Raw genomic sequence first — 266,168 nt, forward strand, 5'->3', positions numbered from 1 at the left:
CTGTGTCAAAGAAATCTTCTGTTCTCTTCACTGGTTCCCAGTAATGTCTTACAACTTTTTCATACCCATATATTGGCCTTAAAAGACCCTTAAAAGATTGCAACCACCTTCCTCCAGTGTGTGACATAAAACTTTTATAACAGCTTGCAATTTCCTGTGCCTGTGACATTTCACCCCTCTTCTCCTGTTTTCTTCCCGTTGATGAAAACACTAAAGTGGAAGTAGTACCAAGACATGAATCTAAAAAAGCTAACACAAACTCTGGTTTTGTTGAGGGATACCTTACATATGAAATGAATACATTTTTTAACACTGTTGTAGCAACATTTTGCGTTAGTGTTTGGACAACGTAGGGCCAGTTTATATTGCTTTACTGATAACTTAGCTACTGTGGTTTCCCAGCCAGTCTGGCTCTCTCCATTGGGTCACAAGTTAGACCTCAGGCGTCATGAGGAGATTTGTAAGGATTGAAAGGCAGAAAAACAAAGCCCTAATGTGCACATTAGTGTTACTTTTTTATGATGTATCCAACATATTTTGGCATAAAACTTTTTTTTTTTTTTTACTATGCAAGCTTAAGAGGGAAATGTTTCCTTTGTGGAACTGCAAACATCTCATAAAAAATAGAAAGGCAGCAGGAGACTTCAACTACATACTGCTTTCTACAAATGATCACAAGCCCAGAAATGTTTAGAAATACCACTTTTTTATTTGTGTTGCATATTAAGAGCAGATTATATGCTTTATTATCTGAAACAGTAGTAGCTACTCCTCTTCACAATCCATACAAGATACTTTAAGCCTTAAATATATTAAATATCAATATATTATATAATATAATGATCACACTGTGTCTGAAGTTATTTCCTCGGGCTATTGGAGTTTAATTGTGCCTTATTGTCACAGTATGATGTCGATGATAGGATGTCTATGGAACCTGCTGAACAGGGTGTTTTATTATTATAAACAATTATAAAGTTATCGCTCCTGCTGGCTGAGTTAAAATGGTTGCTGCTCACCCGTGGATCATATAGACAGCTGAGACAGAAACAGAGCCTATTTACAGTGGCAACTCAAGTGCTGCTGGTCAATCACTGAATCTGTCTGCGGCTCCTTTCCTATTAGCACTTTAAGGGGCACTGCAGCCTTTTTGTTTTCCCCAAATGGTGTGAGGTGGAAAACAGTACATATGTGGTTCCATCTAACTGCTGATTACAAACCTTTTCCATATGTGACTTTTGGAGCATATCTGCATTCAAAGAACAGGCTGTGTTCAGCTGTTTCCGTCACTGTATAATTGATATGCACTTGTGGGTCAAGCTGGAAACAGACAGGAAAGTGGGGATTATAAGGATCTAGTCTAAATCTGGTAAACAGCTACAGGCTTGAAAGTGATACTGTTGGTTTTCTGGAAACAGTGAGCTTCAGTACACTCCAAGATGAGTCTTCAGCACTTCCAGGAGCAGAGGCAACCACATTTCTCTGATAATAATAACAGTTTCTATGCAAGACGTTTAAATGTTTACTTTATGATATTTCATTTGAATTAATGGATGAATTCAATTCAGTTTAAAATCTACGTACAAATATTTTTGTGTGTGTATTTAATTAAATGTATGTCTGCATTTAGCTGTAAAGTTTAATTCATTTCCCCACCTTTAATGAATTTTACAATCAGTATATCAATTATATTAATTCTGTGGTAATCTCTGTATTCACTGTTTTGTTAATTTGCTATGAGACATACTGACATTTTTCTTTAAATGTTATTTGGAAGAACTGAGAAATTGATAACTAAAAGTATTGTTTGTGAAATGTAAAGCTGCAGAGTAGATTGAATGCATACAATAAAGTTATGCACTTTCTAAGTATCTAAATAGTCATTTTGGATAAAAGCATCTTCTAAATGCATAAACATAAACATAAACCTCAATATTTACGCATACATAATCTCACCCGGTGGTTGTTCTTCCGTGGAAAGTGTTTGTTTTGAAAAAGGAGGAATAAAATAACTGCTAACGGCGGCATAAGAAATCAAAAGCACACTGTGTCTCTCAGACATTATGATCAATGGTCTGTTCATGCAGGTGTAAAATGTCATTTAACACTTTGGCTTGATAGGGGGGAAATTATCTATTTTTTGTCCCTTTATTTTCTCACTGTAAAAGCAGGGAGTCTGTTTCTGGCTGTGGTTCATCAAAAAATATTAAAAACTGAAGCCTGCTCTGGAAAATAAACAGTTTCACTTTATGTGTGTGAACAGTAGTAATTGAGATAATCAAGTGTCTTTTAACAGGATGTGTGGTGTTTAACAATTAACACCTGGAACACAAGTCAGAAGGACTGTTTATTGCATTACAGTAATAAAGCCAAATCAGATCTAATTTTCTACATCAAATGGAAGCTATTATCCTTTTCAGAATAGAGTCACAAGCAGGTCGTAGCAGAACATTATAACTATTAGAATATGTTGACCTAGATGAACACTGTGTAAACGTACCACATGCAGACTGCTGCATCATTTGAAAGCTGAACTGGGCCACCAGGTGACCCTGTGCTTTTATATCCCCATAGATGATGACTATCCGCTTTTCCACAATTCTCAAATGTAGGCCATGACAGCATGTGAAAAATGTAGGCCTTTTATCTCACAATGTTCACAAAAGTCTCAAAAGGTTGGTTAGTTGAGTGTGTTGCTAAATGTGTTGGTGTGTAGTCTGATTAAACATTTGTGGAAACAGAAAATGCTGCTGTCCATAAAGCAATACAAGTTAGACAATGGATGTCTTTGGATGCGTTCTCTTTTGACATATCTGAACAGAATTGAACACATGCAATATCTAGTATCTAAAGTGTGTCAGTTTGAGTTGCATTTGAATGTAGACTTGTGGGAATAAACCGGCTGATTGATATTGTATATTTTAAAACATACAGATTGATGACTTTCTGAAAATTTAGGATGATGTTCTGACCTGTAATGATTTTAGATCTCTTGTTTTTTGTGCATTTACACGTAGGAGTTTAAAATTAAACAGAAAAAAAGCCTCATTACCAAAGTGTTGCTTTGTTATAATGTAGCAGACAAATTTACACCATCCACACCATTTTTCATTTTCTATATCAATGCCGCAAGCCGTGTTACTGAATGAAAACCCTTAAACTGACCTCCATCTAAACATGATCCCCAAATATCATTTGTATTCTTCAATGTAATGAGAGTGTGCATGAGTACATTTGTGCTCTTTGTGTGTTTAAAGTGCAGTCACAGGTACATCCTAGATTTAATTTCCTCCTTGTCAGATGACTGCCAAATACCTCAGATCGAGTTCTTCAGTCAGCACATGAGGGATGGCTGCTGTTATGATGACAAACACGCAGAAGAGCAGAACCAGAGACTGCTTTGCTATGGGATCACATCACTTATGATATGCATCAACATGCTAACGTCCAAACCCATGAATGAACATTAGTCATTGCTAGATATTAACATGAGAATTCAGTCATTTCAGTCTTCGTGTTGGCCTTAAAGTTTCTTCGATCTGTGTCTTGTGCAGCTGCATTATTATTGTGTTGATACTTCTGCACACAGACAGACATATACATACCTACCAAAGTACTCAAACCTGTCTTTGTGATATAGTTCCCAGTACAGCAGTCTCCAGAATCCCATTTTGCCATGATTACTGACACAGAGAGACTCACAAGATGAAAACAGAGCGAGCTACGGTATCTAGACTGGTGATAAGCTGTGGCTCTGCTGTCCCTGAGCAGCAGAATAATGATCATCACATAGCTGAAATTTAGAGAGATGTCACTTCCATGTGCATTCCCAGGAGGTGTGCATGTGCACTTACACACATTAACAGATGTGCGTTTGAATTTCTTACCAGAAATAAGACATCTGTGAGTATAACAGGAAATACAGTAAGCGTCACAGGATGAGCATTGACATTTTTAACGCCATCCACCTGGCAGGTAACACTCACACAGTTTTAATTGGTCTCCTAGAAATTTCAAGTGGGTTTTACCTCATGTGTTCTCTGTTTTTCTGTCTATGAAGCAGCACAACAAAAAGTTTTGGGAAACTGATTTGTATTCTGAGAAGGCTTTGCTGCTAAAACTTCATTCAGCAAACTAAAAACGTAACACTGTTTTCATCTGTTAACGTTGAACAGAACGTGACAAGCAGGGAATAATACTTGGAGTGTGAGCATGTGTGAATTACTTTATCAATTTACATTTTTAGCATATTTGATCATCATCAATTGCAGTTACCTTATTGGCATGGGTTTTATGCTGCTGTTTTTGCATGTTGGCCACTAACAGTGCTGCTTTCTTTGACTATCTGGGCATTTTTGACCAACAAAGGGTGTTATTATCTATGAGCCATGCTCTTAGCTACTATCAGCGAATATGCTTTCATATAGAATATGATGAGGTAATACAGGATGTAATATATTCTCTCTTACTGACTTAACTTGACAGAATTTCTGTCCTGTAGTCGATATCATGTCAGTAGCTGCCAAAAATATTAAAAGCCGTATTAGAAATTAACTCTGACTGTAAGTCAAAGGCACCTGTGTCAGCATATATATACTGAATGTGATTTTCTATGAGTGTGTTGGTGTGTCTGACCCGTAATGGCAAGGCTGAGTAAGGTACAGTAATAACGTGCTGAAAAACACGCATACACAGACACACACAGCAGCTCAACCAGCTTCAGTTTCCTCTGTGCATCCAGGTTTGCATGAAAGCCATGAATAAGTCAGCATTTCTGCATGATAGGTCTATAACTAGGAGTGACAGTTAGAGAGCATAGTCTTTAGAATCTCAGATGGGTTTCAGTGTGTGTGCGTGTTTGTGGATGGGTATGGGGCTGAGAGCGCGTGCATGTGTGTCTTGTGCTCCTCACTCCCCCATCCACCCCACAAATGGATGTCATGCTGCTGATGAGGCCTGAAAGTGAGGATGTTGACGTCAGCTGGAAATGGAGCTGTGAGACGAGGAACCACTGAGGGTTTAGGTAAATTAAATGGGTCATCGCAGAACCAATAATCAGTAATGATGAATATGTTTCTATTGAACTGCGATGAAATACTGGAAATGGTACATTTCTAAAGGGATTTTTTACTAACTTCAATCCATCAAGCCTTGAGCCTTAAAGTTCAAATACTCTGATTAAACTGATTAATCAGTCTTGAATCTTAACCTTTAGCTTTCTGAAATTGACATCCATCCATGACATCCATGTCCATCCATTTTTCATAACAATTCAGGGTCACGGGTGTGTGTGTGTAAGGTCTAGCCTATTGTTCTTCAGTTTATTTCTATGTTTTTTAAGAGCTCTTTATTTTATCCTTGTGTAGAGACATGGTTAAGGACAATAACCTGTCACCAGTCCATTCTATTTCAATATAAGCAAGTAGCATTCAGTGATGCTTTGAAGATGTGAATGATAGCAATTCATTTGAAAAACTCAATGATTGAATAGCTGTTTTAACGGGCTTACTAATTTCTTGGCCCTGCTCCTAAAGGCTCTGTTCCCACAATCAGGCCCAGCCCCGTCACGGCACTAAACAAGACAAACTGCAGAAAGAACAGGCCAAACAAGCCCTTGCTATTACCAGTCTGTGAATCCAGTTTCCTCTGTGGCCAGTAAGCTGCTCTTTTCCTACATTGCGATTCTTATCACACATCAGTGTATTAACTCAGTTAAGATTCAGCAGGTTTTTCTGGGTAGAAAACTAAAAAAAAAACTCTGGAGCAAACATTGATTTTACCACAGTGATATTATAAAAGGTTAATCGTTGCATACAAAGCTTTACCAAAAAACTATGATCTGACCTATCTTAGTTGCTGCTGGTCCTTCATGTGCATCTAAACAGCTTCAGAATATTAAGGCTTGAACCAAGACCTATGCAAGTAGCATGTGGTAGCAACCACCAAGATCTTGGCAACAGATTCTTCATTGATCAGATATGATCTGGTACATCCTGCAAGCCCTCATAGCAATTTTGGCCAGGTCCTTGCACCTGTGCATTTCTCCAACATCAAGGATGTTGATTACAAGAACAAACTGTACACATAACATCTGATATATTCCAGGTTTTGATACGATACACTGTTGTGAGATAATCAATATTAATCGCCTTATCTATTGAAGCTCATTTTGTTTTGGCAAGAAGCAGAGCTGACCTTTGTCTCCCTGCTCTGTCTACATAAGCAAGCAAGATATTTGTGTACAGCACAATGTACCTTGTTGCACCTGCGAAAGCATATCAGGTGTTGAATGAATTGATTTTATGAAAAAATAACGCTGCCACATGCAGCTTTGCTCTGAAGAAGTACAACGACTTACAAAGCGGAAGCAGATGCTCCCCTGACACTATATATTGTTATTTCTATCTTCATTCCAGCCCGTTGAGCCATATCTATCTCCAGATCCAGATTTAAATCGAATGTCTTACTTTTGTCCCTGAGCCCTAACCTGAACTTCACCTTGAGTATGGCAGCTGAGTTAATGACATGTGCACACAGCCCCTAATGAATAAGTCATTCAGCCTCTGCTTACACATCTTGGACCTCATCTATTTTTCAGTCCAGGGATTTTTTTGTTTGAAAGTCTCACTGCCTCCTTGTTTAGGTGTAAAAAATGTGTTTTGGAACAAAATCTGATTTTATCACTCTTGGTGTCATTCTTTTATCCTGTGAAGCCCTAATGGATTTCTTCTATTGAATTGTTATTGTTTGTGGCTGCTTGGGGTGAAGCGGCTTGGATCCATGTAACAGTAGGAGGGAAAAGAATGGAAATTGGACTTTGTTTAGAGAAACCACAGGAAGTGAATTTACTGCAGACCTCAGTAACAGCTGGATAACTCCCCTAATTAATGTTGACTGTAAAAACCGTTTAGTTTGCGTTTATCAACTCATGATGCATCAAAGCTTGACATTTTATCCACAGCAGTGCACCGAAAGCATGCACAGACACAAATTTTTGACAATTTTTTACAGTGTCATCTGAGAATTAAAGTCCCTATGATCAAACCCTCCGAGTTACTCCACAGACAGGCTTTAGCTTTGAACTGCTAAATGATTGATGTGTGAGATGAAAGTGAATGTAGGTCACTGTGGGTGAGGGTCGGCAGAAGCAGCATAAATCAGACAGGGATAATAAGCAGATATCATGGAGGATAATGGCCTAACCAGAGTGGCTACAGGTAAAGTCAACAGCTATAACTCAACAATTTGCCTTAGCCACTAAATACTGGATTGCACATTTTATTACTGCTGTAACAAATAATTTGATGTTGAGTTTAGTGGTTTTAAACATGGGATGATTTCTGAATTGAGGCCACTAGGAATGAAGTCGGTTTAACAAATAGCAGTTGCAAGTTCAATATCCACCTGAATTATGGATCCCTTAAGTGAAGTTGACAGAAAATGCTTTGAACTAGTTATACAAGTAATGATATTGGACATGAGTTGTTATCCCATACTGTTGAGCGAGATGAACTCGGGACGCGTGCTTCATGAGTTCTGCTTAAATCAAGTAAAAATACTCTTGTCTCCTTAACACATAAGTTCACTCTGCGTTTCCTCAGACAGGATGAGGCTGACAGAAAAAGAATGAAGCTACAGTATCAAATGATGAAGAGACTCAATAGCTCAAAGAAAGTCAGAACACATCTAAGCAAATGCAGCTCAAATACACAGAGTGGCTGAGTGTTGTACTGCTTACAAAGCAAAATCTACCGTTTAAAGATATGTACAACTTTGTGACCCTCAAAATCTTATAAGTAAGCAGCAGTTTCATGTCTTTGCAGGGATACCAACACATACAGCTTTTACCATAGTAATGATCCACCTTGCTATGATATTAAAGTGTTGTTAAAAAGTTAGTTGAGTTAATGATGCTCATTCTTTTTTTAAGCAGAATGTCTTTTTCTGAGAAGGAGAAAAGATTGCACCTCAAAACTGCATGACACAGAAAAGGAAGACATCAAACTATCACCTCTGTTTCTCATTTTAGTCAATACCCATACATTATTCTGTTACAGTGCATTGTTGTGTATCGTGAAATATTTATCATGACACAACATCTATATTGCATTACCACTTGCCCCAGATTTCGGCTGTATTTTTGACACACTTTAGGCTGCATTGGGCTCTCCGTACATGTCCTCTCTTGGTAAAAACTTGGCTGAGATTCTCCTCTGACAGAATTTGATTCAGTTTTAAGTCTGTCTCTGAAAGCACTGAGTATCTCTGATGCAATCTGGAGATCAGCAGCAGACTCAACAAAAAGTCACAGCAGGAGGGACCTCTCAGCTCTCTGTATATGTAGGAGAATATGAGAGAAGGAAATTGAGGCTGATGCAGGACTATCAAAAGAGCAAGAAGACACAAATAAAAGGCGAAGACAGGGAAGAATTGGGGAACAGATGGAGGGGGAAAATATGTGAAAATAATAGAGGCAGAGTCAGACAAGAAGAAAAGGGGTAGTGAGGGCCATAAAGAGCTAAAGCTGGTGTCAAGAGTGAAGTGTGAAGAGTACGAGAAAGTTCTGTTGTCAGCGCAGAGACGACGGCAGGTGATGGAAGGATAATGACAGAGGGAGGAGCTTGTCTGACCCTTCCTGACCTCCTCCTGGATCCAGCTGCTGGGAAGAGTTGAGGGAAACGGGTGCAGCAGCACTCCTAATGTGATGGGATATCCTGCCTCCTGCCTGCTAACCCCTCTTCCTCTGACGGTAATGTCTGTTCCCATCATTTCACAGTCACCTCTGCAGGATGACTGCACTCAAGAGCCGCACGAAACACGCGGGAGATACACTAATAGATACCTCATGCAATGACGCGCACACGCTCACACGCAAGTACACGCCCGCAGATGGAAAGACCACACACTAATATACGCAGGCCTTCACACATGCTGACTGCCAAAAACACAAACACACACACACTCACATAAACACACCTCCAGTTGACTCAACATTCACAGCCAAGGACGCCTTGACTCAGGTCACCGCATTACGCAGAAATGAAGGACAGTGAACACAGAAAGTCTGGCAGCGATGGCACAAACAGAAACAATATTATCTAGCCGTGCAGTGCTGTTGAGTTTACTGAGAACAAACAAAGCACATTATCCATTTCAGTGCAGTATTTTGCAGAAATAAATCCAAATGAAAGTTTGTTGATTTAAGAGGTTTTAAAGGATACACATAATCACTCTGAGCTGAGAGTAATTATTATTATTATTATTACTGAAGTCAAATGCTAAAAGCCAAGTTCTCCATGAAAGAGTAGATGTTTTATTTGCCATTACGCTTCATTGTGGTTGGTTAGTCATGTCCCTGTCTGCCAGCAGAGTTCAGCAACTTGTTGATATTTTCTCCCTTGGAAAAGCTGCCCAGCTTCACAATCTCAAATACCACCACCCCACCCCCCATTCTTGAAACATCAAAGCACGGCCACACTGAAAATTCAAGCCCATCTTGGCATTGGCCTCTTACCTCTGGATCCAGTAATTACAGCTTGTACAAGACATCAACAATATAAACCATCAAACCACAGTATAATAATACCACAGAGCACTTCAAAGGGACGACTCACATTTCAAGGGAGAAATAAAAACTCATGGATTTTGCATTCGGAAGGACTGATTCAACCTTTCACAGAAGCTGAGGCTCAGTTCATGTTAACTGGAGCAAGACCCAAAACTTGATAATCAAGATTTCTGTTGGCGTAATTGGGAAAAAAAAAAGTCCACGTTTGTTAAGACTGAGCAAGCCAGTGGTTTGGGGTGTTTTCACAAGCCTGTATTTTGCATTTAAAGTGAGGTGCCTACTTCTGTTGTATCGGTGGGATTATGGGGCAGTCAAGTGTGACGTTAGACAGTGAGGTTAAATTGCAGTCCCTTAACGGTTTGTAGTGTGGTACCAAAAGAGAACCAAAAGGGATTTTTTATGTGTTTCAATACTGCCCTCTTGTGTCTTGTATTCTATTTACATTAATTTCTTCCTTCCTCAGTTGGATCAAAGTTTAACTGAGCAGCACTCTCAAAGTCAAAGTTGTTTGAGCAAATGAAGATTAAGTAAAATGTGATTCTTGTTCAGCTATCCATCTTAAACAGAAACAATATAGATTAGATCACATATAAGCAGCATGCCATGCAACAAATAAAAGAACTCAAATATTTTATGTTTTGCAATGGCATTGACAAAAAGACACATCGAAAAGTTCAAAATAAATTGCTAATATAAACAGGTTATAGGAATTACAAGAAAAAACTGAACTAATGGAGTTGAGTTGTAGATTTAAGATTTAATGTAGTTAAATCTACGAATGTTGGCAGCTTGAAGAACAGCTTACACATCCACAGCAACCAAAGCCATGTGTATGCAAATTATTTAATGTTGCTACTGTTTGTGGTGGGCAGCAGAGATCAGAAAAATGGGTCCATTCAAACCAAAGCATAACAGTCACATAAAGTGTTAAGTAGATTCATCGATTCATCGCTTTTTAACCATAATTACAAAATAGCATTGCAGTGTAATTTTTTACAGATCAACCATCTTATGGACTTTGAGGGACGCTACCAAATAGCAACAATGAGACATCTTTAAGACTTCTGCTAGCTTGAAGCTCGTTGTCCGTATCACTGAATTAACAGCTTAGGGTAAGAGTACATGATAGTCACTCTAACTAAAATTATACCTTTCGTCAGTAATTCAGCATAAGCATCATGTTGTGGCTTTAACACAGAACCAATCCAAACTAATCTTCATCATTTCCAGTTTCAAAGAGGAGGCTGTAGAACACACAGTCTTCTTTGCTTTTTAGGTGTCTGCTTTAAGAAATTGCATCTGGCAAAGAAATCCCGCTTTCATAAACCAAACAGCAATATTCATCAGATAATGTGTCTTTGAAAGAAGTGTCATCTATTTTCTGTGTGAATATTGTACAAAGTCAAACCTACGGGAAGAGAACTTAGAGGGATAGACAAGATAGGACAACATTGTTACAACAAGATGGCTGGTGTGTGTGTTTCCGTATGTGTGCACATATGTGCAGTTGTGTTTAAGTCTTTGGACAAAAATATGTCAGTTTTTACACTTCTATCAAACAAACAGCCCATTTAAATAGTATTGATACAATGATAATCCACAAGATTTAAGAGCAATTTAAGATTTAGCACAGTTATGCTGTTCAGCTACATTTTTTAAAATGCCATGACCTACTTCCTAATGGATCACTAAATGTCACAAAGATTCCCTAATGTCACTAACATGTCAGCCATTTTAAATTAGTCATGAAGATGTCTGTCCTATTTATCTCAGCATGCCTTAATCAAACTTGAAGCCTCCAACCTCTCATTCACCTCCTCATTCTGCAGTCAGCACTGTTTTAACCATCACAGTTCAAGCAGAACATGTGTAAATACGAAGAGCAGTTACATATGTGACAATATCAAAAAATAACCTCAAGGCTTGTTTATTTAAGTTACCTTTAAAGTGTTGTCTCAGAGCCCTTTTCTTGTCAATCTAACAATATCATTCATGTTGCCGTTGTGCTGTTCTAAAATATTCATCTTTATCACTTCTGTGCTGTAATTTGGACAAATTAAACTGAAATGTGTCATAGTGAACAACAGTGACACTCTGTGGTTAATTGGGACAAGTGTGAAGACTTAAAACACAGCTCATCCCACACCTCAGAGAAATGCAAGAAATCTAAATACATTCAGGACATGAATGAGGATTGTCCACCCAGTTATTGTTGTCCACAGAAAACAGTAATAAAGAAAATAATTTTAGCTGTCTCTGAGCCATCTCTCTCTTCCTATAATCTCACACTATCTCTGTGATGTTGAGATCTTGGTTCTGTGGGAGGTACCTAATCTGTTGCAGTTGGCTGCAGATATTCTTTGTAGATTTGGCAGTTTTGGGTCATTGTCTTTAAGGAAAAATCATTTGGGAATGCAGAGATCATTTTGTCTGATGTGTAAGAATCTGCTTGTACTCCATTTTCAGAAATCATACTCCAAATCTGCGTGGAGCCTCTATCATATTTCACAACTGCTTCCCTTATAAAACCCTGCAGCCCTGTTAGATTATAGTAATTGAGATTTTTGACTCCTCAGTCCAGAGCATCGGCTGACACTTGTTTAAAAAAACACCACTTCTGCCAGATTTCAGTGTATTGTAGATAGGAGTTAAATGCCAGAGATGCTGCTGGACAGTTTGAATCTTGAGAGGGAAGTATTTCCCTCAAGGTGATTTGCACCTGTTTTGTGTAGTTGTTTTAGCATATCTTAAACTTTCTTTGAATATGCAAATGTGGTGTATAGATGCTTTTAACAGCACGACATACAAATATGTCACTAGTAATACTCCAGCATTTGCAAGTAATGTCTGGAATTTTATACTTTATAACAATCTAATGGAGAAGATGGAAAATTACACCATGCTTTTTTGGGGGGGAAACATCTAAAGTGAACACAGTTGTGTTCTCAAATAAACTTCTGTCGTTCAAAAATATATAAAATACCAAGACACTTTCCAACAGGGTACAAATTAGCCTTTTTCACAAAGTAATGTCTGATGCCAAACATAAAAAGCAAATTTTAGGGCACAACACCTGAAATATATTTATATATATATTCGATGGTTTAAACACTACTTTGGGCAAAGCATGACGGTGCAGCAACGTCCTGTTATGCGACATGTGATGTGCTGCGTTTAAAAACCTTGCGCTCTCGCGCTGCTTTTTAAATGGAACTACAAAGACCACAATGCATTGTAGTGACACAGTCTTTATCATGACACATCTTCAACATATAGAAAAGCTTCCTCTGTGGGAGCGTTTTATATGTTAACCTTGGGGAGAGGTTTACTTCTTTTTTCTTCTTCTTTTTTTTTTAGCATTTTGAGAAGTAAACAGTTCCTCGTCTTGACAAGGAAAGATTTCCGGCTACTAAATGTGTGCCACATATTATCCACAGCTAGCGGCTCAGGAGCTTGCTGAAAGAGAGCTTCAGGAGCTAGTGTCAGCTAACGAAGCTAGCTGAGGAGACAGAATCTGTACCGCTGGGGTCATATAGACAGCAGCTAATAGGAGTTACTATTGATGTCACATTTTCAGGATATGTCATAGAGTAGCAACACAAGGTAAGTAGCCAATTAGTTTGTCTATGATTGTCGTGTTATTGTGTGTCTTACAAGCAACGGATGGCTAGCTACAAGTTAGCCTCATAATTTGAAGAATTAAAACCATGTACTTTATGTGTGAAATATTCGCTCGAAACTTGAGTGACATTTTGCGTGTTTAGCGTTTTTGTTTTTTTTAAATAAGGAAATTGGTGACAGTATTTGCCGTTTATGTCGTCAATTGCTATGTTTTAATTTGCTGGCGTGTGAAACGTTATCACGTGAGTTGCCACAACACGGGAAACATAAATTGCCCTCATTTTCACAAACATTACTTTTTAAATCTCTAAACGCTTAATTTATGCTTCGTTCATGTTGAAGGCCCATGTTGACTTTGATGTACTTGTTTTCCCACTTTAAACTGTGTTGTATTATTAATACAACTAAATGACTCCAGTTCTTGCTAGCTTATAGCTAATTCATTTACATTGTGCCTTGCGCTCAAAGGTGTGCTATTGTATATTAGCCGTGTGATATGAATTTACGGCGTTTTATGTACATGTTACGTGTACATTTTATGTACACAGTTTCTTCGAGAGACCAACGCGACAGTTCCGTGGACAAACACTGTAACCAAGCAAAGTGGACTAACCGGGTTTGCAGTAATGAATACAGGTGTAACCTGCGCTGTTGTGACCAACCTTTTTCAGCTTTACCTACCTGCTCTTCACCCTTTCGATCGTAGCCTTTTTTTTAAATTTATTTTATTACTGTAAACGTTTATGTGCGGCCCTCTTACTGTAATATCACCCGCTGTTGTTACTTCATACTCTACAAAGAAGTATTTGCCTTCAAAGCTGCTTCAGTGTGTTTCCTCATGATAACAACAGTCACTTTGCTTTGCTCAAACGCCTGCGTGTTTTGAGGAGAACCTGCTCACAGTACCAACAGCTCTTGCCCTCTTACTTGCACAACATCAGCTAACAAAGCATAACCTTGCTTAGTCAAAATCTCCTCCTTACAGCACCCTGAGAGCCCTACTTTATTACCTTTGTAGTTTCTACTCATCCTTTTGATTGTTCATCATCCAGTCAATATGGGCCAGTTTGTCTGTAATCAAGCTGTCTGTATTTTAGGGAAAGGGCCTTTGATTGTAACCTCTAAAACAGATGATGCATAACAAAGGCATGCATTTTAAATGAAGAGGTAGGTCAATAAGATCAAACGAGCTGTGATGCAACTATGCCTTGTTCAGCTGAGTGTTTTCTTAAAGACTTGCTTATTTTTTTGTGGTTGATCTAATAGTAATTTTGAGTGTGTTTTAGGGCATCAACGTTCTATTAAAAGCTTTATTGAATTCGATTGAAGCACTTTCTGTATTGTTGCAGAATTAGTTTAACAACACTTTAAACCCTCTTTGTGCAATATGCTGCAACAAACAGTCCTCAGAACATTGGCTAATTCTTACTGGTTGGCACATTATGAGAAAATCTGAGAAAAGTTGAGATATGCAGTAACATTATTCATGATGAAAATGACCATATGACTTTTGAGAAATGAACAAATGTGTGCGTTCTTTTCTAAACCTCTTATTTGAATTTTTTTTGCATGCTTAATGTGAATACATGACAAATTTAGGTGAAAATAATTATCTTATTCATTGCAGCACAGACAGCCTTTAGTAACACCTTTTTCACATGTTCATATTATGGTGATGATCAACATGTGATTTATCGTTGAGCATTCATTTCCTACTTGAAACATTACAAGTGCTGAGTATTAGGGAAAAGTCAAGTTGATTCTTACAGAAACTCTCCACCCTGTCCTTGCATCTCTCCTTTCTCTTCCTAAGACTAAGTCTGCAGAGAAAGGGGCGTGAATTTACCAGCTACTAAGATGAACACATCCCTCTCATGGTTTTCCATGAATCTCACCTGGAGTTTGTGGGCTTTGTGAAAAGAGGAGCGAGGAGGAAGACACACTTGTAGTCATGAATCTCCATCAAGTCCTTACAGGGGCTGTCAACCCTGGGGACAACTGTTTCTCTGTTGGGAGCGTCAACAATGTGCCTTTCACGGTAAGATATTTCAAGCTCTGGAAATATTTCCCTCCCAGCAGTGTAGATGCTCTGATTCTTAGAGGGTGGCCAAACGGATTTGTCACAAAGCTGAATGGAGTTTTGTTCATTGTACTGCACTCGTGCAAACAAAACAAAAAGAAGTTTTAAAATCAGCATAGCAAATAAATCACAAGTTCCCTCTACTGCCTAAACCCTGACGTGATTCTTTGTGGGGGGGTTTAAGACTTTGTTTGCGTGTCTAAACAAAAGAACCATCACATCTCGATGCTTTTACACTGTCTGATCTTATATAAAACTCAATAAGAGGTACTCCTCCCTTGTGTTCTCTTGGTCCTCTTTTGAGTGAGGTTCAGTCACTGTGAATCACTGCTCATATGAGGATCTACTTTTGAGAACCACAGAAATAAAGTGGATAAATCTAATCTTGTCTGCTTTTACTCCAGAGCTGTCATATGCTGGTATGTGTGATGCATTGACAAGTGCAGGTCAAGTGACCCTTCATACAGTTCTCTGTGGATGAATCTAAGTGTCCTGTTTATCTCTGTCTTCTCACTATCTCTCCCTCTCATGATAGGCCTATGCATCAGGTTGTGACGTGGTGGTTTTGGGCAGTAATTTTGAGCGGCTGCAGATCATCCCAGGGGCCAAACATGGCAACATCCAGGTCGGCTGTGTTGACTGCTCACCTAAGTGTGGACAGGTAAGAATAATTGAATGCTGCTCCTTCCCATTGGGTCCCCAGGTTGCAGACTGTTGGGTTTTTGGTATAATATGCTACTTTTGTGCACTAACAACACCCAATGTACCCAATCATTTGTTGAATATTGATTGGGTGCATAAATAATGTAATATTATTCAGTATAGTATTCAATATGTAATATGATTCTTGAGACTTTGAATCCTGGATGATGATGCGTTTCCCTCTATTCTCTGTGAATTTGAAAAACAACACAGCATAATCAGTAAAGATAATGATGACCCTCCACTTTCATGTTGGAAAATACAAAACACTGATCTTGAATTTAATCTGAAATAGAAGGGGGCACAAAACTGGCACCATAAAACACACTTCTCCACTTAATTCACTTTATTGTGTTGGGCACTAAACTGGGACTGGTGGAATGTGTTTTTAACCAGTAAAAAAAAAAAGTTTAGTTTACAGTTTGTATTTGGTTAAAATCTCAAAAATTAGTTGGTTCTTATATAGATTAATTGGGACTGTTTTGCACAGCGCCTTAGAGACGAGCTCTGTTGCCCTCTGGAAGCGTTTGGTATCTTGTTTTTCTTTTTGTATTGGAATGTCATTTGTTGGCAACGTCAATAGGTGGTTTGATTGAACTTGAGTTTCTTGTCAGCAGCTCTGACGTGGCAAAAATTCACTCGGTAAATCCGGAAGCCGTATAACACACTTACTTGTTTGTCTAAGTGACAATTCCGTTTTCGGCGTTTGTATAAGCACAAGTTCCATTTGCTTAGAGGCAATAAAATGTTTCTCCTGTCTGCACTTTACATTTGCTGCAGGTAGAGTTTATTAAGTATTTCTGTAACAGCAACTTACTGCAAAGACACTGCTTTATGAACTCTGCATTAGTGTCTGCTCAGCTTTCACCTGTGCTGAGAGTATCAGTGTCTGAAACGCAAGCTTTGTCATTTCTAATGGACCTCAAAGGTTGTTTGGTTTTTTTTGCATCATGTTCTGTATCATATTTTTCTTTTCTTTTTTTTTTTTTTTAAGTTTGTGTCTAGAATTAGGTTCCTGTCCACTGTTAAAAGACACTGATGCAACAAGGCAGCCCTCATTTTCATTTTCTACGCTAATGAAAACGTGGTCATGAATGGCATTTTGCATTTTTGCCATCCTTTATATTAACGATTCCTGATTGTTACCCAGTTAAAAAGCTGTGGTTGGCTGCAGAGGACAATTTCAGGGCTGCCACATCTGCATAAGCCTAACAATAAAGCTTACACGTCTTTACAAGTATGCATGTTTGAACTGGGGAGAATAGTTGTATTAAACAGCAAACGGGCCCGATATAGTTTAAATGAACAAAAAAGGCTCACCCAGTGTTTTACTGCTCCCCTCGTGATGTTTAATCCAATTCTCTTTGGTCATAAGTACCCACCAATGCCTCCAGCATGGTCTAGCATCTGTTTAAGAATGCAGAGTTGGTATGCTTGCCATTTCCACTTTGTTACCCTTTGCTCACTGTGATATTTGCAATGCCATTAGTTCAAGTAGTACATCCTATTTGGTTCTTTAAGGGTTGTTGCACTATAGACACATTTGGCAAGCTTTAATGGCCCGCTGCTTTGAAACGTGTTTTCCAAATTCATTGTTTGGAAGGGATAATTGGTTATGATGAAAGAATAATGCTTTACTTTGAGACACTCCTGCAGGGGTTTGCATCAGGTCTCTCATCTCTTTGGAAATCAAAACAAATGCCAGTAATTGTTACCTCCCTGTGACATTAAACAGTTCCTGAACAAGTTGTCAGTCAAGCTTTAAGATATCTATTGTAACATTCCTGCAGCATAATACAATTGCAAAATTTGAAGAAATGTTGTTATATAATCACAGAGAAATAATGTTTTATGACTCAGTTTATTTCTGCTTGCTACTCAAAGAGCGGTCCAATATTTCTTCGATATTTTCGAAGACGTGCTTTATCTACAGTATAACTTCTTTTACAGACATGTGGCTTTCTGCTAGAATTTAGTTAAATGTGAAATGTGTTCGAATACAGACAGCTGACCTTCAAATGAATCATGCATTTCTCTATGTCTGAGCCTTTTGTCTAGAAGGATTTCATATGACTGCTGGTCTGTGTGTGCACAATTACACACATGCATGTGATTCACTCCTCTCTAGCAGTCGGCATGTTATCTACCCCATTAAAAACTGAGTTTTTATTTACCGTTGTAGATATTTCAACCATTTGCGCCATTTAACATTTTTAGCGTGGCTCTCTTTGAAAGCACTTGAAGCACGTAGCCCTGACTAATGCAGAGATGTAAACTCTGCATATGGTAGACAGAACAGTGATGACTCAACACTTGGTTTTTATGGGCTGAAAATCATTTTGTTTTGTTGTCACTGTGCACATTTACTACTGACACACGTCAAGTGAGTTGTTGGTTGGCACAAGAATAGTTCCTAAGCTACCAAAACAAAGACAAAAAACTTGATGTTTACGTTTTGAACTGTATTTTAACATATCTGTGACATTTGGTACAACTATATCTACAGTTTTATCTCTTTCCTTCTCTGTCAGAAAACCTGTCTCAACATTTACGACGTTTCTCTTTCTCTGCTGACAGATTGCAGCTTCCTATGGAAGCATTGTATGTGTGTTTGAGCCTGTTCAGCATCCAGATCAAAAAGACGCATCATTGTCCGTAAGTAGCACACATTATCTTCCAGTCGCTGTCTGGCCGTGCTTGTGCTCGGATCATCCACTTAACCAATCATTGTCTTTGTGGTAAAGCTCTCTGGTTGTTTGATATAGAGCAGAATTTTGGCCTCCGAAAACAAAGTGCTGCTTTGAAATTCACTGGGATGGCGCACATATTTCTCATCACACACACACACACAGGAAGTATAATTCTGGCAATTATTGTTATTATTCAATGCTTATTACTGCTCTATAGTGCGCAAAGATGTTTGCAAAGTCAGAGCTTAGCAGCTCTTGGTTATTAGAGAAATCAAAGTAACGACAGAGAGTTTTAAGAATTTCCACCGTCTTGAACGCAGCCGCTGCCTCTGTAAGTTTCGTATTATTGCACTGCTCTCCGTGTGTAACATGTGACTCGCATGAAAGCAGCTACTAGTTCTTGTTTTTGCAAATGTTGCCATTGGTATTGTACTTGAATATTCAACTAAAAGAAGTCATGAACGTGAAATGTCTGAGATTATTCAAATGTCAACATCTATGTTTTGTTTATGTGTTTTCTTATTTTGTGCAGAAATTGAGCTGCCAGTGGCAGAAGACTGGGCAGTTTGTGTTAGAGTCTATGGTACGCAACTTGGCCTGGCACCCCACAGGTACGTTGATGCATAGCTTTGTCTTAACACAAACTTGTCAACAGTTGCAGCAAGCATTTGATTCTTCATTAAATTATAGTTTGGAAATCTGTTTAGCAGTAAATAGACGGTTTATTGTGTGTACAGGCTGCACTCTCTTAACGGGCTCAAGTAGTCTCCAGTTGTGGTGTAATGAGGATGGTGGAAAAGATGACAGCGAGGAAAGTGGAAAGCGAGCAGAAATGACCATGCGAGACTCCAATTCTGCCTGGAGGTGCATCTGGAGGAGCAAGTAAGACGTACAAAACTCTTACACAATGGTACCTTTTTACTGTCATGTTATTATTGTGATATAGCTACTGTTAATGTCTTTTTTTTTTAAGTGTATCTCATTTTCATTGTCATTGCTATATAATATGCTTTTTTTTTTTTACTTATTCAGCTGAATGTATACTGCCAGCTTGAAAAATATTTCAGCATACTTTATTTATTCTTAATGGTTACCATGGTTTGTACATTTTTCTTCTGAGAGGTAAAAGCAAGCTTATTAAAACCGAGAGTTTCTTTCTTTCTTTGTTCTTTGTGTTAAGGACTGCCTCTCCGGTCAGTTTCATGAAGTTCTCTCCTGATGGCGAATTCTTTGCTACTGCTGGGCAGGTAAGAGGCTTCACCAGGAGGTGCTAAACCTGTTTGTAACTGGTGTGTAAGGCATGTTCAGTTTTCATTGTTTATTCAAACAATTACCTCAAGTGTAATTAGTAACTGATCTGTAACTGCTGACAGCTTTTAATTCTAAACACCCTATGGCTATAACTAATAATAGCAGATCCTGCATCACAGTAATTATGTTCCTTTTACTGTCTCTCCATCTCAGGATGATTGCCTGGTAAAGGTCTGGTACAGCACCAGTAAGTGGAAATCATCTGTTGCCAGACTCTTCGCACCTCCAGAGGCCAGCACTAGTGTTCAGGGAGGGCTGGTCTTTTCCTTTGTGTACCTTGCCCATCCCCGCTCTGTTACTGGTTTCTCTTGGAGGAAGACTAGCAAGTACATGCCACGGTAAGAACACTTTCATTGCTGCCTTTGTGCAACTGCACACAACAATAAGGAAAGCGCCAGTAAAGTAATGCCTTCTAATATTTCACCACATTCTTTGGGTGGCTCTTTATTTGTTTCGCTTGGTTTTAAAGCTCTTTGCAGGATTAAGAAGTAGTATCTCTTTTGCTGTTAACTGAAACACAAAATGTATTATTTGATTGTAGCTGGATAAACATGTAGCATGTTACAGCACTGCTAATCTGATATGACCTGTGTTTGTACTGTCTTGTATCAGATTTAACGTGTAGGCATTTAATACGGGAAATAACTACAAGGAGAATACATACTGGCTCAGAGAAATAAGACGGCTCGAAAATAACTGAGTTACTTACTTGCTGGCTTCTTTTATTAGTGGCTGTTATACTTTTGAAACTACTGGGAGTTGTAATTTGGCTTTTACTGCTGTCGAGGGTCATATAATAATCAGGTGCAATAGTACTACAACACTCGCACAGTAATCTTCTGACTTTTGACCTCCAAATAAGACGATATTCTGTGTACAAGAGTTGGTGATAGGATGTTGCACCCATATTCTTTTTGGCATCTTATAGAGCATAGTTCAATAATGACTGATGCCTGCATTGCTTGCCTCTTTGCCATTTTTATGTTTTTCCCTTATCAAAACCAAAGTTGCATCCACATCTGCCTAAACAAAACTTTGCTCCATTCCCTAGCCCTGTTCGCCCCCCTACCTGCCGTTGATTTTAGTACGAGCATTAATGATTATCATGGTTACTAAAAAGTTCTGTACTCTCCAGCAGACATCAGTGTCATCTCACGGCTGTTCCGTTCCTTCCTCTCCTCCTTTCTCCTAATAGAGGTGCAGTCTGCAATGTTCTGCTCACCTGCTGTAAGGACAGCGTCTGCCGGCTCTGGGCAGAAACCCTGTTGCCTGGTGACAGTCTCCTCTCTGGTCACCATAACAACCACACTTTTGGCCAAAACGGTGAAACAGCCAGACACGCTGCCTCCTCTTGGAAAAAAAACTGCAATGGGAAGACACAAGGAACGACACTGCAAGATGTAAGCAACTCTAAAATGTTTTTTGCCTAAAATGAAAGGTCGCCAACTAATGTAGGTACACTTAAAGTGAATACAGTCAAATACATTTTTTTCTTTCTAGATCTATAGGTTGTAGGTGATTGTCAAACCACTGTAGGCCTTTAAAACACTACCACCATAACCAAAGACAGTTTGGACACTTCATAGGGTTATGGGTCACATAAGCTCACAGAGCTCAGGCCACATGACATTAAAGGAAAAATAGTTATTTTATAAAATTTCTCTTTTGTGGCCAGAGGACAGTCTGGAAGAATATTTGTGGAATTATTTATTACGATTCTGAAACTTGGATTGAATTTTTTTGTAGATGTTCAAGTCTCGCGCTGTAAGTCTTTGAACGTTATACGTACAGAGCAGAACAAACTTGTGCTTTCATTGCTGGGAATATAAGCAAAGAGGTGCAGAGGAATGAGTATCTAGAGCCTGCAGCAGTCTGCTTGGGATGAGTAATGTTCAGCATTTTCTTGCTCCGCATGTTCGTTCAATGTCCTGTATGCCAAAAAAAAAAAAGAAATATGAAAAGTTGTTCATTTATATGAAGTGTTTCACTTTAAAGTCCGACAGGTGATAAAATGATAAAGTTGTCATTGTTTCACTCTGAAATGGGTAACAGGGTGAACTAAGGTGTCTTACTTACTTGCCTTATATCTTTTATAAAAGTCTTTAATTCTTTCAAAACCAGTGCAAGACTTGTAGGATATGAAATAAACAAACATACTCAAGACAGCAGAATGTATTCATTTGGCACGACAACTTTTGATAAAATGGTTCAAGTTGCAGGTTGGAATAATTCAACTTGATTTATATTGTATATATATATATATTTTTTTCTTCACAGTTCAATTTTCAAGAATCCTGGCATTCCTCCTTTTATCGGGATATTCCCCAGCCCTCCCTGACTGGCTGCCTGCCTCACCATCAGAATCGACACTCTAACCACAAGAGGAGCAGCAGTGGGATGCCCCACGCTAACGCCCTCTGTCACTTCCATATTGCTGCCAGCATCAACCCTGCCACAGGTTAGACTCACTTTTTATCAGTGTCTTACTTATTGCCAAATGTTTAACATTTTCTGAGGAATTTGAAACTAAGATTTTGCAAGTGGACGGATACAGTATATTATTTTATTCTGACCGTTTGAATGAAAAGGTCTGGAGGTCAGCGGGCTTCAATGCTGTTTTCTTGCTGCAAAAAAAAAAAACAGTTAATTTTTTAGACTGCCTGAGGTTGTTTATTTAACATCCCAGTAACCTTCTTCTACGCTCAGAGCTGCTCAGAGTAGCTGTGGGCATCTTGTTTTCTTTCTGCTTTTTTTGGGGCAGCTTAATTTGACCTGAATCTGGGCAAAATCTTGTGGGTTGTTTCTGCCTCGAGGGCGAGGAGTCCTGTAGGATTGTATTTGTATGCTTGAATGAAGTCAAACTGTAGAAAACTACAAATCATATTCACATTCATGAAAGTTGATTTGCTTGAACAGATGTTTTTTTTTATTCTGCATGTCTGCAGCTGTTCTTTGCTTTGTAATTTGTTTTTCATCTAATTACTTTTGAAAATTTTCACAGACATTCCTCTGCTGCCCTCCATTTCCTCTTTGAGTGCTGTGGATGATGAAGAACCTGGGGGTCCTTTTATTGTCCACTGGCTCAACAACAAAGAGCTTAATTTCACTTTGGCCATGGAAGTCTTCCTGCAGCAGTTTAGAGGCACTTTAGAGCAACAGAATGAATGCTCCAGTGGAGGTACAGAAAGTGGTTGGTATTGTCATGCATTAGCTTATCCTGTATATATGAAACTGAAACAACACTGTCAAAGCTAAACTGCAATTGGACTTCACATTTTGACATGCTGTTCGGTTACCATGGTTTGTAATTATTTTCCAGAGCCTGATGATGAAGATAACTTTGATGAAGACGATAACAGTAGCAGGCCAAGTGACCTCCAAAGGTTTGAAGGCATGGAGCTTTCTCTTGCTGCTGTGGAGCACCAGGTGGACGTTTTCTTAGAGGATTGGAATAAAGGGGCTGATATGCTGTTCAGTATACATCCCATGGACGGCTCATTGTTGGTGTGGAATGTGGACTGGTTAGATGAATACCACCCAGGCATGTTCAGGCAAGCTCAGGTACGTTACTGTTGGTGCAGTTTGTGTATACTGTGAAACATTGTTAATTAGCAGATTTATTTTAATGTTTTGTTAAAAGTGACAAATCATTAATAATGATGAATTGATTTATATTTTTTTCAGTACAAACATGAATGATTTTCTTCATATATTGCACCAGTGAAAACTTCTAAGACTCCTGCTCTTTCAAAATGAATGGAAAATGCTTCTGTTCAATTGTGTCTTCGTATTCAATCCAAGAGCAATTTTATTTATTTTTATTAGGAGTAAACTATCTGCATGGCAGTGTCGCGCATTTAGTTAAGCAAGGCACCTTAAAGGGTCTCCGGTTTCAATGTCATTCACATTGATAGTCCCAGGCTGCTTAGATTTGTTAGGCTCCACAGAATTGTGGCATTGCAAATAGCAGAAGTATCGACAAACATTTCTTCATATATGAAGTAACAAGTGAAGGATACTGCATCACTTGAGTTACAATTACTGTCCTTCTGTCCCAGTTTTACTTCAGTTTTGCATGCACGTTTTGATTGAAAATTTGAAGAATTTTGGCCTTTTTATTTTCAATTAACCATCCTGTGAAAGTTCATGATCTTCTGTGTTATTTGTGTTGTTGCGATATTTATACGGCAACTTAATGTTGCATGACTTGAGTTGTTCTTATGACTTCATCTGATTTGAGTCTTTGTTACTTTTGAATTAATTCCTATGACGTGTCCTTTTCTCTCTCAGGTGTCATTTGTGTCCCGTATCCCAGTAGCGTTCCCTACCGGTGATGCAATCTCCCTGAGCCACAGTGTGGTCATGTATGCCTGCAACAAGAACGTGGATTTAGCTATCCAACATGGCAGGCAGCGGCTGCCTGGAAGCTCGTTGTCCCAAACCAAATCTGCTCTAATAAGCTACGGAGGTCAAGGAAAAGCTGCCCCTGGCAGTAGTCTTCGACTCAGCATTTTTACCCCCAATGTACTTATGATCTCAAAACACGATGATGGCTCTCTAAATCAGTGGGGAGTCAGTTTTGCAGAGGACTCTGCTTTCTCCACTGTGCTCAGTGTTTCTCACAAATCACGCTACTGTGGCCATCGTTTCCACCTGAACGACTTGGCCTGTCACTCAGTACTCCCTCTCCTCCTCACCACCTCACACCACAATGCCTTGAGGACACCAGAGGCAGACAGCATCCTGGCTCCTCCGGAGGCCTTTTCCACTGGTGTCTCTTATTCCACATCTCTGCCTTGTGGATCACGGCCCAGCCGGGTGTCTTTGGGAGGTGTTTCTCAGGATCCCAATGCAATATACAGTGAGCTGATTTTATGGCGAGTGGATCCAGTTGGCCCACTGTCTCTGTCGGGCGGGGTCTCAGAGCTCGCCAGAATAAATTCTCTTCATGCATCAGCGTTTGCTAATGTGGCCTGGCTGCCCATGCTCATTCCCAGCAGCTGTCTTGGTGAGGAAAAGTTTTATTCTTGGGAGATTGCTGAGTCTTTTATCTTTGTTTTCTCTTTGTTTACACACTGGGCCATCTTTAGTAAGCACAGCTTGTTTTTCGTTTCTCTTTTGTTTCCCAAATTTACTTGGATTCACTAACAAGAGAATACAGTAAATGTTATTTGATTAATTTACCATGACCAAAACAGGCTAACCTTTGGAAATGAAATCCAGATGGATCACTTTTAGAACAGTTATTGATTCACTTTGATTCACACCAATTATAGTAAAAGTATCTAATTTCACCAAAATTTTATTATTTAGGGTAAAATTAGTATAAATATGTGCAAGTGGTATATGTAACTTTCTATCAGCATTCTTTGATGATTGCATACATTTTACTGAAGTGTTACTTAATTATATTGTATCTCAATATTTTGTATAGCGTATTTTCTTCTTTCTATCTTTAGGTGTGTACTGTAATTCCCCCAGCGCCTGCTTTGTGGCAAGTGATGGCCAATCCCTCAGACTCTATCAGGCTGTGATAGAGGCCAAGAAGCTCCTGAGTGAGCTCTCTAATCCTGAGATATCAGTGAGTAAAGTTAACATTGCACCACACCAGTGTCAGCTACAGTGTTTTGTTTTTTTAATTGCAAAGTGCAGTACAGTACGGATCGACTTGATCATAATGAGTGACCCTTATGGAGTCCAGCTCTGGTCAACAGAGAGACAAAAATCAATCTGTAAATCCATACTCAAAGATCTTCACACCAATGGCTATTGAGCTGCCATGCAAGGTGTTCACCTACCACCTAGAGCAACTGTGGTTTCACGGTTATGCTCATGAACATACTGACACATGGAAATGCTGAGGATCGATCCGCCAGCCTTCTTATTAATGGACAAAATGTTTTGTTACCCGATCCACAGCTGCCACGTACCTTACATTACATGTTACCTGCCTTTTAGCATACTGGTCTAACTTACACTAATTTGTAAATGTGTTCAGATGACACTTGTCTTTGTTGGTTTTCTTCACTTCAGAAATACGTTGGGGAAGTGTTCAACATTATCAGTCAGCAGTCCACTGCAAAACCAGGATGTATCATAGAGCTGGATGCCATCACTGACTTTGTAAGTATGCATGAACCCCAAGAAAACGGAACTGTAATGATGTACCAAAGTCTCTCACCTAACAATTCCTCTAATAGCAGAAAGATTCTGACGATTTCTCGTAGATTTTAAACTTAAAGTAAAAGTATTGCAGTCACATTTTAAAAGCCTTTGCTGACTTATTGACAATTCATAGCATGAAACATTCTGCGGTAGTCATGAGTGAAAGCTTAACCACGAATAAACGAAATCTGATGCCGAGCAAGCATTCTTTCATCCCTTGAGCAGTTGGTGTGTTGCATATATACTTGTGTATGTGAAATGAGCACAGCTTGTGTCTGCTTATTCTCACCACTGTAGATAAAATGTTAAGATGTGTGGTGTCTGCACCTGTTTTAGTTTAACACACTAGGCCGTTCTCTCCAGCAGGGAAAGGAGACCCAGCTCCTGCATGTCTTTGAGGAGGATCTCATCCTTGGCAACGTGAGAACAGAGGACGCACAGAAAACCTCCGATTCTTCTATCAATGGTATGGACACACTTTTTGACTTAAAAGTTTTGGTTTGAATAAACTTAAACTCCCACACTCTGTTGATATTCTGTTTTTGCGTGCGTTTTCCCCACAGCCTCTAGTGAGCCATCCTTCTCAGCACGTTTCTTTCTGGTGGTGGTAGAATTAACCCCAACGGGTCGCTCGCTACTCCACATGTGGCACCTCCATCTTGCTGCTCGACCTGTTACCATGGGTGGGTACTTTGGACAAGAAGTCCTTTGTTGCTGTAAAGTCCTCAAAATAAAAAAAGGATTCTATAATAATGTTTAATCTTTAGCTAGATTAATAAATTGCAGCATAAAAGAAAGTTTAGTAAGAAACTGTAGTTTGCGAGATTTAAGAGCAGTAACTCTTCTGTTAAATACTGAAATTTGTTGAACTGTATTGACCTAATTTTTAAATCCCTTTTGAAATCTAGAAGTCACTTCCATTTTGTAACTTTTTTTTTTTTACTCTTAGTGAGATGTTATGTTCTTAACATGATAGTTTAAATCTCTACTATTCTGCTTTTTTTCACTCATTAACAGCATCGATAACGATTGCAGGCCCCAAATATCATTAAATCTGCTTTATATGTTGGCAGATGGTGGTACAGCTATTAAAAAAAGTATCAAATATGTTGTCTGTCATAAAGTAGCATAGGAAAATTGTTGATGTGGTAAAGCTTGGACCAAAGCTTTGTCCAAGCCCTTCAAATGAACATTTGCTTTTGTCTTTATGCCCCCAGATGAGACTACAACACAGAAGGAAACCACCACAGCCTCTTCCATGAACAGCTCTCAGTTTATCTTTGACACACTCAGTTCCCCAGTTATTCAGCGGAGTAAAAACTGCACTTCAAATCTGCGGAGCGCCTGTCGCCTCAGCCTCACAACACAAAGGCTTTGCAGCCAAGAGATGGCTCTTCCGGCAGGAGTGGAAGCTATAAGTGTTACTCCCTCAGCAGGTTAGGGATAACGAGGACACACAATCGTGTACAAAACACTTTCTCTACTTGTTAATGAGACATTTATTGACATCCACATACACTAAGGTACCACTGTGTGTGGTACTTTGACCTAATGTCTAAACAGTTGGTGTTTCAGTTGGTGCAAGATTAAAGATGCTTAACTTAAAGTGCCTCCTCAAATCTGTTATGGCAGCTTCATTCAATTGTTCAGACATGGTCCCTTTTGCATTAATGTTCCTGAAAGCTTTATTCAGACTTACCCAAGAAAGAGCCTCAGTATTGATGCAATGTTTTTTTCTTTCTTGTGACACTAAATCATGTGTAGAACCAATCCCTTGGTTCTAAAATGCCTCGTGATTGGTTTGTTTCTTCTCTGGGTTTTGATAAAAGATCTGAACTTGATCTTGGTTTTACAAAGCACTCGGCCATGTGCTGGTCATTCACACAAACATTCATACAGTGCTGCTTATTATGACTTTGCACTATGAATGCAGGTCTTTATTCTCTATAATCACACAGTTTCCGACTCAAGAAAAATACAGTATTTTATTTCATCAGTGAGATGAACTTGTGCCATGCTGTCTGTTAATGTTACTGCATTTGTAGTCCTACATTTGTGCTTACTGTGAATTGATGTAGCCAAGTGTGGCCTGTTAAGAATGCCCCTGAAACTTTTTACTGAAAAGCTCTACCTTGCTCATTAAGACCTTACTCTGGCACGTTCATTCACTGATAGATAGTTTAGATAGTCTCCCGCGTATCTATTACATAAAACTCTTAAAACTGTCCAAAAACTGTCGATAATTTCAAAGAAAGTTTATCTACATTACTTTAACGAGGATACAAGTTTAAGGAAAACTTCCTTGCCTAATGCGTATTGTCGCATCTCTTTTCAGGTCACTTGAGTGCGTCATGTTCTCTACCAGCTGGCCGAGTGCCTTACCTCCTTGCTACTTCCTGTTCGGATGGAAAGGCGCGCTTCTGGAGGTGTAATGTGGTGACAACGGAACCTTCCAGTACGGATAACTTGGTTTACCAGTGGGAGGAGTGGCCTCTTCTGGTTGAAGAGAGACTCCCTAATAGCAGTGCTGTAAGTGTGCCTGGTCGCCCCATCAAGGTGAGCTGCTGTCACACGGGACGGATTGCTGTTGCCTACAGGCAGACACCAAGCTCACCTACGAACTCAACACCTCATCCGAACTCTCTTGGACTGCCAACTTCTCCTCCTACCTTTGCATCCTCCCCATATGTATACAACAACACCCACCTGACCCCCACCCTGACTGTGCATCCCAGTCCAAGTCAAAGTCCTAACCCAGCATACACAAGAGAAGCGCCGGTTCACATCGACATCTTCCAGTGTGAGTCTACAGGTGGTACACAGTGGATTCTGGAGCAAACTATAGTCTTGGACAACACAGATCCCACTGCTAACTCTGCTGCCAGAGCTGGAAGTGCCAATATTCCAAGTAATGTGGACTTCCCTGTACTTAACAAGAACTGTCTTGGGTCTCCGTGTAAGAGCGTGGTTCACTTGGACTGGGTTTCCCAAGAGGATGGATCACACATTTTAACTGTTGGTATTGGGACAAAGATTTACATGTATGGCCGTCTATCTGGGAAGCCTCCTGATTTGGTTCTGTCCTCTGATGCCAGTAGAGACCAAAGTTTGTCTCGTCTGGTTCTGCTTCGATCAGTCAATCTGGTCTCATCCGTGGAAGGCTCATTACCTATCCCAGTCTCTCTCTCCTGGGTCCGAGATGGAATCTTGGTTGTAGGAATGGACTGCGAGATGCATGTCTACTCCCAGTGGCAGCCCCCGGTGCCTCCCAGACCTAATGTCACAGTTGTCCAAGACACGGATATCAGCAGTAGCATGTCTTCCATAACCTCAGCCGTCAGACAGTGCCAGGAGGAGGGTCTCAGTTCTGGGGCGCCTACATCTTTACTGGCCCTCCCCAAAAGGGCCCTGACAAGATCAATGATGAGCCTGGCTCAGAAACTCAGTGGAAAAAAGACAGTTTATGACCTGCCTGTAGAGATGGAAGATTCTGGGCTCTTTGAAGCAGCTCACCAACTCTTTCCCACTCTACCCCAGTATCATCCTGTACAGTTACTGGAGCTCATGGACCTTGGGAAGGTAAATAAGAGATATTACTCCATCACAAACTACATCTGCAATGCTATTTTAACAACAATGTTATCTGGGTTATTTTCTGTTGTTAGAATATGGACTTCTCAAACTCCCCAAGGGCACTTTACAGCCAGACACTAGACTTTATCTACACAGGGAGTGAATGTCACGTCATTAGAGTTGTCACAGTGCTCACTTTACGCCCAGCGAGAGGCAAAAGGATTGGTTTATATTGTGAGCTGTGTAGCAGTGTTTCTAACGAGCTTAGACTATTACTAAGGCTGTGTATAACACCACCCAAGAGTTCTCATCAAAACTACCTCAAGCTCTCCATTGCATTTCTTAAGGCTCCTAGCAAAAGACCCGCTGAGTATGAAGTGAATAGATTGTGTAGTTGTCAAGAGAAGCAAGAGATTCCTCACTTTTTTACTGAAATACTTGGAAAGCAATTGAAGAAATTGAGCATTTTTAAGCTTCTTTATCAGTTGATATAGTTCAGTGGTATTTATTGTGGTTCTTTAACAAAACGAGCAGTATGAAATGACTTAGGTTTAAGAAGCCTGTGTGTAATCTAATTTGTTCATCTCAAAGGTTCATCGTGCTAAAGCCATCCTCTCCCACCTGGTGAAATGCATTGCTGGGGAAATTGTCACACTTAAAGACAGTAACACCAATCCAGAGAAACGTGTGCGCTCTCGCACCATCAGTGTTGGAGGCAGCACAGCCAGGGACCAGAAGATATTCAGCAAAGCAGAGAGCTCAAACCCAGACTACACAGAGATAAGCTCCGTCCCTCCACTGCCTTTGTACGCCCTCCTGGCAGCTGATGAGGATACACCACAACTTGGTGAGTATCCAACCTGTGTTTTTAAGTGGAGATATAGTTGGCAGATGATAAAACTGTATTAAAAAGATCATTGGTGCTTAATTAGTACTATTCATCTCATCTATTACCCTGCCTCTTACGCGATGGCAGTTTGGATGGGCTCTGCCCCCTCCCCATAAATATATCAGAACAATAAGTGTAATCCCAGTGTTTGGGAGTCAGGGTGAAACAAGGAAAGCAGACACATGTATACAATAATGTAGGCATTAGTAGGCTAAACGGTGTCCTTCAGTAATTAAATTTGTTTTCTCACCTGCATAAAGAAATTTGTCTTTAGGCTTTTTATGAAATACTTACAGGACAGAGAGAATTTACACAAGGTGTCTCCCTACAGATAAAGGGGCCAGTGTGAGTGGAGATAGTGGGCATGGTTCCAGTCAGACTGATGCCTATGATGAGCTTTTTCATACACCAAACATGGTGGATCTGAATCCTCTGGCCAACGATCAGGAGGAAATGGGGAATAAGGTCAGTTTCTTTCACCTTCATTCGATACAATAGTGGAAGCGTATGACAACACTTAAATCTCTTTTAGTATCTGGTGTTTAGCTCAGATGAGTATATTTGGGTCACTTATACATACTGTGTGTATTGTGTGTAGATAGATCTTTCAGACCTTTTATCACTCTAGCAAACACATTAAATACTAATTTAATATTTTCATCCAAATATTGTCTAAATCCCGCATATGTTTTGAGTTTGAGTCGTTGTTTCGCATCGGTCACTGCCTCTCTTTGTTGTTTTAACTGAATTCTAGTCTCTCTCCCCTTTTAAAGGTTATAGACTTGTCCCAGTACAGTCCTACATACTTTGGTCCAGAACATGCCCAGGTTCTATCCAGCCACCTCCTCCACTCCAGTTTGCCTGGATTGACTCGGATGGAGCAGATGTCTCTCATGGCGCTGGCCGACACGATTGCCACCACAAGCACAGACCTCAAGGATAACCAGAGCAAGAACCAAGGTAGTTTACAACAGAAAACTGACATTTATATGGACTCTTTAAATTGATAGACATTTTTCACATAAGCTTCTACAGCAAAGTATGATAATATGTGGGAAAGTGGTAAGAACTGGGTCTGATTCATTTAACAGGGGGAGAGACATTGGATGAGTGTGGTCTGAAGTTCTTGCTGGCTGTAAGACTCCATACCTTCCTCTCAACGTCCCTGCCTCCAGCACATAGAGCGCAGCTGCTACGGCAAGGTACAGCAGTGGTTTTTAATTTGTTTTTTTAACAGTGTATTTTCTGTTGTGCTGAGTTGTAACCACTAATTAATCAAAAGCCACTCCGTTCACACACTGAGCTCTTGGAATTGATATTGTAAGTTTCCACCCTGTTGCATAAAGTTCCATTTCCCTGTCCTCATTCAGACTCAGCTGTGGTGTTCATTGAGTCATCAGGGCAATAACTTTAAAGATCCCTAAAGCTAGAAAGAGAGGGAATTATTGATGGGCTCAATTGAGAGAACTTGACTGCAGGTCTCATTAAGTGAATTGAATAAGCCGCAGTCTATTCGTCATGTTTAACTACGGCAGTAAAGTTACCTTTGGGCAAACTTTGATGCCTCCAAGAAAAAGTCCAGCAGCATAACTATCAGAGGATACACACTACTTAACCCCTCTTAAACCTCTGTTTACCCAATTAAGCTAATGTTATATGTCCTTGTTTTATCTAGTTTAATCTGCTCTGTCATGGTTCAGCTATGAATTACAGAGACTTACTTTCTTTTACTTTAGTTTTTTTCTCTTCTCTCTGCAGGCCTGTCGACTTGTCATTACGCCTGGGCTTTCCACTCAGAAGCTGAGGAGGAGCTGCTGAACATGCTGCCTGCCCTGCAGAAGGGCGAGCCCACCTGGCCTGAGCTGCGCTCCATGGGTGTGGGCTGGTGGCTGCGCAGCACTGACAAGCTGCGCAGGTGTATCGAGAAGGTTAGGCAATTAATCAATTCGAGTTGGTTGTAACTAAATTAATTTGATATTGGTAAGTGTTTAATGGAAATTTAGAAAGACTAAATACCAAAGATCTTCCCTTAATTACCTCATATAATGATGTGACATTAATTTGAACTGGGGTTCTGACCAAGCTAAGCAAAGCAACACAGACGGGGTTTTCACCAGGATCGTCCAGTTTATCTTGAGACAAAACTGCTGCAAAATGATTTTGAAGATTACCTTTGAAGTTCTACAAATAAAGGCATTTTGTGTGTAAGTCCAGTGTGCTTGCACTGGTTGCTCAGGGTTTAGAAATAATCTTTTTAGGTGTTTGAAAGTACAGTTTTGCTGAGATTGCTCTAAAATGCCTCATGATAGCAGAGTGAACTACTCCCTGAAATGACCCATCCAGCTACAACTTGGTTTTTAGATAACATTGTAAAGGCTGATAATATCTACGTGTTGCTCGAATGTATTTTTCCTCTCTTTTCCACAGGTTGCCAAGGCTTCTTTTCAGAGAAACAATGATCCTCTGGATGCGGCTATATTTTACCTTGCTCTGAAAAAGAAGGCAGTGGTTTGGGGACTGTACAGGTTGGCAGAACTGACATGATTTTACACTTTTCCCATGTACAAACTTAGTCCTGTCAGGTTACTGAAGACCAGTGACTTTGATTCCGTTTGAATTTCTTCCTCTCTAGGTCTCAGAAGAATGCAAAAATGACGGACTTTTTCCGCAACAACTTCAGCGAGGACAGGTGGAGGAAAGCTGCGCTGAAAAATGCGTTCTCTCTTTTGGGAAAGCAGCGGTTCCAGCATTCTGCAGCCTTTTTTCTTCTAGCTGGCTCCCTTAAGGATGCTGTTGAGGTAAGTGGAAAATAGACTTGACAAAATGTTTCCCAGAAGGACTTGTTCTTTCCAGCTGCTGTGCCATTTCCCAGCCTGATAAAGTTGAGTTTGAAACCAGTGTGAGTGAAGTGCTGATGTATTCATTTACGTACCCTCGGTGACATTGTAATTTAGGTTGTTTTTTTTCTCCTCATCATTTTTTATTCAATGGTAGTGATTAATGGTGTGGTAGAAAGCATAGAAAATGTCTTCATAAATTCAGGCTGCATATCCAGTTATTTCTATTGGGTATGTGTGTTTTATTATTAAATCACCTCAGTATCTTCCCAAAGTGACTTCCTTCTCTCAAGTTTTTAGCAAAATGCACAAACGAATTGTTGATTTTAGCAGTTGCCACTTGGGTGTTGCTGACGTTCTTCGTGTGTGTTCATAAACCAGCTCGACCTCTTTCTTATCAAAGCTTTGAAAAAGAGATGCACTCAATACCTAGCAATTGATATTTGCGTAGTGTTTTCTGTACTCTATCCAAATAGTGCATGGCGGTTAGAAATGCCATCTATCGCTGACATCTCTCAGGGTTACGCTGGGCCACGAAAATGTGCGCTTATCAATATCAGCAGGGCTGGCAGAGAGGTCATCTTGATTGTTTAAGCTTTTATGTAGCAAGGTTATTTCTATGTAGACGGTCCCTTAAGCACTGAGTCATATTATTTCATCTGCATGAGTAATTGCAACCTCTCTAAGCATTTTATGGAAATGAGCGTCACCCAGACGAAGGACTATCATTGACTTTGCTCAGTGTCAGTGGCTGGGAGGTAGTCTCATTGAAATGCACCTCACACCCTCTTAGCTGAAGGCATCCACGACAACTTTCAACTATCCACCCACTGGTGCTGTGAGCACATGCTTTTATTTATTTATTTTTATGTTTTTGCCTCTCTTGCATTCGAACAGATAAGAAACAAAGGTTAGATTTGACCTTTTACTGGATCACTCTGCATCTGGAATATACGTTTAAATGTTCCTCTGAGCCCTGTGCTAAAAGCAGAAACCATTTTCAAATGATTACTGCTTGTGAATGCCCATTTTTTTCACCTCCAGGTGTGTTTAGAGAAAATGCAGGACCTGCAGCTGGCCCTGGTGATCTCTAGATTGTACGAGTCAGAGTTTGAGATAGCATCAACCTACAAAAAGATCCTCCAGAGACATCTTTTGGGTCAAGACAAACAGGTGAACAGTTTGATGCGTTTACATATACGTCATAGACACCAAATGTATCATTTGACTGCATAGCTTAGTTTCAATCCCTCATTTAATTAAAAGCAGTTTTTAAGTTAATTTTCTGTATATTTTAGATTCCGGCCCATCCAGATCCTTTCCTCCGAAGCATAGCTCACTGGGTGCTGGAAGATTACAGCAGAGCACTGGACACTCTTATCGAGCAGCCTGCTAACTGCAAAAGCTTGGGGTCTTCCAAGAGCAAGTATGGCACCGGTATGTGTCCTGCTCATTTGAAATGTTCTTTACGCTCTTTTTGGTTTGTTTTCTCTCCCACAAAGCATTGGTTATTTATTGTAAGTGTATTGATTAGATAGAATTCTGTTGCTCCTGAGTTCAAATTTCACATTTATTCCTAGTTTTAAGAGGCATTCTATATTCATTGTGTTACTTAAAATGGATTGGAGAAGCAGACATGAGTACTAGTGGGAAAGCTAAGGGATGTACAGTTATGTATCAGGACCAAAACATGTCAGGATCAATTTAGGTGCAAACTATATGTAGAACATATGTGAAATCATACTGACTCAAAGGGCCCTCTGATGAGGAGGTGAAACTTTATTTCCAGCTCTTTTCAAAGCCAGTAATTTTGCCTCAGATAACACATAAGTAGCTAGTTTAATCTTTTTTTGTTTATTTGAGTTATTGTGGGGATTCTTTTGACAAATGGATAACCCATCAGAGCAAAAAAAGACCTAAAATAGCAGTATAGTAGTTGACCAGCAATTACCATATTCTGTTAACAGAGTCCACTTGCTTCAAACCGCTTCAGTTCACTGTTGAAATGCTTGGTCTTACAGCAATAAAACCACACATTAAGAATTTACATTTACTTGTCCACAGCAGTACAGTGCTTGTCTTCTTTACTATTTCTCCTCTCTTGATTCTTCAAACTGGGGAGTTGCTGGATGCCATCTGTGTGTAATACACTGAAAATGGAATACCTTGTACAACCCTACTGGGGGAAAAAAATGATTCTTCAAGAATAAATGAAAGCCTGAACTTAATTTGAACCCTCATTTGACTTAAAGGTTAACCAGTCGCAGATAAACATCATTGTGCTACATGTATTTTATTAATGATGTTCTCAAATCACAGTTGGTATGCTTACAGAGGAAATAACGCTGACTTCTAGAAAGTTGAAGATCTCTCTAATACTTAAAAGATGGATGTTCTCTCCTTTCTGTACAAGCTGTCATGTCTTTTGACATATCTTTGCATGAAAAAAGTTATTTTAAGTGCATTTAAGTGACCACACAGTTCAGTTTGACAGAGCACCAGTGCTTTTGAAGCTCCATGCATGAAGTTACCTACACGTTAAACTTCTCCCTCTGTTCCTTATCCACTTATCAACTCTTGCTTTTTGGGTATTTTCCTCAAGTAAGAGCAGCAGGTTTTTTGCAACTGATACAGATAAGACATTTTTCTTCTTGCCTCTGTTACAGGTTCTTCTGCTGTGTCTTCGTGTAATCCTGAGGTTTTCAACTTTTACATCTACCTCCGTACACACCCACTTCTCCTCCGGCGCCATTTTGGCTCCTCAGACAAGGCTAAAGTTGGTCTGACTGCTGAAGGTCGCAGGGCCGACTCCATTAGCCTCATGGAGAGAAGGCTGTTTTTCACAGCTGCATATGCACACCTGCATGCTGGGTGCCCCATGCTAGCACTTGAAATCCTTTCCAAGATGCCCAAAGTCCACAAGCATTTAAAGCACTTTAACCAGGAGGATACTGGCATTTCAGCCGAACTTAGTGTTGGGAGTAGGAATGGACAAGCAACAGACTGGTCTCCACCAGCTCTGAACGGCTACGAGTCAGATAGGAACAGCTTATCAAACAGCCGATCAGATTCAGTGCTGAGTTTTGATTGGAGCCAGCCGTCAGTGACCCTTCCAGATGAGCCCTTGGAGCTGAATTGGGACAGTGACAAAGATTATGATAATGAAGAGGGTGAGGATAAAGCAGAAACTAAAGAAGGAAAAGCTGGTAGAAATGCGGACAACAGTGTGTTTCAGGAGACACAGGATACCCTGTCCACAGTGATGGAAACCGGGACAAATGAGGACAGTGAAGACAGCGATGATTTCATTGCACCATCCGATGACATTTTGGTGGCTCAGCTAAAATTCACTGCTTGCCTGAAGATTATGACCAATGAGCTCCGGACACTGTCAACCGGGTACGAACTGGACGGAGGGAAGCTGCGTTATCAGCTCTGCCAGTGGTTGGAAAAAGAGGTAGAAACATTGACATGTCTATAGACTTCTTGGCCACATTTTGCACTTATTTTTTTAATTCAAATTTTGTTTGAATATTCCTCAACATCTGAAATTAGTCGTGTTACAAACTCTGTGTCGGTCCACATAAAACTAGGGATTGTCTGTAAAACCATTACGAAACACTAAATACATTGAATTTGTAATCATGAACTCCCTTTTGATGAATTGAATTTAAGAAAAAAAGTTCTTCTTTTCTTTTGTTATTACCCAGGTGGTGGCTCTTCAGCATTGCTGCAGCTATACCCCTTGCCTGCCAGAGCTGTCTGTCCATGATGATGCGCCTGCTTCTGGATTGGTGGAAGAGGAACAGGTGGGTGTTACATTGCAGTCCCTTTTTAGAATACTTTTGCTGTGATTGTTGCGCGCTGGATAACACTGGCATAATAAGAGGAATGATTAAGATTTCTTCACAAAATGAATTAAGAAGAAAATGTTTTTCAGCCTGGAAGCCCCCGTGGTGACAGCCAGAGGAAGAGGAGACACTGGCTGCAGAGTAATCAGCCTTTACTGAGGATGTTTTTGAGCTATTGCAGCTTGCACGGCTCCCATGGCGGAGGTCTGGCTTCTGTACGCATGGAGCTCATATTGCTGCTTCAGGAGTCTCACCAGGTGAATAAAACATGCACAGATGCACACCAAAGGCCACTGGTAGGCAGAGCATGACAGTTTTTCAGAAGCACTCACATTACTCTGACATCTTATCTGTTCTCCCAGAAAAACTGATATTTCCAGGTTGGCTGTGGTGGTGATGATAGATTCATTAATTACATTTTCTTTGTTGCTTAGTACAATATGTTTTTATAAATGAGGAAAACTGTTGGTTATTATGAACTTGTTTGAGTTTTGAAATGAACAAATATCAGTGTGGTTATTTGTGATGCCAACACATTTTCTGTGAGTGGTTCTGAATATAACTTATGACCACAATTTAAAATGTACACCGATCACTCTGATTATCACTCATTTTGTAGATAAAGCCATCAAGAACAAGGTGCACATATCTTTGTGCACAAAAGGCAAGAGGATCATAACCATTAGCTGCCTACTCATGCACACCAATGGACAGAGCTCCTCAGTTAACCGATTACTACATATTCTCTTTGGAAGAAAAAAAGATACGGGGCAGATGATCAGCAAAGTATGCATGAAAGAAATGTAGAAAGCCTGAGTTAATAAAACACCTGACCACGTCCTACAGTGAGCGGACAGATATTGCTGAGTTCCCAAGTTCCTCAGCGAGGTCCTGCCTCAGGCTGAATACTGAAAAAGTTCAATTAAATTTTAGGCGGTAAACAACTCATTGAGTTGATGTGGTAGCTATGTTCTTAAATGTAAGCATGTCAACAGCAGCGGGAGTCCTTCCTACTGTCCTGCTTTGACTTGGAAATGTAATAAATTTCTTTTCCCCGAGGTTTGGTCCCACAGTTGTCGAACATCTTCATTGTTGTTGAAGAAATTGTTTATAGTTTTCCTTCGTGTTGACTTCAAAAAGTCTGAGGAGTTCCCGATAAGTAGGTTAGTGAAAACTTGGAATGATTCATCAAGGGTGTTGAAAATAACCCTGCGGTGTTCTTACACATGGAGACTGACGTTTAGGAATATAGTACAAACAAAACCTCGCATCTTTCCACTGCCAGTGTTTTCGGTTTTGCTCGTTAACTGTCAGCCACATGTACACTGGAAGAATCTTTGACATTTAAAGCAAGATTTTCATTCTTGATTATTTCATTCAGTTGAGTTTATTATGTTTCAAAAGTTCAAAGTGGCCCCTCTCAGTTCTTCTTTCTATTTGTGAGCTGTCTCCTTCACCCTCTATTAAAAGAAATGGGGAAAATGGAGTGAATATCCACCGTGCTCTAACTTTGCAGTGTAGCTGGGATTATGTAAACGTCCCAGTGTGCAGCTGCCAATGTTTATATTCAACCCCATTTCTTGAAAAGTTTTCCAAATTTCTAAAGACACTTAAATGTATACATTTTTTTTATTTTGCTGAAAGAAAACTAGTCCAAAAGAAAGTCTTTTCACTTTGTTCACTGGACAACTTTTATACTTAGAAAATCTAAACAGATTTAAAGAATAAATGTCAGCAACGCGCTCAAGTTGGAATAGAAGCATGTTTGACATTGTGTTACATCACCCTTACTTTTAATGACACGCCACAATCCTTTGGGAGCTACAGATATTAATTGTTGGGAGTTGTCCCAACTGGAATCGGTGTCCATTCTTGCCGATTACAAAATTTCTGTGGTTGACGTTTGTCTGATTCTGCTCCTTACGATGCTTCATACATTTTCAATGGGAGACAGATCTGGACGACAGCCCGGCCAGTCGAGCGTGCACAAAGTGTCCATGAATGCACGCTGTTTTATGTAAATCGTTCAGAATGAGGCTTGACATTGTTCTTTTATAATAACTACTTTTTGATAAGACATTTTAAGCAGACTAGGGCTACTTACAGACTTGAGTTAAAGTTGTTTTTCAGTGTAGCCCTGACCCCATTTGGCTGTGGTGATCACAATAACGTGACAGTTTGTCATGCAGTGCTGCCTGACTTTGTTAAGGTCACGACTATCCAGCAGTGGTTTTATACTCTGCCTTTACGCACCAAGATTTCCACCAGACTCCCTGAATATTGTGCACTGTAGATGCTGAAAGTTCTTTGCGATCTTGAATTGAGAAATATTTTATTAAACTTATTAATGATTTACTGAACAAGAGTTTCAAGCTACATTTACATTCTTGACTGGACAGCCTAATCCCTCTGGCCGATGCACCCAAACCCGTCGCCAACTGATCTGAATACCAGAACGGTGTCACTTGTGTGTTCTATTAACCTTTCTTTTTCTTTGAGTCACACCCAACTTGTTTTAAGTGGCACCGGATTCTTCATTTTGTTTATATTTTCCAAATGCAATCAAGTTGGTCAGTGAAATCTGTGAATATATTTTCTTTGGACGTGTCTGTTTAAAACGAGGTTCGTATGAGTCAACAAATTTAGGTTCTTTTTGCGTTTTAGAAAATGTTCCAACTCTTTTGGAAATGAGGTTTGTACCTGGATGCACCATCATTGTTTCATCAGTTTGACACATTCCCTTTTGGACCTCTGCCCTCAGGACGACTTCACCAAGTCAGTGGCACTGACACTGAGTTCCCAACCCACATCTATCCCTCTTCTCATGGCTTGTACGGTCAATGTAAAGACGGTGGTGGCCAACCCCACGGTCTACCTGACCAACCTGACTCATGACATCTTGCAGACCATCAATGCACTCGACTCTCCACCACAGCCTGATGTAGTTAACAGCGAGGTGAGGCATTTTCTTTCTCCATCATCCAAACAGAGAGACGTGGGTTGTATTGTTTTGCTGCTGAAAGGGTTAGAAATTTAAATTTTAATGAAACCAAGCTGCTCTTAGCGGACGTGCAATACATGCCTACAATTTTGAATGTCAGTGTTAAGTAGTGTTGTGGTCATGAATATTTCATTTTGTGAAATGTTTTGTTAAAGCCTGCATTACATTGAGGTGATTTTATGTTTAATTTTGCTGCACACAGTGGCCAATTTACCCATGATGATGATGATGATGGGCATTAGCATTTTGTCATCTTTTGTATTCTTCATTAACTTCTTAGGGAGGTGCTTTATTTAGTATTGTGAGTGAACAACAATGTGATGTGTTAAAATAGGCAAAATTCCCACTTGACACCTGAAGCAAACAGCTTGACCAATAAAGGAAAATAGTGTTTGTTAAACACTCACTCCTATGTTTTCCTCCATGTCAGATCTACGTGATGCACACCTTGGCTGCTTCCCTGTCTGCCTGTATATATCAGTGTCTTTGTGATGAACACACATACAGGTGAGTGTCACAGTAAACAAGTTTTTATTTTTTTAAATTTATTTATTTATTTATTTTTTAAATCTTTTCTTTTACTAGATACACTGACTTACTGTCGTTTTCTGCTGCCCCATTTTGAATATATAGGTTATAGATATGTCTGCATCCCCTTGAGAAATAGGACAGGGCTTGCAATATTCTCAGTGTCTCTACAGAAATCATCACCCTGTCATGGGAAACTTTTAGTTGGCTGATGTGGAGTTATTCTCTTTATATTGATAGACTGAGTCAGATTTACCAGGCTATCCAGCCCAGTGTCTCATTACCTCAGCCTGGCTTCATCCTCGGATGAAACTTTTTTTAAAAACTTTTCCTCCTGCTTTTTGCTCTCTGATCAACATCAAACCTCATCATTTGTTCTAAAGTTAACATAACTTAAGAAATAAATGAGCTAATAAAGCTTTACCAACACTTTGTTTAATGTTGGCATTGCTTCATTTTTTTTAATGAAATCAACAGTTAGAAGTTCCAATTTCCCATTTATCTTTGAATGCACCATCAGCACGGCAGGTAACTTGCATTTCAAACAAAAGCATTAGGGAAATATTGTCCATATAAACAGTTCTTAATGGTAGCCACTAAAACTTGAACAAAAAACACAGAACAATGGAGAGAGAAAGAGACACTGAATTCCAGAGTTGATGGACTCGATGCATGACGGGGGAATTATAGTGTGAATTAATTATCTTTTTAAAAAGAAATATGATTAGTTAGAAGAAAGGATTGTAGCTGGAGTGTCTCTTTGCCAAACTACTCTAGAGTCGTTTTCTAAGAAAAATCTTTGCAATATTGAACACGGCTCTTTAAGGCGTGTTCATGTAGTTTTCCTCTAGCAGAAAAAGTCTGTGAATGCTGGGATGAAACAGCCCTCTGTTTTATCTAAAAACATCTGACAAACCTGTATGCGCCACATACAATCATAAAAAAAAGCACAAAACTCACAGGCAGCAGTCAGGTTCTGGAACACTTGCTTCCCACAGGCGGGCTTTTTTCTCTTTGTTGTGATCATTTCTGTCTGATACATCATACGAGTACAGCTCAGGAGAGGCGAACATGGCCAGAACTTCCTGTCCTCCTATTTCTTAGTTACCATGGTGATGGTTCTGTCCATAACATTGATTTCCCTGAAAATGAGCCACGCAGATAACAAGCTTGTCTTCCTGAGAAGCTCATAGTTTTTCAGCCAGAAGCACCCGGAGCGCTCAAACTACAAAGGTAGGGGAAGTTCGATGAAGACAGACACTGGATGTGACACTTTATATCTAGATGGAACCACAGTCGCTTTCTCGTCAGCATGAACATTTTAAAAATGCAATATGTACACTGAGCCTTATTCCGCCGGGCTTTTAAAGGTTTTCGCACATGTAAGAATCCACAACCCAGCACGTGTCTTAATGAGAGGTTCACGCACACATGCAGTTGAAGCGGAACACCACGTATATAACTGAAGTGAAAAATGCCTTTCAAGATCGTGTTGGCATGTGCTTTATTCTGCTTTTGCAAAGTACTGCAGTGTGATTTAAGGCATTGAAAAAGACGTGCTGGAGGTTTAGTAATCAAGAGTATGACAGCCACTTGTCTGTTTTGATCATGTTGAATATGAATTATGAAAGCTGCAAGGATGCTGCTAGTCTTTCTTATTGTAAATGCTTAATTAGATTTTGGTTCTTACAGATAGGAGGAATATTGTTTATTTAAGACCGATGTACCATAACTTCCAGTCGCTTTGACAACAACACAGCAGGGTTTCAAACTTAAGATGGCTGAATGTGCGTGGGATTTTTTCTTTTTTTTTCTTTTTTAGAAATAACCCATTTGCCTTACAGCTGTGCTGCTTTTTGAGTCCCTGTCAGGGTACTGTCAGATTGCTCCATGATGTAGGGAATTGTTTGAACTAATGCTTCAACGAACTGGGACCTCCTTAAGCCACTGTGATGTTACTCCAGAAATAGAATTGCTTCTATCGGTTAAATTATGTAAAAATGGGTAAGGGTGTTTCTTTTTCCTTTAAGCTAAGAGAGACCTTATTTACTATTCTGTCAAAGTAAACTCTCTAACCTTGATATTCACACTTTAAAAGACTCTTAAGTGATGTGATTAAAAGAACAATCGTTTTTTGTGTCTTCTTATCCGATACACTTAGACATGCACACACACACACACACACACACACACAACACAGCCATCTGTCACTTACTGTTTAAACAGTCCCAACTAAATTAGCAAGGCTATTCCTAATTTAACACAGTCTTTGTTATGTTAATTGTGTTATAAGGTCTCCTGTTGTGTTGCTCCAGAGGTTTGATGAAACACTGTTTTGCTATATAGCGCTGTATACCCTTGTTTTTTTTTTTAAATCCACTCCAACTGTCCACACCTTTGGTGTGCATGTGTTGAAAAGCAGCTTTAGGGATAACTGGACTACTGATGTCAAATGAATGAGGAATCATCTTTACTCTGTAACTAAACAACACAGACAGGCAGCCAACCTGAGATGCGGCACAGTGGCATTTCATGTGTGGACAGAACACCGCTTGATGGTTTGCTTCTTTCATAGAAACAAGACCTGAGAAATAAAAATTAAGCTAGATCATTTCAAGTGAGGCATTTTCAAACTATAGGGTTGCACCACCTAACTTAACTTTTAAAATGCCACTTTTCAGCACAGCATATTATATTGAATAGAAATGTTGCTGCTCGTTTTCACTCTTTCTTCTGTTTCTCCCACAGCCATGTGAACCATTTCACAGGAACTGTGTATCAGAGTGTTTTGCTGTCTCAGAAGCAGCCAATCAAAACTGTCAGCATGGATGAATCTGTTCAACCCAACACTTCTCCTGCTCAGTGGCCAGGTAAGTCAGTCAAAACAAACCTTTTTGCTTGATTTAAATTAACAGAATTTTCTCGACGTCAAAATAAATGAATAGATAAATGAATGACAATGGCAGCCCAAAAATACTTTAGGCTATCTCAGCATCTCAGCACTTTCTTGTTTCCCAGATCGTTTGAAACTTTCATTCCTAAACTCAAATTCAGCTTTCTAAATTCAGCTTTCCTTACACCTCCACCTTCACCACATGTATATCTTCTGGAATAGGCACAATTAAATTTCGGAACCCCTTCCTACATACATGTGCTGTTTTAACAGGAAACTCTGATACTGTAGATATTTCTGTAACTCAGAAATGCACCAAGCTGACAAGTTCCAGCTGATGCCACACATGAGCCAGTGCATTAAATACAGGAAACCTATTGATCCTTTGGAAAACAAAACTCAAGGGCAGTGCACCCTCTCTGGACTATTTCATCTGCCGTGGAAACGACCGTGGCACCCCGATGACATTTGTCCAACTTTGTTCTCCAGTTTGCACACAAAGAGCATCTTTGCACTGCACGATGTTGCCTCTGCTTGTTGATCTCGTTGTAGAGAGGGAATGTTTCTGCGATGTATGCTGTTTTATTTTTTTTTTTAAAAACGAACATTGGTCAGCTGTTTGTACTCTGTAGAATTCAAGAATTATTTTATTGCCTGCAATTATACAAAATGCAAAAGCACTTATGACCTGTAGAGGGTGAATCCCCCCCCACCCTACCCACTCGCCCACTGGCAGCTGGGATAAGCTCCAGCACGCCGTGACCCTGAATTGGATTAAGCGGATTTATAGAAAAATGATTGGATGGATAAATGGAAGCACTTGTCCTCATGGTAACCAGCATACCTATGTGTGTTTCCGGGCCTCATTCTCACTCAGACTGTTGATGATCCTTTAAATGTGTAATGATTTTTTACATCCGAATATCCATCCGATATCCAACCATGATCAGGGTTGACTTTAATGTCATTATTTTACTAAATGAAAAGAATGAAACGCATTTTCAAAACTAAACAATCCTGCTGACAAACGTACATTTTGAGCATGCACAACATGGAGCTTCTCACTTTCATCATAGAGATCATGGCGGAACAGGAGGAGGTCCAAGTGCGTCTTTCTCCTTTTAAGATATTTAACTTTCATTAAATGTGGTTAATCGTGTGTTTGTCGTGGATCATTTTCATCTGAGCATTTCTGTTTGTTGGAACACAAACAAGAAATTGTTTGTGTTCATCATTATCCTAACGTGATGTTGGGGGTGATCTTAATCTGTTGAAGAATCATACAACTATGTGTTAGACTGTTAGGAAAAATATCAGTATCAGGCTTTGTGGTTGTCCTAAAAAGGCAAGCATCAGTTCATTGTCCTTGCTCTTTTCATGTTATAGGTTACCAAGAACAAAAACTTTACTCTCTGTTCATCCTTTACTCAGATCTTTGAATTTATTTCTAAAATTGGACTTGATGTATTCTGCTCTTTCTGCTCCTTTTTTTTTCATTTTCTGCTCTGTATTATGTTTTCTATGATTGGTATTTATCTACCAAGCTCAGTGTTTTTAGTCCAATTCTAAAAATGACTGTTTGCCTCTTCAAAAGCTGTTGTCTCTAGGTCTTCATTTCCTTCCTGCTCTGTGTTCATCCATCTCTCCAGGTATCGCCTCTCTTATTCGTCTGTTGAACTCAGCGGGTGATGAGAGCCAGCCAGGCTTAGCTGTGCTGCTATGCGAGATCCTGACTGCCGTCTTCCTCAGTCTGTTTGTTCATGGCATGGCAACTCACTCCAGCAATGAGCTGTTTCGCATTGTGACCCACCCTCTCAACAGCAAGCTTTGGGTGACAGTGTTTGGGGGAGGTGCCCGGATCCCTGTCAAAGAGAAACAGCCCAGCAGTCCCATAAGAACACCCCCACCTGGTGAGTTTTTTTGTTTTTCTTATTATTTCTGCACTCTGTAGGTCTCTGTCTCACCATAAGGTTTTGATTTGGAAGTGGCTCAGTTGCAAAACAAAATCTACTTTAATAAAATGAATTTGGTTCTCTGTGGGTCATAGTGGTGTGGTGTATGTTTCTGTTGAAATTGTGAAACTAATTCAGTTCTATTGCTTGTCTCCACAGACACACCAAATGGCTCAGACAGGAAGTCCAGACGATTCAGGCTTCTGTCATCTCGCAGCGGGTCCAAGGAAGAGTCTGGGATAGAGCGGGAGGGGCCAGCCAGTCCCAAGCACGGCCCTGTTGTGGAGCAGGAAGCTCCCTCCATCTTTAAAGAACAATTTGTCCCTCCAGAGCTCAGCATTTGGGACTACTTTATTGCCAAGGTATTCCATAATCCTATTAACAAGAAACAAAACTCACTACTAAACCTTATGTTACCTCTTTTATGAGCTTGGCTAAAGTACGATGGTTTTTGTTGGTACAGTTGTGAATACTCAGGTTGAAGAATGATGGAATAATTAAATTCGATTGCATTAAAATAAGAGCTGCCGTCTTTATTGTTGTTCTGTTCTTTCGCCTCTCAGCCTGTGCTGCCATCATCAGAAAACAGAGTCGATTATGACTCTGAGGAAAGCCAAACCAGTCAAGATGAGGACGAAGAAGATGATGAATGTGAAGATGTGTTTGACCCCCATTCTCCGCAGAGAGAACACTCAAACCACAATTCATATAGGTAATGACACAGAACTGAGTGGATATTGCTCCGCAGGGACTTATCTTCACGTCATAGCAAGATGCTTATATTAATCTGAATGTGTTTACAGTTTCTTGTGTCTTTCCTTTGAATAAGGAGCAGAATTTCAAGGCAGCACAAATGAATACAAATCAGTCTTTACACAACATGATGTCCCAAGCTTCTTTTTTTTTTTTCCTTTTTTTCGGAGGCAGCATCAAAACTCAAATCTGATTTGTAATGACTTCTTTTCCTCCAAGCTGGTGTTTGATGCGTCTGGCCATGGTTCAGCTGGTGTTGGTCAACCTCAAGTCCTTTTATCCAATGGCAGGATATGATCTATTAGGTAAACACTAAAATACACTACACACCCTCTAATGCACTAATATCCAGGATGGAGAAAAGTGCTGCCCTATATTCTCACTGGCTGTCACAGCTAATCTTATTGCCTCTTCGTTTGTGTGTGCGTCTGTTTTTTTTTTTTTTTCTTTTCTAACGCAGATTTGCCTGTGGCCTCGCCTCTGTGTCACGCTGTGCTGAAGACACTGCAGCGCTGGGAGCAGGTGCTGCAGAAAAGGCTGGAGCTCTTCGGGGGCCCTCCTTCCAAGTACATCTCCACTCACCTCCAGGATGAAGCTGCCACTCCTGGCCCCGCCCTGCTCAGACACAAAGCCCTGTTTGAACCGTCTAACACCCCATTCAGGTACCGTCCTAGTGTTTCTAGATTGATTTCATACTCGTCTACACCAGTTTATTTACACGAGTTTTAATTTTTTTGTGTGTGTTTTTGGATAGACGTAGCAGTCGAGTTACAATATCTAGAGTTGTCAAAGACAAAATCTATTGAAGGGACTGTAGATGGATCTTGTATCTGTTTATTCTGGTTGATTAAGTCTCTCCACAGTCTTTGAGCGAAATGCCTTTTGCACAAGCCACACACAACATCCTGACAGTAAATTAGTATTTTTCAGTTAAATGGATTAGGAGACAATAAAGTTGTTTTAAGCAACATAAATAACAAACAAATTTAGCCTAGATGCATGTGGATTTAAATGTTTGCTTATTGTCCCACTTGCCGCTGCCAATATAATCATGAATGACCCATCAGAGACGGTATATTAGTTTCGTGTTTACCACATGGCTGATTAGAATAGATGCCCTATCAAAGCCGTTTCTCATTTTCTGTTGCTACATTTTTGCATCCTCAACATAAGATTTAAGTCAATCAATGGGTGGCTTCATCGCTCCAGCCTATGCATTGTTAGCTTTTTGGGGCGCTGCACATCTGTCTGTCTGCATTGAAATAATGGGATCCTTTGCTCAGTGTGGCTCTTAGCACTCACAGGTGGGTGAGTGCTAAGTGAAAGTATGAAACAGCTCTTAGTCGTTTTGGACTAAAAAAAAAAAAAAAACATGAATGTCGTGTCATTTTATTAATTTTCAGAAGTAGCCACCATTCAGCTCTGCCAGTGAAGCGTTTATGGCAATATTTGGTAAAGCAAGAAGAAGTGCAGGAGACTTTCATCAGAAACATCTTCACCAAGAAGCCAGGTGCTAATCAGGTAAGTCTAATTTATAGCGTGCCAACCTGCTGCATGAGGCTCACTTCATTAACTGAAACTGAATAACACTTGTTACTGGTTTGCTATGATATAATCCACAACGCTTTTGTATGCCCCCCCCCCCAGTTAAATTGCATTATTATTGTTTTTCCATCCTTTTTGCACATTTATGCTTTTTTTTCCTTTTCTTCTGCATGCCAACCACATGCATTATTAATGCCTCTAGTGCATGTTGATGCTTTGATTTTTGCTCAGATAATTACAGCCGAATTAACATCCCCGTAATTCTCTGTGTGTTTGCATGGTTTATCAACGGTTGCTGTTGTGTGTTTTGTGTGTGTGGGTCTTCCCTGTGCTGCCTCCCCAATCACTAAAGTCGGTTGAGGACCAGACTGACAATATGAAATATTCAGGAATGGACGAGACAGGAAACAATCAGGTACTGCAACTCCAGATCAGTTGATGCTCATGGTGTTGGGGTGTGATGGGCTGGGTGTGAAACATCAGTATGTTTTGCAACACTTGACGGATTAAAATCAGTCCAAGAAATGAAGATTAAAGTCCTAAGTAGATTTGGTTTTTCAGCATTTCTACAACAATGCTTCAGTTTCTGACAAGTGGCACCGGCAGCGCAGTGACAGACGGAGAAAATAATACCGCTAGTTTAAAACGTGCCTTCAGTGAATGAGAAATTGCGAAACCTTGGACCGATTTTAATTGACGCAAATCGACTGGAACGATTCCTCCAGATGAATTGGGTCACAATTAACAAAAGGAAATGCAGTTGGACAGCATGTTTAATCGGTCCAACACTTTACTGGTCCAGTCTGTTATGGACTAGAGCATCACTTTAAAGATGCACACAAGATGAGCAACAAAATTCCTTTAGTGTTTGGAGCATGTTTTATTTTTTGTTTGTTTGTTTTTAAGTGTTTAAACACTATGGACCTTTTATAATAGGACAAGAACAATAAGTAAATGGCACTCTGCTGTTTACTTATTAGTCTGAGGTAACACCTTATGGGGCATGAATCACATAAACACACAACAGTTTGCAGGGTAGAAACCTGCATGTGGGAAGTATGCATGTCGTTTTCCATGTACTCACCATCTACAGTTAAGTAGTAAATGTTGCCTGTCCAATCAAATATTAACTGTTACAGTGCAGTTGTGATCTTAACAGATTTACAGAATATGTATTTTTAGGGCTATGAACTCTGAATGTTCCTGTCAGAGGCTGTTATTAATCTTACATTTACCGGTCTAAATATTCATGGTAACATGAGCCATAAATCTTACATTGAACTGTACACCGATGCTTGATAGACATTTGCTAATCATTTGCCTCCTGCAATGCAAGCTGCCACGTCATAGGTACTCCATTTGGCTCAATGTTAATTAACGCAGTCTCTCAGAGGACAAGCTATGAAGCCAAACAGCTTCACATTAATAGGCCCAACGCTGTCGCAATGAATCTGCATCCGACAGGGAATATTTGCTCAGTGAAAATGGCAAAACACCATAGTTAGATTTCTAGAAGTCAAGTTTTATTTAGTTTAATTCCATCTGACATAAAAAGACACAACCTTTTCCTCATGACTAAATGTAATGAAGAATTTAAGTCTGTCCCATCTTGAGTAACTTTGGCATCAAATTCTAAATTCTCTGTACAATATGTCGAGCTATAGCATAGCCTGCAGTGCTCTACTGTAAACATCCCACAGGATCTCTATGGTTCACTGTGTACGTTTATTATTGCTCTTGGGGTTTTGTGCTTATGCTGTCTATTGGCAGTAATCTGTTTATGTTGGCTGCAGTGGCCTCCTCTTCTACAAAAACATGAGAGACACAAACGCAGTGAAGAAAACGATTTATAGGATTAGCTTGACTCACAAATATCTTCTGCCGCAGAAAATTTGACAATTAATGTGTTTGGCTCTTTCCTCGCTGCTCTGTAGTGTAAAGGAAATTAAAAAGAAATTATTTGACTGTTATTTGTCTTCGGGGGAATGCCAGTGTTTCAGTTGTAATGATTAAGTCCGGATGATTTTGACATGGTGTTTGTTTGTTTGTACGCGTTTTCCTCACCACAGACTGAGTCAGATCTGGGCTCCCCTGGAGGAAAAGCACGTATCATCCACAAAGAATCTGACATCATCACAGCCTTTGCCATAAACAAGGTAAAATCCTTTTACATAGCTGCCGCTGAACAATACAATATATGATCAGAAAACAATGGTATTTCATTTGATTAGATTAAGGATTGTCTGACTATCTGGCCATGTGTGGTCATCAGTATGCTCATCTATGTAAGACTGTAGTAGTACCATAGAAGTTAGAAGAGAAATTACAGTGAAGATAACTACACTTTTTACTGTTAGTAGAAAGACAGAAATTGGTTCAGTGATTGTAGTGACAACCCTACAGAAGGTTATAGATGTGAATAGTTGGTGGAGACCTTAAAAAAAACTAAAAGGATGAATGTAGAACTAAAATATGACCAAAAACACAAAATAACTGTTTATGTTACTCTGAGCTTGCTTGTTTGAAAATGGCTGTGTTGTGTGTCTGCACAAAGAGCAGAAAAAGGAATTTAATGTTTTGGGTTTTTTTAAAGTCATAATGGCACATTTTTATTCAAGATTAATTATTTTCATTCCTACTTTGTTTTGTTTTTTTCATACATCGTGGTGGATTCAAACTTGATTTAAAAGATCTATCATTTCAAGTCTTGGCGTCACTTTGACTGATGAAGTTTCAAATTCAAGAAGAATATAGAAGTGCTTTGGCTGGTGGCACAATGCTTACATCATATTCTGGCTTTTTTGTTGCTGCTGAGCCGGTGTCGTCTTTGTTTGATGATAGGAAGAGGTTCAGACTCTGATAGGCGCAGTTGAGTGCAGCTCTTTATCTCGTGCTGCTGGCTTCTTCTCAACCATGATAAAAGAGAAGCGATCCTCAGGCCGTCATTAAAACCAAAAGGATGGATACTTTTGTGACTAAAAGCAAAGTGGGGTTTTTTTTTTTTTCCCTGGCTGTGTGGACTTTCAAATGTTCAATGTTTGCATACATCATACAAAGGTACAATTGAGCCTAAAGCCACTCATGGTAATGTGAACACCGCACGATTCCTGGTACATTAGGAGAAGGCAGATCTGCTGTTGGAAGACCTGAAGACTGGTCTCTACACCCAAAACAAATGCAGCAGTAACATGAAGTACATAGTAAAGTTGGCCATGGCACACATCGTTACAGTGTATATAAGTGGCATCTTGATAATGACGTTAAAGTACTTGGATACGTAACATTAATGTGAGCACTGGCCCAGACGGAGGAGTTGGAAGAGGGGGGGTCAGTCCTACTTTAGCACAGTACAGACTAATCATGTTTGATGTGAAGGCATCCTGAGACTTAGCCTATTTTCCTCACTGCTATCCCTGCTGTCCTCTGCCCCTCCTTTTTTCCACTTCTTGTCTTTGTCTGTCTCCCAGGCAAACCGTAATTGTTTAGTCATGGCCTCCACGCATGACATCCAGGAGCTGGATGTGTCATCCATCTTGGCCACACAGATCATGACATGGATCGATGATGATGACGCAGAAGCCAAAGGGTAAGGGAGCGTCCCGTGTGTTTGTTTCTGCAAATTCACACTGTACTTGTTGCTGCTGCACCTCTGAGTAAACCTGGAGTACTACAACTATATGGAGTGGGCATGGGACAACAGGATTGGTTATGACCGTGGTTTTACATGCATCTCCATCTCCAGCGTTCGTGTAAAGTGTAGCTCAGGCTCTCAGTGTTATTTTATTCGCTGCTGCCTTTGTGTGTGATATTATTACGATGTTTCACAACACACTCAAACTGTCACACAGCTCATTAATTTCACACAGCGCAAACAAAAAAGCCCTTGTCTTGCAATTGATAAACAATCTTTTAAAGAATACCGGTAATGTCTCAAATTTAACAGTTCGGGATCCATAAGAGCAATTTTTCTGAATTTTGCCAAGTATGTTCAGTAGTTTTGAGTACCCGCCACCGTTAACAGGTGACTTGACTCCACGCTGTTGAGATCAATGCTTTATGAAGTACTACTCCCCTACAGTATTTCTTTATTTGATGCTGGATTCCTGTTCCTGCAGTATGAATGTGGGACCTGTCAGACACTCCTCAATCATCTGATTATCTAAGTTGAAACATTTTTCTTTCTACAGTGTTTCTGATGACTTCCTGGTGGTCCATGCACGGGATGACTTTGCAGCGCTCCATGGCACCACACCGTACACCCACAGCAGCCCCGGCACACCAATCAGTGTGCCGTGGCTGGGAGGCATGCAGACAGGCAGGGGTGCATCTGTGGTAAGCTCCAAACCTGCTTTTTTTTTTTTTTTTTAAATTAAAATTTATGAGTCAGGCAAAGATTCCAATTATAGGTACCAAAAAGTCATTATAAAGCATGGTTGTAAGATACAATAATGAGAGAATTTCAGACATTTTGACCTTGCTGTAGCTTCATCAGGGAACCTTTCTTCATTATATAGCATGATGATGTTTGAGACATTTGTTCCTCACCCTTCTTATCACCAAATAAAATGAGCACAAACTAAACCACTCAAAATACTCATTTGGACCTGTTGAGATATTTTGGACATGCTCCAGCACACTTGAACTGAAAACAAATATTTTGTCACGAGTTTATACATTTCTAAACCAATCTGAAACTACTTTGTCACTTACCCAGCGGTGGAATGTGCTGCTCGAGCTGAAAAAATCTGCTCAGGTGCGTTTAACCTCTGCTTAAAAAGATATTATGATATCTGCGGGGGCTGATGGACTTGATGCCTCTGTCATAAAAAGCCTTAAGGTGAAACAGTAACACTCCGAAAGATTGAGTTTAGTTGTTTAAAACGTTCACTTCTGGCACCTGCATCACCAGGAGATGATGGAATAACAGGCAAAATCTAAGTAGCAGGTTACCTGAGTTTATTTATTCATTCTTTCACTCATTCATCCAGTAGAGCCTAAGTACTTTCTGGTCTGATGTGGTATTAAGATCATACATTTCGTAGCAGTATGGCCTGTCGACTTGCGTATAGTCACTGTGATGAAGATACCGTGGGTTTATGTAGATAATACTCCGCTGCTCTTCTGGAATTAATTGATGTTGTCTGTTGCTCTGAATCAGACTTTCTTTAAAATCAAAGCAGTTCAAATGACTTGCATTAATAATTCATCTTTTTCTGAGCCCAGTTGGCCAAAAGCATCGTGGCTGCTAACATTAGCTCCCCTCACTGACTTAAAAAGGAAATAAGATGTTGCTGCTTTCTTTGGAGACGCCGGGCCCAGATCTGTGGTATCTGCTGCTTTTATGCAGAAGTCTAATAAAGGTGTTTCAACTGCGTGATGCTTTCAGTGTGTGTGTTATGACATACTTTTTAAATATATTCAGAAGTATTTACAGTCCTATTTAAATTACACACCATTACGTCAGCAACATATTGCGCTTCATAATGCCTTCCTGTCGTATCCACGTCCTTATCCTCTATCATCTGCTGGGCTGCTGCACTCACTGAAGAGCCTGTGGTAAAGTACCCTGCAACTTCTATTTGGTGAAATTGCCTGCCTCACACACACAATAGCATGCGCTCTGCGGTGGGAACGAGCAGCCTGAACTTGCTATACTTGTTTTTTTGTTGTTGTTTTTTTTACTAGGTCCTCTCTTGAATAAAGTTGATTAAAGAGTCTGAAAAGGCTCAAACGCTTTAAGAAAAACATTCAGGTAGCAACAGTGTAGCTCCTACAAGCCTTGCTTCTCCGCGTATTGATTCTGTGTAACTGCACAGAGGGAAGGTGTGTTTATGTGGGCCACTCATGAAGGACAGAGAAAGAGGGGTTGAATGGATGCTGCGCACAGCTCTACTGTAAGAGAAGATTGTTGCTATTTGGAAAACTCAACAGTTCGGGAGGATAATGCGAGTTCGGTCTCATCTCCTCCTCTGCTTTTGTGCCTCTCGTCGGGTTCACTTATTCAGCCCCGTTTGGCTTTCAGTTCTTCTGGTAGCTCAAACAATGTTTTGTACTAATGAATGTTCATGTGTTTTGATTTTAACGACATTGACTGCTGTCGCACTGGTTTGTGTTGTGAGACAGGCCGTTTGCTCCATCAATGAATCGACTGAAAATGAGAAATCGCTCATCTCTGTTCACTTATTGCTCTTGTTATGCAGACTGGACAGTAAAAGCCACTCTGCGTTGTAATTATTTTGTCAACCAGTCGGGTAATTTGCTGAAAGTTGGAGAAGAAAACATTTTGAAACGATGATAAATAAAACCATGAGCAGACATTGGTGTTAATGTGGGACTCACTGAACTGCTATTTATTAAAGTGACTATAGCAGAGCCAAATGCTGATACTGCCCAGGAGCCCGGGAGGAGTTTGCTAAGCTGTGATGAGTTCTGTGATGTATGCTAAATATGATATAAGGGTGCTTTTGCTTTATGTTTACACTGGTTGAGGGTCAGTTTAAAAAAAATCATTCTTTTTGAATCTTTTCTTTGACTACTTTTGGTGTGTTGTTCAAATACTGATCAACCTATTCCAGAGTCACTACTACTCTACAACCACTGGGAAAAAATGTGGAATTAAGAATATAGCTTAATATAGTCCATGCTTCAAAGTATTCCAGCTGTCTAAATGAGGTGCAACAAAATGATAAAAAATAGTATTTTAAGTATAAAAAGGAGGGGTTTTTTCGCCACAAAACCACAGCTTTTAGCTGCCAAATGCAACAATTTAGTCCCACATCGGTCTGTTTTTCTCCTTCTACAAAATACGAAAGCTGAATTGTCTGAGAGCCAGACTTTGAAGCTTTATTGTTGTCCTGATAAAGAACCTTAAAGCTCATGTTGAGTGCGTTTAATAGGATTCCTCTGTGATTAACAGTCTGAATTGTCTTGTCTAGTGCTAAGGATAATAAGGTTTCCCCTCACCCCAAACAGTTGCCTCTGCATCATCACCCCTAGCTAGAAATACATTTAGTGCCACAAACTATCCTTTTTTTTTCTTTTTTAAACTATATATTTCCCTGATTTTTTTTATTTTATTTATTTATTTTTTTAAGGCTTATTGTTTATCACAAAGAAGTTTATCACAGAGAAGTTTTCTCACTTGGCCTCTCCTCCTACTCTTCACTTGCTTTCTCCCAGATGATCAAGAGAAACATCAACAATGTGAGAAGAATGACCTCCCATCCCACGCTGCCGTACTGTAAGTACAACTCTGAAGCCTGTCAGTAGATTGGAGGAGTATCCACCTCTTAAAAGTGCTTTCCAGACATCATATTATTGTGTTATAAACCACTCTTGGAAGAGATTACATCACCCAAAAAGTTTCTCTTCTGTAAATACCCTGGTTGATACAGAAAAAGGCTGCGTGAGCTCTCTTGCTGCAGTCTTATATTTTCCTCTAAAAGGTGGGGACGTATGTGTGGAGGTGTTTGGATATGATAAGTCTCAGCATGTCTTAAGCGTGTATAAATTAACAGTTTCCTTTATCACTTATGCAGTGGGTGATTTTTTTTGGGAATAAACTAATGCCAAAATATGATGTTGGGACCTGAGTGTTCACTGAGATGTACTGAAAAATGAGCCATGCCGTTGTCACAGGGAGCGTTTGTTTTCCTTGTTTTGCAGACCTGACAGGAGCTCAGGATGGTAGCGTGAGAATGTTCGAATGGGGTCACTCCCAGCAAATCACCTGCTTCAGGAGTCCAGGCAACTCCAGAGTCACCAGGATACGATTCAACCACCAAGGAAACAAGGTTACTGGGCCACACATGCACTGCATGCTGTCTGTTTCCGGGAGAGCGAACTATTGACTACCACCGTGCAGATGGCACGCTATTCTTAGCTTTGGAAAATGACTGTACGGTGATGCGAGACTGTCAGAGTCAGAAACATTTTCACACTTCGTCACAAATTTGCCATCCAGGCGCGCACCTCGCTCGGTCGGATGTCTCGAGCGCACGTTTCTGCTCGGCTGAGAAAAGCCGGCATTTTGAACTCGGGTTCTCACTTTAAGCTAGTAAGTTTCTCAGATGGTGCCTCTCATGTGCCACTACCATCTTATCTGCTTGTTTCAGGCACAAAGGAGTAAATATGCTGAGAAAAATGAATAAATAAACTGCACAGAGAGTACACCTAGAGCACTTGATTTGGTTATGTAAGTGAGCTCCTGGACTTCTGAGGCCACCAGCTTGTTTTGGAATATAATTTTAGCACAGTGCAGATCAACTGAGGGGACAACAAGTTCTTCTCTGTCAGTTGCAAAACAAAGGATATTTTTTACTCGATATACAGCAAAACTTTTGATCTTCTGTCTGTATGTTTTTGTAGTTTGGTGTTGTAGATGCTGATGGCGGTTTGAGTCTCTGGCAGACCAACACAAGTGGAAATACACCCAAACCGTACCTGGTAAGAGTTTCCTCTCTCTCTATCCTCTCGTTTTCTTGCTGTCATCTGCCATTGTTTAATTTTTCTTTTGCTTTCTGCGTTTTATTTCTGCTAGACTTTGCAGTGCCACAACAAGACGGCTCATGATTTTGTCTTTGTGGGTTCTTCGTCCCTCATTGCCACTGCAGGATTTTCAACAGATAACAGGTACTGGACACACGGAAGTCCTTTTTCCGAAAATGTCGCCTCGGCTGAATTCTGTACCGTGCCGTACAAGATGCAGAATCCTTTCCTTTCAGCTTTCACTCTAGTGCTGCAAAGATTACGAGCGAGTCCTTTGATTAGGAAATGGAAGGTCATTTGAATTATTTTTGACTCCACAGGAACGTGTGTCTGTGGGACACTCTCGTGACTCCTGCTAACAGCCTTGTTCATGGTAAGATGCAGCACGATTAAAGCATTTATTTATAGAACCACTTTTTGGTGGAATCTGTTGGTTTACGTAGTCTTTTTATTAATATGTTGTCGAGGCCTCTAAAATATCAGTGTTGTTTTCTCGCTCTGCTGTGAGGTTTCAAATGACTGCCCTCAGACAAAAGTTGATGACATTTTGACTTGTGATTAGCATTTTTTTTTCTTAATGACCAGAAATTTAGTGGAGACAATAAGTGACATATTATTTTTCCATCTCCGTTCTTAATTAAATGTCTCAATGATGTCCTCTTGCCCCTGTTTTTACTCCCTCGTCCTCTACAAAACACCGGGTTCTCTGTAGCTTTCTGCTGCCACGAGTCTGGCGCAACCGCGCTCTCAATGGCCCCCAGGCAGCAGCTGCTTATCACAGGCGGGAGGAAAGGCTGGATCAGCGTATTGGAGCTTCCACACAAGCACCAGCGGCAGAGCTTCCAGGCTCATGACTCACCGGTCAAAGCACTGGCTGTTGATCCAACAGAGGACTGCTTCATCAGTGGATCGGCTGAAGGGAACATCAAGGTATTTTGATCAGCTTTACTTTCATCAGCGTGATCAAATGCATTTCAGTGGGATAAATGTGTGATGCTCTGAGAGGTGTATTCAAGAAAGGGGGCAGAGAGGCTTAATCATTTTTGAATATATGAATATATTTTATCATTTCTTGATGCTTTCAGAGTTGGTTGAAAGTGAGAAGCTTGATCTATTGGAGAGTTTTAAGTAATAGAAGAAGGTCTTTGAATTTTTTTTAGAAAGTCATTAATTATACATGAGCGGTTCACAGCAATTCTAAAATTTTAACTCTGAATAAAGAAAGCACTTTTGATAATTTCTCCCGAACAAAGTAAACTCGTCGCTGACAGAACAGTCCTGCAGGGCGCTTGGCACCCAGGTGTGAATGTGTCTGGCTCTCCTCCACATGACAATCAGACGGGCTGTTGTGTTTGTCCATAGGGGTAGTGAGCCACATCAAAGTCAATAGAAATCAATGTAACTTGATGATTAACAACCTGCTCAGGACAACAGTGACTGATGGAGACTAATTTGTAAGGTGAAGTGGAAAAGGCGGAGGAAATTGTTTGAATGAACAGACAGGAGATGTCTTTGGCTAATGCATTTCCAGAGACAGCAGGTCTTTAATCTTTTTGACTTGAATACGGTGGAGCAGATCACACAGCTGTCACCCCAAGGATGAAGCTGTTGTGTCATGCAGATGTAGAGGGAATGGTGCGGCGCGCATCCACTTGAAATTCAAATGACTTTCATACTTGACGATTGCTCACAAAAACCCCAAAGCTCTGTGTGATGTTACTCTACTGAAGTCGTTAATTGTATATTGGCTGTCTAACATGATTATGCTGCACATTCAGGAGCTTTTAAGGGTTTGATGGGAGTCCAAGAACTGGAAGATTAGCTCATATATGTATATATATATATCAATGTGTGTGTGTGTGTGTTTGTGTGTGTGTGTACACACACACTTGATTCTATGCAATACCTTATCAAATAATGAAGCATTCACACTGGGAATACGAGTCCAGCAAAGCAAGTTGTGCGGAGTGGAAATTCTTCTCCTACTCACATTGCTTCCGTTTTTCCCTCAAGTTAAGGATTTTTGTCAGTTTCTTCTGATATGAACAGAGACACTCAAGACATGGGATGTTACAGACACTAAGAACTTGAACACTTTACAGTGTTTTGATGCTACTTTGGGGTACTCAGAAATGCGTGATGCAGTCCGATATATGTGCTGCTCTTGGTTGTGTTGATGATGTTGTTGGTCCTTTAGTTTTGTTCTGCTGTGTAAAAGTCAGTCACTCCCAGCTGAAGCTAACTTTCATTTCACCTACACATAGCATCATCTCAGAGGAGAACGTACTGTTAGCTTTTGGAGAATTGGAAACAAAGTTAATCCTTTTTTCTGCATGGGTTAAGATCAATGCAAATACCCATGTAATAAATGCAGTTACCGTATATGCTACCCTTAATGTAATGCCACTTGAGGCAAGTTTGTGATACTGTGCTGTAAAATAAAAGTGGCACGTCTCAAACATTACTTAATATGTTAGCATGCTAATATGTGCTAATTAGGACAAAACCTACCGGTAAGACTGAAAACAATTAATATGAAGACATTTTATCAGAAATATTTTGAAGAAATTTTGAACTGATGGCGGTTCCAGAGGATACAACAGTATTTCACTACAGGTATCCTTTGGGAGACCTGAATGTGATTTAATGGCTGCCAAAACAACAAATGTCTGTCCAGAATTTCATAGAAATCCGTCCTGTGGCTGTCAAGATATTTTAGTGTTGACCAGAGTGGTGGAACAAGTGACCTAAAAAACTCTTTGTCATGCTTTAAGCACAGCTGAAAATACCAGAGAGTTGTAACATGAGGCAAAAGTTAAACAAGCAGGATTTGTTAACTGCTTCAAGCCATAGATTCAGAGCAGAATGAATCTGCAGTTCCCATGTTGGATTTGAGGAAAGAATCAGGTTGGCTGTTCTTAGCTGCATCAATTTATTACCAGTTTATTGTCAATAAAAGGGAGGAACAAACCTCTTGGATCCTGCGCTACTTTAAAAGATAGCGGCATGGAAATCTTCCCCTCATAAGTGGTTTCTTTATATTTACATTGTTTTCTGGTCTTCTCGTCACTCCCCAGGTGTGGAGCCTGGCCACGCAGAGTCTTCTCTACAGCTTTCCAAACGAACATGCTCGCCAGTCGCTGTTCAGGAACCTCGGGACGGGTGTGATGCAGATCGAAGTGGGACCGATCAACCACATCTTCTCCTGCGGCGCCGATGGAACCATGAAGATGAGGATCCTTCCCAATCGCTTCAGCGTTGTGAACAACAACCACAGCGGCCTCAAGAACGACGTCAAATTCTTCATTTAGATGGGAGAATGTTGCATTTAGGCTGTTCAGCCGAAGAATGTGAAGCGCACTTAGTGATGGAGCAAAGCTCCCACCTCTGTTGTGGAGAATGGCGTCAGACTTGATCGGAAGAATGGCCGCAATAGCTTCACTTTGGGCGAATGATGCCGTGACAGAGCAGTGAAGTGAGCTTTGAGGAACGTCTTTAATGATGAAACGGGTGAAAGCTTGACAAAGTCAGAGCATGGCGCTAAGTGTGACAATACAGTCCAAAAGATCTGCTGTGATTTGTTTTTTTTTTTTTCTTTCTTATGAAATGTGAACCCAAATATGGCTTTCAAGGCAACCAAGCACAAGAGCTCCAACAAGAGTTTTAGATTGTAGCTAAAGTGCACACAGGATAACAACGGAGAGCAATCAGAAAAAAACAGCTGGAGATTGAAACTGCCATTTCAGTGTCCACTGAGCAGCACACTGAGAGCCTTTTTTGCACAGAGTGAAGCTGTAGAAGGATTGAGACTGAAGTCTAAAGCCGCAGCGTTGTTCTTCTAATTCAGTATCTCTTAGTTCAGCAAAGAAATGAGTTATTATATGAGTGGAAGTTCGTCTGGAGTTACTGCCAGAGTGTTGACCGTATGCAGGGACAATATGTGATTCCCTTTGGGGTTTCAAAGTCACCACGAGACTTTTCCACGCTGTTGAACCCCCTCAGTGCAAAGCAGCGAGGCCGGTGGACATCGAACAAAGCACACGACATCCGATGATGAGAATTCACAGAGCACTCTGGTGCTCTGTGTGCGCACATATGACACCAGCTGTGTTGAAGAGCAGATGACCAGGCGTTTGTCTCGATCAAACCACACATTAGAAATGAGCAATGTCATGTCTCTGTGATTTGTGTCACACTTTAATTTCAGAATCTTTGCTGGAGCTCCTCTCAAGCTGGACTCAAACACAAGAAATCAAATTTTCTTTTTCTTTTTTTTTTTAAATATATATTAAAGGTGGAAATAAACGCATATCTCTGATATTAAAATCAGCAGTTTGACATTTCAGGGAACGTGTGCACCCACTTTCCAGTGGAGTTCTTGCTTTAACACCAGTGCTGCTCTCACGCTAGCAGCTAGTTAGCTTAGCTCAAAGGTCGAAAAGCGGCCAACCTGGCTCCGTCCGGCAGAAACAAACCCGCCAGCACATCTGAAGTTCACATATTAGCAACTTATGTTTAATTCATACAAATTTAATGATACCAGCTCTTAGCTCTGCTGTGACCAAGCTGTGTGAGCGGGGAATAGCAGAGTAGTCGTGGATAAGATCTAACTTGCATGTTAATTGGAGCGAGCCAGGCTAGCTGCCGCCTCATTTAATCTTTTGAAAGCTAAGCTAAAAACCGCTGTTGTCATGTTTAACAGGAAGATATGAGAGTAGTGTCTCTCTCCTGATATTCTGAACACGTATCTCTTTCAAAAGACGCCTATTCCTTAACAGAGGTTGTAGAAATTTGTGACTCGAGCTAAATGTGTGCCCAAGTGCCCCAGCTCTTTCTGTATTTGCACATAAGCTAAATTAAGCTCCATTAGATGTAGTGTAATGAGTAGAACTACAAGTGGCAGGATGACAGTACCGCAGTCCAGGTGTTAGGCGATCATATGAAGTGCAATGTGTGTCGATCCCGGCCTAGATTTAACCAGTTGTATTGTTATTATTATCAAGTGTCCTTAATCTCTGAAACTACTTCTGCCAACCTGGCACAGTACCGGTACTGTTGATTCTGCTAATATTGACTAGTATTGATATTCAGTTGCACAAAGTAGCTTTAAGTTAAGAAAGCCCCCCCGCCGTATCTTTTCTGGCTGCGTTGTTTTGTTTTCTTGTGAAATATGAAGCTGAAGAACATGTAGCAGAAAACTTTGCTGTTGACAATGGAAAAGGTGTTGAGGTGGGAAGATGTGACCCGTTTTAATGGGAATCCTGTTTTATTCCAGTAACAGTGCGCCTCCCTTTCATCGACCCCCAGACTTTCGCTCTCCACATGGACTGTGATTGACAACTGCCTTGGAGACCATAGTGTTTGCCTTGTTGTTATTTTAATTATCACGCTGGCTTTAACATATTTTATCTTGCAGCTTTTTCTTTCTTTCTTCTCTATCATCCAAAGCAGCACATTGCCTTTAGCACAATCTAATATAATGTAGTCTGATGTATGATAGCGAGCGTCTTCCACTTCAATAAGGAAGGGGCTCGTGCAGACTGTCCGATAGTGGAATATAATCTATTAAGCTAACTAGCAGTAGAAGTTTGTGAGGACACAGATATACATTAGCTTTGATTTCAGGGTAGATGAGAAGAAGAAAAAAGAACTCCTCTTATGAAGGAGGTTTAATGCAGTTATGTATATACTTAAATCCATAAACTAAGCCTCTCGTACCTGCAGAATGCCAACAAGTAGATGAACAGTGGCCGATGCTAAAAGCCACCTAATGAAGAATATTATTCTGTACAGACAGGTATATTTATGTAATATGTTCACATTTAGGAGTGGAATAGAGGACCCCCCCCAACTTTTATCTACAAATAAAACCTTTATCTACAAATAAAAGTGGTCGGAAAGCCTTGTGTACACCCGCAGCGACTGGAGAGTAAAATAACTTTTATCAAATCTAAATGTTATGTAGAACTACAGACACTGGAGAATAAAATGATTTTTGATGATAAACTGCTTATTTCTTTAAAGATTTGCATCGCAAACACCTCGCCCACATCAGTGTTGCGCCACAAGATAAAACGTCTTTTTTTTTAAAGTCGCATTCCTCTTATTTTTTGTTTTTTTTTTCACCCGCTCTTCCTCAACCTCACAAATGTGAATTTAATCAAATGAGTCTAATTTTCTAATGTAAATCAACGCATTACTTACAGAAACTGTACTGATGCAATAAAGGAATTATGTCAAATGACAAGGTGTGTTTGTCATTTCCAAACCGGGTGAGCGACGCGCGTGTCCGACAAACTGGTTTACTTTTATTATATTAAGTTTCACACGTACAGACATGCTCGGCAGTCGTCATCTGCACATTACTTCTCATCTTCCTCATTTTATACATGCGGTTTATTTTGGGACATGACTAACGCTGCACTGCATTTATCTGGCAGTTAGTTACGCGATGAGCTTTTTTTATTCATGACAGCCCAGTTTTGCTACCATTTCTTTGAATTTGTAGTCGGTTGTAGTTCTATTCGGACAAAACACTTTGTGGAAGCGTCACTTTAGAGGTTTTGAGTTGTTGTGGCACTTGTTTTGGTCGTTCTTGAATTTTTACAAACCAAACCTTGAATGAAGGATATTAAACTACAAATTAAAAAAAAAAAAAAATGCGCTGAACTCCTTTTCAACTTCAGAGTCGTGACGTTTCGGTGCAATCTGTTGGTTTCCTTAGCTAGGAAATAGTTTTTGAGTTGGCTCTGTATGTCTGAATTATACTAATTCAGAATGTAATGAATCGGATTCAACTGGATTATGATTACATTGAGTTGGACTGCAGCCAATTACAGTGCCTTGAGCTGACATTTGTTGTGATTTGACGCTATATAAATAAACTGAATTGAATTAATGCCTTTCAGTAACTGGGTAACTAATACTTTAAGTAAAATATTCTTATTGTACTTGCATTTTGCCCTTTAACTGTGAGTTGTGAGTTCTTGAGCTACTTTAAGTAAAGGACTAACAGAGCCCCAACCAAGGCTAACAAGCAGGAATGTTCAAACCCAGAACCTACCTGCTGTGGAGCAATAAAATAACATAAAAAAAAGATTTATGCTACTACATTGTTCGTGTCCCTAAGCTCTAACATGGCTATGTGTTAAATGCAATCCATCATCTAGCTCTGCATTTAAAATCCTGCATTATTTACTCACTATAGGCCTTTTTTAAGGACATAGCTGCATTTCATTGCATGTTACTTCAGTGAGGACTTTTATGAAGGCTACAGCAGGAGCGTGAATCACATCTCCTGTATTCCCCTGTCAGAAAATAAATAGAAACCCAACCATGAAAACATTGTTTCGTGGCACTACTAATGGTCCAAAACTCCACAGGGTGCCATTAAAACTGCACAAAGCAGACAAAACGCAAACCTGTCCCCTCATTCGACCTGCTGTTGGAGCCTTTCTGTCATGCAGAGAGTAACTATCCAGGATCATTCTACAGAAAAAAGCTCATATGGAGCTAAAATGTTTGTCAGGCAATGGATTACTTTGACCGGTGCATTTCTGCCTCTCTTTCCACGTGATGTTTCCTCACATGCAACCAGTGCCCAAAACCTTTAAATGACCACTACTAGCTTCTCGTTTCTACAGATCGAGAATTCTCTTGTGCAAATATCTTGAGTTTTGGAGTTTTTTTTTAGGTTTTTGCCAACTTGAAGGGAAATGCCCGGTCTTTGGACAGTTTGCGAAGGTACAGGTTGTATTTGTGAGAGTTTCCTGCAGCGTGTTGTGGACAAAAACAACAAAGTGAACCAAAACTGTGAAGCCGAGGGTCGAGCAGCTAAACGATGAGTTCAAATCCACCATGAAGCTGTAAACAGCTCCAGATGATGCTCGGCAGGTTCATCCATACCAGTGACCTAGTTTACGACAACCTTTGCCGCACACATCAGGCTGCATCTGAATGGGTTCAAATGACAAACAACAAAAGCCTTTTTTCATTAGAGCAAACATTACATTTAATTACGGTTTACATTAAAAATCCAGCAAATTAGTATCGTCATGATTCGCAAAAGTCTGTATTGGTGTGGGTTGAGTTTGTATTGATTCCACCATCAGATACGTAGAACCGCTTCTGACTTTGAATTTGTCGTTATAACGATGAACCTCAGAGGAATCACGTCTTCAGTGAGGCTGATGAAAAACTGGTTGAGCTCACATCTGTCATCACCTCCATCCAGTTTTACAGTCATAGACAATATTTGATATCAAATCAAACGTTGAAAAATCTGTGTTTAATCAAGTATTTGGACTTTAACATCAGGCGAAAGGCGTGTTTATCGAGAACAGACTAACAGATGAAACGAAGCAGCTGCGCTGTGTTACAGTTTCTCCTGATGCCAACGTCTGCAAATATGGCATAAGAAATCTAAACGTCTCGACTGCAGCGAAAACGTATTTTCATTCAGAAGTATTGCTGAAGTATTGAGTTTCCATTGAGAGGCAACGCATACAAAGTGCGCACAGGGATTAGGAGGAGGAGGAGGAGAGAGTCGGTATGGCGGTTAGTTCCCGAAGACGTCTGATTGTCTGGCAGAGAAGCTCACAGCTTGGCATAATCCTTCAGGATGACCTCCAGCTTCTGACTCAGCATAACGTTCCCTTTCACTTTCAGCTTGCCTGCAAAGAACGCCTAAAAAAACCAAAACAGACACATTCTGTAAGCCTTTAAAGTTTTTTTTAATCATCATTCATTGTTATTAGAATATTCATCAGGTCCAGAGGTGCACGCGCAGCGGAGGAGTCAGTTTACTGGGTGATCTAAACCACCGATGATGTGCACTGCTTTCCTCGGTCATCACAAGACGAGGTTATGATGACCCTGGGTGACAGTTGACGGCGTCCCTTTTCATCTCCACCGACTAATCTTCCCCCAGCTGCTTCTTTCATCGTCATAGAGACTGGAAAAAGACCCAGCCTGAGGGATCTTCAGCACCTCTTTGTAAAGACTTGCGCACAAACACGGGCCTCGGATCGATAACAAGCGCTCCGAGAAGCATATAAATTCTGCAGTGACGGCAACTCCCGCTGACAGATGGGATACAACAGACATAACAAGTAGTGCCGATTGATTACCCACGCTGAGTGCTTTCTGGTCTACCTCTGAGAGATCATTGCTTCTTTTTCTTTTTTTTCAAAAATCGGATAAGAAGACGTCTTTACAGACTGAAGGGCGCTTTGAAGGTGCTCTCGCTGTAATCAAAATGTACGGGATATTTGTTTTGCATGAATTCAGTCAAAATGTTCCCCATCCCAGACGAAAGATCTTAAAAGACAGCAGCGCAAAGTGCATAAATGATTACTTGTGTGTTACCTTCTGAGGCATAAGTTTCCCCATCACCACATCCATGAAGTCTTGGTCTGACACAGTGAAGGTCACATCCACCTTTCCGCTGTACGGCCCTTTGTGCAAGGAGCCGCTGCCGTTCTTCAGATCAATGGCTGCAGGAAGGCAGCGGGAGACAAAAGCACAGGCGGCGGCAGAAGATGGAATTAATCAAAAGCACAAAAAGCTTCACTTTTCCCCTGCGCTGACTTTCTCTGTTCGGACTTTTTAAACTCAGTCATTCACGTAAATCAATTCCTGGTTTTTCTAGGTTAAAATGAACTTAAACTTTACTGCTCATTTCAAATTCATTTTTCCGCTTTGTTTTCTAGGAAAACGACCACGTCTAAAGATGCCACTAAAGGGGTAATACACAACTTTCCTGATTGGCTGCTTTTATCTAGTCACTTTGAGGAGGAAGAAGAAGCGTTTTTCATGTGCAGGGATCAGCATAACTTTTAGAAGAAGCTGCTCTCTGGACAACCTAATCTTCATCTTGTGTGTGTGATCTTACTGGGGCAGTTAGTCTTTATTGTGTTTTTCTTTGGACAGAGTATCCCACTACTACCTCACGGTCTTCAACCATCTTCACTGTTTTACTGTGAACAAATCTTTTCCTTTCGTGGCCGAGGAATGATCTGAACCGAGTCGTTCTCTTGCAGCGAGCGTTTGTCAAACATTCAGAGCACTCACTCCAGTGGGCCGCTTTCTTGCCGTCCTTCGTGATCTCCCAGCCGAACACAGCGTTCACCTTCTTGACCAACTCCGAGCCCAAGTCTTCGATACGCCGTCCGATCTCTGCGAACACAAGCTCGCTCTGAAGGTCTCCTCCCTGCACGGAGGGCAGAAATAAAAGAAACACTCGTCTCCACAGATGATGTGTCAAACGTACGCTCTCATTCTGTCTAATTCAAGGGTCCTCACAGTGTTGATGGCTGAGGGCCAATTTATGGAGCCGGCATCGAATGAAGGGCGACCACAGAAATGCACTCGTGAAACAACCTCCACAAACTCTCCATCGGTGAACGGCTCATTACACCTCGCAATTTTATGAGCCGTCACACAGCTCATCGGTGTTAGAGCTTCTCCTATCAGTGTTTAATCTTAAAAGCTTTGAGCACAGAAATCAGCTGACTGCAGATAACACAGATGACTCCATCCGTCTCATCATCAAAACACATGAAATCTCTTCTTTTGAAGCACGCGTTTTGGTTTTTTTTCTTCATCTGGCTTCCACAAAGCAACGCATGTAACCGAGAAAGAACGGGACTCCTACAACACATTAAAAAGGACACTCAAGCAAATAATGCATGTACAACCTGTAGCTATCAACAAGCTGTCGTCGCTAACCTGACAGAAGCTTGTTGTGACACAGCGCTTGAGTGGTGAATAAATGTAGCCCGTAGCCATGGCCTCATTTCCACACAAGCCTTACTCAGCAATGTGTTCAGTTTGCTGTTTAAAGTTTCACAAAGTGTTATTTTTAGTGTCCGAAGGTGGTTTATACTGCGCATTGTTCATTTTCATGCTCATTTTGAAGCATTAGTGAGGTAAGCCGCCAACAATTCGAGTAAAATACACATCTGCCCGCTGAGAACATCGTGAAACTATCTGATGAAAGGGAACAGAGGAGGATGCTGAAAGAAAGGAGGTCTTTCAGACTAAATGTACCTGCAGGGGACTTTGTGGAGAAGCTTCTGCCGTTTCATGTAAATCCACGTAGGCCCCAGCCAGCACAACAGCACCGGTCTCCTTCACCTGTGTGAAAGAGACGAGAGACGAGAGCTGGTCAGAAGGACCGAGGACAAACATCAGCTCCGACACGACGGGTCAGACTCATTCGTCACCCAATCTGCGATGAAGGCTGCCACAGAATTGATCAAATAACGCTCACTTTGCACTGCATGTGGATTCGGTTGCCCTCCTTCCACATTTCAGTTTGCAGAGACTGACCTGGAATCACCGGCTTTGCAAAGCGAACCTGAGAAAGAAAAGCAAGGATAGATCAGTTATTTACAACATTTAACCACGCATTTCTTTGCTTTCCATTCATTTTACTACTCTAAACCTCTCTGACTTTTCTTCTGCATGAGAAGTTCGGTTCATCGAATTTCCACGTAGATTTAATTTGCACGTTTTTGACCCGGTAAACGCCCAGTTAGTGTGTGCACACGTGTTTCTGTGATCTCATTTTCCAAATATTAAATTAAATGACCATTTTAGCCCAACTTTTGTATTATATTTGCTGTCAAGTTCAATTCTGACAAATGAGCGCATTAAAACATAACTAATTTAACGGTTTCAGCTTTGATACGTGAGCTGAAAAGCTGCCAAAGATGTCTCTTATTGCAGGAGAGCAATACTGTGACCGAGGGACGGAGGCGGTAACTAAATCAGTTCATGACTAAAATGTGAGGTGACCAAAGAGAAAATGCTGGTTGGCTGGATTGACCTAAACAAACAGGTAATTAGGAAAGCACTGCAGTGATTATTATGTTCCAGCTGGTCATGGTTATTAAGTCATTTAACCCAAACTAAGGTAGTGAGCAGCTTCTCATTCTTTACACGATCGTGTCAGAAGTCACGTCCTGTGGCTGTAGAAAACATGTTACTCTGTTTCAGAGGGATCAGGTTACCGTTCCGCATCAAGCAAACAAACCAAACACGGAGACTGCTAAAACCAATAGAATTTGGGGTAAGAACTCTCCAACACATTAAAACCTGGAAGGATAGTGGTGAACCATCATCTGTGAGGGAGAAATGTGGAGAAAATCTCGAGTGATCAAAGATCACTTAAATGTTTGGTGGAATCAGATAAAAGAGATTCAACAGCAGAACCCCCAGTGATGTTTCTAAGAGAAGAAGTAAGAGCTTTTCCATGCACGCAATGTCAGAGTGTGGGGACTAAACAGCTGTGTAGCCTGAAGAAAACCACTTATCAACAAGATTAATTGAAAGTCAGAAAGTCTTCAGGGGGCAAAAGAAGCTTCATGTGGTCTGATGGGTTCAGATTTAGTCTGTTCCACAATGATGAGAACATCCGGGTAAGAAGAGTGGAGGCGATGCTTTGATCAGCGGTTTCTTCAGTTGGTAAGGGTGAGGTTTACTAACGTTCTATGGCTAAAAAACTAAAGATCTTTAATTAAATTAAAGCTTAAATTAAAAAGGTAAAATATATTGAATATACTAAACGTATTTACCAGAAACAGATTATTTTCCCTGATGTCACAGGCATAATTCAAGATGACAACACCAGGATTCAGTCATTTTCACACGTGGACTGGCCACCACAGAGGCCAGATTGGGAGGCCAATGGGAATCTTTGGGATGTGCCGGAGAAGACTTAACGCAGCGGACAGACTCCAACATCGCTATTACAAGGTGGCGGTGAAAAATGGGTGCAACTCTGGATGGAAATGCATGTTGTAATATTATACAAGCTTACTGAAATGATGCCACGGTGAACGTGAGCTGTAATCAGAGCTAAAGATGGCCCAGCTAAATATTAGTGTGCAACTTGTCTTGGCCAAGATGAGTTTTTGAATATATTGCACTGTTGGGTAGAAAAGATCATAACCTGGACAGCAGGCTGTAGTCCATGTTATACGGCCATGCGCTTTTTTCCCCCCAACACATATTTCGTGTCAATTCTGCCTTCAAATGAATTCAGATGAAGGAAAAAGAATGCCAGTCAATCATTTTTTCTCCTCAGGAGAAAGTCAGACCATCTGTGCATGCCTTGAGCGACAGATCTGGATTGCTTTTGTCAGCAATAGAAAACTGATGAAAGCGACAAATTCGCTCAAGTGGTTACTGCGCGGGAACCAATGACTCATAAAATGTGTGACAGGGCTTAAATCACGGCTAATGCTCACCTTGATGGCTTTGAATCTGGAGGGGTCATTGTTGGCAAACTGCTTGAGGACGTGTCTCCCAGCAAAGCCGAATGAGCACAAACCATGCAGGATGGGAGACTTGAAGCCTGAGCAAAGAGCATTTGTAAGTACATCATGTTCAAGCATACATGAAATCAACACACAAAAGTTGCCTAAAAAGCCCTGGGCTGCGAACTATCTGACAACAAGCATCCCGCAATACATGTACAGTTTCTCACCTCCCAGGGCAGCAAAGCTGGGGTCGATATGAAGAGGGTTCCAGTCTCCACTCAGACGATACAAGGCCGCCTGCAACAGAAGGGAGACCAAACATCGTTAAGATCTATATCTAATTCATAAAGCCCTCCACCTCTCAAACACAAATGTGCACTGAAATTAAAGAGAGACACCTAAAATAAGACTGCCTTTGAAGTAATAACACTGCAGTTATTCAAAAGGCTTCAGGGAATTAGCCTCTTATTCCCCCTTCTGTTTTACTTTCTGCTGCATCATGCAGGCAGGATTCTATTTTCTCTCAGACAGAATGAAAAGCTTGTTAAACACGTCTGCCGCACATTTAGTCTCAAACTTTATGATTAATTCAGGTTGGGGGGGGGGGCGACAAAACAAAACAACAATGTGCTCTATTTTCACCCACATATCATCAATTCAGCTTATGTATTCTCGAATTCTCGACCAAAACCCACACAGACACACTCACTTGGTCTCTGGTGGTTGAATCAATCACAACAGCATCTGGTGCACGCTTAGGAGGAGGCAGAGGGGCCTGGAGGAAATTAAAAGGAAAAGAAAACAGTGAAGTACGCGGCAGTTTTTATAATCCTGTCTCTACAAAAAGCTGTGGCACAGCGTAAGATGTAAATAAAAACAGAGTCTGCCGACTGACATTTAAACTCACTTATCTAGTGTAATGTATCAAATGTTGTTGTTTACCACTGTTCTTTAACACGTCTTCTATGGACACGCATTTAGGAAGTGAGGATGCTGACTGCCGTAGTTTTGGCCAGTTCAGCCGCTGGACTCTTTTACTACCAATGCGGTTTGGTATTGTCTTGCAGAAATAAGCAAGACCTTCTCTAAGAAAGAAGGAAAGTTATCCGGATGAAAACATGTTGCCTGAAACACTTGAGTGTTAAATTAAACCAGTCGAGGTCAGTCAGCGTTAACGATTCCTTCACAGATTTAAAAAAAAAACAACAAAGGAAAAACAGCCCCTTTCAACCTTTGGAAGACAAAACGTGCGTGATTTCGATTCGTCAGATCACAGGTCAATTTTCCTTTTTAACTACGTGACTGAGATAGACGAGGATGTGCCCCGAGGAGCTGGCGATATTCCCAGAACTCGTTTTTGTACGTTTTTCTCTCTCTGCACAGCAATGACCGAGTTTGCCGACGATGTCTCTCCAGAGTGTTACCAAGCCCGTGCAGTTGTTTCTGTCACAGATTTAGTACAGAGGGGGTTTTTTTTCTTCTGTTTTTCCTGGATGAACGTTTTACTGAAATATTAAACGATAGATGATGAAATCCCTAAAATTCCTCACCATTTTGTGTTGAGAAACGTTAAGAAATTTTCTAGAACTTGCTGATGCTTTAAAGAGTTAGTGAGCCCTTCCACTTCTTTACCTCTCAAAAGCTCTCTAAAGTCTCTCATTTATTTATTTATTTTATTTCCCAGTTTTAACATTTGATCATCTTCATCCAACTTACTCTGTTTTTACTCATCTACAAAGTGTCACAACGTTCACGTTTGTGATATCATTTCAGTAAAGTAACACAAGCAAAAAATATATACTTTGGCTTTCTCTGAGCTTCTCCTCCCACCGAAGCCTCCAGCTCCGACCACAAACACTGAAAACTGGTTGTAGCACACCAGCTCGCCGCCACTGTACGTGTTCACTGTGAAACAAAGGAAATGTTGGAGTTTAAGGCTAGTTTCACGTGTGGAGCAAGTATTCAGATCCAGCTTTTACATAGCTAATCTTAACAATCAAGCATAGCGAGTTAAGTTTGAGTCAAATTAACAAAGTCTTACAGGTGTACTACTGAAACCAAGACTGAGGGTTGATTCATCTCTCAAAGTCTATCATATTCTATAAATGTGGTAAATCTTAAATTAGGTGGGCCTCGATAATTCTACTCAGAAGCTTAATTTTACGTGTTTTAGTTTTTAAAATATGATGGCATTTCTGTAAACAGCACATGTTCACATCTACATGCCGATTGTCAGAGAGCTGAAAAACTATTACCTGAATATAACGTGAATAATATATTCAAATGAACGGTCCCCAGTTTGCGGTTAGAGTTCGTCACGTTTAGCATACCAATGGCAGACAAGCACCAGTCAGACAAAAGTCTGAATCTGAACAGAAGCTCAAAAGAAACAATCATCAGCAGATGCACTTTAAAATAATTGCTCTGGCTGGTTAGTTTCATTAGGTCGATCTAAATAAAAGTGCCTACAGCCAAACAAGAGTGACGTGCAGTCTTACCCAGAAATAGCTTTATTTTCACACTAACAGAAGCTGACTGGTTTCATATGTAAAAGAAAAAAGAATTTCCTTCTGCAAACACGCAGGGAACCTCAGGTCCCCTGTTTTTATGGTTTAAGTTGGATTAATTATATATCTGAGTGGTTCTAATAACATGCATCTCTGTGGAATTGTCAAACTAAGACATGAGCCTTTCATGGTCCATTATTTCAGTCCCTGCAGACACAGACCGTAAATTAACTTTTTCTAATTGAGCCTGAGAGCCAACTCGAGGGAAAAGACACATTAAACTGATGAAAACAAATGAATATAAAATGAATACTATATAGGACTAAAGTTGCACCCCCACAAACTCACCATCCAAGAGGATGACAGCTCCAGATCCCTTGTCCAGCACGTCTGCTATGGCGGACTCAGACGTGAGCGTTCCTGAAAATGTTTTGTAACTATTTACTTTGGACTTAAAGCCACACACACACTTTATATTCTGAGCCAGTTGTGCCATTTTCAATCCATAAAGCACGTTTGACTGTTTAAAAGTAAGACACAAGGTGCCATTACACTCAATCCTCAAAGGGTTGCAGCATGTCTCTTTGCTTGGCTTTTGCAGGATTACTAAATCCATGATTATCAGAAATAAAAACCGTCAAGCTCATCATCCATTTTCGAGCAAACCCGGCAATAATTTGATGTTCCCATCTATTTCATGATGAGATTTTGACACTTTTTTTTAAATCTTGCTTCGTACTGAAAACTTTTTAAAATATTGAGACATGTCACTGTGAGGATAAAAAAAAAGCAGTTCCAGCAGGTTAAAAGCCTTGTATACTAGGTATAAATGGTTGCCGGAGCCTCTGAAAACTCCTGAAATAACATCAAAAACGGCACCGAGCGTTGTTAAACGACTTTCTGGGTTCCAGACAGACAGTCAGGGATTCATCTTTCAGAAAAACATCAAACTGAGCTGTGTGACTTGCATAAAATGGCAGTGCAAGGGGCACAGACTGGAAACATGTGGATCCATTTGTTGTCGTTTCCTCAGCATGGACATGCTACTGTATAGCAGAATATACATAGAATCATACAATTAAAACCTATCACGGCTATAAAATGTGAAGCTCACCACATCAGACATCCCATTTTTAAATGGGCTTGTAGAGGTGAACTAAGGGACTCAGTTTCTTGTTTTTAATAAATTGAGGTTGATCGTCCTGACATGATTTGATACATACAATAAACAAACAGGAGGAAATACCTGAAGTTGGCAGAGGTTTGTAAAGCTCCAGATACTGCTCTCCATGCAAAACCTGACACAAAACAAGGCATCAGCTGTGACATATATGTGCACCAGTCTCCTAACCTCACAGCATGAGTAATATACATACTATTGCTGTTTTCCTTGAACGCAAGATTGTGTGAAATATCCCATATGCATAAGCATATGTACATACAAAAAAGTCGCACACACAAGCACGATCACGCACGCGGACATTTAGGCACGATCGTGTATGTTTTCTAACCTGCGTGAAGTCTATGTTGAGCCCAGGGACAGAGCTCAGCCCGCCACCCATCATGGATGACTGCGAGGGGATGACCCCGAACGTGGGGAGGCAGCTGAAGTCTGGATGGCCCTCGTATAGGAACCTACATTAAAATGTAAGTGTTACTGGACTGTGAAAAAAGCACAGATGAAGCAGGATGAAGACATAAATAACAGCACAGATGGCCGCACAGGAGCGTGAGTCAGTGTTTGTTCCTCATGCAGGTCGATGTAAAAGTAATGACTGCATCAGTGATCATCGTCTAATTCCATTTAAATTCACGTAAGTTGCCTTTCCACAGGCTGCGGGGGAGATTGCTGCTAAGATGCATACTTAAGATGGTCTGGGTCCTTGGTGGACATGCCCACCCCCAGCGCGTAGAGGATACACTGGGTTTGGGTGAAGTTGAAGGAGGTTGATGGTAGTTTTTGTCCCACAGCCTCAGTCTGAAAGGAGAAAAGATAAGAAGTGGAAAAAATAAAATAAAAAATTCTACCATTTAAACACAAAAAGAAGAGTAAGAATGCAGTTTTTAGAGTGTGGAGAAGTTTAGCCCAAGTTTTAGCCTCTTGTTGGTTATGATTTGTTCTTCCTAAAAAAAGAAAGTATAAATAAAAAGAGTAAAAACCTTAGCTTTCCCAAGCATCGTTTCCTCCGTTACAAGTGATTTCTTAAGGGATTTCGTCTTAACGCACGTTCAGTGGCACACACTCACATACAACCCTCTTTTCTCACCAAAATGTGTTTAACTACAGATAATGAAAGTGCAGCCATCCAATTTAAACAAACTAAGTGGATGCCTTCAAAAGTTACTGTGTGTTGAGTGCTAAGTTCTTTCTTTTTCCATTACTATTCCACCAGTGCAGTTAAGCAGAGAGTAACTGTCTAGAGGATCATAAAGAGGGATTTCTGTGCTAAAAAGGCCATTACATAGGGAGATTTTCACCCACTTTGTGTAACTGTAAAGAATATGGGGCCAGTAGATTTAGTTCTCTCGCTTACATTGAAGCAGTTTTAATGTATGAGAAGAAAGAATGATGATAAAAACTGTTTTGGTGTTCATGTTGGCACTTAAATACGCTTTAAAAGGCACTCGATGAAAGCAATAAACGTTTGCTAGATATGAGAAACAACACCGACTACAACACTGGCCAGAATGTAAGAAATTCATCTTCAGGGGATGTAAAAAAGATTATGCAGTTGATTTCATCTGTGATCACCAGCAGCTCTTAGTTTGAGGACCCGAGGGGTCTGAAAGAGTTTGGAAAAAATCAGCAGTTCGGAAATGTGCTCCTGGGCCGGATCGGGCTGAGCTTTGTGAGTGATCAGCACAATTTCAAAACGGGTCTTGATTTTGACAGGTGGCCAGCGCAGAGACGCCAGGAGCCGAGCCGATGGTCGAGTTCTACTTGCACTTGTTTTAATTGGCAGCCTGAAAATGGGCACCAACTCTTGAGCAGAACAACGCAGTAATCAAGTGTTAATGACAGTAAGTCACAAATGTCTTTTAAAGATGGGTAAGGTGGAGCCCTTTGCTGTAGTGCAGATGTTTTAAAGCCAACATAAATCCCAGTCTCAGGTGGTCTGGCAGAGCTTTCAATTGATTCAAGACTAAAACTGATCATTAATTCAACTAGAGCTCCTATAGAAAATCTGCACCAACCAAATTAATTCAACTAATTATCACCATAATTATTATTTCATTCTTTACATTACATATTCTACACTTTATTTTTAGCAGTCTTTGAAGTCATTTAATTTGTCCTGGGCTTCTTTCCATTAAACAGTTTAAATATGTTCATACATACTGCATTTTTTCCACTTTTTCTATGATGTGGGAGATATGATGTAAAATGTATTTGTTGCATCATATTCAGGACATTACAAATATTTACCCCCCTGCCCCAGAAAAAAAAAAAGTATTTATCCGTTTTACAAAGACTTTCTGCACATTTCCTCAGGAAATCGCAAATATTCTAAACTATAAACTCAACACAAGAAACTAAACTCAAATCGCCATCAAGAAGTACTTGACTTACAATAAACAGCGGCCAACAGCCCCTACTTTTCCCTCTGGTCAACCTGGTGAGTGTGTGTTACCTACTCTGTGACTTCGTCCGCTGCCGACTCAGAGGAGCATCGACCTTTTTTCACGCTCTGCACCGTGCAAACGAAACGGCGATGCACAACGAAGCCGCCTCCGTCTTCAAAACACAGTAAAACACGAGCTCCTTCACACACAGCTCAAAGAGCAGGATGACTTTTGGTAGTCGGCTTGAGCACTTAAACACGAGCCCTTAGTGCTGTGTGAAAAGAGTCTCCTTAAAGCGGTGGTTTCACAGAGTGTATCGGAAACTTGATGTGACATTTAGAGGTAATAAGTTTGTGAAGTGTATGAGTAAAATAGAGCAGGAAAAAGGTGTTTTTTTTTTCTAAAAAAAGCAACAGTTCAGCTGGTTTCTTGTTGCCAACGAGTATGTTCGATCAGTTAAATTATTTATTAAAAGCTATCTGATGAATTACATCATTATTAGACCTCTGGCAATCACAGTACCATCATAGCAGTCCTGCAGATTTCAACTGCTTTATCATATTAACAACCCGGCAGCTGAGTTTTTGCTTGGTAGATTGCTGTGAGTCACACTCTTCCTAATATCGCCTCATATGTGGTCAAAAATCCCAACAAAGCCTGGCCTCTGGAGGCCTAATTTTAATTAAAACTGCATTAAAATGCAGATGTAGGAAATACCTCAGAACCATCCCCACATTCTTTGATTTCATACTATATGCACTCCTAAGATTAATGCCACAGTCTCTAGAGGGTATCAGGAAAAAAATGAAAGCAGTTTCCTTTTAGGGGGGATGCAGCCTGGTGGTCTGATGGCTTAATGTTACATCCCGACCATGTTACCACTGTGTCCAAGAATTAAATCTGTTTCTCTCCTATTATTCATGATAAAACTTTGTTGTAAAATGATGGCTGCCGATAACTATCATTTCACTATCTGGCCAATTATTTTCCAAGTCAACTTTACCTATGAATTGTCAGAAAATTAACTATAACTAAATCGTCCAAGTCATTACAGTAATTAGTGCTGATTTTGTTTAAAAAAAAATCTATTCTAGTTTATGTTTGGTTTTACATTTGTGCATCCGTGTTTTTGATATTTCCTGAATGTTAATCTATACGGACATAAATATACAGACATGAGCTGAAAAATTCAAAGAAAAAAAACCAAAACCAATAATCGAATTAAACCTGTTTGCACTCGGTCGCCAATTAAGGTTAATATGGTCCATTTCTAAACAGCTGTTATCATGGATAAAGATCAGACTGGCGTTTGTAGCGGTGTTCAGTTGCATAACTGCATTATACACGGAGTGATATTTTACTTGCTCCGCTGTAAAAGGAATGCCGAATCAACTCTCTGAATAATACAACAGTTCCACGTCACCTTTCATCCTCTTATTACCATGCAGCTTCACTAAAACAGTGCAACATTGATATATAATTTAATTTGCCTTCGGGGGTTAATAAAATAATATTGAATTAATCTATGCCACCTAAATCCTTGTTAAACATAAGGCACAGCACCATTCAGGACGAGCAGACAGCTGTGCAATGGATGGATGCATGATATAAAGTACAGCCTGGATTAACCTGCCACAGCTACACTACAAACCATAACAAGGACAAGGACACAAATGCAACAAGCAGAGTACGTATGGAACAACACAAACAAAATACACACACGCACACACACACACGCAGCCAAGTCCACTGAGGACACAATGGTGATATTTGTCTTGAGGCTACAGTGTGACTCTGTTCCAAATCCCAGGCAGGCAGCAGTAACACCCAAACACACAGCAGAGAGGACACCAATACCCGAGAGTCAGCGTACATCCTTTTAGGAACTGTATCACATCACTGAACAGGGCCAGTGAGCTCTGCTCATGTCTCACAGGAGGTAAAATAATATCCCTTTTTTTCCCTTCCTTTTCTTTTAATGCAGACATTAAAAAAAAAGCTTGTTTCATATTGTTATGGCTTTTTTCCTTCAACACAGCTCCAGTATTTCTGCAGTCTGCACTGAACAAAGCATTCGACCTGAGTGAGATTTCCCTCTTTACACTTTACAGACACTTTACAGTGTGACATGTTGGTGGTGATGAGGATTATTATACATCCCTTTACAAATTTCCAAATTCAAAATATTTGCAGAATTGACAAACACCAAGAAAGAGGTCAGTTATTTGCGTAACATTACCTGTGAATGCAAACTTACCTACTTGCCCACAACAAGAAGCTTCACAGAATGTGAGATGGCTGCTGTCCTTTTGTATAATCATTTCATGTGGTGTGATTTTACTTGTGGCTAAATGTTTAATTTAGGCGACCCAGCCATATGGGAGCAGTCATCCATTCCCTCTCTGTGATTCAGAAACGGTAAACCCAGTAAAGTGAAAGTGAAGGAGCACCTAGAGATGGAGTCTCTCTTGTGCCTCAGCATCTTTTGTGCGTTGCAGTTTAAAAGCTAATCTGCGCAGACCCTTGTTTGCTGTGTCAACTTTTCATATTTACAGGAGACGCCGGAGCACTTATGAATGTTGCAGGAGCTACGCTAAGAAGGTTATTATCGTCCCTGACTTAATACTGTGTGAGGTTATTAAAGAGTAATGAGTTGCCATGTTTGAAACAGCCAGAAAGTCCACAGCTGTGTACTTTCAGAAGTCATTATATGGCCTCACGTCAACAAAGCCATTTGCCAAATGTTGCAACCAAAAATGATCCTGAACGCAGGGATGTGAGAAGAAACAAGGAAAGTAAAGGCATAGGCCAGTGTCTCTGCAGTGTAATGCGCTGCCACACAATCATGAGACATGATTCAGAGGAACTAACGTTTTTACAAGTCTGTGCTGCTTTTTATCAACCTTCCACTTTGTCCGTCTTTGAAGAAAAAGGACGACAGAATATAGAAGACGGAGGAAAAATAAAGCTACGATTGTACTCACCGCGTTGGTCATTTTACGAGCAAATTGTGACATCAACACAGCGCCGTAATTGTTTACGCCGGCGCATCAGAAACCGCAGTTTTCCTCCTAAATAGTAGATGTTGCGCTCAGCAATTGCTGATTCTCAAATGCGTAAACCACACATTCTACACAGGTAGAAAACAGCCGTTTTCATGGTTTACAGTCAAAAGTTGGATGGACAAAACAACTGAATTGACCCGTGCGCTCGGACCCGTGTCCGTCATCAGCCTCGTGGATAACAGCTAAAAGAAAAGCCAGAACTGGACAGTAATGTGTACAGCAGGCTACAGGAGAAACAATGAGGAACATTTTTTCCAAGACTTTTCAAGACCTGCAAACAGCCTTTACCGTCAAAGTAAGAAGCAGCCAAAGCTGTGTCTCTACTCACGGGATTAATCCCTGCTCCTGGCGCCACAGAGGCTGCAGCTGCTGTTGGAATCGCACCCGCGTCACTCTCCGACTCCACTTGAGACAGCACACTCACAACTGACTGCAGAGACTCTGCACAAAGGTGAGAAGAGGAAATGAATAACAGCACATGAGGTGACCGATGAAAGTCATTCTGTATCCATCGTTACGCCTCAGGAATCTCTGAAGCCGCGGACCGTGCTGTAATGAGGACGTTACAGGATACTTCTTACCGACAATTCATCCTTCATACTGTACGCAATTTTACTTTCGCAGGTTAGCGCTCTGTTAGCCGGCTAAAACGATCATAATTATAATCATTCAACTGACATTGGCTGGCAGGGATCCTACATATTCTGTACAACAACTGTACATTATAACCTTCACCTGATCACACTGTTTTAATGGCCCCTTTTGTGAAAACAGAACTGAATAAATAAAATTCTAACATGAGATTAAAAAGCTTTTTTTTTTTTTAAATATGGGGAAGTGTATCTAAAGTTATCGTAACAAATTTGTAGTCCCACTGTATTCATGTGTGAGGTTCCCAGTGAAAAATAATAATCCATGATGGTGAAAATCACCAGAAACTTACATTTAAAAAAGGAATGAATTTAGGGATTCAAACAAAGTGAAATAACATCAAAAGAGACGTTGACACAAAATTAAATGGACAAATGTAAGATGCCAGCACATTAAAGGTAAATCCAACTGATTCTCGGCTCAAACATCAATTGCTCTCACCCACAATACTTTGACTTGTCACTTTGAGTCGTGTTATTACGAAAAAGCCATAGCGAGTCAGGCCATAAATATATTCATTCCATAAACTGAAGATCTGAATATCAATTCATATTCAGACAACATGAACAAAGAAAGCCAGCTGAGACAACAGAGGAAAAGAAGCCGAGTGAGACAGGGAATATCGCAGTCACTCATTACGTCACTTGGCAGCAGGCAGTTACCAAACACAGGCTGCAACAAGTCCCTGTAATAAGCTACAAATGAAGAGGCACAACAAAGTCATGCTAATGAGACGAGCTAGTACCCTGTGGGACCACCCCCGCTCAGTTAACATTAATGCCGCCACCCTCCCTTCAACTTACATTTGAAAATGCAGAGAGGGTGGAGGAGGCAGAGAGAGAGAGAATAATCAACATTCGCCACCCTCCTGTTTGCATCAGACCTTCTGGGAACACTGCAACCCTTGTTCATGCTCAACATCATATTCACTTTGGCTTTTTTTTTTTCCCCCAACCGCATTTGCTTGATCTTGAACTCCGCCTGGTTCTTGCCCTTCGTTGTTAACAAATTCACTGTAATAACTACAGGTGAGCTGATAGTAAAGGCCGCAATGAATGGACGGGATTTATTCGCTCTATTCGAAATGGCATTTCTGATTGAGCTCTCAAAAGGTGTCTCCACGCCAGAAAGGCTAGTGACGCATAAAGCTGCGAGTTTGTTGCAGCAGAAAAACTAAGAATGAATAAGTCCAGGATACATTTCATATATATAAAAAAAATCTGTATTTTTGAAGAAATGGATGTTATTTACAGTTGGTCAGAAATTGACGGAGACGTGTCCTTTTTTCACGAGCCGACATAATTTCCTGAGGTCTTAACTGAATGTCTGAGGCGTGCGTTGGTGAAAATAGCACAGAGACAGTACAGTAAACTTTATCTTCCATTCATTTACAGTTCAACTCAAGCAAATCATTTTGAGGGATGAGGATTGACCCTCTCAACTCCACTCGGCCCCTGTCCTCCCTAGGGTCGGCCTTGGACTATGTTATCACAGTATGATGGAGCATACAGTGAACAGCCTGAACAGCATACAGTGACCAGAGCTCAGGCCAAAGAAAGATAAATACCTGACTGGCTATTTTACTCTCAGATACTTCCATTTCCCATGTCTGCAGTTTGACCATGGACAGCTGGGAGGTTACCAGCCCTCTTTTAGGTACAATCGTGTCACAAGTCATGTATTAAACTGGCCCCAGTTGTTGTAACAGGCACCATATAAAAGAATGGCTGCTGGCTGGCGCATAACACCACTGAGAATAAGTAGGAATTCCTCCGTCACATCTCAGGTCCATGAACTATGGGTTGCACCATCACTCCATTGCACTGGGTTTTATTTAAGATTTTAGAAGCTAACGTTAAGTTGCTTTTGTGGGCAATATTTCAGCCATATTTGTTTTTGTCATATCAGTATTAAAGTGATACAACCTGGGGCTAGAGTCTTGTAGACAAGCTATAAGGCCCATGTTTCTCCAAGAGTCTTTAAAAAGTTTTCATCGTTTTATTACCTCTCAATCTTTTTCCTTATCCTTTATATTTGGTTCCTGGCTAGGCTGGCTTCTTCCTCCAAAACAGAAGGTTTACGTCAAGAGTCTTCATCAGGACTCAACAGGTGAAGCATTGTGGAGTTTAAAGTCTAATTTCCCCAATGGTACAATAAAGTAACTATCCATCCCAGTCAGACTTCTTTACAAGTGAATACAAGTGATTGTTTTTGAGGTGGCCGCGCCTCATATCTGGAGCATGGAGTTTCCTCCTCATATAAGAAGAGCTCAGTCTTCAGAAACCTCCCATTGGCATTCAATAGAAATAGAGCTGAAGCAAATCGATTAGTTTTTGTTCTAACTTTTCATTCCTATTGTTTCCTTTTGCATTTTTATGTAATGCCACAAATCTTTTGTTGTTTTTGTTCCTTTTTCCCTCATGGTATAGTCTTTTCATATCATGCTTCTATGGATTGATCGTCTAATTGCATGGCATGACATTTGTCTCTTTTCCAAACGTCCATTTAAGTGTTTACCGACGTTGATGTTCAGAGCTGAAGTGCTGAAAATCAATCACAGCTGAACCTGCTCACAAGAATGTTTGCCACCTGCAATTGGACCGAAAACCATTTTATATCAGACATGACTGTCTGCAGCAGGAATTTTATTGTTATCGCTTCTCTTTTTGGTTAAGTCTGACACAACACTATTAGCAGCTTTAAGGCTTCTTTTGAGAAAACTGCATTAAATGATAAAAACTGAAGGCAGCCTGTATAATCTAACTTTATACACACACACACACACACACACGTCTTCACTTAACACAGTTTGTTGGGTTAGCAAGCAGCAGGACACAAGTACTGTAAAAAAAAAAAAAGTTTGATATCTGCTCCACGGCTAAAACCCTCTCTTCAAACATAAAAGGTAATTCTTGCTTTATAGCACACAAGCGTTGATGCACTAAAAGGCCAAGAGGCAAACAGTGTAGTCATGCAATCATCTGTAATCTGAATCATTCTGACTCAACAAGGAATGAGTCAAACAAGTGTGAAAGTGTCATCTGCATGAAAACGGTTTTAGTAATATTTCATCTCTAGGCAGGAGTTGTATGGTTATGTTAGCAATAATGAAACAACCATTCAAGACAAACGGCATGAAATTAACTGTGCTTTACATTTTCGTGAATTCAAAAACCTTGAGACGCCATCGGCACACCCTTGAGTAAGAGTGTATACTCTCGATGCTCCCATAAATGTTTTTTTTTGCAGGTTTTATAGAGTGCGAGTTCATATCGGGCTCTATACAGTACTGACCTTGCACATTAGCGGGCTTGGTGGCATTTGTAAAATCACAGATTCTATCCCACTGGTCCCGCACGGCCTCAGGAGTCATGGGGTTATTCTTTTGTCTCACAGTCCGGCCCTGAGAACGCTCCCAGCGCACTGTGCACATAGTCATACATAAATGACAGAGGGTCACTGCACGGTGAAAATCCCACACATACAGTACAGGAGAACCAGGGGCTAATGAATATTACAAATGCATGCAGACATTTCCTCAGGAAAACTACACAGTACTCACATTTACCAATCCAGCCTGCACCAGCCTGAGAAGAGATGAAACATAAGATGAGCAAACACACTGATATTAAATAAATATTCAGTATCTCCTTCTTGCCTTGTGTTATGGCTACATTATTGTTCTCAATGACTAAAGGAGAAAAATGACAAAAAGCTCGAGCAGCACAGTGAGAAGAACCAGCAGAAAGGTGTTACTTTCCTGAATACCTCAAATAGTCCACCATTTTCTTGACATTGTTCATGACAGAGCCAGAGGACCAAAGGAGCAACATACTCAGGCTTCAAAGATGCCACGAGATCTAAATAAAACAAAACACACACATATATATACAGTAAAGAAGAGCTGCTTCTTTGCCTGTCCTTCAACAGTACAAACAGGCAAAGGAAGGCTTGGCTGTGTTGGTTTATTATGAAAATGACAAAATGTTTGCTTAATTTGCTCATGTTGAAAATACTGAGGAAACAAGATCTTACCGACCTCAAGCATTTGTGTCGAGCTCCAGAGCTGACAGACAAGATAACTATTCTTATTCTTAGAATATTCATTCTAAAAATCCATTTAAAGATGATTTGTAGGGAAAAAAATGGATTTTCTCTGTGCAGTACCTCACTTAAATTCACAATATATACAGATTTGCTGAACATGACACGAATCCAAAGTATATTTTATCGCCTCGCAGTCATATGATTACACAGTAAGACCAAACTTCTGCCCGTGTGCTTCATCCATCTGATCGGAACTTTTTAAAGCATGAGGTCTAAAAGTAGCGCAAATTATGTTTAGAAACAAAAAGAATCTCAGGGTATTTTACGATTAATATCCTCAAAAGCTGATAACAAATAGGAGGACCTTTCTAAACATGTTGTAATGAATCAGAAATATATCTTCACAAAAGCTTTCATTATAACAATTCAATATTTAAATCGAGATGCCATCTGTGCACTGAAAATATCTGTGAGCCTGTGGTAACACAGAAGCCATTCTGCTTTGCTGGCCTTGACGGTTTTTAGCACCATGAGTTCTGTTGTTTGTCTTTTAGAAAAATCTGAGTCAGTGAAAACCAACATATGGAACCAAGTCATTTACCAAGGTGAGGCCATCCTGTGACAGTTGGCACAGCACAGAGTGACAGATGCTCCTGGAGACCAGCACGGCAGGGCAACAAAACCGTGCCTCTACTTCGTCACTTAATACAACAGTCAACAGAGCAGAAGTCACAGAGCACGCGAAAATATACCCAGGAGGTGCAGACAAACACTGCTTTTGGTGGCTGTCCCAGTCTTTACGGGCTCATGAGATTAAAACAGTGACTCACTGATGAGTTATATCAAGTTTTTGTTGGATGCATCACATGTAACATACAGTACCCCATCTGTAGCTGTTCTGAGCTTCATTTCAAACATTTCGTCTGTAAATATTTCATTGGCATACTTAATATTTCTATGTATGTGTGCGAGTGCAGCCAGAAAGGCCGGGAAAACAAGGAGGCCGGAGCTGCCTGCTTCAATAAGGGGGCTGGCAAATTAAAACTTTTAAAGCACTCAGAGGGTGCAAGATTTCATCATGGTTGTTGACACAGTGAGGAAAACAAAGCTGTTGAATATTAGATGAACATTAGCATGTCAAATGCGAGTGCTGTCACCCCAAATTTCATGAATTTACATTAAGCTGGCATTTCATCTTGCAGCTGTTCAGGGGGATTAAGAAAAGATGTGGTAAAGATCCGCTTGACTGTTTTGGCCTGACCAAATAATGACCGTCTTTGCGAATAAATGAGCACCAACATAGTGAACAGAACACCACAGTGTGCATTATACAGACCAACTCTCTGCAATAATGGGCTGCGTTTAATGCTTACCTGGTGGCATGACAGTCTCTGTGAGGCGTGACCCAGCAACAGGGGCAATAGTGTTGCAGTAAATGTTGTACTTGCGTCCTTCAATTGCCAAGGTGTTAGCAAGCCCCAGCATGCCCAGCTTGGCAGCGCTGTAGTTGGCCTGGCCGAAGTTACCGTAGATGCCTGCAGCTGAGGCAGTCATGATGATTCTGACCACAAGAAAGAAAGAAAAAAAGAAAAAAATCCCAGAGGCAACAGGTCAGCGTTAATGCAAGGTGACAGGCATCGCTATGGAGTAATGGGAGTCTGTGATGGCCCACACACAATTGCACAAAGAATACACACGTCTTATGGACACATAAACACGTGCAAGTGTTCATAATAAGCATTTAGTCACATAATGAGAACACATGGACAGATGTCTCCTTTACCATAGGTACACAACGACAAACGCGACTTATTTACTTGATCGACTGTAGAAATAAAAGCATGTTTGCACATCAACCACACGGTCTGGCACTCGTGTACACATTCTCACGCAGAGTTCACCTCAGTCGAGCAGAAGTAATGAGGTTAAGCATCAATGCCACATTAACTGCAGGAGACATCTGCAACATGCCGCCTCACTGGTCTTAAGAAAGCAGCGATCCATATCAAAGCGCTCACACGTCGCACAACAAGAGAAATAACAGGAGAATGGCGACGACTAAGCATTTTTCACATCAATTACTTTTGCTTGTTAATAGTCACGGAGTCATTTACTGGAGGAAATGTTCAAACCAGCTAGTGTTGCGACACATATCTTTGAAGTCTTTTTTTTTTTTTTTTTTAACGGAACATCTCAATAAAACGTTGCTTTAGGGGCCTGGTGCAGAAGACAAATATGTTCGATGTGTTTGCTCCTCCGTGCTCTCATATAGTGAGAACAGGGGAGTCGGGTCATTGACATTTCTTCTTTCTCATTTCTTTCTGCAATGGGTTTTCCTTTGAATGCACCATAAATTTTTCTTTGGGGTGACTGCACACAAAGATTGAATTTCAGGACTGCGCACGAGCAATGCACTAAAAAAAAAAAAAAAAAAAAAAAAAAAAAAAAGGGAAATGATTATCCTCTTTGTCTCTATAAAGAATTTAAAGACTATATCTATATCAAATGTTTATTTAAAGCCAACACTGTTATTTTCAAGGGTTTTCTTCTCACTGATGAGCAACTGTCGAACTAAAGGCAAGTTGTTACTTGTTCCTTTGGAGCGCAGCAGCTTGTGTGCGTTTATGAAGGGCAACTGTTACCTACATTATCAAGGGAGCAAAGTAGGCCGTGTGACCTTCCCATGCTAATTATAACACAAAACACGCATATCTAAACAGGGCTCTCATTGCAGGGTACATTTTCACCTGTCAGGGAGAAGAACGGGGATAATTAAGAACAACATTAATGATTGTTGAGTTCCAGAAAGCAGCCGCTGTGATTTGCATCAGCATGACAGAAAGACCTGGTAGTAAACCAAGGTTAAATAAATAGCCCACTGTGCATTACATGTCTGTCTGCAGTGTCGATATATGCCAATATTTTAAAACATGTAGCCAGTGATGCTTGATATTGAGTCAGAATGCGTTGCTAATGTGATGCTATACATTAATTATTACCTACATATTTATGCATCTTTAGTCGCTTAGCTAACAACTGAATTAGTCCTTAGTCCCTCACAGCATTTTATTACACACTTATATCGTCTTAATCAAAGTCTAGGAATAATGCAAAGAAGTATTGGGGTTACTGAAGGTTTTTTTTTATTTTCCATTTCCAAAACAGAGACGTAATGTCAAGAATAAATTCCAACTTTAGGGTGACTGCATTCCACCCGCCCAAAAATGTACATTCACAGGATGTGGAAGTGAGTTTATGAAGTGGTGCATTTGTCAAGCGACCGTTTCACACAACACGGCAACCAAATCCACCTAGGAAACAATTGATAGCAATGCCACTTGGCTTCAGCTTATCGCAAGTATTCAAACGTCAAAGCATGTTTGGCCCTTCATTGTGGTCGCCTGAGCTTTACAACTGCAGGAACAAACAATTTGATCAACTGAGATGCAGCATATTCATTCATCCATTATCACCGGTTTCAGCTTGCTGGAATGCAGCCACATCTTTCAGGTTTCTGTGGGTTCACTTTCTCAACAAACTACATTTTTTTCTACTTTTTAGCATGCAGTGTTTATGCACAAAAAAAAGAAAGAATCATCTGATTACTAAAAACCTATTCTGAAGCACAGTGTCACCAGGCCATTTTGTCCACATTTCTCAACTCTATGCACCAGTGCTGGCTTGATTTAATCTCAATGTTCCAACTCTAATCTTAAAATGTCGGGTTTATTTTAGACTATTTCAACTTCAATCTATTAACTACAGAAAAAAACTTTCTTTTCGTTATTTCGACTTCATTTATAAAATATATATTTACCTGAATATGTTTTCCACACTTTTTTTCTTAGCAAGCTGATATTTATTTTCAAATTTGAGAAAAAAACTACACTCTTTCTTAATTCTATTTTTTCTTCCATGTAGCCCTGATAGTTTGTAACACAGAGTGTGTCTGCCGAGGACACTGCAACTTTGTTAGATCTAAAACAAAGAAAATCCCACTATTGTAATAGGGCAACGCAGCTGTTACTCCACATGAACGGTTGTTGCTAGCTGTGCTCCTTACCTGCCAAACTTTTGGTTTTTCATGTGGTTCCAGGCAGCTCGCGTCACCAAGAAAGAGCCTCTCAGGTGAATTCTTTGAATGAGGTCTGAAATGCAGAGTGGGTGCAATGTCACAGTAAACATATAACGTTAAACACTTGTGTCGTGCCGTGTGAATCTCAGAAGTAACCATAAGTATATTTTTAAACCTTCAACAAAGACAATTGCTTTTTATGAATAAAATAAGTATGGTGGTTAGACGAACAAAAGGAAATAAGGTGGTATTATGAGATCACCCCTTTATAGTATGAGCTGATGAGGCTGAAGTAAATGTAAAGATCAGAAAATTACCCCAATCCAAATCACTGGTCCTGGCAAATGATCGGTCACGAAGTATCCTTGGTAAAGAAGAGCATAAAAGAGTTTGTGTTTTCAGCGTGAGCAAAAACTTTAAATTACCATATATTAATATCCAATTAATATGATAACTGCAACTGAAAAGCCTTTCTAAGAGCAGATGAGGTAATTAAGGCAAAACATATTCTGAATATTATTGTGAAATGACTTACCCAGCATTGTTTACAACAATATCTGGAAGAAAAGAATATTACCTGATTAAACTAATTGTAGTAATAACGTCACTGACAGGCATCTAATCTGCACTTTACACATCACCACTGATGACTACAGGATTATCCTTCAAACATAATACAGACCTATTCTTCCAAAAGTATCCAAGGCTGTCTGGATCAGCTTTTCTCCATCTTCCACAGAATCTGTATGGACAAGAAAAGAAAATAGTACTTTCTTTCTTTCTTTCTTTCAGAGGATTGTATCATTGTGTGCTTCTTGTTGGTTTGGGTTCAATGAAAGAGCTGATTGTTGTGTGCGCTTCTAAAGAGAGAGTTACTGTTAGAAAATATATGGCAGACAAGGAGTGAGGTGCATAGGAAACTTGTACTATGTACAACAGAGCCTTGATAGCCCCTATCAGCTTCTCACTTTGTAGTGTGATGATGTGTGGCATGCCACCTTTATTGATCGCGAATCATGATTGTTTGCTGCAAAGCGGAAAACAAAAAAAAAGGAATCTGCCATGTACAAAATAACCTGTGAAACCCATTGATCAAAGTCTTGCTTTGTTCCTTAAAAGCATTTTTTCCCATGTGTGTGAGAAGCATAAAGATGAGAGAAATTATACAAGATACACAGCTTAATTGGAGAGCAAGAGAGACTGAGAGAAGTCAAAACCATTTTTACATACACTACACAGTACATGGAAAGCAAGGAGGAAAAAAAAAAAACACAGATGGGGGGTAGTCCATAGTTCTCACCATAGTTCGCCACTGCCTTGCCTCCCTTTGCTCTTATCTCCTCCACAACCTTATCAGCAGCTGCAGAACTCTTGCCACCCCCTTTTGTGTCAGCCCCAAGGTCATTCACTTTATTGCAAGAAGAAGAAAAGATTAGCAATAATGGGGTGAATTCTGCAATCCTCCATAAGTGAGTAGCTTAAGAGAGGACTGGAGTTAAACTGATTCTTTGTCGGAGCAGAGAGCTTGCTCAGTCCGGGCAGAAATAAAAGTCATTAAGGATGGCATTTCTTTATGCCATCATCAGTAACTATGTAGTAAAAAAAAAAAAAAAGTAGCGTTGTCTTGGTGGTCACTACAATGAAAAAATACCATGTGAAGTATTATATAGCAAGTGATATGAACCAACAGTAGAAATTCTTAACAGGCTATATGACTGATGAAACATGAAAGCAGCAAGCTTCGGCAAGATCATCCACTTTGATGTCAGACTAAAATAAATTTAAAAAAAGATAACTATACTAGATGTTACAAGGATTCGTGTGGAGAATCTAACATTAGTCAACATATTGTCCATACTTGTTCTCAAAACATCCATTATTACAGTTGTTTATTTACCAACTACTGAGGCTCCTCTTGCAGCAAAAGCCAGTGCATATTCTCTGCCAAGGCCTGCAGAAAGAAAGATGCAAGAATTAAAGAGCCTAAGCACACATTTTCAGAGTAAAACACCCCCATTTGCAGCCTTTGTTATGTTGTTGCATGTGCCCTTTCACACACTTTCATCTGAGCGATTGTAAGCCATGGCTCTAGTTGTACTTTGCTCCCCGTGTTCATCAAATTGACTTTTTTTTCTCCCCCATTCCTTTTCATTTTATTTTTATGCTAATTAAAAGAACATTAATCATTTGTATGTTTTTTCATAACACAGATGTCATTATCTACTGTGATAACTTTGAGACTTGCAGCTCTATTTCCAGCGTTGCCAAATCAGTGAAATACCCAGATAATCAGCAGGGCACCGTCGGCAGCACAGAGAAAGACAGCAGAGTCGTGGACTGGCTGTTTTCATAACTTTTCTCACATACTTCCCCACAACAACCTAACAACTAGCAAATTAGCATTCGAAGCTACCGTTATGAAAGCTACAGAGGCGTCGATACAACTGACAGCCTCGCAAACAGCGATTTTACCTCCTCCAGCGCCAGTTACAAGCACAACTCTTCCTTCGAATGACAAAGACATAGCGGTGAAGTACTCTATAACTGTCTGTTTCAGGGCAGCACTGACACAGTTGTTATACGAGCAGCACTAACTGAGGGTGAACTCCTACAAGTTCCACTTCCGCATTTACAAGAGGACGTTCTCGGCAATGGCCAATCAGAGTCCAGGATTTGATTGCGCCGCTAGGTTTAATGTACGCACTTTGATCCCGAGTTTTCAGCCCTGCTAGTCCCATTATCTTGACACGACCGTAACATTAGCGTTTCATAGCTGGCCATCTTTCCTTTTTATCACCATGTAAGAGGAACAGGATGATTATGCGATGACAATAACAATGACAAGCATATTTATTGATATTGTAAAGGGTAAGTATTTTTCTCTCTTGCCAGATGCTTGAAAAATGCAATCGCAAAATTCAAACATGGTGAGAAATTTGGTATTGCACGACTGGTTTAAGGAAAAACAATAATCAAAAACCCATTTTTCAAAAGCTGAAATTGTACAGTGTGTGTACAGGAATGTGAAATGCGACCTAATTATGACATTTGTAATTGTTTGGTGTTTCTATTGTTTTTTAAACTGCCCTCTTTTACATTTAAGACACCTTTATGTCCAAGTCCGGATTTTTTTTTTTTAGTTTTTCTGTATTCCTCCTGTTCCCTCCAGTGCTCAGATTTCCTCCTGCCAGGTTTTGACTTGTTTTTGGATACATTACCAGTTCTCTTCTCTGTTTTTTTCTCAGCTTTTAAATTTTGCATCTGAACTGGTCCTGCCATGCGACCCTTTTGGCCAGATCTTTATAATAGATCATTTCGCTCATTTTTATTTGCTTCCAGCTTGTATCTTTCAACGAGTTTTTTCAACTTTCAACCATTTTCTGCCATTCTACCCTCCTCAGCCCTGAAACGTGGTAGTTTCCTGGGTTGGGCCAATTTGTTTTCTCTCTATCTGGGACAATGTTGCTTTGTATTATTGTTCAAATCTATTCTGAAATATACCACCAAATGCTAAAGTTACAAGATATTCGCTCAAGCGCTGAATTTGAACAGTTAGTGGTTCATATAGTTATAAAACAATGTGCATACAAGCTGTTACAATAAAGAACGGTTTCAAAAATAACAAAGTTAACGTGGAGAGTCAAAGTCCTAACTTTAATATGACAGAACTGTTGTGAAAAGACCTTAAGCTGATAATATATCAGGTTGTATTTATGCGGAAACATAAAATTCTGTGGCGGTTCACAAACTTACAACCAATGTTATTCTTTACTACATTTTCTCGCGACAACATAGAATTTCCATCAGCATTTTTAACATTTTTCAAGCAAGAATCTCAATTGTGATGGGATATTTTATGTCCTAGCTTTAAATAGTTACGTGGATATAGTTACTTAATAACACCCCACCAATGCATTTTGTCGGTAGAATGGGTTCGATTTATCACAAGCTCGTTGGGGTGTAATTAAGTCATTTGAACAGCGTAAATACAGCCGTTCTCGCCATAATAACATCTGTCGGACATGACATGGGAACAAAACAAACTAACAATGTCAGAGGCAATCGGAGTAAAGCGCGCGAGGGAGGGAGAGAGAGAGAGAGCGCGCGAGGTTGCTCTGCGCCCGGACGTTGGCTGCTCTCCTCAGACTCTCCAAGGAGGCTGCGATGGAGACAGAATGAATCTGTCAGGGTATTCTTCAAAGGAAAGTGCCTCTGGGATGCCGTTACCCGGTGGTATCGCCACCAGAGCCGTATATTCTGGACAAGTAGGGGGAGTGAATGACCATTTTGTCGATGCCTGAGGAATATGGACCGTCACAACAACGACGGACCGTGTAACGGCTTGGATAGCTGCTTAGTTGTTCTTCTTTCTGTTCTTCTCCACTGTAGCTAACACATTTTTCTAGCGCATATTCGCGTTGGTCCTTTTCTCACCAGATGTTAAATGAAGCTTTCCATTGACGTGGAAGATGTACTTGGTGCGTCATTTTTTGTTTTTGTTGGACAAAGACTCGCATAGGCTCACAAACCTGTGGGCAGGTGCCGCTTCACAGACAGTATGAGACAATATTTTGATTTAACCCTTATTTTTTGGTGTTTCGCTCTATTGCGCATGCCTGGTGGTAGATGTACAATGCTGCCCAACGCCACTCCACTCCGTCCTGGCCGTGATGTAGGAGCAAAAGTAGAAGGAGCGGAGGACTAAATGAAAATGCGTTGGCAAAGTGTCATCGTGGCGACCAAAGGATTTGACTTGAGATCCTACGCGAAATAGATTGTGTCACAAACTAAAGTATGTCAGGGACACTAAATGCGGACGCTGAAGGAGTTGTCTCCAAAGTACAAGTGAAAAAGGAGATCAAGACTATCGTGGAGAATCTGGAAACCATCCTGGGAGACCTTAAGGATGTTGCCAAAGAGCTCAAAGAGGTAAATTAACGGGGGACACTTTGTGAAGACTATCTGCTTTGTTTTTTGTTTTTTTTCCCCCTATAGGCTCAGTTTGAGGGTGCTCTTCCTACGCACTGTTGTCTGAGAGAAGATGGGAGGCTGACATCCACCTCACTGGGGCCTGGAAATATCACACACTCACTCACTCACTCCTGCATACATAGACTGTGCTCCTCCCCCTGCCCACCAATGTATGTGATCACTATCTTCAACATGAAAGACATTTGGCTCAGGAAGGTGAGGGGTGTGAGATGACAAGACGGCTTCTTCACCCTGACTCATGAGCTTTGATGAAAGTGAGGAAAATGCAATCACAATTAATATTTAATCGACAAGTTGGTTCAACCACAAAGGCGCCTTTGCTTTGCATTTCATCATCTAAATGCAGGCTGTTGTTTGCTGCGAATGATCTCCTGCCAAATATTAGCGATGGAGTCTTTTCTTTTCACTTGTCACCGCTCTCGTGGTGCTCCTCCGATACCTGCCACGTCTTCTGCAAATCTTGCGCTTTTTTGTCTTCCCTCTAGTCCTTGTTGAAGATCAAAACTCAACATTTTAGAGGCACGGAGACAGGGGTGGTGACTACAGTAAGGTGTTCTCACAGAGTCCCACTGTGGCATATTTTCTTATAGACATAACCTCAAATCCGTGCTTCCTCTTGTACCAGTCACTGAATTCCATTCAGCCACCTCAGCTGAACTAACTTGCAGTCTTACTTATGTTTACATTCCTCTACTTGCTACACGCTCGGCATCCAGGCTGCAGTGCCAAACCTCTCACCCTAACATGACAAGCTGTCATTCTAATAAAATCTTATTGCATACAGCCTCTGCTTCCTACATTATGGATGGGTAGCCAACACAGCATCTGTCTCTTTCTGCCTCTGCTCCCTTCCCTCTTTCTCTTTCTTTTCTTCCTCTGCACTCAACTCAGCTTGAGACAACTTGCTTTGTCTTTTTTCAGAAGCAAACAGTCCGTCAGAGCAGGCATCAGAGTCAATTGAGAACAAAAGGTTGCTCTAATCTGACTATTTTGATCATTTTCTGATGTGCCCTCCTTCTTTTTTCTTTTCTTGCTTTCCTCGCAGGAAATTGTGTAGAGGATCAGTAATTCTGACACTGCTCACACATTAAACATATACCTCAAGGGGGTGTTACTATCAAAGCCAGCATTTGGGGCATAATCCATTTGAAATGCAGTTATCTGTTAGAACTCACAGACAGGGCCGGAGCCAAGCCTGGCTCTGAGGAAGGACCCTGCCCAGATGCTTGGCACAGCCGTTCAAGCTGCCTGGCCTACAGCAGGAGCTGCACACTGGGACACTGGTATTAGGTCTTGTGTGTGTCCCAACAAATTATCCTTTTAAAGACTGCGTGGAGAGTTTAGCTCCGTCTTTCCTGCACTAGCCCAATATGTCTCTCTCCAGTCACTTGCTCTCTTTCCTTTCTTTCTCTATTCATCACTTCCCTCTCAGCCTCTCTTTGAGCCACTGTTTGGACTTGCATTTCAAATACTGGGATGCAGCCGAGTTTTAAAGCGGCCAACTGGGCATTTTTTTACTGTGCTTCAAAACATTTTCATAAGCACATTGGCATTGTTGTCATTATGAATGTTGCAAGGGGAGATATACTAACTTTTCCCCATCTGGTGAGGTTTTCTGTCTGGTTATTGTAGGAGAACAGAGTTTCAACTATAAAACCTTGATCTTAGACATTCTCAGCTCAAGCTGAATTAGACTTTCTGAATCCTTAATAGTTACAGCCATGAATACAATGCCCAGCCATTCCATTCAGCCCATCAAAGGAGTAACGCTCCAACAAGAGAGGACAGTCAGTAAGGAACTCTCGTCCAATGGGAATATTATGGATAGACATCTGAAAAGGGCGGCGGATCACATGTATTATATCACCCAATTTAAGAATGAAATTCCCAAAAGAGCACCATTGTTACATTTAATCCACTGTGTTAATAGTTCCTTGGACATTTTTTATTCTTGTGTAAATGTTATTAAAAACCCACCCAGCCTCCAGCTATTGTCTGAGCTCTGCAGACATAAATGCTGGGCAGAGTAAGTGTGTCCTTTTCCAAAGTGCAGTGGACATGAGGTAATATGTTTAAGACAACACTGTATATTACTCTTTAGCAGTCTGGACAACTCCTTATAACTGTGTTCTGCAGTGCACTGTATGCATAAATCATATTACATTTCAAACTAACAGATTGATTTGCTCTGTTAATTACTTTCTGCTGGTTTTGCAACACACTGGCAGTCTTCTGGTTGTTCTTTTTTTTCCTTTGTGTTTGAGTCAGCCCCTTTTTTTACTGTTTTCTGGTAATGGTTCTATGTGGAAAAAGGTCATTTCTGTGTCTTGCCTGTACAGGACGTATATTTGACACTGCTAAAGACCCCCCAGTGGTGCATGAGATCGTTGCATGATATCATTTCAGTGAGAGTCTGGCAGTGTTGGTGGGCCTTCCCATGAACTGTAGGGATTTTTAATTTGTCTTGTGTGTGGTTGTTTATTGCGAGATCTTAAGTTTGAATCTTACTCATCTTAAATCAAAATGTGTCTCTTTGTATTTCATGAAAAAATATCAGTTTCTAAAGTGAGTGAAGTGTCATCGCCTGCCCTGTAGCCTTTTACCTCGATCATCATTCTTTTCCCACTTGCCAGCTTTTGTAGAAAAGATTGTCGTGGGTGATATTTCATCCTCTCGTGCCACTTTATAGCATAAGTTTAATAACCCGAGCCCCAGCTGTCACAGTGACATTTCCTCTGCTTGTCACCAGGTTGTTCATGACATTGACACCCTGACTTGTGACCTGCAATTGGAGGAGGACGGACTGACAGAGAGCTCTAAGACAGACACACTCAACTCCAGCTCCAGCTCCACCACTACAACTACGACTGCTTCCAGCCTGGAGAAGATGAAACTCTTCCCCGATGACTGCATCTTTAAAACACAGGTGCCCCTCAATCCGGCCCCTGCCAACCCTCCTACAGTCTTGACTGTACTCAAGAAACCGCACCCACCCCTGCCACCACCAAGACTTACCCCACCCAGAGCTGAGGATCACAACATTAGGAATCTGCCTCAACCAACATTAGTCTTATCAGGGAATATATCCAAGGCTAACGGGGCTTTGAGGAACGGTGGGGTTTTCCCACTGAAACCAAACAAGGATTTATTCTCCTCCACGCCGTGCTTCATTTCTGCTGAAAGTGGGATCTCCGAGTCAGGTCTTGTTCCTACATTGCCCAGGCCCATGCCACTCCTCCGCCATGAAAAGAACAAATGCCCCAAGGCCCCTGGCAGGGAGCCCCGTGAGAGAGAGCGCGTCCGTTTCAGTGAGAAAGTGCAGTATCACGGCTACTGTCCAGACTGTGACCTTCAATATGATGTTGATGACACAGAGTTACACTTACAGGCCGAGCTCAGTGACTTAAGGCTCAGCCCTGTGCATTGCTGCTCTTCCTCCCCACCTCCTTCTCATGCTCTTACTCGTGAGTTAATGTTGGAAAACGGAGGGCTCCCGATCAGCCACAGTTTCCCACCAACAACAAACACTCCTCCACCTTGCGTGCCTCCTCACACACCTTCCCTAAAGCCCCATAAAACAATCCTACGCAAATCAACCACCACAACGGTTTGACAGCAAACACCCTTGTTACGTCTTAACTTAAACATTCTTGAATCATTAATAGTGTTTTCTATTTTCTGAGCGCTTTCTACTCCAGTTGAACTTTGGATTATCCAGACAGACAGACAGAGGAGGTGTTGGGAAACAGAAAACAAAAGGAAGGATAAAGTGAGCGGAATGGAGAGAAAAGGCATCGCCACGGGCGCTGAGACGTAAACAGAGAGATCAGGAAGAGGCGGTGAGTGTTTGTGCATGTGTGATTGCGTTTGTCAGGAGGAGAGAAAAAATTGCATGTGCGCATTGATGCATATCTGCAAATATGTCTTCATGCAGTACATGTCCACGGATGCATACGTGTACATTTATAGGCAGTGATTGCTAACTGAAAAATGCAAGTGGAATATCTTTGTTTTTCTCTAAGATTTGGGCACTAACGAGTCTCAAACTCAAGGCAAGGCAAGGCGAGTTTATTTGTAGAGCACAATTCATACACAAGGCAATTCCAACCTCTGTTTTTGAGAAGAGATTGTGATTTATTCATGTCGTTCAGTATGAAACAAGAAACTCTGCCTCCCTCAGATTTCATCCAAAGCCTTAAAGATCTTCCAATAAACTGACACCTACATCTACACACATAGCCACGAATGAATGGAAACTCTTACGGAGTATCAATAGATCAGAGCTATTAGATACTGGATACAGGTAGAGGTCATTGCGTCTTTAAGCGCACCTGCCTAAATAAACGGTTTGGCACGAGGGAGGTCACACTCCCTCCTCCTTCATCGCCTTCCAATCGGTTGACATATAAGACTGTAGGACTGAAAGAACACTGAGATAATGAGAGGAGAGCGACACGATGGACTGAGGAGAGAGATGCGTTTGATGACACACTGCCTTCTGGATGTGTGCGTCTGCATGTCTTCACAGCAAATTCTAATTGAAAAATCCTATGATTTTCCTTTTCAAATCGGTGAAATACCATATAACTATTGTTCGCGTGGAACCCCACACTCCATATATCTGTGATATTATATCTGTGAGACTTAATGGGCATTAAGCTAATCAGTTCTGCTCCTGAGTAGAGATAATCCAGCACAAAAAAAAAAAATGCAGCACTTGATTTTCTCAAAGGAGCATAAATCAGCACTAATATCATACCATCGTGGCCTATATGAGCCATCATAGTCTCCACTTCATCAGCTTTTAAGGAAGCGTATTTGATCAAGCTTGCAAATCCTGTGTGTGTGAGCACAGATAATCATTTTTAAATCAAGTGTCAAGGTATCTTACCTGCATGTGTGTGTGTGTGAATGTAAATGTATTCATAAAAGGTGTTTGTAAAGGCACATGTCAGCTTGGCAGACTTGGGCAGACAGCATACCCCCTGAGTTAGAGGAGAATAGTTGCACCTTCCTCCCAGCAATGCCCTTAATTAGCTGGATTAGACCGCAGAAGATAACAGCGCAGCCTCGAAACAGCCTTTGTATCAACATTAGCCTTGACAAAGCTCAGAACTGCTGCTGCACATATTATTTATGATAAACAGAGAGGCAGAGCACGGGCAGAGAAAGCAACAAAGGAGGGAGGGAAAGGTACAGAAAGATAACAGTGCGTGTGTGGGGAAAGCAGTTATTTTATGAACGGTCCATTTAATATGCATATCACATGTTTGTGCCGGGGTTGTGGGTGTGAGAAGCTTGAAGGATGAGGCTGAGAAAAAACGAGCTATGAAATCGCACATACTGATGACTAAATCCAAAGCGTGACCTCGCTGGCCCTACAATCTAAAATCAGCATCTGGATTAGGGATCAGTGGATATGCAGCCATGAGAAAAATGAGTCTAAGTGGAAGTCGTGGCGGTCGGGGGGGTGGAAAGCGGGGGGCTGAGAGAAAGAGAGAAACAGAGCGGTAGAGAAGGAAAGAAACTGTGATGTGGCTAAGGGCGGTGCTGGTTTGGCTTCGTTGCGTTTGCTACCATGTGAACACATGCTGGCCCTCTTGATGATTTCTCAGTGTAAGACATTCACTCTATTTACCTTCTATCAGTGGATCCTAATAAGCCTGGAGGCAGCACCATGCACACGCATGCACACACATACACATTGGTACCGAGCAGGAAGGATTGCAGTCAGTATCATCAATAGATGCAGCTCATGAGGGCTTTTGCTACGATGGCACTTCCCTACTAGTTAATGCACTGTGCATTGATCTGAGGAAATTGACACGGTGGACTTGGAATTGTATGATTAGGAAAACACTTTGAAAACGTAAAAGCATCTGCACTTGTTTCTTTCATTCATTTTTTTTCTTCATTTTAGTCCGAGGCGTTGTGGAGTGCCTGAAAATAGTGAGGAATAAAGCAGGAACCTCTGCTTTTTTTTAAGCACATGGTGTCCTTTTCTCAAGCAAAGTGTTCTTTACTCTTTTTTTTTTCTTTTTTTTTTTGGCTGATTTGCCTGAGCTGCAACTCAGTGCTGACACACACAGCTGCAGTGGTGCCCAAACATTCCCTTTCCGACTTATAAAACCATTCTTATTGCCTTTGAGCACTGACAGTGGGAATTTGTGCATTTAAACGTTTGTGCAGAGTTCAGCTCAGCTGCAGTGTGTGCATTTTGCATGCAAATAGCTTGATAAAAGAAGCCAGAGTTTTCAAACGTTAAATATTGCCTAAAGACAAACGGCTGCATGAACTTTGAATGAACAAAAAGTTTAGAATTGGAGGATCATTTCCAGACCAGTCTGTTTCACTAGTGTGACATTGTTTTTTTCAGTATTGTGATTTGATACAGATAAACAATGGCTATAGCTGCATTTCTACTGTAGGTCATATGATGTCATTACCTTGACAACTCATGAGCGATGGAAATAGACTGCGTGTGCCGATCGGCAGACTCTGTTGACATTTGCTCTGGCACATCCAGCATTTATCAGAAAATAGTTTGGATACAGCAGACATTGTTGGGTACATCAGTGACTTACAATCAAATTGCTCCTGTGATACAGAAACCACTGCTCCTCTGACCATGTGTGTAGGAGATCTTCACCTGTTTTTTTTTTTGGTCACGGCTATCGGGGCTCCGTTGCTCCAGGCTTGAGGATGAAGTTGTAATGGGCAGGGAGGAGGTGGATCTTTGCCGCCTCCATCATGAGTCAGGACTGACTCAACTGCACTGACCTACTCCCTACAGCTCACCGTTCCAGTTCGTAGCCCAGCTCTGTTTCTCTCACCGTCTCGCTCCCTCCCACCATTTCTTCATCTTTTTCTTGCTTTCCCCCCTCTGCTGATGCTTCACTCCCACTCAGCAGCATCTGCATGCAGAACAATCACTTTGTGAACATGCATCTCTATATGCATGTGGGTGAGGTCACTATTATTAATAAGAAATAACACATGGCTTTGTTCAAAGAACACCACGGGGCAACATTTCAACATGTAGAGTGTGTTCAATCAAAAAGTCCTGAGATTTTATCCCTGCTGAGCTGCAGTGGCCTCTACAAGCTTCATTTCTTACGTTTGATTGCAAACAAACTTCCTGTATATGAGTGTACGAGTGAAAATATTTATTTCTGGCTGTTTGGCATCCGCTGATAGAAGCTATTATATGTGGGAGCTCGATTTTAAAGCTTGAGTTTTTCAGAGTTCGCACCAAAGTCCATCTCATTTTACCTCAAGTCACCTCATCTTCAGCAGGTGAAGTGAAGCTGCTGCTTCAATGATTTCTCTGACCATTTGTACAGATCTGGCAAGGTTGATTTATACAGTCCAGTCAGTACATATAGACCCATTACTCTCATTTACTTAGAACGCTATAGTCTGATGTGCGGTTCCAATGCTTCCGCCGTCTGTAGAGCAATGTATTGTCTCCATCGGCTTTTTCTCACCTGACAAGCGCACACCACGCAGTAAAACTCAATAAATGTGTCAGAGTGAGGAACACATTTTGCCAATGAATATTAATTAGCTGTTGTATCTCTGCCTGATTGTTGGTGGTGATAGTCTGCTAAGAGACACAGTGTGTCACAGTCTGTTTGCTCATCCTTGTTCTGCGTGCATCATTTACTTTGATTTGTCTTTTTTCCCTTGATAAGCTACATTTCATTATGATCACTGGAAATGAAAATGTTACGAGGAAGCATTAAAACAAATGAAAAAGATCATTCTGATGTGGCGTGCCAGCGGCATCGTATCAGTAATGAAGATACTGTAAGGTTAATTAGAACACAACGCAGACCTGACCTACATTCCCAAAACACCAGAGCCCTCAGAAGTAAATCTGGTGTACATAAGGAACGATTTCTGTCTGATTATGGTGCCCCCATCCATGACTCAGACAATGTCATGATGTGGGAAAGCGAGTGGGCATGTGTGTGTGTGTTGTCGAAACGTTTGCGCACACTTATATGCATGAATTGAAATGCTAAAGGGACACATGCATGTGTGTGAAGGTGTATGGATACCAAAAAAACCGTGTGTGTAAAAAGCAGTCCAGGACCATAAGATGGTTCAGTGCGACTTCATGTGGAGGTGAAGCAAACTTAATCTGAGGATTTCACCCCCCTTTTCCGCCCCTTTGGTGATTTTCAAAATTTAGAGGCATCAGCTGCACCGTACTCAAACAACATCTCAACAACTGGATTGGATTTTTGAAGGGCAGAGGCCCAGATGGGGTCTTCTGCTCATCGAGCCACGTCAGACTTGACTTAAGTAACGCTGGAAAAAAGATGACGGCAGTTTCAGTGACGTGAGGTGAGGCTGCTGACGTTTGGCGGGCCTTTTTAATCCAGAGAGGAAAACGTGCCAGACTGTTGAGTCCTATCAACTTTGTTGTCTTGTGGTGCGGCGTGCTTGTGTCAGCGAGATGATATCTTTCATTTTTTACCAGGAAAAGCAAGTGCTGGTGCTGTGACTGTCAAGTGGCTCTCCTCTGTGCGGTCACATTTTCACACTAATGTGTTTCCTCTTTCTCCTCAGCACGGCCCGTTGAGATACTTGAGCTGTGAGAGGAAGGGATGCTGGCTTCCTACGCTGATGGACCCTGGTTGATCAGGGAAGGAGGAGCCAGAGCCGAGCCCAAACACCTTCTTTCACATGAAGTGCTAATGGCTCTCAACCGACAGGAGACAATATCCTCGTGGACAGATTTGTACTGACTTTCGAACACTATACTATTTCCAGGCACAGCTTTGACTTTACTGTCAAAACAGGCGAAACAAGAAGGGCGGTCACTGTATGAAAGAACAAAAAGATGACTTGCATTGTGGTGGCAATATGTTTGTTCACATAAATGGGTGAATTAAAGATTAGAAAACGGCTGAAATCCTATTATCAGAAGTAACAAGGCGGTTTTGGATTAATTGGCGCAAGATGGGGTGAAATAACGTCAGCTAGCATTTGATTGATGTCTACACAGACTTTTGCTCTGTGCATACTCAGCTGGAAATCAATGGGTCCACTCAACCGATGGAATTTGCCTTTTAAGAACTGTAATTGTTTTGTGTGTGGAGAGCCCAGTGGGTCCGCCTTTGGGCAAAATGCTGCTCTGCTGAACTGCAGATAAAAGAGAAAAGAATATTATGTCAATACGTGCCATATCACAGCCACAAAGTGTTTTTGTAGAGACCAGAGGGTTTTTTTTTGTTTTTTTAAATGAATGACGGTGTGGTCACTGATCTGTGTCCAGACATTATGCTCATCGTTCATCTATTCGATCGACCGGTGCCATGCATCCACGATTATATCACAGTAACGGGAGGAGAGTCAAGGACAGAGTGGCATAGTTGCAGCTTTAAGGGATGACTGACAAATTAATAATTTGCATCAAATTTTATTTGTATACAAAGCTACATGTACATGTTTGATATCAATATATTTCAGGCATTTTTCTACAGAGACTTTTTAGACATTTTACGAGATGATATTTTTGATATTGTGTTGGATGACTGAGAGCCCCCCCCCCCCCTCTCTCTGTCTTTCTTTCTTTCTTTTTTTGACAAAAGCCAACATTCCCTAAAGGTACATGTTTTTCAGCAGGGCACAGGACAAAGTTATTTACCTATAAGGCTTAGTGTTTGTACGGATGAAAAAAAATCATCTGTGTTATCAGTGTGGAGCGGGCCGCTTCGTGAGAGAAAAGGAAGAACAGCGGCGTAAACCAAATAATAGTTGTGCTTTATCAAGAGGGGAGGCATGAGGCTTAATGAATGCTTGACTAACTCTTCACTTTGTCCTGTCATCACTGTGTTTTTCTATGCATTTGTGTGGAGAGGCTGTCTGAGGCGGGTGCTCTGCTCTCTAGTACAGAGTTAGAGATATTTCCTCTCTTATTTCCTCATGTGAGGTACAACAGTTTAATACTGCAGTCGGTCTAAATCTCGAAGATTTCCTGTTGCTTCTGGCAAGGAGTCATTGGTGATTAGAAAATAATAATGATAACAATTGGTGTTGTTGATAAAACACATAGAAAAGCAAATGAATATATTCTTTGGCCATTCTTGACATTTATGGGTCGGGGAATGTTTGCTGGCGAGCAGCATCTTTGAACACGCAGCCTCTCACCAGTTTCGAATGAGAGACGCCACACAAGTCCACCTCTTTGTTCTCATTGGACACAGAGACTGAATTCATGACCAAACTCTGGATCAATAAAGACCCAGCTCAAAAGACGATCGGAACACCTCGAAAGCTTGTCGGTGATACTCTGTTGTGTGTGTTCACGAACCGTTTGGAAAAAACTTGTGAGAAGTAAACACTTTGCACTCGATGTGGGTGTATGTGATTATTTTAAAGCGAGCAGTCGTTTCTGTGTCGTTTCTTAACGTCTGTACTCTCGATTGGAAACCGTGCTCCTGCAGACTGATCTTTTTACAGTGTCGTGACTCGGTGAGCTGAGAGCCACATGCAGGAAATTAAACCCACTGCAAGAGCATCGCGCTTAATCAAAGCCACCGAAAAGCAGTCCGAGCAAATGCCTCAAAAAAGAAAACTACAGCAAATGACATCAGCAGCTGCATCTGTTAGTTGAAGATTAGTGTGATGAGATAACAGGCCGGCTGTGCTCTGGGCCGTGAACTATCTGCAGAACATATTCGAATGAATTTATGCTGGCTTGTTCTGGTCCTTCAGATTAAAACACAGACAGCAGCCAGCTGCTCAGCACCACTATGATGTAGGACAGGATTGTGGGGACGGGGCAGTAATGGCCTAAAGAGCAAAAAGGGAGTTTTGTGGCTGGAATGTCTTGAGTTCAAATCCATGAACTGGAAAAATCAGTAAAATGTGCATCAGAAAATGACACGTTTGACTCACCGCCCAGGTACCCTCGAGCAAAAGTACAACTCGAAAGAAGACAGCGGTTGTGCATAGGTGCTTGTTGTGAATGGGAATCAAGTGGCTACTGAAAGAAAGAATATGTATGTACATACAAAAAAAAAAGTTTAGATCATAAAGTACCTCGTTGTCATTTCTGTGAATGTACGATTTGACCACAGTCGAATGGTCAGACCTTTAGCGGCGTATATAAGTCATTTAACAAATGCATTTGTTCAATGAAAATGCATCACTCATATTCAAAAACAAGAATAGACAAAGAGCAAATGGACAGAGAGTAAATTAGGAAATCCATGTCGCCCCCTAACAACTAACTACAAAACTCTTTGCTTGAGTATCTCAGTTATTTGCAGCTGTTATTTAGAAGACATTTAAAATAATATGCTAGGAGAGATCGGACTTCTTTAAACCAGTCTGTAAAGCAAATAAAGAACACATGTAGCTTTCTGTAAAAGCTGCACATTCGTATTTTGCTGACCTATAAATACATCAGAGATATTAGTCAAAACTTGTGGGAATTTTCAGGACAGCAGTCATTTGATTATTCAGATTTTTCTCAGTTGGTGCGCACAGCATCTAAAAATAGCTGAAGAAATTCACTGTCACATAACTGTAACCAGATTTTGCAATTAGTATTTCAGTGACAAAGACAGATACATGAAAAATATAGCTGACTAATTGTTTAGTTATTCAGTGTTAACACTGTCCTTCAAGTAAGATCTCACCGTGCTTCCCCATTCCGAGGTTTATTTTGGAATTCAAATGTAGAAATATATGAAAGAATAAAAGTTTAATGCAAATTTTAAAAGAAATATCACATGAATATGTTAATGGAATTAAAATTAACATGTGCTGTTGGTCTAACCATTGGGCACTCGTCTCATCGAGCAAAAAGAAAAAATCATAAATGTAAAAATATTATATTTCATCCAATCTTATCCAAATCGACCCAGACAATCTGAGACTGGGGAAAACCCCTGTTTCATACTCAGCAAGCCTTCCTGGTACTTTACATCCACGCAGGTGCAGCAACAGCAGACAGCTGCTCTCAGCACCACCTTTCCAAGGGCAAAGACGGGGTGCGCTTGTTTTTAGTCTCCGCGCATCCGGATGAGACACGCTACGCCACGATGGCAGCTGAATTCTCCGCACGACACCGCCCGGCCGAGCAGGTCGCCGACGAAACAACGTGTGCTCCTCCTGTTGGTCACGTGACGGAAGAAAGGAACGGAAAAAAGAAAGAAAGAAGCGAGGAGGAGATGAAAATAAAATAAAGAACGGTGAGGGTATCAGCTTGGCGGAAAGAAGCGTTTTTGTGCGCAGGTAACTAACAGTTACACTCAGCTTGTTATGGCGCGCCATTGTCATGAATAACTCGGGGGTCCAGCTGTTACTCGGTGAACTCTGGAACGCTGACTCTCGGTGCATATTTGCGATAGAAAAAAAAAAAGTGGCTAAAAGCATTGTAGCTAGTTGGCACAGACAGACGTGTTTTCACGGCGTGCCGTGCTCGTTCGTGGGTTTGTGTCCGCGTTAACGGAGGCGGTGTGATAGACCGAGATGAACTCCTGTAAAATGCTGATGTGTCAAAAGCTTGTGACACACCAGCCCACTCGACTCTGAATCATTCGCCCCAGACGGGATTAGCCCGCAGGGATGGGGGAGTAAAACACAGCTAATTCCACACGTACGAGCTTGGGCTGCTCGTACATGTAGCTGGCAGAGTTGACATATGTTTCTAACACTGGGAGCATTTTTTTCTCCCCCTTCTAGTCTTTGTTTGGGGAGAGAGAGAGACAGACAATCAGAAGAAGGTGGAGACCTTATATGCTGAGAGCTCCAGATGTGATGGGAGGACTGGGGTGGACATCAGCTGGATATGAGATAAACATGTAAGTACCAGCCTACTGTAAATGTGTACCTCACTCACAGCTTTTGGCCCAGTCAGACAGTAATATTGCACTTGAAGCAGCAAATGTTAAAACAAAGTTTTTCTGTATATGTTGCTAAACTGTCTTTTTCTGAAGCCCCTTAGCGCTGACCTATGAATCCTGAACGCTTTGTGTGGCGCCTTAACGGTGTGATGTAGAGGAAGAGGAGCGGTTCAAACCTCTGCACACTCCTGTTTTAGTAAAAAAGTTTGGTAGATGAAGATAAGTCTGTGTGACGGTGTTTCTTTATTGACCAAAGGAAACCGGATTAGCGGTTGTTTAAGTAGTGGGAAGGCCTGAGCTCCAGTTTACTGCTGAGCATGTGATTGTTGAGCCCAAACCACACCGAGCCTTTTATGTCGACCTGCTTTTTTTTTGTCTGGGACTGTGTCTACTGCCCTGGGGTGTGACTGGTAAAGTGAAAATAAAAGAAAAACAGCTGTGTGCACTGGCACCACCTCTCAGAGAGGGAAAGTCTTTTTGGCAAGCACCTGCCTAAGAATGTGACAGTGAATCAGCTTTGTTTTCTCATGAAAGTAATCTGGTTTTCTGGTGAAGAAAGCTTCACATTTAGAGCAAAGAGGCTAAAATATGACCTCGGTGACTTCTGTCCTTACAGTGTGTTTCTTTTTAGGTGAATAAAGAATCCACAGGGAAGAAGATGAAGCTGAATGAACGCAGCGTGGCGCACTACGCCACCTGCGACTCACCACCCGACAAGACGGGCTTCCTGTTTAAAAAGGGCGAGCGCAACACCGCTTATCACCGGCGCTGGTTTGTCCTAAAGGGCAACATGCTCTTCTACTTTGAGGAGCGCGACAGCCGAGAGCCCATCGGCGTCATCGTTCTCGAGGGATGCACCGTGGAGCTCTGCGAGTCCGCCGAGGAGTTCGCCTTCGCCATCAAGTTTGAGTGCGCCAAAGCGCGGGTGTACAAGATGGCTGCCGAAAACCAGCCAGCCATGGAGTCGTGGGTGAAAGCGCTGTCTAGGGCCAGCTTTGACTACATGAGGCTGGTTGTGAAGGAGCTGGAGAGGCAGCTGGAGGAGGTCCTGGAGTCCGCTGGGGGGGGTTGTGTTGGCGTTGGAGGCCAGCAGGGTAAGCCTAAATCATCCCGACGCAATCAGGTGGCGCGGTCCAAGTCTGGAGCGTCCACTTCTTCGTCTTCTTCATCTTCATTATCGTCGTCATCGAGTGCCCCTTCCATGATGGCCACCTCTGCCCAGAAGAACCTCCAGGATGAGGTGCAGCTTGTCTCCGGGTGCTCCAGGGAGAATGGAGTTGCCTGGAGTAAACCTCCAGCTGGTTTGGCTAATGGCTTCATCGAGGGAGCGTCCTCTTTTGCGGCCTGGGAAGGCTGCGCAGACCCTGGGAATGGGATCGGTTATGGGGCCCCACCGGTGCCACCCCGACGGAGAGGAGCATCACTGGAGAGCCCGGTCTCCCCTGGCACCGGCTGCTTCTCCAAACTCCATGACTGGTACGGGAAAGAGGTGGAGGAACTGAGGGTGCAGTGGCTGCAGAGCCAGTAAACTGACTTGAGGTGGATCGTCTCTTTTTCCACAGTGGAATCATTCCTTTCTGATCATTCTGCAGTGCGCCTCCCTTCTGAAATTTCCCAACAGAAAGGCGGGAACACTAAGACTTAATTGCAACTCGCAGTCTTTCCACAGATTTAGAAGAAAAATTGAGACTGATTCCAAATCTTGTCTGGCACAGGAGAATTAATCTGTCAATAACTTTAACGCCAACCTTTCTACAATCCAAGAAATACAAAAAATAGATATAATATTTTAAAATCACAAGAACGTAACCTTTTTGATTGTTTGTAGAAGTACCTGCTAAAAATAACTCCAGCCAAGTCATTTCTGATAGGGAGAGAAAGCCTGAGATTTTCTTTTAAGAGAGTTTATAATGCCAGAGGGCCACATGAATAATGCCTTGAAGATGCCGCACAACACAAATCCACAAATCCAAACGTTCCAGGTCGTTCGGAGACGTTAACCCTGTTTCGGTGCTGTCCGAGCTTCGCCATCTCGGTGACGAAACACTTCAAATCCCCTCCGAACTAAGTGCTTGAACCAGTGAATGATTTAAGCTCAGCATCAGCGGAGGAAAGGTTTCACAATCAGGGCGGTTGGCGTTCGTTTCCCCTGACTTGAAATCACCAAACTTTAGACCGGACTTGTCCAGTTTTCCTTCATTCTCCGGACGGGGCACTTCTACCCTGGAGGCCTTGCGGCTGCTTACCCCCTCCGCAGTCCTCGTGGATGATGGGAGCTGGATGTCAAGCTCAAAGCGACACACCCCTTTATTTTTAGCCCTTGTTAGCCAGCAGCCAGATGATGCAGTGTCACACGAGTGCTCGTCACTTAGCTCTCTTTTGAACCTTGAGCTCCACGAGAGGAGGTGGTTTATCCTTGAAATGACAGCACTCAGCTTGCTGTAATGCTGTGCTTGATTCATTTTTTTAAATTTTTTTTATTATATACGACCAAATTCTCCATTTAATAATTCCATTGGCTTGTTTCTGCAGTGATTACCTCAGTGTTGCTAAAGGAGTGAAGCGGTCATTCATCTGTACTGTGTGCGAACGTCTAACCTCTCGCTTTCTGTTCCGTTTAACACTAACGAAAAGGCCTTTTTAAGATGACTTCTCCCGCTCTGTGTCTGATCATAGAGCTGTTTTTTATATTTTCGTTTTGTATGAACCTCAAGAACTGCAGTTCGTGATGACACGACTGCAGTGACCACACACACACACACACACACACTATTTTCTTTTTCTTTCTTCTTTGCTGCCAAAGGCTCATCTTGGTGCAGAGTTTTTTGACAAGGGCTCAGTTACTTTAAGTCTGCATCGATGCACAGCGCTATCATAACTGTCGTACACGTCGGTTTGTGCAGAAAAGACGGAAGAAGTGTTACAATGTGGGTGGTTTCTTATTTTGTCTGTTTAAAGGCCACGACCTAGACGATTGACATAATCTCTGAAATTAGAGCTGCATTTAGTGCTAATTTTTCCAGACGTATGACACTGTAATCCCAGGACACAGAGACTTGTGAATGTCGTGCGTTTTTTTTTTTTTTTTTTTCAAGAGTGCCAAGTGAGTAATGCACAACAACACCTACGATTGTCTTATTTTTCTCATATATTTCTATTATTGTAGTAGCAAATGTAATTGTTGCAGCACACAGTTGGAGTATTATGTTGGGTAACTGATTATACAGTGTTCCACTATGATACCCTTCGAATATTTTGTGTTAACCCTTCAATAAACAGTGCTTCTAAATCAAAACCGAGTTTTTTTTTGTTGTGTAATTGCCGGCTTGAGGCGCAGTTTCCTACATTTCCAGAAATTCTGAGTGGTGGAGTAAGTTCGCAGTCATTCTGGTTTGTTCGGGGCCTTCCTCTTGTCACCATGTGAATTAGAGACAGCCCTCCATTCATGCCCGCTTTCCTGGTGCTCTGCAGTTTAACTCTCACCAGGTGTCACTGTGCTACAATTTTACATCCCAGGTCTTTTTACTTCTGGGCTATCAGCAGCTCACACCTGGTAGGGACAGGTGGAGGTAGCCTACTTAACCAATTGGCAAAAACAAAGATGGAAAGGTAAATGACTTTAGAGTTTTAAATAAAGATAATTTTTCCATTCTAGATCTGCATGAGCAATGTGTTGGTTTTTTTTTTGTTGTTTTTTTATCTTTATTTTTATGTTGTCAGGTCAGACTCACAGAGGATTAGTTTGACACTGAAGTCATCTCGCACGACATGACGATGGAGATGGATTCATACTGAAGAGACGCTACATAGCCAAGAGTTTTAAGTGCAGTGACGGGTTTGTTGTATTCGTCTCCCAGCTTCAGTTGAAGGAAATATTGTGGAATGGCTTTATTCCATCGAATAGGCATACAAACAATGTTATATCACTCTGTCATAAACAGCAGTTACCAGACTGAAAGAGCACATAATGTGAAGAGTATGAACAGTTTCTGCATCTTGCACATTCCGTACTAGTCCACGAGGCTCCTGGCTGCGGAGGAAACTTCCAACAGGGGAGCTGCTTCCTGTCCACTCATTTCAAGATAAAGGTATACTACTACTAATAATAATAATAATGATAAGTAGAAGAAGAAGAATTAGAAAAATAATAGAATGGAAAGTGCACTTTGTTTTATCTGAACTCTCACTACTTAGGACTACCTGGCCAAAGGTTATGAAACAATCCTGCCACTGAATCTGAATCTAATCAGAAGTTATGTGCCACTGAAGCACATAACTTCTGTTATTTTTTTTTTCTGTGGGAGTGTTTTTAGAAATTAATATGTTGGGTGAATGGATCAGTGGTGGAAAATGCAAAAGTACAATTGCGCCTGAAATACATAGGAGGCAAAGCTGGGCAAAGTGATGCCAGACTGTCTCAGTTTAACATGATCTAACTTGATATTTGCTTTCAAACATGCATGGTTTAACACAATTCTAAAGGCAGTTAAAAATGGGTGGATTTTTCATTGGTGCCTGTCTTTCTGAGCTGTGTCCTGTCAGTGCTTTAATGAGCATATTCCTAAGTCGTTTTGCACTGATTCACAAAGTCATACGCGGTGTACAATAGTTGAACAATTGTGAGGTAACAATCTAATGCTTTGCCGATCTTGCTCCACAGCATTTGCACATATTCCAGTGTTATGTTACTTTTTGCTCTCCTGTATTTTTCAGCTGCACTTTGCACATAAAGAATTTGAAAGATGATGTAAAATGTGATGCATAGTTGCAAAGTAAATTAAACCACTTCAAGAGGCTATACGTTAGGTAGATTTAGATGTACTGCAGCCAGATGAAGTGAAGCATGAAGTGTAACATTGATTGCATCCTTCATGAAAGTGTGCAATCGAATCCGTCATCCATTCGTGGCTATTAGGATCTAAATCTCCCTTTTCACCCTGAGGCTTGCTGGTGGGTCTCTGGTCCTTCTTGACCCGAGGCACTGAACAAGCGCAGATACAGTTCTCTTGTTTTGAAAAGATGTGGTCGGAAGTGGTATTTTGTATTTCCTCCATCTTGATGCAGCTGCTGCTCACCCGCTTGGACCGCGGCACTTTTTTTTTTTGACAGCGGAAATGAGCAGTAGCCTCTTTTTTTTCCGCGTTAAGTTCGTCGCTGAAAGTTTTCTTTCCCCTTTTTTGGCGGAGGACCGGTCGCATGCAGGCACCATGAGAGAGAAAGCGACGGGCTTTTTAACGAACAGCCTTTCCTCTGATGTCCCTTCTCTTCTGCTCCTAGCCGACGTCGCTTAGACTTACTTTTTATGCCTCTCAACACATTTCCGTTATGCGAAGTCCAACTTGGTGGTTAGACGTCGTGCTGCGGTGGGTGCCCGTCCGAGATAACGGAGAACGTGAGTATGCTGTGCTGCCTGAGACTGTCAACTTTCACTGCCTTTCTGTCTCAAAGTGCTTTTGAGTCACCAAATCTAATTATTATTTGAACCCCATGCGGATTAATCCCCTAAATCATGAACCAATGCAGTAATGTTGTCAAAGCTTCGGCCAGAATGAAAGTTTTCCTTATCAGTAGTCGTCTAAAATGTGTTAGCGTGAAGTTTAAAGGGTCTCCCTCTCTGTTTGGGCACTTGCGCAGATGTTTTTGCGCAAAAATGACTTTTTAAATTGACGTTGTCCTGTCACACACTTTCAGAGGTACTTTCTCGCGAGCTCAGTTGTCACTAAGTGTGTGCAGGGCACGTGCATTTTGGAGACAAGCAGTAACTTTAAAATGATCACGTTATTAATTAACGTGACATGTTAATAGATATTGGGCGCAAAAGTCTCTGTGGTCACCATGGTGATGACATTCAACCCATGGAAACATTGTGGTCATTTACTTAACTGATGAGCCACTTACCTGTGCACGTTCACGTGCAGTCCGTTATTATAAACAAAGTTTGATTGAGGTGTGCTGTAGTTTGTTACTCGAGCCAGTGTGCGCGTGCTCAAGTTACTCGTCACCCGTCATTACTGCAGGAAAGAGAACAGCAACATGTGGGGAGCAGCCTCTTGGTTTAAGTGTCCAGTGTTGTGTGTCAGGAAATCAAAGCAGTGTGTGTGTTGGAGGGGGGGCTCACTTCCATGTGTGGCTCCTTGCTGTGTTTATTTCTATCTTTGTCAGGACCTAGTTCAGCTTTAGACCTTGGGAGGTGAGGACATTATGGAAGGTGAGGACATTATGGCCAACCTGTTTGATGGTGGAGGTTTGGGTTCAGGTTGGGTTCTTCTCTTGTGATCAAAAGGGTTATGAACTGTGTTCTGCCAGTGTTGGTTCTCATAAAGTTATGGCACAAACACATGTTTGTGAACAGAGTTTCCCTCCATTTAACGGTCTTTTTTTATAGACTCTGAATCAACAGGTGTGTAGCTGTGCTTAGCTTATCTGCTGTAGGAAAACATTGTCCTTCACTACATTTATAAAACAAGCTCGCCTCTAGCAAATTCAGGTTTTATAGATACAATTGCAACCTTATCCAAACTTATGCAAAGTAATAAAAATGCATCGGTGCATCAATAATACCAGATCAACCATGAAATATAGCTGTGTTTACATAGACAAATGCTGCGTTACACTTATGGAAGTCATTCCTAATGATGATAATGGCTTTATTTGTCATTGCACAAATGCATTCAACTTCTTGTGATCAAAAAAACTATAATAGAGTGCAGGTAAAGACGAATGCAAGTTCACAACCCTCATAGTGTTTAGCAGCATAGACGAGTAAACACTGTTGTTATTGCTCTTTGGAGTTCTTTTAATGTACATGGTGTGATCTGCCAGCTGCACTTCTCCTGCCAAAGGACCTCTGCAGCTCAGCTCGAGTGCTATAAGTACAGTAAGTTTTTAGTGTGAGGTGGGCCAAATGATTTTAGGGGAGGCTCAATGAATGAAGGCAAGGAAATAACGCAGTAGTTATCAAAAGAATAACTTGGATGTTTGTGATGTGGTTGAAGAGCTGAGATTCATTAGTTCTGAGAGGGGGGCTGTTTGACTGTTTTTCACACTCCAGGCACTACAAAATGCTTAAGGACTCACCATTTATGTATTTGATGGAGAATGGATATTTCAAACAGCAATCTGTGGTTATTTTGGCACACATTCAAAGTGTTTTGCACGATTAAACAACAGAGCCATGATCCTGAAATTCTTGGCACATCACTCGTCCTTTTTGCAAAACTAAGCAAAAAGACTGTCTTTAAAGGCAGGCGTGCTATCTCAGACGTTGCTAACCCCTGGTAAATACAATGTGAAACTGTATCATCACGCAGCATGTTGGTGCACTTTCCACTGCCAAAGACCAGGAATGCGTGGATGAAATGTCTCAAGCAAAGACCGGCGGGAGAGAGTTCTCAGAAAGTTCTTGAAGGGAAGCAAAAGTTTCAAATGGGCAGTAATGGAAAGATACATAAACCCAGAATAGGTGACTGCCTTGTTTCTGTCCCTCCTTGAAACTTGACAGGTCATTAATGCAACTCTTAGATGAGTCAAACATGCCTAAAAAAACAACATGTTAATTCCAGTTAGCTAGGAAAATGCTCTCCTGTCTAAATGGATTTTTCTGGTCAGACATTTGACATCGTATGGACTGTTGCATTTCAAGGCCTTCTTCAAAAATGCGTATGATGCAAGATGTCTGGAAACAGTCAGGAGGGACGTGTTTACCTTCCGCAGTACTCCAAGCACCCAGTTGTGGTTTGCATTCCTTCATGATTCAGTCATTTAGATACAAAAGTTTTCACACCTTGAGTCATTGAAGCACCAAACACAGAAAGACACGCCTCCAGGGTAGGGAAGTAACTCCTGCTAACGTGCACTTAAAGGGTTTCACTGCAGCTCTGCCTCTGCTAACCTCTGGCAAAAGGCTGTCTGCAATCGTAAAGGGTTTCATCTCCTCCACATTCCTACTTGGCTCGTACAATAACAGGAGAATCTGATCATTTTCAGAAAAGTGTTTACTTCCGCGCAGACCTCCGTGGTTCCTGATGTGTGGATGTTTTGCTTCTGTCATCACTTTTCTCTTGCTCAGTGTTATGTCGACATTAGGATTCGCCGGTGACACCACCGTGTACTGCTGAATATACCATCCGACACCCCCCCCCCCCCCCCCCCCCCACAGTCGATAGACTTTATTTATGCAGGCTTATGTATATTTTGATATCGTGGCTTTGTGCATTTTCACAATCAGAAAGCATATTGGACTCTTCCCCCAGACAGCGGCATTACACATGTTCAGTGTGATCATAAGATTTTCTCCCAACTTGAAAAGATTGTAAGATGAGCGATTTGTGCTCTACTGGACATGGTTGTCCTGGAACATTTTTCTTAAAAAAAAAAAAAAGCATCTTCTTGGAATTCAGACTGACATTTTTCCTTTTTTCTATCTTTTCTTCCGCACGTTGTTGTGCAAGCATGCATGCAAACACAGCATGTGTTGCAGCCGCAGCAAAGATTTCAAACTGGTCAAATGAGTGAATGAGGATCAGACAGTGTCATGGCTCCCAGTTCTTAACTGTGCTGTGATCGGACATCAGTTCTTCCGTTTTCCCCCCAGGAGTTCGAAGGAATCCACTTATGAGACCACGAGAGAGGTCTGACCCATAGTGGATCTGTGGGGAGCGGAGAGGAGGGAGGCAAAGGAAAGAGAGGAGCCATGGGAGATGAATTAGCAGGGAGATGGGGGTCACATTCTGCCAAAAAAAGAAGAAGAGCAAATGGAGAAAGACAATATAGACATATCAGGGCAGAAAATGGTCTGAAGAGAAAGCTCTTTTCTGGTGACAGTTGGTACCCTCTGCAGCAACATTCGCGTTGTTGTGCAGTTGGGACGTGTTTATAGGCTCTGACTTGCCACCAAAGGCTAAAATCTCAGCTTTAACTGTTCTTTCTCACACAAACACGCACACACAAGACACAAGATGGGGTTAGGTGCAAGTGTTTGTAGGGGATATGCATGCGTCCTTTCCGTGTTTTTCCAAAGAAGTAATAATTAGAGACTGTGTGCATTTGCGTGTGTTTAACCCAGTGCGCCACTTTTCTCGTTGTTGAAAGAATGTTGATTATAGGCTCGATTTTTGGCTGCCGCATAACGAGGGTGTTGCTGAAAACGTGAATGTGTTTGTACGCTGCACTTCTTCCACAAGCTGAGCGAAACAGCTTATATACTGTAAGAAAGTCCCGCAAGATGTTTTGATAGTGTTTGATTGTGCCAGTCACTTTTCAACTGCCAGAAACCATTCGTGTTTAGTTTATAAGACGGTCGGCTAATCTCATTTTTTGACAGTTCTTTAAATGCTTCATTAACCAAACGTGTAGTTACACATTTGAGAAAATGATCCGGTTGTCCAATGAAAATGAAAATAATCATTTCCGCTCTGCATACACACTCATATGAAACGGCTTTTTGTTTGTTTGTTTAGCAGAAATGGGAGTCGTGTCTCAGCTGAAGTGAAAGTAGAATCACATTCGCATGCAGAAAAATACCCCGTTTGCATCACGCCACAAAAGGTTTATTTCCAACGCAAACACAGAACTTGCCATCGCTGCAGAAAACCAGGATTCTTGGGTAATGTTTGTGTGTCAGAAAGAGGTATTTTGTAAGAACTAACACTGAAGCTCAAATGGCTCCTCATTAGTCCCAATGTGGAAAAGTTTATAACTCCTGAAATAGCCTTCCAGGAAGTCAGATGGCTGCAGATGATTCACAGCAGATCAGAATAACTGAAGGAGTCAATTATCTCGCAGCCGAATCGCCTGAACAACCCCACACAGTTACATACACGCACAGCGTAGTATTGCACTGTTACCATGGATCATCAAAATTCACAATGAATTAGAAAGACGTCACAAGGGTGGATGAGTCATTCGTGAAGTGCTCGTGGATTTCAGACAGAGATGATTGTCACACTCTTTCTAGCTGAGTCTTGAATGCTTGAATTGGCTGAAGTGTATCGATTTGACTCAACCATTGCTTGTGAATGATGGATTGTTGCTGTTGGCTTCCCAGAAACTAAGCCCGTGTGTAAGGGTTCCAGTAAGAAGCTGAGGTCAGCCTTTGGTGGCTTTGTAGCTGTGAAACGTTCTGAAAGCGTTTAGCTGTTCACTGTGTACATATTTATTGTTCTGTAATATGTTCATCAGTCGGTGTTTGTTTTGCAGCGATTCAAAGTATGAAAGTTTCCATGAATGTCTGCGTTTGCTCTTTATTGTAATGGTTTGCACGATGAACTGTGACATGTAGTAGGTCAGACCGCTGCATGGTGAAGAAGCAGTTCCATTAGCACCTGAGCCTTTTAATCTACATGTTCAAGCATTTTGACCGGTTCAAAGTCAGGATTTAATGTTTTTATATTCCTGATTTTTTTTGTAAATGGAACATCTCTGGGTTGGACATCAGGTAGTTCTCTGGAAAAACTACAAAGCTTATTTTGTCACATTATATATTTGTAAAAGCCATGGATCCAGAGCGTGACCCGCATATGGTATGCAGTGACTATCGAGACGTAGTGACTTTGGCTTTGGCTTTATATTTAACTTGGGCTGGCTTCAGGGTTCACAGTTCTGTATGGTCATAAATCGCATCCACATTCTAGTAATCAACCATTTTACCACAGGGGATAAAACTTTTATATTCAAAATTCTATCATATCATTAGTGAGCTCTATACTAATTCCCTTGATGTACTCATTTGTCTGTACTGCTCAGTCGCCTAACATTAGCAGCAGGATGACAAACCAGTAGAAACTTGGCACGAAATGACAGATTCCTGTCCGTTTAAGTTTGTCTGACATGTGACCAGAGCTGGACATAGCCTGACTTTTCCCATCCCTGATTAAAAGGATAATGTGTTCAGCTTCTAATGATGATCTTCCTGTGAGGTGTAGTCAGTCACCTCTGGTGCCTGACCTGATTCCCTTCGTCCACGCTCCTCGCACTTCCCATCCATGCAGCTAAAGCCGAAACTAAACATCTCTGTTCAGTTTTTGCCTGTCATTAAGCGAGCCCTATACTTTAGTGTTTCCTTGCCAAGGTCTGTCTTTGCATGATAATGATAGACTGTACACAGACGTTTTGTATTACTCATTGGGAAGGTGCCAGGCAGCTCGAAGGATGCTTATTTTTCAGATTTCTACCGGTTTATTTGGAAATACTGTGCACATGATTAATATATAGATATATTCGGTTTCCTTTTGAGGTAAACCGCATGTTTGTTTTGCAATGGAGCATTAAAAGTGGACTTTATGCTCCAGTAGGCTATATGTTTTAAATTCTTGCAAGTGTTGTGCATTTTCTGTGTTATCATGACAGATCCAGACCTTTAAGTTGAGCTGCTCTCCCAACCTGCTTCCCTCTCTCCGTTCCCAGGCCACAGGAAATAGCCAGAAAGTGGCCGGGCTTTATTTCTGTGCGTCTTAAGAATAGCAGCATTGTGTTATTGTTGTGGGAATGCACGACTGAGCTAGAGAATATTCTAACCAAAACAAAAAGTCTGTGTGCTCAGAGGAGTTTTGTCTATACATATAACGAGAAACAACATGTGCACTGCAAAAGATAAGTGCTAACAAGTATTGCTGCCCTTTGTTTTCTTTCAGCAGAGGCTAGCTGCAGCATTAAGCCATTAGAAACAAAATGTCTGCAAGTTTTCTAATAGGATTTTGAAAGGGGGAAAAAAAAATCTGCTACAGTGTGAAGCTACTCACTGAGAAAACGGAGGATTGAAGATTGATCCCACCCCAAAGCTTTGTGTTGAATTGGTATTTGCTTTTAAAGAAAAAGATTTCCCGCTGATTATTCTCCTTTGTAAAAAAATAAATAGACAGAAGTACAAGTGCTATAGCTTTTAGACCTGGGTTTACACAAACAAACCTCTGTGTCTTTGTGATCTCATGCATCCTGAACAAACACTGCATCGTTTACTGATGATTTATATTTCAATAGACTCGAGCTGCACACTCCCCTCTGGAGTTTTAGCACGAATCAGCTGATGCTTGCCCTCAGGCTATGGGAAGTTCAGGCCAAACTTATCTCATGTTTCAGCGCTGCTTCCTCATCGACAATATGTTCTTCAATTATGTAAGCTGTGTGGGTCTCGCTTTCTGCTCTGTTTGTTATCAAAGCGCTTTCACATCTCACTTCACATGAGCAGGAACACTGAGCATCGGCCAATCCCAACCCTGCAACTGCGGGTATTTTTTTCACGCTGGCTTCCTTCTGTTATTCAGCTGATCAATCAGGCAATGATTTTCATAAGAAAGCCTTTACTCCATGTAGTAAATGTCAGGTTGTTCCACTTTGGCCTGGTGCACAGCAGCGTGTTGCACTGGAGTATAAAACATGAAGTGAAAGGGATGAGAAAAAGGTCACATGGTGTCAGTTCATGTTAACTGGTGTGTAGGCTACCAGTGGGGCAGGGCTGTTTCGCCTGACATAACAATACTGAATAGTGACTGTAGTGGAGGGGATTCTTGGCCTTTTTTACTCTTGAAAAAACACATGGATAATAGTGGCTCACGGCTTTGTAGTCACAGATGTCCGTCTTGCGTTCCGCTTGCCAAAATTTTTATTATTTGGTTGGATTGCATTTGGAATGAACGTTCTATCTGGTGACCTGGATCACCTCATTTTGATGTGAGGAACAAGAGGAGGCCAAGTATCGTGGCGCTTTTTTTTTTTCATAATTCTGAACGTTCAGATCTTACACTTTTGTGAATGTTGGACCTTTACGACAACAAAAAAAACAGCCGTCACAACCTGCTAACCATCACAAAATAAAGTCTCTATATGCAGATTTGATGATATGCTGATATAAACTTGATTTGCTCACCCTTTATTTTCTATGTACAGGTCAGGATGCCTGGCTCGGAACTGAATTTTCACAAGTTGGAAACATTTACTTTGTCTCCTTTTTTTTTGCTTCCTCAAAATGTTCCGTCACAAAAGCTGGGTTTCCATCACTGTTTTTGATGTGTATTTACACAACATGAATAGGTGAATGGAGAAATAGAAAACTTTATACTCTCAGTTGAAGAAGGCTCAATACGCTTTTGGGGGAATGGAAACAAGTTCACTAAACATGTCTGACTTATGAAAGATTAAAATGATGATGCTCACCAGCTGTTTCCGATATGAGCCGGCAGCAAAACATAAACTCATATGAGTTCTCATAACTCGGACATGATCAAATATTCCAGCTAAGTAATTTGTGAAGAAGTGCTCTCTCCTGTTTCCTCCTCTGGGTGTTCACTGCGGTTGTTTCTATTTTTTCCTCTTCAAGGTTGGTTTTTAGCCAGGATACCTACTTCTTCTACCGAATTAACACCACAAGCGTCGTAACCTCCAACACAACTTCGAGCTTTTAGGCTTTGAAATAGTGAATTGAAAAGTTTCTGATTCACATGTCTCTCTTGCTGCTTTTCAAAAGATCGTTTCAATTGGCTTTGATAGTGAATGGAAACCCAGCTACAATTTACACGCTGTGGCAAACCTATCAGTATAACTAGCTCCATATGTTGTTACCATCAAGCATTCCCAGTATCTGCATTTGCACTTTTGGAACTAGAGAAGAACAAGCACTCTCACAAATGCCCAACACTGGTTTTGGGCCTCAACGTGGCAGCACCAATTGGCTTTCATCTTCTTCCTTCACTGAACCGTCTGGTTGGGGCTCAGGTGGAAGAGGAGTTGTCTTCCAATCGATAGATCGGTGGTTTGGACCCCAGCGTGTCCATGTATCGTCCATGTATCGAAGCCCTGAACCCCACGTTACCCTTGTTATTCTCCACAGCCTGTGATTGTATCACTGTGTATCACTGCATATCTAGAGTGCAAATGTATAGCAAGAAGCGCTGTCGGAGTGTTTGTGTGATTGCAAAGGGTATTGTTGAAACCAGATCAAGTTAAAAGGCACTTTATACATATGCATTCGTAGACTGAATGACTAATTGTTCAACTGAAAGAAAAAAAACTGTTAGCAGTATCTCTGCTCACTTTATTGTGTTTACAGCCATTGTGCTGAGTTAAACTGTCTAACTCCAAACTCCTGCCGCTTATTAACGGCAAAGCCATTCACGAAACTTCCGGTCCAACAGAACTCCCCTGTGGTGAAGCTAGAAAGCGGACTTTGCAAAGTAACTTTAACTCTAGGAAGGCACCGCTGCTGCAGACGTGAGAACCTAGCAGCAGTCGCTTTATGGTGGCGTGGTTTAACAGAGGAAGAGTTAAACAAATTCTTCTACAGCTAAGCGATGTGAATATCCCAGACAGACTTTACGAGAGGAATTGTTTCATAGGCTGTTTTCATATGATAATCCTGCAACATTATCCCAAAGCGAACACGTGTAATAGGAGAAGTTTTCTCAGGCTTTTTTTTTTTTTTTTTTACTTGTAGCGTTCGGCACAAATGCTTAACTCCTTAACAGCTCTTGGTAGTCTAGTCCTGTTACCAGTCCTGATGTGAGTGTTTTTCTGGCCTACTGTGTGTCTGAGCTCTGTGTGTTTGCTCGTGAGCACTGGTCGCTGCTTGCCAGGGCAGGGCAGGGCTTCCTGTTGCAGTGATTGCTGCCCAGGCAGAGCAGAGCAGAGCAGAGATCCTTTGGTCTCTGTTCCACTCTTACTCTGCCACCTGGACTTTCACCCACAAGTCTGGCTCCAGGTCTTCTCCTCTGGCCTCCTCTTCTGCCTGTTATTCTCACTTCCTTTCTGCCCTCTCATTATCTTTTGTTGTCACTGTCCTTGTGATTCATGTCTCTCTGTCTCCTCCTCCTGCTTTTCTTGTTCGGTTTCCCTCGCTCCTTCCTGCCCTCCTCCTTTTCTCTTTCCTTTTATCCACTCCATCCTTATCTCCATGCTCTGTAAATGTGTCCATATCTCTGATTCTTTCAGGGATTCACAGAAATATAATTCATAGGTGGTAACACAGTCTGTTTTTCATCGCTGGCCCTGTGATGCACATGTTGCTGCTTTTGTAATTCATTTATTTTTTTCCACTCCAGTTTTTACGGGAAAAGCTGGAGTGTTTGATGTCTCACTGAGCCTTGATGCCATGCAGATTAATTGAGTCATACGTATTAGATTGGATCCGGCTGATCTCTACAAGTCCAGAACTATAAATAGGTCAAACGGATGTGGCTTGTTGCAAATTACATTTAACTAATGAGTAATCTATATTAGGAGCACATCCTATTTGAGTTGCTCACATCCAACTGTGCCTTTTATGTCGGCGTGTATGAGTGTGTGTCAGAGCTGGACAAAAAAAAGGGGTTTTATGTCATTACCTTACTGTGTGGGGTGTATGAATACTTCATGGTCTTACTCTCTGCCGGCATTATGCCGTGAACGTCCAAATTTGTCAGAATTTAATGTGAAAGCCAGAGGTAAAGGAATTTAGTATAAAAATAACTTAAAGTATATAAATAGCCAAAATTCTTCCACATTGGTAAATATAAAAGATGAACGTAAAGTGCATTAGGTGTACTGAGATTTTCAATTTAGTTCAGCTATGTTTTTAAAGCATGAAATGATAACATAAGTCTCAGGTCAAAACCCAACAATTTCCCTTTGAGGAAGCACCTGGTGACAGTTTGGATTTGGCGATGTCTGCCAACCTTGCATACGATGATGGCTACAGCGAAGCGGCGCAATCTGTGAATGGGGGGGATTTACCAGACAGCAGTAATACGTTTATAGTAAGCAGGCCGGTTTCTGAGATAGGAAAAACAGATTTCTAAAGGGCTGGTTTGCAAATTGCACACATGGATAAGCTGATTCTGTAGCAGGGCTTTCGTTGTGATGGAATTTATCCAGCTGTTATTCTGGGTGGCTCAACATGCTATATTTTTGTTAATGTGGTAGTTTCTGATGTTTAAAAAAATCAATAGATTCCCCATATTTTTCGAGGGGTTGTTGGAGGGTTATTTCTGTGTAAAATGTCCCTCACTAATGTCCGTAATGGTCCATGATAATAAAGATCTCCTCACCATTTGAGTAATTCAATTGGTTAATTGGAACACTGAGGATCTTTTACTTTGTTCCAGCCCCATGCTTCCACTGAAGAAGGAGAGAGGAGAGCCTGGGAGAAACCCCCCCTCTCACATTTCAAGGTTTAAAGGGGCAGGATATGGTCAGAGGACAGTCTATAGAACCTCTGGAACAGGGCTGTATACAGTAATTTACACCCACCAGTCAGCCCGAGACATATAGAGCCAGTCGCCTCCAAGAAGTCCAAGAAAAAAGTAGCTTCACTCACCACTTTACCAGTCAGGTACACTTGTCTCTTTAAAGTAAACATGAGAGCTTCCACCTCAGCTTCAGATCTTCACTGTAATCTACCAGCACAGAAAATACTGGAGCTTCGTAATATAACATCTTCTCTTTCTGAGTTTTACAGCAGTTGAGCTTTACGTGACAATGTAATGGTGCAGTTTTATTATTCCACCATGGACTACTATCATTAATTATCAATTAATGATAGTAGTAATGTTTTTGGTTGTTAAGAAACTTCTCCCAATGAGGCTCAGAGTCGCTGGAGTCAGTTAACACAAAGGTTTAATCTTGCAGCAGGGAGACGAGTCTGCGCAACATACCGCAAAGGTGACACAAGGTTGTCTGAGTTCTAAAATGACACTTCTGCTATTTATGCTTTCTACTACAAAATCATTAGCCACACGTGGTCATGAGACATTCCTTTATTTCACTCCTATCTATGTCACTATCTATGTTAGATGAGTGCAGTGAAGTAAATATCACAACGTCACATAAGACTTCTTTGTTCACAGAAGGTAGAACTAGCAAAAATAGGAGGCCTTCTTCAGCATCCAAGGTTAAACTAACAAGATAGGAGGAGGCCTCCCCTGGCATGCAGTGCCCTTTAATCTTCCAACACCTGAAAAAAACATTCTTGCAAAGAGTACTTCTTTTCCTATATTCTTATAGTATAACCTCATGATATTTTTCTAACATTGGTGCAACTTGATTTTGCTTCATGAACGCATCTTTGTAGAATTTCTGTGCATCCTAAAATTGAAAAAAATTCCCAAAGGGTCGAACAATTGACTCGAAGCATTTAAAACTACATTCAGCGTGATCATTTATCTTCCTTTTTTGCAGCATAGCGCTATTCTACATAGTAGGGACAAGAACTAATCAAAGAAATGACTGAATTTTCCAGGTAAAACTGAGTCATAGACAGTTGTAGAGGTACTGAAATGTTTTCTGCTGACAAAGGCCAAGTTATGACCTAGAAAATCAGTTGGCGCCCGTACAAGTTTTTATTAGGCTGCCGCTCTCAGCAAGTGCATTTTGGATTATCTACAGCCAAGAAGAAAATCCTGTGGTATGAAATCAGCAAAACATTTTAAACGGTTCACTTTGCTCTGAAAGAAAAGTTTTCTGGAGACTTGTGAATAGTTACTCACAAGATACAAGGGGAACACTTAATGAGCCCTCTGGCTTGAACAGGTGCACCTGAGAGGGTAAGTGCACAGTCCCTTGATTCAACATGTTGCATTGGTCGTATTTATGGTTGTTATTTCAAATTAGAGAAGTCCTCCATTAGTTCCAGTTCCTGAAAGAGAGTATGTCTTTGCACCCTGGGACTATCTGGTTATTGCTAATCTAACCTGAACCTCTCTTACAATAGAGTCACCTGTAATCAGGGTCGAAAGAATAGGTGGCTACAGAATTACCCCCCCCCCCCATCTGGTTGGCAAACAGGTCCCAGGACCTGCTAGATACTTATAATTTTACATTGGTTGATTGGACTTGTGTTTAGTTGGGCACAGTTTCCATAGAAACATCTCTCAGTCTGGGTTAGTGTTGAGCAACAAAACTGTGGGTTAAGGGAAACGTTAATATGCTATTCACTGTTTAATCCACGCAGCTGTTAGGTTGTGAGACAGCTCCTTCATCTTGTGAATTAACTTTCATTTAGAGCCATCGGTGATTAATTTTGCCAGTCAGTTTCTTGACAATTCATCAAAACAAATTGCGAATAGATGATCTGACACCGGAACGCAATCACCGTCGAGTTTTTGGCATTTAGGCTAAAAAGAATTAGATGACCGACTTTATAAAAAGCAGACTATGTTGTTTTTAGTCGACATATCATATAAAGAACTAATCATTTCAGTTTCAGCATTGGTGTGTAAATTATTGCTCCTTCACACTCATTATTTCCACCAGCCTGAATCTATTTAATAATGTCCAGCATCTAGTGGCCATTAGAGAAACTGCATCTTGAGCCACTCGGCATGTCACCACTGCAGTTGCTGCCTGCTATGAATACATGACCTCAAAACTCAGAGACCATGTGTGTTGCTGCGTGTCCATTGCATCAAACAAGCTGATCCCAACAGGGGACAACAAGGAGCGCACAGTGGTGTGTGAGAGCTGATACCAGGCTCTCGAGATATAAATAGGACCTTGCAGCAGTTGGGCTTCCACCAGCAGCACTGATAATTATCTATGTGTTGTATAAGCCCCAGTCTTTGTGGATTTAAATTTATTGGTTTTGCACTACAGTGCATGCCATCTTTCCTTTCCTTTTGAAGTCTTTATTTGCTCATTGCTAATGCCTAAATTGAGCAATGCTGGTTGTAAGGAAATTGCATTTGGCTTTGTGCCCAGTAGGCCGCAGCCAGGACGCTGCAGTCGTACCGCTAATGCTCCCGTTTTGGTGTCTGGGCATTCGGCAGGAATGACACACCACAGCACATCACGTGCTCGTTTCCCCAATATGTCCTGTGGTTGATCCAAGGTTATGTTCAAAGCCAACGCAGTGAGCTGACATGTGTCACGAGGTTACTCATGCTTAAATGATCAATTCACAGGGAAGGCAGGAGCAGCATCACTCTTTCTGGGGCTTTTGTGGCTGAGTAGCTCCTTGATATCTACCGGGGGAATCAAAATATTACATTTCTCAAATAATCATCAATATACACAATTCTGCATCTGACATTGCATCTTCAAATTGATTATTTTGCTTAAGCAACGACAAAATGTTAAAGTTACAATCAGAAAAAAAAAAATCAGAAAATCCAAATTGTTTCAGTACAGTCGTTAACTCATTTAGTTTTGGTAAACCTCATGTCAGGGGCTCATAAAACAGTGTACAGTGTTCCTCTAAATGTCACAAGCTGTTTTCCTGAAGGGCTTCTTTCTAGCCCTTGTTTGTCTAGTTAGGGCAAATCACCTCTGAGAGGTGTAGATGTCTCTGCGTGTTTTCTCTTTCAAACATCGGTGCTTAAGCTGCAGCATCAGTTGATTCTTCTTCCTACGAACGGTAGCATTTGTTTGGTCAGGATCCTTTTCTCCTTGTCTGAGGAGCTGCAGCTGTTTTCGACATTTGCCACTTTTTCCAAAGTTGCTCAGTGCAGCAGTTTCTCTGACTCCTCGTGGTGCGAGTGCTTCACAGGGAAGAATGTCGGTATTGTACAGAAAGAGGAGGTTAGGGAGGAAGAAAAGCAGGAGTGTAGGAGCGTTGACTCTGTGCTGGAGTGTTTTCCTTTTTCAGCTTTGTGCGTCTGAGCTTTTTTTTTCTTTCTCTGTCTCAGCTGAATGCTGTCTACCGAAACAATAATACAATAACAAAGCATTAAGTTGAGGTGAGAGGTCCTGAATAAGAGGAGAGAAAGGACACACAAAACTATGTTAGCCTTTTTTGTTTTCCCTGTGGCCCTCAGTTGAGGTAAAAGTAAAGTACACACATCTGGAGATCCTCATACAAGAGGACAGAGAGGATGAAAAGAAAAGGAAAACCCTGGGAACACTGACGGCCAAGCCCCCAGAGGGATACGGCCAGAGGAAGTGTGTGTCTGCATCTGTGTGTGCATGTTCTGTAGTAAGTCAATGCTGAGTCATTGCTGGGCTGGCCAGGCAGATAGAAACAGGCTTCTGGGGGGGCCAGCAGGAGGGGCACGAGGGGGCATGCAGTGAGCATGCTCTGAAAAGTACAGGAAGGGAATTAGTTGTTGTGACAGGACACATCCAGGAACCGTAGTGACGCAATATTTAATGATGCCAAGTTTTCACAGCCTCATTGACGTACGTGTCCCCGGGTACGCTTGACGACGCGGGAGAAAAATGTGCAGGTTTACTGAGAGACTTGTTCCCAAGATTTCACGGCTTTTCATCTCTGAATCTTGTCGCTCAGGACACGGAGATAGATGTTAGCCATGAGATAACGGGACACGCTGCTCCATGTTTTGCCCGACCACAACAACCCCTCCCCTCCCGTTTCTTGTGGTTTTCTGTGATCTGTTGGACCACAGTGTTCGACTCCCCCCCCCCCCCCCCCCCCCCCACACACACACACACACACACACACACCAACCCACACACCCGTATGCACACACACGTTAATACTTCCTGTATTTAGAATAGACCCTTCTCTGCTGCACTGGAGGAAGTTGGTATGTACTCTAATCACAAAATGAAGTTTAGGAATGATAAATCCTTGTTAATAGTACTACAATTTAACAGTGAGGTTATTCATATGTTCAGCTTCTCATTATTTGGGGCATGCATTCAGCAGTAGGGTAGTAGTTGTTACATAATGTGTTTTTAGAACAGGCTCTTTAGACATACCCGTCTTTCTCCTACTAAGTCTTCATGATGAGAAAGTCCACCCGTTTTCTCTGCTTTTCGAAAAATGTGAACCATTTGTCATCTGATGCAGCCAGTGCAATTGCAAAAACTCAGCAGTTTCTAATCAGATAACTTCAAATTATGAAACATTCTGATCAAGCTCCATCTATGTGCATTTAAAGGTCAGGGGCCAGTTGCACAAAACACCTCATGTTAAGATTATTTTTGTACTTTTGAGTTAAGGTTTCCTCGAAATAAAAAAAAAAGAGTAATTAAGAAAACAAAATAGAGTTGCACAAAGACCTGTTTTTTTTTTTTTAAAGATTTCTTTAAATATTCATTCCAGTATTTCAGGTTTTCTCCATACTCCAAACATTTGCACAAAAGACCTTAGCGACGAACTTAAGGGGAAAAAAATACCTCTAACTGTGTCTTAGCTGCAGGATGGCAAAATATGATGATAAAAAGCAAATGAATTTATCCAGAGAATTGTGTTCCATCAGTCCTTTTAACATTGTGCAATTGATTTTGCACCATAGATTTGGCGGTTAGTGATTTTTCCGACCGTTTCCAGTTGGATATACCTTGTGCTGCTGTGCTCTTTCTGATTACTCTATGGTTTCCTACTAGGGAATCTTTACACTCCGTTATTGGGAAGAAGTTTTAATGTTCACAAGTCAGCGGTGTGCCACATCATTCGCTAAGTCTCAGCCGTTCCATTGCTAAGCAACGTAAAGAAGTTCCCGTCTATACAAGCGGAGGTGAAGTGAGCGAACATCTCTACAGCTTGCCTAAAGGATGCGGTGGGATTGATGGGACGTCAGACGATAACAGTTAAAGCAATATTAGTTGTGAGTGCGTGGAACTAAACGGTCTCCATATTAGGTATCGCCATAAACAACGGCTATGTTGCAGGAAAGAAGTTTTCCTTTTCTTGGCCCACCTGCAAGAGATCTTTGCCCCACCTTTAAGTGAGTCTCTAAGCTGAGATGAAGTTAAACCTAAAGAGTCAAACTTGTGTGGAAAATGTTTGTGTTCAACCGACTGCAGACCGAGTGGTGCATCACAGTGATTTGAACATTTAGCAGCTCTGCATGTGATGACGTGTTTTTCGGTGCCTCATTTTCTGTCCGGTTGGCTTTTTTGGTGGTCATCTTTAAAGATTGTCAGATTCGTAGACTGCACCTCTCTCTTTTTTAACTGCAGTTGTAACTGTTTGAGTTAAAGTGCTGGTTACATTAGAAGACTTATTAAATGTCCTTGTTATTATCGACACATAATGAATCACATTGGATTTAAAAAATTTTTCATTTGTTTAAGTTATTTTGGATTATTTTTAGGTGATGCATTAAAAAGATTTGAACTTAAGACTCAGCCTAACTAAAGGGCCTGCCTCTGTGTCACTATGCATCAGCAGAAGCAGGGAAGTGAAACAACGCATAGGAAAACAAGCCTTCTTGCGTGGCAACCTGCCCAAGCACCACGGCCTTGATACATGCGAGGAAAATCACACCCAGCATCCACCAAAAAATATATATAGAGATATACTAGATACTGTTAAAGGAAAAGAATAAATCATATGATTGGTTTACGTTTATATGTAATGTTTTCTGAAAAGAAAAAAAGGAGAAGGAACATTGAAATGTCACATTTAAATCCACAAACTCACAGATGGTCGCGTATGCAATGTGGTTGATTGAGAAATTTTCTAACCGTACTTCCCCAGTCAGGGCCTCATTTACTGTCTGACTGGTTCCCGTTCCCATTTGTTTCAAATTCTTCAGTCTCAGTACGAGTGCAGTTTGGAACTGATTTGATAATCTCTTCACTGTATTAACCTCAACTGTATGACAGCATTTTGGGAAAAATCCCTAAATGTATCCAAGTGCAGTGTTTTTGCTGGATTCAGTCTGCAGGTTTCTCGCCACCGACTGGTTACCCTTCCCGTTTTGTATAAGTTGCGGTTGTCCTCGTCTGTCGGGTTCTCTCGGAGAGGTTGATTGCCAGAGATTTTTTTGCAGATATCTAATTTCTCCCATTAATGATTGAGCACTGATTTGTATGTAATTTTCATGTAGCTGCAAAAAAATGCTATGACAGTTTCGCGTGGCCATTAGCGCTGCTCTGGTTATTTTTTGCACAACACCAGATCTACTCCCTTATTTTTCCAAACAGTTTAACCCTGCTGTCTTGTCTCATAATTGATCCCCAACTACTCTTTAATAATCCATTTTTCTTTCCCTTTTCCATGTCTTGCGGCAGTGATTCTCAACCAGTCTGGTTACTGCAATGAATGGTAACACTATCCATCCAGCCAACACCACTTCAGCAGGAGGAGGTCCAAGTGTAGCAGCGCCCCCAAGAGGCTGGAGGGAGTTCTGTGAGCTGCATGCCATCGCCACAGCCCGGCAGCTGGCCGGACATTACCAGAGCTTTGCCAGAGAGCGTCCACAACATGACGTGGTCGCACCGGAAGCCTTTTCCAAACAATTCTCCGACCTCTTCAGGCAGCACTTTTGCTGTGAGGTCGACAAAGATGGCGCTCCTCTCAGCCAGAACACAGGCTCTGCCGCTTCCGGAAGTGCGTCTTCCTCATCTCCACTGGCCTCACCTGTGCCGTCGCATGCTGTGATCAGTCGATCACGGATCGCATCTTTGTCTGGGGCGCAGGACTATCGGGAGGCGGGCAGGCCGAGCGGAGGGGCTGCACTGTTATCTGTGGGATCAAAAGTGGAGTCGGTGGTGGTGAGCCGGGAGCAGGAGCAGCCGTTGAGATGTGCTGCGGGAAACTCCTTTTCGGGATCTCGTAGTATCATCGGCGTGTCGCCACTGATTCATAGCCATAGCAATGAGGAGGTCTCCGGCGCTGATCATCATCAGGTGTCTGAGCGATACTCTTCTGACTCCTTGGCCTGTAGCCCTGGACACGCTGATGTTACGCATTTCTCTGTCAGCCAGATCCAGCAGACGGTAAGGCGGCTTTTAAAGAAACGGCCCCTCTCCAGCCCCCGATCATCCCAGGACCTGTCTCCTAGCAACCCTAACCCCACCAGCAACAATCCCGCAAACAATTGTGACAGAGTAGGTGGGATTTCCTCCACCAATGGGGAAGGGTCATCCTCGTCCTCTTCCTCCCACACTTCCTCTTGTCAGAGCTCTGAAACCACACCCCTAGCCGCTTCACATCGTGGAGTGGTCTCTCACATTCTTCATAGTTTCCGTTGGTTACGCAGCAGAAGCATGAGGCAGAGGAGATCAGAGGGGAGCGGCTGCTGTAAAGAGGGCCAACTCAAGTACTTGCTGGTGGATGACACCATCTCAGACTCTCAGCCCCACTGGCAACGCTGCCGCCTGCTGGTCAGGAGGATTAGAGACGCTCAAAGTGGTGGAGGAATAGGAGGAGGCGAGAGGTACCAGCTGGAGCTCTACGATCCCCCAAAGGTAAAAATTCATACTCGTATACATGATTATGTAGCCACTTCTTATAGTCAAAAAGTTAATCTTTTGATGCTGGTTCAAACTCAGCCTAACTTTTAGTTACATTTTCCGAATATACGCTATACTGCAAAAAGTGTTCACTCACCCATCTAAATCGTTAAATTCAGGTGTTCCAATCACTTTCATGGCCGCAGGTGTATAAATTCAAGCACCTCGGCATGCAGACTGCTTCTACAAACATTTGTGGAAGAATGGGTCACTCTCTGGAGCTCAGTGGATTCCAGCTTGGTACCGTGATTGGATGCCACCTGTGCAACAAGTCCAGTCCAATTTCCTCGCTACTAAATATTCCACAGTCAACTGTCATTGGTATTATAACAAAATGGAAGCAAAATGTAAAATGATAGAGCAGGGTCTGTGGATGCTGAGGCTCATAGTTCGCAGAGGTCGCCAACTTTCTGTAGAGCCAATCGCTACAGACCTCCAAACTTCATGTGGCCTTCAAATGCCATAAAGCACGCCGCCACTGAACTCTAGAGCAGTGGAGACGCGTTCTCTGGAGTGACAAATCACGCTTCTCCATCTGGCAAGCTGATGGACGAGTCTGGGTTTGGCGGTTGCCAGGTGAACAGTTCTTGTCTGACTGCATTGTGCCAAGTGTAAAGTTTGGTGGAGGGGGGATTATGGTGTGGGGTTGTTGTTCAGGAGCTGGGCTTGGCCCCTTAGTCCCAGTGAAAGGAACTCTGAATGCTTCAGCATACCAAGAGATTTTGGACAATTTCATGCTCCCAACTTTGTGGAAACAGTTTAGAGATGGCCCCTTCCTGTGGTCAAAAATAATAAATCCTGTGGATAAAGAATGGGATGTCACTTAAGTTTATATGCGTGTAAAAGCAGATAAACTAATACTTTTGACAATATAGTGTCCAGTGTTTAATTTCAGGTGTAAATTGTGCATACTTGTAGGTTTCTTACCATCATTCCTTAATACAAAATATTTGGAAGTATAATGAATGAATGGAGGGTGTGTCTTGGCATGGCAGTGGCAAAATAAAAGTCACTCTAATTTTCTGTTGGACCACTTTTAGCTTTGACTGCAGCAGGCATTGGTGGAGGCATTGTTTTGATAAGCCAATGCAATGCCACAACATTAATTTCCACCCAGAGTTGGATTGATTTTTTAGCCAAGATCTTGTGTTAATGATGGGGGAGTCAGACCACTGCATAAAGTCCTCTCCAGATGTCTCATGCTCCCTAAACCACTCTAACTGTTTGAACCTGATGACTCTCTGTGTCATCTTCTTCTTCTTTTAGTATATTCAGGTAGTTAACTAACTTTTAAATTTTTTTTGGGACACCTAATTTTGCAAAATCTAAATCCAGGTAATCACAGTTTTTCCACCAGGCTGAGCACAAGATGATGTTGGAAATTATAGGAAAAGTTGAACATTATTTGAAATTTAGAGGACTGACATCATGTGATCTCAGCTGTGCACCTTTAAACTTTTTTGCCAGTAACTCAACTTCTTAGAATCACGAGTTGTGTTTCAGTCAGCCCGAATATTGAACTTTTTAAGCTGTGATTGTGCATCACTTTTCTTCCTTTCCATCTTTTACACGAACCAGGTAATTGTTTTTGTTTGTTGTGTTCTGTGATGTTTTGTTCCATGTTAGCAACCATGGCTTTGTTTACAAAGTCTGACGCCAGCTAACCTCCGCAAGGGTTTTGGGTAATCTGCTCTTGATGCTGTGCAGATAGGCTACACCAAAGAGTAAAGCAAATAAATGCATTTGTGCACTGGTTTGTTAGGCAGATGTTCAACAGCACCGCACCACACTTAGTTTCATAATCAATATCTGTCAGCTTTCTCTGTCACTGCTGTTCTTAGTACAGATGTTACCTGATTTCACAGGACTTTGCTTCATAGGATTCTGTGTGCAGTTCTCAAAATGCTTCTTTTACTTCTCAGAACTGCACATGCCACTGAGCCATTTAACATCTGGCAGGTTCCTCATCTTGTGTTTCATATTTGTTAAGAGATAAGTCTGCAGATCTGTTTGTATCAATAAGATGGAAACCCACAGAAACCTTTAAAGGGTTCGTTATTGTGAGTTTGCCGTGCAATGCAACATTCTCTAAATTAACTTGGGCACAAGCAAACACATAAAGACTCAAAAGTCATTTCCTGTTTCTAGCTGTCTCAGTTGCAGGGGTTTCCCCCTCTCCTCTTTCAAATGGTCTCTTTTCTCTGCCAGTGTTTGTTTTGTTTTCGTACTTTGCTCCATCTTAGTGGCTCCTTTAGGTGCCCTGTTTGCCACATGACAAAACATCACGGAAGCTATGGTGACATTTAGCTTCTCCTCTGAAAACTTCTCACGTTTTAGCTGGTTTTCATCGCACCTTTATTCTTCGGTGAACGATGGATTTTTTTCTGGACTGCAGCAACGGTGTGTCCTGCGATCGAGTCAAATCACAGTTTGGTGCGATCAGAGCTGAGTGAAGAGTAGCTGTGTGACTGTTAAAATTCCACTGTTTGTACAATACTGATCACCTTCTAAGATAGGGTAAGAGATGGTTAGCTTCAGGCAGGTGAATCGGATTTGATCAGCCCCTACCCCAATTACTTATTACTTAGTGATGCACATTTCTTTATGATGCTCAATGTTTTATTTATTTTTGCAGAATTACATTTTTCTTTTCAAATACGTAAAAAAAAAAAACGTAAAAAAACAACCTGCAGCATTCATGCCTTGTTTTACCCTTTGGTGTGTCGATCTACCTCCCACACTATTTCCTGTTTGTTTGGGGTTTGCTTCAGCCAGTCACAACTTCTCTACTTTTTATCTAATTAATACAGGCACTGAGCAGTCATTAAATATAACATGATCACATTTTAGAAAATCACTGTTTGAGTAACTTGCTTATTTTTTTTTATTTTTATTTTTTTTAAGTTAGGATCAAGCTTCTGACTTTGCTTGCTGATGTCCCATCACAGTGCAGAAGGATGTTTTTTCTTCTTCTTTCAGTAAATGCACGCCTGGTGTTAAACCTTGCAGTATTTCCAGATGGGGCCAGCTGCAAGGCTGCATGTTGCTTGCACACCCAGACCCCCAATATCCCCCAAACCAGTAATCAGAGCGGCTAGTTTGAATGCTCTGTCGTGAGCAGATCCTAATCTCCTCATGATGTGTGTCAGAAGAGGTCCATGAAAACGACATTGCATGCATGTGTGTGCTTTTGATTATTTTATATTTAGTCGCCCTCAACTCCTCAGGCAGCTGCAGCCTTAAATATGTATGTGAGGCAGTTCACATAAAGCCTGAGTTTTGCGTATTTGTGTGTTTACATGGATGCTGTTTTGTACTGAGTAGGACGCCATTGGCAGGATTTGCCCAGCTAATTAAATGCTGCTTTAGTTAGCCAACTGCATTAATGTTTTGAGTGCTCTCCCTCTCTTTTGTGAGCGTGTGTGTGTGTTTAATCTTGGCAGGACAGACAGATAAGGTCTGGAGAATGGCCTTAAAAGGAAGGAGAGCAGTGGTGCTGCATGCTCATGTTTTAACATACACAAGAAATAGCATATGCATTCTCACCCTGAAATAAGTTATTTATACACCAGCTCTTTAAAAGTTGTTGCCGTGTTATATTTTGTGTTGCTAAACTAGTTTTTTTGTGAATGTGAAATGGGGTTTCACAAGCACGAGGGCTATTTGTTTGTCAGTGTATGAACGTGCACGCTCACGCCTTGTACATATCTCAGCTGGACAGAAAAAAAAGGAACCCGTGGTTAGTGTTCATGAGTGTATTTTTTATTTTTATTTCTTAATGTGTGAGTCTATGCGTGAGAAGTAATATCAAAGAGCTCATTAAGCACAAAAGAGCAAGCTGCCTGGAAACTGATAATGCCTTTGCGTGAGAAAGCAGCAGTCAAGGCGCAGCTGTAGGTTCCTTGCTGTAGCCCAGCAAGATAATCTCCCGTCAGATTTAAGCAAGACCCTACATTATCGTCGCCTATTTTCTTATCTGGTAGACTTGAAACCTTAAAAAAATAAAAATAAAATAAAAAAAATGTCATGGCAATGGTAAACATTGTGTCATCTATGTGTCATCCCCTCCTAGGAAAGTCTTGTCAAGTGTCTGTTTTTGTCTTGTAATTTTACTAAGAAATGAGGGCAGTTTTCTTTCTGCAAAATCCCACACACATTTAGACCTAAAATAGGGTCGCTTTTAAACGAAAAGAAAAAGAACAGAGGTTGGCGAAGATGAAATATGATCCAGGCAATTTGGTTTTGGGTGACTGAACTTTAAATTAAGGGTTTATCAGACGTCCTCACTCTTCAAAGCAATTAGTAACTCAGGATTTTTCATGTGGGCATCATGGCAGCGGCCAAATCATCTGTGGCCCCTTTGCAAAGTATAAAGAGCTTTGACAGTACAAAACATCCTCACTAATGTGTATGCGCCCAACTGACATCCTACTTGACAATTAAAGAGAAGATTTGAATGCGGTTGAAATGTCGGTCTAAATGCATATTTGAGCTGCTCAATTGAGATAAAATGGGGAGATGAAAACGTATCAGTGATCCAAACCATTCCAATAACTATCAACTTCCTATATTCAAAGAGAAGAGAAGTGAAAATACATTTACAGAAAACATCTGTCAGATCTTACTGTCAATTACGCAATATATATTTTTTTGCTTGTGTTTTCATAACCAAACTACAAACAATAAAACCTGTGACGGTGTTGCTCAAATCTAAAATTCCACTCTTGTTTTGCAGATGAATTGACTAAATGCAGCTCTTATTTTCTGACAGAAGTGAATCCTGTCTTGTCAGCTGAAAAGAGCAGAAGTGTCCACAATGTCCTCAGTGTTGTCTGACACTTAATCTTGACATTTTCCAGTCCTGTCTCAGTCTTTTGCACCTTGACGCATTAACGTCTCTGATCTTGGTGTGAGGTTAATTCAGCATTTTAATGGAATTTCTGGGTCTATTGCTCATTTTCTGGTCATTTGATGTGCAGTTCTCTTCATGTCTTGGGATTGGTGTCTTTTCCTCGACTGGTCTTAAACACAGAGAAGCTGTTTCTTCAACAGTGAGTCCTACTTTTCCTTTCATCTGACGTCCAGTAGTCAAGGTTACAGACAAGGTTAGCGCTTTGCCAGGAAAATCGTTTTCCGTCTTCCAGAGTGAGTTCCCACAGACTGCTAGAGTCTGATATGCTTCCTCAGACCTCCTGCAGCCTTCATGTTAATCATACCCCTCTCATCTCGTTTGAGCTGTGTGTGCGTGAGTGTTTGTGCTTCTGCATGTGTTTGTTCCAGCTCTTCAAGCCTTAATCTTTCCCACATGGTTTCATTTCATGCCTGTGTGTGCATGTGCCTACACTGTGTGTCATGTTGCTTTTGGAGTTTGTCCTTCACTGTCTGAATGTGTCTGTGCTTCTGCTGTAGATTCTGACATATTTTGTCACGTATGACACGACAAAAGCTTTGTTCCCTCCACCCCATTCAGGGCCCTGCGTAATTTATCTATCAAAGAAGATGCAAGAACGTACAGAAACAGGCTCCCTCAGAAAATCAAGTATGAAGTTGTGCCGCATTAAACAAACAGATTTGGGGTTATAAATAAGTCAGTGCATTTATATCTGTGTTAAATGTTTACACATCTATGCTGTGTTTTGTCTTTCACTGTGGGCTGAAGAAGTTTTATTTTTCATGATTTGCTCTCTCGGTTACAGTAAAAGGCGTGTGCAGCATCAGTGGAAAATAATTTTCAAACAACCAGACCCTGGCGTCCATCTGTTCTGTGTTACTTGTTGTACTTCAGGCTCTCATATGGCAACACACAGTGTTAATTTGGCTCGCGCTGCATACCACAACTAAAGCTCCGAACACATGGGCCCCAGTCATCTGAACAAGAAACGATATGAAATCAAACGTGAGACATGGGAAACGACAGGAGAAAACAAGTGAAATGTGCCTACAGCAGTAGAGCCAAGACAAAAAAGACGACAGGTGGAGCTCAAGGTGTCCTACAAACTCCTAAAAAGCATGAGCGAGTTCGTCAAAGTATTTCTTCTTTGTGGAAATCCTCCCTGGTTGCTCAAATACAGATATAGTAGTCATGCAAACTCACTTTATCTAAATCAAATCAATTAAAATATGTATTTTGTCACATCGAGCCATGCTAATTTTGAAAGATCGCTACGGTGGAGCCAGCATGATTGAGATGAATCAATTTAGATCTAGACTACTGGAAGATCCGAAAAATTACATTATCAGGTCTAAATGTCAGTGGGTCTTTTCACAAATGTCCCAGTTCATCAGAGTAATGTGCACTGTGGAAAGTTTTACTGCAATTATCTCTCTCCACATATCCTTTACTAACATGCTTAAATGCTGTTATTAGCGTATTACTTGCATTGAATTGCATTTGCTTCAGCACCTAAACAGTCATACATCATATGAAGGACATAACTTTAAGTGACCCACTGAAGGTCTGTCACAGCTGAATTTGAACCAGCCTTTGGTGAAATGTATAGATGTTTCTTCAGTGTTAAAATGAACACAACCCTTTCTGGGGTTTCGCATTGTTGGTTGGACGAAAATCGACATTTTAAGCGATTTTTTTCAAAGATTACGATTTTTGTTCTGCCATCGGCAGATTATTGCTTTTGTTGCTTCTGGTTGATACTTTGTTTCGGTCTCTTTGATGTCTAAAAATGTTTGCTTCGAACAGTTTGATGAGTTGGAACAGATGAACAACCAAACATCATGGTGGTGATTAATTTCTATGCCCCTGTTGAACAGCGAGATGGTCGTTTTGGCTCTGCTGACAGCAGCATTCAGAGTGACGATGGTGTCTTCAGGGACAGTTTCATTTCAAATCACATCACTCGTCATATCTCACCCACAAGCTAAATCTTTTCCTCTTTCCAGGGATTGAGTTTCACGACACCTAGAAATGCTGCCTTGTAATGACTAAGTCATGTAGTGTGTGTGGGTGGACAGGCATACTTTAGCACTGTGTTCACTGAGTGTGTGTTCACCACGGGTGTGTGTGCACATCATACAACAGACTCCTTGGCTTTGGCCAGACAGATGAGGCATAAGACTAGTTGTGCTGAAGTTTGACTTCTTTGGCTCATCTGGATTACTCGCTTTGGTCTTCTTTGCCACAGAGGTTTCGCATTTCCATTTCTCTCAGCTAATCCGTCCAAACTTGCCCAACTCAGTGGACAAGTTGCCCCTGCGATCCGGCAGAAAACAGATGAAGAATAGGGAGTCCTCAGGAAACAAAATAACTGGACCGCCACCCAGTTGGCTTTGAGTTTTAAAATCCCCATTCAAACTTAATCTTTGATTGGTCGGCGTAATGGCGGCCGTTTTTAAAAAAAAAAAAAACAGTATCTCCGTACCCCGACTTCAAGGTTGCGTGAGATTCTTGATTTCTTTTTCCGACAGTCATGTGTGGCAGCCATAAAGGTCATTTGGATGTTGGTCAACAGAGATTATTAGACAAAAAGCTACAGCCTGTTACAGTCTGCAGCTCTTGTCATCGCTGCTGTGACTTTAGCAACAGGCACAGAAGCTGAGGTTTAAGTTCACGCATTTAGAAACAAATATCCAAACAGTGGAACCGTCAAGTCCAGCCTTATTTATTTCATGGGGATTATGGTCGGTATATTCAAATCAGCAGGAGTACCCCAAATTACTTGCAGGACAGTTTGACAGACTGCAGACTCCAAAATGTTGAAAGTCCAGCACATCTAACGCAGTTAGAAAAAACTGAAAATTACAACCTCAGTGAAGCTATAATTGACAGCAGGTCTGACTGAACAAATTAGTTTCAGTTAACTGTCTAATTCACAAAGCACCTAGTGTTTACATTTAACTGCTAACCACTATTGATGTAAACCCCTGCTGAAAATGCTGGTTTCAGTCCACAGCAGATGCATTAAAAACAGCTGACTCAGGCTGGAGTTACAGGTTGCATGGCTCATTTATTACATGCCTTCACCTGGAAGTCATGTTTTGTACTTTGAGAAATCAGTTTCAGAGCTCAGAGGATTTATAACAGAAAGGACTGCGCGCAGAACTAAGGATGCCAGGGCGAGGTGTTCAGTTACGGCTGAGTTCACCAGTGATGGAAATACTTACAGTCATGGGAAAGTACTGTGTAGCTTTTGGAGAAAAGCAGGCACAAGTTTTCCCGCACAAGTGGGCAGAAAGGGATACTTTTTAAATAACCGAAAACACTACGAAAGCACGAAAGAATATTAAAAAAAATCACTGAGAAAACTCTATAGATACCTCAAATGTATGCAGATCACTCAGTTTCTGAGGGATTGAGACTGATTAGAGAGCCAGTGTTGAATAACAGTCGGCAGTTATGACTCTTATCAGGACAGACTGCTGTGACTCACAAGAAAGATCCTCCCCATTTAAAACCCACAGACTTCCAGGGGAAAAAAATTTGGTGTAACAATATTAAAAGCTTCAAAGAACCAAAACCTCTCAGATGTTGTCAGCTACTTAAAGATCAATTGTTTACTGACTGCGTTTCAACTTGTCTCAGCTGTTGTGAGTACGGGCCGACAGCATGGGCAGTATTAAGAGTTGGTTGGTTGACTGCGGGTTGCTCTGATTTGCCAGCTGGACGTGGTTGAGTCCCTGCAGAGGATGATGGAGCAACAAGATAACCTATTATTAAACTGAATTATTAGAATATAAGACAAATAAATGCAATGAGTAAGACATGATGGGAATCTTATGGTCTTTAACCAAAGAGCACTGATATTTCTTTCCTACTGCTGATTTTCATCTCCTCAGTAAAAGCGTGGACATTCAGGGGGGGACTTTGAAGTATTTGATGCACAAGTTGAATATACCCAACAGGTCGATGGAAACCTATCTAGATCGAGGAACTAAAGCGTGACCCATGAGAAAACTTTTATCTCCAAATAATCTGTGGGAATGTGTTCCTTTTGAGTTTTAGATGATCAAAGTTGGTCACACTTTTGGTTTAATATTTGCTTAGAGAGATCACACTGAAGCTTTATGTATGTCACAACTCACGTGGTGTTTACATTTACCTATCAACCACAACCAATAGAAATCCTTGGTGAATGTGCCAGCTAGTGTCCAAGTCATATGCATTGAAAACAGCTGGTTCGTTGCCAGGCGATGTACTGAAACTCGCCAAACTGAACTTCTTTGTAAGCGTTAGCAAGTCCACTGCTTGTCTTGACTGAATAGGAACAAAAATACTGCCATGGTTATAAACCTGACCGATCGAATGAGCTGAAAGCTTCTGATCATGTTGTTTTCTCTCTTCACTCGGGGACACCTGAGTAGATTCAGATTTAGTAAAAGCAGTCCTGATATTGTTCCTTTTGTTGAGTCGTCACACTGTGTCTTTTATTTATCTATTTTCTTTGCTTTTCCAAAATTCCTATTCCAGTCCTATTCACACTGGGAGGCTTGACAATGGATGGTACAGTTTGAGCTCAGGATTGTTCCTTTGCTCTTTTAAAAAAAAATTTTTTATTTATTCCACTTTTTCGTCCAGTTGTGACGAACTCTGGCGGAGAAAAGTTTGAGAAATTGTCGGGATAAGAGCCAGCACCTTCGAGCCGGGGTCCATTCTGCCAAAGTGGCTCCCTTTTAAGTCAGAAGTGCTGTTATTATGAATAAAATCAGAGGAAGGAAAAATTTCCGGAGCAACATTTACAAGCAGGTGCATGCAGCTTTGTGCTTGTGTTGCAGAACTGAGCTTACTCTTCAGTGTGTTTTCAGAACCCAGAGCCCAGAGAGACATTTTTATGACGTAGTTAAGGTGTCTTATTTGATTTGATTTGAGAAAACATACAGTTAGTAGTGCAATATCAGCATCTCATAGGTTTGACAGTTTGACTTGAAATAGGACAAACAAAGGTGTATTAATAAGGGCTGCGTTTTCGCATGTTCTTCAACTAACCAGCATGCTCCAGGGCTCTTATTAATACATTTGAGATTAGCATCATGTATTGAGGGATTTGTTTATACATCATAAGTCACACCATCAGTGATATTCAACCATGGCATATTGCATGTGTTCAACATGGGAACAACTTCAAAATCCCGAAGAGGTTGTTGAGAAATCCTTGCATAGCTTGCTGGCTTTGCATTGAGGCAGTATAGAGAAACGGGGGGCTGATAGAAGGGATTAAAGATGCCACGTTTTAGTGGCTATAACAACAAGATTTTGTGTCGTTACCTTTTATACAAAGGTTTTCAAAACCGTGGTGTCAAACGAGGCAAAAATATTTGCTCATTCCAAAAAGAGACTTGGCTGAAAAAGCAAAGGAAGTTGAGCTAAGCTGCAGCCGAGAACATTAGGGGATGGAAGGTTTACTGCAGCTTTGCGCAACATTTGTCACATTTGTCCGTATTTGTTTGGATTATGTGTCAAGGAAACCGAAGACTTTCTCAGACTTTCTCAGATGGAAAACTTATCTCACATGGTTGAAAATGCATGTGCGTTTGCTCGTGAGCGTTTCAGTGTGACAAAAATCTAGAGAAACATCTAAAGGAAGTAGTGGTTAGAGTCATGTGGTCAAGATGTTTGTCAGATCTCCTGCACCGTCTCTTTCTAGTTCAGTGTTGTCTTCTGCAGAAGAGGTTGACATGCTCCGCGCTTCTCCGCCGACACTAATGAAAATCGGATGTTGGTCATCACGCGGCTTCACAGCTTCCCTTTTGGCGATTACTAATGTTCAAATTTTCATGCATTTGAATGTGTTCTTTTATCACTGTCATCATCTCTTGCTGTCATGCTGGCCTGTATTATGTGTGTGTGTGTGTGTGTGTGTGTGTGTGTGTGTTCGTGCAACCTACAACCACAATGCCAATACACATGACCTTGCTGAGTAGTGTGTGGAAAGCCCCCAGGCTGTGCAACACCCTTGCCCAACAGTTTTCTCTTGGCCTCTTTTCTTCTTATTCATCAGCACTCAGGCTGTCAGACCAACACACACACACACACACACACACACACCTGCAAACATTGTCTTACCACGCAGCATTATGTCATGGTTTTAGTAAGCACAACTGCAGCGAGTCTAAATGTTTGTATCATCAAAGGATACCACGTAAGTACGTGCAGCACTTGTAGTTTTGATGGTGGTGCTTTTGAATGATGGCGCATGGTCAGACTGAGATGAAAGCACAGAAATGCAGATAATCTCCTGTTTATTTGTGGCGAAATGTGTTCAAATATTGGAAGCACAAGCTACACCCTTCAGCTTGGCCAGACTTTTTTTTTTTACCAACATCCAAAAGACTTCCAGGTAATAAACCTGTTTATATTGTTCTGACACCAAAAGTAGTGAGCTTAAAGTGTTTTTTAAACCCGCTAAAACGAAAAAAGGAAAGCCTCTCCCACTGCATGGAGTAGCGTGTTTAACATTTATACTCCAAAGGTTACAATTTACCGGTCCAGTATTCTTCAAACTGGGCCGGCTGCACGGAGCTTTAGCTTCTGTGTATGCAGGGCCAGAAGAGAGACCCAGGGCCCCAGTCTCGTCTCTTTTTGCTGCTGTCAGTTTCAGAGGCTAATTTAAGACTTTTGCTTCTTTTTAAAATTTTTTTTATCAATTTCTTTTTCTTTTTTTTTTTTTTTTTGCCACGCAAACGTAAGGTGAATCTAAAGTCTTCGAATGGGAGCCATGATGACTGGACTGTGTTTTAAAGAAAAACCTTTTACATTCTGGGAAAGAATACGACGACACACAACACACCCTTAACTGACCATCACACATCCAAACACACCCGTAACCGACAAACACACACACACGGTGTCACGATTGTGTGCAGATTTTCTCTCACGCTTCTTTGACAGATTCCAGCTGATGAAAGACGTACTTCTAAATCATGATGCACCAAAAAACAGCTGCAGTTTACGAGAGACAAGAGAGATGGATGGCATCTTTCGACCGTGTCACTATACTACGAACTATATTTAGTCTACATTGAGATGCATCACTAATTACCAAGAAGCCAAAAAAATGTCTCTTGTAGTCCCTAAGAACATCATCAACAGCAGAACTGAATCTGTTTAGGTGCTCTGGGGTTTGCTGCTGCAGTATACGTGTGCACACTTTCACGCTCTGCTCACCACACGCTCATGTCTCCTGTGCTTCTCGGTAAGTTTCTGCAGGTTGTTCTCAGCACCGTGTATTTGAGCAGCAGAGTGAGATGTTCACTCGTCACAAATCCCAGCGAAATGTTTTGTTCGTCGTCTCTCATATTGGCAGACAGGAAACGCAAAGCGATATTTTCACTTGTGACCGTTCTTGGGGTTATTTTGGTCCCTTGACTTGATGAGCTTAGACGTGACTGGAAACGAGAGGGGAGAGAGGACGGCCTGAGTCGGACTCTATTCGGCGACGTCGTGACCACGTAGTCAACACCTCCGACAGCAAGGCCACCAAGGCAGCGTGAAAATGATCAATTATGCTGTCAAGCAGGGACCATCGTGCACAGTTAGACTTAGGGCCACAAAGCAGCTCACTAATATGCATAACACACAAAATATGGATTATTCCCCAATCTACTGACAGCGATGGTAGAAATCTTGAGTTCTTTATATATTTGCAAGCCTGATATGTAACAGTATAATTGCTGTGATGCTCTCTTTCTTCTAGTTATTCTCGCAGACTTGTCGAGTGTTGGTGAACATTCAAACACATCGTCATGACAAAAAAAACCTTCCTACTTTCAGCTGCAACAATGTTGGTTAGAAGTAGGCTGTGTTCGCTGTATTTATGTTATATTAGACTGAATCCTCTGTCTTTACATAGCTTATAGCTTGGTTTCGTTTTATATAATCCTATAAATAAAGAGTCCTTTTCTTTTTTTTTTTGTTTTTTTAAAACCTTTTCTCTTTGTCAGGTTTGCTAATTGGTCCTCTTATGTGCACATCATCTAATTAGTTTACGAGGAACTGCACCTAGTTCTGTGAATCTCATGTCTGCTGTGTTAACTTCTTCATATTTGGCTTATATATCAGTATTTCTGAGAAGTATGGAAGGAGGGCAGTGCAACAAGTGACACATTTATTCATGACAGAAGGCTTCGTCTCTGACAGCTTCTGACAGGTTTCCAAGAACACTGTCATCTCTATCAGTGTTAGTAACCCGCGCATGTGTATGTGTGTGTGTGTGTTTGTGTGTGTTCGTTTCCCACATCCTCTATGATGCCACAGATAGAGCTTATTTTGAATGTGATCAGCTATAGTGATCTCCTGGCTGCATACGCTCCACCTAAAAAACGCATACCATAAACTAGTGTGAGTAAAGGTGGCTTTCAGAGTTTTTCTCAGTGGAGGCTTTAGTTTGGCTGTAAAAGAGCTGATCTGAAAGACCAAAATGCACAAACCTGTTGCTGAAGGCAACGAGAGGTACTGTTTTACTCATAAAAACACCAGCCAGTCCTCATCATCATGTTTCCACTTTCATGCATTTTTTATTTTTTCTGTTGCGTCCACAGCTGTTGTTTGTGGACATGCTCATCGGCTGTTTCTTTTTGCTCTTATCACGTCTCAGATCTTCTTTCTGAATCAAACTCTAGGAGGGAGCTGGGAGCAAAGAGTTTGTTTCTGCTCCACGGCTATGAAGCAGGACCTCAGGAGTGTTTATCTGCATGACAGAAGCAACAGGTGGTTGGAGAGTTGAAAGGTGAAAACAACGGCGGCGGCTTCTGCAGATCATTGCTATCAGCTGCAGTTATGCTGCATGTTAAAGGGGGAAAAAAAAAACCTCCCTTTTTCTTTCTCTACAAACGTACAAAGAATTTGAGCTCGGAAGCCACAATTTTGTCAGAACTTTACGCAGATCGGTGAAAACGATCCTGCAACATGTTCACGTGGAGCAGTGATTTCTATGAATCTAACAGGCTTTCTTGTTTAGTTGTCATCAACACATTTTATTAATACCAAAACCAACAGTGTGTTTGATTTAAACACTTTGTGTTTTCTTTTTTAAACGTTGTCTTCAAACAGCAGTAAACTGTGGTTTCTACCAAATAACTCTCGAGTTGTAGGAAATGAAAACTCTTGATATCATTTTAACCACTTTTGTGCTTTTCGAGACAATTTCTTTGGCTGTGATTTGCAGTTTGTGCCTACAAAAGTGAGCAGAAATGCAGGAAGTGGGGGAAAATAGTCCAAGTGTTGCGACCAAAAGCTTTTGCACTCTGCTGATGTTGAAAAAGCTTTGTGTTTGCAGTGGAAAAAATGCAACATAATGAAGACGTAAACAGCCTTGACAAATAAATCACCATGTATCTGAAGCAGATGAGATTGTCGTGCACTACTTCTTCAAACACTTTAGTTCAACAAATGTCCCATTTTCACACTGTTTCCATTTATCTAGCCCCTCAAACTCCAACACCGTGGTGCTTGTTTTTCCTGAGCAGCAGCTTAGTAGAAAATGAGCCGTTCCACCTGAGTGTGAAGGGAGTTCATTTACTTATTCTTTGGTTAATTGGTTTTGGAAGTTTTTTTGAATGGACGCTTGGCTGGTGTTGTTTATTGGTGAATTGCAGTAGTTTTGGTGCAATAATGGGACTGTTGGCATTGGATTTGAATATTTCCAGGCCTATCCTTTAAGTACGCTGCAAAAAAAAAAAAAAAAAAAGACAAAGAAATGCATCAATGATCCCAACCTGAAACAGGGGAAGTACAGACAGATGTGTTGGTTGCTGTGATCGAGGTCATGGCCTCCTCTCATGGGTGGTGCTCTTAAGTCTTTAAATGGTCTGTGTGTGTGTTTGTGTGGGATAACTACATACACACTTTCCAAAATCCTGCAGAGTCAAATGTCAGTCCAGCACACACACACACACACACACACACACACACACACACACACACACACACACACACACACACACACACACACATAGATGCGTGCATGCACCCCGGACAGCGCTGGCTTCGATGACCCTCAGAGGGATAGAGGAATGTTGAGTGTCAGTCAGTTGCCGTGGCGACGGCCTTGAGAAAGGGACCCTGGGAAGATTGTTTTAGACTCCAAACATCCTGTGTGTCACCCGTGTGTGGGTGTGTGCTCTCAAACTGTAGTTGTGTTTATGATTGTGTGGGTGAGAGGTTGCATGGTTGCATCTGTGGACGTGTCTCTGTAAGTTTGTGCGCTGTCGTCACAAAGCGTTTACGTCTGCTGCCGCCTTGTGTGTAAACCTGAGTAAAGTTGCTGCCTACAGCACTGCTTTAGCTTTATTTCATTTGTGCGTTTGTCAGGGATAATATTCATTTATCTGCTCTATGTTAAGACTGTTAGTTGCCAGCAAAACAAGTGATTGTTTTGCTCATATAAAAATCTTCAATATTCTGATTTTTTTTTTTTTTTCCCTCACAGAAAAAGCTGAACCTGCAAAATTTTGTTTGAAAATGCAGTGAAAGTTTCAGATTTACTATAGCTGACCTGAATTGTGTTCCAAATTATATATCTGATGAAATAATCCAAAATTAGGAACAAGCCAGCTCAGCTGGAACCAGCCTAAAAGGTTAATTTCTCTATCTGAGTATCTTAGTGTGAGTATAATATGCCAAGAACAGTGGAGGATGATTACAATCCAAAAGCATGTTTGGAAATAAATGTGCGTGTGTGTGTGTGGGGGGGGGGACAAAAAAGCTACTTACCCTAAAATTTGGGTTCTCTAAGATGTGGGTTGCGTTGACATTGTTGCATATCTGTGTTTCACATTGATGATATTAGTCTGTGTCTCTGTTTGAAGATGAGACGCAGTAGTGAAAGTTGAGTCAATCTGAGACGACATTGGAATGAAAACTGAGAAGTCAATTCGGGTTCATATTGTTGCTGGAACAGCTCACCCGCCTTCGTGTTTCGTGCTAATCTGTTGTAAGCTGTCCTGCAACTGACTATTGTTATGATGATCAAACTATCTGTTATTTGCAATCTGTTGAGTCCCAGTAACGCGTTGCTACCGTTTTAGATCAAAACTCAGTTTGATTCGATGCAACCGTGCCTGCGAGTCAAAGCGGGGCGGTGAGGAACCAGCGTTGATGCGAGCTGCTGGGACTGAGATGAGCGTTTATTATTAAGTGATGAATTAAAAGCTTTCCCGAGGGCTTTAACTGTACGTTTCCAGACTTATTGTGCTCGCACTTTACGGTTCAGTAAACCTGGGTCTGTGTGTGTCTCTGTGCATTAAGAGGATGTTGATGGTGTTTAGTTTGTGGCTGTCGCTACAGTAAGAGATCAGGCTGTGTGGTAACAGTTCAGTTTGTGTTAAGACTTATTTAAAAAGCTCTGGTTCTTGGCAAAAATAAATAGAATAATCATTTTCAAGGGGTTACACAATTTGTTGGGTGCTTTACATGTACGCTGTACTCCATTTTAGTTATCTTTCTACTAAATTATATCAACTTATTGCTGATATTTGTAGCTGGTTATGAATAGATAGTGAACGAGGGGGTGGGGGGCTTGATACAGGTCTTGAAACTCTTTCAGATAGTTTGTTTGCGTCTCAACAACAAAACCCACAACAAAAATGCAGACTTTGATTGTTGGCCCTTTGATATTTAATCAAAGCTTCTAAACACATAAAAGCCTGTATGATTTTTCTATCTCGCTCACTGCTTTTGTAACCAGTAATAAAGTGATAATATCTGTTGATAACTGATAACTTGAAGCAGCTCCATTCAGATAAAGAAATAAAGTGCAGAGGCCTGTTTAGTGCCTGTGCGTCTTTTGGAGGGAGTATTGAGGAGTCCAGATCGCAGTAGGACTGCGAAATGTGCTGTGAGCTTCAGTTTAATCCCCCGACGAAGTTGATTCACAGAAATCAGTCCCGTTGTGTTGTTGCTCAATGAGTCTGACATCTGTTACATTCTCTCTCCTTTGTTTTTTTTCCCTTCCACTGACTCAAATGGTTTCTCAAAGATGCTCTTACCAGTCAGAAACTCATTCACATTTTCACAAGAAATCCCTCTCAATGAGTCATTCAGCTCGAACGCTCACCAGTGTACAGGCAGAGCGAGAGAGGAGCTGATCTCATTAGTTGTCACACATCCGTTATGAGCAGTTGTGACATTGAAGCTTTAACTCAGATCTTTAAACTGGACAGCAACTGGGATTTATCCGCTGCTTGTTGTCGGGCTTAACCCCCCTCCCCAAAATCTTTTGGCCTATAAAATGCTTCAAAACACTAAAAAAATCGTCCCTCCACTTTGACATCTTATAAAGTCTGGTTTTATCGGGCCGCTGTGGGTTGCTGTCCAAATATTTTCTGTGTAAAACTAAATGATTGTTGATAGATTGTGGCACAGATGCGTCATCCAGCCCTAACTTGCGTTACATCTTCTTCAGAGAGCAAAGGAAAAAGCCAGAGACGTACTTTTTGTATCTGGGCGGAGTGAGGTGCAAACAAGACAAGTCAAACCAAAATGGGGCAGACTGAGCCACATTTCGTCTGACTGTTTCTGAGGAGAGCAGCCGGTGTCGTTGGGCCTCTGGTGTAGCCAGCAGAGACGCGGCACTGACAGGACCTTGTATGTGTCTTTGGTTTTCCTGCAAGCGTGCGTCTTCTTTCTTAGAATTTGTAGTTGATCGGATCTCTCGATTGCTTATCTTTCTGCAAAGTCATTAGAAAGTCTTTATCCTCAATCTAAAGAAGCAAACGCACATTTTTCTGAACATCCTGGACTAAATTCATCTGTCTCTGCAATTTGGTGCAAGTTCGGTTGTCGTCGGTTTCTCATTCACTGACTCAGACGTCTCTGAATGAGTCACATCCCTCTTCTTTCTGCGTCATTGTGTCTCTATTGATAATATTAAAGACTGCGGTTGAAACACGGAGTTAAAAGGGGACACGTAAATCTTTTTTTGCCTTTTTTTTTGAGGATGTGTGCGCGTTGAAGTGCGTCCGTTTTTATGAGTGTGTGTAGGATTAACATAGACATTCCTCAGGCTCACACACTGTCACATAAACTCAAACTCATCCGGTGCACAAAGCCCTGGAATCTGTCCTCCCTGCTCTCCATCCCTCCTTCTCTCCCACCCAACACCGTGTCTTTCACTGTCTCGTCTGTTTCCTTTCGCTGCTGTGCTGCCGCTGCTCCGTCAGGCTGCCCGCCCCCTCCTCTTGTTTTTTTTTTTCTTTTTCTTTTACTCCTCAGCCGTTCTGCTCTCTTGCATGTGTTTGACCCAAAGGATTTGATCTTGTCAGCTTCCACGGTGTGCTGTGTTTGTTTAGAAAGTTAGCGCGAGTCACATCGCGATCACTCAAAGGTTAGGTGTGGAGTCATGTTATGAGACTCCAAATTCTGCGCTGAATGATGCTGAAATAGGGGTCATTCTCACCGTTTATCCTTTAGATCCTACGTGTAGTTTTTGGGGAATGCTTCTCAGTTGATTTTGAATTAATTTCAAGAGCTGCATCCACTGATGAAGAAAATGCGCGGCTGTTTCCTGTAAGATGAATATTTTTGTTCTCCGGACTGTTGAGCTGTAGGAAACTTTCATATTATATCATGTTCTCATGCACAGCTCAGTTTACAAAAGATGTTGAGATGCTGTGCAAAACGATGCACACACACACACCCCCGTACCGTCATCATGCTGGCTTTTTGATCTATATGATGATAAAAGGCTGGGTGGTCTCTCTCCTCCCTGGTCCATGATATCCAAACAGAATTTTTATTTTTGACACCACGGGCCAGGTTTCCGCTTGCCTCAGTCTGTCCTGTAGGAGATCAGACTGTGACTCCGTGACGAGGAGAGACTCTTTGTCTAGTTTCCTCTCAACAGCGGAGGAATGAATGAATGTTCAGTAGTGCTGCCTGCTGATGAGCTATGAGCTTTGAGAAACTGTGCAGTATCTCTGTCAAAACCCCACATTTGCACGCTGCACCCTGACCATGCATGCAAGTCGTTATCAGAAAACATTGTGAAATGGACTTATATTACATTCTGGTTCAGGCCAAACTGAGCGAGCGTGCAGCTATAACACTGTGTACACACATATATCTGACACATATCATGCAAACACACTTGTTCTTAAACTCTCGTAGCTGTAATGGTTGCCGACTCTCTTTGTCTCAACATGTTTCTATCAGCTGTCGCCCAGCCTTCGTTTCAGAGGAGACTTCTGACCCAGCATGCCACAGGCCTTTGCACACGGCTTACCGAGTCATCCATCCGTGTGTGACGGTCTGTGTGTGTCTATGCTGGAGGCTCTTTTAGCGCTCGCATGTATGTGTTTTTTTTTTTGGAGGCTCTTCATGGCTGTATTGGTGATTAGGTTCAGTACATGTGTTTGTCATTCCGTCCAGCTGGGTTTCAGGTTGAGGACTTTAAAAAGTGGCCTCAGATTTGTGGAGACGATCCCCACACGCATGCTTATTCTCATAATGTCCATTTCATTGTTGTGTAAAGGACAGGGTCACTTGTGATTTTGTTGATGTTTGGCACAATGTCACAGCATCGGAACTTCGTGCTTTGTGCTTCAGGTCAAACAGCCACCAGGACGCCCCTCATCTCTCGTCTAACTTTATTCAAATAAACAGCTTGTCCTGGCAGGGTGGAGCTTGGAGCTCCGCCACCAGTGCTCCAATCATGCTTCCCACGACTCACAACATTTTCTTTCACTCAGGGAGGCTTCAGAGGATTCACACTCATGCACTCAGTCTGAAATCACACACATACGCTTCAATAGAAACTGCCTCTGCTTTCCAGGCTCAACGAGCACCATCTGGTTCTCATTAATTATGTGTAAAGACCATGAACAGTGTCTGCTCTGCACACATGGATAAACTGTGTCCTGTGGTATCTGCAGCTTAATTCATCAACCTTTGAGTCATATAGATCACAGCAGCGCAGCATGCAGAAGTCTGCACATCTCGCTGCAGTCAGCAGTTTGCACGAGCCACAAAGGGATTTGGCTGGAGGTAGAAAGAAGGAGACGTGACAGATTTCATAAGATGTTTGGGGACATCGCTCAATCCTCATCTACACATATAAATCTACAAATACTGTGGAGGTTTAGTTGAGTAGATGCAGCTGAGCTAAAGCAGAAGTTGTCGCATAGTTTTACCAAGAGGTTGTGAGGATCCAGTCTGAAGGATGCAGTGACATCTGGCTGCACAAACTGCAAACTGCTACCAATTGAATGCCTCCCATCTCATCACAAACGACCAGTGAAATTCAAAGGAAACACATTTGTGTTTGATTTGTTTTCTACAGAACTGATAGGCGTCACTGTGTAAGTTTTTCAAAAATAACATCCCGATTTCTCAGAATGATACTGCACAGCTCTTTTCTTTGTTTCAGGTCCTACTTTCTGATCTCTGTTTCTGTGCCTATGTGCGTAACACTCGAGTAGAGCCATGCTTTTGCTTTCCCCCGAAGGACCGAAGTGATGTCGTTGTTGTGTGTTTCAGGCCTTCGGTCCCAAACTGATGACTAACTGCTCAGATATCAAAGAAGTCCGTCGCTGCAACCGACTGGAGATGCCCGACAACTTAAACACATTTGTTTTAAAGGTATGTGCTCTGCTGGGGCTTCGACTAAATATAAGTTAAATCAAAATGATAAATATTGTGTCACTGAAAGGGCCGGTCAGTTCACTCTATCAACCACTTTTTCACTGTGTTGCACAGTTCACCATCTATGCAGTGTGTACATGAAAGCGTCTTTGTCTCCACAGGTTAATCGAGGTAGTCTGATATTTGAGACAGACAACGACCAGCAGGTCAGCTCCTGGACCACAGAGCTAAAAGAGTGGATCAGCAACAGGTGAGAAACACCTGAACGCAACACAAAGACACACACATCTGACCTGAGAATGTCTAGTCGTCATGGAGATATGTATCCCTCACAGGAGCAGCTTTTTACTTTGGAGTCTGTTCATATTTTTCTTCATATTTCACTGAAAATACTTCTGTGTTTGACGTTGAGTTGGTTTTTAAATGCAGGCTATTTTTCCTACCAACACTCCTTTCTGCCTTCTTCGTGCTGCTTTTTCCCTCTGAGTGGAAATATTTCACTCTTGGCTCAGTGTTTGTGGGTGTGCTTGATGTTTACTTGTGCTAAGGTATGCGTTTGCAAATGCAAGTGAGAGGGTTTAAGGTGTGTGTGTATATATACAACAAGTGCATGTGTGTGCTTGCTTGTCGGCTACAGTTGGCGTTTGCTCTTGTGTAAGTTTGTCCGTGCATTTGGTTTGTTTTTACGGCTCCGCGAAATAGAGCAAGTTTAAACTTTGGTGCATTTGCAATATTCCTGGAGACTCCTCAGTCAACTTAGTATTTACACTAAACCTTCGAGAGGTAACTTCTCTTTTGTTGGGCGTGGGCTGTTGGGGCAGAAAACAGTGCTGCTAACAGAGTTAGAGCAGCGTGGGAGTCGAGGACAACTCATGCTTATTGTGATCATAGCGTTCGTGGTTCGACTCTTGCTGAAAATCTGTCCTGTGGGCCCCCTTTGTTTAGTAAAGGATGGATTTTTTTTTTTTTTAAAACCTGAAACGTTGTAATTCTCATGGTCCACAGAATCAATATTATGTTATTTGGTTAGCTGACACCTGTTGACCCGGAGTTAAAGGCATAAAACCAAATCAACTATTGGAAATGCAGGTTTAGTGTTTCTATCTGCATGTGACTGAATGTACTCGTGTTGTAGTAAATATGTGTGTTATAAATAAGTTTTCCGTCAAGTTCAAGCGTGTGTATTTGTGCGAGCGCATGAAAGGAAGTGTGGGGGAGGTCTGAGACTCGCAGAATCTCTGGACATTTCTCATTTCTGCGGATGTCTGGAAATACAAACACACTCAAGCTTTGGTGGTTGGTATTTGAGCGCCATTTCGTTTTGTCTAAATTCTGCACAAACCTCTCCATAACTGAAATATTAGCATCACTACGTGCTGTTTACTGATGCAGAGGTTTAGTGCCTCGGGATGCTTCAAAGAAAGAACAGATAAACAGATTGTTCAGGGCGGTGCTCAGACCAGCAGCTACCTTGAAAAAAACCCAGCAAATAGCATCAATGCAGGTCGTGTGTTGTTTCAAAGCTCTGCTCTCTAACATTGTGGCACGATCCGTGAGGAGAAATGCAACATAAAACACTAAATTCCTTTTCATGGATGTAGATTCACATGTCAAACTAATTAAAAGCAAGTTTAAGAGTTGTTGTGTTGCCCAGAACAAGCTGTTTATGTCCTCTTCAGAGTACGCCGTGTTTCTCCAGCAGACCAGAATGAACGGATTAAGACAGGGCTCTTACGGAGGGCCCTCTGTATTTCTCTTTCGTTGGTTTGTTTTTAGCGGCCACTGTAGTTTCTCCTAAATGCTTGCAGGGGGAAGGGTGAGGCAGGAAGATGGGATTCAGTTGGTGGCAGTCTGCAACTTCGCCACTAGATGTCACTGGATCCCTGCATGGAGCAGCACTTTTCAGACATCGGTTCATTTTTGTAGCTTTTACGAGACAAACCTCAACAATCTCAGCCGAGACTGGATGTATAAATCATAAATTCTGTCCGGAGAGGCAGCTTTGGGAGCTCATGCCTGCTGAGTGGCTGTCACTTCAAAGGACAGAGTCACTGTTATCCAGTTATCAGTCACAGCTGCTCTTCTCCTTCTGTGGCAAGCGAAGGGCTCATAGTTGGAATGTTGTAGCGTTACATGTAGTTTGCTGCAACAGTCCACGCTCCATAAAAGAAATGTCACTTCCTGAAGGTTTAATACAAATGCTAAACCGACAAAAGTCTGAAGCTCAAATGATTCATCATGTCAAGGCTATTGGAGCCAAAGGAAGGCACAGATCTTCTGGGAGGATGGAGACTGCAGGGAGAGTCTGCGATGGGTGTTTTAGATGTGTCTGATATTTTAGGTGTAGTACGCTGCCTCTAATCTTTGCAGCTTAGCTGAATGGCTCAAATGTTCCCACCAAGTGAGGACAAACTGCTCAACGATTGTCACAAAAACAAGAACAAAAGCGCACACAGCGAGGTGAAAGAAGACTTGTCTTCCTGTTATTCAGAGCGCCGCAAAGTCAAGTCAGCATTTAAGCAGGATTTTCTTCAACTTCCCTCTTTAACCTTCCCGTTCTCTTCTGTGTAATTACACGCACATGCCGCCTTACATCCGTGTGTTTGTGTGTGTGTGAGCAGTGAAACAAGAACAGTCTTATTTCAAATCTGAACTGGTGAACTGGACTCACTTCCTGTCTGCGCTCCCTCAGCCTGCTGTTTCCTCCACGCTCTCTCGACTCGCTCCACCAACACACACGTCTATGTCTGTCGCTGTGAGGACACTCCTTGGCAGAACGTGTCCCCTGCAGCGGTGGTAAAACAAAACTTCTTTTGGCCATTTCCAAAGCAACGGACATCCCAGAGCAGAGCGTTATGAGCCGTAGTGTGAAGCCACAAACCAAAACAAAGGCAGAGAACGCTGGCATTGCTATCAACACAAAAACGGTCAGCCTTACCGACCGTTTTGGACGTGTTGCGAAGAAAATGCAACCGTCCTTTATACATCACATTGCACGTTCCCTGTGGTCCAAGATGTCCGCCTCAGCCATAATCTGTGTTAGTCCTTTATTGATAAGTGCTAAAAACAATTAAAAAAACTGGCTGCAGGTATGACCCGTCTGCTGACCTCTGCCCTCAGCCTAACCTTCACCCTAAAGCCACATCAAAACCCGCAAACAGAGAGGAGCCTCCATAAGTCACACAGATCCTCACAAAACATCCATTCAGCAAAGCACACACACACTGTTGCTTTTCTGAACCCCTCCTGCTCATGACAAAATTTCCAGCAACAATAAATAAAAAAAAGAGTTGTTTTTGGATAAAGAAAAAATAAGAAAGTGTGACGAATGTCTGTAAACGAAGCAGCTCTCAGAGCTTCTCAGCAACGAGCACAAGCCGAGCTGAATTAGAATAACAGATGGTGAAAAAAAAGTCATGAATCATCTTCTCATCCCTCAGGTCGGGCAGCGTGGATCTGGAGCTCCCCCTCTCCCCAGCTGACAGCTCTGTTCCAGCCAATCACAGAAGGAGCTCCGAATCAGGAAGTCAGAGTGAGTAGCGGGATGACGGGAAGTTACGCCCTCCGACAGGCAGGGTGTAAACCAGAGAGCTGTAACCTCAGAGTTTACAACCTCTGTAAAAGTTGGCTGCAGGGTGTCCACAGGGCAGCTTCTCTGCCACTTTTTGTAGTCCTTTACTCCAAATTTTTTATCACTATTCTGACTATTGTAGCATAAAGAGTATTCATTTAAAAACCATTAACCAAACTGATGGATGCTCACATTAATCTGAACTATAGCAAACTTTAAATATTTTATGTGCAAATGCAGTTAATAGCTGATAAGTTGCACATGTTGCTTTTCTTTCACACTCTCTCCAGCTGCAGAATGCTCCTCCATCTCCTTCAGACTTGCCATAAACATATTGATTAGTTCAGCGATGAATATACTTCCAGGATGTTTACAGCGTGTTGTTCCTCTGTTCGTCTCCCCAGGTCCCGTCACCTTCTCCCTGCCAGAGCAGGTCATCCAGAAGACAGACCACTACCTGTTCTCCTATCCCTGGTTCCACGGGCCCATCTCTCGCGTGAAGGCTGCCTACTTGGTCCAGAGCTCTGGACCGGAGGGTCATGGGGTGTTTCTGGTCCGACAGAGTGAGACGCGAAGGGGAGACTACGTCCTCACCTTTAACTACCAGGGAAAAGCAAAGGTACACGTTAAGATCTGCACTTTCACACTGGGAGCTCAGTTCGGGTGCAGATGTGCGCACAGATGTGCTTTTTCTAAAAACGTGTGTGTGGTAAACCTTTAGAAGAGGAGGCTTTACACCGAAGTCAACTGAAGTCTCACCTTCTCTCTCGTCTTTTTCTCCGCAGCACCTGCGCCTCTCTCTGACAGAGTGGGGTCAGTGCAGGGTGCAGCACCTGCGCTTCCCCTCTGTCATGGACATGCTCAGTCATTTCCGCCTCTTCCCCATCCCGCTGGAGTGCGGAGCCGCCGGTGCAGTCACGCTGTCCAGCTTCGTAGTGGCGGGCTCCAGCCCCCCATCACAGGGTGAGACTCCCATTCAACCCTCAAGACTTGGATCTTATTTTTATTTCCACCGTTGTTTTTATTGGCTCTGGGAGTCCAAATACAGCAAGAAGCACAAGAGGCTGAACATTTTCTAACTTCTCCCTGATGCTTGTCTTTTTCTCTCGTAAGACACTCAATCATTTCAAAATTGTTTGGAAAAGTTATGAAGAAAGAGTGAGTGTTTGTTGTGGGTAGAAAGCTGTGGACACAGAGGTTACATTGCGGCGGGTTAAGTCAATATTCCAGAAATATCTTTCACGTTCATCACACAAGCACCAAATCTGACACGATTAATGCCTTGGAACTAAGCTCTGTAGCCACCTGATAATACAACATGCCGTTCATTTGTCATGACAGCCGTGGCATCAAATGCAGAAAGTGAAAATTTAACGGCTGGACATATTTTAATGCGTTAGGAGTGAAAATGTAAGTTTGCGGACCTGAAAATTCAGTATAGCCGCTGGTGTTTTATGGTGGGGGGAGTCATTTTTCAACTTAAATCAACATTTTCTATCACAGTTTGATCAGATATGAAGTTTAATTTGAACATTATTTTCACTCCTTAAAATGTTGAATCATATACTTCTGTCATAATACCACATAGTCAGATATCATGTCAAATTCAGTACCAAAAGGCTATTTTGGCCAATAATTAGCTTCTATCCTCACAGTTTACCAGCACTGTAATGTGGAATTAGTCTATTCACATACAGAACACCGTCTTTTGATGCTATGATTATCAAAACTGGATTATCGGATCTTAATCCAGGCCAGAAATTTTTTTTTAAATGGTTTTCAAGGCAACCACAGTTTTTTACTGTTTTATAGCTCCTGCCTGGCTTTTTATTAAAGAAAAAAAGTCTGTTCATATGAACATTTGTAGAAGTGGTATTTTGTTTCAGTGAACTCGATGAATCCGTCTTACTCCCCGTACAAAACAAAGCATCAATGTGTTCCTTTGCTGCTGTGCAGGTGTGATGCAGACTTGTAAAGAGTGTTGGTTTAAAGTTGTCGCGGCGACTAATGTCCACTCTTTGCTCCTCAGGTCAGCTCTCGGGCGCTCTCCTCGTCCCGTTCTCCCTCCATCGGTGGAGCTCAGAGCCCAGTCTGGCTCACTGCAGCCTGGCTCGCAGCTCCATCCAGCTCCCCTCCTTCCGCTCCACCACCACCACCACCACCACTTCCACCCATAGCTCCGCCTCCCAACCAGGGAACCACCAGTTCGCTCGCACCGCCCCCACGCCTGAACCCACATCGTCGGCGCCGCCTCCTCTGCGACGGAGTGAATCTGTGGGGAGGAGGCCCCTGCAACGGAACCCCAACCCTCACACTCCCATCATTCCTCAGCGGGACTCAGACTATGAGCTGGAGCCCGACCGAGGCCGCAAGCGGGCGATAGACAACCAGTACATGCTGACTCACTGAGTCAAAACCTCCGTCACCTGTGAAGCCAGCACGCTCACACACACACACACACACACACACACTCCTGTGATCAAAAGGTAACCTGATCACAGCAGCAGACTCATGAACTTGTGAGAAAAGTCTTTGTCTGATGAATGCATAGAACTGTGTATGTCGAAGTCAACACACACGTGCGGTGTGTGTGTGTCACACCCTCACAGGCTCCGCCCCGAGTGTCCACAGTGAATGTATTTTTGCAGTTTTATACCAGTGTTAACTATGATGACTAATCTTGTTTTTATTGATGTTCAGGCTCTGAGCGAGAGTCACACGAGCAGTTGTCCTCCAGACCTGGCAAAAAGATGTTTGTTTGTTTGTTGTTGTTGTTTTTTAGATATATATATATATATATATTTCCACTCCAGTGATTTTCATAGAGGCCCACTCGATGGAAATTCTTTGGCACTTAACCTGAACTGATGGGAAAGTGCTTCTTCGGGAAAAGAAAAAAGACCCCAGTGTGGAGCGTCCTCCACCTTTTCTACACAAACAAACAGCACTCTTTTCCGGGTGTGATTTCGTAATGTTTCTCCTCTTTGTGCATTATTAGATACCCAGGTGCACGTTGCTTTCAGTGCACTTTGTAAACATTGTGTATTTTTTCTATACACGGAATCTTTTGTAGAAAAATGTTAGTTAAAAAAAAAAAAAGGAAAAAAATAAGAAGAATGATAATAAAGTAAGAAGGAGAAAAGTTTGGTCCAGTCAGTTGGGAAGCTTCTCTAGAAACAGACGCCGCACCTCTTCCACCCCTTCAAAGTTCAAAGAATCCCAGACAGGTGTCTTCTTCGTTACTGCTGTCGCTTAAGGCTGAGTCGGCGGTGTGTTGTCAGTCCTGTGTGTGTATGTGAGACGAGAGAAAGTATCCAGCTTGTGTGAACTAATCCCCAAACTTCAAGCTTCCTGAAAATGCATGGAAATGTGCCCCAAAATCACGTCGCACCAAAGACCAAAATGAGCTGAACCAAAGGAAATGCCACAAAGTCAAAGAAAATGGAGTGATGTGACAATAATGATAACATGTCTGCCACCCTGACCTGCAGCCCTGGAGGGTGATGCAGGATATGGAAGGACCGCACTCATTGGAAGGCAACGCTAACAGTATGATTTTTTCTGAATCCTGACCAATCAGGTGCCTCAACTGAACCGACAGCAGGTCAGAATGACACGTAACTTCCATTGGCCCACTATGTTTTCGTCTTCTTCTTCTGCGTTTACCTCCGGAAGTGTCAGAGTAAGAAGACGTCTTTCCCAAATGACTGATAATCTGTGAATGATCATGATAATAATAGCTGAACTCCATTTTATTGATTATGTGGCATTTGAATGTTTAAAGGCTGTGTGTTATTTTATTTAAGTACACATCCGGTAGGAGACTAGAAAACTTGAAAGGCTTCAGTCCAAAGAGCACAAGAGGAGGAAATGCTCCACATACAGACCAAAACAAAGATGGGCATTCGACAGTTTGTAAGATTTGTCTTTTCAGCTGCGTGGACCCTCAGCAGAGCTCGAGACTCGATCCCCTTTCGTAAAAGCTTTTGGGTTTCTAATGCATGCATTTTCTTCCAACTTCGCACAGCTCTTCGTTGTCTTTGTTGTTCTAGCTTCACGTTTCACACCCAGCATCCATTATTATATCTCATTTGAGTATTCTCTGACTTCAGCGCAGCAGCTAAAACAACGGAGGGCTGTAAAGATAATGTTTGTACACTAGAAGTCATCTTTAATTGAACTCATTTTTAACAAAAGTGTTTGGGAGGAATGGTTTTTTAGTTTAAAAGAAAAAAAAAAAGGGGGCTTTATAAGTGTCACGAGATGTTACACACTCCAGCTGCGTGTTATGTGGAAATTGCCTACAACAGAAGGTGCCTTTCAAAGGTTTAAAGCTGCACTGACTACAGCGACTCAGGTGTGCATTTTTATTGCTAAAAGCTAAGTGTCTAATGGAGCACATGCAACAAAACCAAAAAACAACTTTACCAAAGCCTAAAGCTTTAATCCAGGGACACGTTTGTCTGTCTCATCCAAAAGCATCTGAAGAGCTTTTTCTTTTTAATTTAAATTGTTCAAATCAGGATGAGTGCGTGTCCACGTGGGAAAACTGCAGCCCCACTTCCACCGGCAGTGGGATGCCTGTTTGTCTGTTTTCTAACTTTGCTTTAACACTAACTTTAGTGGATGATTTTTTTTTTTTTTACCAAGTTGACCGTCTGTGAACTTGTGCTTATTGTAGGACTCAAACCTGATTCTGTCTTTTTTCTTTTCTTTGTTTTTTTTAGGGGGGGGGGGGGTTGCAAAGAGAAATGCAAAACTGCCGCTTGTCTTCCCTCCTGAACACGACCTGCTGCAAACCGCTTCTCTCGCCACCAAAGTAACCTTTTAACAATGGTTGTTGTTGTCCTCTTTGAGTGTACCATCACGATCTTTTAAAGGGGAAACAAAAAAACAACTGTTTTTGGCCAAAAGTACGGTTGGTCTTCCCGCCTTGAACCGATCCCTCATCACCGCTGTTTCATTTCTGCTAAAGCAGATTAACGGTAACTGCGCATCCGTCTCCTCTCTTTGCGGGAGAATAGCTGCGCCTCTGCCAGAAAGCTGCTGTTGCTCCCCCCTCCTCCATACCTTCCCTTTCTTTTTTCGAAAGCTCAGGGTGCGATTGTGTCGTGCAATAAATGAGAGACACCCAGAGCTTCACACCTATCTGTCGTATGTAAGGATGAATTCAGTGTTCACACCAGCTCTTAGACTAGAAACTGCGCCGTGTTTAGAACCAGGGCTTTTATATATATATATACACTCGAGTTACTGCTAGAGAAGATCCCCGTGTACCTCAGGTGTTTTTGATCCCCGACATCTGTTCCAGAAACTCTTTTTAGCGCCCCACCACCACCCACCATGTGTTTATTTGAAAATGTCCAGTAGATTAATCTAATGTGTTCTCAATACTGTTCATCCTGTTTGTTAACTTCGCACTGTAAACATTTCAGTTCAGCCCAACGTCCCTTCTACTGCCAAACGTCAACAATCATTGGGTCTGCATTTATTCACTTACAAGCAACTAAGTTATATTGAATATATATCAACTGTATATTCGACTTTTTTTTTTTTTTTTTTTTTATAAATAAACCTAACCAAAAGATGACGTAATACCTGTGTTGTGTTTGGTTTATGAATGATGATTTTCTTATTTGTAACCAACATAAAACCATGGCCTAAAGCACTAAACAGAAGCGTTTCCATAGTTGGGAGCAGGGTTTGAAGAGACAACACACAGTTGGAAAACTGAGAAATGATGCCGTTCTTTGAAAACTATAAATATTTATAGAAGATTTGATGGTAGCAACATTTCAGAGGTGACGTAGTTTAACATTTAAAGCAAGTGTGGGGAAAACTCCACTCTGACAAGACTACAGAGGCAAATGATTCAGCGTCTCTTTTGTTAAAAAGATTGTAAAGAATTTTGGAGTTTTTGTCATTGTTTGTCACCTCTTTCCAGGAGACAAAACTGCAGACTAGAACCCAGTGGTTGTAACCGTCCTCAGCCCTGCGTTTTAAACGGACGAGATTGGTTGGTGGCTATCGGTGCACAGGTCTGAGGGACCCTTCTGCACAACTTGGATCCATTTAAGATGGACTGAGGTAAAGAAGAGAAGTGCTTCCTGTGGAAGTGATGGACTCCTGCGCCCTCCTGGCCAAAGAGCAGAGGGAACCATCCCTGCCTGCTGTAGCATCACCATCTGCTGATTTCAGCAGGACAAACACCCAACCACTGAGTCATGTGACAGTCCAGGAGTAGAAGTGACCTACCAGCCTGCAGCCCATACCCGACACCCACTGACAAGAAACCGGTGCCAAAACATTTATCCATAATTTGATGTCATCGATGGGCAGTTATTTAACCTGAATTAACTTTAGGTTTCTGGAAAATGACTTGCTGTGTCCACTGAACATGATCCATTGGAGGAAAAAGGAAAAAAAAAAAAAAAAAACACCATGAAGCTCCTTTAGTAAAGTTTTGAGTTTCCACGTGCCACTGTCGCCGCTTCAGTGATCCACAGCGTTGATTCTGTCATTGATCTACTCTGTAAGTCCCCCCTAAGAGGATTTGAGAGGGTTCAGGCTGTGATAAAGAATAGCAGCTTAAACTCTGTGCTTCTCTTCACGGACTTCCACACATGCCTCAATAAATCACTGTATTCATGTCCTGTTGTCCTGGCAACAGAAGTTGGTGAGGGGAGAACAACTCTGTGTGCGAATGATGAAAAAACAACTAAATTAACTGCAGGAGCAGCACGTGGAGCCACTGCCGACGGTAAATAAGAGCCCACAAAAACGTGCATCCATCCAGTTTTTAAAACTTTTTTATTGTTTTTAAATTTTTTTTGCTCATTTTTTAAATTATTTATATTATCTACAAAGTAAAAGTTTTAACTTAAAAGTTACATAAGGGTCAGGTGAGAAGTGGGATCTGATCACCTCAGCCATTATAATTTCATAAATAACATTTTCTCCTGTCCTCGTGGCTGCCCAAAACCCGTTTATTTCACAGGAAGTTTCTGGCCGTGTTCTGTTGTTTTTAGTTTGGTTAGAAACTTGTAGTCTGGAAACAAACGCAGCACATAGCAGCAGCAATAAACAGTAAGATTAATACTGTCTAAAAGTCGGAAGATTTCTTTTTTTTTTTTGTTCTCTTTCCTCATAACAAGGTGCTGACAAAGCACAAGTTCCAGTTGAAACTTCTTCACTGTCACTGATTAGTTTCTCTCTTTCACATCTTACTTGGCAAGCTGATTTAAACTGCAATCTGGGACCCCTGTAGGTGTGTAGGTGTGTGTATGTGTGTGTGTGTGTGAGTGGGGTCTGAACGGAAGCAGTCTTGTCCGTAAAAACTCTTATCTTGTTAAAACATGTCACTGCATCAACCTGTTAACATTCTCTTATTGCCTAGTCTGGGAGGGAAGAAGGGAGGATAGAGAAAAGCTGATGTGAAGCATGTCTGGTGAGGATGAGGAAAGAGAGGAGAGGGAGGGGCTCTCGTTCTCTTCATCGCCTGGTTATGAAGGCTCTGGTTGAGAAGCGTGATGCAGAGCGGGTCCCTCGGCTCGCTGGCGCCCTCTATCTACAGCTGCTGCTGGTGATGAGGTTGCACTGCAGGGACGAGACAAAAATGACGCAATGTGAGGATGAAAGGCCTCAATCTGCCACGATTATAGTGATCAGAGTTAGATACGAGTGGTGAGGCCCCGTGTCTTATTGCAGGTGGAAATTTTACACTGATTTAACATCGCTGCTTTTTTTTTTTTCTTCAATATCTCCCTTTCAAAACAATTCAGTTGAATACATTGAAATCAAAAGTTTTGAAGTTCCCCATTTTCTTTAAATCAGTGCAACGAAACAAAGTGAGGCAGGAACGTTTGCTCGACTAAATCAGCTGTGCAACAACCTGATGCCTTTCTGGGTTCATTTCAGCCCAACGGCATAGTTACAGGGTGAACTCATAACATGTTAAGGTTTTTAAAGACACTACATGTCAACACTGGATGTCTCACAAGAGCAGCTTGTCTACAGACTACAGCACCGGCAGAGGCCCGGTCAGTGCGATCGATTATGTATCAACCTGCATAGAGTTAAATGAAATTCAGCTTGTTTTTCCTCACTGTGTGACGAACTGAATGCAACCCATTCCCCTCGATTTCACCAGCGGAAATCTGAAGATTCATGGGCACCTCTGGCAGACAGCAGTCGCTAGAACTTTGGACAAAGACTGAACACGTGAAACCAACATACATGCATACATTTAAATAGTTCTTATGAGAAGTTAATCATCCGAACAGACACTGGTATAAACAAGTGGGAGTGTACATGGCTAATCACGTCCAGATCATCATAAATACAGATGTGCGATTGTTAAGAAACGTACCTTGTGGATGTGCCAGGTAGGAGAAATGTGTTGTGGAGGAAACGGGGATGGGGTTGAGGGCAGTCTGAGGCATTGGTGGCTGTGGGCCCCCTGGACCCTGGGTGGCCATCAGCATCATCGGGGGGTGGGTTTGCGCCGGGTGGTGAGACTGCACTATACCGGACTGCATATGGGCCTGGGGGTGACAGGAAAATATGAAGCGTAAGCAAGTGTGTGACTCTGAGAAGAAGCATGAAAGAAAGTGAGAGCCGAGCAGAGGACAAGAGATGAGTCGCTGAAAAAGATGAACGAGACTCGAGAGTCACAACATTGACACGTCCTGCCTGTCTAACGGGGGAGGCATGGGGCTGCAGCTGTGAGGTGTGAAGAAGAAATGCGATTCAAAATCAATTATGGTTAGAGTACTGGCTGGTAAGATGAGATAATTCAATTAGATCCAACTGGGCTCACGCTGTGGATTGGTGACACCACTGAAAACCTCGGTTTAAAGTCGTGTTTTGTTGTGCCTCTTTTACACTCTCGAGCCTCCTCTGCTCTCTGTGTTGCTTCCAGCTTACACTGAATTCAATGAGAAGAACAAAAGAAGTGTTCTCCCAAAGGTCACTTGTCCACTCTTCACCCACAAGACCAGACAAGCACCTGCACGGACTTATCAGGCTTACTCGAGAATCCCACCTGGTGAGGCTAAGCAACATCCAAACTACACCAGACTCAGTTTCTAAGTGCAGCGGGAAAAGGTTTCTAAGAAGCTTATCAAACTCACCACATCTGGTGGAATGACCAGATATGACCGCTATGATGGCTCTTATAAAAGCCAGAGGAGGTGCAAATAAGCTTCTTTTTTTTTTTTTGTTCTGATTTAACTGTTTGATCTGAAAAATAAAATAAAAAAATCACAGCAGTTTTACTACATGTTAGGTTTATGTTACAAAGCAAGAATGTTCAGCTACTTAAGAGGTTAAGAGAAAACAGAGCAGCGCCAAATGGCAAAGAGGGCGACCTGCAGCATCACTGGGTATAAATAATTTATTATGAAGTGATGAAAACACTACACGAATAATAATAAAAAATAGTTATGAATGCTATATTCCATCGGTTTTACTCTGGATGCTGAAATGTATTAAATTCCTCTGAACTAAAGCTATTTGCAACAATAATGGGATAATATGAGATCCACATGCTATTTTTTTTATCTTGGTCACAGCCAAAGAAATCAGGGACAGCGGGTTGTGGCCTACCTGCTGCACATGTGCCATGTGGTTGGGGTTGTAGCCGTGCTGCACCTGCTGTGGGTGGATATAGACAGCCTGCTGAGCAGAGGGGAATGATGCCTGTGGAGACTGTGGGTTGGGCCCCGGTGTCATGGAGGGGGGCGTAGGGGCCAAGGCCGAGTACATCTGCTGCTGTGGGGGCTGGTTGGCCATGTGGAGGGCCTGGGCTGCGGCTGCTGCTGCTACAACACACAGGTACACATGACCACAATGCCCAGTTTGAACATGTCAAGCTTCACGAGGAAAGTAACCATGGCAACATTAGGAAGGAGACAATTACCTGCTGCTGCTTGTTGGTGCTGAGAGTGCTGGACTGGGCTGGCAGCAGGGTGGCTGGGAGGACCTCCATGTTGTGGAGGACCACCCTGCTGGCCTTGGCCTGTAGGAGTGGCAGAGGGCTGGGGGTGTTGTGGGTGATGGTGTAGGGTTGCACTGGGGTGGGGATACTGCTGAGGCATTGGCCCTTGAGACACTGTGGCACAAATCAGTGTTTGTATAAATAAGAGTTCTGAATCCACACGCGTAGCATTAACATTGTAGGCCGTTACTTGCTCATATCTACAGTCACAGCAGACCGGCTGACGTACCATACATGGTGTGTGTCTGCTCTGGGTACTGTGTAGTTGAGGAAGATACGAGGCTGGGTTGGCCGTGTGTGGGAGGCGCCATCATCCTGCCACTACCCTGCATCACTGGACTGAACACATGCTGTGCCTGTAGGACACGAAACAGCACAAAGAAGACCGACAACATCAGCTTTACAGTGGCCATCTAAAGTTTTGTACGACTAACACTTCAGGTGATGGAGGACTCAGCTCCACAAGTCAGAAAAGATAAAACACTGGCATCACACTGGCTTCTCCTCATGCTGCTGAACCACAGGCATCTGTCAGACAAATCTCTGACTAGTGAACAGCTGGGAGAGAAGAGGCCTGGCAGTACAAATTAAATCTGCCAGAGTAAGTGTGTAGCCTCCCAAGCCGAAACGTGCTCTATAAGCTGTAGGGGGTTGCATTTTTCTGCTGGCGACTACACATCTTACCTGCGACTGGTAGTGTGGCATCTGCTGGACGAGCTGCTGACTGGTGAACTGCTGCGGGCTGCAGGTGAAGTACTGCGCAGAGTAGGCAGGGCTCTGTGCTACAATAGGGGGTCCTGCTGCTGTTGCTGGGTGCATCATGGTGGGCGTGCCAGACGGGTGGTGCTGGTCTGACCTCTGCTGGGGCATGTTGGGGACTAAAGATTCATGCAGGGACATTAATGGGGAAGAAAATGATCATCCTGTAAAATCAGAACCTAACAGCTGATGAGGGGCTTCCTAACCCAAGTTGATTATAATCGCCGTTTTTTTTAAATGATCCACCTATTCCAACACCTGTCCTTGGATAATAACTTTCATAAGGAAGACGTGACCTGATCTGACCCGACAGGAAACTGATTTCCGAGGCTACCGGCCCTTTAACAGAAAATAATTTGCAGCATTTCTTGTATCAAACACTCAAGACTAGGGTTGAATACCACTTACTGTTATTCTTCTTTCCTGATTCCTGTGTCCTACAATACTATATAAAGTATCACTGGGAGTTATTGCTGCTTATATGCATGAATCTGAAGTTTAATTCACAGATCAGGGATAAGATGATTTACTAGGGCTGTCGCGGTAACCGCAAAAAATTAAATATGGCGATATTAAGAAGCCCACCGCGCGCTGCCCAGGGCCACCGCTATCACCGCCGCCATCGCCGCACGTGACCTGATCTCGCCATAACACACGCTGAGAAGGAGACAACGGCAGTCGCGGAGCAGCTCGTGTCGGTGCCAGCAGACAGCTTTGAGTCGGCAAGTACAGCAGAAACAGTGAGACATAAACGCCTCACAGTAAAATAAAAAGTGTTATAAATTGCTATGTCTTTTTTTTTTTTTAATAACCTGTTTTTAAATGTGTAAGCGCCATGTTTCAGAGGAAATAGTTTCCTCTGAGTTTAGTATTTTAGTAAATAAAAAACAAATTTGCTAGACAGATTTAAAAAAAAAAAAAAGAAAAGATGGTGCAATAATATCACATATCACAATATTGAGCCGCCCTGACTCACCACAGGGGGAATTCCTCAACCGCGAGAGCCCTATGATTTACTCGAGCCATTAGAAAATCCATTTAGATTAAAAAGCTGGTCTTCGGAGCTTTAGGACCCCTTTACTCCAAAACATACAACAAACTTAACAGGACGGCGATAATATAGACAAAAGAGTTTGGCTTTGAAAATGCGACATCGTGAATTTCGTGATCGTTCCTGAATACAGATGGAACTTTTCAACTTTTTAATCATTTTAGAGAGCGGAAAGGAGACACGAGTGGAAGGGAATTGAGAGAGAAAGCATCAGTTATTCTCACCTTTACCTGGTCTGAAGGGTTTAGACTGGCTGACCGTCATATGAGGCATCTGAACCTGGTACATTGCTGGAGACTAGAGTCAATAGGGAGGGGGTGGGGGGAGAACAGTAGATTATAAAAAATATTTTTTTCTCAATATCCTTAGAGAGCCTATGCCACAACCATCAAATTTGTGTCTAGCTGCATTGGCAACTATACAGCTTTTAAATGTTGCTTTAGCAGCAAACCTGTCACCTGCATAATATCAAAAACACTTGTGGGAGTCATCTTACCGGGGGACACATGCATTTTCTACCTATCATTAGGTAAAAAAAAAAAGATCTCTAACAAAGGTGATAACAACTCGAGCACTGCTCGGTGCTTCCGTTACTTATTTAATCATAATATTATACACCATGCATTTCTATCACAAAAAGTACTGCGGCAAAATCAGAAAGGTTTAAACTGCTCTTAGCTCTCAGCCATTGGTCTGGTAAACAGAAGAAGCCAACAGAAGTAACATGAGGTTAGAATTTCACCTGTGATGGCAGTTTGAAATGCTTTGCAATAAGAAGTTGGCAAACCAACATCTGATGGCATTAATTCAACAAGCAAGCAAAATATCTAAGTACTGATTGGGATTAAAAAAAATAAAAAAATAATAATAATAAAAGAAAAGATTGAAAAATAGAAATCTTAGAAAATCCACAAACCTTCCATATTATGCTTTTCTAATGGAGCAAGAGAGAAAGGAGGAGGGGGAGACAAGGGAAAAAGAACCACTCTTTAGTTGTTATCGTTTGTACGTGTCTGATGTTGGATCACCAAGTTTTTCTTAAAGCAACACAGGAAATAACGTCTTACATCCACAAAGTGAAACAGCTTTCATTAAAACCATGCTACGTGTTATAAAACAGGATTTTGATAACGGTGAAAAGTGTTACGCCTTAATTCAGAAAATGTCTTTAGTACGTTTCTAGGTGAGAAAAAGAGATGGCAAAAAGATGAGCTTTTACATTAAACTGCACACTGAAAACGAGGAAAAGCTGAGATGTGTCCTAAAGAAAACAAAGGACAAGGAGAAACTAATGATCACGTGCATTACAGATAAATCAAAGACAGAAAGGAAAGAACAAAAACTCAAGCCGACACACAGGAAGACCTTGAGGTGACACTTGGGGATTAGTAATCATTAAAACTGCACTTCATGCTGACACAACGTTAAACACATGGTGATCTGCGTTCAGTAGAAGTAAATAAAACTCTCCCAATGCGTCACGTTTCAGCATGGAGGACTGTGTCTCACCTGCACTCCGGGGCTGACTGGTGTGAGGGGATACATCTGGGGGAAGCAGACTGTCTGCCCGTATACAGTCGGAGGCTGCTGGACAACGATGGAGGGGCTGGGCTGCCCCTGAGGACGGGGGGGTGTTGGGGTGTTGGCAGGTTTAGGCTGAACAGGGAGGATTACAAAGACAGGATGAGAGAGAAAAATGATATAAAACCATGTCAGTTTATGGTATATATCTCGTGAAGCTTGCAGCATTGGGGCTTACTTACCTGTGCGTTAAACCTGGGTTTGAACTCATTAGCATTTGGGTTCAAAGTTGATTTTCTTACTTGACTGCAGAAAGAGAACAAACAATGAGGGAAGTTAACAGCTTACGGATAAGTGTGAAACCATCATATTCTCCTACAAACTTCAACAATTAAAAAGAACAGCTGAGCAATGCAGTTTCTGTCTGTAGAAAATATTACTCAAACTCTTACGAAATGTTTTATATTGTTAAATACAACAGTGGATCCAGTGGATTTAGTTTATTCCTGCAGAGAGGAATAAACTAAATCAGTGCGACCACTCATTAAAATCCAGTCTGGCCTCCACTCACTCTTGCACTGCCTCTTTTTTCTCCTCCTTCTCTTCATGCTTGGGCCCACTGAATGTAGACGTGGCTGTCGTTTGAACTCCTTGTGATGTCACATCCAGTCCCGCCCTCTTCTGGTCCGGTGCTGAAGGAGACGGAGACAGCGCGGCGGGGCTGCCAGGCTTACTGCTGTTTGTGGTGGTCATGGATGGACCAGAGGAGGCTCCAGGAGTGCCGGCGGCAATCACTACAACACTATCTTCAGCAGCGTCCCGTCCCGCTGCGGAAGCTTTGTCCAGAGGCAGGTCTTTAGGCTTTTCTGCTGGATCTCTGACAGGCTTGGTCATCATCTGGTCAAAGGCGGGCTCTGAATTTGAACTAGACTGCAACTACAAGAGATACAAATTTAGAGATTAGTTGAAAAGACACGTTAAATCTTTCATTTTCCCTACAATATGACTGGGATACTTACTCTAAAATCTACACTAAATTTCTTCAAATTATCTATTTGTTTTCTGTGGTCTGGTGCCATAGAAGGAGGTCCTGCAAGCAAAAACAGAGATGGAGTCTTAATGATCAAGCTTGACAGCACTCTGAAGCTTTCAAAATGATTTTTAAAACAAACGCTGATGTTCAGTCTGTACTGTACCTTTACAGACTGGTCTGGTAATACTAGGAGAGCTATCCACAGGCTTTACGTTCTCCTTGTTTGCTGTGGGGGATGTCTGCCTGGTCTCCTGGATACGGCACTCCTTCGCTATATATAAAAATATACATATATTTATATACATATAAAGCAGAGCAAGGACTGTAAAGAGCTCATCCGATGGACAGAATCAACAATAAATCATCAAATTCTAAAATAAATACGGCCCTTCATACCATTTGTATTCCTTGTGCTCTCAGTCAATTTAAGCGGAATCATCTATCAACTTTGAGCTTACCATCTCCTGGAGGAGAAGCAACCATATTGGAGATGGGGCTAGCAGCAGTCGGAGAGGAAGCTGATGCCAGCGGTGCAACAGTTTCCACAGGAGCTGTTCCTGTCTGGGGTGAAGGGAGAGAGGTGCCACCAGAGGATGAGCCACCGATACTATTCTGTCGGGGGGAACGAGGTCTGTGAGCTGAGGAGAGGAGGAAAAGATTTTAGTAGTCACATAATGTGATCAAAGGATCGAAGTTTCATGCAAACCCCTTCAAAACATGGCATCCAAACGAGAAAGAAAGGGAGACATCACTAACCTCCACTGACAACTGAGGACCAGGTCCCTCCAGAGGAGCTATTCCTGGTTGGTGGAGTCGTTTGAACTTCTCCGGGTGCATTGTGGGAAATCAAGTCAACTCCGGGGGGGACGCCACTGATTCGAGAGGGAGGCACTCTGTGAGCACGAGGCGTCCGCTGGGATTTTGGAGACATCCTGGGAGGACCTGTGGATGGACAGACTCCATAAACTGACAAGTCTCCTGACATCCAGCTGTGAAGGCTTCTTTTTCTTATTTCTGTTTCAAAACGGAAAGTGGGAACAAGCCCCATTGCAGTGACTACATCCTAAATTCAGGTTTAAAAAAAAAAAGGAAATCTCATCAAAAAGCTGTGCCATGCATGTTAGTGGAGAAACGGCAATGATCCTGGAAAGCGTCAAACATCACACGGCACTTTTCACACCAAAACCAAGTAAAGTGAGAGACGAGAAATGAGGAAAAAAGTGAGACGAAAAAGAAAAAAAATGCATTTAACAAGTCTGCTGTTGAGCTAAACTTGTGCAGTGAACAGAGTCTGGCAGCCCAGAGCAAGACTGGTTGTTTGACTTTCTTTATTTTACAGTAAAAACGTTTGAAAAGCAAAAAAAAGTTTGCTCGTATTCAAACCTCAGTAATTACTTATTTTCAGTTCGCAACATTTAACTTCAACCAAGAACCAACAGCTCATTTAAAGTTATTTGAATGTAAAACAAGAGCAAAAATCTGTCAGTGGGATGATACTTGAAAATATCACCTTTAATACAAAAGTAACTCGTTCTGTTCTTGTTATCATCCTCCGGTGTTTGACTGTCCTCACAGTTACAACAGACTGAATAATGAATTGGTTTCAAAATGTTCCTGACACATGAAACTGAGCTGTCCCGTGTAAAATAATGATGCAAAAACAGTGAAATAAAGCTAAGAGTTGGTATTTTCATCTCCACTGATGCAGTGCACTCAAAAAAAAAAAAAAAAAGAAAAAAAACAGTGCTCACAATAAAAAACTGAATATGAGATCCAAAAAATGTGGTTTGGTGCTAGAGCCCCCTAGTTAGAAAGAAAGCACAGCATATAAACCTCAGTCCACCCACATGCTGTAGTGAAAGCTGCCTAATGCACTGACAGAAGGGTCAGTCTTGTGCACACAATTTCCACTGAGTGGAAATCCCAAAAAGAAGCAGTTTCACCCATTACTGTCGTTCCACACTTGACCTGGGCAAATTAAACTTTGAAAGCAGTTTTCCTATTTCAGCTAGCTCTCACAATTTGATTGGGAATTTAGTTTAAATACGGAGTTTAATCAATCCACCCTCAACTCATGCCTTTGCCCAGGTCAGCTCCACAGTGATGTGGATACCTTCTGAAGACATGCGTTTGGGAAGAGTGGAGGCTGGCGACGTGGCCCCATGGTGAGAAAAGGAGGATGAGGAGGAGGAATAGGAGGGATGGGATGAATGAGAGGGAGGCCTGGAGGGTCGAGAGGGGGGTCTGGAAGGTGGCCTGGTGGGCGTGGTTGCCCGAGGAGGCAGGGAGGAGGGGCCAGACTGGTAACGAGAGGGGGGACGAGAGGAAGGAGATGGACAGGGTGAGGGCCAATGGGATGAACCTAAAAAGAGGCAAGGACAAATGATCAAGGATGATAAACCAGTTCAAGTGGGAGAAAACAAAGAAACAGCAGAAACAGAAAGGCAGGGGTTAATTCATATGAGAGAGAAGGGCAAAAAAAAACATAGGAGCAAGAAATGCAGAAAATAAAATCAATGGGGATAGCAAATATAAACATCCAAGACCCCATCTTGGAGAAAAATAGCCGTTTTCCAGGCAAAGTAGAGTCACTGTACAGACAAACTTGCCCAGGAAGAGATTCAGATGTGTTGCCCATATAGTATGCAGAAAGTAACACAATATATTAGACGCACCTCCATTGACCACCCTCTGGTCGGCCCCAGAGCTCGGACTGTAGTCATGAGGTCCCGGTCGAGGTGTTGAGGGTCCTGCTGAGCTCTGACCCAGACGAGGTGAGTTCTGACGTCCCGGCCCCCATGACATCCCTTCCCTGTTCCTCTGACCTGGAGGAATGTATTTGTTCTCTCTACTCAGACACACAAAAAAAAACAGATGGTTCATTAAAACATGGCAATAATCAAGATGAGGAATTCATTTTACACCATATCAAATATCCAAGTACCCCAGATTAGCTTCTTTTTTTTTTCAAAAATCATTTTAAAAAGTATTTGTTCTGCCAAACAAATGCTGTTGACTTCATGAATTTGTCTTACTTTTACCTTCCCCGGGGGCCTAAATATGCCTCTCAGCGCTGTGCTGCAGGCGTTCAACTGTCTGGAAACATTACATGAATATGAGCGTGCAAAACTCGAGTAGCTTACTTTTCAAGCTCATTCTTTTTTAAACTGTGTAGTTTTCATGTCTGTTTGCACAGCTGAGTGTTTATATGGTGTCACTTAACTTTGGTAAATGAACTCTGAATTATTTAGAAATAACTGTTTCCATGCCTTTTTTTTTTTTTTTTAGAACATGCACTAATAATGAGCACTTCACAGTGAAAAACCTTTTAAATACATTTAAATATAATTAAATGTCAAGTTTCTTTTTTAAAAAGAAACCGTGAATGATGCATCCTTCAACAAATCTACTAGTGATTAGGAATAAATAAGATGATTAATTTCATTGAACAGACCAGCCCTATGCCTATATACCTATACATTTTACCAATAATGACAACAAACTCAAAAGATTTATATAAATGTTGCATTTTTGAGCTTTTGTGTTATCAAGGAGCTGGCATTGCAGATCATATCAAAATCCACTGACCAACGAAAGGAAATAAATAAAAAAAACCTGAACATGCTGTATAAAAGACTTGCAAACTACAAGGTGTGTACAAACGGACTCACAACAGTAAGTATACACAGGCCGACATACGTGGCATGTGCCCTGGTCTGACCTGTTAAGCGTGTGAGTCTCCCTCTCCCCTCGCGCCACAGCAGTGTATTTCTCCTCCTCGCTGCGCTCATCGTTCTCCAGGGCCACACGGGCCTTGTACGTGGCACTGGCCTCAATCTCCTCTGCCAGCTGGGCAGCACGAGCCTCTCTCTTCAGGAACTCTTCCGAGTTGTCACGCTCTAAAGGGACCCTGGGAAACAAACTCCGGTCAGACGACTAGTGTAACGGAAGACCTGATTTCAGGATTTCATTTTCGTGTGATAACACAATTACAAGCTTGAAAAAATTATTAGAAAACCACTTAATGGTCTGAGATATTTAAACATATACCTCCAATGTATCTATCCCTTGTGTTCAGCATTTAGATTAAGTAGTAAAGACTTTGGACAAAGAGTCACATAGAGAAACAGGAGTGGAAAACACGTTTGGGCTTACGTATATGTGGACAGACTGCTGTCATATGTAGACAAGACTCCATACTTCTCCTCGTTGTACTTGAACATGTCGTTGGGATCCCATCCATTTGACTGATATGAAAAAAAGAAAGTAGCAGAGAACAGTTGGGACTAAATGTACCCAGATATATTCTTAATCTTTAATCCCTTTACTGCATCATATAAATCACAGGGGCGTGTCTGGGTTCTTTATCTCACCACATCTGTATCCAGAGACTCGAGGCTGTCAGAGTTGTGGGTCTCTCCTCCGTCCCAGGGCTCCAGATCTTTCTCTTTGTGCTCCCCATTGATCCGACCGCTCACTGCTGCATCTGTGAAGTTGTCTGTCATAAAAAAAAGGGGGACAAAAAAAAAAAAAAAGGAACGAATACAAGAGAATATATGTAACACACACCATCACTTATAAACTCTTGACAGTATACAATCACATGGCTGCACGCTCACCATTTTTCTTACGAGCACATGCCTAAACAGCCTCTGCCATAAGCTCTCACAGCAAAGGCATACATGGGGGTGTTGGTGGTTAAAAAGGCACACCCTCTCACATCCAGACATGGGTCCAAATGAATTGTAATAAATATCCTTTCAAAAACATTTGATTTATCTCCTGAGTTTGCTTTGGAAAGGCTGGCAATGCATAAGTGTTCTTACAGTGAAATCCAAGATACAGCACAGAATCTAACTGAGTAAAGAAAAGAGGAGAAATCCCGTTTTAGTTTGTTTGAATATGTGCTCATTACATAAAGAATTACCAAGCTATAATTTGGGGCTTGCATTTCACATAAATTAAAATTCATGTGTCATGATGTCTGCAATGCCTGACTTTTTCCATCACTTAATTTGTACAGCATCACCATGGCAACAACTTGAGGAGCAGCATTCACATAATTAAAATTCCTATGTCCAGTCTACAGCTCATCGTCTCAGGATATTCACTACATATAAATAAACGCACAAAATACGTTGGCTCAACAAAGTGAATCATCGCAGCTGTGCTCAAAAAGAACCACCAATTATATTTGAAAGGAAATCTAATCGCATGTTAGACAAAGTCTGCACTCACAGTCTCATGTCTGGCACCAATGAATGTGTGCTGAAAGCAGACCAGCCAACAGAGATCCGCAACCAGACACACTAACTCTACCCACGTTACAAAGTGCTTTAAAAACTTCTGACAAAGAGCAAATATAGGAAGAGCGGACTGGCACCATACACACATTGGGCTACAAAGCCTGGTTTATAATTTTAGAGGTTGTTGGCATGCTTTGTACATATCGCCCATAAAGGGAATTGTACACGTAGGTTTAATATGTAGAAATTGCACAATCGTCTCAATTTTTTTTAATCGACGACGGGGCGAGGGCGGGGTGAGGCAACATGCATTCAAACTGCAGTCAATCAGGGTAAAAACAAATAAAGCATTCCAACAGGACTCCATTTTTCAATAAAATGTGCAAAAAGCAAATGTGGTGCTGAACATGAGTTTGTAACTTGTTATGTTATTCTTTTGTTGCTTTCAATGGAATCACACTCGTGACGAATCATTTCCATCAAACCCTTTTCAGCCAGAGCTCTGGACAAGTTAGGCTTGAATGAGGTGCTGCAGAAGAGCCCCATCTTCAATATTAGTCACGTTCTGAAGGACGTGAAAACAAAAATAACCGCGTCCACAACACAGTTAACCAAAATTTAAAACCAATTAAGAATATGCATTAGTACAAATGCATTACTGTGAAAGTGCAGTTGTACACAACGGATGCACCAGTATATCACACACATCATTAGATTTGAGACGAGTGAAACCAAAATACACAAGAAAATGTAGCAACTGCTAAACAGGGTACAATAATCAAGCAGCATTTTTTTTTTCCACTGAAAGCAAAATCCCGTCCAAAGATAGCAGAGGATGTGATGAAAAGATGGAGCAAGACTAATTGGCATATGCAATTCTTATAATTATCCTCAGATATTATTATGAAATTGACATCAAACTGCTGCTATAATTGGTAACATATCAAGCCTATACTGTTCATTTCATTTCATACTTTCAAAGACTAATAATATCATGTTTGAGTGTATACAGATATGTGTGGGAGGAGAAAACAGTCATTTATTACCTGTGTCAGAGGAGACTAGACCATTGGAAAGAAGAGACACACAGATGACAAGAGTCAGAAGATGGACTGACAGACAGAATGACAGATGAACACACTAATAGTGGACAACCAAATCAACATGTATAGTATTCATCAACTAGGTTCAAGGTGTCCTAGGTTCAAGTTTAAGTCACTTGTTACAATTTGATTTCACAAGTGGCACCAGTGCAGTGCCACCTGTCAAACTTTTTTACTTGTTCATTTACAAACATTAAAACTAAAAGACATTAAACACAAAGTCTATAGTTTTTCTTTGAAAAGACAGATTACGTGTAACAGACTCACTCAACCCTTATTGAGTGTCGTCGCTGCGCTGGGGCAACCTTCAGACCAATCAATATGTCAAATGAGTGCTGAATGACCACTCAGAGCAGACACACAAGATCTAAGTCATGGCAAAGCCTCTGTGACACCAGGGCAGCCAAGACAGAAAACAATCAATACATATTGTGTGTCTGCACTGAACGGGCAATCACTTGGCATGGGTTTATTTTTTTGTGCATGTGTATAAATATAAAGTGATAAACTAACAAAGTTTTGTATTGCACTGTTAATATTTAGAATCTGCCAATACAAATTGGCTCAGTACCTTTCCTGGCAAAATTCAGGTCCACATCTTTAAAGGTCGCCACTACAACATTGGAAGCCTTGAAAATGACGCTTTCTACAATATCTTCTTTCCTGGGGCCTTTGCTCGGTTCTGGGCTCTTTATGTGGGCTGCATCCAACACCAACTCAAACTGGGGGACACAGTCAAAGTAGAACTGGGTTAAAAGGACATCTGAAACACAGGAAAAGTCTCAACCATCCACACAAGACATGAGAAACATTGTACAAATCATATTCCACAGTCACTGGACATAGTAGCTGACCAGTTAATACATTTATTCTGAAGGAACAATGTTAAGCTAAAATACTAATTCTGTGTCCAGCCTCTCAGGGAAGATGTACTTTTATATAGTTATAAGTTAAAGATCTATTCACTATCAACTGTCCAAGTATGTAACCTGAGGAGGTCGGTTGTGGTGCCCCGTTAAGTATTATGCCCATTTTCTGTGGGTGTAATCATCAATTAATCCAAAAAAAAGAAAAACAACTGATATATCAACAGATAATGCAATTAACCCAGATGAGGAAATCACATGATATATTTAACTGGAATTAAATACTACAGTCTTTCATTTATTTGCTTCCTCATCAGCTGGATGAGCTTAAGAGATGCCGTGAGAGCTGACAGGACCACAAATTCCCCCAAAACACAAAGTTATCCCACAACTTGTGTAATTCCATGTAAGAAAATTGAAATCACAAGCCCTGCATACAAAACACTACAGTGTTGACTTGTACAAAGTCGGAGACTTGGTGTACAAAAAGGCAGTGGAAACAGCAACATGTAAACACTTCAGCATAATTGATTGTCTAACTTCTGTTGTAATAAAACCCAAATGTGAAATGTGTTTATATTTCAAACCAAAGTAGCATTTGCTACTGCAAGTACATCACATTCAAGTTCTTTTTGGTCCCGTGCAAGCTTTTTAAAAGATATTTCAGACATGCAACCTTACAAAAGAGAGGAGATATAAGACATAGAAATACAAAATGGTGACAACACAACATCTGTTCCTGGCATTCCAGCAACAACTGAAGTTAAAGGAACGCTCTGACAAATGGGCATAGAATGATCTTCCACACAGACGACAGGCTGGGGAATACTTCACCCTAAAAGGGAAGATGAAAGGCCACATACCTCACTGCCATAAAAGGTAAGGTGGAAAGAGTGATCCTTACCTAAACCACTGCCACTGAGTGCTGGCAGGATGCTATCACGGTTAAAATTAATCATTTAATCAATAGAACACTTACTAAAACCGTCCATATTGGCATCTCTTAGAAATAAAAAAAGACATTTTAAATCCAACTCTGCATTTTTTTCCTTACCTCTGGACTATATGTCTTAAATACTCCTTCATATACCTCTCCGCTTTTCACTTTGAGCTCGCACTTGGTCCCCTGTGAACAAACAAGCCCGTCGTTATTCACAGTGTGCAGCATTCATTCAATAAACTGCCAGCATCACTTCACACATTCAGAAAACAAGTTCAGATAACCCATCTGCTATGAAGCTGAGAAATGATTGATCAATCTTTGCTTTGTTTATGCAACCAGCTGTCCCTTCGAACAAGCTTTGTTTACTGCAGTGTAGACATTCTGAAGACAGTATGTGCTGAGACTAACTGTAGTACTGTTATCACTCGCTCATTTACAGTAAACATGAATCATGTGGCTATCTCACCAAAGCAATTTTGCTTGTATGCTTTCTGTGTTCCAAACAGCTACAAATGAGGCAAAAAAAAATTTAACTTGGGGGCATCTCAAAAACTTGCATGACACAAAGTAGACGTACCACTACTGAAGTCAAAACGTGGACCATCCTCACATTTGCATATACGCCACTGCAAAAGACCTAAAGAAAAAATACAATTAAGTGTTGGTGTTCAGAATTTGCAGGGAAAAGACTGTGTTGAGTAGCATCTCACAGCTGCCCAACACCTTCTGGACATTTATACCTTTCACAATTATTTTAAGAGACAGAAATCCAAACATCGCACTTGAAATGTCTTTGTCATTCTTTAATTCAAAATGTGAGTCTTCTTAACCTATGAATAACTTCAGATGATACAGGCCTACGTGACTATTTGAAACTGGCTTGTGAGAGTTAGCGGGTTACTTACAGCAGGAGGACTTTTACCACTGTGTCTTCCCCTGAAAGAAAGAAAAAACAAATCATGGCACTGTTGTCAAACTCTCCATCATTAGCTATGAAGTTCTTCAAAGAACACTGAAACACAAAGCTCTCTGATGGAGTCAAATAGAGGACAGAAATCCAAGCGATGGAGCTGTAGGTCTCAAAGATGAAATGAATGAAAAAATTTTTAAATCATCCACACCGCCCGCCCCGGTTTAATCAAAACCCATATTAAAACTTATCGGTTATTGTGTGCTCATGTAGCCCCTCAAAGTAAGAGCCAACGTTTTGGGGTTTCTGGTGTAACCAGCTGATATTTGGATGACGGACCCCTCTGTCAAGACTTCCAATTCCTCTTTGTTTGAATGCAGACACATTCGAGAGCTAAAGACACGCTCAACCATTGTTAGACTGCTGATGGCTTCAGGACTGTGTTTCAGAAAACACGCTCGGCCTCTTTTGCTGTTCACATGAGTCGTTCACCTGCTTGTGACCAAAGCCTCGTCGGGATAATGCTGCGCCAAGAACAGACTGAAAACCAGAAGACTCCAGTGCCAAAAGTCTTATTGACAGATTCTGTATATTTGTATTAGGATATTTCTTAAAAATTAGCTTGTTAAAAGCAAACAGACATGCAAGAAGGAGTTCAATAAATGAGAGTGCAATGTGAACACAATCATTTCCAACAGAATCCAAAAACATTTTGCTGGATAGAATATTTACCAACACTTTATTGCCAACACTCCCCACCCTCCAACATTGTCCTTGTTCAGCAGCTGGCATAAAGCCAGGCATTTACAACCGGTTCAGTGTGAGCAGCGACCATTTATCCCTACAACACAATTAATAACTGGTTCAATGAAACGCACATTGGCCTCAAATACACCGGTTCAATATGCGTGAGTCCCGCTGGCCAATCTTAATATACGGTATCTTTGCTCGGCCTTGGCCGATAAAACCTGCGCAATTAATGGGGGCTGTGCTAGTGATCGGCGAGGAGCCATCGGCTCAAATTTGGGGAGGAAAAAAAAAACACATAAAAAGCATGCAATTTTCTTTTTGCCCAACAGTGAGTGTCGGCTTCATCTTTTGGCGACATGTGCAAAAGTAAGTCATGCTTCAAGGACACCATTTCACACGAGAAGCAACGACAACGTCAAGGTTGAAAGCCGGTCAGTATGTAATTCCCCTTCTTCTCCTCGCCGCTGCCTCACACCCTCCCTGTTCTCTCGTGCGCCCACACGCTATATATAAATTTTTTTTTTTTTTTTTTTTTTTTTGCAATCCCATTTTGCAGCAATGTTGCGGTAACGTGTCATGCCACACGGGAGAGAAATTAACAAGTAACGCAGTTGTTCTGAAAAGTCGTCAGACTGCGTCCCGTTAGCCAGCCGTGCCGATACGGCAAGCGCCCTGGATTACAAGCATGGGCTGTCAAACGGCTAATTAACTCAAGCCAAATTGACTCCAGGCTGACACTAACTGATATCAGGAACTTGGCAAACCACAGTCATTTCAAACCACATGTGCGAAAAGATATTTCTCCGTCCACACTATTTACATGCGTGGTCAACCACCAGAAAATATCCTTTACTTCACGTGCAAAAGGAGATGAATGTTACATTCAAGTTGCAACAATATTGGACCAAGCACATAGGCCTCGCTAGCTAAACTGCATAACGTTTCACTGGATGACCAACATGTCGTAAGGCCCGCATCATGTTCTCAAACACGTACTGATTTTGGAGCACTTCAAATTGATGACATCTCTCCAGACTGCTAGTGTTATAAGGGAATGTGCCAAAATGTTCAATTCAGGCCACATTATCTCTTGCTGCTGCGTTTTTACTTCGCTAAGTTTTAATTTCACAGACCTGCCCATATTCTGTCTTCCCCCGCCGCTTCCTCCGGCACCGGAGGCGGCCGCACCAGCGGTGTTGCCACCGCCAGGCTTGCTGCGATTTCCACCGGCCTTCATTGACATGGTGATCCCATAAAAGACAGCGTCCTAAAACAACCAATTTCAGACCGCAATTTCTTGACAATAAGACGGCGTGTGGTTGTGTGACAGCTCGCTAATGTGCTCGCAGGCTAATGTCAACGTGACTCTTGGGGAGGATGCTATGCTAAGCAGCTAGCTTGCTGGTTAACAGTCGCTAGCTAAATTAGCAATCTGTACAATTCTTATTAAAACCGGAAATAATAATATTTAAAAAAAGACAGCACGCTTTAGGTACTCTTCCAAAATAAACATCTGCGTTAGACCTCTTGTCAATTTGCTCTGTAATCCTAACAAAAAAAATTCGATTATTTCAAAATAGGGTTTACAGCTAGCTCGGGTTCTTTCCGTTGCTAACAGCGAAAAGACCAAAACAGTCTGAAAGGGGACAAAAAACCGCGGAGGGATATATGAAAGGCGTAACGTCTCATAACACATAACTCAATAACCATACGCCGACTTATTTGACAGCGTTCAGTCTGCTAAACAGACACATAAGGTCATATTTAGTCAAGACTTTTAGCATGGATATATAAATACTTATTCGTTTGAAGGATTATACATACACCTTGGCACTATTTTCAGGAAGTCCATGAATCTTAAACGGCTGTTCAGTGACATCCACGTGAGCCGGCGAACACACTACACACAGGGGCGTACAAACGCAGTATTTACACGCCCCCAGTGTCTGCATTGATAGCAACATACTATTACAACATAACAGATAACTGTTGGCATGTCTACGATCAATCAGCATTCAGATCTAATGCAAATGACACACTGATCGAGATAAGCTGTCAAAATCAAAATACTGCATCTTATGCAAAAATGTATTTCTTGATACACATTTCAAATCATTCTAAATTCTCACAAATTTTCCACGCTCTGAATTTGTGAATCACTATGATCAAATCACTATTACAAAAACTGGCCGGTATAAACGTCGAATTTGTCTGTTTTTTTCTTCTTTTTTCTGTCGTTTTTCTTCTTCTTTTTCTGTCTTAATTTTTTATTTCCATATTCGAAAGATGTATCAAAGATAATGTGAGAATTTCTACTATGATTTAATTAGCAGCCCAAAGGAAATCTGGGCTGATTATAATCACACATTTTTGTAATATAATTATGTTATCACATTCTAAAAAGCCTAAATCAATCATTTGTTTGAATCTTTGTTCATTTGACACAACCATAGATGAAAAGATACTTGGTGTCTTCAATGACCAACTTTATTGTGTTCATGAACAAGTTCATATTTCATGCTTGCAAAAGAGTGAAAAACTGTCCGAGAAGCAAGAAGGGCAGAGAGGGTGTATACAACGAAAAATGTTCGGGAAAATGTTAAAATCAGCATATATATTGGTGACAAGTGGGGGTGTCAGGACTGAGTACAAAAGGAGCATCCACCAAAAGCTTAGTCTTTCTAAGGAAGAATATATTGTGGCTTACCATAGTGTGCCAAACCCTATCGAGAATCATAGCAGCAAAGGAAAGAACTTTGATCTTTCAAACATTGTTTAATACTTATAGAAACATCCAGGGAGTCTGGGGTAAATTCGGTGCATAAAGGCTAAAGATGAAATCACTGTTGGTTGGTTCAAGCCCTCAGGCAGCACTGCATGAGAGACTATCATACTGTGATCAATATTGTCACAGTATGATAAAAAGCAAATTGGAAAACCATTTTCACATTACATAGACCACCATGTATCTAGAATAGTCACCTGTATTAGGCAAGGCTGAAGGTATATCTCTACTTTCCACTCGGGCTGCCACAATAAACTTATTATAAAGATTATTTGAGTTAATTGTGATCATGGTTATATATATCAAGCATAATTATCTTTGTATAGTTTTTTGACAAAAACATCTTAATTGCACTTTTTTTTTTATATAATTTAAGAGACTGAAAGACGCATAAAGTTGACACTGTTAATCATAGCACCTTGCATGTCTGTCCTATTTGATCGGTGGAAATGGCATATCTGCCACATGCAATTCTTATTCAAAAAGCATTTTTAAAAACAGCCATAAAATTCACAATTTTATTCATGTTCTCGCATTCACATCCAGTAAAAGCCTGTTTTTTCTACAACTTTTAATTATTGAATCAATCAGGTTGTTTTCACTGTAAAGTGAAAAAGCCAACACATGTGGGGGTATGGAGGTGCAATAATGCCCAGACATGGGTGACTTTTTAATGTCTGAGGGTACAATAGATGCTGGTATTTTGAAGAAACCTCACATGATACTAAATGTGAGGTTTCCAAGTTAATTAATCTAGTTTTTGAAATTGTTCTAGAAAAAGAAGAAAATTTCAGTTTGAAAAAAAATTATATTGACCAGAGAGTAAACTGTTAACTAAACTAGATTACTGCTAAACCTTAATTTCACCCTTGCTATTTACTGAAAACTGGGCCTTTATGAAGGACCCGCCATAGATTGTCCATTCAAAAAATATTAAGTAAAAAAAGCCGACACGTTTCTGTTTGAAAACCCTTAGACTAGAATACGTTTATGTGACTAAAAAATCCTGTTTATTGACCGTTTCAAACTGTGTATTTACATCATGCGCTAATTTATAAAAAAAGTGGTAATAATTCTCATCAGGCATTCTACACGGACTGCTATTGCGTCGGGCCGACTACGGTTGTGTATTCTTATGACGATCAGCGATGGGATTAGCAAAACTGTCTAGAGATGCGGGTATCTCCTTGGTCACCAGTGAAAACATTCTTCGTTAACTCCTACCATCGCTAAGATATTTAATTTGGGCCATACGAGCTTTGATAATTAACTCCACTGCTTTAATGAAGAAGGTTTATATACGTGGCTTTGAGCGGGGTTAAAAACTAACTTGTCTGAGCTAGCACGCTAGCGCGTAAACCCGGACGACATAATAAGCTGCTGAGAACGCGGTGTGCTCGTTGTGTCAGATCAGCCCAGCTCTTTCTCGAGGCTTGTGGTTTTCAGATACCATCATCCGTCACATTAATATTTAACAACTACCCTTGTGGCGTAATCAACTGTCATGACCGTAACACGGAGAGGCACCAGTTTATCTGTTAGCAAGCGAGCTAAGAGCGACTGAGTCAATCTCCAGTGGCTTCGCAGCATTTCGCTGGCTAAAAATACCACTTTTACCCCCATGGTCAGTGCGCCTCCAAAAGTGGTGGTCAAGTAGATGTTGGATTTGTCCTCGGCTTTTCTGGTAACCTTACTTAGAGTTTGGCACTCTACATGGTCACTACAGTGAATTTGAGACGACTGGAAGAGCGAGTCGGACCCCGAGGTTATGAGCCGAGCTGGCCTGATCTAACATTTCATCATACCGGCTGCTGGGCTTCCGATCTCCAGAGGGACCGCATTCGGCTTTGGCTGATCGGTGGCCGAGTATCTTTTTGCTGTAATGGCCTTGCCTTGTCATCAGTAGTAATATAACAAACCTTGGTTCAGCTAAGGTTCCCAAAGCCGGAAGTTTGTAAAAGTCTGAGGGAAACTTTGTTACCACTGTCTGAAGCTGGCGACAGGTTTAATCTGTCTGGAGCAGAGCACCATGTCAGAGGATACCAACGCTGACAAGTTCATCAAGGTCAGGACTATACAGATGTTATCTTCTAATTGCTGATATTGGTCATTACTAACAGTTGGTTGTCTCTCAGCTGCTAGATGTGTATTAAGTTTCCAACATTGTTTTTACAGTCGCTTCTGATGATCTTTGTTGTTTGACAAATTTGAAGCACATTTATTCATTAAAGAGACAGTCAAGGGTTGAATCTTCCTCTTTCCTTGTGAGACATGACTTAAAACTAGTTGGGGAGAGTGGGTCTTAACCAGAAACATTTTCATTCTATCTGGTTCTGGGATTTGCTCTTGGCCTGCTTCCTTCACGTGTCACTGCCAAGGCATCTATGTCAGCAATAAAATGTGATCTCCTGGAGATGACATTTGTCCCCTGCTTTAACATACAGGGGAGAATAAACAGTTGAAGAGTAGAGTACATACTGTGTGTGCTCTGGGGCTGTTGTTTTGAAGAGAGTTTAGTGGGTCAGCTGGCAAACATGTGGCTTAACCCAGACTCTGTTATCAACAACACAAATTCATGGTGGTAACTGACTGTATGCGGCTGAACTAACTTGTCCCAGAACAGAATAGGCTGTATTGACCTCAAGTGTGTGTGTACTTTTTGCCTAACCTTCAGTTGTGTCTTGATATGTTGTGTTCCCAGTGAGTTTGGTGAATATTCATGTATTTAGACCTCTGTATTTGCTTATTAGCTCCTGAACTCCAGAGGACCAGTTTGTTTTTAGATTCATTGTCCAGGACTGTCATTGTTGCATGAGTAAACCAGGTTATGTCACTCTTTGTTTACACAAAACAGATTGAACTTGTCAGGGCAGTGGCACAAAACAGTATTGTGGTGACCAAGACTGAAAATAACTTTCTGATCGTGAGTTTGGGGTTTGGTAACTTGTTATAGGCGGACAGTGGAGTTTTAATTGAGTTGATCACATTAGTTGTCCACCTTCATCCAGGATAACATCCCAATCCTCTGTATTGGCAGCAGTGACTACTCTTTCCCAGATGTGCATGTGTTTTACAGAAGCCAGGTTGTCTTTGTGATTTTTGATGAGGATGACACTGCTGTGAAGCTAGACAACTGATGATGAATACATGCCTAATGCACAGTGTGGTGCTAACCCAGCCGGAGAAAGCACACTCTTACTCAGAATCTCAGTAATGTGTGCCAAACTCTTGTGAATATATGTTGTGAATGTGAAAAGCCTGAATTACGATGAACAGACGTTTCAGGTCATGTTCTGGGTACTGGGAATCCTTTTCTGGGAATGGTAATAATCAGTATTGCAATTTCTTTTTGCCATTTTCTACTTCTTCCTGGACTTTTTGTCTTTCTTGTACTCAGTGATATAAACTACAGTTACGGTAATGGAAAGTAAAGCAGATCTGTCAACTTTTTATTTAAAAAAAAACCCCCATCAGTATAGCACAAAACCATGCCTGACATTCTTCCATTTCGATTATCTGATGCATTGTCTGGTCCGGTTTGCGTTTTTGACCAGGAGACATCCATTCTGGATGAATACAACATAAACTGGACACAGAAGTTGGGAGCTGGAATCAGTGGACCTGTCAGGTAAGTGAAGAAGTTTCTTAATCTTCATTCTGTATAAATCTGATATTTTCAACTGATTATGGGTGTGCTGCATCGGGTTGGACACAAATCTGAGATGATTTAATTGAACTACAACCACAACAAACAGCCCTTAAAGAACCAGAAGAAATCATCATCATCTGTTTCGATTGAGAAATCGCAGATGAATGATGTCATTGGATTGTTTTTTGTTTTTTTTTCACTGCCATTGCTTATATTGCTGAATCAGTCTGGGACAAATCTGACATCCAAGAATGCAGAAGGGCACGGTGGTCATCAGCTGCTGTCACTGACCAGGTAGTGTGCGGTGGTGTCACAACTGAAAGGCTTTTGGGGACGTTTGGACTTTGTTTCTGCTCAGCTGGCCAAGACATAGCCAAAACTTTTATCTCTTAGAGCCTTCGGTCTAAATATCTACAGCTAAAAGTTCGAGTTCTTAGTACTTCTTCTTCTGCTGTGGCTAGACGGTCCATGTTAGTGCTCAAGGAATCACTGGATGAAGCTCGAGAGGTTTCTTTATCCGTGCTTTTTTTTTGTCCCTGCAGTCACATTAGCAGACCGCTGTTGAGAGGAATTTCACATTTATTTGTAGGAATTTGATCTCTGATTAAAACCTGTAGCTGCCGCTCTCTGGCAATTCATCAGCATTTTACCATGATGTTTGTTACCTTGAACGTAATTGTTAGAGTTCAGCAGCATTCCCACACGTCTTCATGCCACGTGCAGTTTCACTTCTGTCGGTCTGTCTGTTCTGCTGAATCCAGCTCGTCAGAGGCGGTGATCTATCAATGTGTGCTACCAATTCCTCCTGCTCATTTGACACTTTGAAGCTATCATCAGGAGAGAGCAAGCCAAATGTGTGTAGTTTTAGCCTCAAGTGACAAGAATACTGGGAAATCGACTCATCGCAAACACACCCTGTGATTCATGTTGAATTGTTTCTTTCTCATCCTGTCTTTCATTTGTCAGTATTCTGCTCTGACATTTCTGAAGATTTTTGCCATTGCCTTACTCACCCCCTGCTCACTTCTTTCTGTCTCCCAACACTTGTAGCCCCCCCCCCCCCCCCGTCTAACTCAGTGATTCATTAGGTAGTTAATTCTTTCCAGTGAAGTGACCTTTGGCCGAGGTAGAGTGTTTCTTTTGGTAATGCTTTAATTGTGTAAACCAGGTTCAGGGGTCAGAGGTTGCTTTTTAAGGGTATTATGTGGATTTTTTGCAAATTAGAGAAGGGGAGGAAAAAAAAAAAAGTTTCACAGAAAATGAAATGTATCCAATGTCAACACTGTCTGGTCTTCAATCTCTTTTCCTTTGTGATCCTAAAATTTAGATTAAAACCGATGTGAGGAGTTCTTTTGAACCACGTGACAATGGAAAATGTCACCTCAACAGATGGCTTTCTCTTTGGATTAGCTCCCTAGTTTCAAAGTTGTAGATGAGATTCCCATTTCCCATAATAAACAGGGATGTTGACCAAATACAGTTCATACTTGCAGCTTATCAGCTTCCGTCTTGCCTTTGTGCTTCTATCAGGTTAAATTTGATACTCCAGTATGTGTTACCCAGACTATAAAATGCGTAAGAATGTGCACCAGTTGTAGAACAATATTAAAACACACAGGAAACTATCAATGAAGATCAAAGCCGTTTACTTGGGCATGAAGTGAACTCACTTGTGCGTCACAAACCCTTAATTGCAGAGGCTCTGTTCGGATCCTGTGCTAACATTTACACTCGACCGGATCACAAATGGACGCTCGGATCCAGCTGGTCCGGCCACATTAGAGCTGGTGTTTGATATCTATGGCCTGTATATTATAATGATGTGAATGTAAATGCTTCCTGGGTTACTGAATGACAACTTTCTCACCTAATCTGACTCCACACAAGCAGCAGAATTTCCACTGCGATCTTTCCCTAATCTCCCAGTTTCCAGGAAAAATGCCTTTTGTAAAAGTTAGTGTTCAAACTCACAGGATGTAATGTTTGCAGAAGCCCCCCCCCTTGCTTGTCATTTGTGACAGCAAACAAAGCAGCTGTGTGCGCAGCACCAGAGAACCGGATCTGTCTCATCAGTCCTGGGAGGATACCATTTAAATAGGCCATATCCTAAATATTTAGAGCGAAGCTGTGTATATTTCTGCACATCACAACTGATGTTTCCTTCTTTCATATCACACCTGTTATATGACCAAACTTATTAAATTTAATGAAACTACAATAATTGATCTATGCATGTATTTATTTATTTATTTTTTTACATAAACCTCTAATCTGCTGATGGTCTGCTGACTGTTTGACATAAGCTGGGTATTTATTTGCATATTTACTGCACAAGAGGTCACAGGCTCATGGCAATATGCATTGTAATGCCTGATGTGAACACGTGTCCTTACAGCTGTCCACTTGTGATCACTTCACCCAGGACATATGACTCAGACCAGGACTGAACAACCTCTAAATGTTATGTTGATTGCTCACCCTGGCACTGAGGGTGTGTACTAACTTACCAATGAAACGCTCATACAGAAGCTTCATCTGTCCACGAGCTGAACAATATGATTCTGTGACTGGTAGTCGAATCGTCAGATTTGGACAATTCCTGCCCGGCAACAGAAGCTGCCTCACTGATTCTGCAAACGACCACATGGCTGAAACATTTGGGTTGTTTGGCTGCATGACATGCTTGTTGACTCTTGTTTTCTTCCAATCCAGAGTTTGTGTAAAGAAGTCAACTCAGGAACGCCTGGCCCTGAAAATCCTTATTGATCGCCCCAAGGCCAGAAATGAGGTTAGAAGGAATACTGTCATGGTTGTGATTAATCCCTGTTGTTTCTTGTCTGTTGCTGTATCAATTTACTTGGTTCTGTCTGCTTGTTTGTTCTCAGTCTTCATTAATTCCTGTTTTTCTTTCCATGTCAGTCCGCCTCCTGCTCTTCTGTCTGTTTGTACGGGCTTCTTTGTCTATAACATTCTCGCTCTGACTAGTTTGTCTAGCAGCCTCTTTATGTCATTATGTTTTGATCGAGCGCCTTACAAAGTAGTCAAAACAGGCAACGCAGACTTGCTTCACAGACTCCCGCTGCTGAAGGGTGGAACATTGGAACATGATGCTGACAAGCAAATATACACAGATTTATACCACTGAGCAACCTGTCTTTTGGGCTCTTCTGTCTTCTGAAACGATGATGTGTTAGAGGATGGGGGTGGGGGGGCTTAAAGTGATGACGGTGGTACAGTTGGCATGTTTTTGTATTATGAAGGTAATGCTCTCTACACAATCTGTCATTGTTGTCTGCACAGGTGCGTCTCCATATGATGTGTGCCAACCACCCAAACATCGTGCAAATCCTGGAGGTTTATGCCAACAGCGTCCAGTTTCCTCATGAGTCCAGTCCAAGGTAAAAAGCTCAGTTTTTTGCATTTTCTTTCTCTCGCTTTATGTTTATTCTTTTTTTTTTTTTCTTTTTTTTTTACAGGGCGAGGCTCCTGATTGTTATGGAGATGATGGAGGGTGGTGAGCTCTTCCACAGAATCAGTCAGCACAGGCACTTTACTGAAAAAATGGCCAGTCAGGTCACCAAACAGGTAGGTGAAGACTACAGGCTTTAGTCTTTGTCTTAACGTCTATCTTCGTTCTTTTCCTGAGAAACATTTCTGTGTATAGCAGCATTTCTGACAGCCGTGTCCCCGACTTTGATCAAGCTGCTCACACTGTATTTAGGCAGTGAGACAAAAGCTCAGCTCAGTTGTTGTCTCTTTCCCCCGGCAGATTAGCCAAGCCTTGGAGCACTGTCACTCTCTAAATATTGCACATCGGGACCTGAAGCCAGAGAACCTGCTCTTCAAGGATAACTCTCTGGTAAGCTGCCGGAGTGCATTGTGTTGCACATGCAGACCAACGTGGTGCAGTTTTCAAAGTCTACCAGCACAGGGTTAACTCTGGATACAACACACAGCTGGGTGCTACAAAGGGACGGCAAATCAAGACTGCAGGGAGAACATTTGACCCCTTTGGAAATGGAAAAATTCTTTGGCTTCACTTGGTAGATTTTGGTCACGATGATGTTTAAATGTTGAGTCTGAACATGCCGTGGCGCCAATATTTGTGACATCAGTCAAACTTCTGAAATATGGATGAAGTGCAATCTTATATAGGAAGCTGCTGAAATATATCTCAGGGGTCGCTCCCCGTTTCACTTTCTTATTCTTTTCTCATGTTTCTGCAGGACGCACCTGTGAAGTTGTGTGATTTTGGCTTTGCCAAAATTGATCAAGGAGACTTGATGACCCCTCAGTTCACCCCTTACTACGTAGCACCTCAGGTACGGAAACACAGATAATAACACATAAAACTAAAAAAAAAACTTTCTCAGGATCTATGCATCATTAATCTCACGATCTTGGTTCAGGTACTTGAGGCTCAAAGAAGACACCAGAAGGAAAAGTCTGGAATCATACCTACCTCACCAACTCCGTACACATATAACAAGGCGAGACTTTCAGCATTCAGCTCTACTGTTTGATCGGAGGTGCCTTTTGCCAGATTCGGTGTTGAGATACTTGTTGATTGTCTCTCTGCAGAGCTGTGACTTGTGGTCTCTTGGTGTGATTATCTACATAATGCTGTGCGGCTATCCTCCGTTCTACTCGAAGCACCACAGTCGCACCATCCCAAAGGACATGAGGAAGAAGATTATGACGGGCAGCTTTGACTTTCCTGAAGATGAATGGAGCCAGATCTCTGAGATGGCCAAGGACATAGTTCGCAAGTATGTCTTTGTGTCTTCTTTGCAACTTTTCTCAAATTCAAAATCTCACTTGTACACCTGGATTATGAGTCGTATGTGTTTGTTTTCAAATGTTTTGCCTTTTAATGGTTTATTCTTCTCCTCTATCTGTTTCTTTCACCCGGTCATCTGCTCCCTGCAGGCTGCTGAAGGTAAAGCCGGAGGAGAGGCTGACTATTGAGGGAGTCTTGGCTCACCCGTGGCTCAACTGCACCGAGGCCCTCGACAACGTGCTGCCGTCCGCACAGATGATGATGGACAAGGTCCGTATGTGACCTACACTAACCCTGATTAGTTAAGTTCTCTCATTTGCCTGCATTAGAGGGTGAACGGCAAAAAAGTAGTCTCACAGGAGCTGCATTGCAGTGACCGTTTTATGTTATTTTGCAGTGTTTTGTAAGTGAAGATGAGACGAATGAAAAGAGTGGATAAGCAGCAGGTTTGCAGTCATCTTAGATTTGTGTGCCTGCCGTTGTTGTCTTCACTCTGAACCAACTCTACTGGAATCAGAAATATGGCAGGGGAGAACTCCAACAGTCACGACAATGTAGCACTATGTTGCAGTCGGTCTTCTCAGGAGGTGCACGTCAGCTGTGACCTCAGTCCTGAATCTGCGCTCTGTCTTCCAGGCGGTGGTCGCAGGTATTCAGCAGGCCCACGCGGAGCAGCTCGCCAACATGAGGATTCAGGATCTGAACGTCAGCCTGAAGCCTCTGAACTCTGTCAACAACCCAATCCTCAGGAAGCGGAAACTGCTGGGGTACAACCTCTTATGTTAAGGGTTATGTTAACCTTTTTTTTCCTGTGTTTGAGGTGTTATTGCACTGCCAACGTAGCTGAGTGAGGGTGAAGTGGAAATGTTTTCTGATGCTTCTTTCTCCCTTCCTAATGTACTGTTGTGTCTCTCCATTTAATCTTTACCACGATGTACGCTGCAGCCCCAAGCCGAGTGACAGTTTATTCATTCACGACCCAGAAAACGGAGGAGAAGACTCCAACGTAGCGCTGGAAAAATTACGAGATGTCATTGCACAATGTATACTACCACAAGCTGGTCAGTTGACCCACATTGATCATCATCTGGGATTTTTCTTAAGAAGCAGCTGCAAATCCACTTTGTTTGCACACTGTTTATATTGATAGACTGTTGGAATTTTCTGCAACAGTGTGTTGCTGAGAGAAATGAGAGATTTTTCTACACAGATTTATATAAAACTTCATAGATTTGTAATTTCTGTTTAACCGAGAAGAACTATGAAAATAAATAAACTGCCAAGTGTTCAGGGGAAACGGATAATGTCCTTTATCACTGCTAACTTTGGCTCTGTAAGACATTAAAAATGCAGACGGTCAGACGTGTTACGATAAAATAAGTGAAATATTGCTGGATTTAACTTGTATGAGCGTATACATTAAAGCTTACATGGGAGACTTTTTGTATCGGGAAGTCAGCAAATTCCCAAATAGGCCTGAGAGAGGGAGACGGAGTCGCTTCCTCACTGAATATTTCTTTGTCCAGGAGAGAACGAGGATGAGAAGCTGAATGAGGTGATGTATGAAGCCTGGAGGTTCAACAGAGACTGTAAGCTGCTGAGAGACGGCCTGCAGGGGCTCAGCTGGGATGGTTGGTACCTTTTTGTTTTTTTTTTAATCATTTTTTATTATCATATCAAGATGGCCTCTTGATTTGATCCAACCAGTAAAGGCAAAGCAGCTGTCTTTCATGGCTGACTGCTATACTTTTATCTGGGCATTTCTACACCAGCTTGGTAAATGTTTCAGTTTAAAACCTGACAGTTGTGTAATCAAACATATGAGGAAATTACTTTAGTTTTCAGGCAAATCAAGTGAATGAATTGTATTGATTAAATGTTCTCGCAGATTTATTTCCAATAGACTTATATATTTTCTAATCTGGGCTGCTCTGCTGCTATAACACCAGTGTAAAACGTTATGCATATCCAGTCAGGAACAGGGATAAAAACATATTTATATGTTCTGTGCTTCACCGGCTGATAGTCCGTATCTTTAAAAGGGAATAGAAAGTATTTAGTATAAGGAAGCAAAAACCACCTGGATGATATTGCAAAATCCAACTTTAGGCTCGACATACCTTGCTAACAGATTCATCCATCAGACTTGCACTGTGGTTCAGCAAACATGAGCAGAAAACAGTGAATATATTCAGCTCAGTGATAATCCCCATAGTTAAAGCTGAATAAACAGCAGCATAACTGAGAAAGACCAGTGCTGGCTGGTGGCTTTGTTAGGCTATCAGCGCTTTAACGGCCAAACTGTTAATTATTTTTCCCAATTCAGAGTGGATTCCAGTTGTTTTTCAGAGTCTCTAACCGCCAGCGTTTCCATTGCAGGTCGAGCCTTCTCCGATAAAGTCGACCGCTTGAAGTTGGCCGAAATAGTGAAACAGGCCATTGAAGAGAAGACCAATCTCACAGAGTCTCATTAGCAAACGCTGTCTTTCTATCCTCTTTTTATATTGTTTATTATGACCCTTTTAAACCCATATCTGTAAAAAGGCTTTTTTTTTTTTTCTTTTTATGTCAAATGATTTTATTTTTTTTTTTCATAAATTCACTTGCAAGACCTGTTATTGAGCTATTGCAAGAGCTATTGTACATCTGTAGATATATTTCAGAGAACTCATTGGTACTATAATTTTTTTTTAATGGACAGTTGCAAAGAACATGGAAAAAAAATATATTTTCATTTTTGCAAAAAAAAAAAGACGAAAAAACGGCAAAAAAAACAAATACTAAAGGAAATCTGTGAAATAAACTATTTTTCGGGAGGGAATTTTTATTAGCTGCTTGTATAAGATGTTGTGTTTTATCCCATCTGTTTTGTTTTACTCTCTTTTATTTTAACCACGCAAAGACTTTTATTTATTTGAAAAAGAAAATTCCAATATTTTATACCTACCTTGTAGCTTGATAGTGGGCTCTAAAGTTTAGAGAAGCTGTCTACGATGTGACTTTGTTCTTCCACACTCTGCCTGCAGGCAAATATATCATTGTGCAACTTTCCCTTGGCGTTTTTTTTTTTTTTAACTCAAAGGTCAAGGAGGAAAGGGAAGACTCACAGGAAAGCGTCATGAAGCAGAAAAATGCTTCCTCCTCTTGCTCGAACCCCTCGCTTAAACCGTTCAGACTTGATCTGCAATTACAAAAAAAGTCTCGAAACAAAGGCCATTATGAAAACGACCTCCAAAAAAATCTGTCAGAATTTGTCACTATCCACTAAAAGCCCTTTATTTCTCAGCCTCTGAAGGAACTCGATATGAAATTCAAGCTTTTTCCTTATAAATCACAGCCATTGAGCTCATCAGTACTAGGAAAAAAAATGATGTGTTGCTACAGGCTTGAAAGATAAAAACATGCAAATGTTGCTCAGAGTAAGATGGGAAGAGTTGTTGCATCAGGTCTTGATGGGTTAAACTAAACTAATCAAAGCAGACCCTATGTGGATAATCATCATAAGAACTTATTTTTTATTTTTAAGCCATTCAGCTCTCTCAGCCTTTTGTAGAAGATGTGGTTAAATCACCAGTGAAGGCTTAATTCTCAAAGCTTCTTGAGTTAGTGTCTGGCAAGTGAAATGGATTATTTCCTTTGTCCTGCAGCGTCTATTCAGATTTATCGCAGGAGTCAGAAAGGTCCTAATTCCAAGTCTTTGTTTAACGTAGCTGATCTGCGAAACTGATGCAATCTGAGTTGCTTTGACGTAGAGTCGCATCAGCTGGAATTCAGACCTCCTTGGTTAATGTTTGAACTCTCCTTTTTTTTTTTTCAGAGCGAGAGCAGTTGTTACCTGAGCAAATAGAAACACGAAACCGGCTGGCTTTTTCAGGGCAACGCAGTCGCTGTCTTCACGACTGTAAAGATTCGTAGGGAGGCCCGGTAGGGTTTCAGTCTCATGAATAATTTGTGAACGAGCCACACATCTGTCAGTATTATTGTCTAACAGACATCCCCTACTTCATTTCTGCGATGTGAATGCAAGCCAACTCTCCCTTCCGTCCCACATCTTTATCACATCATATCATAAAAACGGCCAGAATGAAATCTTCACTACACCTTTCACTCCAGTTTTACATCCGGTAGTCATATCTGATTTTTAAGGGGCAAAGAGGGGTTGAAAGAATGGACTTGTGTTCAGCTGTTTTAAATTAAGGCTGTGTCGAATAGCACTTTGAGAGCTATAAATCATGTGTTCTTCTTCAGTTCAGGTATATTTTGAATCTGTCATTGAAGTATTTTGTTGTATTTTTTTTTCTTTTTCTTTACAGAAGTATTTCTGCATTAACCATGTTTTTGAGCTAAATGAAATGGTGTGTTCCTTCTGACTAATTTGCAAACACTTGTGTTAAAGATCATTTCTTGTCCAGTATAATGAGTGCAATGTATCTGTCACGTTTGGCATTTTTCCGATGAATTGAAGGATTACGTCTCCACCTTATTTTTTCAACTACTTAAATCATTTGAAAGGGTCGGTTCTTGTCTGAAAAATTGTCCCCACCCCCCCATCACATAAGCAAGTTGTTACTAACACAATTCTGAGAGCTCGTGATGACTGTTGTGTCCCTTAAAGACTCAATTACAGCCACAGCTCGTGTGTTTAAAAAGGCCTTATGATGTCATGGCTAAGTTGTATGCTCCAATGTGCCTTGTCAAAAGGGTGCCATTTTTTTCAATCACAGAAAGAAAGTGCGATTCAGTTAGTCGTGACAAGACATTTGCTTGTTTTCATGCGAAGGTTCTCATTCCACAGTGTTGGCGCATTGACTTTGAAATGTTTGTTGTTAAACTAACATCATATTTTGAGAGGGTAATCTCCAGATTTATTTTTTTTTTAATTATTATTTTAAGATGTGTATATTTAAAATGTTTCATTCCTCAACTGAGCTATTAGAGAAGCAATGTAACGCTTTAGGAAATCACCCACAGGTTTCAAGGCTGTCCATTAAATCCGTAGCTATAGTGAGCACCCAGTTAAAAGACTGGAATCTGGGGAAATAATGGCCTGGATTTATTCAACTGCTGCTGCAACAACAACAACAAAAAAAATCTGCCTTTTGTCACCCATAAATCTAACTAATCAGAATTTATTTATTTATTTACGTTATCAAAAAAAGTTTAGCTGAGAGAGTTATTTCCCGGACCGGAAGAGCTTATTGTTTAATTGTATAACAGCTGTCGCCGCTGGTTGCCTAGTAACGGCGCCAGCTTTAGCGGACATTGAAGCAGTTTTTGGTCAACCCGTTGTTGAGGAGTTCCTCAAAATCAGAGAATATATCCAGATGTTTTGGAATGATTGTCTGTGCAGATCTATGAAACTGATTAATAGACTGGTTGTATGTGTGTGGTTCAGAATGCAGAATGTCCTTGTACTCTTGTGGCATTTGGAGCTTCTTAAATCGCTGTTTCATGAGAGCATTATTACAAAAGTGCAGCATATTTATTAGTGTTTTACACTTAGGAGTTAAGGCATGTATCCTGATATTTATAGTGTCCGCAGTGAAAACCCCGATGGAAACATGCGGTCCTGCTGAGACATTAGTTACCAGCTGTTTGCTGCTCAATCTGACTCAGTGTTACCTGTGGAGGGCAGGTGTGTCTGAAGAGCCTCCCTCTGTCCTGCATCATTCTGACAAGTTGCCCCAGCAGGTTTCCTTCAGAGTTCTATATATTTTCACAAATATTTCTAGTAATGACATCTGCCCATTCGAGACCATATTTATGAGATTTCTTATTTGTCCGACAGTGCTATTTTGAAAGAATATCTGCACCTCTTTCAAATAGTAGCTCATTAGAAAATGACCTTGAAGGCAGAATTGCTTTCAGTTGCTTCCTTTTCCTCTGCTGTAGAAGCGCTCATAGCAGAGGTATTCAAGTTTCGAGAAGTGCTTTGTTCTTTGGGTTTGGCATCTAATTGATGAAAATAATTTTTTTTTCTGAAGGTGTTCCTGTTTGTCCGTTTGTCAATAGGAAATGTTTAGGCGGTGAAATCATTTCAAAGCTCGGAGCCTTTGCCTCACTCTTTTCTTTTCCTCTGGTGTGGCGGTAATGTAGCATGATTCCCACAAAGACTTGCTGTTTTTTCCTGTCTATACACATGGTTGTGTTCCGTCTGCCTTCTTGGAATGTCATCAACATGCTGACTTTGTCATAAATAAAAAAATACAGCGAATTTTCAAATGTTTTGTCATTTCAAAGTTGGTTATTAATCTATGACAACATAGTTCACACAGGTAAAAGTTAATGTGTACACCCTTGGTAGCAAACGTTTGGATGCTAGTAGGTAGTGTTGCTTCAGTCATATTTTTCTCAGACATATTTGATTTACAATGTCACATTAATAGCTTTTTTTTAAGTCTTTATTGCAGACTGAAGAGTGCAGACAGGCAAAACCATAAAGAAATTGACAACCTCAAGACAAAGCATGCTCACAGTGATACACAACCAAAGTCTCATGCTCTGCTGTACAATATTTAAGGCACTTATTTTAAGTTTATTGGTAATCAGCAATAAAACCTGAAATTTGCTCCCAGTATGGAAATTGAACCATCAAAAGCAAAAGAGAATATAGAGTAATTCAAAGCCTGTATCATGGGGTCCTTTAGTTACACCTTTTTTGTTTTATTATTTCTTTGGTGAACTGAAAGCAGGTCTTGGATGTCAGTGGAAATGTTGCAACAGACCGAAAATACAAGAAGTAACAGGTGCGTTACAAGAGATCCCCATCATGCAAGACTTATTACAAACAATTTACCACATTAAGCCCAAATATCCATAAGTGACACCTTTAATTTCAGTTTTAAGAATGTAACACAGGAATACATTTCACCTTCAAATCCCATTTAAAGGGGGAACGTTACAGTAAAAAAAACAAAAAAAACACCTTTCATTGCCTCCCCAATAGACACAGGTGTGATAGAGCTGCAAGAGATGATGTGTTTCCAGTTTCATTTGGTCAGGATTGTAGCTTGGTGATTGAAGTGCAGCTTGAAAACTTAACGCAGACCATATCAATCGCCTAATCTGCACAGGCACTTTAATTCTCATCTTATTAGGTTAAATGTAATCCGCATGTGTGGAATGTCTCTCTTAAGAGCTCTGGTCCCTTTTACTGTACAAGTGTGCTCTTGATGCTCTCCGTGACAAATTCCCTACACGTGGAAAAGCACTTCGCAAAGCAGGAGAACTGTAAATCTGATTAATTCAGTGTTTTAAAATTCACACTGACGAGATGCAGAGGGCCTAGAACTGAAGCGTTTCAACAAAACTGATCGAACTAAAATGGAGTTACGGTTACAGATAAATCCATTTTAGTCCAGCAATAAAACTCTTAAGTTCCCACGACCCTCACAAAACCGATGGAAGACAGACAATGTGTTAGCAGGGCTGGCTCAGTCCGAGTCCTCGTCATCCAAATACTCTTCAGCATTGCTGTGTGTGCGGGTCAAGTCTGAAACGAGAGAAATTAACAGTTAATGCAAAATATGTCCTCTGCAAAATCTCTGCGACATAAAATAAGTATTGGATCTGTTCTTCAGTACATGGAGTTTTAAAGTAGTTTGTAATAAATATCCTGTGACATGAGCCGAACATTTCGGGTGTGATGAACACACAGCAGCTAAGCAGCCGTGTGGTTTTCTACAACAGCGAATCAATTCAAAGTCAAAAAGTAACTCGACCTATCGTGAAGGATCCTTGAGTTTAACATCGCTCTCATCTCTTCACCTTAAGTGCTTAAACCTGCATGTCATCATGATCGTACAAAATGACTGAAACGGTCAACAAGCAGTAGCCAAGCTCCACGATTTTGCAATGATTGTTCTGTGTATTATGAATCATTCCACGAGGCATTCTGAGAATAGAAATGTAAATCGCACATTTAACAGCCATTTCTTCTGGCAAGTCATCTTGCAAAGACGGCAGCTCTGTGCAGAAGCTCAGCTGAATTTGAAGATTTCTCAAACATACCATCTCTATTCCGTGAGCCTTGTTTCTTATCTCTTTGGCACTGTATGCGAGTGCTGTGAGGCTACTCCCTACTGAACTTACTGCTTCCCTGTTTCCTTTTGAGAAGCGAAGCACACTGGGCATTGGTGGCCATCTCCAGAGCAAGTTTATTCTCATTGTTTCTGACGTCTGTCCTCGCATCTGAAACAAACATTTTCACACTGAATAAGGCTACAGAAATTAATAGAAATAAATAAAATGACAAGATTCAACTTGATGCATCTGAGAACAACCAAAATGCTAACAGTTTATATCATATTCTCATATTAGGATTTAATAAACCTTAGTAAAGCTTCCTTCCTCTCTTTTATTTGTTCAGTTTCAACATACATCAAAATAAAAATAATGACCCACAAACTTACTCTTGTTAAGGAGCATTTCCACAATGTCAGAATAACCCTTCCAGGCGGCAGCGTGAAGCGGAGTGTCCCCAAGTTTGTTCTACAAACAAAACATCATCATTACTGATAGACACCTTGACAAGCTAGACCTAAACACTGAATCTTAAGCATGATTCTAACTAGTCGCATTTAAATGTACTTTGTTAGATTTATTTATATATGATTTGGTTAGAACGGTCAGAGGCACACTGTTTTCAGTTGGAAGAGCAAATCTGAGTTTAGTTCCTGTAACTTCAGCTTTCAGAAATAGTTTGTTTTTCCATTTGTCCATTTTGCTATACCAATACCATCACACACTCCAGTGCTGTCAGTATCTGCACACAGTTTTGTTGGATATAAGTTTGCACCCTATATTTTACCAGCTGAAAAAACTTGAACTAAAACTCTTCAAATTCTCTGTTCCACTGGCTATATAATGATTTGTGATGACTCATAATACAGATATCTTATTATTATCATGTCCTCTGACCTATATTTCAATCACTTCATGTGCAATTGGACTATAAAACCACTTGGCCATTAAAAGTCCCGAAGGCTTCTTTCAAAGAACTACATTTTTTATTTCAGCCTTTGGTCTTCTGCATTTTCACTGAAATTTAAGTTACAGGGTGGGTTAAGTCTGAAAAAGCACACATCTCCTCACTTCTGTGTCAGCTCTACACAGACGTACAGAGTACTCATACAAAGAGAAGCCTTTCAGCAGCATTCACAGAAAAGTTCACAACGCTTTTGTCTACTAGCCGCTCCGCTCCAACCACAGCAGCTCGCGATGTGTGCTGCGACTCCCCAGCAGTCTTTACACCCAGTAACAGTCATTTCTGTGGTGCAAAATACAGTTAAATAATATTACGAGCTGCCGGGGGGGAAAGAGATGAATGAAACAGAGAGGGGAATAGAATGCTGTGAGTATTCAACTCATAAATTCTTAGTGCTGCAGGGCCCACCCTGAGACTATACCGTGTAATTTAAAAAGGACTACCTCCCTATCTATGTCTATGGCCGCGTACATGAATGAACAATGTGTTGCTTATCTTCTCATACCTTGTCAAACTAATTTGTTTACATATAAGAAAATGTGCTACATAAATAAAACTGCCACCGCCAATACAAAGCCTCATCAATGAGGTCTTTCACAGCTTTTACACATGACTGTGACACACATCTATGGTTATTTATAGCTCCACAATTGATTGAGAATGTATTATGCAACTAAAACAAAATCAGGGCCTGTGAAATTGTTTTATTCAAATTACCTATTTTTCCCACCATTTCCCCCTCACATCAGGATTTGGTTGCTCTATGAAAGGCATGTTCTGAAGAGTGTGTGAGGCCTGTGCTTTTTTTTTTTTTTGTGTATACACATCAATTATGCGTCTGGCACTTGGTCAAGTACCGCAGTCCAGTGGTTTTTCACCCATAAGTCTCACCTGCTGGTTGAGCTCCACATTTGGCTGGCTTAGCAACAACTCCACCACATCTGATACAGAGACGGATAAAGAAAAAGAAAAAGAAAAAGAAAAAAAAAAGCACATTTAAGGTTACATATTAATAACAACCGCACAGGAACAATGGAAGGCTAAGACCAACTTCCTGTTTTTGAGTACCTCACTTCTCAGGCAAAGCAGTTCAGCTCCGGTGTCACAATTTGAGATTCATGAAATCATATTTACTTGCTGCCAGCTGGTGGCCTCTTTACTGTTACCTTTATGTCCCCCATGGCATCCCCAGTAGAGGGCAGTGTTTCCCGCCTTATCCAGCCCATTGATTCCAACCTTGTTCTCCACACATTCCCTCAGCCAGCTCAGATTGCCTGTTTAAATATGCAAACGTGTGCACAAACACACAACTGACATTAAGTTTGAGATTAAATCAAATGGAGCATCAGACATTAAAGGAACAGAAAAGTCACATTATAAGGTTAAGTCAGCTTTTATCATTTCAAAATACAGAAAAGACCCATCTCGGAGAGAGGGGAAATAAAAAGATGAATAAATAAAATGTACGGGAATGTTTAAATATTTGGATAGCCATACCTCGTTTGGCTGCTTCATGCATTGGATTATCAATCGACTCAGCCTGCTCGGCCACTAAAAATCAAAAGCATCAGTCAATTCTTTAACGTTTATCCCGCGGCACTTAATGTATTTCATAATTTTTTTCCCCCAACCCAGCATATGAGAATGTTGTTACTCACCATAGTTACTTGGAATTAGTCCCGTCCTTCCCCTACATGTCCCCTTCCACCAATTAGTGTCACTCTGAGAATAACAGTAATGCAGAAATATTTGTTTTCTACCCCCCCAAAATCAAGGGTAAATTAATAGAATGAGGAAATAAAGTCAAACAGAAACGTCTGACTAAAGAATGGACCATGGATAAACAATACCATATAAGGGAGACACAAAAAGCAAAGAGTGAAATGTTACAAAGAAAGAGGAAGAAGAACTGCAGATTCAAAGATTCAGCAGCAAACAGAGGTTTACAGAGGAAGGCAGCAGTGAAATCTGAGGTTTTACTTACCGTGTCAGAGATGTATAAAATGTCTCCCTCCTCAAAATACAACTCATCAGGCTGAAAAACAGACATAAGAAGCGTTTACTCTGGGAAATGCAGCTCTTTTGGGTATACTAACCTCAACACTTTTCAGTTACATGTTTTTTCAATTAAATTCAATTTATTTCGAACATATAAACAATGTACAGAAAGATAAAGTAAGGGACATCTAAAAGAAAAAAGAAAAGTAAAGCAAAATACACTACAATAAAGCTCCACCTTTGTTGATTTGTTTACATTTCAACCACATTCTTCCCTTTTCTCCAACTCAAATTAAAATGATTATGATATCTTAACATAGTGTTTTGTTGTCCTATTTCATAGACATCTAAAAGTGTTTGCTTTCTAAAATGTCAAGCGATTAATTGTTTAATTTAAGATTGAAAGGAATATACCGTATAAAATAAAATGTACAACAATCAGCAGGACTCTTAAAACCAGTCCAGAACAGATGGGATATAATCACTCTACACAGCTGTGACAGAAAGCATAGATTATGAATCAAATGAAAAACTTTAACATGAGTTGATAATGAGTGTAAATAAGAAAAAGGAATAAGTGAATGGTCAACAGCAATCACAGGATAGTTCAAAGCAAATCTCTTACTGTTCTGGGGTCGAAGGTGAACAACGCTCTGAACACCTTGACTTGGCCTAGTAAAGACAGAACACATGAGTAGTGAGTTAGGTGAAGCATCTGTGTACCATTTGCATTCATTTGTGCATGCAAGAGGAGCAGTGAACAGAAAATACACAAAGAGGGGGGAGTGCCCACACGTGCTGCCACACAGTCCTACAGAACAATCCAGTTTAGTCTCACTCCTGCAGAGGACCACCGTGCAGCTTTAATGTGGGAAAACACTCACATCAGTGTGATAACTCACAGGAGTGAATCCTCTGTTAGGCACTGACAAGCTTTAAGATATTAGCAGTGAGATGATTATTTCTTGAACTAAACAAAACCTTCAGTTGCAAGATGTGTGCTGTGTGGTATATTTACATTATAAATACAAAGTTTACCAAACAGATTAACCGGCCGGTTACACAAAAACATCAAGTTTTGTTGTTGTTCGACAGGACTGAATCAGACTCTGAACTACCGTAATATAAAAGGTAACACCTCCTGATCTGGATCTGCGTTGTAGATCCCTCACTGCTTTATTCTGACTTCCTTTTCAAAGTTGGGTCACACCCAGTCAACAACAGGCTCTAAAACTGCACGCAAATCATCCTCATCCTGTGATTTTTATTAATGGTTATCCGATGCCTTTATGCAGGCCGTCTTTGTGGTTTTATCTTGTAAAGAAACAACTATGAAACTGTGATGTTTATCAATACTGTTCATATTACATAAACACCCCCAAAAAATATTCAAAAATTGCTTATCTTTACAAGCAAGAAAGGGCTCACCGTGTAAAAGAAATGCTGACGATTCATAAATAAAAAGCTTACACTGATTCATTTATGTTTGTCACATGGGGTGGCTGAGAGTCTTCTTCTGTTTCCTCTATGATTTACCTCACTGGCCTAAAGTTGAACGGTTGTGACTCCCTTCTGCCGTTGCTCGACTTTCTGTTTTGTTAACACACAGCCTCAGTGTGTCAGAATGAGAGGGGCTGAGCCGCTGCACAAGACCAGCTCTGTTCAACGCAGCAAACATGTCTCCTCTGCAGGCCTGGTCACGCAGCTTCAAACACTCAAGAGCCTGTGCAGACTAGACCCTGTTCTCACTGCATTTCAAACCCTCAGGCATGTATGAGGAGAAGCTGAAGATATGAGATATGGGGCTAAAACAAAAAAAGCTTGTGGTTTTATGATTTATTTCCACTTGTATTATTTCATTGCATCAGCTTATATCAGGTCTGCCATAACCAAAAACATGTCTGATCTCGGTCGCTATTTTATTCTTCGGTTAAGCCCTTCACATAACAACATAACCATCTACGCTTCTAATCTTTTCAAAGACAGATTGCACACGTCTCTTATTGGGGAAATCCGTGGTCAGAGACACTGAATCTTAAGCTTGCTGTAAAATAACTCAGAAATAACTTGCACAGCTCGACTCGTTTATTCTGAATGCAATGCTGGTGATGTATGAGGCCATTTACAGATGTCCTAGCATGCGTGATGTGTAATGCCAAATGTTTTGAATTGATCTTTAACAAAGAAACTGTACTTTTAACCCAACACACGTGTGCCAAAGGGAGCAGTGAACAACAATCCTTTATAAACGAGATGAGTGACGAAATATGGAATCTGCCCCACCACATGCAGCATAAAGAAATGCAGGTGGTTAATCCTCAGTCATTCAGCTGCCTGTAGGCCTATCGTGATTTATAATTCCTCTACTGATCGCAATTAGTTGTGGTGATTGTTGTCATGGTTGCATAATCACCACAATCATCTTCACTTGCTTTTTGATCACAGACAAAGAAGATGTTGTTTTCCCCACATTGTTTTTCACCATTTAATAGAGCTGGCTGACTGAATTGACACCATTTTCAGCTCTTTCCATGCCTGTCGTCTGCTGTGGACACAGCACATCCGCCATGTGCAATTCTAACCCTTTTCATTCATGTATCACTGAATTAATTAACTCATTAGATGAAGCTTGGCCAAAATTCGACTAAAAGCTTTTGCAAAGAATACCAACAAGCCATCTGTCGCAATCAGGTGATATGTCAGGAAGGCAACTCATTAATAACCATGAGGAGTAGGAAAGATACCGTTTGAAGCAGCAGGCAGGCAAGTGTATGCGTTTCTGTTAAGATGCGTTGTTCTTCGTCCTCGGTGTGACTTCGAACTGCAAATTCATATGTGAAGATTGAGCCGTTTTTATTTTGAATTCTATCTCAACACCCGCAAACATCTTGAAGCACACAATGTGCATCTCCCTGAACCCAATACGATGCAACACTCCTTGTAAAGTCCCAAATGTTACACTTTTGTCTGCGTGCCTATATACAGCTGTGGCAGAATTATTACAAAGCTTAACTGAAATAATCTTTATATCAATAAAATACCTTTTTCCTGCCACCCTCTTTATCGTTTGTTTCGTTCCAGCAGAAAACACATTTCAGACCCAAACTAATTCAATTCAGAGTGTGCACAATAACCTAGACAAGACAGAAGTGTGTGTGTGTGTGTGTGTTTGTTTTGCATATAAAACATCTAATCAATTGACAACTAAGTCCTTAGTTTACTGCATTTGTTTTTAAACTCCTGCAGCATAAACATATTGGAAACTTGTCTGTACATGCATGAAAACCAACGACGTGCTTAAAAAAGCATGTGCTCTGGATTAATCAGTGTTTCTAAATTTATTCTACGCATTTTCTATGCATTTAGAGGAGGGTTATCAGACTAGATGGCTCATTTAGGAAATGATAGCGACATCTCCAATCCATCATTACCTATTCACTTAAAGTAGCAGTGAATGTCATCACTCTTCGTGTGCTGCATGAATGATGGAAATAGGGAAGTGACAGAGGCCTGCAACTCTAAACTGAATGTCCCGGTAAACCAGCTGTAAAGGTAAGACAGCACGTTTAACACGTCCATCTTCGTCTTGACACAGGCATTAAGAACGGATGTGGCCACGAATCAGAGTTTAAGACCTTTATTTCCTTCGGTTTATAAACGTTTTGCAGGCAAACGACAGACGTCAATAGTTCCTGTGAAGTGCTCAACGACAGCCCAATTAGCCTACATCGCCAAAAAGGTGCGCTGTCCTCGTAACAATACACCAAAAGTTTGTAAGTTCTGACGAAAATTGAACAACGAACAACGTAGCGTCAGCCCTACCTGGCTTGGCCGGTTTGGGAGGGGGCTTCGACATCTGTGAGGCTCAAAGATAAAGTGAGGAGAAGGGCGGTGTGAAGCTTCAACCAGAACCGTCGCGGGACCGTGGGGCTGTTAATAGCTAATACTCCCAACGAGGAAGTTCGCTTACGCGGAAAAGTTGTTGTGCGCATGTGTAACACCTCTAACCGTTCCACCATATAGAAATAGGTACATGACAGATAACTTTGTTACATTTTCGTTTATTTTCTTTTTATTATTATTTATTTGTATCGAATCACATTTTTAAAAAAACTATTTACTTAACACGATCACCAAGAATTCTTTATTATGTCGTATTTTTTAAATAGTCATATTTCAATTCCCTATTTATAATTTCTTTCTTTGTTATTGCTAAACATAATTTCCTTTAGAGATGTGTCAACTTTTTTTTTTATTCGTGAACATTGGAACTAGTATACAATCATTTTAGCTCTGTTTAAAGTTACTGCTCATTATTTTTACCTCTGCATTTAGTTACGTCTCCGCTGCCTTCCAGTGAATATGAATTTTTCCTTTTTTTCTCAATGGGCATGTCGATAGTGACGTAGCACTTATTTTAGCGAATCGCGAGCGTCCCCCAGCGGAAAAACATGACAGAGAGCAGGGTATGTCCAGAGCATGTCTAACCATTAGTAATATGCCTGTTTCGAAGTAAAACGCGATCTGGTGATTTTTTTTAATTATTATTTTTATTTTTGCTTGAAACACGTGCACACATCAGCAACTTTGCAGTGAGCATTCGCAGCGAATTGAAATGAAGACACTGATTGTTGGAGTTGGTGGGTAAGTAAGTCTGTAAATCTGGAAAGCTGTAAACATCAGTTGAATTTGATGATCTCCATGCATTTGGGCTCCAGATAGCCTGTCGGACATCAGATAGCCTGTCCGACACCAGATAAGCAGGCAAGCTCGCTCCTCTTTCTGAAATGCCTTTTGTTTGTTGTGTAGCTGAGAAATGCAGGCAGAGGAACCAACAGGTCACATGGAGGCACTCAATTTGTGTTAGTTTAATGGCGCTAAATTGCACGTTACTGGCAAAAATGCTTGCAATGGGAGCAGTAGGGGCACTCAGCAACGCAACATGGGATAACTATGTGGCGACAAAGGCCGATAAGACTTGTTTACTCTTTAGAGGAAAAAGTCACGGTCGCTCCAGACCTCTGACAAACAAAGTCAAAAATTGTGAAAGAGAATGGCTGGTTGAAAATGAAAACTGGCCTATAATTGTTAATATCTGATAAAATCCAGAAAACAGTTTAAAAGCAACTATTTTAAACATTCCATGGATATCTGAACCAACTCTGTTTCTGTAGTTTCCTTTTCTGTTGTCTTTTTATGCAGCTTTAAGATTTCTTGATAAGTGATGTGTACTGTTTTTACTTCAGTATGACCAATGGAGGAAAATCGACTCTTTCCAAGAGTCTTCATCGGAAAATCCCCAACAGCTGCGTCATAGCGCAGGATTCCTACTTTAAGGTAGACCGAAAGGCCTCTTTACATCCGATTGCTTTTCTATTATAATTTACTTCTATTACAGAAGAGTTTTGACAGTTTTGAGTTTTGGATTATCATAGGTGTCTTTTTCTTCAGGATGATTCTGTGGTACCAGTGGACAGCAATGGTTTCAAGCAGTATGATGGTCAGAACACTGAATTTGTTTTTCAACTTGATTTAAGCAAGTTTTAGACTCATTTTTGATTAAAATTAGTCTTGAATCAATCGTTTCTGCCCAACATCCTTTATAAAGAAAAAGAAAAGGCTTTCCTGCACAGTAATATTATTTGACCTGTTTTTTAAAAAGCCAAATACACATTTAGTACATTACAGGGCAGAAACAGTCCACAAAATGTAATGTTTAATGTTCTCTGAAACCCGAAAGAAAAATGATGTTTACTGTGTTCTGTTGAAGTGCTCGATGCTTTGCACATGGACAAGATGATGAGCGATGTTGACTCATGGCGAGCAGATCCTGATTCGTTCCTGAGGCAGCGAGGCCTGAACCCCCAGCCTTCATCCACCGATAAGGTGTGCGTTCTGATAGTGGAGGGTTTCCTCATTTTCAACTACAGGTAAATGGCGCAGTTGAAAATATGTATTCTTGCTGTTTAGACCTTTAAGCTAACTAAGTAGTTTGGGGGAACGGGCTGATAGATGCGTTTTGTGTCGTGTGTACTAATGCATTGAAGTTCAGCCTCTAAAATATCAAAATTGGTTCCAAAGTTTCTTTCTTTTCTTTCTTTTTCAATCTGAGATGCTAATAAAAACCTATGCAACTTTCCACAGAAAATTCTGTTGGTATGATTTTGTGCTCACATTTAAGTGATTGTTGGTAGTTGTTAAGCGTACAATCAGTATACGGCATCGAGCATATGGTCAACATAGAATAAACAACAAATTCCACACACTCTTTTAAGATTAAACTTAATAAAAACTATGAATAAGATGCAATAACTAATCAGTTTAAACAGGCAACCGATGGACACACTAAGAAGCCCATTCATCTGTAGTTTGTTTTTGATCATAAACGTGTCTTAGATTTAAATTTTAGTATGAAAACTGCTGATAATCTCTTAATGATATGTTTTTCCATGTTTCTCCTTCACAGACCTCTGAATGACCTATTTGACAAAAGATATTCTTTGGAAATACCTTACGATGTCTGTAAGAGGAGACGAAGGTGCATAGTTTGGTTACTTATTTACATACTAAGTTTAATTTTCTAACAATTTTTATGTTCGAGCAGCTGCAATGGGAAACTTTACCTTTGTGTTGCTGTGTTTAATGGACAGTTCCAGGGTGTACACACCTCCTGATCCGCCTGGCTACTTCGATGGATACGTGTGGCCAATGTACCTGAAAAACCGCCAAGAGTTGGGGAGCATCACGTCAGAAATCTGTAAGAGAACTGTCAAAGATGCTGTATATACTGTATGTGGAATTGTTGTTGGATGACAGTAATGGTGATACTGTTGATGAGATAAATGTATGCTTCATTTATCAACTTGGCTACAAATAAATACAATAAAACTGATATTATCATTGCAGAAGCTGGACTATTTGTTGAATAGCCAAATAAATTACGTTTATTGCATATATAATCTGTTTTCCCAGTTTTTCTGGATGGTCTGAAGCCAAAAGAAGAAGTGCTGACTGCTGTGTATAAAGATATTTGTCAAGAAATAGATAGACTCCAGGGTAAGATGTTTATGAACATAAAGCCTTTTAAAGTATTTGGAAAAATCTGAGCTTCTGCATGTGACTTGTACAGGACAAAATGGACAAAATGGCGGTGAAATGAAGCTGTAAGATACAAACAGTCTAAAACCATAAAAAAAATTTAGGTTGTTTAATTCGTCCATTTTTCCTTTCATACCCAGATGTATAAATGTTGAATGTTTATGTAAATATCTCCTCTTCTTATGTTGTGTTTCCTGTACAGAGGAAGACTGAGACGATGGTGTTCCCCATTTGAAGATGGAGACACCAGCTCTTTGCTCTTAGACAGCTCCTCCTTTGGACTAATGTGCGACTGAAAGGACCAAATAATATTCTGCATTTGTGCTGTGGGAATATTTTTGATATGAATGTGATTTCTTTTCTACACCGGTCAGCCTTCCCTTTTAAACTGCCTGTTTTTTTGTTTTTTTTTGCTGTGTGGTCACCCAACAGCAGTGATCCATTGAGGCATGGGCATGTGACCCCTGTGAATGTCCTGTGGCATCTGGTGGTGGATCTTTTGGATTCTTTGGGTTTTAAAGTGGGGCCTCCTTTGATCGGGCTTGTTCCAACACACCCTGCAGATGTTTGATCAGATGCTCCGGTCATTGCCTTTGCATTCTTTTTCTTTCTCCTTAACCTCTTCCTAATTAGTTTTCGCTGTGTGACGGGCTGCACTGTAGTGGTGGAGAAGGGCTCTTGATTTGTAACAATGTAGGCTGTCTAAGGAACATCACCATGAAGGTCAGGATCCAAGGTTTCCCAGCAGAACATTTCAACTAGATGAACAGTGATATTCAGTGTCAGTGGTTCCAATGTTGTGTATGATGGCTGTAATAATGATACAAAAAGAAAATGCGGTGGAGCAAACTGATCCCATGTCATCTTGAAATGTTGCAGCTGAAGACTAAACCTGAATTTATTATAACTTATTTATTAACTTCGATCACTGAATCCTGCTCAAACTCTACTGTTTTAGTGACATGATCTATAGAAGGGCACGTTGTCAGGATGGACAAGGTTGAGTTTGCATGTTCTCCCCGTATATGCATGGGTTCTCTCCAGGTACTCTGGCTTCCTCCCACCATCCAAAAACATGCATGTTAGGTTAATTGGTGTCTATAAAATTGTCCCTAGGAGTGAGTGTGAGCGTGTGTGGTCGTTTGTCTTGTTTGTCTCTGTGTGGCCCTGTGATGGACTGACGACCTGTCCAGGGTGTGCCCCGCCTCTCGCCCAATGACCGCCGGGATAGGCCCACAACCCTGTTGGATTAAGCAGGTATAGAAAATGGATGGCTCTGTAGAAGGAAATAGCTCAGTCCACTAACACTGCAGCAGCTCAGCAACACAAAAGATGAATGACTGAATTCCATTTATGGAAATTTGTCTACACCTGGTGGCTCAATCTGATACTTTACTCTTTGGTTTGACCTGAATACAAAGACCAATTAGAAGGCCTTTGCTGATTTACATCAGTCTCTCATCAGCTGATACTGAAAGGATAAATAAAAAATTAAAGTAGTTTGTAAGTGAAGCAATTATGTATTGTTTATTTGTCTTTAAATCTTACATAGTCATGCTTTATGTTTGAGTAATGAATTAGCCAACTCGTCCACTCCTGCCTTTATCATCTAGGAAATTATCTGAGATTCAACAGTTTTAAGTCTAGAAGGATATAGTTATCTTACATCCTATTGTCTCCTCATGACTACCGTATTCAGTTTTTAACCAAAATCAAGCAACAGACTGGCTGCAGATCTGTTTTTTTTTTTGTAAATGTTGTTAAAGTCACATTGCTCACTGTTGCTTTTCGCAAGACAAAACTTGCCCACAGGTTCCAGGCGTAACACTGTTGGAGATCACATGTGCTGTGAGGAAGCCCAAACTCTGGGACAGTCATCATGTCAAGCTCAAACTCATCATTGTCCTGTAATAAGAGCAGTGGTTCTCAAACAATCCCACCAAACAATTTTTTTTATTCGTCATTAAGCACCATACACACAAAACAGGGTTTAAGTTGTATTTTTGTGAAATAAAGTTTAACAAGATGGCATTAGTAATCTCTGGATTGCTTTGCACAATAAACCTAATTCAGATTAGTTTGCATATTTTTCTGTGTTTTAACTTTTGATTGTAAAACAGACACCAGAAAATCTCATTGAATTTGATTTTTAATGAACTCCCCAACAGAAAGTGGTGTAAAGAGTTGCTTCATTAACAATTTTAATACCAAAGATACCTCATTAAATCAGGTAAAAAAAACATAAAGGTAAGAGGTGTGAGCCCCTGTTGACTTTCATCAACTCTTAGTTTATTGCAGGTATTTAATAACATTTTAAAAACATCCACCATATAAACACAAGATGTGGTCCAAAGATCAGCTAAAATGCACCAAGTTTGGCTGACATTTAACTTTGGGCGCTCAGATTCCTCTCACATAATGAAAAGGTCTTCTAAAAGACTCTTCACACTTTCAAATTTTCAGACAAATAAGATGAATGAATTTAAAGTGTCTTTGTGTAGCTTATAGTTTAGTGAGGGGCTCACACACTGAAGTATTGTTATTGACTCCTTTAATATAAACCTGATCTTGATTTATTCAATTTATCCAGATAATCTTTGTTTCATTTACATGAGCTAAGCTGTTTTAAAAACACTTGAACAAGAAATGTATAGATAATTTACCTTAAAACCTATAGAAACTCACAAAACTTACCAAACTTTCCAACCATACAAAATGATGCCAACTTATGGACGAGTGTCTTCATCACTCAGTGAAGGTTCTCTTTTCCTTTAAGACATTACCTCCTTTTGTTGTGTAATCTGAGAAGGAACTTGAGCTGTTTCAGAATATGTTGCTTTCAACCACAGTTTTTTTTTCTTTTTTTGGTGTCAATGGGTCATAGTTCTGGAAATGTACACGAGGCTGTCCAGCAAAAAAGCAGATTTTCAAAACTGCTTACAAAGCTTTGTTAGCAAATGCTTGGACTTATAACCCCCTTGTAATAACAGCCAGTAAAACAGAGATAGCATGTGCATGCCTCTGCTATAAGCTTACTGAACACATTGCTTTCATTTTCACACACAAACTTGTCTGACAGCACTTCTGTATCGACAGCCACTCTCTTGCAATACTCTCATGTAATCTCTGTGACCCTCTTTCCAAAACCCAACCGGAACATGTGAAGCTGTATCATTTCCCTCACATCAAATGAGCAGAATTTTACCAAAAAGTCCATGCTATCAGCAGAATATTTGTGTTTACCTCAGCAATCATCATGCCTGTCCGGTGAGTACAATAAAGCTGTCGTCACACGTAAATCTGGGCTTTCCTCACTTCCCTGTACTGATTGTATAATCTTACAGCAGGATATATTTAAGTCTGCAGCGTCTTTTTCCATAAACTGACATATCTGGTTGCTTTCTAGGACTGATCTGCCGATTTTACATTGAAGAACATGTCCAACACTGGATTTCCAACATATCTGTGCTTGTTTTTGGCCTGTAGCTTCTGCTGCAGCAAAGCTATGCCAACTAACGTCATGCAGGAGGTTGTAAATGACAGACCTGTGATTGGTAAGTAAAATGTACTGCCAGGACATAATGTTTGGTATTACAGTCTGCCTCTCTGTAGCTGTGTCACAGCTGACTTTTTCACTCAAGGCCTCGGTGTTTTTGTACCCACAGGTGTTTTGACTCAGATAGTTTCAGATGAGATCATGAAACCATTCGGGAGCACTTACATACCAGCCTCCTATGTGAAATATATAGAGTCTGGAGGCAGCAGGGTGATGCCGATCAGGTGGGCTGAGTTGTGGTTTTTATAACTGTTGATAATGGTTTGGATAGCTACTGTTGAACAGCAGATCAACAGGGCAGCTTAGCCCTTTTTTTAAAAAAAGAAAAATGCATACAGGGTTTCTTTCGACAGTAACATCAGATAAATGTTGAGTTAATTGAAGACGATGGCTTTAGCTGGATTTTGCTTATCTTTACTCTCCTTTTAATTCATATTTTAGTAAATAGTGTTTGAGAATTAAGCATTAATGGTGTTGTTTCCCTGCACAGACTGACTCTTACTACTGCTGAGTATGAAAACATCTTCAAGAAGATAAACGGGTGAGCTAAATTATATGTGATTATTAAAATGCTGGAAACTTAACATCTATATCTTTAATAAATACAATAACCGTGCTTTCTGCGTGATGTCTGTTTAGCCTGTTTTTCATCGGAGGAGCTGCGGATTTGGAGACTTCTGACATTGCCAGGGTGGCGAAGATTTTTTACAAACTTGCGGTGGAGGTTTGTACCACAAAGCGTTTTGTTCAGCTTTAACCACCCGTTTCAGTCTACTTTTGTGCCTGTCCTGTCTAACAATCAGTGCAAAATAGGCTCATAAAATATACATAAATTTGCAGTTTGTGGAACAACTAACCAGTTCCTACCTTGAACTGAGTTATTTATTATCCAAAACAGAAAATAGCTGTGCACTGGGGATTTTATTTGTCATTAAAGTGCACATACAGTTGTGAAGCTTGAAGAAGTTTTGTATTGTTTTCAATCACTTTGTCGTCACTTTGCCTCTTTATAGTTGTTTTTGTCCCATTTTGTTTCTCTTTAGCTCATTTTAACCCCCTCTTGCGCATTTTTTATACTTAATTTCTGTAATTATGGTACTATTTGTACATATTCTTTATCTCTGTGCATATTCAAAAACATATTATATTTGTCTTCTGTCTTGTTCTGGGCCAAATATATTTATATAAATATAAATGCATTTTCTTTTGGTTGTCTTTTATCTTTCCGTCTTTAGTATTTTAATATCTTATCTTAGTCATATTGGATCTCTTTGTAGCAATTCTATGTCTCTTTGTGGCGATTTTGTGCCTTTTTTATGGTTGTGTGGTGGTCTTTTTTGTAGCTCTTTGAGCTCTTTGAGGTAATTTGCTTTTAAATTCTCCTTTTGATCTATTACATCTCATTTTTCTTTTTTTTGCAATAGTTTAAGGTCTCCCCATTTTGGTTGTGTTTATATTTTTATATATTATGTTCATTATTTTGGCCTCCCCCACTATTTTGGCCCCTGGGGCTGTGTTGAACATTTACCTAATCTGCTTTATTGCTCCAGAAACAAACAGTAACCTGTCTGACTTGGTATGTTGCAGGCTAATGATGCCGGGGACTTCTTCCCCATTTGGGGCACATGCATGGGCATGCAGCTACTCACCGTACTGGTGGCCGATGAAAATCTGCTGACAAAAACCACAGCTGAGAATGTGGCTTTGCCCCTCAACTTAAGCACAGGTGACAGCTTTCTACAGCATTGTTGGTGTCTTTAAAGTTAAAAACATCCTCTAATTTCTCACTCAATTTCAGGAAATGCATGTTTAATTAGGTATATAGTTGATTGTTTAATTGTTTAGCTACATTTTGAGGAGAACTGCATGCGCTGAGTCACAACACTAGGTGTCCCTAAAGGGAAGTTAAAAAGCAGAGAGTGATTTTTTCTTTGCCACCATCACCAAACCAAATCTTGAAATAATTGGTATAAAGCTGTTTTTATTAATGTCACTAAATCCCTCCCTTATCCCTGCAGAGGCCCACTCCAGTAGAATGTTTCAAGGCTTCCCTGAAGAGCTGCTCAAGGCTGTGACACAAGAACCTCTGACTGGGAACTTTCATCATTATGGACTTGCAGTAAAGGTATTCAAAGGGTTTTGAATAGACATTGGACAGAGAAGTAAAATCAGTCAAAAAGTAAATCATTTGTATATAAAGTGATGTGGTTCCCAGGTCTACGGCTTGGACACCTCTCACTCAACAGAATTTTAACAGATAAATATGTAAATTTACAGACATGCTGCACAACTTTTTCTATCATGGAAACTTATTTATTTAAAGAAATCATGGTTAATTAAGGTGATAACAATCATCTATTCAGCTATAACATACATAATGTGTATAATAAAAAAAAAATCAAGGGCCGAATATTATTCAAGTGAACTATTGAAACACATAGATGATAAGTGCTGCGTGTGACATGACTGAGCGAACAGGACAAGTCAGTTTTAACCGTTTAACTGTGTGAGAGGAATTTGCTCCTCCAAAGTCAAATCTCAGCCAAACCACTGGAGCCTTTCAGCTTGACCGCATCTTGAGTTTACATGTTGCAGATTTCTGAATTGTTATGAAATGACCAAAATGGTAATATGATAAAAGTTTTTTTGATTTTTTTTTTTATAGACTTTCAAGGAAAATGAGAAGCTGCACAGTTTCTTCTCCCTTCTATCTACGAACATTGCTGAGAACGGAGTTCAATTTGTCTCCACCATAGAAGGTTACACAGTCATTTGTGTGTGAACTGGACAAAATTTATCGTTTTTGTTGAACAAAGTTGTGATAACACGCATTGTTTTTCCGTCCTGTCAGGTAAAAGGTATCCCTTCTATGGTGTGCAGTGGCACCCAGAGGTGAATCGTTTTCAGTGGTACAGAAAACTAAACTTTCCTCATTCCTTTCACGCTGTTCAGTTATCGTCGCTGCTGTCTGAGTTCTTCGCCAACGAAGGTAACATAACACACGTTATCAACAATAATAATCACTGATTGGATCGTTAGATGCTATTTATGTGGTCCTAGAATATGTTTATATACATTAAAAGAGTAGTTTTTTTCTTCAGAGTAAGTGTTGCTTTTAGTTTAATATGTTTCATATTTTTTTTTCATTTTGTTTAACAGTTTTTAAAAAACTTTTATGAATTTTTGAACATAGAAAAGGATTACAGTCGATACAGTTGTTCAAAGCTGAGGATTTTATCCATGCTTGTACTAATTATGTTTGTTTAATTGGCCACTTTATGCAGATTTAGTCCTTTTGCCCATGTTACTCGTGGCAGCAAAAACTGCATTGTTTCAAGGCTGATTGTTTATTGGTTAATGATGAGACATCTGTTGACTGCCATAAGGGTTTTTGGACTCTAATACAAACCCAATCGTCAATTTTGGCTTTTCAGATATATCTTTGGTAGTGCTGTTGGAGTGCAATGCTTTAGTGTGAATACATCATTTGTATGTAATTATTGCATCAGTTGGAAAGAGTTTCTCAGTTAATTAAGCAGAATATTTTTCATGTCGTATACAGTAGAAAAAGTACATAACCACAATTATAAACATGACCATATCCATGTGGAACACTTAAAAGCCCCAAGAAACTAGTTAAACCATCGTAAACAGCTGAAATGAACAGGATTGACCAAAGAGAAGAAAAAGATCAACAATTGAAAGACTCTTTTCATGTCAAATCCAATTATTCTGAAAATATTTAAATATTTAACTTCTTTATGTACTGATTAAACCAAACTCCTCTTATTCAAGCTTGAATGGCAGTCTGTTGTAACTTGTATTTGACTTTCATTATCTCTGCTTTGTTCAGGAAGGAGAAGTTTACATAAGTTTGACAATCTCGAGGAAGAGGCCTCTTCTCTGATTTACACCCATACGCCAGTCTACGCTGCCAACTTCTCAGCATACGAGCAGATTTATTTCTTCTGAGATCATACAACAGATGATTGTATGAGCAACACAACACCCTGCATTCAAAATTTCCTGCTTTTAATCACAGATATGCCTCTGAACAGAGGGCTAACTCAGCTATGTGTGTGCTGATTTAGTAGTTTCTGCGTTTTTTTTGTTTTTACTGGCATAAAAGAATGACTTGTTTTCATTAATGTGTTCTTATTGTCATTAACTTGCTTGTCTGCAGAAACAAAATCACTTTTGTCTGTGTTTGGATGGAAACTGGAGTTTAACATCTGGAGTTATTTTAAGGGAAATTAGGTAATGTTCTCTGAGGAAATTTAATCAGCTCTGTTTGCGCATGATTATCAAACAAATGAAGAAATAAAGAATTTGTAAGAGTGTGACTTCAAGTGACAAACCTCTCTCTCAGCAGATCATGTTTGCCATGAAAATTTACATGTTGAATCTCTATTTGTCTGAACATTTTTGCTGTCTTTAGATTTCATAAGTGAGACTGAAGTCTTTGTTAAACAATCTCACAATTGTGTCCATTCAGTATGTCCAAGGTCAAGGATGAACCTTCATTCTCAAATAAAGGATTCATTCATTCAATGGACTGGCGACCTGTCCAGGGTGTACACTTCCTCTCGCCCAATGACAGCTGGGATAGCCCCCCCCCCTCGCGACCCTAAATTGTATTAAGCGGGTATAGAAAATAGATGGATGGATTAATTTATTCTTTTCCCAACAAGAGTTTTATCTGTGGCTGTATGAAGCCTTCGTGTGGGGGAAGGGATACATTTCCTATCAACCTTAGAACCATCTGGAGCCCCGACTGTTAGGGGTTTAAGAGGGCTGCCAGTTTATTTGTGGATCAGTTAGACAATGGTAATCTGATAATACATTTATTTATACTGTACGCTACACTAAGGTGTAAAGGTTATGTTTGCTGACATTTACCGAAGATTACATTTCCAATTTTAGTCAGATGGCTGACATCCTTTTACCTGCATTTCATAGTCTTCATCATGGCTGCATGAACTAAAAGGATTTGCTCTTAATCCAGATTATTAAACATAGTTAATAATTTCTTTTGGTGCTTCATGCTGTCTTCAGGTTAAACAGTAAACTTCCCAAAATGTTGAGATTGCTACCACATAGTCTTATAGACAAGGGTTCAAAAGGCCTCAGTTTTGTTCATTAGTTATAGTATTTAGCCTGTAAAACATACAGTAATTAATAAAAGAGAGATGATGTTTAGTGGGAGGAAAAGCACTCAGTCTGCATGGATAAATTACCGAGAAGGCACACTGAGCACAAACTCCACATCGTGAGGGGGCTCCTGGTCTTATCCCAGAAATATGTAATGTATTCCTGCAAAAAAACCCCACAAAACAATCAAAATTAGATTTTAAAAAAATGATCAAAAAGGAATATACCATAATCAATCAACTACAACCTCAAAGAGACACAAAATGACCAACATGAGACATCAAACAACCTCAAAATGGTGTCACAAAAAACCACACAGAGATGCAAAAATGTCTACAGACGATGAAAATGAGATCCCAACTAATTTCAAGCTTATGTTAAAAAACAACAACAAAAATCAGTGATCATAGAACATGAAACAAAAATACAAAGTTTGCAAAATGTTCTTAAACAGACACAAAATGAAACCAAACATACTAAACATAACCACAATAATATCCCAAATTACAAAAAAGTCAGACAGAATGGCCACTCACAGACATAAAACAACCAATACGGTGTGCCAAACACCACTAAAACATGCAAAAAAAAAACTACAATGAGAAAAATCAACACAGTAAGTAACAGTGAAAACAATATTGTTTTCAACAACAACAAAGCGCATCTACATGGTCTGTGGTCACATGACTGCTCTTGTCGGAATGTTGTAGTCGTTGATAGGACTCTATCAATTTTTTTTAACTTTTACTCATCTCTGCCCCGGGGCTCATAGTTTAGTAATTTGTCCATGACCGTCAGTTCAGCCAGGTCGTCACAACTAGACGCACCAACACGCAGGCTGTTGATTGGTCTTTCCGCGCGTCAGTAACATCTGCTGGGGCGGGAGCAGGAAAATCGAGCCATTGCTCTAGTTTCCCCTCTCACACAGATGCTGCTGCTGCTGCTGCTACTGGGTCAGTGTCATGCCGTCTATTAATAAAAACAGTCACAACAGCCACGGCGAGAGAAAGCGAGAGAAAATCCGCACCATCGTCCCTGCGTTTTGAGTCTGGGGAGATGATCCAGCGCGCAAAATAACATGACACAACAAAGCTTCAACTTCCGATAAAAGACACCCCCTTTCTACACCTTTTTGTTCGCCTTCTGCGACCTCCTTACAGGTGCTATTGTCTGGCTCACCTTTTACCCAGCTGGAACACACTTATTGACTCCGCTTGTGCACTTTATTGCGGTCACGCATCTGCACTGGCGGCTGCAGCTTGCTGGTAAACTCGAATTGGATCCCGGCGACAAGGACTCCCTCTGGTGCATTGATGCACCCGTTTCAGTGGTGTAACGGTGAGCAGTCATTTTATATGATTAGATCTGTGTTTGTTAGGCCTATAGCCTGTTCTTTCATTTGAGTAACAGACGGTGGAAAAAGGCCGAATCACAATAGTTATTTCTAATATTTTTTGCATCTCCTATCAAAGGAAAACAAAATTGCCTCTATTATTATTATTATTATTGTTGTTATTATTGTTATTATGTGTATGTGTGTGCGTGTGTGTGGAGCTACATCTGTCTTTACTACTGAGTTTAAAGTGCCCTACTGGTTAAATTGTTATCTAAGCCTTTATAAATGCTTTATAAGCAGCATGTACCATTTAATAAACGGTTCAAATGACACATCAGTGAAGCTGTGTAATATGCAAATATCTGTGTTTTAGAACCTATGAATATATTTTCCGACAACATTACTTCCAATTTTGAGCACACATAAGTCCAAAGGACATTTAATTAAGGGCATGTTGGACACTCTTACAAGAGGGTCAAAAATGAGCTTGTATCTGAAGTTATAATTGTTGACAGAAACTGCACTTTTATAAATAATAAGACGTGGACATATATCTGATTACAGCTACTGCATTAAAGGAGAAATGTCGGTTGTTGGAAAAATGAATGAATTCTAATAAGAAATCTATTTTTTTCAAGCCAGAATGCTGCACATTCCCACGATTTCATTTTTTCATATGTAAGAACACAAAGCTTTTATGTCTCAGATTACATTGCACCATTTACCAAATAACACAGGATATTTGAATAGATCATCCATGACAGTGGGACACTTGTTAAAAATATCTGACATTTTGTGGATACAGCAATCAGTGAAGAGCATAACTGATCGTGTAATAACTGGCTTTAGCCCTGTATGCTACAGTGTGTTATGAACCATGTGTGATATTTTTTTAGTATTCTCCTTGTTAACACTAATTAGAGTTATTATTTTGAGCTGCTACTCACTTGTTAATTGTATATTAGGTTAAAACTGCTTTTGTCTAAATGTTAGTCAATGATCGAATTGATTTGCAGAATAAAGGACTCCTTAATCAAGAGGGTCCTTTATCTTAATCTCAAGTAATTCCAAAAGAGAGCCACACAAGGCCAGTCATTGTGCTTTCTGTGTAACATTTCGGCTCTCTCGGTAACCTTGTTTACACTGACTGACTCTATCTACAATCTATCTCTTTCACCTCTTGGCTTTGGACAGTTTATCAATCTGTAAACGACAAAATAAGTTTGAACAACTTTTCAGGCCTATTTGCCTCAGCAGCAGTTGTACTTACTCAAAACAAGCCCTTCATCTCGATGTAATGGTGTTGGTGCCTTACTGTGGCGGAGAGAGTTTGTGCAAATGATGGATTGGTCTTTTTCCTTCAACTTTGCATGTATGAATGCAGCAGCCTCCTCTGTGGACTGTTAAGACATTAACAATTACTCCCTTTGTGCGGCTCAACTCCCCTGCTATTCATAGTACACACTCAGAGCAGCACACAGTGACACACTACTGGAAAAATGAAGCAGCCACAACTCGCCGTCCGCTCAGCGTGTCAGTTTATCTGTGATTATTTGCTCCAGTGTTCATGCATGTCACATGAAGTGCTTTCATGCATGTGCAGTAATGTTTTTGGCCCAACCTAATTTCTTCTTTAGGGCAGCAGCAGCCATGCAGGCAGGCTTGAGTGTTCCCTCTCATGTGAACTCCTGAATATTTGATGTCAAGTTCTGTCTTTAGTGCAAGCAGCAGCAGAGGCAGTTTTGTGTGAAATCAGCGTAAATAGAACAAAACCCCAGTAGGCATCCCGTCTCAGGGAAACATCCACGGTTGAGGTGTTTTACAGCACTGTCAAATCACAGAGGGACTTTCCCTGCCTTGTTGAACGACAGCACAAGAATCTGTCTGACACAGATTTTCTTTGTCTTAAAAATGAGAACTTTCGCTTGCAAACCTTCATCCTTTCTCTGTATCTACTCTTGGCACCATGGCAACTGGACGCCTCATGAGACCCCCAATATATAGGTCAGTGGTCATGCAAGGCTCCACCTAAAGCAAAATATCACATATAGCTGTCTGATTTCCACACATGCAAAGGTGGAGAGGAAAAACACGAAAGTCCACCCAAACAGACAGTGACACGGTGAACACAAAAAGACTTGAATTGATATGACCCAGATTTGGTTTGTTGGTCTGCTGCAGCCTCACAGGTGATTTGTGCCATCAGCTGTGCAGTGACATGAATACAGGAACAGCTATGAACCTCCCCCCACTCACTGTTAGTGTTTCTTTGTCTTCAGATGATCTTTGTAAGGCAGACTGTTTGACTCAGGCAACAATGATGGAGAAAATGAGGTCACCGTGTCCGTTTTGTTTGCATGTTCGCATCCTCACATGTGGTCATTTCCTCTGAGATATTTTGGGATATAGGCAGTTTTAAGAAGCTGACATCTGATGATGAGGCGTGTGCTAATCGTGATGTTTTTACTCTGATTCAACCATTATGAGAGAGTCTACAGAGACCAAAATGTCAATAAAGCTTTATTGAAAAATATGCCAGAATAGAATCCTTACTTAAAAAATCAATTTAAATATAAATGCAGAAGAATCATCAGGAAGCTGCATTGTAAAAAAAATAATTCTTTAAAAATAGGGTCTTTTGTGCCTTTGTGCATAAATAGATTTTTAGTGCTTCTGCATTCATGCATGTGCAACATTTTAAAGTTGTGCAGTTAAAAAAATATTATGCTTAATAAAAATTTTAAGCATAACATTTTGTCACATAGTAAAATAAATTCCTCCTGGACATGGCTCATTCAGGCAAATAATAGATTGAAACAGTAAACTTAAAATAGAAGTGAAATGTGCCAACGTCAAGTTTGTAGATGTCAATGTCTGGGTGTAGTGTGACTAATGTAGGATATTTATGACTGGGAGGATGAAGGACATACTCTATTAAAGGTGGCCTGTGCTACATTATATTTACAGCCTGCATGAAACAACTGGAGGTGGTGAAAGGGGTTCTTACAGATACATTTGGGGGTTAGGTGCAGCTCATTCATATTTGAGCTGGTAAATGAAGAGTCCAGCATTGTAATTATTTTTCCACTGTAAAGTATGCTGCTCGGTTTACCCTTGTCAAATATATACAAAAAAGAATCAAATAAAAACAAAAGGAAGGGAATGTTGTAAAAAATGTAAAAAAATGTTCATTTGTGTCTGAAAATCAGGACTGTCCTGAGGTTTCAGATTTGTCCACTGGAAATTGCCCACATTAGCTGTGTTCAACATGAGTGACAAATGGGCATCTTATCTGGGGTCACTTAGGAACCCATTCAGGCTCTTTGTGTTGATTGTAGCTCAATACTTGTTTGATATGTCCATGTGTACAAACCAGTTTGGATTTTGCAGGCATGCAAGCAGCCCTTTACATGCTACCTTTTTGGGTCGACTGTGCTGAAGCTTACCATGCAAGGGCATGCTATTAGTTTACAGTACGCTGTAGAAGTGTGTATAGCAGTGATTCTCCTGCTGAGTCTCTCATCAAACCAAGTGTTGATGATGTTCTTCTGCTCCTTGTCTTCTTTGTCTGGTATTGTTTTACTCAGCGGTGATTGATCAGTAGTGTATTCAGTGTGCTCAGTTCACACTGTTACAAAGATTGGAGATGTACGTGAACAGCCGGGACTCAGTAGACATCGCAACACGAAGGCAGTGACTGAGCAGTCACAGAAACCGTGAATTACATTCAATGAAAAATGTGTGCTTGTGTTTGAAACTGACAACAAATAAATGTAAAAACATATGTGCTATGCACTTACTATAATCCTACAAGAAACCCACATGAGTAATTAACAACGTGCTTATATGGAGCCCATGGAGAATCCCATATGGGGACTATTTTTCACCCCATTTATTACTCGCATATGCTCCACATCCAAATGTTGGAAGGATACTGGTCTCAAGAACATTTGTGCTTTAGTTTCCAACCTAGCAGTCATGACCCTCTAGAGGGTCGCAAATGTGACCTGAAAGCTGTTCTGTTCAAACCCACAGTGCAGAAAATGTGGTGTCCCCCATGAATTGAAAGGATGGCAAAAAAAAAACCAAAAAACCATCCAGCTGTACAAGAGATTGATTTTAAACTTTTAGATGGTCAGGATTTAGTGGTGACACGCATTAAGGAAGGGAATAGGATAGGACCCTCCAGAGTCCTGATACTGGCTTTAGATGGGCAGAGTTCGGAGGTGGCAGATACTTATGATGAGATTCTTTATTTATCAGTAAGTGGCGGAGATTGAGAGGAGGTGGGTTGTGCAAAGTCAGCTTATAGGAAAAATGACTGAATGAATTTGAAAAAGCAGGGATCAGATTGATTGGCTCAAAAGGAGCAGGCAAGAACACCAATTATAGAGTTATGATGAAAGGTCTAAGAATTAGGTGAGTTTGACAGTGTTGGAAATCAGAAGTAATGAAGCGTAACAGATGAAAAGCCCAAACAGCAGGGAATGAAGGCACATGTGAGGGAACAGATCTTCCTTATTGAACTTATACAAAAGCCTAATTCCCAAAAACACAAACAAGAAAAACCTCACCAATGGTAATCAATGATTGTCCCCATCATCAATCGCTTTGTCTTCTCAGACTGGAATATTTCCTCTGAGTGCTGAGTTTCTCTCTCTTCTGGAGGAGCAGTTTCTGTCCTCATCAGCTCTGTCAAATGTAAAATGGATCCCTACTGGGGTATTAATTTATGTTTAAACCGGTCATCCTTGCATTGTCATTAGTGGTATTTAAGAAGCAAAAGAAGCAGCACTGTGGAAAAGACACAATATTCAAACGATGCTGTTGGGATAGATGTGGGTGCTTTTTTCTCAGGGGTTGTAAGAATTTTGATCCAGTGTTTGTGAACTCCTGCCGTCAGCTCTGCTCATGTGCTTTTATCAGAGTTTCATTTATGGGACTGATTAAAGACCACCTTTGATGTCTCTGCTAACAAACACCTCTCGCTGACTGAAACGAGGGAACTTGAACGTGCAGCCGTCAACACATCTCGAGTAATGGAGATTTTCTGCTCATTCAGACTGAGTGGAACCAAGAGGCGGGTAGTATTGATCCTCTCATTCTGCAGTTTCTACTCTGAGGTGGGAGAGGTGTCAGATAGAAATGTCAGTGTGTTACTTTGCCAGCTGGAGTGAGCGGAAATACCAGGATTGATTAAAAAACAGCGCCGCAAGAAAACAAAAGTCATCCCGGGGAAATGAAACCAGTAAAGGTCTTCATCAATCTGCCCATCCATTTGGTCATCTTCTCATCAATCCAGACATCCATCTTTGTGTCTATCTGTACATCTGTACATCCCGCTGGCTGTATCCTGTAGCATTCATTCGTCTATCCATACAGCCACCTTACTATGCCGTCATCCAACTGACATGCCAACCATTTAATCATCCTTTTATCCATCATCAGTCCAATAGACAATTTGTTCACATCATCCCTTAGTCCATGTATCTATTCTCCCTTCTGTACTTTGTATATGTGTCTAAAACACAGTGGATCATTCTGCGGTATCATTCTGCGGTAATTCTGGTGATCATTCTGGTGAAAACATAAACTATATAGGTTCAAAATAAAGCTGAGTTTTAGTTTGTGACATAACCGTCATTTTGATGCTTGACTGGTATGTAAGTATGAGAGATGCTTAAGTGTGCTGCTTAACTTCATGCATTACTCCATGGAGTAATAACAAAGTCTTTCCACAAAGGCCAATGCTGTATTTTTGCAGATTTATTAAAAGCGGTCCTGATTTAAATTAAAAAGCTTTTCCTTTCATCGCGTTCTAACCGTCGGCCAACTTTCATAAAATTAGGCTTTGTTTTCTTTTTAGTTTTCTTGTGAATAAACAGACAAATGACATTGCTCCTGTATGGCTCTTCCACTCTGGCTCTCACCATGGCAGAGGGAACACAAACATACGTGCACATACACACACTGTCATCACCTTCTTCTTGTTTTTATCTGTTTATCTCTGGATCTGATCTATAGTTGTAATCACTGAGGTAGCACTGACTGGGCATAAAATGGCACATTTAGTGCATTTATGTTTCTTTGTGGAGTATTTTTCAGTGTTTTTCAGTGTGGATTAATTTAATCTGCAGTAACTCACAGCTCGCTGCATTTTCTCAGCTCTCACTCAACACTTATCTATCCATCATGCATCATGTCCATCTAATGATTTTCTTGTCCAGCCATCTATCCAAATGCCAGTTTCTTCCACCTATCCATCTCTATATATTGCCAATCCATCCATCTATATAACCTAAAGGCTGCCTTGTTCTTTCATCTTGCATACAGTGGACGGACTTCTGGTCCATTTAAGCAGAAGTAAATGTAGGCAACTCATTCACACCTACAGACAGTTCAGAGGAGAAGGAGTGGGAGATGTCTATGATTCAAAGCTCTTAACTGCTCTTATAACACAGTTTGCTGCTATGTGTCTTTAAAGACCAAGACTGGCGCACAAACAATAGACAATCTGACTTCACTGATTAGCACCTTGTCTCTGGGTAAAGGTGTGCTAATCACAGACGTCATCTGCTGTAGTTCTCATGAAAATGAAAACCTACTCACGGTTTCAGCCTTCAGACTTGTTCCCATCGTAATCAGAAGAAGCTTGTATCAGCAGACTGCTGTGCATCCTGCATTTGCTCCAATTCACTATCAGTCTCTGAGTTAGCGTGACCCTGATCTCACAAAGCCCCCTCTCACATGTAGATAGTGACTTGTCATTACTCACACGAACAGGAAAAACACAAGTGTGCTCTCTGTATCTGTCTAAGTCACTGCTGCTTCTGTGCATTTGTTTTTCCTCTAATTCTTATGCTCGTCATATGGGAATTGAAGGTTCATTGTAGGACCCACTGTATGTTCAATGATTTTTAATGATTAACAACACTAAAGACCAAGTTCCTCTCTGGTCTTCTCTCTTTTGATTTGCACCAGTGGCTCAAAATCAAACTACCATCTTGGAGGGGGTTACACAAAATGCCTAAATTTGCATGTTTTGAATGTAAAATATATAACCCCTGGCAAAAATTAGGCAAAGGTTAAAGATCTAAATCCATGACAAGGCTCCGCTCTTGAGAGATGAACAAGAAAGTTGGAACCTAATTGATGAAAACTATGATTTTTCATTAATGAAGCTGTAAAATTCAATCTGTAATAGAAGCCAGACGAGCTTAAACAAAGTACCAGCAATTTTGGTTCATTTTTTGATAATTTCTTTCATCTACTTGATCTGGCTAAAAAAATAAAAAAAGAGTTTTTGTGGGGTTTTTTTATGTATATTTTATGAAGCCAAAGTGTTTAGCTGTTAAGGTATATTGGTTTGTGTCATATCTGTGATTATATTTCACACAGAACTTATGAGATTCCTCCATATTTCTTTAATTTCTGTGTAGCTCAGCTCACTGCTCCTTTCTGGTCTTCTCTCTTTTCCCAAGTGGCTCAAAATCAAACTACCACCTATACAGCTACTAAAAGTGTTGATGTCTTTATTTAATTAATTTAATCCATCAGAGTCCGGAGTATTCAGATGCTGTGTGAAGATAATAAACACAATGTATCAAATACAGTAAGCCTCCCTCTTATTGTAACCTATCCATTGTCATTCAACATTTGTTCTTCCACCTCTCCCCCTCTGACCTTGGCTGCAGACGTCAACACTCCGGTGATTATGTATTTCATGGTGAAACAAACACACACAGGAGCATAGCCGGGCACCTCAATGGGAATATCATCTTTTTTGAATTGGAGTTTTCTGCAGTGTCCCTTCATGGCAGGAAAACCAAGTGTTGCATTTGTGCAGTGGGAGTGAATCTGTGTACAGAAATTTTTGTGTAGCTATTTTAATCAAAATACATTTACCATTTTTCAGAGTGTGAGAACTTTAAGTCTTAAAACTGACGAACTAGATTCCATCAATGTCTTCAACATTTTTAATCTAATGTCCATAATAAATAACTGAGCAAATACAATAATTTTATCTTTAGCTGTTACTTTTGTCTACCTGTCTGAGTGTCCTGAAATTACACTAACAAAGGTGTTGTAGGAAGACTCAATCCTGTTGCTTGGATACCGTATAAAAAGAACATTTTGCTTGATCTTATGACAGACTAGATGACTACCAAAGGTGAAGAACTTTATGACAATATTTACTGCTGCAATTCAGACTGCAAGTTAATATTACGACCTAAAAAGGAAATATGTGTAGAGTGTGTTTGTGTTTAGATAGATTCTGAGGCGTATTACTGTGTAAAGCCGTCATTCTTTTTTTCTATGCAACTTTTCTCTTCCTCTGAATATGTCTTGAAATCTCGTGTCCTGCTTTGTTTAGGGTGCTTCTGTGGTCTGGGACTGGTTTACTCCAACAAGTCGTGCACCATGCCGCCCATCACCTTCCAGGACCTGCCTCTCAACATCTACATGGTCATCTTCGGGACAGGCATCTTTGTCTTCATTCTGAGCCTCATCTTCTGCTGTTATTTCATCAGGTTAGGGACAAAACTAACATCAATGTGAGATTCAAAGGGGATATTTTACACCCTTTTTTCACAAGTTGACACTCAAGTCTTATAAAATGTCTGTGACATTATTCGGTCAGACAGTGCAACAGCTCCTTTAAACACTGTACTCTTTTTAATTTGACCAGTTTAAGACCATGGAGTTAGACACTCTACTACGCCCCTATCTTCCTCAGGGTCCAGTAACGCCTTTAAACATGTTATTACTATTTGACAGAGCATACAGTAAATGCATTGAGAGCCCACACTAGCACACACAGCAAACAAAGCTCAGAGTAGCACACTGACCTGATGAAAAAAACTGAGAGTTTTGTTTTTAAGTACTTGCATTTCCCTGATTGGCTGGTACTGATCCAACCTCTAGGCACAATCTCGTTACCTGCCCAGGTTGTGAAAATACCCCACCACAGAACATAATACATAATACGGAGCATGATATATTAATTAATTAATCAATCAGAAATCTCATAGTAATTCCTCAGTCACACTGTTGCTTCATTTTTCTGAGTTTTGTCTAAATTTTAGAGACTAATATTTTGCATATATGCTCTTCACCAAAGTTGACAAGTTTATGTTAGTAATTACAGGGCTGCTGATGGTGTATTTAGTGACAAATGGGAAGTAAGGATTTTTAACTTCTGACTGGGAATAAAGATAAAGTTCACCTGTTAGAAGTGAGATTTCCCTGCCGGGTCATAAAACATGAAATAAACACCTAGTATTATTATCAATACTATTACTATTACTATCACTATTACAGCATTATTATTACTTGTTTTTCTTAAGTTAAGTGAACTGTAGAACTGCTGATGAGAATTTGCTGTGAAAGTGCTAAAAGGTTTTGGCTTCCCACTTCCAATGTTTAACAACATCTGATCTTGAGGTTGGATTGAGATAAAGATTTAGAGGCTGACTATTTCTACTCTGAGCTGGGAGTATGATGTAGAAATCCACTGCAACTCTGACTCTGACTCTTTAAGTGAGATATTTTCAGACCTTCAGGGCTCCGAAGTGCTAAAATTGTGTTTTTTAGCCGGTAATAACCTCAGAAACCTCAGAGGGATTTTCATTACGTTTACTGAATCTTCCACACAAGTCATTATTGTATCATGAATTCACTCCTTCTGATCAGTGTTTTTGTTTCTTTTGAAAATAGTTCTATGATTAGGTTGATGTTAGGCTGCAAAGAGATATCACAAACATCATTTTCAAGCTTCACCCTTCTGTCTAAATACGGTCATTTCTGGCTCAGAAATATTAAAAATGGCCCAAATCCAAAACTCTTAGCTTGAAAATAGTTTGAATATACAAAAACGTGTCAACTGAATATATTCCATTGTTAAAAAGCTTGTTGTGGAATATCTTCTGCGTCTTTTAGATGCACACGAATGCCATTTTTTGACCTGTTGAGCAACATGGGTCACAGAGCTACTTTGTCCGCAACACCATCATGGGTTGGATGGTTCAAACCAAGCTGTAGCTATGTCCGAAACAGGTGCCAAACTGTATGTCCTTAAATTCTGAATGTTTTTTTTATTTAGACTGGCAAGTTAAATAACTTTGCTCTAAGCAACCAGGGCCAAAGCAGAGGTCTTTTGTTTTTGTTTTTTTTTGGACAAAAACGTCTTCAGTGACAGAATTTCCATAGTATTTTTATTCTGAAGTCAAATTAGGTCTACAACAAACTCTACAAACTTAGCTGCACTCTCAAGTTTAAGATGGTTAATAAAAAGTATTAAGATGTAATAAGTTAGGCTATCCATTTTTCACAAGACAACTTGTAATCTGTGGCATTTCAAAAGCCTGCTTTGACCTGCTTTGGGTGTACAATGTCTCAAACACTTCTTCACAACTGTTAATTCTGCCGAGATAAAAAGGGCACTGCAGCACATCATCAATATGAGATACGCATTTACAAACATTTTGACCTTTGAGTGTGTTAGTCTCTTTTCATTGTGGCTTCATATTGACCTGCACATAGTTTTTGGGAATATAATAACACCCTTTCCAATGTTAGCACTCTGAGTCAGATTTGTCCTTCATAAAGTTCAATGAAAAGTTAATGGCTCAAGTCATTAAATTTCCTCCTCTGAGAATCATAAGCTTATGTAACTAATTTGATGGTAATCCATCTAATGGTTGGTGAGATATTCAGGTGCAGCTAAAGGGAGGGATTCAACAGACTCCTAAAAAGCCAAATTGTGTTTGTGTGTATGCAAGAAATACAGTAAGGGAGGGAAGGATGTAAAAAAATAGAGGAACATCGTGACCTATCCTGCTGTTGTCTGTGAACTCCCTGATGAGCTGCGGGCTACGTATGTGTTTGAAAGATGGGATGTGAGGCAACAGGAAGCCGCCCGTCACAATGTGTGAGGACAGGAGTGAGCTCAGAATAAATACGGCCTGAATAGCGCACAGTGGGAGCACACAAAACCATCACACATGAAGGTCTGTAGTGTACAAAAGCTCACCAGGAAACACCAGCACCTTGCTTGCTTTGGATGACTCAGCATCTTTATGTGGCCAAACTGCCCACCATTTCCTAATATGCCGTGCTATTTTTACACTTTGATTTCAAACTGCTGTTACAGATGGCGACATGTTATTTAAATGCCACTCTTATTTGTGCATGTACTTTCTTTTGTTCATGCAACTCAATATATCTTGTGAAGTGTCATTTGTTCACAAACAGTAGAAAGCTATCCTTGTGAGGGAGCATTTCTACATGTGCTCGATCCTCCCTCAGTTTGCAACTTGTCAACACAGACTCGCTCGCCAAGATGATGTTTGAGACCGTGGAGGCAGGAACAGTGACGGATGTGCCCTCAACAGGTGCTGCACAATATGCCCCTTATTTAATACATTCAGTGGTTATTAATGAGCAAAAACGTTTGATTTTTGACACCAATCATCATTTTGTTATTGGCTGACACAGACATTATGTATGAAACTCGCTTGTCAGGTGTTGTTTTCAAAATTTGAAATGAACTTTAGTTTGAAGATTAACTTGGTTAATTTATTTAATCTTCAAACTAACCAGCACAAAAATAGGATAGTGCTCCTGAAATCAAAATAAATGAATTAATGAAGTATCATCTTTAAATGGATGGTCAGATTATCATGAAAAATCTGTTCTGAATGTTTTAAAAGACAATAAAAGGGCACCAGTTTAAATAGTTTGTTTTACAAACATCATCGGAAATGATTTTTTTTAACTTAGTATGAATTATTGTTAGGGGCATGCTTAAATCAAATAAGCAGAACATTTGTCAGTTTTGATTAGTTGTTGAATGGTTTGTTTGACTGGGCATTTGACCATGAGCTCTGTCAGAAAAAGCTCACATCCCTCCTGATTCTGTTGAAACACTCGCCTATGAATCACAACCACTGAGTCACTTCCTGTGGCTCCATTAACAGGCTGAAGGTAGTCTTGGTTAGGAGTGAGATTGTGAATTAATTTATTGAGAGGGTGATTCATCAGACTGAATGGTGAGTAATGATTCTCTGTGAGGGGCAGGTTTCCAGTCAGACTCTCTCTCAGTCCTTTCTATGTTTGTGATGTTCAGCTTCAAAATTACAGTGAGATGGTTGAGAAGTCTGACCCTGTTTATCCGCATGTGTTAGCATTACATTTTTTTTCATTTCCTCTAAAATGCCTTCTTGTATTCAAGGTTTTTTTTAAGGCCAGCTCTCTCATTTAAACAGGTCCTTGTGCTGGCACAAAGATGAAATGAACATAGCAACGTACAACGCGTTCTTGTAAATCACAAACTAAATTCAATTTGAAATAGCACACAAAGATAACATATTAGATGTTGGAACAGAAACTTAAGGACACGCAAGACAGGTTTAGTTTTTCAGGGGTAAGATGAGGAGGAATCACCTGTGAAGCTTAGTTTATGGTTGCCATTATCAACCTATGTGAATGGCCAAAGGCCAGAATTGACATCACAATAACTGGTATTCTGATTAATATGAATAGGAGAGCTGGTGGGAAGAGTATGCCACCTTCTTTTTGTCTTTACAGCCTGTCATTATTGCAAACAATACAGAAACATCATATTCCTCTCTACTATTTAGATAAAACAAACAAAGTAAACTTAGTAGTTAAGTTTGTGTTTGACTGATGTACTTCTGTGTGACTCCTTTAAGTGATATTCCTGCAGTCTAAAGATGCTCAGTGGCAACACCTATTGTCTAGGATCAAATGGTACCTGTGGATATAAACAGCAACGTCACTGCAGCAGTTTAGACTGAAACTGAAACTTCGTACAAGCCACGGCAAAATGTATGGAATCAATACACCTGAATGATGTTCATTCAGCTTTTTTGTTTGGTAAAAAATAATTAAATTAAAAAAAAAATTAAACTTTTGCCCATTTTATTCACACAAAATAGAAGAGAAAATGGTGGAAACCCCCATTTCGTGAGGAAATATTTTGGAATCACATCATAATTTGCATTTATGAAACAAATATGTACCGAAGTCTAAATATACAAATGGTTGCTCCCGGCTGATTGGCAGAAACACGGCCCAAATTAGGGAGTTATCACTGGAAACTATGGAAATGATTAGAAAACTCTTTCAAGAAAGGTAATTCAACTAATAGTATGGTAAACAATGTTGGTTCTTCCCAATCAGCTGTGTCTAAAATTTGGAGCGAGTACAAGCAAAATGAGAAGATTGTATAAGGGAGATATACAGTTTGAAGTGATGCCAAAAAAACTCAAACCAGCCAATAGAAAATGCACATCAAGAAAAATGGAAAAACAATTGGGCAGAAACAGAAACATGGTGCTCATATCAAAGTCAAAATGAGCTGATATTTCCTTAAAAAAAACAATAATATCTCTCAGAATCAACAGCTTTACGTTTAGTCTTTGTACTACTGCTGATTAAATATAGAGTAATAATTATTCGTAAGTCATAGTGTTCTGTTTTGACTTATTTTTGGGAGAGACGGTTGTGCAAGGCTGAAAATATATCAGTGCCCCACCTCCATCTGAAACAACAACAGATGATTTATATTAGATAACAAAGCAGCTATTCAGAGAGATTTCACAGTTCATACAGGGACAACCTGATGTTGTTTTTATCCGTTTTTGTCCGTTTTGTATTGTTTTACAAAACAATGACTTAAAGTAGAGATATTAATCTACCTGACTGGTTCTCCCTAGCACATTTTCTGACGCATTTAATTCACATTCAGAGAAGCATAAGAGTTCCCCCAAAGCACCAAACAACAACAGCAACATTTAAAAACAGGAAATATGACTGGTTTCTAGGATACTGCACAGTTTTACATCCTTTCAATGTTTAGAAACTGTTCCTCAAATGTCCTGTTGCGTCACAGCTTCAGATTTTGTTGGACTTGCAGAAAGTTAAGTTAGCAAAAACTCAGTTTGGAAAATACAGTGAAACTTATAAACATTTTTCAGCAGAAGAAAGAGCAGACTGGAGGTCATCTGGTGACACATGTAAACAGAAATACAGTCAGCAGGAAATCAGAATGGGCGACGATTAAAACTATGAAGCAAGGTTGTGTGGATGTAAACAGTTTATACAAACACGATAAATGTAAGTGATATGGCAGGCTGGAATTTCCTTTTGAAATTATCTGTGTTTAACTGTAAAGAACAGCCCTTTACATTCTGAAAGACAAGATGGGTGCCAGGGTTGAGGAGCGAGGCCAGTTTGAAGTGAGGTCATAGAGGTCCGAGGTGTGCAGGGTTCACAGAGCAGGGAAGCACAGAGCTGAGCTGAAGTGGGCAAAACTGTAATGAGGATTAATCAAGGAAAAACAACCTACACAGACTGAACGCTAAAGAGCAAAAAGTGATGAATAATTTGTCTCAAAGTGTTGTTAGAAGCAGAGGCTTGGATCTGTGAGTGCATGAGGAAGTGGCAGGACTGAATATTATATTTGTAGAGGTCTTGATTATGGAACTGGCTCAGGCTGATGGAGCTATTTTCAGACTCCAGCACACCTGACTGCACTCCTCCAATCAAAGACACACAATGAGAGAGAGGCTCAGGGAGAGGTAACAGGTTGTACAGGTGTTAAAGTGTTGTGCTTCAGCGAGTAAGTCTTTTGGGGTCTGTGTGATGTAAATGTCATTATTGAAGGGTGTGCAGAAGGCTTTCTGTGGAGGACCACTGAATGTTCTCATACTGTGTAGAAAAGCTCTTTGTGCTGAGCAGATCTGCTGCTTTTTTGATGTTTGCAATTGTTTAATTTAATCTGACACTCAGGGAAGCACAGGACGGGATGCAGAGTGGAGGTCTGCATTGGGATTGGGACTCCACTGGTCCAATGAAATTGAGAAAGTGGTCCTGCACAGGGCTCCATGGGAACAAACCACATCCCTTGAACACCCCACAAAGACAACTTCCAACTGCTAGCCTGGATATACAAACTACACATGTACATGACATAGTTTGATACATATGTTATACTGTAAGGAGAACCGGAAGAACATAGCAGTGTGTGCTTTGTATTCTCGTTTATTGTCATAAGCTGGTTTCTTCTGTTGGTCTTCAGTTTCTTCGCTCCACATAGCCATGTTTTGAAAAGTGTTGCTTGTTTTGGAGAAAGATAGACAACAAATGAGAAGAGATTGCATGTGACATGTGTTTTTGACTATGTATCTCACAGTGACTGCATAAATATTTTTTTAAAATGTGGATGGAGAGAGATCCTCCAAACAACTAATAGTTCTTTGGCTTCGGAGATTATGCTACATGTTGGTTGAAAGCTGATTAGTTCAAAGATAGCTTGAGCCAGAAGGAGCTGACAACAACCGATTTCATGACATGGAGGACAAAGTGCCAAAAACGATAAATTGTAAAGAAGCACATTTCAAAAGCACAGACAGCAGCAACACTGGTCAATCTTCATAATTTAACATTCAGTTTCACTCCATTACAAAGCAGATCTTTGTCCAATTTGACTTCAGTCTGTGCCACAGCACAGACCTAAAGGTATCAGCAACAGCACCAACACAACTAAGAGCAGGTTAAACCTGGGATTGTTCCACATATTTGTGAGACGGCTTACAAGTGGCAGCAAAATGCTACAACATGTAGGCTTGCCTGTGTGATGCCTCAATGCAGAGAGCAAAGCTTTTGTTGATGGTTTCTGTTGTCACTGGCGCTTTGCTCCTTGTTCACTCCTTTGTAATGCTGAACAGGCAAGCAATCCAAGTTCTCACCCGCAAACCCAACACTGACTCAATATGTTGAATTGACAAAAAAAAAATGTAATGCATTAGGCACAATATACACCTCAAATGCAAGAGAGACAAATATTCACTGACATGCCCAATGACTGACTGTCAACTTGTTGTAGAAGAGCCAGAATGGAGAGGCATTGTGTCACTATGTCAGTCTGATTGAATTTTTATCAAATGAACTGCAACATTTAACATGATGATATATAAACAAAATAGTACATCTAAACCCAACCTAGTTCAACGTTTTATAGCCCTTCTCAAACACAAGTGCACCCAAAGTGCTTAACACAGAAATTAAGTAAAACAAAAATATAAATCAAAAGGATGGGCTGCACTGGGGGGCAAGAGGGTTCCAGGTTGAGTCCCAACTGGGGCCTTTCTGTGTGCAGTTTACATGTTGTCCCCGTGTGGGTTCTCTCCGGGTAATCCGGCTTCCTCCCACCGCCCAAAAATATGCATGTCAGGTTAATTGGTGACTCTAAATTGTCCCTATGAGTGAGTGTGAGCATGGATGGTTGTGTGTCTCGTTTGTCTCGCTGTGGCCCTGTGAGGAACTGGCAACCTGTCCAGGGTGTATCCTGACTTTTGCCCAGTGACAATTCAGGTATCTGAAAACTACAAGCTCTGCTTTAAAGAACCTTTGGACTTTCCTGATTAAGTTACTTTAATGATCTTCCTATTGTCTTTTTCTACTTTTAAACATAAAATGATCAAACTACAATTTTGATACAACTTTTTATTAATTAATAGTTATAATTAGAAATGGCAATTATCTCTTGTTATTGTTGACAGGTCAGTACATCCTCGGATGTTGTTTGCCCGCACCCTAACTGCTCAGAGCTCTTTCAGCGGCATGTATTATTGCTCACAATGCTATGGCTGATTGATGTAAATGTGGATATGAATATGAACCTAAATTTGAGCTTGTGTTTAACACTGAATAAAGTAGGATTGTAGAGGATTCGTGAAAAGGTTTGAAATTAGATTAGAATTTTTTTTTTCCTGTTCTTGTGGACCAGTTCTCACCAAGGAGTTGAAGAAAAACACAGAAATCTCCATCATGCCTCCTCTCTCACCCGCTTCACATCATCTCCCAGCCATGGGAAAGCTCAACACATGTAAAACGTGTATCCTCACATTGTTCACATGGAACACTGTTTGCAGCAATCAGTGTAAACAATAAACCAAATCACAAAAACAATGAATAACGGACGTTTCCCTTCTCTCATTTTCTTCACTTTATATATTTTTATATTTTTTCTTTATTTTGGGAAACCTCATCACATCTCAGATGCAGTCTCTGCCTTTAGTTTCAGGCCCAAACTGCAGACGGTGACAGACATTTGAGTCTAACTTTAGTTGTGTAAAAACAGGAGACCAAAAATAACTGCCTGAGCAGACATAGCTCGCCAAGTGATAAAGATCTCCTCCCCATTGTTTCTTTTTGTGGGGGCGAGGGGGGTTTGTGCAGAGATTCAAAGAGGAAACATACTCATTAGCTGTGTTTGTGTATGTGTGTGTTTGCATTGTTCATGTAATTACATGACTGCTTAAGTGTGTGAACACATGTGTGTGGTTGTTGAGGATTTGTCTATAAATGTGTGGCCACCATAGCAGTTTGAGATGACAGTTTATTGTCAGAGAAAACGCAGCAGTTAAACAGATTTAGTAACACAGAGTCCCATAATTAGAACACACAGACTTAAATCTTACAGAGTCAAATTACCTGCTGTTAAAGTGAGACTGGAATTAAGACAAACATCTTTATCTCTTAATAATCGAGAAGAAGTGTAACGCAAGTGTAACGTACACTGAAACAAACATTTCTCAATCTCATTCTCACACTCATTCTAAGAGAGTTTTGAGGTAATTGTTGCAGTTTAAGACACTATATTTCTCTGTCAGCTATTGTTGCAGCTGGCTTTGCAGATTACAAAAATATATTGTGATCAATTTATAGAAAATATGATTAAGTTTACAATTTAAGTCCATTTCAACTTTTAGAATTATGCTGCATCAGTAATGATTTGAATCTGATCATGTAAACAACGTTGGGAAACGTATCAGCACTATAATGAGTAATATTGAATATTAGGATGTGATTATGCTTTGTTTGTTTGAATATTTTGTAACATTATAATTATGTTACATTATATTATATGACAAACATATCACCTGCACTTATCACCCAGTAATAAATGGTGAAGAGGAAGCTGAGCCAGAGGGTGAAGCTTTCAATTTATTGATCCATATTTGTTCCAACCATCACCTATGATAACGAGATCTGAGTAGTAACTGAAAGAATGAGTTTGTGGATAGCGGCTGAAATGGGCTTCCTTCAGATGGTGGCTGGGCTCACCCTTAGAGATAGGGTGAGGAGCTCTGCCATCCACAGGGAACTTGGAGTAGAGCCGCTGCTCCTGCACATCATAAGGAGTCAGTTGAGGTGGTTCAGGCATCTTGTTAGGATGCCTCTTGGTGGCCTCCCTTTGGAAGTTTTTCAGGCATGTCTGGGAGGAGGCCCCAGGGCAGACCCAGAACCTTCTGACCTGGGAACGCCTCGGGATCCCCCAGGAGGAGCTGGAGAGCGTCGCTGGGGAGAGAGACGTCTGCCCTCCTGAACCTGTTGCCTCCGCAACCCAACCTCAAATAAGCAGAAGATAATGAAGTAGAGCAGTGGAGTAGAGTAGAGTAGAACATGGCAAGAACAGAACTAAACTTGGCTTTAGAAATGACAACAAAGATGACAATCTAGAAGAGAATAAATGAAACCATTAAGTATGTATACATTGGGAGCTAATGACAAACAAGGTCAGATGTGCTAAGTAAGCTAAATGTAACCTGTGGAATTCAAACTAAGGTACAAATCTGGTGGAGTTGTGGCAGTGAAAGTCTTGCTTGTATGACGTGTCCTCCAGCTCAGACTATAAACACAAAAAAGAGAAAGATGTGCATGGAAGGAAATAAAGGAGGAATTATAACTTCTGAGCAAGCAGCAGTGAATATACTAATACACTAATGTAAATAAGTAATTTTTCGGTCCTTCAACTCAAAAAACTTAATGTCACTGTAACACCGAGCATCTGTGGTGCTCTTTACAGCCGCAACCTTCTAAAATTCAGTTGGTATCATCATTGTACAGTCTACACACATCAAATGATAAATGTATACTTAGAGTGTAGCTTGCAGTGAACTTATACAATGTCTGCAATCGCACTACAGAACATGGCAACAAAATCAAATAAAACAAAAAAGATTAACTGAACAAAGCGTTACACAGAATCCATATGAAGCATGGAAATAACAAGACAACACAATAACAAACCCATAGACCGTGACAGTTTACACAAATTTAAAGCCCATATAATACTCTATAAGTATAGTTGTACATGCTGTCATTTTCTAAAACTTGTTGTCTTCTCTTCTAAATATCTTGTTTTTCCTGTAGTCCCTTTAAAGCTCCCCTTCTAAATGGCTGCTCTGATTGGTTAACTGATGGGTCAATTTTTATAGCAGTGAGAAGCAGCTGCTTATTGTGCTTGATCATGCAAAAATGCTTCATAGTGACTTCACTGTGTAAGAAAATCTCAGACTACAAACAAGTGGTTTCGGGGTTTTCTATGAGAGAGAATAACTGTTTGGTGAGGAATTAAGGCGAAAGCAAAAAAATAGAAATATTTAGAGAAAATACCTCAAAATGTACTCTACCTCAGCTTTTGACTAAATGTACTTCCCACCCTTGAAATTCTTGTAAATACAACTTTGAATTCCGCATTTTCACTTTCATTTGAGCATTTTGTTTCGGAATCGATATATATATATCTATAGATAGATCTATAGATATGTATATATATATACATCCAGAACAGGTAAAGGATGGGAATACTTCCTTGACCTATTTAAAGAAAACACACACACACAAAATGCTTAATTAAATGTTCTGTCTCCACTTACTTACAGCAAACTACGACACCAAGCCCAGAGTGAGCGGTTTGGATACAGAGAGGTGAGACTCAGACAACAAAAAGCAACATATTTATTACATGGATTAAAAGATTATCTTTTTTGAAAACCACCTTTTGTTACTCTTACAGGTAGTTTTAAAAGGAGATCCCAAAAAGTTAAGTCTTCATGGGGTATGTATAAGATTTTGCACTAATTTCTCTTTACATGATCAGTAAAAGAGTTAAACTGATGAGTCATACTGAATTTATACCCTTGACTGTCCTCTCTGACTCCCGTCTCGTCTGTCACTCTCACAGCAGACGTGCGCTGTGTGTCTGGAGGACTTCAAAGTGAAAGACGAGCTGGGTGTGTTGCCATGCCAACATGCTTTTCACAGGAAGTGAGTAGATTTTTTCTTCATGCTTGTTTGCCACTTCACAACCGCTGACGCTTATTAAAATGAAAACGATCATATTAAATGTGATGTTCAGAGATCAAAAGTTAGATGGACTTCATCATTCATTCACGTCTTCTGGCTGTGAAAGCCCGTTCGGGAGTAGAGGGTTGGGTCAGGTCTGCAGTTTATCACAGCAGGCAGGACTGGTCCTGAGATCCTGCAGGGGAAGCATGTCTGTATCCTGAAGTTTTTAGGCGTCTAAAATTGGAGAAGCATTTTTCCTGGACTGGATTCTGTGACAGGGGTTTGAAAAAGAAGTCTATTTAAGGGAGCAGTTTAACATTTCTGGAAATACATGAGCCTTCATCACCAGTGAGCTCAGCAAGAAGTGATATGGTCTGAGTCAAGCAGAAATTAAAATGTGTATTAGGTCTGTTACATCACAAAAAATCATCAACTACTCAGCCAAGCATGAAGTATTACCACAATCACCAATTAAAATAGATTAGGCCTCACAATCATGAGAAAATTAGCTGCGCTGTTATTTCTGGTGTCTGGTCTGCTGAAGACCGCTGATTGACAGATCTCGGATCAGCTAGAATTAACACTACTAAGGGGCCAAACAGAGTAGAGTCTGTTTTAAGCAAACCAAACTGCTCAGATCTGAAGTCGAAGAACAAGCTGAAAATAATAAATATTCCAGTTCTGAACTAAGTTTTAAACATTCTTGGACTGTGTGACTCAAACTCGCATGTTGTGGGCATCTTCTGCCAACAGTGTGGCTGAGCTGTCAATTCCTTGAGCACACTGGTGGGAGAAGGAGAGTCAATTCGACTATGATGAGCTGTGGTAGTGATGCATCCATAAATCCCATCTGTCTCCAGGGCAAACTTTGTAAAAGTGCCAGGTGAAAAAATGATCTCTCTGTCCCCTTGGCTCTGTACAAAACCTATCCACTGAGCGTCCACCTGTTCCTGTAGCCCTCTAACCCCCACAGTCACAAAATCAAACCACAGTGTGTGTTAATCTAGTAAGTACATGTATATTCAGTCCTGTAAAGAGCTCATCTCTCGGCCCTTCATAAAGCATTGATCTGATTCTCTGTGCTGGTGTGTAGCCACGCCGACATCAGCAGTGCTACATTTTAACTCTGCTCCTTACAAAATTATTGTATTATTCCTAATCTTGATATTCCTCAACAATTTATGGGCTTCCAAAGTTCTGAAAATTCTGACATCCAGAGAAGACACATTTCTGTGATGAAGCAGGAAACACAGAGCCAGTTATCTGTCAGATATATAGCTAGATGCCATGGTTGGCTAGTTTGAGGCAAATTAATTGGATGAGCCTTATAAGATTATAATATGAGGGGTGGGTGTCAGCTTTGCTCACCTCAAATACTGTTCTGGTGTCACGGATCCCTGATTTCAAACCCACCCTAAAACATCCTAAACAGAAAATTGATTAACTCCATAATTCGGTAAAACATTGCTCCTAGTGTTAACATGTTTTATGAAACAGTTCTGTCATACATGTAACATGTTTCCATGCATAGCTTTAAATTAGCTTTACTCTGAACTTCTCTAAGTCATGTTATATCGAGAGAAGTTAAATACAAGGCATCTGGAGGTGCATTCCATCAAACTCAAGTAAATTCTTTAAAGCAAAATGTCCTCAAAAAACTCTAAAAGCCTTATTGTATGAAAAACAGGAGGAAACATGTTTTCATTGGTAAAAAACGTATTTAACCCGATGTGATAAAACAACATATTGTGGTTTTATGTCAGCAAGTTTTGGGTCTGCGCCGGGGCCTCCTCCCAGACATGCCTGAAAAAAATCCAAATGGAGGCCACCAAGAGGCATCCTTCATGTAGTAGTTTGTATGTGGGACTATATAACTAGCAGTTTCCAGGACGTAACTTAATCAGACAAAGAACTAGTTCTTGTAAAAACACTGCTTACGCACAAATTGCAAATGATAGCGGCATCCCATTTAAACAACAATTTATGCTTTTAAAATGCAGAATCACGCAAGTGAAGTTTGTAAAAACAAAAGAGATGGATTGTATATCTCATGATTTAGATTTAGGTGAAATGGGTTCAGTTTGTCTTCTTTCCTTGCAGGTGTCTGGTAAAGTGGCTGGAGGTTCGTTGTGTCTGCCCCATGTGCAACAAGCCCATAGCTGGCCCCCCTGAGCAGCATCACAGCATAGGGACTCTGCTGGATGAACTGGTGTAACCTCTGAACCTCTGTCAGTCTGGGTGGAATGCCGGCGCTGGGCCACACCAGCTGCCCCAAGTTAGTGACCGACAGGAGGAGTGACACCGTTTTGCTGTTAAAACACTGCAAAGCACCAACATGATGATAATATGTTGGGGTAACCTAGTTACCAACCGGAGGAAGACTCTAAAAGATGCTGTTGCTTAGCAACAACCTCTGTGATAGCAACACGACACCTTACAGTGTCTCAGAGATTATCTTCAGCCACCCACACATCACTCCACCGCTCTTCTTTCAAGATCCGCCCTCTGCACCGTTCTTCACATCTTCTATTGCTGCCTTGAGTGAGTTTAACGGCACCGGTGAAGAGGAGGAGGCAGATTTTTCACTGCGATGTCGATAAATGAGTGTTGGGGATAAAAACAGGAAGCACTATATGAGTCTTGCATGTCAGGGTGGGAGCAGACATGAAATTATGTCCCTATCGTCTGAAATTCCTGTGGAAAATACGCAAACGGCGCAGCAGCGTTATGCCCCTGTTCGTATTCAGTTTTTAAGAGTTTGTAAAGAGGAGCTGATAGAAGAAGAGCATCAAGAGAAATAAGTAAATAATACCATAATAAGAATATAGACAGGGATGATTTAAACTATTCTAAAATATTAAATTTGACTTACTGTGGTTAAAAAATTGTAAAAGATGATTAATTTCTTACAAGCAGTATCTAAATTATTAGTTTTCGTAGCCTAACCTTTTTTTTTACATGTTGTTTACAAATCAAACTAACTAATTTCTTCTGATGAGATGTGTTCATCCATACTGATGCTGGCCCCAACAGTGACACCATGTATTCTACATACTGTACATGCTCCACCTGTGCTTTTTGTCCGTCTAAACAGTATTTTTTTGTCCACTGGGTTGCTCTATTGCCCAGACATGTTTTTCTGTTAATATAGATGGAAATAAGTAAAGCATTCTGCCTCTCACTGTAACAGTTTATTTGAAGTATGTTGGAGATTTTTTTTAAATGTTGCACTTTGAATTCACACAAGAAAACCCCCTCTGTCTGTCTAAAATGTCAGTATGGTTTGAATGTACCTCAGCAGGTCCTTTATTTTCAAGTCTACAAAGTAAAGGAGCTGAGAGGTGCAGGCCCTTAAAGACTATTGCTCGTGATTCTGTTTCACATTCCTCGGTCATAGGGTTTATTTCTCTGAAAGCGAAACACTGCCTAAATTGAGCACAAAACTCACAAAGCACATTGTGCAGTGACAGCAGGCACCTGCACTGTAATCAAAATGTCCATGAGCCAAGAAAATTTAAGGGAAAAAAAAAAGAAAAGAAAAGGCAATTCTGCTGCATTGAGGAAGAGTAATGATCGCTCTCACTCTCTGACGGCCACATTCCACATTTTATAAGCCAACAGATGTAAATAACTTGAAACGGTAATAAATAAAGTTGTCTGTTTACTCAGCCTCTCGCATGTTTCTTGACAGCCATGTACATGGCGCCACCATCAGGGGAGATATTGCATCCAAATGCATTAAATCACAGGTGTGGCCAAAATGTTTCAATCCTTTTAACCCATCGGGATCATTTAGGAAGAGAAATATAATTGAATTAAATATTACTCTAAAGTAATTTTTTTAGTTTTTATCCTTTTTCTGTGATGTCTTTGGTGTCTTGTAGGTTAAGTGGTCGATTATTTTTGTTGCTGCCGTATGACTGTTTTTTATTTTTTTGGCTGAAAGTACTTAATACTTAATAATTCTCAAACCACAATAAGGCAAATAAAATCATTCCATAAAACATAAAAAAAATAATAATTCAGTTGTCATATGCACAGCCAAAAAGAACTGTTTTCAGCCTGGATTTAAACACTGTCAGAGTTGAGGCCTGTCTCACATCTTCTGGAAGACTCTGGGTACCAGCAGGAGACCCCTTCCTTAGGTTCTCAGAGTCTGAATTGGTTCATATGGCTCTACCATGCCAGACATGTACTTTGGCGCTAGACCATGAAGAGAGTTGTACACAAACAGAGACGTTTTAAAGTGTATTCTCTGAGCGACAGGAAGCCAGTGCAGAGACCTGAGCATAGTAAATATGCTCTTCTTGAGACACCTATATTTAGCAAAAATCCAATTTTATGACAATGACCACTACAATACCAACATTACATGTGTCTTTAATAGTATAATGTCGGGTTTTACTGTTCCCTGGACCAGTAATCACATCACAGTTACTAATTGTATTATTGGGTGCTCTTTTGTGCCTGGGGAATCTTCCTTGTTTGTACATCTTCCCCAGGGCAGGGATTTGTGCTAACATGTGAACATCTGTAAGGTGTATTATTAAGATTACTGGAGAGCAAATGGATTTAGGAGACGATAACAAAGAGATTCCAGGTACAAGTCCAAAGACTCGACTGATTTCACAGAAAACAATGTGTGTGACTCGTGTCAGCGATCTGAACAAACCAGGCATTAGAGAAAGTAACAGGCAGGAGGCAATAACCTGACTGAGGGTGTGTGAAGCGGGAACAAATTAAAGGTAGGAAGTAAAACATTCACAGCTGAGTTACGACAACAGATTTAAAAATCAAACAGACATCCATGCAAAAGAAAAAAATCCCAATCACATTGAATTAAATGACAACACATCGCAGCATCAAGGTCCTAGCTTTGCTGTAGCCTATACCTTTATTGACGATGTTGTGATATCTATATATTGTGACAAATGAAACACTGATATTGAGCTAATATTAGATTTAAATTTAGATTTGATCTCACCAAATAAAACTAAATCATTATTGAATATAGTTGTTTTTTGCACAATTTCAAAAGTTTCTTATCTCCTAGTTTGAATGCAATAAAAAAGTCAGTAAAGAAAAGATACCCCCCAAAAAACTTTGACAGAAATATCTTTCCCCAAGTCTTCTATTTATATTATCTTCATTTTGTTTTCATGATAATGTTGCCTACGATAAGCCTGCATTGAAAACGTACTGTCGTAGTCTAATTTAAGCACTTCATACAGGAGTAAATAAGTAACACAGTTGTTAACAAAAAAAACATGTTATTTATGTGTTTTTAAATTTTTTTATTTTATAATATTAGCAACATTGTGTAAAAGACTTCATATTTTCAGAAGAACAAACATAATCGACACCAAATCTCAGCTAATCAGTAAAAATCATGGAGCCTAATATGAAGCTTAGGAAACACCACCTGAATGGGCGGGAAAAAAACATCTGTACTGTTGCCTCATTAAATGTGCAGGACCCATCCTATTCCTGGGACCCAACAGTTACCTCGCTATTTCCCCTCAACAGATTGTAGGTGGTAGAGCATCGGAGTCTAAAGGGAACTCTTTACTCGGGCTGCCTTATAATTAGACTTAAGGGCGGAGGGGAGCCTTGGTGGACCTGAAAGGGAACTAAGAATGAAGACAGATGGTGTGACATTTTTTAGGGATGGTGGAAGTGAGGGATGGAAAATGTTGAGAATAGGGAGGAGCAGGAAAAAGGTGGGGATGGAGAGAAGAGAGGATGTGGTTCAGTTTACTCAGGTGAGGCCACTTCAGCCTTCACTTTCCACAAGGTAGTGAGCTGCTCCATGGTTTCCTTTCTTACGTTTAAAGGAAAGAGATGATCAGCTCATGAAGACAGGCAACCAGTTGTAACTTGATTTTGAGATGCACCCCATCTGGTAAGTATAGTTTTTATTCTCTATGTCCCTAATTGCAGCCTTATAGACTTTAAACTGTGAAATGCATCTTCCTGTTTGCTGGTTTCAATCATATGTGACCTTCTGTGATTTTCTGACAAATAGTTATTCAGCTGAGATTACGGCTAGATGAAAATCACTTTGTAGTCAGTTTGAATGTATAAGATGCTTATATAGGAACTTTAAAGAGTAACTATGCAGCAGAAGTGTGTTATAAAATCCCTTAACCATACACTGTTTTGTAGGTCAGCATGGTATGAACACAAGCTTACATGCATCTCCATCCACACACACACTGCTTGTGTGAACCTGGAAACATAAGCAAGTCTTTCATGAGATCAGCCTCTACCTGAACTATAAAGAGCCAACTGTGTCATGAATAAACTGATTATGGCAACACACACTCGGGGTGGAGAGATGCACAGAGAAATGTTTGTTTCCATCACTTCCCACCTTCAGCGTCAGAATGAATGTCAGGTCAAGTTATTTCTCTTTCTGCATTTCGTAGAAGCCAAACTAAACCTGAGTAGCAGTCCAGCACCAACAGGACCAGGGTGAGAGCTGTGTCGAGGTAATGACATAAGCTGCTAGCAATAGACTGCGGCGCGTCAGGGCAAGATTTGTAGGTTGGTATGTTCTCCTTTTTTCGGTAAAGATTTTAAAGATTGAGTGAGTTTCTGCTGTGGCTGTTTCTGATGAATTCAAAACAGGATCACAACAAACCTAGTACCAATGAATTTACATTTGAATTACTAATAATACTTCGTAGATAAATGTAGGCCATAATAAGGCAACGGCATTGTTGAAGGAGTTGCATGATGAAGTACGTACAATAGTATAATTATATGAATATAATTGTTTGTTTAACTTGGCAGTTCAGCATGTAAAGATGTGCTGCTCATTCCAGCTGAAGGCATTCAGATATTTGGTTGAAAATAGTGCACAGAATCATTAAATGTCCACAAATAGATGCTCATGTTCAAGGCTCTTGAAGTAATGAACTGTGTTCAATAGCTATTGTTTTCAGAAGTGTCAGCCAGACGATAACAGCCATTCAGTATTAGATTTCAGCAATGTCCCGTTCATACAGAAATTTCCCTTGATACTCTAAATCCAGAGAAAAAGTCAGAATGGTAGAGTTTGAAATACCCACATTTTGTGAAATTTCCTGTTGAGAAACATTTTTAGCTAAACTGTTGAAGTGTTTGCCCACACAGTCTTTCACAGAGTGCTGATCTCCTCCCTGTCTTTACTTCTGAAAGACCCCGCCTCCCTGGGATTTTTCTTATATCCAATCATGTTACTGACCTGTTACCAGTTAGCCAAGTTAAAGAAGTTAGTTAGGTCTTGCCTCCTGTTTTTAAGTTTTCAAAGTAAAACATATTAAATAAGACATTCTCAGTTTATATACCTGTAATAAAGGCTCGTTATTTGAGTTTAACAGCCAAAAATGTGCTTTAATATGTAAATATCTTGGTCCCTGTAGGAAGTTTCAGAATTTTTGGAGATAACACAAACACTTTTGTCACCAACAAATGAGACCTGGTGAAGATGCCTCCCATGGACAGGAAAGATGAGGACATCATGAAAAAAGTAGGATGACTTTAACATCCACTTCTGATCGATAACTCAGTAGCAATGGATTGCTCATCTCATTGTGGGTGCATCTACACATGACAGGAATTTGAGGTGTTAAGGAATTGTTTGAAGACAATCCACTATGTTCAAACGGTGGCTGGTGGCCCTGGTGGCCCGAGTTGGCCTCATCGTGCTGGGTCTCTGCTGTTGCCTTTTGCTGTTCTACCTCCTGGCCTGTAAACCTGCATCTTACGGAAAACAGCAGTCTCTGCTGTGGTCTGGAGGGGCCACCAGTAAGGAGGGATACATGGCCTTATTGCAGGAGAGGGAGGACTCTCACAGGCATTACATCAACAGCCTGACAAAGCAGATAGCTGAGCTGAAGGAGGCTCTCCAGGAAAGGACACAGCAGCTTCAGGAATCCCTGGATAAAGCTAAAACTAAAGGGATTCTGCCACAGGGACTGGAGAGTCTGCACAAAATCCCAACACAGTCTGACCTCAAGGTAGGAAAGCACAGGCCAGGACAGTGTATGTCAGTGCATAGAATATGTAAATTTGATGTATGCCGATGGCATAAAAATAGTGTGATATAACAAACAGTCATAGTAAATGCTACATTATGTCCTTTAGGAGTTCTTCCGCTCCCAGATGAATAAGGCGGAGGTGAACTCAGGTGTGAAGCTGCCCAGCGAATATACACTGATTCCTTTTGACACTTTCACCCTGCAGACGTGAGTGATACAGCATGACTGTCAGGACATCCAGACGCTGTGTAAAGCATGTCTGATGGTGAAACTTACCTCATGCGATGCTGCTTCTTCTGAAGGGGAATTTTTTGTTGGGTCACTCAGGGTTTACCAGTTGGAAACGGGGCTGACAAGGCACCCAGCCGAGAGGCCTGTGAGGAAAGACCGGAGAGATGAGTTGATCGGCAGCGTGGAAACAGCTCTGCATGTCCTGAATGGACCCCAACGGCATTCAGACAACACTGTGCGGAAGATCACATACTCCCCTTCAGACTTCATACAGGGTGAGAAGGGGTCCATTTCTTTCATTCACCTCCTCACAAACATCTAATCCTTGTTAGCACAAACACAACCAAGGCAAAGCATAACTAATGTTGTTGGGTGAATGATGATTAAGTGCATTCCAACACACACACGCACACACACAAATCTAACCGACAGAGTAGCAAAAAGTAAAAAAACTGTTCAGAAAAAAACCTTTAACCTGTTTCTGTGTCCACAGTTTTTATGCTGAGGCCAAAACTCAAGGAGAATTTTCTTGTTACATCCCTGAGAAAAGTTCAGGTTCTCCCAAGAATGTTGGAAACCAAAACTGTATCCCAACCATTCAGTGAACTTCTATCTTAAAAAGAGGCGACCAAACAGGGAATTTTCAGCTTGTTTGGGGTTTCGTTCCCACTTCTCTTTTCTCTGTGGCACCAGAATAACTTTCTCCTCCAAATAAGTAAACAAGCACTTTATTAACAGTGTTTTCACAGTGAGTCTTCAGGGTTATTTTTTTCTACTTGGAGCATTCACAGAGCACAGCGGGTCACTGAGTGGTTTGATGAGTATGACAATGATGTGAAACATTTGCTGTGGGCATTATAATGTCACAGCAACAGGTGACACACCTTTCATTGTTTTGAGAACCTCGCTGCATTAAGCCTAAATCAGGACATAATAATAAAAAAAAACATTTTCTTCATTGTTGGCAAAATTCCCATCAAAATTCCAATCACTTGAAATACACCAGTTTCCATGCTATCATTAACAGATAACAACCATGTCCAGAACCTCACTTTCAGCCAAAATATGGAAGAAATGATAGTCTCCTCTCTGTCGCAGGATTGACTCGCACAGAGCGGGACAGAGGAAGTGTTTATGAGCTGATGTTTAAGGGTGGCGGCTCATGGGACTTCACACAGCTTGTACTCTTCAGGCCGTTCGGCCCGGTGATGAAGGTGAAGAGCGAGAGTGTGAACACACGCAGCATGATCATAAACATCATCGTACCACTCTCCAAGCGGGTGGACACATTCAGCCAGTTCATCAACAACTTCAGGTAGATGATCCGGCATGTGGTCACGCATAATGTGATTGCATTGGGATATCATTAATCTCAGGCCAAATTCTAATTATCTAATCTAATTATCATTATCTGAAAGCTGGTGTCTCATGGATATATGTTCCAAATAATTGTTTGTTTGTCTTTTTGGTTTAGAGAAGTGTGCATTCAGCAGGACGGCAGGGTTCATCTCACTGTTGTCTACTTTGGTCGAGATCAGATAGACCAGGTTAAAGCTGTGCTGGATCAGACCACCAGGTAATGAGGTCGCCATCACAGTGGTTAGACATGTTGGAGCTTAACATCCCACTACGACACAATATAACTTATGGTCAGCTGGTGATGTATTCAGTTTTATATGTTCAAGCCGAGCTTATTCAAGAGGGGGGGGACAAAATAACTTCATGTGCTCATACCCTCCACAACTGACACACTTTACTTTATTTCTTTTGGTTGGGAATGAAAATAGACGGAAGCATAAAGGTTTAAATGAACAGACTCTAATTCTCATTTCATTGGGGAGAAGTTGATATTCTCCATTCAAGATGTGATAAACTGATCAGTTACAAGCAAAAAAAAAGTAAAAAAAAATAAAGAATAATTATCTGGTATGATTTTGTGCACCTTTCATATTGACAGGTTTTCATTGGATAAATCACCTCCACATATCATGAGGTTGTAGCACTAAATAATGAGTCAATTTGCAGAACCAAAACTTTGAACTAAGTCACTGTTTTGAAGATCTTGGCCATGAAGTCCTCAGAGAGTCCTGAAAGTTGAACCTTTTTTAAATCTCTCGTAGGATTCATGACATGAGTCAATGAACTTCAAGACAAACTAAAAAGCCTGCTTCTCTTCCTCAGCGCTTTAATCACAGATGTATCTATGCCGCACTGCAGATATTTTGGCCTTCAGATTAAAAAATTGTGAGAGAAAGTCAGTGTTTTAGAGCTGCAGGCTAAAAACACACGTCCTCTGAAGCTTCTGCCCCTCCAGGGACCAACACAAACCAAACTCTCTTGTGTACAGGCTGCAAAGATAAAATCATGATGGAGAATCTCTTTTAGAAAATTATTGCTGATTCTTTGTGAGATTGGGATAACTTTATATATCTTGAATTTTTACAACAGTCCGATGAGACTTGAAGGCTGCAGGTTGGGTGGTTTTTAATGATTATTTTTTTTCTGAGCATTTAAAAATAAACCATGAGCATGAGTGTAGCTGTCTAGTTGTGCACAGATGACAGCCTTCCTGTCTTCTTTTGGCCCTCAGAGAGACTCGGTTCAGGAGCTTCACGCTGATCCAAATGAATGAGGAGTTTTCTCGTGGGAGAGGCCTTGACGTAGGTGCCAGAGCTTGGAGGCAGAGGCAGAACATGTTGCTCTTCTTCTGTGATGTTGACATCCACGTCACCGCTGACTTTTTGACTTCCTGTCGTCTGAATGCAGAGCCTGGTGAGAGGCATTTTTTTATATCAAATATTGTGCATTTCTTATTGAAAAAAGTCATCTAACAGAAGAGAGAAACCACTATTGTGTCATCATTTGTTCCAATTATTTAGTGGTTATGAAAAATGCCAAAGATAACACAGTTTAACAGATATCAAATAGCATTTTTGCACAAACAAGGTGCACCGAAGGCCTACTGGCTGAAAACCTGGAATATCTCAGCATGATGTGTAGTATGTCCTCAAAAAATATGAGGAAACTGGAGAAGGAGGACAGAGGTAGAAGCGACCTAAAAGACTATCTACAGCAGCAGTAGCTGAAAGCGATTTCCTTAAGAAATTGAAAATTCCACCAGTGACACAAGACCTAAGAGATGCATCTGAACCTTCAGTTGATCCATCTACTGTTGGCCCAAGCCTCATCAGAAATGGTCTCCATCGAAGGATGCTTTATCAAGCCATTCTTAAGAAAGGGAAACAGGGACAACAGACTGAGGTATGCCAAATTACACAAGAGGCGGACTGAAAGTCAGTGTCAACAGGTCTTATGAAGTGATGAATCCTCCATAGAGCCCGACCTCAACAATATTGAAGCAGTGTGGGATCATCTTGACAGAGATCGGAACAAAAGGCAGAAAACATCCAAAGAAGAGCTTTAGGATGTCCCTCAAGAAGCCGGGACAACTATTCCTGAAGACTACTTAAATAAATGACAGAAAGCTTGTCTAAGTGGGTTCAGGCTGTGTTTGAGAATAAAGATGGTCAAGCTAGTTAGAATTGTACAAACTATTTTTACAAACTATTTTTAACCTATTTTTATATTTATTTTGACTTATGTTTGTACATATTTTAATAAATTGCTACACCACCTGTTTTCTTGGCAATATATTTATATAGAATAAGACTTTTGCATGGTCCATATGCTTCTCCAAAAAGGTTGATAGTTTAGATTTGGGTAGGAAATAAATAACGTGGGGACAACCAGCAAGGGATGAATGTGGCCTGAAAAGGTGCAGTAACAAACTAAGTTAGTTTAACAGACTATGTAATGTGAAGCATTGTCAGATCTTATTACAGTCCAGGAACCCGGCTCTGAGTAACCTGAAGCATCATCAGAGATTAGGGTTGGGCTGAAAGAGGCAGTGTAACAAATGTTATTCCTTCAAGATTAACGAGACCTGTTGGCAAGATTTATTATATCTTATTTTGATCACTGTTGTGCTTTGGAAGGGTATATTTGTTTATTTAAGCAAATTTTATAAAAGCTATTTGATATTGCATGAGTTTTGAGTTAATCCTTGACAGAATCACAAATGAAAAGATCATAAGACAGGGCTGGGCAATCTCAGTGTTAATATTTATCTGTTTTATGGCCATTTAATCTACCACTGCTGCTCTATGAGTACTGATAAAACTAAAGAGCAGGGTAGCAAAGAAATCAACAGTCCACCCAAAAAACGAAATAAAGAAAAGACACAATCTCAGACATGGCCTTAGTTGAATGAGTCTCAGCTATAAATCAAGGTATTGTTTTTCCTCCAATGAGTTGGATACATTCATTAAAGATGTAAGCTGACATAATAACATCTGGATACAACAAAGTACTAGCAACACCTCTGGAGCTCCGGCCTGATCAAGACAAAACGTCTCTAAATTATGATGTATTTTCACTCACCTTCATCATGTTGTTGTGGTTCGGCAGTTGTTCTTTACAAAACTGATGTAAATCCCTTGTTGGTTTAATAGTGTTTACAGCCTGTTTTTTAACAGGCTGCACCATTTCATTACGTTTGTGTGACATTACTTTTGTTTTTGACTGTTCTTGTAGGAAAGAAAGTGTACTACCCTATTCTCTTCAGTCAGTACAACCCATCTATCATCTACAGCAATCACACACTCCTTCCTTCCCTTCAACAACAACTGGTGGGTACAAAACAACAAGCCATTTTCTATATTACAGCGGCTGAGGAGGCTGATATCTGCTGTTCCGTTTGTCTCAGGTGATAAGGAAAGAAAGTGGATTCTGGAGAGACTTTGGGTTTGGCATGACATGCCAGTACAGGTCTGATTTCATCAACGTAGGTAATGAATTTTGCCTGATATCATGATATTAGGTCACAACATAAGATATTACTACTACAACTGTTTGTCTATTAACATAATCTTTTTTCTGGATCTTTCTGGAAGTACTAATTCTATTTTTTTTTTTTAGCTCCAATGATATTGATCCCTCTCTCTGTCATGTTTGGTTTTAATGTATCAAAGATGAGGTCCAAGTTAACTCGTGTTTTTGTTTTGTACTGAATTAATAGTCATAGAAAACTGGAATAATATGGAACATATAATATGTATTTAAAGCTGAATATATTTTAGAGCTTGCTACCAGTTAAGTTCTGGAATTTGTGCTAAGAAATGTAAAGTAATCGATTAATTATCAGAACTGAAGCCAGATTACTTTTTCTGTTACTGCACCAATCAATCAATCAATCAGCTTTTTTGTTTCAGCTCCGAAGCAGCAAGGTAGTTGTTTTATGAAGGGAAAAAAGACAGAAGTTGACGTTGAAATTGACGGACAACAGGAGCCAAATCAATATTAAGTAATTTGCTGAATCGGGTTGTGACGTCTCAACCTCCTGACAGGTGGGTTTGACCATAACATCAAAGGCTGGGGGATGGAGGACGTGCACCTGTACAGGAAGTACCTTCACAGTAAGCTGATGGTGATTCGCGCTCCATCTCGAAGCATTTTCCACATGTGGCACGAGAAAAGCTGTTCAGAAGAGCTTCCTCCAGACAAGTACAAGATGTGCATGCAGACCAAGGCCATGAGTGAAGCCTCTCATGGCCAGCTGGGGGAGCTCTTCTTCAAACGGGAGATCGAGCTCCATCTGAACTCCCAGAAACAGACAAACAGAGATATCTGATGAGAACAATCTAGTCAGAGATCCTTAAATGTGAATAAAAATTGCTCTTAACCATTGTTTTCATTAGGCCTATTTACATTATGATAGTGGAGTTATGTTTCCAAGGAAAACTGTTTTAGTCTATGGGCACAAAAATTTGAAAGGAACTGATATTAAAATAACTTGATTTACTTAATTTTTTTCACAAATAAAATGACTGTATGAAGGACATTTGTTTGTCTGCTCCATGATTCTTCTGTTGGAAGAAACAATACAAACAGGGGGATTAAAAAAAAAATCTGAACAGTAAAAGCAACAAGAAAAAAACTTGGATTTAACAATAAGATAATAAGAAAACATTTCACTAAAACAAAGCCAAGAATCCCATATTTCACAAAACATGAACTATTTCTGTTCAAAATGCTCCCTTTTCTTTATGATCACTAAACAAATCAGGTTCAAGGTTGTCACAGCTCAAGGAAATCCACTGACATCATAACTCATGGTTGACATTATGGATGTCATTATTCTTGCTGATATTTTACAAGTCAAATATCTGCAGTTTGGCATTTCTGCACCCACAGTTGGTGGAATCACACATCGTTTGCTCGTGTTTGTAGAGTAAATACAGTGTCATAAACCAGGAGTCATGCCACACCTTCAACCAGCCTGCAGTAAATGCTGGTTAAATGTCAGCATCACCTCAAAACATATTGGATCTCACACTGTGAACAACGCTTGTAAATCCTTTCACCAAAAGGCTGCATCGTTTGCATTGTAATGTTGAATTAGTTGAGGGCTTTATTTGAATATGAATAAGCCAAAAACAACAATCAGTCATGAGAAATGATCATAGTACAATCATAGATAACACAATGTGTAAATATACAACATTTTGATAAAGGTATTACATAACTGAAATCATGTCAATATTGTCAACACAATAAGCTTAAAAAACATTAAAAAGCCACATGATTCAGTATTGCGAATGTCACTATTATATGAGTAACATAGCTGATGCATGCAGGTTTTATCGACTGCGGTTAATCGAAGTGGGGCTACTCCCGATACAGTTCTCTAATGTAGTCTAATGTAATACATCATAGTACCAGATATGCCTTAGTCTGCAAAGAAACGAGATACTTTTGTACAACTTGGAAGGACAATGGTTTAAAAACTATCACATACTGCATTAGTATATCAAAATTGTACAAATGTACTGCTAATATGTTGTTCTACTAACTTACACCATATTTAATCTCTACTGGTGTTTTAGTTTTGATTGTATGCTGCCTTTTGTGATGGCACAAAAGGTCAGGTCACAACTAATTTTGGAAAACTCAGACGTAGATATTTAGTAGTAATCTATTCCATGGCAGGGGACAACCCTTCATTGTGTTTTACCAAGTCATCTTTTCCCCATGTTATTCTAACTAAGAGGTAAACTAAATGCTCAGCCCTTGCAGGACTGCTGTGCACGCTCTGCAGCAGAGATATCAATAAGCATGCTTCCTCTTCCTTCAAATTGAGGGGTTTTTTTGAGTGAAGATCACCAGACAACCAACCTGGTAGGCTCCAGCACTCACTATTCACTGAAACTACTCGTTTATCAAAGCTATGGTTCATTTAGTCTGTTAAAGACAATTTAACATGTTGAGCAATTTATTATCACGGATAAACATTCTAAAAAATTGCATTATATTGTTTTAAGATGCACTATACAACAAGATTTAAAACTTGTTGACTTGTAACTTTATTCACATGCATCAAAATGCAGAATGGCTTATTCAGTTCATGTGCTGACGGAAGGCTACTTTTGTACCGTGATTTGGGGATTTAAATTGTGTTACACTTGTGCAGGACTTAGTTTCCATGATTTTACCGTACTTTCTGTATAAATATCCAACTATTCCTCCTCTGGTCCTTATCCATTAAAACAGTTATTCAGTCTGACTCTGAGCATTAATCTTAATATTTATTCTATATTTATGAAAGAAAAAACAACACGAAGACATCACAGCATCAGTACGATATTTCACAGCGTGGTGAGAAGAACTTGCTGCTGGAACATCTCAGACATACATGAGTATCTGATCAATATGTCGCACTGATCAGGCGACAGGGGGCTTAGCTATTAATAATGTTGATGCTTTAACCTCATTACCAATGAGGACGCACGCAGCGGAGGGAGGAGCAGCTCTGTATCAGCAGACGGCTGTCGTAGGACCAATGGTGGCACGTGATAGGCCCGAGACTTTTATTTCATCCTGTTTTCTGTGCTGCCTTAAAGTGCAACTCGGAAATTCCCAATCGAGGATTAATCCATGACCATTATGACTGTAAGGAGACCTTTTTACTTTTGATACCATATGAGTAGGTATAGTTAAACTGTATTAAAAACCTTCATACCTCAGCCTCAGCCAGATAACAGTTTGGATCGTTATGCACCCCTTAATACATTAGTGTCAGTTACAAACCAGTGAGACGACGCTATAACAATCTGTCACGTATGAAAAACTGAAAGCAGGCTGCAGTTCGTCATGACATTCTGCAGTTTATCTCACAAACACAGTGTCTGGAAAGAGTGACGTTATTGTTGAAAGAAGGTGCTGCGACTTACTAAGAGATTGATGCTTTTTAGGATTTCAACTTTTCGATACATTCTAGCATTAAAAAAAAGACCGCAGACTGTCACTGATGTTTTTGATTATCAATATTAAAATTACTTCTAAATACAGGGGGAATGGTTGCATCAGTGTTCAGATTACCTTTCAAATTACGTTAATAACTTAAATTGTTCAATCCCTATGATATTATGTGGTTTAGTGGTGAATTGAATACTTAACTCATTTCGCTTCCAGCAGCTCTAGGTTTTGCATTGATTATTTATTTATTCATTGATTATATAATTCGACTACTATTAATATTGTTATTCAATTTTTTCTTCATTTTTCTTTGTTTAGTTCACAGCTGATTGTGTTAGTTATTTTTGACCAGGATCTGTATTGTTTCACTCACATATGAAAAAGCTTTCTAAAACCATCCTATTTGACCTTGGTAACATTGTCCCAATTAGAAACATCCAGGCTCAGAGGGAAGCAGAAAACCTCATGTATGCATATGTTACAACAAGATTTAATCCCTATAATTCTTTATTATTGGCCTGCAAATTCTCAGAAAAGCCTTGAGCTGATCCAAAAGGCTGTAGCATGGGTTCTGATAAAAATATTCAGAATGAATCATATTTCTCCAATTGTTGCTACTTTTTAGTTGCTCCCCATTCAACCCAGCATTGTATTTAAAATTATTTTCCGTACAGATAAGGCGCTTACACTGACTCTGTTTTTGCATTTGTTTGTGGCACCATCCTGTCTAAGACTTTAAGTCGATTTGAGGTTTTCTGGCTAACGAAACAACAACTTCAAAGTGATCTTTTCAAACTTGAATTTTATCAAATATACTTAGAATATCTGTTGAGCTCAGTATTTTAATAGTTTATATCCTTTTGGGACTGTAAAGTATCTCTATTTCTTGGGTTAATGAAATTAATTAAACAATTGTCAAATTTTCAACGTTTCCTCAGATTGCACTTGTGTTTTATGATTATTTTTCATCTGCAGGTGTGCGTTTCACTTGTAACATCCAGTTGGTGGAACGAATCATAACAGAAACTGAAACTACGAAAAATGTTTGCATTAACACTTTTTCATCCCACTAAAGCTCTGCAATTGATTTAAGGTCATGAAGTGCCATAATCTATGGCCTAAGGCAAATATAGGTATACTTACAAAGTATTTTTTTCCCCCTGTTCGTATACACGCACACAAGCTTTGCAAAAAAAAACCCCACAAAAAGGTCATACATTGATTAAATAAATAAATAAATAATTGAATTAACTATCCTGCTAAAATACCAATAAAATAGCTTCAAAACCTTATTAAAGGATAGGAGGACTGAGATTCACCGTGAGCTTCTCAGCGTCAAAGTGCTGTCGTGTGAGAATTCCCAGCTGTCCATAAAGGCAGCATTAATCAGATGGGTGGAAGAGCGCTCGTGGCCGTGTCTCACCGGTAATATCTCATCTGCTGACCGAGCGGTATCATGAGCTGAAAAAATCCCGCAGTGTTATGATGATTTGTGAGCAGTTGGAAGGGTGAGAGGCTCTTCCCGTGTGTGGTGGTGTTTTTAGGTTAGTTTTAGTCTTTAGTCGAGTGATTTGGACTTGGTTTATTTGAACTCTTTCTCTTAAAGCTCCCCAGTAGATTTAGCTGCTCGCACCGTCCCGGGACAATGACACTGGTGTGTTTTAACTTTGTGCTGGAGTAGCTACACATGTGCGGCAGTCTCTCGGGACCGGACATTTTTGACAGAAACAGACGCCAGAAACAGAAAAAGACGCAACATGTTTGAAGCCTCTGGGATCCCGTTCGTCCTGCTCGACTTTACCTGCCTGATTCTCGGTATGTAAAGGTGTTAACGCACCTTTTAATCCCTATATTAACAACAACTGTGCCTGTAGGTTTAAAAACAGAAATGAGCAGATTTGACTGAAAGAGGGCACGTTACATGAAGTTGTCTATAAAGAAAATCCATGACAGTTGTGTAAATGTGTAAATGCTACTTGTAGGAAGGCTGGTTTCAGGAACCAAGCAGGAAGATGGAAAAAGTCCCACCCTCAGTGTTTTTTTTTTCTCTTTCCATCTAGATCTGTAGTTTTAGTTCACTGTAGGGAATGCAATCATGCCACGGAGGCATGCTTTGGGTCTGCTTACTGTGTGTGGCATGGTTGCATTAAAATGATCTCAGTCCCAGCTATAGAAACACACACCTTGAACGTTGAAGCTCCCGTTTAAGACATCAGGTTCAGTTTTAAAGCTGCCATGTGTGATCAGGTTTTAGACACTCTGCTCCAGAGATCTTTCTCTGAGAGCTGAGCTTTGCTTTGCCAGTGTTTTGTGGTCGTGGTTAGCTGTGCTCCTGACTCTACAGTCCTTTCATTTTCTTGTGAGGCCGGCACTTGTTTCCTGTCCTATTTTAATCTGCATACAGGTCTGGATTATTAGAAGTAACCACGTTTTATTAAATGTGCAGTGATGCACTGCTGTAGAATCAGAAAATGCATTCATATCCTTTTACCCTCCGTAATTAAAAGAAACTAAATGACCTACATTTATAGCTGTGCTATAGTGAAGTCACAGTGATATTACCCAAAGGACCTCTTTATTATTCAGGTATTATTGTATTATACCAGCAGATCGTTGTTAATGAGGCATCAGTGCAACGTTTTAAAGTAGTTTTTTTATAAGTGAAACTGATTGTTTCATTCTTACATACGGTTTAATTTTGCAATCTACAAAAAGAAGCATGTTGGAGATTAACTCATAAAGCTCTCTAGGAGATGTTGAGAATAAAAAGTTGTTGAATTGTTTTGTTCACTTGGTTGAAATAAAAGACAGAAGCAGTCCTGTTATCCTGGCCTCAACTCTTCTCCCAATGATCCGACAAGCTCGTCATAGCCTGCTTTGGAAGTTGATGCACGGCCATTTTTTAGGTCAACGCAGACTTTCACTCTGTGGTTGTTGCCTAATTGAAGTGTTCAGCTTCACCCTGAGTTCTGGAGCACTCTGGAAAGTGTTTGACTCGCGACTTGTGCATATTTTTCTTCATCCATCTTTCCATTTAGTCCTGATTTGTGTCAGGAAAGCACCCCCACAGAATGACGTGGCCACGGCCAGTGAGTTTGACTGTAGATTATATTCATATAGTGATGATCAGTATCTGGTTCGAGGCCATTAGTTCAATCTTTGTTTCTCGGGGGAACTTTAGATTCTGTTGGTCTGTGCCTCAGCACAATCCTGTCTAGACGATTTACAGACATTTCTCTCGACCTCGTGGCTTACTTTCACTCTTTCAGATGCAAGACCTGAATAAGACGGGTGTGTGCGTTCTCTGATTACGTCCGATAAGCACAACAGTGGACTTTAGTCGAGTTGTTGAGACGTCTCAAAGACCATTGATAGAGGAACGATGTGAACTGGATATTTTCCAACTCGTGTCTTTGCTTTGTCATTTTGGAGAATTTTTGTGTGGACGGATATGAAAATGAACATATTGATACCTTGTCAATATGAGTCTGAATCGTAATAGGATGAAACCTGAAAAAGGTCTTAAATCTGAAGGAGCTGTACGTCAGAAGAGTAGTCTCAGGGAGGCCAGCTGTTAAATGCATAAATGTAATTTGAACACTCCATTAACATCACATCTAGTATTACTTACAAGTCAGTGATTCGCTCCACTTCTTAGTATAAGCAGTGTTTTTTTTAATAATACATCTAAATGATGAATAAGAAATAAAGCTACATTTCTTCTGTGTCCTGCATTCTAGTCTTGCATTAAATAGGGAGGATATCTGTTCATTCCCAGAGACAAATGTTACAAATTCGGATGTTTCTCTTTGGGTTATTTGTTTAGCTGCCTGCTCCTGGCTTCCACAGCCAATGCCGTCATATTCTTGGTACATTTCTTCACCTGTTTGTGGTCTGAGCACATATTGTGCAAGATGGAAAGCGATCGACCTTTCTGCGACAAATAGAGGATCTGAAAGGACAAATGCAGAGGTTTCTGCAATTAAGTAACTGCATACGGTGTCTTCAAAGGCTTGTTTATGTTTATGTATTTAGCAGACGCTTTTATCCAAAGCGACTTACAAATGAAGATTTAACAAGCTATATAAAGCTAACAATAAACTACATAGAAGGAACTCACTAGTCCGACTCTGTCAGAGGTGATAGAGTAGAGATAGGGTGCAGGCATAGAAAGAAGTGCAGAAAGATAAAGTGCAGAGATAGAGGGGGTAGGTAAGTACAAGGTAAGTGCTAGGATAGGAGATGCTCTCTGAAGAGCTGGGTTTTCAGTTTCTTGAAGATAGACAGGGACGCCCCTGTTCTGGTAGCTCTCGGTAGGTCATTCCACCATCGTGGGACGACACATGAAAAGAGTTTGGATTGTCTTAGGCGTGGTGTAGGCACTGCTAGACGACAATCCTGCGACGAACGGAGGGACCGAGTTGTGACATAAGCCTTTGCAAGAGCATTCAAGTAGATGGGAGCCGTTCCATTAAGCACTTTGTAGGCTAACATCAGGGACTTGAATTTGATGCGGGCGGCTAAGGGTAGCCAGTGGAGTTCAATGAACAGAGGGGTGACGTGTGTTCTTTTAGGCTGATTGAAGACCAGACGTGCCGCTGCGTTCTGGACCATCTGCAGAGGTTTCACAGCACAGGCTGGGAGACCAGTTAGGAGAGCGAGTTAGGAGGCTTCATGTACACGCTCCCATTGAGCTTCATGTTTTAAAAAGAGGAGTGTAACAACTTAGAATCTAGTACTTTTAAATCAGTGACGGTCAAACGCGATGTGATTCTAGATCGACCCCAGGTGTGAGCGTGCACGGTTCTATGTCTCCCTGTGGCCCTGTGATAACCTGGCAACCTGTTCTGGGTGTACCCAGCCTGCTGCTACACCCAACTCTGACCTCACTCTGTTTCTTTTACTTTTCTTTGCTGCAAATTCTGTCGCAGTGATAATGATGACAACATTTATAATAATCATTTCGAGCCATTATGGAGGGAAGAAAACAGGAAATTCTTTTTTGTGCTCCTCTCTGAAATACTGACTCATCCTTGTTCAATCTGGTTGCACTTTTAGAGATCCGTGATTGAATAAGGAGAGTCGACTCGATGTCATGAACAGCCTGTTCGGGTTTATTCAGCATTTCAAGGGGCAGCAGACGGTGTAATTTGGCCTGCAGTGACTGTACAACAACTCATTTCGCCTAAAAGCATTACAGACAGTGATCGTACTTGGAGGAGTGCCTGGTGTTGCATTAGCGTCTTCAGTTTAGCCAACAGTCCAGTTGCATAAGATTAAACTTTATCAAGAAGGGAGAAAGTACTGTACACGCAAAGCCAGCCAGAGCCTGTTTTCTTTGGTACAGATTAGCATTGTGAGTCTCAGATGGTTATTCTTTCATCATTCCACCTATTAAAGCAGGAAATATGATCTTGCGTTGCTGTGCCTTTTGCTGCAAAATTGCTCTGCAGTAACTCAAGCCCCAGGCATTTTATTCAGTTATTGTGTAACTCTATGCGGCAGAGGAAAAAAAATCTACATCTATAAAGTGTTGAGCGCCTTTTCTTTTTAGAAGGGTGAATGCCGACGTGATCACAACACATCACATTTCCTGTGACTAAAGTGTAGCATCATGAGATGCGGTGATATAAATCTAGATTCATTTAGGTCTGAGGCAGGCTCAGATGTAGAACTCGGCATGTCATTTATCTGCCTTTGTCTTCATTTCAACAGTTGGACTTCCTTTTCTTATCCTCACTGTTCAACACAGCCCTTTCAAACGGGGTTTCTTCTGTAATGATGAGTCCATCAGATACCCCCTCAAAGAGGACACGATATCCTACCAGCTCCTGGGAGGAGTCATGATCCCCTTCACACTGATTGTTGTAAGTCCACAGTCTTCTTTCATAATGTCACCACAGATGGCTATTTGACTCCTATTGTTTTGTCATCTTTTCTTCTTTTCTTTTTTTTGGTCAGTGCGTATCACAGTTTGCCTACTTATTGTTTGGTCTCCTCTGTTTCAGATCATCTGTGGCGAGTTCCTTTCAGTGTACTTGTCCCGCATCAAGAACCAGTCTTTGGGTAAAAAGTACATGTCGTGCATCTACAAAGCTGTGGGAAGCTACCTGTTCGGAGCTGCTGCCAGCCAGTCTCTGACTGATATAGCAAAGTACTCCATTGGCCGCCTGAGGCCACACTTCCTGGCTGCATGCAAACCGGTGTGGGATCGCATCAACTGCAAAACGGGAGGATACATCGAGAACTTCACCTGCACTGGAGACAAGTTTATGGTAGATGAGGCCAGGTAGGGGGACTTGATCCTAAACTACACAAACTACCCTCTGTAGTCATTTCATTTCCTCTGACTAAACCAGGATGTAATGAGCATTGTGCAAAGATTGCTCAGGCTTTGAATTGCTTTAATTTCTTGAGACAATGTGGTTAACTGACAGAAATGAACATTCAGTTCTCCCTGCTTCTTGTCCTATAGCAGCTGGGGTGACTTCAGTCCCTGTGTTACTTTTGGGATAGCTAGATTGTATCCAGATCAGTTTTTAGCAAAAAAAAAAGAGAGAAAGATCAGATATTAACGCTGTTTGAAGATGGTGTCTCTTGTATCTCAGTCTGGGCACTCTGACCACTGAAATCAGAATTTAAAGTGTCTTTTGAAGACGTCGAAGCCAAAGAGAAAGCAGTGCTCTGTAGAATCGGTGCCTGTAACTAGCAGAGAGCTGTGAGGAACGACAATCTGTTGACACACAACTCCATAATTTGCCTGCAACCAGTTCTGGAGGAGTCATGTATGAAGGGAAACCGGAAGGAACCTGCTGTTAGAAAGCCACTTCATGCCGTGTAGCTATGTAGTTGCAGATGCCTGCGTTGTTACCATAGCAACCTGTGCAAATAAGTTGATGATATCTTGATGACCACAAAATCAAATGCAAACAACAGCGCGGATAGTCTGCCTGTTTTGCCTGCAGCCAGAAGATTCACCGAAAGGGCAGACAAGTAACTAAGTGGGAAATGTTAAGGCAGGCAACCAGCCCCAGAACATAGGGAAGGAGCGAGGGTTCAGAGCTGTGGGAGGCAGAGGAATCAGCACAAAACAAAACAGCCAGGGGGAGTCTTGGGGCACAGAGGAGAGGCAATAGAGAGAAAACAGAAACGATCCAGCCACGACCTGAGCAGCATGCAGAGCAGCATGGTGGACTTTGGGTATTTATAGTAGATAAGTCTGGTGGGGATGGGCAGCTGTTTCCGCGCCTTTATTCAGTGCAAAACTCATAATAAGAGGCGTCACAAGTTGAGGCCATGAGCAGTACTGACTTTGAGGTGTAAATTTCTTGGATTCCTGCTTTAATCCTTCCAAAAATCTTTCTAAGGATGAAATAGACTGTTATGGATATAAATTATGACTAACATAATTTTGATATAAAGTATGCATTTGTAATAAAAATGTCCTTAATTATGGTGATTGTTCTGAAATTCATTCATTATTTAATTCATCGTTCACAGGTTGTCCTTCTATTCCGGTCACTCATCCTTCTCCATGTACTGCATGCTGTTCCTTGTTGTAAGTAAATATTTTCTACTTAAAAAAAAGACTTTAAACCATCTAAGTCAGCTTTTTACACGAGGGCTAGAAATATCACATCGTTTTATGTGTTCCACTTGTTGTAACTGGTTAATGCAATTAAATCAAATTAAAACTTGTTAATGTCAAGAAGTGCTTTTACTCTTATTGCGAATGACTTTTGGTGACACGCGTGCTGCAAATGTTGATCTGGACGTTCAGTATGTGACCCCACAGCTTTTTTCATTCTAGTGTTCACTCATTTCCTCCTTCTGACTACTGCAGCTGTACATTCAGGCCAGACTGAAGCTGAGATGGGCAAGGCTTCTGCGCCCCATGACCCAGTTCTTCCTGATCGCCACTGCAATTTATGTGGGTCTGTCCCGGGTGTCTGACTACAAACACCACTGGAGTGATGTGCTCGCTGGCCTCCTGCAAGGGGGTTCAGTGGCTGTTTTCACAGTAAGTTTTATCTAAGGAGATATTAGGATAATGGCAGCGCAAGCCGTCATGTATTTGAAATGTATTCGTGTCAAAAAGTCAAACTTAACAGAAAAAAAATGCTTAAAAACAGCTCATGTAGACCTTGTATTTTAATAAGAGCTAGAGAGGATCTTTAATAGTAGGAAAAGGATCTCATTGAGGACATTTTTCACCGTTAGCTTGTTCCAGTTATTCATTGAAAGTTTACCCGGTGAAATATTCAAACCGAGAGACTCACTATTCAAATGCAGAGGATAAATGTCAGCTTTTTGGTTGTTTTACACACAATGAACCCAAAAGTAAGTGTTTTATTTGGTATATTTGGAATCTCTGATAGAAGTTGAGATGAGAATCTTAACATCTGACTCACCAGCAAATCAGGAAGTTTAAACTGGAATATGGGAATAATTAAACAAGGTTCTTTGAACAGAACCACTTTAATGTTTTTAATCTGTCTTCGCAGTACATTTACTGGAATGGAGTTAAATTGTCGCTGTTTTCTGCAGGTATTCTGTGTCTCCAACTTCTTTGCACAACCAGTGGAGCCAGTTGTATCACAGGAGGAGGAGGAAGAGGCCTCACACACCAGTTTACAGGAAAACCCTTCCAATGGGAACCACTATGGCAGCACTAATTGAACCTGGAGCCTGGAAGCCAATAAATTCTCTGCAGTGCCTCCAGTCTTTATGATGGCAATGGAGGAATTTAAACACAAAAGTGAGCTGCAAATCAAAACCTTAATGTAAACTGCTGCCTGTTGGGATGCATGCTTTGAGCACTGTTTGCCTGCATGGAGCGAATGCTGTAGCCTGCAGGCTTTAGCTGCTACCTGCTGTGGTTGATGAACTTTAACTACAACCCAACAGTGCACTACAGAAGACAATGCTTGCACTTCATTGAGGCATAAAGAAACACCAACTTACGCAGCCTTTTTTTGGTCAAGTCCATTATGTAATTATGGAGTAACAAAAAGAAAAATACAGGATGTTGGGTTTACCTCAGGAACAGCTACTTTTTTTAGTGTGACCTTGTTGGAAATGTGGTTTCTGGTGTGTTTTGGTCTGATGTTGCCACGAATGAATGAAATTCCTTTTGCCTAGAATATAATGAGTGTCTGTAAGCACACTGCAAGCAGGCTTGTAGAGGTCTGGTGGTACCTTGGAATAAGAAAACCACGGCTGTCCTGAAAATCGAGATGGAACTCAGAAATAATGTATTTTATATTCATTTTTGCCTTAGACTTTTGCCGCTGCCTGCTGTTAAAATGTTCCTTCATATAATTATTGTATGGAAAATACATTTTTTTTTCATCCTCTTCTTTTTATAGTTTTATAAAGTCGATGGTGTTTTTATCCACACTGAAGATTAAAAGGGTATGGTTATGTGAAGCAGTTCTTTGGGAAAATGAGAGAAATAAAGAAAAAAAATAGTCCATTTTGCTACTTTGATACGAATGAAGGTGGCGTTTTGTGTGTTCTTTGCCTTTAAAAAGATGCAAAGTGGAGTTGCTGCAGTCAAGCAAATTAGTCTTTTTTTTCCTTTGCAATTAAAAGGACTACAGTGTAAGTTCTGCAGTCATCGAGGAATGAAACTCAAGGCTGTGAACAACTTGTCTCTCAAATGTCTCCCCGAACAAAACACTTGGCAACAGGTAGGTCCACAGAAACCACAAACCTTTGGATCAGGACAATTTGCAACTCCTCTTCTAAAATGTTTACTCGTAAACGCTCTTTGAAAGCCACATATTTTAGTCTGCATCAAAGATATCTTCTTCGGTAACGCTTAAAAACACAAATCTATCCAGTTTTATTCATAAGTTTTCTCAGGTCGTGTTCAGTATTCTTCTGGTTTCTGTGACGTTTCTTTCTGGAAAAACAACGGTGAATGTTTTCTTTTTTTCATGGTTGTTTACAATATTCTATAAGTAATAAAATGACAAAAAAAAAAAAAAAAGATCTTCCAAGAAAAAATATTTCATTTTTATGTTACCAAAAAGAAACAAGAGCTTGGCTTTCTCCACTGTTCAGACACTCGTATCTGGTGTTCTACATCTATAGTAAGGGCCCACATGCCACCTTCAGCCCAGATCGGTCTGTACTCTCTACCTGATCAAACTTCCTACTGCTGACACCATATCTTTTGTGTTTTGTTTCACCCGCCACAGTTTTATTTGCAACTTCTAACGACAGTTTTGGTTCCTCTTCCAAACCACACTTATTCAAGCCGGTATGCTGGTAATGCCTGTTGTTGACTCGGCATGTACTTTTTAGTTAATGTTGTACATTTTTGAAATTCCGTCAAACCTATTGTCTTTCTATTGACTCGGTTGTGTTAACTGCTGAGCAAATTTGATTTAGAAGGAAACAAGCGTTTTTTTTGTTGTTGTCCACGTGGTTGTTTAAGGCACACACTTTGTTTTCTAAGGGGAACATAAATGGTGCTGTTCCCTTTCCAAGCACTCTGTAAGAATCAACTGATTTGCTGTGATGCAAGGCTGGGTGGAGATATAGTTGAAATACTGACTTTTACTGGTCTGACTGCAGCAAACTGAGCCACACCAAAAGCAAGATTTTTTTTTATTATAGAGACATGATTGAATGACTGATTCCAAGTGTTCCCCCCTGGAAAAACTGCACATGACTTCTGACTAATCATCGTCTGTCATTGTCTTGTCTGCTGCAGTACAGAGCGCTCTCTTACTGTCACGCTGACTTCAACAATTGTCCTTATTGAAAGCAGCTCCATTCACTCTCTGTCACATGTCTGACATTATCTTGTCAGGCGGCGATGCTTCAGGAGAAACACAGAACTCAGAACCCAGTGGGCCATAAAACAATAGCATAAGTGAGTGAAAGAACGACCTTATTTTTATAAATTTGATTTCCATTATACTGCATTAATTCTCAGATGACCAAATACTGGGTGTTTTCTGTCTTCAGTGGGACAGCAAGTACAGAGTCGGGAGGGAATCATGAAGAAAATCTATTGGAAAACAAAGCATGAAACATTGAGACATTGATTTTGATATTGCGTGTCAGGTGAATGACGAAGAAAACGCTCTACATGCCTCATCTTGATCCTGTTGAAGAAGAAAAGAGAAACACCACAAGGGAGAGGAAGTGAAAACACATCAGCTGTATGAAAAGAATTGAAGTAATTTGGCAATTTGGCAATTTGACAAGAACAGGCAATCCCCTTTGGAAGAAAAAAAATTTTTTTAGCTGGTAGTACACGATGGAGTCTGGATACACAAATAATACTGTTACTGTACCCATGAGCAACCATTACTCATTTTTAACAGAAATTAAAGTTTTCTGTCACGGGCAAATGAAAGTGTTAGATCTAAGACTAAAGCCGCAATACATGCCAACAGAAAAATGTAAGGCCATTTGAATTACTGCAGCAATATACACAATGTTGCTAACTTATTGTGTATTTCTTTCAGCAAATAACACAAATCAATTACAACTTCCGTTTGTTTTACCGTCTCCAAATGAATGTAATCAATTCTAACATAAAAGTATGCCAACCATTAGTGAGATGGTGGGTAGAGGCCCAACTTTCTTCTGTCCCATGACATGTGATGGATGTTTGCTAACATGTGGCCTCAGCTGCCAAGGTTACTGTTAGATGTCTGTGGCCACCTGCTGGACACCATACAGAGGCTGCACGAAATGCTCCATCAGCCACAAAGCAACATGACTGACAAGTTAAAGTCAAGTCCATCTGTTTTCTATACCCATTTATTCCAACTGTCACGGGGGGCTGGAGCCTATCCCAGCTGGGTGAAAGGAAGGGCACACCCTGGACAGGTTGCCAGTTCATCACATGGCCACACAGAGACAAACCACCACACACACACACACTCACTCCTAGGGACAATTTAGAGACACCAATTAACCTAACATGCATGCTTTTGGATGTAAGGAGGAAGCCGGAGAACCAGGAGAGAACCCATGCATACACGGGGAGAACATGCAAACTCCACACAGAAAGGCCCCAGCTGGGAATCAAACCTGACTGCAGCCCTAAAGTCAAGTCAAGTTAAAGAAATATGGTTTACCAAAATAACATCGAACAAACAAAATCTGATAAAATCCTCATGAATCTGCAGAATGTCTCATGGATCAGTTCATGTTTTCAAACTAAAACACACAATGTTCTGAGGTTCCATGTCAGCAGTGTGAGGATTCACAGCTT

The 266,168-nt window shown here is 40.8% G+C and overlaps 12 protein-coding genes and 1 long non-coding RNA gene across 31 annotated transcripts; 9 read left to right on the forward strand and 4 right to left on the reverse strand.

The window, feature by feature from the left end:
• The first annotated feature begins 12,816 nt into the window (after window positions 1-12,816).
• LOC140309695 (dmX-like protein 1) lies at window positions 12,817-62,729 on the forward strand. Of its 3 annotated transcripts, none has more exons than XM_072387654.1 (51): window positions 12,817-13,175; window positions 15,009-15,227; window positions 15,805-15,930; window positions 18,549-18,626; window positions 19,194-19,272; window positions 19,399-19,543; window positions 19,842-19,908; window positions 20,126-20,310; window positions 21,168-21,372; window positions 22,250-22,430; window positions 22,974-23,150; window positions 23,292-23,533; window positions 24,263-24,980; window positions 25,432-25,553; window positions 26,006-26,095; window positions 26,501-26,603; window positions 26,701-26,820; window positions 27,355-27,573; window positions 28,473-29,716; window positions 30,302-30,557; window positions 30,931-31,064; window positions 31,373-31,559; window positions 31,691-31,801; window positions 32,358-32,527; window positions 33,027-33,124; window positions 33,232-33,397; window positions 34,481-34,609; window positions 34,735-34,873; window positions 36,103-36,893; window positions 37,147-37,245; window positions 37,377-37,544; window positions 40,049-40,243; window positions 40,719-40,795; window positions 43,565-43,686; window positions 45,359-45,619; window positions 45,821-46,023; window positions 46,225-46,373; window positions 46,634-46,719; window positions 46,875-47,076; window positions 47,818-47,935; window positions 48,312-48,374; window positions 50,029-50,115; window positions 51,427-51,545; window positions 52,147-52,291; window positions 55,139-55,199; window positions 55,625-55,752; window positions 56,327-56,404; window positions 56,499-56,590; window positions 56,767-56,819; window positions 57,159-57,376; window positions 59,524-62,729. In XM_072387654.1, exons 2-51 carry the CDS (start codon window positions 15,141-15,143, stop codon window positions 59,755-59,757), a joined length of 9,327 nt encoding a protein of 3,108 aa, XP_072243755.1. In that variant the 5' UTR covers window positions 12,817-13,175; window positions 15,009-15,140; the 3' UTR covers window positions 59,758-62,729. The 3 variants fall into 3 exon arrangements, with proteins under 3 accessions (XP_072243755.1, XP_072243756.1, XP_072243757.1); XM_072387655.1 differs by having other exon boundaries at window positions 12,817-13,171; window positions 15,003-15,227; XM_072387656.1 differs by lacking the exon at window positions 48,312-48,374.
• A 1,702-nt stretch (window positions 62,730-64,431) lies between these two features.
• Window positions 64,432-90,232, reverse strand: hsd17b4 (hydroxysteroid (17-beta) dehydrogenase 4). Its single transcript, XM_072387657.1, has 25 exons — window positions 90,093-90,232; window positions 89,518-89,571; window positions 88,921-89,028; window positions 88,303-88,362; window positions 88,156-88,177; window positions 87,938-87,984; window positions 87,609-87,693; window positions 84,919-85,106; window positions 83,267-83,358; window positions 83,061-83,085; window positions 82,793-82,921; window positions 79,176-79,288; window positions 74,084-74,196; window positions 73,730-73,853; window positions 73,465-73,516; window positions 72,567-72,638; window positions 71,513-71,616; window positions 70,421-70,486; window positions 69,939-70,008; window positions 69,700-69,806; window positions 67,719-67,805; window positions 67,496-67,582; window positions 66,518-66,656; window positions 65,813-65,940; window positions 64,432-65,131 (listed from the first exon to the last, which is right to left on the reverse strand). Exons 1-25 carry the CDS (start codon window positions 90,142-90,144, stop codon window positions 65,042-65,044), a joined length of 2,214 nt encoding a protein of 737 aa, XP_072243758.1. The 5' UTR covers window positions 90,145-90,232; the 3' UTR covers window positions 64,432-65,041.
• Window positions 90,233-91,542: 1,310 nt separating this feature from the next.
• Window positions 91,543-108,773, forward strand: pheta1 (PH domain containing endocytic trafficking adaptor 1). 4 transcript variants are annotated; one of them, XR_011916392.1, is made up of 4 exons: window positions 91,543-92,549; window positions 95,362-96,451; window positions 101,190-104,867; window positions 105,318-106,099. XR_011916392.1 is itself a non-coding variant. In XM_072387658.1 (3 exons), exon 3 carries the CDS (start codon window positions 106,137-106,139, stop codon window positions 107,004-107,006), a length of 870 nt encoding a protein of 289 aa, XP_072243759.1. In that variant the 5' UTR covers window positions 96,221-96,451; window positions 101,190-105,436; window positions 106,110-106,136; the 3' UTR covers window positions 107,007-108,773. The 4 variants fall into 4 exon arrangements, 1 of the variants encoding a protein (XP_072243759.1); XR_011916393.1 differs by having other exon boundaries at window positions 101,190-104,824; XR_011916391.1 differs by having other exon boundaries at window positions 101,190-106,099.
• Window positions 108,774-110,568: 1,795 nt separating this feature from the next.
• Window positions 110,569-158,286, forward strand: sh2b3 (SH2B adaptor protein 3). Its single transcript, XM_072387670.1, has 8 exons — window positions 110,569-110,870; window positions 128,360-129,538; window positions 150,006-150,107; window positions 150,272-150,360; window positions 153,551-153,642; window positions 154,086-154,300; window positions 154,467-154,644; window positions 155,711-158,286. The coding sequence occupies exons 2-8, from the start codon at window positions 128,387-128,389 to the stop codon at window positions 156,088-156,090; spliced, it is 2,208 nt and encodes a 735-aa protein (XP_072243771.1). The 5' UTR covers window positions 110,569-110,870; window positions 128,360-128,386; the 3' UTR covers window positions 156,091-158,286.
• Window positions 158,287-158,420: 134 nt separating this feature from the next.
• LOC140309702 (uncharacterized) lies at window positions 158,421-159,324 on the reverse strand. The gene is made up of 2 exons (XR_011916394.1): window positions 158,827-159,324; window positions 158,421-158,740 (listed from the first exon to the last, which is right to left on the reverse strand). It is a non-coding gene; the product is annotated as an uncharacterized lncRNA (long non-coding RNA).
• Window positions 159,325-160,798: 1,474 nt separating this feature from the next.
• Window positions 160,799-179,644, reverse strand: atxn2 (ataxin 2). Of its 11 annotated transcripts, none has more exons than XM_072387661.1 (26): window positions 178,994-179,644; window positions 177,106-177,136; window positions 176,778-176,837; window positions 176,312-176,383; window positions 174,963-175,113; window positions 174,335-174,349; window positions 172,416-172,540; window positions 172,198-172,289; window positions 171,764-171,952; window positions 170,718-170,890; window positions 170,156-170,404; window positions 168,799-168,984; window positions 168,501-168,680; window positions 168,206-168,313; window positions 168,029-168,099; window positions 167,581-167,945; window positions 167,252-167,315; window positions 166,998-167,144; window positions 166,405-166,422; window positions 165,713-165,785; window positions 164,363-164,556; window positions 163,908-164,034; window positions 163,601-163,792; window positions 163,288-163,499; window positions 162,050-162,224; window positions 160,799-161,277 (listed from the first exon to the last, which is right to left on the reverse strand). In XM_072387661.1, exons 1-26 carry the CDS (start codon window positions 179,101-179,103, stop codon window positions 161,249-161,251), a joined length of 3,408 nt encoding a protein of 1,135 aa, XP_072243762.1. In that variant the 5' UTR covers window positions 179,104-179,644; the 3' UTR covers window positions 160,799-161,248. The 11 variants fall into 11 exon arrangements, with proteins under 11 accessions (XP_072243762.1, XP_072243763.1, XP_072243760.1 ...); XM_072387662.1 differs by having other exon boundaries at window positions 163,288-163,502; window positions 165,719-165,785; window positions 178,994-179,643; XM_072387659.1 differs by having other exon boundaries at window positions 163,288-163,502; window positions 178,994-179,643.
• Window positions 179,645-181,776: 2,132 nt separating this feature from the next.
• On the forward strand, window positions 181,777-195,281 carry mapkapk5 (MAPK activated protein kinase 5). Its single transcript, XM_072387671.1, has 14 exons — window positions 181,777-182,710; window positions 184,200-184,273; window positions 187,007-187,082; window positions 187,595-187,692; window positions 187,771-187,879; window positions 188,064-188,153; window positions 188,521-188,616; window positions 188,704-188,784; window positions 188,876-189,063; window positions 189,224-189,344; window positions 189,711-189,841; window positions 190,020-190,135; window positions 190,601-190,705; window positions 191,454-195,281. The coding sequence occupies exons 1-14, from the start codon at window positions 182,675-182,677 to the stop codon at window positions 191,546-191,548; spliced, it is 1,416 nt and encodes a 471-aa protein (XP_072243772.1). The 5' UTR covers window positions 181,777-182,674; the 3' UTR covers window positions 191,549-195,281.
• A 484-nt stretch (window positions 195,282-195,765) lies between these two features.
• Window positions 195,766-204,037, reverse strand: ostf1 (osteoclast stimulating factor 1). Its single transcript, XM_072387675.1, has 10 exons — window positions 203,881-204,037; window positions 200,684-200,730; window positions 200,045-200,095; window positions 199,719-199,782; window positions 199,558-199,611; window positions 199,227-199,334; window positions 198,952-199,001; window positions 197,486-197,564; window positions 197,166-197,264; window positions 195,766-196,566 (listed from the first exon to the last, which is right to left on the reverse strand). Exons 1-10 carry the CDS (start codon window positions 203,912-203,914, stop codon window positions 196,508-196,510), a joined length of 645 nt encoding a protein of 214 aa, XP_072243776.1. The 5' UTR covers window positions 203,915-204,037; the 3' UTR covers window positions 195,766-196,507.
• On the forward strand, window positions 203,506-208,668 carry nmrk1 (nicotinamide riboside kinase 1). 3 transcript variants are annotated; one of them, XM_072387677.1, is made up of 9 exons: window positions 203,508-203,610; window positions 204,641-204,702; window positions 205,305-205,395; window positions 205,510-205,558; window positions 205,829-205,988; window positions 206,525-206,596; window positions 206,709-206,815; window positions 207,031-207,114; window positions 207,359-208,668. In XM_072387677.1, the coding sequence occupies exons 2-9, from the start codon at window positions 204,674-204,676 to the stop codon at window positions 207,367-207,369; spliced, it is 603 nt and encodes a 200-aa protein (XP_072243778.1). In that variant the 5' UTR covers window positions 203,508-203,610; window positions 204,641-204,673; the 3' UTR covers window positions 207,370-208,668. The 3 variants fall into 3 exon arrangements, with proteins under 3 accessions (XP_072243779.1, XP_072243778.1, XP_072243777.1); XM_072387678.1 differs by lacking the exon at window positions 204,641-204,702 and having other exon boundaries at window positions 203,506-203,610; XM_072387676.1 differs by lacking the exon at window positions 203,508-203,610 and having other exon boundaries at window positions 204,546-204,702.
• Window positions 208,669-210,461: 1,793 nt separating this feature from the next.
• LOC140309704 (gamma-glutamyl hydrolase) lies at window positions 210,462-215,263 on the forward strand. The gene is made up of 9 exons (XM_072387672.1): window positions 210,462-210,710; window positions 210,822-210,936; window positions 211,203-211,253; window positions 211,352-211,436; window positions 212,300-212,438; window positions 212,731-212,837; window positions 213,378-213,471; window positions 213,564-213,701; window positions 214,566-215,263. Exons 1-9 carry the CDS (start codon window positions 210,593-210,595, stop codon window positions 214,682-214,684), a joined length of 966 nt encoding a protein of 321 aa, XP_072243773.1. The 5' UTR covers window positions 210,462-210,592; the 3' UTR covers window positions 214,685-215,263.
• A 1,518-nt stretch (window positions 215,264-216,781) lies between these two features.
• On the forward strand, window positions 216,782-241,027 carry rnf122 (ring finger protein 122). 2 transcript variants are annotated; one of them, XM_072387673.1, is made up of 6 exons: window positions 216,782-217,201; window positions 225,574-225,730; window positions 236,954-236,999; window positions 237,088-237,129; window positions 237,256-237,338; window positions 239,460-241,027. In XM_072387673.1, the coding sequence occupies exons 1-6, from the start codon at window positions 217,177-217,179 to the stop codon at window positions 239,572-239,574; spliced, it is 468 nt and encodes a 155-aa protein (XP_072243774.1). In that variant the 5' UTR covers window positions 216,782-217,176; the 3' UTR covers window positions 239,575-241,027. The 2 variants fall into 2 exon arrangements, with proteins under 2 accessions (XP_072243774.1, XP_072243775.1); XM_072387674.1 differs by having other exon boundaries at window positions 237,259-237,338.
• Window positions 241,028-244,792: 3,765 nt separating this feature from the next.
• LOC140309123 (chondroitin sulfate N-acetylgalactosaminyltransferase 1-like) lies at window positions 244,793-251,454 on the forward strand. The gene is made up of 9 exons (XM_072386952.1): window positions 244,793-245,362; window positions 245,490-245,590; window positions 245,711-245,889; window positions 246,713-246,929; window positions 247,089-247,190; window positions 248,205-248,386; window positions 250,208-250,302; window positions 250,380-250,461; window positions 251,020-251,454. Exons 1-9 carry the CDS (start codon window positions 245,000-245,002, stop codon window positions 251,301-251,303), a joined length of 1,605 nt encoding a protein of 534 aa, XP_072243053.1. The 5' UTR covers window positions 244,793-244,999; the 3' UTR covers window positions 251,304-251,454.
• Window positions 251,455-255,332: 3,878 nt separating this feature from the next.
• Window positions 255,333-263,827, forward strand: LOC140309710 (phospholipid phosphatase 1-like). The gene is made up of 6 exons (XM_072387679.1): window positions 255,333-255,742; window positions 259,643-259,794; window positions 259,936-260,216; window positions 261,428-261,485; window positions 261,771-261,947; window positions 262,475-263,827. The coding sequence occupies exons 1-6, from the start codon at window positions 255,685-255,687 to the stop codon at window positions 262,604-262,606; spliced, it is 858 nt and encodes a 285-aa protein (XP_072243780.1). The 5' UTR covers window positions 255,333-255,684; the 3' UTR covers window positions 262,607-263,827.
• Window positions 263,828-266,168: the final 2,341 nt, after the last annotated feature.

This window comes from Leuresthes tenuis, unplaced genomic scaffold, assembly GCF_036924035.1.
Source record: "Leuresthes tenuis unplaced genomic scaffold, fLeuTen1.0.hap1 SCAF_6, whole genome shotgun sequence".
NCBI classification, from domain to species: Eukaryota; Metazoa; Chordata; class Actinopteri; order Atheriniformes; family Atherinopsidae; genus Leuresthes; species Leuresthes tenuis.

What these genes read in the sequence shown, in the direction of transcription:
- LOC140309695 (XM_072387654.1), top strand. Translation starts at nt 15,141, where the DNA reads ATGAATCTCCATCAAGTCCTTACAGGGGCTGTCAACCCTGGGGACAAC. An exon ending in CTCCGATTCTTCTATCAATG is followed by an intron (nt 26,604 to 26,700) that starts GTATGGACACAC and finishes TTTTCCCCACAG; the next exon opens with CCTCTAGTGAGCCATCCTTC. An exon ending in AGGAGGAAATGGGGAATAAG is followed by an intron (nt 31,065 to 31,372) that starts GTCAGTTTCTTT and finishes CCCCTTTTAAAG; the next exon opens with GTTATAGACTTGTCCCAGTA.
- hsd17b4 (XM_072387657.1), bottom strand. Translation starts at nt 90,144, where the DNA reads ATGTCTTTGTCATTCGAAGGAAGAGTTGTGCTTGTAACTGGCGCTGGA. An exon ending in CAAACCTCTGCCAACTTCAG is followed by an intron (nt 72,639 to 73,464) that starts GTATTTCCTCCT and finishes AAACATTTTCAG; the next exon opens with GAACGCTCACGTCTGAGTCC. An exon ending in CAAGAAAGCGGCCCACTGGA is followed by an intron (nt 65,941 to 66,517) that starts GTGAGTGCTCTG and finishes GCCTTCCTGCAG; the next exon opens with CCATTGATCTGAAGAACGGC.
- pheta1 (XM_072387658.1), top strand. Translation starts at nt 106,137, where the DNA reads ATGAAGCTGAATGAACGCAGCGTGGCGCACTACGCCACCTGCGACTCA.
- sh2b3 (XM_072387670.1), top strand. Translation starts at nt 128,387, where the DNA reads ATGAATGGTAACACTATCCATCCAGCCAACACCACTTCAGCAGGAGGA. An exon ending in AGCTCTACGATCCCCCAAAG is followed by an intron (nt 129,539 to 150,005) that starts GTAAAAATTCAT and finishes TGTGTGTTTCAG; the next exon opens with GCCTTCGGTCCCAAACTGAT. An exon ending in ACTACCAGGGAAAAGCAAAG is followed by an intron (nt 154,301 to 154,466) that starts GTACACGTTAAG and finishes TTTTCTCCGCAG; the next exon opens with CACCTGCGCCTCTCTCTGAC.
- atxn2 (XM_072387659.1), bottom strand. Translation starts at nt 179,103, where the DNA reads ATGTCAATGAAGGCCGGTGGAAATCGCAGCAAGCCTGGCGGTGGCAAC. An exon ending in ACGTTTTGACTTCAGTAGTG is followed by an intron (nt 176,384 to 176,777) that starts GTACGTCTACTT and finishes GTTTGTTCACAG; the next exon opens with GGGACCAAGTGCGAGCTCAA. An exon ending in ACATGGCACATGTGCAGCAG is followed by an intron (nt 162,225 to 163,287) that starts GTAGGCCACAAC and finishes TGTCACCCCCAG; the next exon opens with GCCCATATGCAGTCCGGTAT.
- mapkapk5 (XM_072387671.1), top strand. Translation starts at nt 182,675, where the DNA reads ATGTCAGAGGATACCAACGCTGACAAGTTCATCAAG. An exon ending in GGAATCAGTGGACCTGTCAG is followed by an intron (nt 184,274 to 187,006) that starts GTAAGTGAAGAA and finishes CTTCCAATCCAG; the next exon opens with AGTTTGTGTAAAGAAGTCAA. An exon ending in AGGAAGCGGAAACTGCTGGG is followed by an intron (nt 189,842 to 190,019) that starts GTACAACCTCTT and finishes TGTACGCTGCAG; the next exon opens with CCCCAAGCCGAGTGACAGTT.
- ostf1 (XM_072387675.1), bottom strand. Translation starts at nt 203,914, where the DNA reads ATGTCGAAGCCCCCTCCCAAACCGGCCAAGCCAG. An exon ending in ATGCCATGGGGGACATAAAG is followed by an intron (nt 199,002 to 199,226) that starts GTAACAGTAAAG and finishes TCTCTGTATCAG; the next exon opens with ATGTGGTGGAGTTGTTGCTA. An exon ending in ATGTGGAGCTCAACCAGCAG is followed by an intron (nt 197,565 to 198,951) that starts GTGAGACTTATG and finishes TTTTGTTTGTAG; the next exon opens with AACAAACTTGGGGACACTCC.
- nmrk1 (XM_072387677.1), top strand. Translation starts at nt 204,674, where the DNA reads ATGAAGACACTGATTGTTGGAGTTGGTGG. An exon ending in GTCTGTAAGAGGAGACGAAG is followed by an intron (nt 206,597 to 206,708) that starts GTGCATAGTTTG and finishes TTTAATGGACAG; the next exon opens with TTCCAGGGTGTACACACCTC. An exon ending in GAGCATCACGTCAGAAATCT is followed by an intron (nt 206,816 to 207,030) that starts GTAAGAGAACTG and finishes CTGTTTTCCCAG; the next exon opens with TTTTTCTGGATGGTCTGAAG.
- LOC140309704 (XM_072387672.1), top strand. Translation starts at nt 210,593, where the DNA reads ATGTCCAACACTGGATTTCCAACATATCTGTGCTTGTTTTTGGCCTGT. An exon ending in GCCCCTCAACTTAAGCACAG is followed by an intron (nt 212,439 to 212,730) that starts GTGACAGCTTTC and finishes TTATCCCTGCAG; the next exon opens with AGGCCCACTCCAGTAGAATG. An exon ending in ATTTGTCTCCACCATAGAAG is followed by an intron (nt 213,472 to 213,563) that starts GTTACACAGTCA and finishes CCGTCCTGTCAG; the next exon opens with GTAAAAGGTATCCCTTCTAT.
- rnf122 (XM_072387673.1), top strand. Translation starts at nt 217,177, where the DNA reads ATGCACCCGTTTCAGTGGTGTAACG. An exon ending in CCCGTTTCAGTGGTGTAACG is followed by an intron (nt 217,202 to 225,573) that starts GTGAGCAGTCAT and finishes TGCTTTGTTTAG; the next exon opens with GGTGCTTCTGTGGTCTGGGA. An exon ending in AGCGGTTTGGATACAGAGAG is followed by an intron (nt 237,000 to 237,087) that starts GTGAGACTCAGA and finishes TTACTCTTACAG; the next exon opens with GTAGTTTTAAAAGGAGATCC.
- LOC140309123 (XM_072386952.1), top strand. Translation starts at nt 245,000, where the DNA reads ATGTTCAAACGGTGGCTGGTGGCCCTGGTGGCCCGAGTTGGCCTCATC. An exon ending in TCGTCTGAATGCAGAGCCTG is followed by an intron (nt 248,387 to 250,207) that starts GTGAGAGGCATT and finishes CTGTTCTTGTAG; the next exon opens with GAAAGAAAGTGTACTACCCT. An exon ending in GTCTGATTTCATCAACGTAG is followed by an intron (nt 250,462 to 251,019) that starts GTAATGAATTTT and finishes ACCTCCTGACAG; the next exon opens with GTGGGTTTGACCATAACATC.
- LOC140309710 (XM_072387679.1), top strand. Translation starts at nt 255,685, where the DNA reads ATGTTTGAAGCCTCTGGGATCCCGTTCGTCCTGCTCGACTTTACCTGC. An exon ending in TCCCCTTCACACTGATTGTT is followed by an intron (nt 259,795 to 259,935) that starts GTAAGTCCACAG and finishes CCTCTGTTTCAG; the next exon opens with ATCATCTGTGGCGAGTTCCT. An exon ending in ACTGCATGCTGTTCCTTGTT is followed by an intron (nt 261,486 to 261,770) that starts GTAAGTAAATAT and finishes TGACTACTGCAG; the next exon opens with CTGTACATTCAGGCCAGACT.